We start from the raw sequence: 246601 nt of genomic DNA on the forward strand, positions 1-246601 counted from the left end.
GATTGGGCATGAAGCAGAGTTTGTAGGCCCTGGCTGGAGATGCCACAGAAAGATGGAAGGAATGGGTGCTGGAATCACTTGGGCCCATATACTTGACCGCTCCAATGAATGGGTCTGGGGATGGGGCACTTGTGTGGGGTGCCAGGAAGGAAGCACAGAATATTTAACAACTGCACACAGACACACACACTAAAACGGGTCAGCAAACTTTTTCAGCAGGGGGCCGGTCCACTGTCCCTCAGACCTTGTGGGGGGCCGGACTATTTTTTTTGGGGGGGGGGAATTAACGAATTCCTATGCCCCACAATAAGCCCAGAGATGCATTTTAAATAAAGGGACACATTCTGCTCATGTAAAAACACCAGGCAGGCCCCACAAATAACCTAGATATGCCTTTTAAATAAAAGGACACATTCTACTCGTGTAAAAACACACTGGTTCCCAGTCCGTCCGTGGGCCGGATTTAGAAGGCAATTGGGCCGGATCTGGCCCCCTGGGCCTTAGTTTGCCTACCCATGCTCTAAAACTAGCTTCTCATCTTCAGCCGTGGCAGCAGCTATGGAGCGTGGCCTCTCCTGCCTGTCATGGACTGGTCGGATGAAGAAAAGTGGCCGGAGGCATCAGTCAGGAAACCCCCTAGGGAACCATCAGGGGAAGAAGGCTCAGAGCTAGGGGATTGGTATTGAGTTGATGATGAGTGGTCAGAGGGAGAAGATTGGGGAGAGGAGGTGTCGGAAGCTGGAAGGGCAACAGAGTTTAGTGAGCAGGAAGAGGTGGTGGCAGACTGCAGTCCAGACTCTGAAGCTGAAGCAGAGGCTGGAGAGGAGGACGGCCAAGAGGCTGCTGAAGAATCCAGGGAGTCTCCGCCTCCTGCTGCGACCAGCTACCCTCCTCCCTTGCCTATGAGAATATGCAGAGAAATATGAAAAGAGCAGAACGGAGATTAGTTGTGTGCAGATGCAGTTTGAGACTGCGTGGGGAAAACCCAGGAGAGGAGGAGCCCTAGAGGGGTGGGAAGTTGGGGACCTTCAGTTGCTGTGGCCTGAGCTGTGGTTTGTTTCTTTGAATAAAGATTTAACTTCATTGGCCTCGGGTGATTTATTGCTTTTTGTTGCTGACCTATGCCAGGCTCAAGCCCTGACACTGCCTGTCCCAAACACACCCGAATGAACGAGGACAAGCGACTGGTTCTTTAATTCATTATTGGTGAAGCACTTGCTTACATCAGATCTTAATGTGCAAGTAATACACAAGAACACCCTGCTAACTAACTGTCTAGGCAACCTATGGCCTCAGACCTATGCCCCGTCTTGGATATTTGGAAGAGCAGCCTAGCTCTGCCCCCCATTCCTTCTTAAACCTCCTTGGCTGATGTGGTTCCCTTCACTTCAGTACTTGGCCCCACAATCAGGACCGATAGCAACTGTGGGACACAGTGGTACCTTGGGTTAAGTACTTAATTTGTTCCCGAGCTCCGTTCTTAACCTGAAACTGTTCTTAACTTGAAGACCACTTTAGGTAATGGGGCCTCCCGCTGCCGCTGCATGATTTCTGTTCTCATCCTGAAGCAAAGTTCTTAACCCAAGGTATTATTTCTGGGTTAGCGGAGTCTGTAACCTGAAGCGTATGTAACCTGAAGCGTATGTAACCCGAGGTACTACTGTATTTTGTTCAGCTCCCGTAGGGCTGCCATAATCGATTCCAACAACAAAGCATTGCTTTTTCACAACTTTTATTGCATGGATTCGCCAGCTCTGAAGGAAGAGTCAAAATCCAGGGAAGGGGAATGTTCATGAATACTCACTCTGCACTGATTTGTTGCCATGGAGAGTGGGATATGACCAAAGTAATTCATGCATTATTTTTTGGTGTCCATCTTTGTGGGATTCAAAATAAGTTCTATTTTTCCGGCCTTGAGGAAGCAGGATTAACTAGGAGTGGAGTTTTTTCACACACCGTTTTCATAAGGTGGTAAGCTGACTTTTGCAGTGAAATGGCGCCCTGTCCATTTTTTTTTCTTTTGCCTGTAGATCAGGGAGACCAGCACTTAAGACTTAAGTCATCCACCTTTCATCTGGACCCACCCTGCAAACTGCAGCTTTTCTATCATCACAACTAACACTGTTCCAACAGTTTCCTGGGGTTGCACAATTCATTCGAATTTCAACACAATCTTCCCTTAAGGGACTCCACGAGTTTGGCTGACCTGGCTCCCAAAAGCTGAAAAGAAGAGGCAATACAAATCAATCCAGAATGGAGCTCTACTTTTGTTATGGGGAAAAAAAAGCTCTGTGCAGTGTGCAGACTTTTAGCACTAAAGTAGAAGCAGACTTCTCACATTAAGTAGATGGTTTGAGAATTTGAATTTGAACCAATGGATTCAAGTTACAAGAGATTGCAGCTCAACATCAAGAAGAACTTTCTGGAAGTAAGAGCGGTTGAACAGTGGAACTGTCTCCCTTGGGAGATTGTCTACTTCCTTGGAGGTGTTAAGCAGAGGCTGGATGGCCATCTGTCAGGGATGTTAGGGGGTTGGACTAGATGACCCTCAGGGTCCCTTCCAACTCTGCAATTCTGTGATTCTATGTTACCACAAGCAAGCGTTACCAAACACTTTCCTTATCCCAGAAGTCCATTTCGAGGAGAAACAGGTTGAATTGCACAACCTGAATTTGTGAATTGAATGCCACCCGAAAATAGTGACAGCCTGGAAGAGCTCTTATTAACATTATTTTTGAGAAAGTCTATACAATAAAAGGCTGCAGAGAAGCTTTCTCATGAACCCACCTGGTTTTGAACGGCGTCTTACCATCAACCCACTTCCAGCTTTTGCCATCTTTTAAGAGTCCAATCCATACACTTTGTTTGGATGCCTTGGACAGTGATTCCACAAAGGTCTGCAAGACAGAAATAGAGTGTCTTCACCTGGAATAAGGGGTAAGGGGGAAATTCAACTGAGTTCACATTTAAGGGCAAATCACTCTGATTCGCAGTTTCTGATACAACACATCAACCAAAACACAGCCATTCAACGGTGACCAACCTAGGACCATAGCAAGGCCATTGAAGAAAAACCTGTAAAATAGGGAGGGAGTTTGAAGATGCGAGCCAAGAGGAAGCCCTCTGGCTCGTGCCTGATTTTAAATGTTCCTGGCCACACCCCCACCAGCTGCTGGATTGGCCAGCTGGTCGATGACGTGACCAGGATCCCCCAGGCAATGTGGGACTTCAGCCCCCGCCCCCGGAGGAGAGTGGGTGGCTGTGCGGTCCACCGCAACTCCTCCCCACAGGGAAGTGGAGTGGATTTGCTGGGACAGAAGCACCCCATTGGTTATTCTACTTCAGCATCTTTCTGAGAAACCAACCATCCATGTTGACATGTGACAGGGAGCATTTCCCAGATTGTACCACTTCAGCTTGCAGGGAAGGGGCTGTGTGGCTTGAGTGGTGCATCTTCACATGCAAGGTGGCTTTCAAGTAAGGCAGGGCTGGCCAACTCCCAAGAGACTGCAATCTACTCACAGAGTTAAGTACTGGCAGTAAACTACCCCCCTTTTTGGGGTTCAGGTCAAAGTTGTTGAGTTTTTCACGGAGGAGGTTGGGCTTTTTTTAGAGGAGCCACGGTCGTTCAGCTTCTTTGGGGGGGAGCCAATGATCTACCAGTGATCTACTGCAGACATCCAGTGATCATGATCTACCTGTTGGACATGCCTGAAGTAAGGCAATAAAGGCTTTCTGGGAAATGATATACAATGAATTGGGAAAAAAGGTTTAAAATAACTTTTGGAAAACAACAACAACCCAGAAGCCTTCTTATTAGGAATTGTAGGTACCGACATCCCAAAGGAACAGAAAAGACTATTCATGTATGCGACAACAGCAGTACGGATGCTACTAGCCCAGAGATGGAAAGAAGAGAGAGTCTCTATCAGAGAAGAATAGCAAAGCAAGACTACGCTGAAATGGCAAAACTGACCGGAAAGCTCAGGAACTAAGAAGAGAAAAACTTCAAGAAAGAATGGGAAAAATTTAGAATTTATTTAGGAGAATAAATCTGCAAGCGGATGAAAACATTAGCAGGATTTTAATCTTGCTTGTAGTGTAACAAATACTATGGACAATATGGATAGATATAAAATATAGACTAGGAAATAATATGCAGTTGAAACTGTTGACAATAGGACCCATGGAGGGATGGGGGAAGTCTCGAGATTCAGAGAAATCTCTATATGGATATGTATTTGGTTTTGTTATAAATTTATATCTGTAAAATCAAATATGAAAGATCAAAACAAAACATAACAAAACAAGGTGGCTTCCAAGTAAAGCACCACCATGCTAGGGCATCATAAAAGCACTCAGAAGCACAAAACATAAGTGCGAATATAACCCAGCAGAGGAGCTACTAAACGGCCTCGGTCCAGTATACCTGAAGGAGCGTCTCCACCCCCATCGCTCTACCCGGACACTGAGGTCCAGCACCGAGGGCCTTCTGGCGGTTCCCTCACTGCGAGAAGCCAAGTTACAGGGAACCAGGCAGAGGGCCTTCTTGGTAGTGGCGCCCTCCCTGTGGAACGCCCTCCCACCAGATGTCAAAGAGAACAACAACTACCAGACTTTTGGAAGACATCTGAAGGCAGCCCTGTTTAGGGAAGCTTTTAATGTTTGATGTATCACAGTATTTTAATATTCTTTTGGAAGCCGCCCAGAGTGGCTGGGGAAGCCCAGCCAGATGGGCGGGGTATAAATAAATTATTATTATTATTATTATTATTATTATTATTATTATTATTGGCTTCTGTCAAATAGTACCATCCAGTTGGTCCCCCCTCTATGGTCCTCCTCAGCGACATAGAAGGGTGCTTTGGGGCCCCCACTTCACTCAAGGGTCAGGTTGTAAAATCATTGTGATGTGAATGCATTTGCCTTCTAGCACCCCATTGTTAGGCTTACCTCCTCGCTAGCAGTTGTGATGGGAGTCAAAGTAGCATTTCTGTTTTTACATGCCCTTTGGGCATAAAAAAATGCCGTTTCATAAGCGTAGAGGTAATAGAGGTGGCCATCATGTTGCTTCCACCCAGTGGATATCCTTTCAATGAAGGCGTCTTTGAGCCAACGTGGCCGGATCATAAAAGGAACCCACCGAGAACAAGAAGGGCGGACATTAGGAACCAGCTTTTAGATCTCTGCAGATTTTAATATGCATCTCAGAAGTACATGCATTTCATTAAGTGCCAATATGATACAAGACAGAGTTTTATAATCCAACCCTGCAACATTCCAGTACATTCCGAAGAACATTTGTGATGTCTCAAAACAGGGAATCAAACCTGGGCAAAACATTATAGATTTATTGTTTACATCTAATTAGGAAACACTGTAACAAACACAGTTGGGAGGGGCAAAGGGACCTTAGCCCCTGGACGTTGGCTCCTATCCTGGCAATGAAAATCAGTTGCTAGAGCTGGTGAGGAAGAGGAGGAACATTATCATCTTTGAATCTCACAACCAGCTTGAGGTTCTAGGGCTCTTCCAGTTTGTTTCGGGCCCCATACATCAAGCAGGCCTCACGCTGGATTTGATCTTTGGTGCGGGCGTAGATGTGATCATGTCCCCCTCGATGGAGGTGCCATGGTCTGATCACTACGCCCTGAAGGCCAGGAATGACTTCCCGCCCCCACCCTCCTTAGGTGGCGAGACTATTTGGGCTTACCCGTGGAGGCTGATGGACCCTGATGGATTCTGTCAGGGCTTGCAGGACCCTGCTCCCCCTGGCGACTCATTGATTGAGCTTGGCGGCAATCGATGAGATTGCACCTAGGCGTCCTCCGAGACCCCGCAGAAACCGGGCTCCCCGGTTTACCGAGGAGCTCCGGAAAATAAAGCGGGACCTCAGACGGCTAGAGCGAGTATGGCAGGGTGCCCGCGATGGAGCCACAAGAACATCTTATAGGGCGTTTATGAAAACCTATGAGATGGCAATGAAGGCTGCAAAGAAGTCTTACTTCTCAGCCTCCATTGCATCCACTAGCTCTTGCCCGGCGCAACTTTTTAATTTGGAAGCTGTGGCTGGATGTTTACATGGGAGCCGGTTGAAGTCAAATCCTTCAAAGACAGAGGTCCTTTGGCTGAGTCGAGATGATATGGGGTTGGGGGGCCAAATCCCATCCCTTGTGGGGGCGCAATTAGTGCCGGCGCCTTCCCTCAGGAGTTTGGATGTAGTCTTTGACGCCACTCTTTCTATGGAGGCGCAGGCTACAGCTGTTACAAAGGTGGCATTTTTTCATCTCCGCCAAGCTAAGCAGTTGGTCCCTTACCTCTCTTGCCCCGACCTTGCCACTGTGATCCATGCGACGGTCACCTCCAGGCTTGATTATTGCAACTCATTCTACGTGGGGCTGCCCATGAGACTGACCCCAAAGCTCCAGCGGGTGCAGAATGCCACGGCGAGACTCCTTATGGGGTCCTCGCCACGGGATCACATTCACCCAGTGCTATACCAGCTGCACTGGCTCCCGGTGGAGTACAGGATCAAGTTTAAGGTGCTGGTTTTAACCTTTAAAGCCCTATACAGCCTAGGACCCTCGTATCTACGGGTCCGCCTCTCCTGGTATGCCCCACGGAGGACCTTACGGTCTGCAAATAACAACATCCTAAAGATTCTGGGCCCCAGAGAGATCAGACTGGCCTTGACATCTTTTTGCAGGGCCTGCAAGACGGAGCTGTTCTGCCAGGCCTTTGGCCAGGGTTCAGTCTGACTCATTTTCTCCTTGTATAAGAACAAGCACGAAGGAGGTTCCCAGCCCGCTCACAGGTACTCATAATATTAGCGGAAACAGTTGGTAACCACCTTCAGTTTTAACCTGAAGATTGCCACTTGTCCAGTTTGTTTGAATTAATTGTGGGATGTATCTTAATTTATTGATTGCTTGTTTTTATGCATTGCCTTACTTGTGTGATGTTAGCTGCTCTGAGCCCGGCTTTGGCTAGGGAGGGCGGGATATAAATAAAATTTATTTATTTATTTAATAGGGCACCCTTCCTCAGCCTGGTAAGCTCCTATGCTGGCTGAGGCTGATGGGAGTTTTGCTCCACGTGCTTTGGACTACGTGGGAAGGGACACGGTTGAGGCTCAAGAGTGGCCAGATGCAAAGAGGGACCACCACCACGTTCAGAGCCTGTGGGACTTTCAGGAGGTACAGATTCAGCTGGGCGAGGTTCTCCTTGTGCTCTGATTTGTTTGCATCACAGTCGCATAGAGTAACTTACCAATTGATAGCTGTAATTCAAAAATTTTAGAATCTATCTTGACCACTTCCTGCAGTAACTTCTGAGCTTCATTGAGTATTGCCGAATCTAAAGAGTTGTAGTGGATCAAGTCAGGGAGATCTCAAACACACACACACACACACACACACACACACACACACAGAGTACTGTATTTTTCCTGTGTATAACACCCCCCCATGTATAAGACAACCCATATTTTGGGGGACAAAAAATAAAATTTTGGAGGGGGAGACTGCCCAGAGTTGTTGAGTTTTTTGGGGGGGCGGGATGCCCACCTGCACACTCAAGGAAACCACAGCAGATGGCACGCACGCCACAAATCAAACGACCAATTGCCGCAGACACAGCCAATCATCAGCAGGCCTTGCTGCAGCAACCAAATATGCACCAAATCGCCCACCACCACTCAGCTTTCCATGTATAAGAAGACACACAGTTTTAGCCAATTATTTCTATGGAAATAATATCACCTTAGGATGAGAAAATTACGGTAATTGTGTTACATTCTGTTGCGCTCTGGCATAAGACAAGAAGCAGTCCCAGGGTTATGCTGAGGGGAGCAGTCCTGATTCTCTGCAGCAGGGGTCACCAAGAGGGAGGGATCCTGGTTAGACTATGCCATTATATCAGTGTCCCTTTGTCTCAACCCCCAAGATAGTGTGGGGGAAATGGCTCTTATGGACATGATCCTGCAAAGGGTGCGATGATTCTGTGCGCAGATTGCCCAGTGTATGAAGGGCACATACACATTAGTTACATCTATTCCTGGTCCCCCACCCACAACTCTACTTGGTGAAGCTCTCCTCCCCCCACCTCTGCCCCCAAACCCTAGAGATCACCTTGCAGTGACTACAGCTATGATCCTATAGATCAGGGGTAGTCAACCTTTTTATACCAACCACCCACTAATCCATCTTTCTTGATGGTAAAATTTCCCTACCGCCCACCAGTGCTCAATGGAAGGAGGTTGTGCCGTAGAACCCCCTAACGCCCATCTAGAATCCTGAAACGCCCACTAGTGGGCGGGAGGGACCAGGTTGACAACCCCTGCTATAGATCTTCCAGTTGCAATGGGATTTCCTCCCAAGTAAGAGAGAAAAAGTATAAATAAATGCATCACTGAATTGAAGTTTAAACTGTTTATTAGCAATTCTAGCCCTTCCTTACACAAACACACACTTCCCTCCATGTCCCTTTTTAAAAAGCCAGCAATAATTAAAAATGGGCTATCTAAGAGGAACCCTACCCAGTAACTGGCCGCCACATTTTGGACCAGTTGAAGTTTCTTCCAAGGGCAGCCTCACATAGAGCACATTGCAATGCTCTGTGTGAGAAGTTTTGATGAGTTCAAACAAAATGGACCGAAGAAAGGGGAATCAGCTAGTGAACTTCTGCTGCAATTCATCTTTATCAGATTCTTCAGCAAAAAGGTATGTTGGACTTACTGTGAACTTCCTTTCTCTTCAATAGATGGAAGTTACCCAGGAATGGCTTGCTCCTCCCACTTGCCTCAGAAGCAGGGCTATGCAAATGACTTTGGGCTTGGTCCGAGCCAGTAGGAGAACTCTCCCCTGGTTTCAAGACACATTTGCAGCTGAATGAAAAAAGGCATTATGGAATATTTCTTGCAGTTCAAGAAACCATTACCTTCTGTTCCCGTAAACACAAATAAGTGGGCATATAAATATACCCTGCCTGAAGAAGATTAGACGGAAGGTCACCCCCCGACCTTAATCTATCCTAATAATTGACTCCTGAAGTCAACCCTAACCCTAACCCCTTATACTGTGGCAGGGAGACAATTCTTGGGTGATTCATCTACTGAAGAGAATTAACATCCATGGGAAACCCAGTCTTCCAGGCTTGGAGTAATCTAGGAATGTCATGTTTTAAAAAATGGCAAATCAGTACACCGTACAGTAGATGCTCGGAATGCAAACGTGATCCGTGCAGGAGGAACGTTCGCAACCCGCAGTGCCACGTCTGTGCATGCACGGGTGTCGCAATTTGGCACTTCTGTGCATGTACAAAGCACGATTTAGCGCTTCTTTGCATGTGCGAGCGCCGAAACCCGGAAGCAACCCGTTCCAGTACTTCCGGGTTTAGCGCGGTGTGCAACCTGAAAACATGCAACCTGAAGTGTCTGAACCTGAGGTATGACTGTACACCCACCCTGGAGAGCTGTCCAATTCAGACAACAGACAGAGCCTCACAAGTTACATTCTCTCTTGGTCTGGGTGGAGTTGTAGGACCTTGGACAGCTCCAATAACAAGAGGAAGAAAGTCTGATGTTAACCTGTGCCGTCTCTGGCTGGCATTGCAGAGTTTGGCTGCTATTTACATTTCTGTTGTTCGTTTGTATGTATAGCTTAGTGGGAGGGTTTTGCAGAGGAAACGGAATGAATTGGTCTCTAACTATAGACTGGCATTTAAAGGTACTGAGCCCAAAGTCATTTGATAGTCCTGCCTCTGGAGCAAGTGAGGAAAATGGCCTGCTCCTAACTGCCCTCCAAAACTGAAGGGGGAATCTTGCGTTCCATATGGGGTTACACAACTGCTGAATATTGTGAATGGAATAGAAGGGTATTCTCAGAGGAGAGGCATTGGAAGACAGGTGGGCAATAAAACACTACCTCTTTACATGACTATAAGCCCTGCTTCAGGTGTGGGATGATGACGCAGCGTGGGATAGAGGGAAAGGACTTGAGCATCAGCACTGCAACTCATTACTTACCATTCATATGTTCAAAGGACTGATTTCGACTGACTATGAATTCCCGAATCTTCTGCATAGCATTGATCTTTGCTCCTACTTCTTGCGATTCCAAATAATCTAATACCAAGGAAGGTAGAAAAGGAGTACTGTTTAGACACAACATGCTTATACCTAGTGAGATGGTCATTCTGAGCGTAGCACACAGCTATCTCCCTCTGCCATGGTCACAAGGACTCAATTTCTAATGCCATTGCTCAGTACTGGAACAGGCGTTGACATACGAAAGGAGACAGTGCACTGGAGCGCATGTGGAATGTGATAATCTATACTTGGGGCATCAGCTACCTCTTTGCACAGAGCTTAGCTGGTGGGAGTTTTTCCACATAGATTGAATCAAATCAATGGGGATTACAAGGACTTAATGGAGGTCAGGTTGTGCCTCCCCTCTTTCTTGAAAGGGTTCTTCATATTGAAGGAAGGCTATCCTTATCACATCTGATGGGCTTTCTTTGCTAGAAGAGTAGGAACTTACACAGAACAAGCAGCACAGTTGAGATAGAAAGCATGAGGACACACAGGAACCCAACAGCCCATTCACCATTGTAAGATTCCTCCTCGTCAGGCAGTGTCTCTGGAAGGAAAAAAAAAGAACGAAAATTGTCCTTGGACCACCCATAGAAAGCATCCTGGCATCATCCCAGTGGATAAGCTTGTTCATACATTCTGGCTGTAGCCAGCAGCACCTAAAGCACAAAAGCTTTGAAAGCTGCTGCTCAATAAACCTGCATTGGACTGAAACCTTGATAACTATGGGCTTGTCACAAATCTTCCCTCTGTCTTCCAAGGAGACCCTTTTGGGATTTTTGGCTACATGCTATCTGATGCAGCTTCCCACAGAAGCAATTAAGGAGTTGGCCGAAGGCCAAGAAGACTGAGCAGAGGGAGTTATTCTGCCTGGAGATATGGGACCTTGGATACAACTCTGCTATTGGACGAGGTCACTCAAATAGGCATGGTGACACATGACCTTCCTGTTGGTTAGTGGTTGGTTGGTCAGTGTTGTTCTGAGAGTTAGTTGGAGTTGGTTCAGAGAGACTTAAGATCCACGTCTGTATCCTGTATATAGTAACTTGTGAGTCTGCTGTAAATAATAAACCTATAAGTAACCAAGTTACTAGTAGCAACGTCTTGTTCCTGCTTCATCCTGCCAGCTAGCAACCAATTGCTTCTGGGCAGTCTGCGTATGCTCTGCAATAATCAACAGGTTATGGTTGAGATCCTTCAACAGGTTATGGTCGAGCTCCTTCAATACACCCTGCCACCATTGCTGCCACTACAGCACCAGCAGGTGCAGTGAATGATATAGTTTGCATGGGCCGAAAAGATGGCTGAAGAACATCACAAAATGGATGCAATGCATAAGCGCTAATGGAATGTGGAAAACATCATAATGTTTTGGCAAAAACAGTGTGTGCCGGGATTTTTTGCTCATTGGGCATGGGCAAAGATGTCAGTTTTGGCTTCTGTTTCTCATTTTTTCCAATCCTTAATTCAGTTTTCCATATTTCCAGACCAGATTGTGATTTAAAAAATAAAATTCTAATGAAAATTCACCAGTATTTTAGTGCCAATTTCTCTGAATAGGAACATATTTTATTGCAATTTGCCTAATCTAGAAATTTGCAAAGGAATTTCCTCACTCTAAAGTTTTTTTGTATGTTATTTTTATCAATGCATGCATTTTTATGCACACCTACTACTAATATATATATGTGTGTGTGTGTGTTTAAATAAACATTGATTGGCTGGACAAACACTTTGGAGAAGTCTGAGTTTCAGAGTATGGCTCTGTTTCAGTTTGCATATTGTTTGGGACAGTGAGAATCAGGTAAGTACACCTTTAAATGTGAACTGAGCTGAGCTTCTCCCTAGTCCTAATTCTTAAATGGGGAAAGAAGCCCAAACTGGGAGTAGCTGTCTCTCTCACATCCTCTCTCCAGTTAAAGAGAAGCAAGGAAGGAAAGCAGACAGAATGGAGGCCCCTGGGCCTTGCTCCAAATATAAAAATATGGTTTGTTTTCCTGTGAACTGAAAATAAAATTAGAAACAACTTACCTCTAGATGGGAGACTACTGCCATTCTCCATTTTGTCTTTTTTTCTCTTTTTTTTAATAAATATTTTATTAAGTTTTACAATAGGTATAAAGCGACAAAAAGTAAAACACAACACAACAAAAAATAGAAAAATACAATAACATACAAACACAAAACAACAAAAAATATGAAAAAGAAAAATAGAAAAAATAAAAACAATTTTTATCCTCATTATATTCTTTGCATTAACTTATTTCTCCGACCTCCCCAGACCTTCCTTCTCTGTATTCCAGATCATATATTCTATCAGGAAATTCCTTCCCTCTGTCTTAATTTAATTTTGTCATAATTTTAATATCTTAATATAATTACATTTCCTTATATCTTAAAATATTTGTTTTTTTTTAATCTTTAAACTTTTTACTAATAACCTTTTACAGTCAATCTGGTGTCATCAAACATTCATTATCTTATAGCGTTTCTGTAAATAGTCTTTAAACTTCCTCCAATCTTCCTTCACCGTCTCTTCTCCCTGGTCTCTGATTCTGCCAGTCATTTCTGCCAATTCCATATAGTCCATGACTTTCATCTGCCATTCTTCCAGCGTGGGTAGTTCCAATACTGTGCGATGAGTATTCTTGCTGCTGTTGTAGCATACATAAAAAATGTCCTATCCTTCTTATGCACCTGTTGGCTGACCATGCCCAGGAGAAAGGCCTCTGGTTTCTTTGGGAAAGTGTATTTAAACACTTTTTTCAGTTCATTATAGATCATCTCCCAGAAGGTCTTAATCCTTGGGCACGTCCACCAAAGGTGAAAGAATGTACCTTCAGTTTCTTTACATTTCCAGCATTTATTATCGGGCAAATGGTAAATTTTTGCTAGCTTGACTGGTGTCATGTACCATCGGTATATCATTTTCATAGTATTCTCTCTTAAGGCATTACATGCCGTAAATTTCATACCAGTGGTCCATAACCGTTCCCAGTCAGCTAGCATTATATTATGACCAACATCTTGTGCCCACGTAATCATTACAGATTTCACTTCCTCATCCTGTGTATTCCATTTCAACAGCACGTTATACATTCTTGACAAGGTCTTAGTTTTGGGTTCTAACAGTTCTGTTTCCAGTTTTGATTTTTCCACCTGGAAGCCAATTTTTCTGTCCAATTTATAAGCCTCCATTATCTGATGGTAATGAAGCCAATCACGGACTCTGCTTTTTAATTTGTCAAAGCTCTGCAGTTTCAATTTATCTCCATCTTGTTCTAGAATCTCCCAATATTTTGGCCAGTTGGCCTCCATATTGGGTCTTTTTAAAGCTTTTGCTTCCATTGGAGGCAACCACCTTGGGGTCTTGTTTTCAAAGAGATCGTTATATCTAGTCCATACATTAAACAATGCTTTCCTGACAATGTGAATTTTAAACATTCTATGCACTTTAACTTTGTCATACCATAGATATGCATGCCAACCAAACACATTATTAAATCCTTCTAGATCCAATATATCTGTATTTTCAAGAAGTAGCCATTCCTTCAACCAGCAGAAAGCTGCTGCTTCATAGTAAAGTTTTAAGTCTGGCAGGGCAAAGCCTCCTCTTTCCTTTACATCCGTTAATATTTTGAATTTTATCCTTGGCTTTTTGCCCTGCCAGACAAATCTAGATATGTCTTTCTGCCACTTCTTGAAGCAATCAGTTTTGTCAATAATCTGCAACGTCTGGAATAAAAACAACATTCTTGGCAATACATTCATCTTTATCACAGTAATGCGACCCAATAGTGAGAGTTTCAAATTTGACCATATTTCTAGATCTTTCTTTATCTCTGTCCAACATTTATCATAATTATCTTTATATAAATTCCCATTTTTTGCAGTCATAGTAATTCCCAAATATTTCACTTTTTTCACCACTGTCAAGCCTGTCTCATTCTGAAACCTTTCTTTCTCAATTTCTGTTAAGTTCTTTTCCAAAACCTTTGTTTTTGTCTTATTCAATTTAAAGCCTGCCAATCGGCCAAACTCCTGAATCAGTTCTAAAACTCTTTTCACACTAGATTCTGGCTCCTGTAATGTCAAAACTAGGTCATCTGCAAATGCTCTTAATTTATACTGTTTAGCTCCGACCTGTATCCCTCTGACCAATTGGTCCTTTCTTATCATGTTCAGCAACACCTCCAGGACTGATATAAACAGCAATGGGGAAATTGGGCAGCCTTGTTGTGTTCCTTTTTCTATTCTGAACTCCTCTGTCACAACGTTATTAACAATTAGTCTAGCTTTTTGTTCAGAATAGATTGCACCTATACCATTTTCAAATTCTTGGCCTACCCCCATTCCTTGGAGATTCTTCTTCATAAAACTCCAAGAAATATTGTCGAAGGCTTTCTCCGCATCCACAAATATCAAAACTGCTTTTGTATTTATCTTTTCCTGTAAAAGTTCCAAAATGTCTATTATGTTCCTCACATTATCAGATAAGTGCCTTCCTGGAAGAAAGCCTGCTTGGTCCTTGTGAATCTCCTCTACTAAAACTTTCTTTAATCTTCTAGCCAAAATATCTGCAAAAAATTTGTAATCCAAATTAAGTAATGATATAGGGCGGTAGTTCTTAAGTTGGTGTTTTTCAGATTCTGTCTTTGGTATAAGTGTCACAAAAGCTTCTTTCCACGTTTCTGGTGCCCTTTTCCCCTGTAGTATGTCATACAGACTTCCTTCAAAGGCTGAATTAACCAGTCTTTCAATGATTTATAGTATCTCGAAGTCAGCCCATCAGGTCCCGGAGATTTGCCCAATTGCATATTCTGAATGGCACTTTCAACCTCTTGTTCTGTTATTTTATAACTCAATTTAGATCTACTTTCTGGAGATATTTTCGGTAGCCCATTTACTTTGAAAAATTCCTCTATATCCACTTCCTTCTGTGGTTGTTGAGAATATAGCTGTTTAAAATATTTTTGAAAAGCACTCCTAATTTCCACTGGGTTCTGTATAATTCTTCCTTTCACTTCCAAATTTGTTATCGTATTCAGTTTCTGTCTCTTCTTTATTTGCCACGCCAGTAGCTTCCCACATTTATTTGCTGACTCAAAAGTTCTTTGTCTCATTTGTCTAATCTTCCATTCAATCTCTTGGTTTATCATTTGCATATATTGAACTTGATATAACTTTATCTCTCTTAGAATTTCCTGTGATTTTGGTTTTGCTCTCAATCTCTTTTCTCCTTCCTTGATCTTTTCCAAAATCTTTTCTCTTTTTTCCTGTTGTAATCCCTTCTTGAGTGCATTCTGTTGTATCAAGAATCCTCTCATAACAGCTTTGCTTGCGTCCCAAACTGTTCTTTTCTCCACAGTGGTGTTCAAATTTATCTCAAAGTAATCTTTCAGGGTTTTCTGGGCCTTCTTGGTTATTTCCTCATCTCTAAACAGAGTGTCATTCATTCTCCATCTAAAGGAACCAGTTGGTAGTAAGTTCATTACCATCTTTACTGCATTATGGTCGGAGCAAGTCTTTGGGCAGATTTCCACATTTTTTGTCTTTGGTGCCAGTCCTCTAGTGATCCAAATCTGGTCGATTCGTGTCCAAGTCATTTTGGCTTCAGAAAAGAAGGTTCCTTCTCTTCCTAAAGGGTTTTTAGTTCTCAAAATATCAACCAAGTCCAAGTTATCAGTCAATTCAAAGAAAATTTTTGGTAGCTCCCATCTTTGGTGACTACCTGCCGTTGTGCCTTGTCCATATTTGTAGAAACTACTCCATTTGATGTCTCCCATCAAAACTACTCCATTTGATGTCTCCCATCAAAATCACATTGTACTCCAGATAGTCTGTCAATGTCTCATGCAACTTCTTAAAAAACTCGGATTTTCCATCATTTGGTGCGTATACACCTACTATCAAGTATTTCTGTCCATGATATTGAATTTCAATTGCCAAATATCTTCCTTGTTCATCCTTAAAAATGAACTTTGGTGACAGGCTCTCTTTGGCATAAATTACAACTCCTCTTTTTTTAACCTTGTCCCATGAGATAAATTCTTGACCCAATCTTTTATTGATTAAAATTTTCCTGTGAAGCCTAGTCACATGTGTTTCCTGCAAACAAATCAAGTCCAATTGTTCTTTTTTTTAGAATATGAAAGATCGATTTCCTTTTTCTAACCGAGTTCAAACCGTTACAATTCCAACTTAAAAGTTGCAGAGACATGATGTGTTTATTCTGTTATGTTCCTCCAGATGCACCCAAAGTATTCTCTTTCTCTTCCGATCCCGGTGGTGTCTTTTTCTCCAAGTTCAGATTCAATATTGCTTCTGCAACGTCTTTCCTTCTCTCCTCTAATTAGTCTGACGGGTCTGTTCCTTTTACAGTTCCTTTCTGTAGATCCTCCTCGTAGACTTCCAAAAATTTGTCTTTGTCTTCCACTGATCTTATTTTTATCTTTTCTCCTTTAATGCTGAAAGAAAGCCCTTCAGGGAATTCCCTCCTGAAAATAATGTTGTTCTTTCTCAACTGAGTGACCAAGTCTCTGTAATTGGACCTAAGGTCCAGAAGATGTTTCGGAATATCCTTGAAAATTTCAGCTCTAGATTGGTGTATTTCCAACGTTTTTTGGAAGTGCAGTCCCAAAATCTTATCCCTTTCTTCTTTGGATCTAAACGTAACCAAACAGTCTCTTATTTTTATTCTTCTGCTTGTTTTTCCAAGTCGAAAAGCACTTACTATTTTAAATTCTTCTTTTTCCAAATCCCAGAATTTTGCAAATTCTTGTGTAAGAAGATCCTTCAAACCCTCTTTTTCAATTTCTGGCACTCTTCTGATTCTCAGATTGGTTTGCTTGTCTTTCAATTCGATCATAGAAAATCTTGCTCTATGGTCCTCAAATTGTCTGTTCATCGGTGGTAGTCTTTCCTCTGTGGCAGCTACGGCCTCCCTTGCTTCTTCGGCTATCTTTCGCGTTTTAGCAGATTCCTCCAACAATTCTTTAATTGAATCTGTATTCTGCTTGATACTTGCAGTGTTCTGGTCTATTTTAGATGATGCTTCTGCTACCCTTTTATTTGTTTCTGCAACTTATTGTGTCAGTCTGTCTATTGATCCTTGAAGTTTTGCAAATCCTGCATTTATAAGTTCTTCTGTTGAAGACTTCCCTTTTAGTTTGGGTTGTGCAGAGGCACCTCCTGTTGAATCAGGGATGGATCCTCTCCTTCCCGTGAGAAAAGATTTGCCAGATCTTGTGGTTTTCTCTTGAAACTGGTCTATTTTCCCTTTTCCCTCTGCCATAACATACCAGACTGTTTCAAGGCCACTCTGCAGCTGCAACTTATTTATCAGCTTCAAAAAAAGAAAGAGTGGAAAATTCCTCAGTTGCCTTGTTTACTTTGGAACAGTCTCAATGCCCACCGGGGGACCCAACAGTCACGAAGTAGAAAAAGTTAAAATGTCTCCCGTCTTTCCCCTCACAATAACTTAGTAGCAATATTGTCCCTTCTAAATACTTATTTTGTGTTTAAAACTCATATTTGAATACAATTTTTCTACCGAATTTTCTTTCTTCTTGAAATTCACACCTCAGCATAGAAATGGGATGGAATGTACTTAAGAATAAACACATGTGAAACACATGTGGAAGTGACATGGATGAGAAACCGACTGATCCATCCATCCTTAAGTACAAGGCAGTTTCATACGAATAACATCCCCCACCCAATTCTGCCCCTATTTGGATACTGTGGTGCTCCCATCAGTTGATCTTCTCTTGGCCTCAGCTTCTTCCTGCAGACAGATGTTCCTTCCTTCAACAGCTCCAACCACCTCCTACTTTGATGCAGAACATTCTAGAACTCTTCCCATTCAGCTTCTGCTGCTCCCTAACTGGGTCTGGCAGCCAGCCAATCAGCATTCCACGGAGAGCAGAAAGTCTGGGAGCCAGTGTGGTGTAGTGGTTAAGAGCAGTGGATTCCCTGCTCCTCCACATGCAGCTGCTGGGTGACCTTGGGCTAATCACACTTCTCTGAAGTCTCTCAGCCTCACTCACCTTACAGAGTGTTTGTTGTGGGGGAGGAAGGGAAAGGAGATTGCGAGCCGCTTTGAGACTCCTTTGGGTAGTGATAAAGTGGGATATCAAATCCAAACTCTTCTTCTTCTTCCAGGGAAATATTTAGTTTACATATTCGCTAGAAGCCTTGTACCTGGGCTGGAAGATTGGGAAAATATTGCCTAACAGAAAGAAGATCATTTGGATGTCACTCTGGAGTGAATATTTTGAATATTGAATAGCTCCCTTACTTCCTCTGCGAAGGATCAACTGGTTTGATGGTTCTGATTTCCAATAGATGATGCAGCAAAATATTATAAAAGCAAGGAACTGCAGAAAGTAGTGGGGAGGGGAGCCAAAATAAAAAATATATGATACATTGTTTGCTTTCCAAGTTTTTCTTTTTTAAATTTTGGTATGTTGTAAAATTAATTATATAAAGAATATCTATATGTGTGTGTGTGTATTTGTTGTTGTTTAGTCATGTCCGCCTCTTCGTGACCCCCTGGACCAGAGCATGCCAGGCCCTCCTGTCTTCCACTGCCTCCCTCATGCTGGTCACTTCAAGAACACTGTCCAACCATCTCGTCCTCCGTCGTCCCCTTCTCCTTGTTCCTTCCATCTTTACCAACATCAGGGTCTTTTCCAGGGAGTCTTCTCTTCTCATGAGGTGGCCAAAGTCTTGGAGCCTCAGCTTCAGGATCTGTCCTTCCAGTGAGCACTCAGGGCTGATTTCCTTCAGAATGGAGAGGTTTGATCTTCTTGCAGTCCATGGGACTCTGAAGAGTATCCTCCAGCAACATAATTCATTCTTCGGTGATCAGCCTTCTTTATTGGTCCAGCTCTCACTTCACACACACACACACACACTTCCAGGAGATGATTTATAGCCACCAAAAATTCTGGTGCTTCTCCAGAACCTGGGAACAAGGTGTTGGGACAAAAATGCCTCAAGGATGAGATGCAAACTCTAGAGCATATCCCTGTGTTACTGTCTCCATCACCTACCTGTCTGAGCTGACATCCTTCCAACGGTGTGTGAAAGCCAACAGCCTCACCCCCACTGGACGTGAAAGCAGACTTGATTCCGAGTCAGGAGGAGGAAGCCTCCTACCTACCTTCTGAAACTTTTTTGTATAGAAAACAAAGTGTCCCTGCTCTGTGTGAGAGAAGTGGGAGGTCCCTGGCCTGATCACACTTAAGTGAGCCTCTCTGGAACTCCACAGCCCTGCTGGGCTCACACTAATACCCCCATACTCCCTCCTCAGTCATATTCAAGATGATAGGGAGGAATACACATGAGGATTTTTTAAAATTTTTTTTTACATTTTTTAAAGCACAAAATGGTGGAAACCACAGAAGGGAAGAGGAGAAGACACAGGAGATGGACTAAAACAACTCTTAAGGACAGGAGAACACTATGGGACTAATCAAGACATTCAAAGAAGTTAAGCAAAGAAGATGTAATTGGAAAAAGGAGTGAAATTGCTTGTTTGGATCTCAATATCTTGTTTAGAGATAGGATGCCAGGTGCACAGGGTTGCCTAGCAACAGTACAACACTGAAAGTCAGGCTTGCTGACTTATCCAACCTCACTTTTTCTCAGGAATGTGCATATGAGCAGAAACTGGTATAGAAGTCAAGTCTGCATTGCATTCTGTAATCTGGGGGCAACAAGGCGAGAGTCTGTGAGCAACTGTGTTTGGTGGGTTTTACACAGCGTAGTGTGAGCTAGTGTGGTAAAGAGCTGGTGGATCTCTCTGTATTTTTGTTTCTTTACTTCTAAGACCAGAAGAACTGTATTACAGTAGTTAGTACATTTATCTTTGTCTTGTGAGACAATAAACACTTTATACTTAGAACTAAACAGAGTGGGACAGAGGTTTTTCTTAACCAGGAATTGTGGAAAAGGATGACTACTGGAAAGCAGGAAAACTCTGAAGTTCTGCTGGAGCTGTGGATTCACTGTTGACCCCACTGGTCGAAGTGTGGTGAATTACTAACTGATAGCGGGCCCATGCCTGGCAGGTTATAAGCCAACAGACGTCTGGAAGTCGTAATATAGAACAAGACAATGGAAACTGTCACACTCACAGGAAGACCAATTCTCTCAGAAATAAAGAGGAGAGAGACACCACTGCTCTGACTGCAGGCAGAGTTGGTCTGAGTGAAGTGGGGCGACTCCTCCCCTAGAGAGGCCACGAAGACCCTTCCTGTTGCCAATAGGGGGAGTCATCCCTAAGAAGAGTGTTATGTTCCCCTCCCCTCCCCTCCCCAATCTGGTAAAATGTTCCCCTCTAGCAGGTATACTAAATCAATCTTCCTCCACTTGGTGCCCTCCAACACAACCTGTTGGTTAGGGCTGATGGCACCTAGAAGGCACTGGGTTGGGGAAGGCTGTATTGGATTTATTGCAACAGAACGTAGGCTACGACTGAGTCCTCCTTGTTTTATTTTCCAGGAGTTTCCATTATCTGAGGTTGCAAAATCAGGTGACCTGAGGATGCAGGATTGACAAAGGGCTTTTGAGTGCTGGTGTCAAAGACCTGATCTCTTCCATGCCCTTAATTCCATAATTTGGATAATTGACCATGGCTTCTATTAAAGGTGGGTCGATTCATTGTCCATGAAGAGTTTTAATTGAACCATCGTTTATCGGGCTTCTTCTTACATATGCTTCTTTTTTGATCAAGACGGGAAAAGTTCTCCCAACATCGCAGTGGTGTTGCACACTTCGCTTTTATTGCACCGACTGATTTATAAAGGTGGTTGTCTGGCTTACCGACTACCCAATAACTGAAAAGAAAAGGAAGCACAAATCAATGAGTCAGTGAGAAGCAAATTATTGTTGTTGTTGTTGTTGTTAATTAATTAATTAATTAATTAAGAGATCTCCCCCTCTCAGAATCCTCAGATTCCAGGGCATTAAATGAAGCTGGTCTGAAAAAAGAAAAGGCTTCTTCACACAGCATGGAGTTAACCTGTGGAACTCACTTCAACAGGAGGTGGTGATGGCCACCAATGTGGAAGGCTTTAAAGCAGAGGCTCCCAAACCTATGTGGCCTACCACCTCCTTTCAGAAAAAAAATAAAAATACTCAGCACCCGCCCTGGAAACAAACCTTCTTTAACTGAACAAATAAAAGATGCAGTGACAAATTTGCATTCTTTTATGTGTATTTCTACCCAGTGCTATTTTTCTAGGGGAAAAAAAGATGCCGGAACTCACCATGAACGCCTCCCTCTTTCTCTTTGAATTGCACCCACCTGGGAGGTTCCAGAACTCACCTGAGAGCTTCTGGAACCCACCTGAGAAGTCCCAGAACTGAGTTCCTGTGAGTTCCCCCTGAAAAAGCCCTGTTTCTACCTATATCCTACAACCTAATAAAGAAAGATTAAAATTCCATGGAGCGGACCAGAGTTAAGACTGCCGGCTCAGTCCGATCTATCCCAGAGGCGGAGCCGGTGCCGCATCCTGCCTGTCAGGGGCCAAATAGGCAGGCAGTCTGCAATCCGCTTCCTGGGTCTGGGTGAAGCCCAAAAGTTCACCCTAGCCTGTGAAAACCTCTCCCCTCCAGTGCAATTGCCAGATCCAGGGGAACTTTTGTTGCCAACCCACAACGGAGCCCAACCTGGCAGTAAGCGACATTACATAACAGATGAATCTTCTCTTCTCTTCTCTTCCACCCACTTATTTTTATTCAACGACCCCTTGGATCATTCTAGTGCCCCTCAGGGGGTGTAATCACACACTTAGGGAAATGTGGCTTTTAAGAAAGATGACTTCTAGTGTTATGAGAGTAGGAGAAAGCCTTTTCTCTATTCTCTTTCTCCACACTCATTAGTTCTGAGTGGACATAGGATCCTGCGGTTCTAGTAGATTCTTCATTCTGTTAGCCAGAGCTAATGATTGACTGGGGTGATGATGGTGGAAAGCAACAATAACCACTGAATGATACTATGGAACAAAGCAAGCCTTGTGTACCTGCATTCCTACACTTTAGCAAACATTTAAGAAGCAGTAGAATTCCTCACACTTATGTTTCGCCTCTGTTCAAAGAGGCAAACTATTATATTTTAACAAGGTGGGGTCAAAAAGCATTGCTTGGTCTTCCAAAAAATGGAGAGGATCAAAACTGAGGGGGAGGCAAAGGGACATGATGCCGCCACCCTGCTCTAGTCATGGGCTAGTCATGCTGTTCGGATGCCTGATTATCGTCTTCCAAAGTAACTACTCTATTCCGAATTTAAAAATGGAAAGTGTAATGCCAGTGGCCAACAACAGAGGTTTAAAGACTCTCAAGGCAAATATTAAAAAATGTAGTATAAACACCAACAATTGGGAATCACTGGCCTGTGAGCACTCCAGTTGAACAGCCTTTACTAAAGGTGTCATGGACTTTGAAGACACTCAAACTCAGGACAAAAGGGAGAAACGTGCTAAGAGGAAGGCACGTTTGGCAAACCCTCACCGTGATCAACTCCCGCCAGGAAACCTATGTCCTCACTGTGGAAGGACGTGTGGATCCACTTACGGACTCACTGTTAAGACTGTGTTCATGGAAGACAATCTTACATGGCTACAAGTGATTGCTGCAGAAGATGAAGAACTGGGGTGATTTGAAGGACTACAGTGTTCATGCACATGGTGAAAGTGGAGAGAGACTGTGAGAAGGCATGGGTGAGGGGGCATTTGGCTATGTGGAGTCCTAGGTGGCTGGTGCCCATAAGTAGTGGCAGAGTGGAAGGCAAGGAGACAAACCATATGTGGAGCCAACGACTGGAAGAACCACCTCCACTCCACCCAAGATTGGTTGTAGGTATAAGGAGGCTGAGGACAGACTGAGGTTGGTGAGGCACATTCGCCCTACTGGACCAGCCCCTGCCATGTGGGGTGATTTCTTGTCTCAGTGTAGAAGCCCTTCATTGTTGAGCATGAAACTACTATCAAGCCCCGTCAAACTACGCAGCATTACCATTTCTGATGAAGCTGGACAATATAATATTGCTTCCTCCCTACAAAACCGCCTTTCTGACATGGAAAATAAAATGCAATGGAAATAAAATACTCTGCTGGGTTCTAGATGCAGGCAAAGGACAGGAAGAGCTTTCAATGAAGAGCAAAAAACAAATTCTTAGCAAAGTTTCTGCAATACAATAAACAGAGAAATGTTGCTTCAAGACTCACTATCGTGGTGGGTAAGTGTTATCTATCCATTTCCATCCAACGAAATGACGGAGCCCAATCCAGAAGTCATGCTGTTCGTTTTTAATTGCATTTTCCAGGAACTCCTGCTAAAAGCACAATCAGAAAGTCTTTCATAGGAATGAGAGGCCAGAATCCCCTCTCAGGTCATCCCCAGACTGTGGCCCCATCTGCACTGTGAAGTATCATACCACTTTACACACTCAATGCTTCCTCCAAAGCATCCTGGTAACTGTAGGGGTTTTTTTTGGGGGGGGGGCAAATATTTTTTTATTGATTTTCATTTTTTCTTTACAAATTAGTCACTAATTAAAACAAATTTAACATTTTTCCAAATCTGACTTCCCATATGTCTTCCTAGACATGTTAATGATTCTCCTTCATGCTGCATCATATTTCCTGATTACTTCTAGTTTATCTTCAGACATTACAAATAACCTTACAAAATACAATATTTTTACTTTTCAAACAGCTCTCTAGCAATCAATTCCTGCACATACATTATTTAACATTTCCAGTTTTGACAAGTGAGGCTACTTATCAGATTGTCAATCCCTACTAAATCATTAATTAATGTTAATTAAAATAAAACTTCCTCTCCTTCCATATGCATATATAGTAACATAGCAATCCAGTCCAATAATTAGTCTTCTTGCTGCTCAGTTCCTCTGTTCCACATCACATGTAGTCTGAAGTCTTTTTCTTGGGAGGAGCTTATCAGAGCTTGCAGGGCAGCAGCTGAAGGAGGAGCAAAAGGGTTTTCTTGTGTGTGTGTTTCTTTGTGGCTGATTAGCTGCTCTCCCTGTGCAAAGGTCAGAGGGGGCAGGGTTTCTGTTGAGTCAGGTGATTAACTGTGGGAGGAGCTTATCAGAGCTTGCAGGGCAGCGGCGCGCGCCCGGTGGCACACGCAGTTTGATCCATCTTTTAGATTTAGGGGAGCTAGTCTCAAATGTTTGTTGGGGGAGACCTAGGTTTTTTTTTGGGGGGGGGGTTATTTGTCCTGTCTTCACGCTTTTTAAGATGGAGGACCACTGTAGCTACCCCCAACGACACGTTCTCAAAATGGAGGGTGAGGGAACAGCTGCAGTCGCCTGCGGTTCCTGCACAATGTTTGCCATCTTGCCAAAGGTTGCAGGCAGCTTTACCTGCAGCAATTGTATGTTGATTGCCCTCTTAGAAGACAAAGTCCAGCAACTGGAGGAACGTGTAGCTACGCTCCAAAGAATTAGAGAGCTGGAGCTCTTCTTGGAAGCAACAGAGAACACCGTCTCCACCAAGGAGGAGACAGGGGACACTCCTGAGGCTAGTTCACCAACACAGGTGCCAGATATATGGAGAAACATGACTCAAAGAAGTAGGAGGCCCAGGGTTCGCTCTGATTGTTTAGAAATACACAATCGCTTTGAAGTCCTCTCCCCTAGCATGGAAGACGAAGAACAGACTCCATTTGAGGATCTCTCCCTCATTACAGTCGATCAGGTATATGAAGACGAGCAGCAAAGTCAGTCCTCAGGGAATGTGCAGGCGACCTTGGAACGGACAGCTCATGGAAGAACCCCGACCAAACCTAAGAGGAGGCGTGTAGTGGTGATAGGGGATTCCCTACTGAGGGGAACAGAAGCAGTGATCTGTGGGCCTGACAAGATGTCTCGGGAGGTGTGCTGTCTCCCCGGGGCTAAGATCCAATATGTAACTGAACGACTGCAAGGAATCATAAAACCCACTGACAAATACCCCTTCCTCTTGGTTCATGTGGGAACCAATGACACTGCAAGCAATAGCCTCCAGAAGATCAAAAGAGACTACGAGGCTCTGGGCAGGAAATTGAAGCAATTAAATGCACAAATTGCCATCTCATCTATCCTCCCAGTTGAACGACGTGGCCCAGGGAGAGAGGGAAAAATAGTGGAAGTGAACAGCTGGCTTCGCAAATGGTGTAAACAGGAACGGTTTGGATTCTTAGATCATGGACTTCAGTTTCTTGAAGAGGGACTTCAGGCAAGCGATGGGCTGCACCTCACAACGGTTGGGTGGAATGTTTTTGCCAAAAATCTCAGAAACCTCATCAGGAGGGCTTTAAACTGACTAATGTGGGGGAGGGAGACAGTGCTCCTGAAGGTAGGAGTCTATCAATTGATGAAGATGATCATCCAAATGTCATAGACCAAATAGAGCAAACAGCACACAGACCTAGTGGTGGGAGGAAAAAATCCTTAAATAAGAGACACGGGGGAATGATTAATGGACTTCAATGTCTGTACACTAATGCGCAAAGCCTGGGAAATAAACAAGATGAGCTTGAGCTCTTAGAACAGCAAACTACATATGACATAATAGGCATCACTGAAACCTGGTGGGATAAGTCCCACGATTGGAATGTAATAATGGAGGGATACAATCTATTTCAGAGAAACAGACCAGACAAGAAAGGAGGAGGAGTGGCGTTATATGTCAGGGATGTGTATACCTGTGAAGAGATCCAAGATTTAGAACCTCAAGGCCAAAGTGAGAGCATTTGGGTCAAAATTAAGGGAGAGAAGAATAACAGAGACCTCATTGTGGGAGTTTACTATAGATCCCCAAGCCAAACGGAGGACATAGATGATGCCTTCCTGGAACAGATGGCCAAGCATGCAAAAGGAAGGGAGATAGTAGTAATGGGGGACTTCAATTACCTGGATATTTGTTGGATGTCAAACTCAGCCAAGAGCATAAGGTCAAACAGATTCCTCACTGGCCTTGCAGACAATTTCATTGTCCAGAAAGTGGGAGAAGCAACAAGAGGAACAGCCATTTTAGATCTGGTCCTAACCAATGTTGATGACCTGGTTAGTGGGGTAAAAGTGGAAGGATCATTAGGCGCGAGTGATCATGCTCTTCTGAAGTTTACTATACAGCGGAAAGGAGCAGCCAAGCATACTAGGACTCAATTTCTTGACTTCATAAAACTTAGGGAAGTGCTGGGTGAGATCCCATGGGCAGTAATACTAAAAGGAAAGGGAGTTCATGATGGCTGGGAGTTTGTTAAGAGGGAGATAGTAAAAGCACAACTTCAGGCAATACCAATGAGACGGAAACATGGAAGGTGCCTAAAGAAGCCAGGGTGGCTATCTAAAGAACTTTTAACTGAGTTAAGGATGTGTACAAAAAATGGAAAAGGGGGGAAACCACCAAAGAGGAATTCAAACAAATAGCCAGCACATGTAGACACAAAGTCAGAAAAACTAAAGCACAGAATGAACTCAGGCTTGCTAGAGAGGTTAAAAGCAACAAAAAAGGCTTTCATGGGTATGTCTGTAGCAAAAGGAAGAACAAAGAAACAGTGGGGTCACTCAGAGGAGAAGATGGTGAAATGCAAACAGGGGACACAGAAAGGGCTGAACTCCTCAATGCCCTCTTTGCCTCAGTCTTCTCCGATAAAGAAAACAATGCCCGACCTGAAGAATTTGGAGCAAATGATTCAGCAGAGGAAACACAGCCCAGAATAACTAAGGAGATAGTACAAGAATACTTGGCTAGTTTAGATGTATTCAAGTCTCCAGGGCCAGATGAACTGCATCCAAGAGTATTAAAAGAACTGGCAGATGTGATCTCAGAACCACTGGCAGTCATCTTTGAGAATTCCTGGAGAACAGGCAAAGTCCCGGCAGACTGGGGGAGGGCAAATGTTGTCCCTATTTTCAAAAAGGGGAAAAGAGAGGACCCAAATAATTATTGCCCAGTCAGTCTGACATCAATACCAGGGAAGATTCTGGAGCAGATCATTAAGCCCTTGTAGTCTATTCCAACTCTATGATTCTATGATTCTTTAAGATAGAAACTCCAAGGTCAACCATCTTGCTTGGTGTAATTTCCCACCAGTAAGATCATAGCAACCAGCCCATAATATTTTTTTTTTTGGGAGGGGGGAGGAGGACGCCGACACTAACCACATTCTCCTAGATATTCTCCTAGATATTTCACAGTTCAAATCCATATTATAGCCTCTCCCCAAATCCGAGATTCTCGAACAGATGTGTCCCACCAATAGAAATCCCAGTTCTCCTTTGTGCAGACAAATCTGCTCCTTTCTAGCCCAGAATCCCAGAATTGTAGAGTTGGAAGGGACCCGAAGGGTCGAACCCCCTGAAATGCAGGAATGTCCTGTCTGAACTCACTGTTGGGGTTTGCTGTTAGCATGTGCAACAAGGCTTCCTTTATCAAGTTGGATCACTTGGGGTTCACTCAGTTCTTATTGTCTGCTCTGTGGGATGTAACCCACTGGTGCAGTCAAATGCAACATGCTTATTTCCCTAGAGTGGGCACAAGCAAGGGGACATCCAGTCAGTGTAACTTCCTGTTCCATTCGTCTGGAGCATCCTTCCCCCTGCATGTGATCTAGGAGATAGGCATGGCCCTGGCTCACTCCATAAAAAAGCCGAGAAAGGCAGCCATCCTCCCTCTCTTGCTAATCTCTTGCTTCCTGCTCTCCTGCAGCCATTTTGTTCTCTTGATGTAAATTTTGCTGTCAGCACATGATCTCAATCTCCATGCGAGATGAACTCACAGATTGTTATGTAACTACTAAGTAAAGCCTGATCCCTTTCAGGGATCAAATCATGAACTGAAATGTGAGCAAACCTCTTGTTATTTCGGGAGGAAAGACTTGTTTCTTTATTCTTTTAAGAGGGATAAAAGGGGACACCAGGAATAATCCATCTGGCAAGCCAGATTGGATTACTTAACTAAAGAGATTCAAACAAATCTGCAGACTAGCTTCCTGCTATATTGAAGGGAATCTGCTCTGCTACATCACTCACTACGCAGGATAATACCAATACAATCCAAGAGTCCAAATTTTAATCTGAGTTACATCTTCTTCTTCTTTGAATCCCTTCATTTTAGGAGGGGGAAAGGCATTTCTCTCTCAGCTAAACAATCTCTAGTTCTATGCCAGCCTTCCCTTCCTCCATTGTTCCAGCAGCATCAAATTACCCTGTGCAGCCTCTTGCTTGCAGTTTCCCAATCCCATTCTGTCTTATTTAGAAAGGATTATTCATGCCATTTCTATATACAGTGTTCAGCTAGCTTACCTCCTCTTTTTCATTTTCAATAATAACCAGTTTGGATTTTTGACTCTCACAAAAGCTGTCTGCCTGACTCCAGTCTACTAGTCCTTCATCAAATAAATAGAGAGCCTCTTTATATGTCTGCCACTTTTGACGATCATTTGAAGTGAGGTCATCTTTGAACCCAGCCAGAAATTGGGGGGAGGGGAGCGGAGAGAGAGAGAGGAAAACAAACAAACCAGTTTTAGCTGGACTAAAGGTCTTACAGATTTTATTATTATTATTATAGTGGTACCTTGGTTTAAGAGCAGTCCGGTTTAAGAACGAATTGGTTTACGAACTCTGCAAAAATGGAAGTAGTGTCCTGGTTTGAGAACTTTAACTCGGTCAAAGAACGGAATCCAAACGGTAGAAGGGCACCGGTTGTGGGAGGCCTCATTAGGGAAAGCGTGCCTTGGTTTAAGAATGGTTTTGGTTTAAGAACGGACTTCCGGAATGGATTAAGTTTGTAAACCGAGGTACCACTGTATTTTAAATAAAGTCACTATGAATTACATACTGATATTTCATTACAATCCAGCAAAAGACATGGTAGCTAACACTCTGAAAGGTTTGTTCTAATAAAGGACACATTTAGCCAGGTCATTTGTACTCCATTTCCTTCCCTGTTCTACTGTTTCCATTCATCAACAGATTGGTAATGCTATGAAGACAGTGGCGTAGCGTGGGGGGTGCCAGGGGTGCGAGCCGCACCGGGCGCAACATTTGGGGGGGCGCAAGTCCAGAGGGAAGGGACAAGCAATCGAGGCTTGGTTGGGGTGAGGGATCGTCGTCTCCGTTTGGCCGGCCCCCCTCGAGGAAGCGGGAGGGAAAAGAGCCGCGCAGCAGCAGCAGGGAGGAGGAGGTGGATGAGGAGGTGGAGCAGCAAAGCCGGGAGGAGAGCGGGCCCGTCCAGGAGGAGGCGCGATGCTCGGGACCGATCGGGGCTCCGGTTCGACAGGCGCCGGCGGCCGGCTACAGCCTGCCGGCCCGCGTCTTCCTTCCCCCTCGGAGAACTCAGCGGAGAAGGGCAAAACTAGTTTGAGTTGGTTCTGCGGAGTCTCTTTGGCTCTGGCGCCCCCCTACCGCTTGTCTCCCTCCTGCCATACCAGTCCCAGGGGGCACCGACCCCCCACATTGACCCTAACTTCCATGTGGTTTGCTCCTGAGTAGCCTCTGGTTGGGCAGAAGAGCTTGTCCACCTGGAAAGGCAGCCCACCTAGGAGAAAGAAAACTCTTATCCTAAACATTTGCTGCCTTGGGAGAGATCTCCCAGTGGTGGAGTTTCCTTCCTTGGAGGTTTTTAAACAGGTCGGTTGGCCACCTGTCATGAATGCTTTAGCTGAGATTCCTGCATTGAGGGGGTTGGGCTAGATGACCCTTGGGTCCCTTCCAGCTCTGTGATTCTATGAGAGAAGAAAAGGCTCAGGAGTAAACACTACACAAATACCGAGTGGAGTCCCCAACATGGTTGGATGGCACCTGGAACACCTTCATCAGTGAGGCCGAGAGGGGGGCTGTCATCTGGGCAGCAGTCAGTGGCGTAGCGTGGGGGGTGCAGGGGGTGCCGGCCGCATTGGGCGCAACATCTGGGGGTTAGGGTTAGGGGGCGCAAATCCACGAGTTAGGGGGCGCAAATTACTTTCCTTGCCCCGGGTGCTGACAACCCACGCTACGCCACTGTGTGAAGATTGTGCGGCACCCCCAATCTCTGCCGAGCAGTAGCAAGATTCTGAGAGGTTCCAGTTGCTTGCCCAGGATTGTGTTTCCATTGAGAAAATCGAGGAATAGTGGAGGTGAGTGCTTAAGAAGTATGGTTTATTTGACACATATTTAGACAAGATGCTTTAGATGAGATTCTTGCATTGCAGGGGGTTGGACTAGATTACTGGACTAGATTATGCTTGGGGTTTCTTCCAACTGAAGAATTCTATGATTCTGCTTGCAGATAAAGTCTTCAATGGAGAAGGTACAGAACATTATACCCTGGAGTGTCTCTCATTGCTCTTCTGTGTGTGTGTGTGTGTGTGTGTATCTGATCCCTTGCTAAATTTGCCTGTTTGCCCTCTGATGAAGAAATGACCAGTCCATAATTTTAATGGTAGGTTTATTGTAGCTGTGAGAGACAGAATAACAACAGGAAAACCCCCAGAAACTGAGAAGATTCTAGAGGATGGTGGGACCTTTATACCTTCAACAGCTGTGCAGATGAGGGGCTTTCAGTACATGGGTTCCCCCTATCCTCTGATTTCTCAACAACACCATCTTAAGAATAACTTACTGATTGCAGACTGGACTTCATTTGCTCTGTCAGCCCATATAAGCAATTCACCTGCTAACTTCTCAGCTTCAGCAAGTATTTCAGAATCTGAAAGGTTTGGATAATTCAGGTCAGTGAGATCTTAAACAGCTATTCAAGTCTATAAAAAGGCTGTTTCCCTATAACTTGTGACTGGCCACGCTCTAGCATTCAGGGTGGTCTGTAATCTGCTGAGCATTGGTCTGTGCTCTGGAGATCTTAGAGAGGCATTGTGATTCTATTACTTCTGTGCTAAGAATTCACCTCTGCAACACTTCTGTTTGTTACCCAGGTGTGGGACCACCTTTTAAATAAACCACAGAACCAAGGAAATTATTTCGAGTCCAGCATCCAGATTTAGAGACTCAGTATTTGTATTTAATTGTACCTTGGATCTCAAACGCCTTGGCTCCTGACCAAATTGGTTCCCAAACGATCAAATCAGAGGCCGCGCTTTGGATTTGGAAATTGAACAGACTTCTGGAACAGATTCCAATCGACTTCCAAGGTACGATTGTATTTTATTTATCTATTGCAATAGGACAGAGCTCAACTTCAGAGCAAAACCTTATATTGTAGTTCAAACACAGCAAACAAAGAGTCTTCTCATATGTCAGGAAAGGTTACAAGCCATGGGATAGAAAACACGTATAGTGTCTTCCTGCTCTCCACTTCCCCCACTATCACCTTGGGGTTGACCAGAAGTGCCTAGGACTTTTGCTCTTTTTAGGTATTGAATGTCCCACTTTGCTCTGGCCACCTAGTCTATGATCAGTCTTTAATAACACTCCTCCATCCTTCTTTCAGGAAACTTCCAAGGATATTTGCTTAACACCCTGATTCTAACTCATAGGAAAACATCCTGCCATTTCTGCTGCTTTCAGGGTTAGACAAAGAGAGACTCACAAATGCAGAACTCACAGAAATCAAGCCTCATACATTTTAAAAGGTTAAATGTAATTAATATGAAACACTATTATTAAAATAAAATATATACACCCGGGGTCTTTAATTCTTATATCACTTAGTACTGAGGATAAAATTGCTTGCCTCTGCAATTACTTTGATGTGACATTGTTTATATATTATTTCTTTTTAAAATTTCTATACCGCTTTATATTTTAAGAAAAATCTCAAAGCAGTTTACAGCATATTAAATCAATAAAACATCAATAAAAAAAAACTGAAGAAAGTCAAACATAGAGTATACAGTCAAAGCAACGTAACAGAAAACTAAAATAATATCTTAAAGATTTGAGAATAAAAGATTACAAAGGAGGTGAACTACAGAATACATGTTTAACATAGTAGGGCTGGTGAGTCTGGGCCCTGCCCCCTAGGCCAGGTGGAAAGGGCCTTGAGGGAGCGGCCTTCACGCCCCACAGCCGGGCGATGTTCCTCTGGCCTCTTGAGGAGCCTCTTCAGTGGGGCTGGTGAGTGTGGGCCTCACCCCCTAGGCCAGGTGGAAAGGGCCTTGCAGGGAGCGGCCTTCACGCCCCACAGGCAATGTTCCTTCCGCCTCATGAGGAGCCTCTTCAGTGGGGCTGGTGAGTGTGCGCCTCACCCCTAGGCCAGGTGGAAAGGGCCTTGAGGGAGCGGCCTTCACGCCTCACAGTCAGGCAATGTTCCTCCGACCTCATGAGGAGCCTCTTCAGTGGGGCTGGTGAGTGTGGGCCCAGCCCCCTAGGCCAGATGGAAAGGGCCTTGAGGGAGCGGCCTTCACGCCCCACAGCCGGGCAATGTTCCTCTGGCCTCATGAGGAGCCTCTTCAGTGGGGCTGGTGAGTGTGGGCCTCACCCCTAGGCCAGGTGGAAAGGGCCTTGAGGGAGCGGCCTTCACGCCCCACAGCCGGGCAATGTTCCTCTGGCCTCATGAGGAGCCTCTTCAGTGGGGCTGGTGAGTGGGCCTCACCCCCTAGGCCAGGAGGAAAGGGCCTTGAGGGAACGGCCTTCATGCCCCACAGTCAGGCAATGTTCCTCTGGCCTCATGAGGAGCCTCTTCAGTGGGGCTGGTGAGTGTGGGCCTCACCCCCTAGGCCAGGTGGAAAGGGCCTTGCAGGGAGCGGCCTTCATGCCCCACAGCCAGGTGATGTTCCTCCGACCTCATGAGAAGCCTCTTCAGTGGGGCTGGTGAGTGTGGGCCTCACCCCCTAGGCCAGGTGAGAAGGGCCTTGAGGGAGCGGCCTTCACGCCTCACAGCCAGGCAATGTTCCTCTGGCCTCATGAGGAGCCTCTTCAGTGGGGCTGGTGAGTGTGGGCCTCACCCCCTAGGGCAGGTGGAAAGGGCCTTGAGGGAGCGGCCTTCATGCCCCACGGTCAGGCAATGTTCCTCTGGCCTCATGAGAAGCCTCTTCAGTGGGGCTGGTGAGTGTGGGCCCTGCCCCATGGCCAGGTGGAAAGGGCCTTGAGGGAGCGGCCTTCACGCCTCACAGCCAGGCAATGTTCCTCTGGCTTCATGAGGAGCCTCTTCAGTGGGGCTGGTGAGTGTGGGCCCTGCCCCCTAGGCCAGGTGGAAAGGGCCTTGCGGGAGCAGCCTTCACGCCCCACAGTCAGGCAATGTTCCTCTGGCCTCATGAGGAGCCTCTTCAGTGGGGCTGGTGAGTGTGGGCCTCACCCCCTAGGCCAGGTGGAAAGGGCCTTGCAGGGAGCGGCCTTCATGCCCCACAGTCAGGCAATGTTCCTCTGGCCTCATGAGGAGCCTCTTCAGTGGGGCTGGTGAGTGTGGGCCTCACCCCCTAGGCCAGGTGGAAAGGGCCTTGCGGGAGCGGCCTTCACGCCCCACAGTCAGGCAATGCTCCTCTGGCCTCATGAGGAGCCTCTTCAGTGGGGCTGGTGAGTGTGGGCCTCACCCCCTAGGCCAGGTGGAAAGGGCCTTGAGGGAGCGGCCTTCACGCTCCACGGTCAGGCAATGTTCCTCTGGCCTCATGAGGAGCCTCTTCAGTGGGGCTGGTGAGTGTGGGCCCAGCCCCCTGGGCCAGGTGGAAAGGGCCTTGCGGGAGCGGCCTTCACGCCCCACAGTCAGGCAATGTTCCTCTGGCCTCATGAGGAGCCTCTTCAGTGGGGCTGGGGAGTGTGGGCTCTGCCCCCTAGGCCAGGTGGAAAGGGCCTTGCAGGGAGCGGCCTTCATGCCCCACAGCCAGGTGATGTTCCTCTGGTCTCATGGGGAGCCTCTTCAGTGGGGCTGGTGAGTGTGGGCCTCACCCCTAGGCCAGGTGGACAGGGCCTTGGAGGGAGCGGCCTTCCCGCCCCACAGCCGGGCAATGTTCCTCTGGCCTCATGAGGAGCCTCTTCAGTGGGGCTGGTGAGTGTGGGCCTCACCCCCTAGGCCAGGTGGAAAGGGCCTTGCAGGGAGCGGCCTTCATGCCCCACAGTCAGGCAATGTTCCTCTGGCCTCATGAGGAGCCTCTTCAGTGGGGCTGGTGAGTGTGGGCCTCACCCCCTAGGCCAGGTGGAAAGGGCCTTGCGGGAGCGGCCTTCACGCCCCACAGTCAGGCAATGCTCCTCTGGCCTCATGAGGAGCCTCTTCAGTGGGGCTGGTGAGTGTGGGCCTCACCCCCTAGGGCAGGTGGAAAGGGCCTTGAGGGAGCGGCCTTCACGCTCCACGGTCAGGCAATGTTCCTCTGGCCTCATGAGGAGCCTCTTCAGTGGGGCTGGTGAGTGTGGGCCCAGCCCCCTGGGCCAGGTGGAAAGGGCCTTGCGGGAGCGGCCTTCACGCCCCACAGTCAGGCAATGTTCCTCTGGCCTCATGAGGAGCCTCTTCAGTGGGGCTGGTGAGTGTGGGCCTCACCCCCTAGGCCAGGTGGAAAGGGCCTTGCAGGGAGCGGCCTTCATGCCCCACAGCCAGGTGATGTTCCTCTGGTCTCATGGGGAGCCTCTTCAGTGGGGCTAGTGAGTGTGGGCCTCACCCCTAGGCCAGGTGGACAGGGCCTTGGAGGGAGCGGCCTTCCCGCCCCACAGCCAGGCAATGTTCCTCTGGCTTCATGAGGAGCCTCTTCAGTGGGGCTGGTGAGTGTGGGCCCTGCCCCCTAGGCCAGGTGGAAAGGGCCTTGCGGGAGCAGCCTTCACGCCCCACAGTCAGGCAATGTTCCTCTGGCCTCATGAGGAGCCTCTTCAGTGGGGCTGGTGAGTGTGGGCCTCACCCCCTAGGCCAGGTGGAAAGGGCCTTGAGGGAGCGGCCTTCACGCCTCACAGCCAGGCAATGTTCCTCTGGCTTCATGAGGAGCCTCTTCAGTGGGGCTGGTGAGTGTGGGCCCTGCCCCCTAGGCCAGGTGGAAAGGGCCTTGCGGGAGCAGCCTTCACGCCCCACAGTCAGGCAATGTTCCTCTGGCCTCATGAGGAGCCTCTTCAGTGGGGCTGGTGAGTGTGGGCCTCACCCCCTAGGCCAGGTGGAAAGGGCCTTGCAGGGAGCGGCCTTCATGCCCCACAGTCAGGCAATGTTCCTCTGGCCTCATGAGGAGCCTCTTCAGTGGGGCTGGTGAGTGTGGGCCTCACCCCCTAGGCCAGGTGGAAAGGGCCTTGCGGGAGCGGCCTTCACGCCCCACAGTCAGGCAATGCTCCTCTGGCCTCATGAGGAGCCTCTTCAGTGGGGCTGGTGAGTGTGGGCCTCACCCCCTAGGCCAGGTGGAAAGGGCCTTGAGGGAGCGGCCTTCACGCTCCACGGTCAGGCAATGTTCCTCTGGCCTCATGAGGAGCCTCTTCAGTGGGGCTGGTGAGTGTGGGCCCAGCCCCCTGGGCCAGGTGGAAAGGGCCTTGCGGGAGCGGCCTTCACGCCCCACAGTCAGGCAATGTTCCTCTGGCCTCATGAGGAGCCTCTTCAGTGGGGCTGGGGAGTGTGGGCTCTGCCCCCTAGGCCAGGTGGAAAGGGCCTTGCAGGGAGCGGCCTTCATGCCCCACAGCCAGGTGATGTTCCTCTGGTCTCATGGGGAGCCTCTTCAGTGGGGCTGGTGAGTGTGGGCCTCACCCCTAGGCCAGGTGGACAGGGCCTTGGAGGGAGCGGCCTTCCCGCCCCACAGCCGGGCAATGTTCCTCTGGCCTCATGAGGAGCCTCTTCAGTGGGGCTGGTGAGTGTGGGCCTCACCCCCTAGGCCAGGTGGAAAGGGCCTTGCAGGGAGCGGCCTTCATGCCCCACAGTCAGGCAATGTTCCTCTGGCCTCATGAGGAGCCTCTTCAGTGGGGCTGGTGAGTGTGGGCCTCACCCCCTAGGCCAGGTGGAAAGGGCCTTGCGGGAGCGGCCTTCACGCCCCACAGTCAGGCAATGCTCCTCTGGCCTCATGAGGAGCCTCTTCAGTGGGGCTGGTGAGTGTGGGCCTCACCCCCTAGGGCAGGTGGAAAGGGCCTTGAGGGAGCGGCCTTCACGCTCCACGGTCAGGCAATGTTCCTCTGGCCTCATGAGGAGCCTCTTCAGTGGGGCTGGTGAGTGTGGGCCCAGCCCCCTGGGCCAGGTGGAAAGGGCCTTGCGGGAGCGGCCTTCACGCCCCACAGTCAGGCAATGTTCCTCTGGCCTCATGAGGAGCCTCTTCAGTGGGGCTGGTGAGTGTGGGCCTCACCCCCTAGGCCAGGTGGAAAGGGCCTTGCAGGGAGCGGCCTTCATGCCCCACAGCCAGGTGATGTTCCTCTGGTCTCATGGGGAGCCTCTTCAGTGGGGCTAGTGAGTGTGGGCCTCACCCCTAGGCCAGGTGGACAGGGCCTTGGAGGGAGCGGCCTTCCCGCCCCACAGCCGGGCAATGTTCCTCCGGCCTCATGAGGAGCCTCTTCAGTGGGGCTGGTGAGTGTGGGCCTCACCCCCTAGGCCAGGTGAGAAGGGCCTTAGAGAAGTGTTGTGAGTTATCCAACCCTCATAGCTGACAACTTTTCCCTTTTTTAAAGGGAAATTTCCTCATTCTGAATAGGATTCCTCACAAGAAAAAGGAAAAGTTGACAGCTATGTCCAACACTGCTTCCTGCCCTGTACTTTGGGGTTAATTTTGGATGAAGACATGAGCAAAGTGCTTGCACTAACGCACTCAGCAATATGCTCTCTTTACTGCTCTCCTTTCTGGCTAGTTAAAGCTGGGGTGTGGGGGCGCGGCATATGACTCCAGGGTATGCACATTGTGATCTTCTTGCTGGGCTAAGTGCAGTTCAGGTTGGTTGTTCGGTGTCATGGCACTTGGATCATTTTGCAGGTCTTAGAATGTAGTCTTGCTGATGTTCTGGTTTGGGGCTGAACCATTGTCTTCTGGGTACAAGAACTCCAGCACAGCTGAGAATTAGCAAGTGGGCCAAAGTGGGCCAAACTCGTAAGCCGGACCTAGGTGCAAGAGAACCCTGCTCTTCTGTGGTTTTCAGCAACTGGTATTCGAAGACATACTTCCATTAAGAGTAGAAGAACCTAGTCATTGTGGCTGGTGCCAAAATGATTAGCTGTGCTGCTGGGCTAGTGTGGACGGGAACATTTGGGATAGATTTTGGAGGCATAAAACTGAAAAAAGCTTGTGTGTGGTTGAAGATGCAGAAACAGTGTCTCCACATAAAGATGAACACTCTAATGTGGACACAGCCTACAAGTCTCTTCAGCAAACATGGGCTCCCAGTTTTATTCCTGTTGAATGCTATGAATGGGGATATGAGCTGGGGGCCCAGCATTTCCAGAGGGCAAGTGGTAAGTGAGAGGATGGAATTTACTTCTTCTTCCATCTTACTGTAGTCCAGCCACTTCACAGTGACTTTTCTTCCAGCTGAGTCAAGAGGCTGGGAAGAAGCTCTGCTATGGGGCAATACCCCCTGCTGGAGCTGGGGCAAGGAGTGGCCCTAAGTGTATGGACTATAACACCTTACTTACCACTCCTTCCTTGGAGGGATGGTTTCTGTTTGATCATGAAGTCCCTTATAGTTTTCATTGCTAAATCCATATCAGGTGATTTGTGGTCCCGTTTATGAATATCTATGGAAGAGTTAGAAGGGAAAGAAATGGTGAGTCGGCTGATGCGACAGTACCTCCACCCCAGAATTGCTGCGGCTGATTTGGAATCAAGGCTCCCCATGTGTTACCAATTTTTTAAGGCTCTTCCCATCTCAAAGGAAAAGTGTTTAATGAAGCATCAGGCAGCAGACTGGGCAACATTCCAGTAATAAAATTGCATTAAAATGAAACATGTAAATCACCCTGTGAAGGGTGGTTGATAAACTGAAGACCTCTTTTGTTTGAATTCAGCTGTTCCGACCACTCAGTGAAGCAGACCATACACTTGTTTTTCTAGGAGGAAAGTGGAACAGGGAGTTGCAAGGTAGGACAGGTGACTGCACAGGTTGCTTCATAATGTTGGCCTAAGAAGTCTGAAAGCAGTTATTGAGGGGCAAGAAACAGGCATTCATTTCAATGGGTGAGATTTAGCCACTTCCTTACCTTACACACTGGAATCAATGTGAGGTGAAAGGGCTTAGCTGTGGTTGGATTATGGTGACACTTTTGAAAGTATTCTTCATACTGACGTAAAGCCAACCAGGATAATGCTAAAGGCTTACACAGCCTAGACTTACACAGACTAACTGCTCCAAATGCAGCAAAAAACAGGACCAGGCACAGCATCACTATAATAAATGTACCAATGGAAGAGAGAAAGAACTCTTTTATCTCATGCAAAACAGCAGCGAGTTTTCCTTGATGGACAAAAAGAAAGAAAATCTGCTTAAGTATCATGGCTAACTTTTTTGCTTTTTCATTTCAACTGACAGTAATGGATCCAGAAGTACTCCTTCAGAGGGAGTCTAACCCCATCCAGAACGGGCCATATCCCACCGATCTTGTCTAGGGAACCACCCACTGACTGCACCTCAGTCTTGTCTGGATTAAACTTAAATTTAAAGGTTTGTTCCCTCACCTGGGCAAGGAGCAGTGGTAGAGAGGTAAATTCTTACCACATTGTCGATCAGGGGAGAACACAGTCTGAGGCTGGCATAGCACTAGTTTGCTTGGCTAAATGAGCCTGTTGGAGTGACAGAGCACGGTTGGCTTTTCTCCAGCCCTCTCCACTACGACTGGTCACACATGCCTCCTGTTGCTCTCCCACTTTTCCTTTCCAGTGTGTTCCTCGTCTAGGCTATGAACCAGTTCTATGTGTGCTGCATACATACCTTTTCTAGGTGGTGGTTTTCGTCTGCGTTTTAGTATTGACCTGGATGCCACATTAGATCTGGAAGAGACATTGGATCTAGAAGCCACATTGGATCTGGAAGCCACATTGGATCTGGAAGCCACATTGGATCTGGAAGCCACATTGGATTTGGAAGCCACACTGGTTCTTGAAGCTGCATTGTGGTGTTGGGTCACATAGTATGTAATTTACTTGAACATCAGCGAAAACTTGCAAAAAAGCCTTTGTGTGATAGCAGCTAAATCCCAGTAGGGTAAATTCTTGAAAAACTTGTAGCTCAGGAGCAAAATCGTAGGCAGTGATGATCCTGCAGGAATTCAGTTTTTAGCTCTACTCTGCCAGACAAATCTCATTTCTTTTTTTTTTATGGAGTAACAAGCTTGGTGTAACAGGGGAATGATGTGAACATAGTGTATCTTGATTTCAGTAAGGCTTTTGACAAAGTTCCCCATGTTATTCTTGTGAGAAAACCGGTAAAGTGTGCGTTGAATGAGGTAACTGTTAGGTGGATTTGTAGCCGGTTGACTGACTGAACCGAAATAGTGCTCACTAATGGTTTCCTGATTCAGGTAGGTAGCCATGTTGGTCTGACACAGTCAAAATTAAAAAAAAAATAGTCCAGTAGCACCTTAGAGACCAACTAAGTTTGTACTGGGTATAAGCTTTCATGTGCATGCACACTTCTTCAGATACACTGAAGGAGAAGTCACCACACCCTTATATATAGTGGGAGTGTGGCCTGGGTTTTTCTTAGAAGGGTAGTGGGAGATGGGTGATTGACTTAATGGGTATGGAAAAACTGTTGACGACTGTTAACGACTGCAATTCGTTCTACAGGAAAAAGCAAGGGATAGTATGCAGATATATAAGGGTCTTGTGACTTCTGGTGACTTCGGCTTCAGTGTATCGAAGAAGTGTGCATGCACACAAAAGCTTATATCCAGTACAAACTTAGTTGGTCTCTAAGGTGCTACAGGACTATTTTTTTATGGTTCCTTGTCATCCTGGGGAAAAGTGACAAGCGGGGTGCCACAGGGTTCTGTCCTGTGCCCGTTGTTGTTCAACAATTTTATAAACGACTTGGCTGAAGGAATTGAGGAGATGCTCATCAAGTTGGCAGATGACACCAAACTGGGAGGGGTAGCTAATGCCATGGAAGACAGAATTGGGATTTACATAGGTTTTGCCATTTCTTGAAATATTGTTGCCAAACTTGGCACAAATGTTTCCAGGGTGGGGGAGGTGGTCCTCATCACCATTTAGATACCAGGCTCCATTTTTCTGCCACTTGAGATATCATCCCCAAACTCTGCAGAAAGGAAGGCTCAAGGTCTCCCTCCCAGGAGGTATGTATGGGTACAGGAACTCTGCCTTCCTGTAATGCACTGAAGAGGAAAAAGTAAAAACAACTTACGTTCTGTGAATGTCAGGCCTCCCGCCATTTTAACTGTTCATTTGGATTGGTGCCTTATGTCATCCTGCGTTCAGAACCATATAAAGGAGTAGACAGTTAGCACAACTTCTATGAAAAAAATTAGTGGTCAAAAACCAAATCAGAGTAGCAGTCTGTAGAAGCTCACCTCTTTTTGTTGACAGGACCTTATTCTTAGCTGCCATCTTATCTCCTCATTTTGAGTGGTGTCTCATCCTGGAGTTCTTCTAAGTGACCATTTAATGGATTAGGCTATTAACATAATGTCTTGAGACAAACCTACTGTTTAAAGATTGGCTGCGGATGGCACTGTGGGTTAAACCACAGAGCCTAGGGCTTGCCGATCAGAGGGTTGGTGGTTTGAATCCCCACGATGGGATGTTTGGTCCCTGCTTCTGCCAACCTAGCAGTTCCAGAGCACGTCAAAGTGCAAGTAGATAAATAGGTACCGCTCTGGCGGGAAGGTAAATGGCATTTCCATGTGCTTCTCTGGTTCGCCAGAAGCGCCTTAGTCATGCTGGCCCCTAACCCGGAAGCTGTATGCCAGGTCCCTCGGCCAATAAAGCGAGATGAGCACTGCAACCCCAGAGTCATCCGTGACTGGACCTAATGGTCAGGGGTCCCTTTACCTTTACCTTTACTTTTAAAGAGCAGTCATATCACGCTCTTCATTATACAAGGGAGTAGACATTAAAAGCTCTCTGGCATCCTGTTCTCATTTCATTTATAGACATGGAATCTCCTATTCCCTGGATATACAGTGGGAGAGAAGCAGACTGCTTTTCTCCCACTGTAAAGGGTCAGCTGGGGCCTTCTGAATTCTAGCTTAGTGACATAATTTCATGCAAACGGCTCCAGTTCAATCCACAGTATTTCCCATCAGAAGGATCTCCAGCAGGAAGCCTTAGAAAGACCTCTCTTTTCCAGAGATCCTGGGCAGCTGTTGCCCGTTGGGCTAAACAGCACATGGGCAAGACAACCAATGGCCTTAGAAAAAGGCAGCTGACTACGAGCGACTTTCCCCCTTTCCCCTTCTGGATACCGTGGTGCCGCCCGGAGGCCTTTTTCTTCTCTCTGCCTCAGCTTCTTCCTGCAGATGTTCCTTCCTTCAACGGCTCCAACCACCTTCCGCTTTGATGCAGAACATTCCAGAGTTCCCATTCAGCTTCTGCTCCTCCCTGATTGGGACTGGCAGGCAGCCAATCAGCATTCCACATATAGCAGAAGTCCAGGAAAATATCTAGTTAATTATTGCTTACTCCACTTCCATAGTACTCTCATGCACAAAAGTGACCTTCATGAGTATCTTTGGAATGCTGCAAAGGACAGGCATGTTCTGTCCCCTTTAACCCCAGGGCTTAATGACTTCTGGAGAACTTCTTCAATTAAGTGGATGAGCGCCCCCACGCCTCAAATTGTTGCATTTTTCTTCTTCTGAGACTAAATTTGAAATATGGACTGTTATCTCACAGTTTCCTGCTTAACCCTAGGCATTAAATATTTATTCAGATATAGCAGAGTTCCACCCACCATGTCAACTACAGGCAAGCAATTGAAATTTAAAAGTATAATTTAATGGACCAAAATAACTCTTAAGGGCAGGAGAACACTATGAGACTAATCCAGGATTTCAAATAAATTAAGCAAAGAAGGTGTAATTAGAAAAAGGAGTGAAATTGCTTGGCCTATGTTTGGATCTTGTTTATCTTGTTTAGAGATAGGATGCCAGGTGCACCGGGTTGCCTAGCAACAGTACAACACCAAAAGTCAGGCTTTCTGACTTATGCACCCTCACTTTAGAACTAAACTGAGTGGGACAGAGGTTTTTCTTAACCAGGAACTCTGGAAGAAGATGACTACTGGAAAGCAGGGAAACTGATGTTCAGCTGGAAGATTGCTGGAGCTGTGGATTCTCTGTTGACCCTACTGTTTGAAGTGTGGTGAAGTACTAACTGATAGTGGGCCCATTTCTGGCAGGTTATGAGCCAATTGACATCTGGAAGTCGTAATATGGAACAAGACAAAGGAAACTGACACACTCACAGGAAGACCAATTCTCTCAGAAACAAAGAGAAGAGAGAAGCCACTGCTCTGACTGCAGGCAGGGTTGGTCTGGGTGAAGTGGGGCGACTCCTCCCCTAGAGAGGCCATGAAGACCCTTCCTGTTGCCAATTGGGAGAGTCATCCCTAAAGACAAGTGTATTGTGTTCCCCTCCCCACCTCCTCCCCCAATCTGGTAAAATGTTCCCCTCTAGCAGGTATATTAAATCAATTTTCCTCCACTTGGTGCCCTCCAACGCAACCTGTTGGTTAGGGCTGATGGTACCTAGAAGGCACCAGGTTGGAGAAGGCTGTATTAAATTAATTATTGCAACAGAACGTAGGCTACGACTGAGTCCTCCTTGTTTTATTTTCCAGGAGTTTCCATTATCTGAGGTTGCAAAATCAGGTCACCTGAGGATGCAGGATTGACAAAGGGCTTTTGAGTGCTGGTGTCTGAGACCTGATCTCTTCCATGCCCTTAATTCCATAATCTGGAAAATTGACCATGGCTTCTATTAAAGGTGGGTCGATTCATTGTCCATGAAGAGTTTTAATTGAACCATCGTTTATCGGGCTTCTTCTTACATATGCTTCTTTTTTGATCAAGACGGGGAAAGTTCTCCCAACATCGCAGTGGTGTTGTACACTTTGCTTTTATTCCACAAGCGCGTTTATTATGCAGGTCATCTGGCTTGCCGACTACCCAGTAACTGAATAGAAAAGGAAGCACAAATCAATGAGTCAGTCAAAACCAAATTATCCACATGGGATGTGTACTTTATTTCAGCATTAAGAGATCTCCCTCTCTCAGAACTTCAGATTACAGGGCATTCAATGAAGCTGGACTGACAAAAGAAAAGGCTTCTTCAGACAGCATGAAATTAACCTGTGGAACTCACTTCAACAGGAGGTGATGATGACCATGAACTTGGAAGGCTTTAAAGCAGAGGCTCCCAAACCTATGTGGCCTACCACCTCCTTTCAGAACAAAATATATATATACTCAGCACCCGCCCTGGAAACCAACCTTCTTTAACTGAACAAATAAAAGATGCAGTGACAAATTTGCATTCTTTAGAAGCTACAGTTAGAACTGGATATGGAACAACTGATTGGTTCAAAATTGGGAAAGGAGTACGACAAGGCTGTATATTCTCTCCCTGCTTATTTAACTTGTATGCAGAATTCATCATGCGAAAGGCTGGGCTGGATGAATCCGAAGCCGGAATTAAGATCGCCGGAAGAAATATCAACAACCTCAGATATGCGGATGACACAACCTTGATGGCAGAAAGGGAGGAGGAATTAAAGAACCTTTTATTGAGGGTGAAAGAAGAGAGCGCAAAATATGGTCTGAAGCTCAACATCAAAAAAATGAAGATCATGGCCACTGGTCCCATCACCTCCTGGCAAATAGAAGGGGAAGAAATGGAGGCAGTAAGAGAGTTTACTTTATTGGGCTCCATGATCACTGCAGATGGTGACAGCAGTCACGAAATTAAAAGACGCCTGCTTCTTGGGAGAAAAGCAATGACAAACCTAGACAGCATCTTAAAAAGCAGAGGCATCACCTTGCCAACAAAGGTCCGTATAGTAAAAGCTATGGTTTTCCCAGTAGTGATGTATGGAAGTGAGAGCTGGACCATCAAGAAGGCTGATGGCCAAAGAATTGATGCTTTTGAATTATGGTGCTGGAGGAGACTCTTGAGAGTCCCATGGACTGCAAGAAGATCAAACCTCTCCATTCTGAAGGAAATCAGCCCTGAGTGCTCACTGGAAGGACAGATCGTGATGCTGAGGCTCCAATACTTTGGCCACCTCATGAGAAGAGAAGACTCCCTGGAAAAGACCCTGATGTTGGGAAAGATGGAGGGCACAAGGAGAAGGGGACGATGGAGGACGAGATGGTTGGATGGTGTCCTTGAAGCTACCAGCATGAGTTTGATCAAACTGCGGGAGGCAGTGGAGGACAGAAGTTCCTGGCGTGCTCTGGTCCGTGGGGTCACGAAGAGTCGGACACGACTAAACAACAACAAAAAATGTATCTATATTTCTACCCAGTGCTATTTTTCTAGAAAAAAGATGCCAGAACTCTCCATGAACGCTTCCCTCTTTCTCTTCAAATGGCAATTGCACTGTGTACCTGCATTCCTACACTTTAGCAAACATTTAAGAAGCAGTAGAATTCCTCAAACTATCATAGTTTAACAAGGTGAGGTCAAAAAGCATTGGTGGTCTTCTAAAGAATGATGGGGAGCAGAGCTGAGTGGGAGGCAAAGGGGACACACTGTTGCCACCCTGCACTAATGGACTGGTCATATTGTTCGGATGCCTGATTATTGTCTTCCAAAGTAACTACTCTATTCTGAACTTAAAAATGGAAAGTGTAAAGCCGGTGGTCAAGAAAAGAGGTTTAAAGACTCTCTCAAGGCAAATCTAAAAAAATGTAGTATAAACACCGACAACTGGGAATCACTGGCCCAAGAGCACTACAGCTGGAGAACAGCCTTTACCAAAGGTGTCACGGACTTTGAAGACACTCAAACTCAGGACGAAAGGGAGAAATTAGCTAAGAGGAAGTCATGTTTGGCATGTTAGGATATAGTTCCATTCCACCTTAAAAGGAGCAGGCATGACTGGTATATCACATGCCTGTTTACTTCCAGCTCTTGCTGGGAACTTCCGCTTCTACAGTGGTACCTCAGGTTAAGTACTTAATTCGTATGAAGCGTATGTAACCTGAGGTACCACTGTATATAGCTTTTGTATTCTGGCTGTTTTTTTTCCTGGACACGGAGGTGAGCAGTCATGTTTTTCCTTTGTTCTGAACTACGTTGAATAAAGCTGTATATATACTCTCTCTCTGTCTGCATCTTTCGTTTTGGAGACACTGTGCTGAAAGGGTGTGCATGGGTCTTGGAACGTCTCTGAGGCTTGTGCCGCTAATTGACTGATGCTGTTCAATGGGAGACAGGGGATCGTCCGGAGACAACTGGGGGCCTGCCTGATACCCCCCTCTCACTGGCAGTATCCCAACATGGCAAACCCTCACTGTGATCAATTCCTGCCCGGAAACCAATGTCCCCACTGTGGAAGGTTGTGTGTATCCAGAATTGGCCTCCATAGTGACTTACGGATTCACTGTTAAGACAATCTTATTCAGCTGCTAAAGAAGAAGAAGAAGAAGAAGAAGAAGAAGAAGAAGAAGAAGAAGAAGAAGAAGAAGAAGAAGAAGAAGAAGAAGAAGAAGAACAACAACAACAACAACAACAACAACAACAACGGTGTTTTGAAGGACTACAGTGTCCAGTACATGGTGAGGGTGGAAAGAGACTATGAGAAGGCATGGGTGAGTGGGCATTTGGCTATGTGGAGTCCTAGGTGGCTGGTGCCCATAAGTAGTGGCAGAGTGGAAGGCAAGGAGACTAACCATATGTGGAGCCAACAACTGGAAGAACCACCTCCACTGCACCCCAGACTGGTTGTAGGTATAAGAAGGCTGAAGACAGACTGAGGTTGGTGAGGCACATTCACCCTGCTGGACCAGCCCCCGCCATGTCCGGCGATTTCTTGTCTCAGTGTAGAAGCCCTTCATTGTTGAGCATGAAACTACTATCAAGCCCCGCCAAACTACGCAGCATTACCATTTCTGATGAAGCTGGACAATATAATATTGCTTCCTCCCTACAAAACCGCCTTTCTTACATGGAAAATAAAATGCAATGGAAATAAAATACTCTGCTGGGTTCTGGATGCAGGACAGGAAGAGCTTTCAATGAATAACAACAAATGAACTCCTAACAAAGTTTCTACAGTATAATAAACAGAGAAAGTTTGCTTCTAGACTCACCCTCGGAGAAGGGCAGTTTCATCTATCCATTTCCATCTGCCTATATAATATAGCCCAATCCAGAAGTCATGTTGTTCGTTTTTAATTGCATTTTCCAGGAACTCCTGCTAAAAGCACAATCAGAAAGTCTTTCCTAGGAATAAGAGGCCAGAATCTCCTCTCAGGTCATTCCCAGACTGTGGCCCCATCTGCACTGTGAAGTATCATACCACTTTAAACACTCAATGCTTCCTCCAAAGTTTAAGAGACTGTAGAGAGGCCTCCGGGACACTGCTGCAAATGCTAAAAATGGTTTTAAACACTTAAATGTTTTAAAAGCGTTTTTAATTTGTTGCACTTTGATTGGTGTTTTTTCCCTGTTATTCATTCATTCATCCATTCATTCTCCTTTCTCTCTGTTGGGGTGGGACAAATGCTAAGCTGGGCTGGGGATTAGTTTAATTTTAGCATAACTATTTTTGGCTTTGTTTTTACTTTTACTATCTTGTTAGGCTGTTGTATTGTTTGTATTTTGCTTTTTAAGGGGAAAGGGTCAGGGCTGCCTGGGAGTGGGCCTCAGCCAACAGAATGGCTGGGGCAGGTTTCACAGGGGCAGAAGCACCGGGACATACATGACATGTACAGCACTGAAAATGACCTCTTTGTACAGTTGGAGGTATGCAAAAAAAATGTATTCCCTTGGGATACACAGTATGCTGGGGAACAATTTGTTTTCCATTTTCTGTTGCATGAGATTTTTCAACTGTTCTCATATGTTCTTTCAAAGCTGATTTCAAATCTGAAATTGATTTTCATGTACGTGCTATAGTTATCTTTCAATTTCCGACTTTTGCCAATATGCCATATTTACACTGGGATAAGTGGACACTGACATGTTGATCTACCCTAACCACATGGTAATTATTGTTTTGCAAACTTATTTTTTCTTTATTTTTATAGTTTTGTAACCTAAATATTTGTATTGTTCTGATCGGACCATGGCTTCTTCTTTAAGTAGACAAAAATGTGTAAACAAGGCTGTTTGAGTGTTCACATATCTTGGGATATGTGCTGCTGCTGTGCACTGGGGCTGAAGAGTTACAGAATGTCCTGTGCTGTGCTCCAGAGGGAAGATGCCCAGAGAGGTTTCAAGTGCGGGGGCTTTGCATCATCGCCCCCCTGGTGTTTCCCACAATCCCTTCCCCCCTCAGATTCCAAAGTGGGTTATCTATCCACAGAACTCTGGGAATTGTAACACTGTGAGGGGAATAGGAGGTCTGCTAAAAATCTCTCAGTATCTTTAACAAACTTCCCATGATCCTTTGGGGGATGCCATGACCGTAAAGTGGTACAATCATGCTTTAAATGTATGGTGCAGCTATGGCCAAAGTATCTTGCCCAGGAAGGCTTAAAACCATCAAATTGCAAAGGATTATTCATGCCATTTCTATATACAGTGCTCAGCTAGCTTACCTCCTCTTTGTCGTTTTGAATAATAATCAGTTTGGATTTTTTATTCTCACAAAGCCTTTCTGCATCATGCCAGTAAACTAGTCCATCATCAAATAAATAGAGAGCCTCTTTGTATGCCTGCCACTTTTGACGATGATCTGAAGTGAGGTCATCTTTGACCCAAGCCAGAAAGTGGGAAGGTGGGGGCAGAAAAACAGATTTAGCAGGAGCTGGGCTGAAGGTCTAACAGAACCTGCCCCCCCCATAAAGTCATGAATTACATACTGATATTTCATCCAGCAAAAGACATGGTAGCTAATACTCTGAAAGGTTCTAATAAAGGACACATTTAGCCAGGTCATTTGTACTCCATTTCCTTCCTTGTTCCACTGTTTCCATTCATCAACAGATTGGTAATGCTATGAAGATTGTGTGGCACCCCCAATCTCTTCCCGAGCAGTAGCAAGATTCTGGGAGGTTCCAGTTGCTTGCCCAGGGTTGTGTTTCCATTGAGAAAATTGAGGAATAGTGGAGGTGAGTGTCGTTAAGAAGTATAGTTTATTTGACACATATTTAGACAAGATACTTCAGATGAGATTCTTGCATGTCAGTGCAGCCTCCTCCAGCCACATTGAATTCTACCTCTTTCCCCTTTCTTGTTCCCAGAACACCTTGCTCTAAGCAACTCTCCCCCCCCCCCCCCGCCTCGTTTTTAAAGGTGGCATTTTTCTTGTAACCTATGTAATCATTCAGCATAACCTTGGCAACCTCCCCTCCCCGGAAATAGCCTGTCAGAAGTGCTTCACTATAGGGCATCCAGGACCATAGAATCATGGAATCATAGAGTTGGAAGAGACCACAAGGGCCATCGAGTCCAACCCCCTGCCAAGCAGGAAACACCATCAGAGCACTCCTGACATATGGTTGTCAAGCCTCTGTTTAAAGACCTCCAAAGAAGGAGACTCCACCACTCTCCTTGGCAGCAAATTCCACTGTCGAACAGCTCTTACTGTCAGGAAGTTCTTCCTAATGTTTAGGTAGAATCTTCTTTCTTGTAGTTTGGATCCATTGCTCCGTGTCCGCGTCTCTGGAGCAGCAGAAAACAACCTTTCTCCCTCCTCTATGTATTTGAACATGGCTATCATATCACCCCTTAACCTCCTCTTCTCCAGGCTAAACATGCCCAGCTCCCTTAGCCGTTCCTCATAAGGCATCGTTTCCAGGCCTTTGACCATTTTGGTTGCCCTCCTCTGGACACGTTCCAGTTTGTCAGTGTCCTTCTTGAACTGTGGTGCCCAGAACTGGACACAGTACTCCAGGTGAGGTCTGACCAGAGCAGAATACAGTGGCACTATTACTTCCCTTGATCTAGATGCTATACTCCTATTGATGCAGCCCAGAATTGCATTGGCTTTTTTAGCTGCCGCGTCACACTGTTGGCTCACGTCAAGTTAAATACACCAGGTGTATTCCAGGTGAGAAAAACCACATTGAGAGAGAGCTCAAATTCAATGGGATGCAGCGATCTTCTCAGTGTTTCCCAAACTTGGGTCTCCAGCTGTTTTTGAACTACAATTCCCATCATCCCTGACCACTGGTCCTGCTAGCTAGGGATGATGGGAGTTGTAGTCCAACAACAGCTGGGGACCCAAGTTTGCGAAACACTCTTCTAACTCCTAAACTTATTCTCTGATACCTCTTTGAATTCTCCCAGTCTTGACAAACAGAGGAACAGTAACAGAAAGGTATCCTGTTTCTTTCACAGAGACCTTACTGTGGGTGTCTGCTATAGGAGAGATATAGTAGTCATGGGAGATTTCAGCTACATTGATATCCACTGGAACTCACTCTGTCAAGAGTGTAAGGTCCAGCAAATTCCTCATTTGCCTTGCTGACAATGGTTGGCAGGGGAGAATCACAGTGGTGGGGTGATAATGAGTAAATCCCAATTTGAGGCACAATGACCCGAGGTCTAAGCATTGGAGGGGTCCCTGTTCACCTCTTATGGAGGGTGAGGCACTTCAGTCTTCATATCCCAAACTACCAGAATTCAGCCAACTTCTGCCACCAATTAGGAATCCATTCAAGGAGGAGTTTACCAATTAACACAGCCACAAAAATCCAAAGCCACATAACTCTCATCCAAATTTCTCCCTGGATTTTGGAGGCTCGAGTTGCTTGGTCTTTTTCTCAAAGTGGAATGGATAGATTCTAGAGGATGGTAGGACCTTTATGCCTTCAACAGCTGTGCAGATGAGGGGCTTTCAGTACATGGGTTCCCCCTATACTCTGATTTCTCAACATCACCATTTTAAGAATAACTTACTGATTGCGGACTGGACTTCATTTGCTCTCTCAGCCCATATAAGCAATTCACCTGCTAACTTCCCAGCTTCATCAAGTATTTCAGAATCTGAAAGGTTTGGATAATTCAGGTCAGTGAGATCTCAAACAGCTATTCAACTTTATAAAAAGGCTGTTTCCCTATAACTTGTGACTGGCCACATTCTAGCATTCAGAGTGTCTGTAATCTGCTGAGCATTGATCTGATCCCACCCCCCCCATAACACTAATCTCAAGCGGTTTACAGCATATTAAATCAATAAAACATAAATAAAACAATCTGAAGAAAGTCAAATATAGAGTATACAGTCAAAGTAACATAACAGAAAACCGAAATATTATCTTAAAGATTTCAAAATAAAACATTACAAAGGAGGTCAACAACAGAATACATATTTAACATAGTAGGGTTGGTGAATCTGGGCTCTACCCCTAGGCCAGTTGGAAAGGGCCTTGCAGGGAGAAGCCTTCATGCCCCACAGCCGGGCGATGTTCCTCCAGGCTCATGAGGAGCTTCTTCAGTGGGGCTGGTGAGTCTGGGCGTCACCCCCTAGGCCAGGTGGAAAGGGCCTTGCAGGGAGTGGCCTTCACACCCCACAGCCGGGCGATGTTCCTCCGGCCTCATGAGGAGCCTTTTCAGTGGGGCTGGTGAGTGTGGGCCCAGCCTCCTAGGCTAGGTGGAAAGGGCCTTGCAGGGAGCGGCCTTCATGCCTCACAGTCGGGCAATGTTCCTCCGGCCTCATGAGCCTCTTCAATGGGGCTGGGTGAGTCTGGCCAGGTAGAAAGCAAAGAAGCTCTTCTATGGGGCAATACCCCCTGCTGGAGCAGGGGCAAGGAGTGGCCCTAAGTGTATGGACTATGACACCTTCCTTACCATTCCTTCCTTGGAGGGATGGTTTCTCTTTGATCATGAAGTCCCTGATCATTTTCATTGCTAAATCTATTTCAGGTGATGTGTGATCCCTTTTATGAATATCTAGAGAAGAGTTAGGAGGGAAAGAAATGGTGAGTCAGCTGATGCGACAGTACCTCCACCCCAGAATTGCTGCGGCTGATTTGGAATCAAGGCTCCCTGTGTGCTAGCAATTTTTTAAGGCTCTTCACAACTCAAAGCCAGAGTGTTTAATGAAGCATCAGGCAGCAGACTGGGCAACATTCCAGTAATAAAACTGCAGTAAAATGAAACCTGTAGATCACCCTGTGAAGGGTGGTCTATAAATTGAATAAAATCAATGTGGATAAATAAAGGCCAGGTTACAACATTTTATAACAACATTAAATAAGATAAAGTAAAAGCACAGAGTTAGGGCCGTATCCAGTGCCACAGTGCCACTGGTGCAATGGACTTCTGTATGGACAAGGATGCCTTCTCTCCTGTCCCCTCCTGCCCAGCCCACCACATGCCCTCAAAATTCTCACTGGAAACAAGCCAGAGATTTTCCAACATAAAACCTAATATTCCCCACCGATACTCCAAAAACGCCTAATATTCCCACCAATATATCTGGAAAACACATATTAACGTGGTGCCAAAATGGCAACTTTGGATGTGTTATATAATTCTAGAGGTAGGACATTTCACAATCAGGGTGCTACCACACAGAAGGCTCTTTTCTGTCATGCCACCTAATGGACAGTGGGACAATGAGACAATCCACTCCTACCTCCAAGGGACCTGAGCAGGTTGTAAAACACAATGTGTCCTTCAGACCCTGGGGCCCAAGTCAGTGAGGACTTCCTAGGTCAGGCTTCTTCAAACTCTGACCTCCAGATGTTTTTTGGCCTACAACTCCCATGATCCCTAGCTAGCAGGACCAGTCGTCAGGGATGATGGGAATTGTAGTCTCAAAACATCTGGAGGGCCAAGTTTGAGGAAGCCTGTCCTAGGTAAATACCAGAACCTTAAATTCAACCCACAAATGAATAAGTAACACATGAAGGGCTTAGACTTTTAAAAAGAGGCACACACAAACATCTGATTGCGCTCAGAAATCAATATGATTTCCCTGTCCTTTGACAACTTTCTTCTACTCATCTAGGGCTAGGGAGAAGGTCAGAGAGGGAGGATGGCTTCCTAGATGACTTGAAGACCTCTTTTGTTTGAATTTAGCTGTTCCGACCACTCAGTGAAGCAGACCGTGCACCTGTTTTTCTAGGAGGAAAGTGGAACAGGGAGTTGCAAGGTAGGACAGGTGACTGCACAGGTTGCTTCATTATGGCGACACTTTTGAAAGTGTTCTTCATACTGATGTAAAGCCAACCAGGATAACTCTAAAGGCCTACACAGCCTAGACTTACACAGACTAACTGCTCCAAATGCAGCAAAAAACAGGACCAGGCACAGCATCACTACAATAAATGTACCAATGGAAGAGAGAAAGAACTCTTTTATCTCATGCAAAACAGCCGCGAGTTTTCCTTGATGGACAAAAAGAAAGAAAGAAAATCTGCTTAAGTATCATGGCTAACTTTTTTGCTTTTTCATTTCAAGTGACAGTAATGGATCCAGAAGTACTCCTTCAGAGGGAGTCTAGCCCCATCCAGAACGGGCCATATCCCACCCATCTTGTCTAGGGAGCCACCCACTGACTGCACCTCAGTCTTGTCTGGATTAAACTTAAATTTAAAGGTTTGTTCCCTCACCTGGGCAAGGAGCAGTGGTAGAGAGGTAAATTCTTACCACATTGTGGATCAGGGGAGAACACAGTCTGAAGCTGGCATAGCACTAGTTTGCTTGGATAAATGCGCCTGTTGGAGTGACCGAGCACGGCTGGCTTTTCTCGAGCCCTCCCCACTATGTCTGGTCATGCCTCCTGTTGCTCTCCCACCTTTCCTTTCCAGTGTGTTCCTCGTCTAGGCTATGAACCAGTTCTATGTGTGCTGCATACATACCCTTTCTGGGAGGTGGTTTTCGTCTGCGTTTTAGTATTGACCTGGATGCCACATTGGATCTAGAAGCCACATTGGATCTGGAAGCCACATTAGATCTGGAAGCCACATTAGATCTGGAAGCCACATTGGATCTGGAAGCGGCAGTGGATCTGGAAGCCACACTGGTTCTTGAAGCTGTATTGTGGTGTTGGGTCACATAGTATATAACTTACTAGAACATTAGCTAAAACTTGCAAAAAAGCCATTGTGTGCTAGCAGCTAAATCCCAGTAGGGTAAATTCCTGAAACCTGTAGCTCAGGAGCAAAATCATAGGGAGTGATGATCCTGCAGGAATCCAGTTTTCAGCTCCACTCTGTAAGACAAATCTCTCTCTCTTTTTTTTGATGGCGTAACAAGCTTGGTGGATCAGGGGAATGATGTGAACATAGTGTATCTTGATTTCAGTAAGGTTTATGACAAAGTTCCCCATGATATTCTTGTGAGGAAAGAAGAAGAAGAAGAGTTTGGATTTGATATCCCGCTTTATCACTACCCTAAGGAGTCTCATGCACGGGCAGGTGTACCTTTACCTTTAAGGAGTCTCAAAGCTGCTAACATTCTCCTTTCCCTTCCTCCCCCACAACAAACACTCTGTGAGGTGAGTGGGGCTGAGAGACTTCAGAGAAGTGTGACTGCCCCAAGGTCACCCAGCAGCTGCATGTGGAGGAGCGGAGACGCGAACCCGGTTCCCCAGATTGCAAGACTACCTCTCTTAACCACACTGGCTCTCAACTGGTAAAGTGTGGGTTGAATGAGGTAACTGTCAGGTGGATTTGTAGCTGGTTGACTGACCGAACCGAAATAGTGCTCACTAATGGTTCCCTGATTCAGGTAGGAAGCCGTGTTGGTCTGACACAGTTGAAATAAAAAAATTAAAAATAGTCCAGTAGCACCTTAGAGACCAACTAAGTTTGTTCTGGGTATAAGCTTTTGTGTGCATGCACACATCTTCAGATACACTGAAGGAGAAGTCACCAGACCCTTATATATAGTGGGAGGGAGGCCTGGGTTTTTCTCAGAAGGGTAGTGGGAGATGGGTGATTGACTTAATGGGTATGGAAAAACTGTTGACGACTGTTAACGACTGCAATTCGTTCTACAGGAAAAAGCAAGGGATAGTATGCAGATATATAAGGATCTAGTGACTTCTGCTTCAGTGTATCTGAAGAAGTGACAAGGGGGGTGCCACAGGATTCTGTCCTGGGCCCGTTGTTGTTCAACAACTTTATAAACGACTTGGCTGAAGGAATTGAGGAGATGCTCATCAAATTGGCAGATGACACCAAACTGGGAGGGGTAGTTAATGCCCTGGAATACAGAATTGGGATTTACATAGGTTTTGCCGTTTCTTGAAATATTGTTGCCAAACTTGGCACAAATGTTTCCAGGATGGGGGAGGTGGTCCTCATCACCATTTAGATACCAGGTTCCATTTTTCTGCCACTTGAGATATCATCCCCAAACTCTGCAGAAAGGAAGGCTCAAGGTCTCCCTCCCAGGAGGTATGTATGGGTACAGGAACTCTGCCTTCCTGTATTGCACTGAAGAGGAAAAAGTAAAAACAACTTACGTTCTGTGAATGTCAGGCCTCCTGCCATTTTAACTGTTCATTTGGATTGGTGCCTTATGTCATCCTGCGTTCAGAACCATATAAAGGAGTAGACAGTTAGCACAACTTCTATGAAAGAATTTAGTGGTCAAAAACCAAATCAGAGTAGCAGTCTGCAGAAGCTCACCTCTTTTTGTTGACAGGACCTTATTCTTAGCTGCCATCTTATCTCCTCATTTTGAGTGGTGTCTCATCCTGGAGTTCTTCTAAGTGACCATTTAATGGATTAGGCTGTTAAAATAATGTCTTGAGACAAACCTACCGTTTACAGAGCTGTCATATCAAGCTCTTCCTTTTACAAGGAAATAGACATGAAAAGCTCTCTGGTACCCTGTCCCCACTTCATTTATAGACATGGAATCTCCTATTCCCTGGATATACAGTAGGAGAGAAGCAGACTGCTTTTCTCCCACTGTAAAGGGGCAGCTGGGGCCTTCAGAATTCTAGCTTGGTGACATACTTCATGTAAAAGGCTCCAGTTCAATCCACAGCATTTCCCATCAGAAGGCTCTCCAGGAGGAAACCTTAGAAAGACCTTCCTTTTCCAGAGATCCTGGGCAGCTGTTGCCTGCTGGGCTAAACAGCACACAGAGCAAGACAACCAATGGCCTTAGAAAAAGGCAGCTGACTACGAGCGACTTATCCCCTTTCCCCTTTTGGATACCGTGGTGCCTCCCGGAGCCCTTTTTCTTCTCTCTGCCTCAGCTTCTTCCTGCAGATGTTCCTTCCTTCAACGGCTCCAACCACCTTCCGCTTTGATGCAGAACATTCCAGAGTTCCCATTCAGCTTCTGCTCCTCCCTGATTGGGACTGGCAGGCAGCCAATCAGCATTCCACATATAGCAGAAGTCCAGGAAAATATCTAGTTAATTATTGCTTACTCCATTTCCATAGTACTCTCACTACGTGGAATACCGCAGACTATTTACTGCGGCTAGGCTGAATGTTCTTGACTCGGCAGTTCTGAAGGGAAGATATGGAGGAGTCCCATATGACCAGAGATTATGCCACTGTGCATTGGGTGAGGTAGAATCCACAGAGCACATTTTACTGAGCTGTCCCATCTACAACGATTTAAGACAGTATCTTATAACTCCATACTTACCCCAGCTCAGTTCCCGACAAAGAGGAAAGCAGACAGCGTATCTGCTAAATAAGTCTTCTGGGAAAACAACTTTGTCAGTGGCTAAATTCCTTTTCCTGGCACTCAGGTGTCGGAAGCGTATTATTGAATGCCTTGATGTGGGTTATCTGTGAGAGGTCTAGTATTGTGGCCCTACTTTATTTATGTACCCCCATGATGTTATAGATTATATTTATTGTGTAATGTTTTATTTCTGACTATCGGTCACATAAAGGAAATTGATTGATTGACTATCCCAGCCAACCCACTTCACCACAGATTTGAAGATGGTCTGAATATCTTCAGAGCAGAGATCCTTGACTTGAAGTGGTGCCTTGTGCAAGGAGAATACAAAGCAATTATTATACCAAATTAATTTATTGGAAGTACAGAAGCTGGTTTTGACCGAACTCTCCCACGCTTCATTTTCTTGGAGGTTCAAATCTTTGAGGTTGCAAATTAAGGTCTCTTTTTCCAGACTTGAGGAAACAGGACTGCTAAGGTGCTTTCAGCTGTTGATGGCAGAGAGTTGAGCACTTCCATGTCCCAATTCCATAATCTGGATTGCTGATTTTTTTAAGGGGGAGACTGATCCATTGCTTTTAGCATAGAGACCACAGAATCCAGTTTTATCAAGGTTTTACTGTATACCATCTTTTATCAGGCATCTTCTTACATATCCACCGTTTTTCTACATTGCAGGGGATGTTTTCCCAACATTTAGTTGTTCTGGAACAATGTGATTTTAATATGACACAGGGTTCTTCTTTTATTTTGTCAGGCTGACCATGCATCCAATAACTGAAAGCAAAAGGCAGCAGTCAGAAATCCATCAACTGAAAATAATTAATGCAAGCTGGATGTCTACTTTTTTCTAGCATTAATGAGATATTCAGCTCAGTTCTGTCTCACTCTTGCTTTCTACCTCAAGATTGCCAGCTACTCATAATTGTAGTGCATTGTTTGTATTTTTCAGATTTTGTCCATCAGCAGAAAAGAAAAGTATTATGGGGGGTAGTTTCCCTCTCTATTGTTTCCTCCTGCAAGTTCTTTCTCACACAAAATGGCAAAGAATGAGTGCATTGCTTGGAATACACAATGCTATGCTCAGGAAACTGCAATCAAGTCCATCTGCTTATTTAAGAATTTTACAATCCTATATTTCAACCCCAACATTTTCAAAACAGCTTGTTACTCCTGGCTCCATCTGAAAAAAGTGAGGTTTTTTTGGAAAGAGTCAGAGAAACTGAGGTCCACTGACTCTGAATATTTTGAACTTGCTTCTCCATCATACCTATTATTAATCTGTCACCCGTGAATTCCCGACAAAGTTTCTACAATACGAAAAGTAAAGAATTTTTGTTCACACTTACGTGTTTACTACATTTGGGCCATGATGCCATTTCCATTTCCCATTCTCATGATGGAGTCCAATCCAGGAATCTTCATGTGCAAATTCTGTTTCTTTTTCTAGAAACTCCTGCAGAAAGCACAACCAGAGTCTTTCCTAGAAATGAGGAACCAGAACCCCCTTTCAAATTATTTCCAGACAATGTATCTTCTCTGGAAGACAAGAGGCTCCTCCAGATTTTCAACAGGAGTGAAATGTGAATTGACAGTATGAAGTTGCGCCACAGAGATGGGCTCTGCCTCCTACACCTTGCAACTAAATCAAGGATGGGCAAACCTCAACCCAAGGGCAAAACTCAGCCTGACATGGGTTTCAATTTAGGAACCATTGCTTCACAGCCCAGAAGGCCAGCCCCCGACTTCTAGAATACTAAAGTTCAGTTTAAGAACCCCACACAACTTGCTAAAAACATGGTAACAGTAAAAACTCAGCTAGAGAAGGAACAGAAGGATAATCAGTCAGCCTAGAATCTGAACCCTTAAGCTGAGTGCACACAGGAGAGTACTCTCTCAAGATGCCAAGGATCGTCAGAGTCCTTTACTCTGTGAGGTTGGGTACTCCTTTCATCATTAGATCCTGTCTCTTAACGACAGAGCTTGCAATATCCAGCAAGCCCTTCCAGCAAGCCCTTTCTCCCGCCTTTCTTGACTCACCACTGGGCCTGCAAATCCCAGATCCTCTTCTGTGCCTTTTGCTGGCCTAAAACCTCCTCATTTGTGGGGACTGATACAATTTAAAGACTGCCTCTCTAGTTCCATGCCTGATGCTTTCCACCTGCTTTACTTGTACATTTCTTAATAGATACTACCTCCCCTGCTAGAAAAAAAAGCAAAACAAGCACCCAGTACTCTCCCTTCACTAGATCACAATTCATTCAAGAGTGCCCCATGACATTTTTCTGCTCGTGGAGAAAGAGGGGGAAGTAAGATGTTCATGCACTAGTATGTGGAGGCTGCCAGAGAACTTTTATAGGCACCCAAAGGACTTAAAATCAATTAATTTCAAGAGAGTGTCAGGAATGTGGGCCCCCCAGAGCGCAGTGGAAGAGTCAGCCTCGTAAATTGAGCTGAGCAAAAAGCTGACTCTGCAGATGGGAGCTGTCTGTCTGATTTTAGAAAGAACAGCCTGGTTCCCCTCCTTTCCAGGGAAGAAGCCGTTAGCTCCCAAGGAGAGGAAGAGTGGGAAGTCGGCCAAAGCGTTGCCATGCAACCACCAGATAAGCCAGTGTTGGAGGCTGAGTCTTCTGGGGAAGAGCCAGCCCTGCAGTCCTCAAACGAGGAGATTGGAGAAGATCAGAGAGCAACAGAAGGAAAGGAGATGAAAGGAAGGATTTCGGTGTTCTTCCTGTTGGGCAAGGGACAATGAGTCAGACTGAGCAACTAAGGTTAATGAGAGCAGACAGAACACCATTCTCTGGACGTGTGTGTGTGTGTGTTTGTATATAAACTTATATAAAACTGATGGAGAGTCCTTTCTGCTTATCAGGCTGCTTGCCTGCTAGAGATCATTATAGCGAGTTTCCTGGTGTTGTACTCACCTCCACACGAACATCTTCAACAAATGTCAGCCAGGACTTTTCCTCCTCACAAAACTCTTTTGCACCGAACCATGACTTTCTTCGAACTTCAAACAAATAGAGAAGCCCAGCATGTGGCATCCACTTTAGACGAAATTTTCTAATAAGGTCCTCTTTCAACCCAGCAAGGAATTCACAGGGAAAAGAGAGGGGGCAGAATTTGAGAGATGCCAAGTTGAAAGTGCACACACTCACACATACACACACAAACACTCGAAGTGAATTACATAATGATATTTCATTACCATCCAGTACAATTTACTAACGTAACAGGATAGCCAGCCTTCTGCCCTCTGAAATGTTTGTTTCTGTAATGAACATATTTAGAGGCTAGTTTCAATGAAAAGGTGTCATTCATTCCCTCCCTATTACCATCTTCGCATTCACCAATTGATTTGCAAATAAATTTCTCATTCATTTATCTAGACAGCCTATTAGAAAGCTATATACTAGGTGTGCACTAAAATGGGTACCATCCTTACTAATTTTCACTGTCAAATGTGCATCACCGAGGTACTCAGGTGTGTCTCATGACATAAAACCCACAACAATTAGAGTTCACTTATAGTCTCAATTTAGTGGGATTTTCTGACTCCTAACCTAACAATGAAATCCCTTCCCTGATACACCTCTGTCTTCTCCCAAACTTACATGATAGTGGAACAGCAGCATAAAGGTCTCTCATTCCCACTCACACCTGAAGTACTGCAACAGCAGCATCCCAGGTGCAAGGGGACCTGGTAAAGGTGAAGGGACCGCTGACCATTAGGTCCAGTCACGGACGACTCTGGGGTTGCAGTGCTCATTTCACTTTACTGGCTGAGGGAGCCGTCGTACAGCTTCCGGGTCATGTGGCCAGCATGACTAAGCCACTTCTGGTGAACCAGAGGAGCGCACGGAAACGCTGTTTACCTTCCCGCCGGAGCGGTACCTATTTATCTACTTGCACTTTGACATGCTTTCGAACTGCTAGGTTGGCAGGAGTAGGGACCGAGCAACGGGAGCTCACCCTCTCACGGGGATTTGAACCGCCGACCTTCTGATCGGCAAGCCCTAGGCTCTGTGTTAAAAACATAAACACCTGCTGGATCAGTAAAGAACCCATGTATTCCAACATCCTGTTCTCACAGTGGCCCATTGGAACTCTTGGAAGTAGGATCTGAGCACAACAGCACTCTCAGTTGATTTGCAGTGGTAGTGGTGATGAAGAAATATGATCTCAACACTAAATCTGGAAGGGTCCTGGCTCACCTTATATTGGGGGTGAGACATTCTTGTATCCCAAATTCCCACAATTCCAACCAATTTCCACCATTAATTAGGAAGTCATTCAAGAAGGAGCTCATCAACTTGCAGAGCCACAAAAATCCAAAGGCACAAGGTTCTTCACATCTGAATTTTTTCCTGGATTGTGAAGGTCTGAATTGCTCAATCAGTTTTATCAAAGTAGTGTGTGAGAGGCAGAGGGCAGCTGGGCCCCTGAACCTTCAAGAGCTGTGCAGACAAACGAATTTCAATACTTCAGTATCATTGTCTCAAAGGAACTTACCAATTGCAACTTGAACTTCATACACTTTGAGGTTCCATGCAACCAATTCATCTGCCAACTTCTGTGCTCCACGAAATATTTCAGAATCTAAAAGGTTTGAACAATTCAAGTCAGTGGTAATGCAAACATCCATCTATGTATATAAAAAAGTCATTTTCCAAAATCTGATGTACAATCACATTCTAGCGTGAAAAAAAGAAGCAGAACCCTGCTATGGAGCCTAGATAGGAGGAGTCCTGGTTCTCAGTGTCTGGTATGACCAAGGTTTACTCCACCCTTGCCCCAATTGGGTCAGCTGTTAACATCGATTTCCTTTCTACTGAGGGATATTGGTATACTGATGGTAAAACTTGTCCTATCTCCTGGAGAAGGCCATTTTGTGGCTTGACCTTCACGGTTCTTGAAAGGGAGTGGGTTGTGTGTCTTCTTTGTGAAGAGCACACAAGGACACACTGGACGGAGATTGCCCTATTCAAGTGGAATTTTCAGTGTACGAGCTCCATATACATATCCCTTTACCGTTTTGCTAGTACTGAGTAAAGGTTCAAGCTTCCCCAAAGGTAACTTAGGTCCCCAAAGTAGTGTTCATGGTGCCAGCAATAGATATGCGCTTTCTGCAACTGAAAATGTTCTCGGGCAAGTTCTCCACATTCAAACTTACAGTTTGCTGCAAGATGTTCAGTACACAAAATTCTCAAATTGAATGTCATAGGATTAAATAAATGTTTTAGAAAAGCCATGAGAATATTGAGTTGGAACCTCAACTGAGGAGATGCCAGAGGTTAGCGGTGGGACCCATGTTGTACATTTACACAAGTCCAGCCTCCAGTGTTCCAAAGTACATGGCTGAAACTGGCATCACTTGGCAATGTTCACTTGCCTGCTTCTCAAAATAGCCAAACAGAATGATTTGCGTGGGACCAATGCTAGAATTAAGCCATTTAATGTGGTCTGAGTAACAACAATTTCCATTTTATTAAATCAGTTCTATGCATGTCGATTACGTAGCTATTAACCATCTTATCAATAAATTCAAAATAAAAGTGGGGAATAGCTTGACACGAAGGGTGAGCACTTTTCAGAAGAATAGTGATACAGTGGTACCTCTGGTTACGTACTTAATTCGTTCCGGAGGTCCGTTCTTAACCTGAAACTGTTCTTAATCTGAAGCACCACTTTAGCTAATGGGGCCTCCTGCTGCCGCCACACGATTTCGGTTCTCATCCTGAAGCAAAGTTCTTAACCCAAGGTACTATTTCTGGGTTAGCGGAGTCTGTAACCTGAAGCGTATGTAACCTGAAGCGTATGTAACCCGAGGTACCACTGTACTGGAGACTTGCACAGAGACTTGCAGGACCTGGGGGCAAAATATAATTTTGGAGGCTAAGCTGTGCTATTCCCGTGGAGTTATGGGGCATCCAGGAGACATTAATCAGGAAAGCCTTCCTCCTCAACTGAAGGGGAGTGTCATGGGCAGAGGAGAGGGACGATGGAATTAAAGCCGCTTTTCCTCCTTACAGGGCAAAGGTAAACGTGCCCACGACCATTTGGTCCAGTTGTGGACGACTCTGGGGTTGTGGTGCTCATCTTGCTTTACTGGCCGAGGGAGCTGGCGTACAGCTTCCGGGTCATGTGGCCAGCATGACTAAGTCGCTTCTGGCAAACCAGTGCAGCGCACGGAAATGCCGTTTACCTTCCCGCTGGAGTGGTACCTATTTATCTACTTGCACTTTGACGTGCTTTCGAACTGCTAGGTTGGCAGGAGCAGGGACCGAGCAACGGGAGCTCACCCTCTCACAGGGATTCAAACTGCCAACCTTCTGATCAGCAAGCCGTAGGCTCTGTGGTTTAGACCACAGTGCCACCCAATTATAACTGGTTTAGGAGATCAACAGTTGTTTGGGAATACTTACTGCACATTGGCCTTCCCTTTGAACTAAGAACTTAAAGTCTTAAGCTGGAATTGATAAAATGGGTCTAATATAAACCCACACTTCATGTCTTACATTCTTATTTCTAATCACCTTACACCATGTATGATACTGTAGCACATGGGAACTGCACACACATGGTGCAGAAATTAAGATGGGCAACTCAACATAGAATTTTAGGACTTTCTGGTGCATGAGTCAGTTTGTAAGCATGTTGAGTCTTCTCTTACAACGATAGGTTTTTCAATATTAAAATTGTCCATGCAGTACCTCAATTCCTACCCCCGCATGGGTTTTGTTTCTTCTGGGATTTGCAAATTCACTATTATTATAGTTATATTTATTTGTATCTCACTTTCCCCCCAGACTGGGACTCAAGGAAGTTTACAGATAAAAAAAATGCAAAATGCAGATAAAATAGAAAAGCTAAAATCATAGCAAAGTCAACCATTAAAAAGTTATTAAACATTAATAAAAACAAAATAACATAAAAAACAAATATTTTAAAAAACATCACACTGCCAGCCCTTTCCTTAAAAAACAGCCAGTTCCTAGAGGCCTGTTCGAAGGGCAACAAGGAGGTAATCCAGCTTTCCTAGCCAGTCCCATAGCAAAGCCAACCAATTCTGGGAAATCATAACAAAATGGACAGATATACAAAGGAACTGGGTGATGATTGGTTCTGATTTAACAGGTCCAGGCTCCCGCAGACACAGGCTCCCAACTCTGCATATTTTGAAAGTGGTTGTTTGTGGGAAGAGGGGCATTTTCAGAGGACCAGTGTTGGAGGAAAGGTGGGCTCTTCATTCTTCCTCCACTCCCCAGCTACTTCCCCCTCTCTACATAAGAGACTGGAAATAAGTTCTACTGTGGGGCAATACCCCTTGATGGGGTGTATGGCTGGGGAGCAGTGTTCATGAATATACTGATGGAAACTTATCGCTTACCATTCTTGTTCTGAAGGGATGGTTCCCTTTTTATCATAAAGTCTCTGATAGTTTTCATTGCTCTCTTTTCTAAATGCATTTTGTTCCGCTCGTAGATATCTAGAAGGGATTAAAGAGAAAAAGAAATGGTTGTCTGGGCATGAGTGTGCTACACCCCTCCCCACCAAAAAAAATAATTGCTTGGAATGATTTTTGAATCAAGACTCCCTGTGCCTTCACTGTGAAACCTGCTTTTTGTGTTTTTTTAAAAATAATATTTATTAAAAAAAATTATAGCTACAGAAAAAAAGAAAAAAAGAAAAGGACAGTATAAAAAAAGAAAAAAGTTAAGAGATAATACATCAAAAATAAAAGAAAAAAAACACAATACATCAACACACCAAGAAAAAGCAAAAACATTTAAAAACACATCCATTTTCCATATCTTTATCTTTCAATGACTTATTTTCTCGACCTCCTCCCACCTCCCATTTTTGTATTCCAGTTAATAATTAAATCAGCAAATCCTTTCCATCTTTCACTGCTTTCTATCGTTTAATTGTCTTAATTTATTTTAACCTTATCTTACCATCAAAATCTTAAAATTTATCTATACTTAAATCCTTATCATATTTCTACTAAAGTCATATAATTTCATTCCACCATTTCCCAACATTCCTTAATTATGCTATATTACTCTGAATAAAATTTTAAAAATTTCCAATCTTCTTCCACCGTCTCTTCTCCCTGGTCTCGGAGAAACCTGCTTTTTGTATGACAGTCATAGTTTCTAGCAGGCGATCTGCAGTCTTATATACCAGGTGAACTGGTTCTCCCAGCCCTGCTGAATCCATTGTGATTTGATGTCCTCCTTGGGATATAGTTATGCAAAGATCATGGGCACATTGGGTGATGACATCATAACTCACTAGGGATTCAACACCTTCCTCCCATTTTATCTTGCCAGTGGAAAAGGCTTTCTGCCACCACATGAGCAGGAAGGAACAAGGCGGACAGACTGCAGACCCGTATTCCCAGGAGGGGGCACAGCCAGCAAATGTGATAAACAGAGATCCACTGTACAACTTAGGAGAGTCGCTTTAAGAGAAGGAATCTCTCATTCAGCAGACAAAGATTAGAAGGAATAGGAGCAGAGAATGGCACGCATGGAGAGAGATCTCTGCAGGATGCTCCAAAATGTTGTCCTTCCAATGGCAGGTGAAGACTTTCTTATCTCAACAGACTTTTAGGAACTGACTGCTTTGAACGAAAGGGTTGGTGCTGTGATGTTTTTCTTGTAGTTGTTATTTTTAATAGTTCTTTATATATATTATTTTAATTCCATTAGTGCTTAATTGCTGCTTGGTAATGATCGTATCTATGTTTTTAGCTTTCTCTCTTTTATCTGTTGTAATAATAATAATAATAATAATAATAATAATAATAATATTTTTGTTATTTATACCCCACCCATCTGTCTGGGTTTTTCCAGGAACTCTGGGCAGCTTCCATCACATACAAACACAATAAAACATCAAACATTAAAAATATCCTGATACAGGGCTGCCTTCAGATGTCTTCTAAAAAGTCAGGTAGTTGTTTATTTCCTGATGGGAGGGCGTTGCACAGGGCGGGTGCCACCACTGAGGAGGCCCTCTGCCTGGTTCCCTGTAACCTCACTTCTCACAGGGAGGGAACTGCCAGAAGGCCCTCAGAGCTGGACTTCAGTGTCCAGACTGAACGATGGGGGTGGAGATGCTCCTTCAGGTATACTGAGCCAAGGTCGTTTAGGGTTTTAAAGATCAGCGCCAACACTTTGAATTGTGCTCGGAAATGTACTGGGAGCCAGTGAAGATCCTTTAGGACCCGTGTTATATGGTCCTGGCGGTTACTGTTGGCTGTGTTGAGTCCCCGTCTGGGGGAAAGGCAGGATATAAACAAACAAACAAATAAATAAATAAAGTTGGCCTATGAAGTCTCTGGATTATTCAGGGACAAGAAACAGAAGCATTTGTTTCAATGGGTGAGATTCAACCACTTCCTTACCTCACACACTGGGAGGTAAAATGGATTAACTGAGGCTGGATAATGCCCCCACTTTTGAAAGTGTTCTTCAAAATGATGTAAAGCCAACCAGGATAACTCTATAGCCCCCCCCCCCCAGTTGAACTTACACAGATTAATTACTCCAACTGCAGCACAAAACAGGACCAGGCACAGCACCACCGCAGTAGTTGCAGCAAGGGAAGGTACAGAGCACTCTGTTATGGACTGCAAAAGTGCAGCGAATTTTCCTTGAAGTGCAAAAAGAAATAAAATTATGCTTTAACAATCACGTATGAACATCCCGCCATTATCCCATTAAGGTATGGTTCATTTTGCTGTGTTTTTGGAATTCTTGTTAACGCATAAAGCTATTAACATATATACAAGAAAATAAGGTGAGACGGAGCACATACTTTGACTATGGAATTTACTCCCACAAGGAGTAGTGATGCCCATCAACCTGGGTGGCTTTTAAAGAAGGTTAGACAGACTCATGGAGGTGAGGTTGACCAATGGCTACCAGCTACAGTGGCTATGTTCTGCATTCGCTGTTAGAGGCAATATGCCTGTTGTTTATTGAGTTTGATCTCTTCCAATAAATCTCCTCGGACAGATTTATTGTTTTATGGCGCCCGGCACACTTCCTCTGCGCGGGCCTCTGTAGGTCGTAAAATCATCAGCAGAATTAGTGCAGCGGTGTGCGTGTGATAAGGGAAGAATCCCGAGACGTCAGCTTCTGTTTCTTAAAGTTATTTATTGCTCCAAAAACATGTATGTACACAGATCAGAACCCATCTGATTGCAACTGCATTTTCTTGCTCCCTTCTCCTGGAGCTGAGCAGTTCAACTAACTGCTTTTGATTCCCACAGAACACAGACAGCATATCAGGCTGTTCACGTCACATCCTGCCTGGTAAGCTCTTCCCCTCAGCTCCGAGGCACAGCAGATTAACTCTTTACTGCTCTCAACAATGCCTCTCAAAACCCATTGCTTGGTATTGCAAATAAGGACTACGCTGTTGTATTCAGGTCCAGCTTGCAGGCTTCCTGTAGGCATCCGTTTGGCCACTGTGAGAACAGGGTGTTGGACTACATGAGCCTTTTGCCTGACCCAATGGAGCTTTAAAACACAATCTATATCAAATAAATCTATAAATTGTTAGTGGTGTTTTCTAAATATGTAAGTTGTCTCTTAAGGAGTCTGCACTAAATAAACAACTAAGACATTCCAAACATCAGAACACACACACTATCCTTTCTTATAACAATCTGAAACAAAGATGCAGACTTGGGAACAAAAGATTATATGAACAGCACCTCAATAAGTAGTCCCCAGTGGAAGCCACCAGAGCATGGCCTTGGCACCAGTTGGGCTCACCATAAAGAGGTCCAAGAAGTCCCTCCTCATACATAGCTTTAGCTTCTCCCCAGGAGTGGTCCATTCTGCTTTGCCACCTGAGGCAAAATGGGAAGGTGGCACTATGTTTGCATGCCATCGACCCCACCTTACAGCTCCTGTTGAAGTCTGGCTTAGCAGGGTCATGCAGCTTCTGGGGTCTGGCAAGATCTCACAAGAGCCCCATGAGATCGGACAGAGGCCTTGCGTGATCTTCACAAGATCCTGGTGAGGCCACACGAGACATGAGGTCTTCAGGCGATTTCATAGAGCTCTCACCCCGAAACCACCTCTACCACTTCTCCAGTGATGGAGGAGCATGTGCCCATTAGATTCTACAGCCTGAGGCAGTTTGCCTCATGGATGGGTCGCCCCTGCTTCTCCCGCTCCACTCTGTGATGGAGCATTCAGGCCACACTTAAATGACCACACCTGCCAAGTTTTCTTTTCCCTGCCATAGGGATCTCAGGATAAGCAAGCCAAAGCTGGCTTTCTAAGCCTGTCTCCCTTGTCAACTGTCAGGCTAAGTGAATGGAAAAGTCTTTCTTGCCTGCCATTTCTTTCTGTCTGAGGTTCCCTGTTTAAATAAGTAGTGAGGAGAGAACATAGGCTGAAGCTTGGTGCTTCACACCACCGCTGCCATAGCCAGCAGAGGACGTTGGACTCAAACCTTGGTTGGTTGGTTTGACTAAGTGAGCCTGTTGGGTTGACAGAGCACTGCTAGCTTTTCTCCAGCCCTCCCTACCATGACTGGTCACAGATGCTTCCTGTTGCTCTCCCACTTTTCCTTTCCAGTTTGCTCCTTGTCTAAGCTATGAACCACTTCTGTGTGTGCTGCATACATACCCTTTTTAGGTGGTGGTTTTCGTCTGCGTTTTAGTCTTGTTCTGGATGCCACACTGGATCTAGAAGAGACATTTGATCTAGAAGCCACATTGGATCTGGAAGCCACATTCGATCTGGAAGCCACATTCGATCTAGAAGCCACACTGGTTTTTGAAGCTGCATTGTGGTGTTGGATCACATAATATGTAATTTATTAGAACATCAGCTCGTAAAAAAGGGAATAGAAAAGGCGCTGTGTACTGGGAGCTAAACCCCAGAAGGGTAAGCTCCTCCAAGACTTGAGATGTCTTCACCAAACTCTGCATGAGGTTTCCTGGGGTGAGGTTGGGTGTCTGTCAGGGATTGGCTGGTTGAGGAAGAGTGGGGGCAGCCAGTAGTCCAGGAGGCACCTGAGTGGGGAGGGGACTTTGACCCAGGTTCAGGCTGGTGGGACAGGGAGGAATCAGCAACAGAAAGTGAGGGTGAAGGGGAGATGCTTGAGGTAGCCACAGAAAGAAGGGTCGAGAAAAGGCTAGAACAATTAAGAGAAGCCGAGTCAAAGCAAAAAAACGCATGGAGGGAGGTGTAAATAAGGAAGAGAGAGGATGGAACTTTAGCTTCTGCAACTGCCTTGCTTAGCTGATTTATGTGCAGTGCGCTGTCTCCTTGGTTACTGAGCAATAAAGTTAATTACGGCCAAGCTGTTCCGGTTTCTGCTTACAGCGTTGGACCCCAGATGGAAGGGCTTTTCTGGCAGCCTGACAGGGCCTCACCACGAGTGCCATTTTGAATCAAATGTGGCTTTGGCATGACTTCACCCAATTGATGGCACAATGGGTCCAAACTCATATATTACAGTATCCATTTAAAAAACCACAACATTCTGAGATCCCAGGCAGCATCAAGCACTACCTGCTAGTAAGGTATAAAAGGCTATTTAAATGCATCATTAATCAAGCTGAATAAAGATACGACTATATGAATCTAGGACTAAATGTCAGTTCATATGTGCTGACGATGGAGTAACAAAGTAAAATATAAATCATCAAATGATTGTTTCAATTAATGAACAGTATGGTTCATTTATTTTATTAAATTTAATAAAATGTCAGAAGGTGGAAAAAAGGCAGGCGCTCAACCTGAGAGTAGTGTTGCCCAGAGATAAATCTCTGCTCTGTCCCTCAATTTCACACTCATGGTAGAAGGAAGGAAAGGAAACAGGAATCAGAAGGACAGAAGGAAGGCTCAGAGGTGAGTAGAATAACTTTGCCTTCCTGTATTGCTCTGAAGAGGAAATAACAGTGGGAAAAACCTACCTTCCGTGAATGTCAGGCCTCCCACCATTTTAACTGCTCATGCGGATTGGCACCTTATGTCATCCTGTGTTCGGAACCATATGACAGAGTAGACAGTTAGCACAACTTCTATCAAATAATTTAGTAGTCAAAGACAAATCAGAATAACAACATACAAAAACTTGCCTCTTCTTGTTGACAAGATCTTTTTCTTGGCTTCCATCTTATCTTCTCATGTTGAGTGTTGTCTCATCCTGGAGTTCTTCTGTGTGACCATTTAATGGAGTAAACTATTAAAACAATGTCTTGAGACAAAGGTACCATTTACAGAGCAGTCACACCATGCTATTCATACAAGGGAGCTGGCATGAAAAACTTGCGTGCATCCAACCAACCCTCACTTTGCTTTCAAACATGGAGTCGCCTATTCCCTGGAGAACTACAGGAATCTCCTCATCTCCCACTAGAATAGGGCAACTGGGGCCTTCCGAGTTCTAGCTCAGTGACAGAGCACATACTTCATTCAGAAGGCCCTGATACAATCTGCAGCATCTCCCATCATAAGGAGCTCCAGCAGTAGGTCTGGGAAAGACCTATTTTTGCCAGAGATCCTGGGCAGCTGTTGCCAGTTGGCTAGATAGCACATGGGGCAAGACAACCAATGGCCTTAGAAAAAGGCAGCTGATTATGAATGATTTGTTCCCCCCACTTTGGATACCGTGGTGCCTCACTGAATCCTTTATCTTCTCTCCGCCTCAGCTTTTTCCTGCAGATGTTCCTTCCTTCAACGGCTTCAACCACCTTCCACTTTGATGCAGAACATTCCAGAACTCTTCTCATTCTGCTCCTTCCTGATTGGGACTGGCAGCAGCCAATCAGCATTCCACAAATAGCAGAAGTCACTTATTCTACTTTCAAGGCACTCTCACACATGAAAGGGCTGCTCATGAATATCTTTGGAACACTATGAAATGCAAAATGTTCACTTGCCGCAACCTGCTGGGGAATCTCTTCATTGTGTTCCATCATGCTGCTCTTGGAAATCTGCAGTCTTTTGAATGCTACTGGACTACAATTCCCATCATCCATTTCCATTGTCCATGCTAATTTTGTTTGATGGGTGTTCATAGAATTGTAGAGTTGGAAGGGAAACCAAAGTCCATCTAGTTCAACCCTGTGCAATGAAGGAATCTCAACTAAAGCATCCATGACAGATGGCCATCCAACCTCTGCTTAAAAACCTCCAATGAAGGTGAGTCCACAACCTTCCGAGGCACCACTCCAAGTAGAGATTCCCCGTTCTGGACTTATTTGGATCAATCTGGAATCTGTGGTGACGTGGGCTGGCTCTGATACTTTGAAACCACCTCAGAGCCTTGGGAGGGTTTATGACATCTTTTGATACATTTTTGTAAATTGCTCCATCCCCAGGTTTTGCCCCACATTAAAGCCTCCCATTACCTGCCATGATCTTTCCTTAGGGAACAGGATGTGGAGAGAATTGCTGGTTTGGTATTATCCAAAACAACAGACTTAGACCAGGAGGAGGAGGATCATTGTTCTGACCAAACAATGCTGACTCTTCCTGGTAATGGTGCGAGCATTGTCCTCTCCTCTGAGGACAAACACGGTGGTGTAGAGGTGAATTCTTACCACACTGGTTTTTTGTTTTTAAAATCATATAAGGCTCCAACCATTGTGTGAAATAATCCATGGCAACCCAAATATAATGGTTGCCAGTCCCTGTTTCAGGCAAGATCCCCAGTACACCCACCATCACCCGCTCCACTGGAGCGCCCACCAGGAATTGCTGCATCAGGGTCCTTCTTTGCTGTGCACACATCACATCTTCAGCATCTGGGCTAAGCCACCAAGAGGTTGCATGCCACCCTGAATTGCTACAAGGTGGTAGCAAGATTCCAGAGAGTTTTAGGCAGTTACTCAGGGATGTGTTTCCATTGGGAGAGACAAGACTCAGGGAAGACTGTCATGTCTTTAAGAAAGATGGTTTATTGTACACATATTTACACCAGGGTGTTGAAAGAAAACTGTATAAAAATGATTTATACAAAAACGAGCAAAAATGTAAAAATATATACCAGGTATTTGATGGAAAGGCCAAGAGGAGGAAGGGTCATTTTATCACATATGGTGGTACTGTAAAAAGTTGAAGGACTTTTGGAAAATTATAACGAATTGAAAAGGAAGTTTAAATTAATAATCCCTAAAAAAACCCCAACAACCCCAAAGCCTTTTTAGTAGGAATAATGGGGACATAGGTCCCAAGAAAGCTGAGTAGTTTATTTATGTATGTGGCAACAGCAGCTAGAAGTTTGTATGCACAGAAGTGGAAAGAGAAAAAATTACTAACCAAGGAAGAATGGCTTATGAAATGGATGGAATATGCTGAAATTGTGAAATTAACTGCCAAATTAAGAGGACATAATGACAAAGTGTTTAAGGAAGAATGGAGACCCTGGATGGGTTACCTTTCAAAATATCACCAATAGATGAAGTTGCAGGCAGGATTTAAAAATATAAGCAGTGGATTAATGAAAGATTTAACGGTAGCGGGGTTTAGAGAATAAAAATACATGTGTTGTAAAGCAGCTAATGAAAAGGAGTCAAAAAATGAACATCAGGAATGGATGGGAGGGAAGTCAGGAAGCAAATTTGTATGTTAAAAAATTGTATATGATGACCAATGCTTTAGAATATTGTTGGAGACTTAATAAAAATGATATAAAAAAGACGCAGCAGAGACTGACATGCATTTGAGAAATATGATTTATTTGACACATATTAACACCAGGGTGTAGATGGAGGGAGTGCAGAGGTTATAGCATGCACATCTCAAGAGTGACTTGTTCCCCACAGCAGTGCAGCATCAGATTGCAAGACAGCTCCTTGCCGCTGTCCCAGCCTGCCTTCAGCCAACCTTCCAAGAGGCTTCTGCCCTCCAGTTCCCATATGAAGTTCTGGCCCCTCCTTTCTCCTTCCCAAGAACCTTTGTTAAGCAGCCCCTTCCCTTCTCCAAATCTCTCAGTTTTAAAAGGGATACGTTTTTCCTATTTAGCATCACGCTCTCGTCATGCTCTTGGCAACCCCTGTTGTGCACAGACCCAAGGGTGTTTCTTTGACATTTTGATGACTGACACTGTTTCATAATAGCTTGCACTCAATTAGCCTGGCCAGAACTTCAGGCCAGGCTAGTTTGCATAGGCTAAACCCAGGAATTTCTGTGTTTGGCACAGTTCAGGAGACCTGCTGCAGCCTGTATTTCCCCCTCAATGTCCCCAATATTACCTGAATTCCACCATTTCTAACATTCACTAACTCTAGACCTGTAACATTATACAAAATTAATTTATTGGAAGTACAGAAGCCAGTTAGGACTGAATTCTTCCATGTGGTCCAAGTTTTTGAGGTTGCAAAATAAGATCTCTTCTTCCAGTTCTGAGGAAGGAATACTGACAAGGTGCTTTTGATTGTTGACAGCAGAGGGTTGAGCTCTCCCATGCCCTGATTCCATAACCCGGACAGCTGACTTTTAAAAGCGGGGATGGATCCACTGTGATCTGTTTTTAGCATAGAGCTCATGCAATCCAGTTTCATCAAGGGTTTAACGTGTACCACCTTTTATCAGGCATCTTCTTACATATCCATCTTTTTTGTCTATCACAGGGAATGTTTTCCCAGCATTTTTGGGGAGTAGAGCAATGTGCTTTTAGGATGGTGCAGCGTTTGTTATCTAAATCATGCGGCATACCTGCCTTCCAGTAACTGAAAATAAAAGGCAGCACCAGAAATAAGTGAATCAAAAGTAATAAATCCACACTGGATATTTACTTTATTTAGGAATGTTAAGGAAATGTTCAGCTCAGTTCTCTCACACTCCTGTTTTCTGTCTCAGGGTTGCCACCTACTCATAACTGCAATGCATAGATTTATTTTTTTATTTTTTTAAAAAGATTCTGTCCACCAGCAGAAAATATATTATGGAGGAAGTTTCTTTTTGCCACTGTGAGCTGTCTCTCACAGTATACACCCCACGGTACATTATCTGATGTCTTTTTCACACTATATAATTTTATTGTATTTTATTTCTCACAGTTATATTGCAATTAGTGCAGAAGGCATCCCCCTACTAAAGAGCAGGTAATAAATTGTAGAATAAAACAAAACACCCCCATTTGATACACGAGAATTGGGTGGTGGATTGGGGGAAAGGCACTCATTTTGTTAAGCCTCATGGAAATTTAACTCTAGAGATGAATAGGATGTCTCATTAAAGGAAAGCCACAGAACCACAACAAAACCCAATCAATTTTTTCTTTTTTTAAAAAAACAAACAACTTCATGATAACAAACATTCTAATATATTTTTTGGGGGGGATAGTTGGAGCAGAAAAATTAAACAAGGCCTGAAAAGCAGATGAGAAGGCAGGTTGGAAAAACTGTTGCTTAAAATACTACTCTAGCAATGAAGCTCAGCAGCGGTGCGTCCCCCTCCTGCACCCAGGGTGCTTAGGCATGTGATCTGCCACTGTAAGCCCAGTTCAGCTTTTGCAAGTGGTGCTGGGCTTGCAGGAAGGGTGCTGTGAACTGTTGCATCCTTCTCATGGTGCCCTTCAATTGGAGGGTGGCTGAGAAGGATGCAACAGGCCTGCACCCTGGTCCCTGTGAGCCCAGCGCTATGGACTTACTTGCAGGGTCCAGGGTGCATGCCTGTTGCCTCCTTCTCAGTTGCCAACAGAAGGACGCAACAGGCCACAATGCCCTCCCTGAACAATGCCCTTCAGAAAAGCATCACTGAGCTTGCAGGGCCAGGGCACATCCTGTTGTGTCCTTCTCAACTGCTCTCCAGCTGGAGGGCACTGAGAAGGACTCAACTGCTCATGATGAGGCAGGGTGCCATGGTGTCCCCCCCCCAAAAAAAAATTGTGTCTGGGGTGACAGTCCCCTCATCCTCCCTACACACTACACCACTGATGAACCTCATTTGGTGGAGCCAGAAAAAATGGATAGCAGAGCAACAACCAATGATAGACAGAGCCAACTAATCCTTCTTTTGTTCCCATTATCCTTTCTGTTGAGCTCTATGGTGGCAACATTGAGTCCAAGTAGGCATGGGGCTGACAGCCATTGCAACCCTCTGGACTGTTTGTAAATAAGGTGGTAATGACGGTTCCCCCATGGCTGGCTTGCTAAAGATGAGATAACAAAACTATCAAGACTTTTTAAATACTCAAGATCACTGCATGTCAACTTTTGATTGAAATGGACTAGAGATGGTTGTTTGCCTTCTACTAAACTCCTATGGAGCTCAAAAAGAAACATAAAACCACAGCCTGTGTGAATTCCTGATGCAGGTAAAGCAGAACAAGTGTGCTCAGAGATGAATGCCTAACAAAGTTTCTACAATACAATAAGCAGAGAAATTTTGTTTACACTCACGTGGTTCCAACATTAATACCGTTATACCATTGCCATTTCCCATCCTTATAAGGGAGACCAATCCACGAGTCTTGATGTGCAGTATTGGTTTCTCTTTCTAGAAACTCCTGCAAAGAGCACAATCAGAAGGTCTTTCCTAGGAATGAGGAACCAGAATCCTCTTTCAAATCAATTTCAGATTACATATCTTTCTTAGGAGGAAAACAGGCTCTTCCAGTGGTGAAACAAACGTGAACTGTGCATGGGCAGGAGAATGTTTCATCACAGAAACAAGCTTGGTTTCTTTTCCCACCTACATGTGCTCATTTGAATGTCTGATGAAAGGAATAATGGGGGGGACGACGACTCAAAACAAATGGTATCAATTAGTTAATGAAACCGTCAGAGGTGAATTAATTCAGGTTGGGCACCTATGTACTTACAGTGGTACCTCGGGTTACATACACTTCAGGTTACATACACTTCATGTTACAGACTCCGCTAACCCAGAAATAGTACCTCGGGTTAAGAACTTTGCTTCAGGATGAGAACAGAAATCGTGCTCTGGCCCCATTAGCTAAAGTGGTGCTTCAGGTTAAGAACAGTTTCAGGTTAAGAATGGACCTCTAGAACAAATTAAGTACTTAACCCAAGGTACCACTGTATTAACATCCCCCCCCCTCTTTCATTTCTCATACCAGGAGGTGTAAGGAAATTGACATTGTACTATGTCCAGTCTGCAACTCAAAACACATTCTAGCAAAGTGCCCAGCAATCTGATACTTTTAGCTTGGTTCATAAACTCTGCAGTAGGATTTTGATTATTTGAAGTATTGAAGGGAAGATTGCAGTAGAAAAACACAGGCTAAACTTCCCTTCCAAGCCAAGGCCTCACCTGGGATAGAGGTATTAACATGAGAAAAGTTGTTGATGGCCCATCTAAGAGGAATCTTGGGCCTGGGCAGACAGAAGGTGGCCAAGGTAACTGGGTGTGAAGTGACGGGAAAAGAAAGTCTTTAGTAAGGTGTGCTGGGAAGAATAAAGAAGAGAAGAAAGACTGGAATCAGGGCTCCACGGCTGTGGGATACAAACCCCTTTTGAAATGACTATGCTGTAGGATCTGGACTCCATGCAGACTGAAGGTGTAAACAGGTAAATAAATCATATTTCTTAAAGCTACGGCAGTCTCTGCTGTGTCTCAGTTCTCTAAAGGAACACAGACCCTGGGTGAGTGCTGGGAACCTACTGAGATCTTGCTGTTGAGGTTTGTGAGAAACCTTTGAAGTGGACAATTAGTGAGTTGGCAAGAAGCCAAGTTAAGCAAGAGTATGTGAGAAGGTTTGCTTGGAGACAGGGAAGCTTAGCAGCAGATGATGCTTGGGTAAAAGTTTTCCCTTATAAGCAGCATGACACAGTAGTTTGGTGTTGGAGTTCAGAGGTTGGCGTGTAGAGTTTGAATTGAGTCTGTGCATATAGTAACTTGTACAAAGCTGTGCTATACTCTGTATATAATAAAAGCAAATACAAATCAAGTTACTGTTCAGCACATTATGTTCCTAAGTTGTCATCCTGGACTACACAGACTATGCAGCCGGTAGCAGAGAGTTTTGGTTGAGGTCCATCAACACTTGCCACCGCTCGGCAGAGAGTGGGGGTGGCACCCAACTTTTGTAACACTATTTTAAAAAATAAACACCCCCCAAATCTCCAGAACTTTTTGATTATTGGAGCACAGTTTATATAATTTTGCCCCGTGATTTTTTTCTGCTTGTGGAGGAAAGGAGTAGGAAGTAGTTGAGATGCTACAGAAGTTTCATAAGAACCCAAAAGACATAAAACAATCAAATTGTGAAGGAATAGTCTTGGTGTTCATGTATTCCAGTGTTCTGCTCACCTCCTCTTCAAGACTTCCAATAGTAATCAGCATGGATTTTTCATCCTCACAAGCTGTTATTGCTTTGTGCCACGGCTTTGTTCTGTCTTCAAATAAATATAAGACTTCCTTGTACGGCACCCATTGCTGACGAAGCTTGTCGCTAATATCCTCTTTGAAACAAGCCGGGAATTTGCAGTGAAAAGAGAAGGGAGGGAAATAGGGAAATAAGAGAAGCCAAACTGAAGGTATCTCTCTCTCTCTGTTTACAAACACACACACACACACACCCATTATGTACTTCTATTATAAGGTAAAGGTAAAGGGACCCCTGACCATTTGGTCCAGTCGTGCCCGACTCTGGGGTTGCGGCTCTCATCTCGCTTTATTGGTCGAGGGAGCCAGCGTACAGCTTCCGGGTCATGTGGCCAGCAGGACTAAGCCGCTTCTGGAGAACCAGAGCAGCACACGGAAATGCCGTTTACCTTCCCGCCAGAGTGGTACCTATTTATTTACTTGCACTTTGACGTGCTTTCAAACTGCTAGGTTGGCAGGAGCAGGGACCGAGCAACAGGAGCTCACCCCATCGCGGGGAATCAAACCGCCGACCTTCTGATCGGCAAGTCCTAGGCTCTGTGGTTTAGACCACAGCACCACCCGTGTCCCACTCCTATTATAATCCATCATAATTTATTGAAACGACTGGATAGCCAACCCTCTAGAACGTTTGTCCGTATAATGAAAACATTTAGGCTCGTTTCATGGAGAAGTGTCTGTGAAGGGATTCCAACAGACTAGCACTGCCCTCTTGATCCAGTTGAGCCACCGTGGTGCTGAGAAATGGAAGGTGGAAGCAGATAACCATGATTCTCCAGCATCACCGTCTCAAAGAAACTTACCAATTTCATCTTCTATTTCAGTCACATTGATGATCAAGTCAACCAGTTTGTCTGCTAACTTCTGAGTTTCACGAAATATTTCAGCATCTAAAAGGTTTGAATAATTCAAGCCAGTGGGATCTCAAACATCCATCAATGTATATTAAAAGCCACTTTCCAAAAATCCAGTGAACGGTCACATTCTAGCATGAAAAGAAGAACAAGAAGAAGCAGAACCCAAATATAGGACCCAGAAAGAACAGTCCTGATTTTCAGCATCTGGCATCATCGACGGGAAAGAGCAGGCTTAACCCAAATCATGTCCTCATGTGAATAAAATAAAAGCCTAAGCTTGTAGGTTCCATTTCTTATGGGACCTGCAGGTTCACTCCCTAGTTTTTCTTGAGTTTCACAGCAAAACCAATCACAAGTGATTTCATACCAAAACAGACAAGCATATAAAGAGTATGTGTTATGCTTGAGTCTGATTTATCAGATCTAAACTACATCTTTTCAGCAAACGCAAGGTTCTCTGTTCTGGCTGAATACTATGAATGAAGGGATAGCATTTCCAGAAAGAAAGTAGTAGATGATAAAAGGGTGTTTAATTTTTCTTCCACCTACTGCAGTGCATCCAGTTCCCTGCATTTCCCCCCTCCCTGCTGAGAATAAGTTCTTATGGGAGAAGCAGCCTCATATAACCAACATGAAGTATAATTAATACATGAAGGGGTTAACACCATAGAATAAGCTTTCCTGCCAGGCTTAGCTAGGTCACTTTCCCTCACCTTGGGATGAAGCTAATCAAGGCCTTTGTTTACTTTCAGTCTACCCAAGAAGCTCAGCATGTGAACAGTTTTTGAGCTGGTTGTTGCAGCCCAGACCGCAGGGCTCTTACAAGTCATTCTTGTGTTCTTATACCAATAATTTAAGAACTTCCACTACTGTAACTTAAGCCAAGTTTACTGCCTGTGTTTTCTGGCTGATGTATGGAAAAGCACATGAACCCAGAGGTGAAGCAACCTGCTCCGGTACTGGAAGAAGCGCTCGTCCCGGGGTGTGTGGCGTGTATCCCTAGGGTCATGGCACACGTCCTAGGGGGCATGGCACGCCACCCGCGGAGGCGTGGCGTGCATCCTTGGGGGTGACTGGCACGTCATGGGGATTGCCGCCAATCGGGGGTCAGCATTTTGTCACCCCTTTTGGAATGGCACCCAGGGCGAGCCGCCTCCCCCCCAACCTCGGAATGCCTCTGCATGAACCTGACCTTTGAGGGGTTTGTAAGTAAATCAATTTTTAACTTACCAAATGTTGGGTCTTTTTCTATGCTAGGAGAAGGCATGAAGTTTGGAAGGGCATATTTTAAAAGCCTCAGAGCCTGTCTTTCCATGCTTTACTCTGCTGCATATTTTGTGGTTTTAAATCTCCGCTGGGGTTCTCTCACCAAAGTGTCGTTGCCCCAAACCTGGATCTTTGCATCCAGGGAATTCTCCTTTTTAAACCTTTTTTTCCTTGTCACAAACAGTTTTGCTGTAGGGTGATATCCCTGGGTTGGGCAGGGGGGAGGCGTGGTCTTGAATGCACAGACTGAAACCCATTGCTTACCATTCTTGCCTTTGAGAGAGGGTTCCCTTTTTATCATAAAATCCTTAATGTTCTTAAATGCTTTTACTACAGCAGATGACTTTCCTGATCCCTGAATATCTAGAAATGAGTTAAGAATAAAAGAAATTGTATTCTAACACACTTGTCTGGGCATGGCTGAACCCCCACTCTGGAATTTCTGAGACTGGTTTTGAATCAAGGCTCCCCATTCCTTAGCTATGGAACCTGCTTTCCTTGTAGGGAAGTCATATTTTCTGGCATGAAATCTATGCTTTTGTATACTGCATGAACTGCTTCCCCCAACCCTGCCTACTAAATCCATTGTGTCCTACCTAGAATGCGGTTCTGCAAGCATCATGGGCACACTGGGTAATGACATAATAACTGACGAGGGATGTGATGTACCTGCATTTTTAGGAGACACTGCCAGCACAGGCAAAGCCACTTTATCCCCTCCATACATAGTGGGGTGTGTGTGTGTGTGTGTAAAATGGGATCTGACCAGTGGACTAGATTCTTATTTCCCACACACCCACTGTGGGCCAACTTTGACAGGTGGATGGGATCACTCACCTGTCACTCACCTTACATCATTATGACATCAGGTGGCAACATCTAAAGGGCTTGTTCTTAGCACCAGTCAACTGATTGGTGTTTAGAGCAAATACATTTGATTGTGTTTTGTTAACACCAATCAGCTGATAAGATATGGATTCCCATGGGGCATGCAAATAGACATTTTCCCTCTGTAGACTGGTAGAGGAAAGAGGTCTGATGGTGAGTTTATTAGTACTCACAACCCACCTTCTAAAGCATGGGTTGGCAAACTAAGGCCTGTGGCTCGGATTAGGCCCAATTGCCCTCTGGATCCGGCCCATGGACAGTCCTGGAATTGCCGCTTGGATCGATGTGATCGTTCACGCTGTGCCATTTTTTTGCAAAAAAAAATTGGGCACCATTCCCCCCCCCACACACACTGCAGTGGCGCCTCCTCCATCCTCCCCCCTCCTCCTGGCTTCTCCCCGCCCTGCGGAGGAAGGGAGCTGAGCTTTGTCTGGTGCCAGCTAATCTGAAGGTTCACCACCTGTGCGGTGAGGCACGGCCCAGACTCGCCACCCACCCCCTCATGCCTCTGTCCATGGCCACGCTATGGGCATCGTGATGGGCGCATCGCGGGGCTTCGGCTGGAGCTTGCCACACCTGCTGGCCCCATGCCTAGCGCCCAGGAAAGCTGGCCTGGAATGGAGAGGCGATGCCATTGCCACTGGGTCCCAACCGCAGGCAGAGCAGCGGAGGAGGTAGGAAAGCAGGGGGAGGGGAGGAGCTGGGGGATAGAGGGGGGGAGAGAGAAGCCCCCCTCCACTGCGTGGGTGTGCATATGTGCGTGCACAAGGTCTGAGGGGCGGTGAACCGGCCCCCTCCTAAAAAAGATTGTTGAGATTTGTTCTAAAGGCTGTGTTTTCAAAGAGGCTCAGCTGATTTGCTCTGCCAATGAGCCTTTCTCACCAAGGAAGAATTCACAGCACACTTCAAGCTCCCAGCATTGCTAGGTAGCCATGTCTTTTCCCGCGCAATTGATTGATTGGATGAATATACTTGTAGGCTGCTTTCCCACAATGAGCTGTGCCCACAGCAGGTGCTGGGTAGGTCAGCGTTGTTTCAGGGAAATGGCTTAGCTGAGGTGCACTCTGTTTGAAAGTCTACATCACACTGAAAGTCAAACCAGCCCAGAGGATTTAATGGGTTTTCTTTGCTACTTACACAAAATAGTCATCCCGAGTGCAGCAAAAAATAGGATCAGGCACAGCGTTACTGCAGTAAATATACCAATAGAAGATGGAAACAAGTCTCGTATATTATGCAAAAAAGCAGCTAGCTTTCCTTGAAGGACAAAAAGAAAGAAAACTCTGCATTAACTATCCTGAGCCAACATCCTACTATTATCCCAGTAAGGGGGGTTGGGGTAGAGTTGTTTTTACAATACTGGCTTATACACACAGAGATATTTGCATATATACAAGCAATGTGTTTAAAAGCATAACCCGCATTGAATAAATCTATAAATCATTAGCGGTGTTTTCAAAACATATAATAGGGCTGCCATAGGTCCAGAATGCCCTGAACATATTTGGGATTTGTCCGTCGAAAACCTGGGCGTATGGCAGCCCATATCAGAAATGTTATTTTTTTGGTGAATTTCCTAAAACTTTGGCAAAAAATAAATAAAAATAATGGCAGCCCTGACATCTAAGATACTTATTCTAGGGATCTATACTTGTCAAGACCCATTGTTTTCTGGTTTCACCCCTCACATGGTCCTTAGGATGAGCAAGCCATGGACAGTTTTCTGATTTTTTTTCTCCCCTGTCAACTGCCAGGGCTAGTGAATGATGGAATCTCTCTTACCTGCCATTGAGATTCCCTGTTTAAATGGTAAGATATGCTGAATCTTGTGAAGCCTTTTCCATGAATGTTAGCACAGTGTGGATCAGGAGAGAACACAGGCTGAAACTTGAGACTTCTTACCATCACTGTCATAGCCAGAAGCTGACAATTGACTCAAACCCTCAACCTCTGCTGTTTGTTGAGCTAAGTGAACCTGTTTGGCTGGCAAAGCATTGCAGGCTTTTCTCCAGCCCTCCCCACCACGACTGGTCACAGATGCCTCCTGTTACTATTCCTCCTCTGTGCTATGAACAACTTCTCTGTTCTGCATACATACCCCTTGCAGGGGCCTGTTTTCTTCTTCTTTTTAGTCTTGTTCGGGATGCCACACTGGATCTGGATGACACATTCGATCTGGAAGCCACATTCGATCTGGATGACACATTAGATCTGGAAGCCACATTCGATCTGGATGACACATTAGATCTGGAAGCCGCATTCGATCTGGAAGCCACACTGGTTTTTGAAGCTGCATTGTGGTGTTGGGTCACATAATATGTAATTTATTAGAACATCAGCTAAAGCTTGCAACAATGGCACTGAAAAGCCATTGTGTGCTAGCAGCTAAATCCCAGTAGGGTAAATTATTGAAAAACTTGTAGCTCAGGAGCGATGATCCTGCAGAAATTCAATTTTCAGCTCAGCTCTAGCAGGGTGGCCTTTCGGGACCCAGTAAAATGCAGCCAGAAACCTAGAATAAATCCTATACTTGGAGAGAGGTTAAAAAACCAAAACAACCTAGCCTAGCCCCACAGATTACAGTCCTAATTAGTGGGAAAAGCAGCTCATGATGGAAAAAATGTAGGCTTCATTCTCTGCTCAGCCTCAATGCAGGCTTCAATTTCAGGTTCAAAAGTACTACATATAAGCTAGGAGTTACTAATGTCAGCATTCATTTCAGTTTAAAGCAAGCTCAACTCAAACTAGTTCAGGCAATGAAAATCCCCTCAGGTCCAAATTATAACCCCACCATGTTTACAGCAATAAATGAGACTGGTCATTTATTGTAGGAACACAAGGGGTGGAATTGTGGTTCCCATATTTAGAAAGGTGACAAGACTGACCCAGCAAATTATAGACCAATTTTCCCATTGTTACGTGCAAACTGTATTCACGGTACCTATTGTCAAGAAAGAAGCATTGAATTAAAGGAAGCAAATATATTGCCCCAGGAGTAAATAGAATTTCAAGAAGGAAATTCAGTAGTTGATCATTCTTTTTTAATAACTCAGTTGATTCCCCAGTATGTCGGAGTAAAGAAATGCTCCTTGTATTCTGCATTTGTTTATTCGAAGACTGCTTTTGATCTAGTTAATAGGGTGAATTTGTGGGATGAATTGTCTCAAGCAAGTATTAATGTCAGATTATGGTATCGTACCCAAAAAGATTCAAGTAGAACATTCTGGAGAATAGGGCAGCATAGCATATACAGTTAAATTATTAAATTATAGCAGCATTAGCGAAGGATGACAATTGGAAACTAAATTTGTGGAAAGATGGAGTTTATTCGTTATGCATGGAAATAAACTACTGTATACAGTAATACCTTGGTTCTTGGACTTAATCCTTTCCGGAGGTCCATTCGACTCCCGAAACCAATCGAAAATCAAGGCACGGCTTCCGTTTGGCTGCAGGAGCTTCCTGCACTCAAGCACAAGCCATATTGGACGTTCAGTTTCCGAAAATTGTTCACAAACTGGAACATCCAGGTTTGCGGCGTTCGGGAGTCGATTTGTTTGGCAACTAAGGTATTACTGTATTCTGGAAAGTGGTTTGTCTGTCTGTTCATTTTTTAAATGTCCTCTTGAGACATCAGCTGCCCAGAATGGCTGGCTGGGGCAACTCAGTCATTTGGGCAGGGTACAAATAATTAAATTAACATCATCACAACCACCAAACTCAGCATGAGGGTTGCCGAGGTGGCGGCACATTTTGTTGACGTTTGGATGCCAGGCACCATCTTGAAATATTGTTTCCACACTTGGCACAAGAGTTCCTAAGGTGGGGGCAGTGGTCCTCATCACCATTTAGATACCAGGCACTATTTTGAATCAAGACTGCAGATTGAAACATAACTTTGGCCTGACCTCCTCACCCAATTTTCCGCATGATGGAAATCTGTCTTTCTGAATTGCAATGAAGAGGAAATATCAGAAACAACTTACGTTCTGCGAATGTCAAGCCTCCCGCCATTTTAACTGCTGATTTGAATTGGCACCTTATGTAATCCTGTGTTCAGAACCATACAAAGTAGTAGACAGTTAGCACAATTTTCAGCAAATAATTTAGTAGTCAAAAACCAATTAAAATAGGCTGCAGAAACTTACCTTCTTTTGTTGACAGGACCATCTTATCTCATTTTGAGTGGTGTTTCATCCTGGAGTCCTTCTATATAATCATGAAATGAAGTGGACAATTAAAATAATATCTCAAGATCTACCTATTTCAGTTATTAATTTATAAGATTTCTTATCTGTCCTTTACCCACATGGTTCCGGGGCAGGTTACAACAACAGAATATATAAAATTATAAATTGCAGATAAAACTATTCAAATATAAAATAAATAAAACCATTCAGACCAAAACAGAACAAAAGAGGTGGGTCTCACAAGACACATCAATTGTCAAAGGGCAGGTAATGAAGTATGCAAGGAGAGGCTGGTGCAGCAACTGTCAATTCGATGGTCAACTGTGAGTCAGATAGACCCAAAGAGGCTAAGCAAAATGGCTGCACTGGAGCAGAGATGCCTGAGCAGCCAAAGGATAAAAACACAATGGGCAGCTGCAAGCAGGGAGGGATCAAGGGTGAAGAAGAAGTAAGAACTAAAGAGCTAGGCTATTGGCAAGTCTTGCCACAGTGGATTAGGATACAGTTATGGGAGGAAAGAGAAGGGACGCGGGCGGCACTGTGGGTTAAAGCACAGAACTTAGGACTTGCCGATCAGAAGGTCGGCGGTTTGAATCCCCGCAACGGGGTGAGCTCCTGTTGTTCGGTCCCTGCTCCTGCCAACCTAGCAGTTCAAAAGCACATCAAAATGCAAGTAGATAAATAGGTACCGCTCCGGCGGGAAGCTAAACGGTATTTCCGTGCACTGCTCTGGTTCGCCAGAAGTGGCTTAGTCATGCTGGCCAGCTCCCTCGGCCAATAAAGCGAGATGAGCACCGCAACCCCAGAGTCGGCCACGACTGGACCTAATGGTCAGGGGTCCCTTTACCTTTACTTACTGTAAATAAGGGCTTGTATCCAGCCAACTTTTACTCAGAGCAGATCCAGTGGAACTAATGATCACAACAAACGTAAGCCCATTAACTTTAGTGGGACTACTCTCAGCAAATGTTAGTGGACTACAAGTTTTTTATACTGGGCATATCTTTTAAAGTGGCATTGATAGAAAGCGGAGGGCAGCCCTGGCACAGAAGCTCTTGAACCTCGTCTGATACTCTCAATTCAAGAACAGTCTTAAAGGATCCGGCCAAAATTAAGCGCCAATACATTTGAGTAATGTTCCCCACCCAGCAGTGCCCTGTCTAGATACCGTGGTGCCTCAGTCAGTTTTTCTTCTCTCTGCCTCTGTTTGTTCCTGCAGTTGTTCCTTCCTTCAGTAGCTCAACCACCTACCCCTTTGATGCAGAACATTCCAGAACTCTTCCCATTCAGGTTCTACTGTTGCCTGATTGGCTGACTGCCATGCCAAATCAGCATTCAACATAGTGCATAAGCCCAGGAAAACATTTCACAGAATTTTTTAATGGACTCGTTCATTATGTAGATATAGATATACCGGATTTAGAGGGCAGTAGCTGTGTGAGGCAGACACAACAATAAGGCGGACTGAATAGCACCTGCAGTCCCAGATATCTCGCTTCCTGCACCAGGCAGAGCAGGGGCAATTGCCAAGCAATGGCATTTACAGTTAGTGAGAGGAGACTGTCAAGGAACTGTCAGGCGAGCACAGGTCATCCACAGGGCAGGAAAGAACACGAGGCAAGAAATGCAACCAGCTTTTATTCACAGAAAGTAACATCATAGCAGAGTTCTTCTGGCTCGTCTTAATCCAGCTGGAGATGTTGCTGAAACTGACCACTGACCCCGCTGTGATGGCCTGGGACTCGGACTCAGACTTGGAACCAGAGGAGACCCAGTCTGCACTGGATCCTTTGCCTCAGGCATCATCTGAACCAAGTCTAGGGCCTGATTCTGAAGAATCCCAGTCTGCACAGGTTCCCCTGCAACAAGCACCAGCTGGCCCGAGTCAGGGGCCTGAGCCTGTCCTGGCTCCAGATGCGGGGATGACCTTGTTGCCTTCAGCTGGGCCATCACTTACAGCTGCTCCACTACTGGTTGGGTCAGGGGAGGCTGAGGTGGCCCCTGGGTCTAGTAACCCACCGACGTCTCCCGAGCTGCAGAGACTAAGGTCTGAGGGAAGGAGAGACCTGAGTACTTGCAGGAGGAGTGCTCACCTTCGGGCGAAACAGGGAAGTGAGTCCTTGGGGGATCAAGACCGGCCTCTACCCCGACAAAGATAAAAAGCTGTCGGACCCTGCCCCAGGTTGCGGGAGCAACATTACTGTATGCTAGATCCTGCCTGAGATCCTGTACCTGTCCTTGCCTGGTTTCCTGCCTTGTGTCCTGCCTTGGCCCTGTCGGACTGACTCCCAGCAGAACCTTTGGATTCTGGACCGGTCCTGGATCGCATTTCATGAGTTACCCCGAGGCACAGCACACCCGCCTTTTCACTCTAGCCTCTCACTCTGGATCCCCCCCAAGCAGCCAAAGGCTGTGTCGAGGGGGTGGGCTCCTCCTCTGGGCCTATCTGGCCCATTGCTCAGCAGTGTGCAGACTCTCCTTGAGTGGGGTGTCAGAAAGGGAGGAGAACCAGTAGGACTGGGACTATCCTGCTGTTGGGTAGCAAAGGCAACCTCTGATTCCTTTCTATCTGGATCAGTGCTCACACTGCGACTTTCAGCCTCTAGCCCTGTCCTGGAAGGGCCTCCTTTTCCTGACACCCCTGTACCCCCCAAAAATCACTCAACCCCTCTGCTTCTAGCATCTCCCAGCTCCTTCCTTCCCCAGACTGCTCCTCAGTGTTCCACCACCATGATCTGGGGTCAAAGTCTTCTTCTTCCTTGGGCACTCACTGCCCACCAGTCTTCTTCATTCAGCCAGTCCCTGAGAGGCTGCCTTGAGGAAAGGATAATCTCCAGCATTACTTCCAGCAGTGGTGGGTAAGAAATGTCAACAGGCAAGTTATTCCCAAAGTGGTCACCCACTGGACCAGCGTCAAGGATCAGGCAACTGTTGAGAGCTCCCTCACCCAGTGAAGGCAGGCACTGGGTACTTCTTGTCTTCACTGTTGAAACCTGCATGCTTGTTCACCTGCCTCTCACTCTGGCTCAGACAACAGAGATGTTGAGAAGCAAGGGCAATATTTGCACTGCCAGCTTGCCCTTTGGATCTCTGCATGGCAAGCAAGTGGGTGGTAGCAATGAGGAAGAATAAGAGCAGGGGTTGGTGCTAATGGGAGTCGGGAGGTAGACTCAGTGTGGGAGGGAGCAGAGGGTCCATGGAAAGTGCCTGGCTCAGGACTCCTCCAAAACATGGCACTGATAGTGGTCACCCCTTTGGAGTCGGGAGTCGGGAGGTAGACTCAGTGTGGGAGGGAGCAGAGGGTCCATGGAAAGTGCCTGGCTCAGGACTCCTCCAAAACATGGCACTGATAGTGGTCACCCCTTTGGAGTCGGGAGTCGGGAGGTAGACTCAGTGTGGGAGGGAGCAGAGGGTCCATGGAAAGGGTCCATGGAAAGTGCCTGGCTCAGGACTCCTCCAAAACATGGCACTGATAGTGGTCACCCCTTTGGGGCTTAAGAGCATAGGAAGAGCCCTGCTGGATGAGACCAAAGACCAATCTGGTCCAGCATCCTGTGCCCACAATGGCTAACCAGATGCTTATTAGCAGCCCAGCAGCAGACTCTGAATGTGACACCACTCTCCCCACCTGTGATTCCCAGCAATGACTGTTCAGAGGTATACTGCCTTCAGCTGCCTTCAGCATACCAAAGACATGGCTACTCTGTCATAAGGGGAAATAGAAATCAAATGCAAGACATTTTCTGAACTCTTCCTGGCAGGGTGGAAGGGAGGCAAAAAAACGCCTGTAATAATCACCCTGTTGAAGATTCATTCCCCGTGATTGCAGTCATGGGATTTTTGTCTTTCACATGACGATGTATGTTTTGACTCCACAGAGTGGGGAGTGACAGAGACGGGATGTTTGGGTTCCTGTGTTCCGTGAAGTGGGACTATTATCCTTTGTTCTTTTTTCTCTTTGTTGTCTGAAGCTAGAGAGAGAGGGAGCCATGTTGCAGTGCCCTGTGTGCGTTTATATGTAAATAAAATAGATTAGCCAAAATGCTAAGTTGCTGAGGTCTGTTACTCAAGCTGCGAAGACTCTGTGGATCCCTAAGTGTGTTGATGTCTGTGGGCATCGGTTGCTGTGATGTTCAGACTGAAGAAAGCTTTGAAGCTCCCGAATGATCAACCAGGAGGGAGAGAACATGCCAGTTGGGCAGGTGTCTCTGCCAGGGTCCTACTCGAGTGTAGGATGAGCTCCTGACACCCAACCCAGTAAACGACCAATGTAAACAGCAAATTGTCTTATGTCAGAGGTGGGATAACCTTTTGGCCCCAAAGAACAGGTCCTTATCAGGCTCAACCTTGTGGGCCAAATTTGTGGGCAGGACCACCCACCTGTCAATCACATGCCATTATGAAACAACCATTCTCTTTGCTAAGATAATGGCACTGGCCAGGTCTGTTAAGCATCCTATTTCAGTAACTAACGGGTTGACCATGTTGCCATGGAAACAACTAAGCTAATGGTGCTCCCCAAAGGAGGTGGTAATTTTCTCATCTCATCACCTGTCTGAAGACCACATCCTCTTGTAGGGAGGAGAACAGGAGAAAAATTAGCTTTTGTTTAGTCAGGGAGAAAGCTGGAAAAAGAGACAGAGAAGCTTGACTTTGGTCTGCGCTGAGACTAAAGCTATGGCTTTGGAGATCCCCTTGGAAGCCTAATGGGGAAGCAAGATGTCTTGGGGTGCTGATGCTAAATATTCCTCAATTTAGACCATCTGCTTGGAGACACTAGTATAAATTTGGACCATATCTTGGTCTAGGATTATCAAATTTCAATTTTCCAGTGCTGAAGTCTGTACTGGAAACCAAAGGGCATAATTTTATTACTGGCTTTCATCATAAACTACCAGGATATTTCATATCAGTATGTGGTAAATGGATACAGAGCTCCATAATTTAAATACTTTCAGTTAAGGCACATTATAAATCATATATATATATATATATATATATATATATATATAGTGCATCTCTGCAAAAAGTCTCAATCGGAATGATTAATCCCTTCACCTTCTCCAAAGAATCTCATAAGTAATGTTTATATGTGTAACATTCAATTAGAACACAATAATATCTTATTTTTAAAGGGTGTGGGACAACCAGTATTCGCTACCTTGTTTTGTTTTGATTTATAAATGACCTTAGAATCCTTCCCAAGGCTCTGGAGCCATAGAGCCAGTCAACTTCACCTCAGATTCCAAAGTAGTTTGAGTACCTCCAAGACCCGTGCCTTGTTTAAGAATGATGCAAAGCCATGGTAGATTTACCAAATTAATTTATTGCAACTCGAAGCAGGCTATGACTGAACTCTTCCACACTTTATTTTATTGGAGGTCCAAGTCTTTGTGGTTGCAAAATAAAGTGTCTTTTTTCCAGCATGGAGGAACCAGATTTGACAAAGTGCTTTTGACTGCTGATGTAAAAGACTTGAGCTCTTAAATGTCCTAATTCCACAACCTGGATAGTTGACTTTTTAAAGGAGGGATCGATGCATTGTCTTTGTTTTAGTGGAGAGATTGTGGAATCCAGTTTCAAGGGCTTCATGTGTACCATCTTTTATCAGGCTTCTTCTTACATATGCTCCGTTTTCGGACCCTGCAGTTGGTGTCTTCCCAACAGCCACTTGAATCCCGGCAGAAACCTATTATATAGACACAGGGATTTGGCACGGTCAGGCTTGGCCTACCAGTCCTCCAGAATCTAAAAACAAATGGCAGCACTAATCAGTAGTCAATTCAGACTGGATGTCTGCTCTCTCCTAGCCTAAAATCACCTTCCGTACCTTCAGACTGGAAAGGAGCCAATGCAGCAACAATTTCTTAAATGGGATCAACAGGGGAACTTTGAAAAATGGAATTTTTACATACTGCAAATCCCTATCTGATGAAACGAACAGAGGACTTTCCTGGTGCCGATGACGATTCCTCCTGGCCGTGACAGACAGGGTCTTGAGTTCTTCAGCTCCTCTCTGGTAGGCAAGGAGAATCATGCTGCCATCCCTCTCAACTGGCAAAGCAAAGGCCTCGACCCCAAAAAATCACAACTTGAAAAATGGAATCTGTCCATTCAGAGGTGTAACTTCAAAGAAAGAGTGCTGAGAGACACAGGTGAAAGAGGAAACAGCCCTGAGAACATTTGAGGAGGGAAGGCAAACAAGGCAAGACAAGACACTAATATTCTAAACAACGTTTGAAAGCTATAAGGCACTGACAGAAGCCCTAAGCCATGAAAACCTGCTGGGGGGGGGGGCACAGAGGAAGGAGAGGTAGGCAGAATGTCCTCAACCTTATCATCAAATAGAAATTAATGATAAGTAAAATTTCCATTTTTGCCTTTTAAGGATGGAAGACACTTCTGGTAGGCAAACACCAGGGTTGTGTTCCTCAGTCCAAGGAGGCCTTCCTTGGCATCCACCTATTGTGGCAAGGCTCTCTGGAGGGCCTTATCCTCAAATACTGCATCAGCAGATGAAAGTGAGCCCATTTTATAAATGGTAATGGTAAAGGACCCTTGACAGTTAAGTCCAGTCACAGACGACTCTGGCATTGTGGCGCTCATCTCGCTTTACAGACTGAGTTAGCCGGTGCTTGTCCGCAGACAGTTTTTCTGGGTCATGTGGCCAGCATGACTAAGCCACTTCTGGCAAAACCAGAGCAGTGCACAGAAATGCCATTTACCTTCCCGCCGGAGCGGTACCTATTTATCTACTTGCACTGGTGTGCTTTTGAACTACTAGGTTGGCAGGAGCTGGGACCAAGCAACGGGAGCTCAACCTGTCGCGGGGATTTGAACCACTGACCTTCTGATCAGCAAGCCTAAGAGGCTCAGCAGTTTAGACCACAGTGCCACGTGCGTCCCTGAGCCAATTTAAAGTGCTTTACAAAGCTTCACAGAGAAGCCCATGTTGTCACCCCACAAAGATCCACAATGGGAAAATTACCATTACAGGTAGCTGAGGTGGCTACCTTGATGAAAAATGCAGACTTGGAGGTCTGAAGACTAGGCCTCCTACTCTGAAACTCTTTGTGCTAAAGTGATTGCCACCAGCATCACAGCCCTAAACATCAAAATGTTCAAAGGGCAGGTAAACTAGGGCTCAAAGCGGAGACATGTCAAAGGGGAGACCAGTCATAAAAATGCTCAAACTAGCAGCTGCATGCTAAGAGACATGAGGTATACCAAAGTCCAATTTCAGAAAAAGCCACTAACAAACCTCCCATGCCCAGCCAGGTGAAAGCAAAGCCAAAACATTCCTGTCTCTGTGGTGGAGATGGGATGGAGGAGGAAGAAGATGAAGACCCCAGGGAGCAGAAAGAACAGTAAAGGGAAATCAAAGTGGGAGACAGTGCTGAAATTAAGGCTGGGGAAGAAAACCTGCGCTGTGAAAGATAACAGTAATAGAACAGAAATAGGCAGTGAACAAAGCAAAATTCAGAAGAAGGAAGGTGAAAAAACTTCACAAATTCAAGGAAGATGAATTTTTCAAAAAAGGCCCTAACTGTTGTAGACCACAGGCAGGGTTGTTCTGGAGAATGGATGACTCTTCCCCCAGTAGAGCAGCTGAAGAGTTCAAGACACAGTCTGTCACGGCCAGCAGGGGGAAATCATTCCTACTGTTCTCCATCCCTATCAAGCAAATTACAGGTGAGTTAGTTTAACACCTATTCTAGGAAAATGGGGGGAGCAGGATAGATATAGATAGACAGACAGATAGATAGATAGATGATAGATGATAGATGATAGATGATAGATAGATAGATAGATAGATAGATAGATAGATGATAAAGGCTTCTTAACATGTCTATACTGTACATTGCAGTTACAACTGAGGAAAAAGGATCAATAGAATCTTCCCCCTATTCCCTCCTCCTCAAGTGAGATGAAAACAGTCCCATCAGCAAAATGCATTGCACTATAGTTGTTTCTGTGAATGTGGTAGGGACCTAATTGTCTTATCAGTTGAAAAAGTCATAAATGGACACTAGAAGACCATGAAATCATGAGTGACATGAGTTTTGAGTGACATTCATTGCTTTTACAGTGGTACCTCGGGTTAAGAACTTAATTTGTTCTGGAGGTCCGTTCTTAACCTGAAAGTGTTCTTAACCTGAGGTACCACTTTAGCTAATGGGCTAATGGGGCCTCCTATTCTTCTTCTTCTTCTTCTTCTTCTTCTTCTTCTTCTTCTTCTTCTTCTTCTTCTTCTTCTTCTTCTTTTAATATATAGCAAATGGTATGGTTTGCATGGGCCAAAAAGATCGCTGAAGAACACCACAAAATGGATGTAATGTCTTTGAACTGTCAGTGAACTGATCACGAACTGTTTTGTATACGAGCTCATGGAATGTGGAAAACATCATAATGTTTTGGCAAAAACAGCGTGTGCCAGGAACGGTACGCCCAAGGAGGCTTGGAGGTGGGCTATACAACTTTACACAATATTCAGATAAGATAAGAATTGTGAAATGATGCCAAGGACAATGAATGTTAGAAGAATATTGGAATGAAGTTACATGGTTTTAGCAGAAGTGTTATTAAGAATTATATGAATATTAATTGTTAATGTGTTAAAGTGCGAAATCTAAAGTTAAATTGTGTTAGGATAAATTATAGAACAAAAACTGAGAAAGAGGGAAAGGATTTGTTGAACTAGTTAATTTGAACTAGAATACAAAAAAGGGAGGTGCGAGAAAGTAGAGGAAACAAGCATATGAAAGACAATGAAATGAAAATTGGATGTGTTTTTAAATGCTTTAATTTTTTCTTGTTGTTTTGTGGTATTGTTTTTTCTTTGTATTTTCGATGTATTGTTTGTTAAACTTTCATTGTTTCTTTTTCTTTTCTTTTTCTTTTTCTCTTTGTAACTATTTTGTGACCATTTTTCTTTTTCTTTTTGTAACTATTAACTATTTAATAAATATCATTTAAAAAAATAAATTAAAAAAAGGATGTGAGATGCCAAAAACATGCCAACAACAAGGAGTAAGGAGTTGTGTAAGCATCAGCAGTTGCCAAGCATCAGATAGACAACATTGTGTATAAATTGCAAAGCCCCCCAGCCTCAGTTGTGTGCCAGACATTGACAGCTGTTGTCCAGTCACTTGCGACTCTTACTGGGTCTGATCAATCCAGTGTAGAGTGGTGAGTATGGGAAATGTATGGATGTGTGTGTGATTGAGTGCATGTTCCCTGTCTTGTCGTGTTTGTTAATCAATAAAGCAATGCTATAGAGAAAATCCAGCGTTGGTTGTCTGAGGTCTACTTGTGCCTTCCAAGAGTGTACTGGATCTCATATATGCTAAACACCTAAACAGGTTAAAAGGACCTTTATATATATCAATTTTTTTGACAATACAATAGAATGCAATAGAAGAAAATTAGGTCCAGTCGTGGACGACTAGGGTTGTGGTGCTCATCTCACTTTATTGCCGAGGGAGCCAGCGTACAGCTTCTGGGTCATGTGGCCAGCATGACTAAGCTGCTTCTGGCGAACCAGAGCAGCGCACGGAAATGCCATTTACCTTCCCGCCAGAGTGGTACCTATTTATCTTCTTGCACTTTGACGTGCTTTGGAACTGCTAGGTGGGCAGGAGCAGGGACCGAGCAACGGGAGCTCACCCCATCGAGGGGATTCGAACCGCCGACCTTCTGATAAGTAATTCCTAGGCTCAGTGGCTTAACCCACAGCACCACCCGCGTCCAAGCACTGAATAATACTACAGTAAAAAGCCAACCACGTGTATTTTATAAAGTGAAGCCAAAGACATTGCTTGGCATCCCCCCAAAAACCCTGGGAAGCAGAGGTCAGGAGAGGAAGGGGATCAGGGCGACACCACCCACACTGGGCTCATCTGGAAGACTGCAGAATGTGAGTGCAGAGAAGGAAAGGGTGCTACAATATAATTTTGTTCAGAGACTCACGTGCTTTTAGGTGCCTGGTCATCAATACATTTCCATCCCCCAGTATTATAGACTCCAACCCAATGGTCTTTGTATGTAGGAAAGACTTGTTTCTCTATGAATTCCTACAAAGAGATCAGAAAGTATTTCCTAGGAATGAGGGGTCAGAATCTTTTTGCAAATCCTTTCATACTGCATATTTTACCTAGGAACACAATAGCACCTTCCAGACATTCTGCAGGAGTGAAAATTGCATGGAAAGGGAGAAAGTTGCATCAGAGATAGGCTCTCCCTTCGTATATTCATGTAAATGTCTGAACAGGCTATGCATACAGCTTGTGCAATGACCTAAAAAAATAAAAATACCCAGGGCCAATTTGTTTCATTTATTAGTTAACAGAACAATCAGAAACAAATTTATTCAGAACAGGTATCTCTGCAATCACTGTCATTCATTTCTTCCTGCCTCTTTCAACTCTCCTCGCAGCAGTTTCTAAATCGGCTTGAGTTTGCAAAGAGGCAGGGAGTGAATAACAAATTGAAAGGGCATTCTGTGTCTGTCTGCTCTTGGGGTCTATAAACAGGGAATACTGGTGGTGACTGACAGCTGTATAACATCCTCTTTCAGTACAGTCAGCCACTCCAACTATGAAAGTATGTAAAATAGATCATTGTAATCAATAACTTGTTTGGCCAACACAACCCTCTGACTCAGAATGGCGCTGGGGCAGCATAGGGCCACCGAGCTCATCCAGCCAGGTCTCAGGTATACATGCTAAGTTCTTGACCTCTCTGCTTTGCCTGTATTTCAGAATTTGGAGATGCGAGTCAACCAACCCATTGGCCTGTTGGTGGTGTTATGAATTCAAGGTCAGATTTCAAATTGTATTACGAGGCTTCGTGCCCTTGTTGGTTGAGGGATTGGATGTTATTAGAGAATACAGATCTCTTAGATCTGAAAGGATTCGATTACAGATTCCGATGGCACTGTACCACTGTACTTCATACCATTTCCAGTCCACTATGAAATCCACTAGCATTAGCAACATACAGTGGTACCTCGGGTTAAGTACTTAATTCGTTCCGGAGGTCCGTTCTTAACCTGAAACTGTTCTTAACCTGAAGCACCCTTTAGCTAATGGGGCCTCCCACTGCCGCCGCGCCACCGGAGCACGATTTCTGTTCTCATCCTGAAGCAAAGTTCTTAACCCAAGGTACTATTTCTGGGTTAGCGTAGTCTGTAACCTGAAGCGTATGTAACCTGAGGTAGCACTGTAATAGAAAATGCCATCACCCTCAAGGCTTTGCCCATCACCTTGCTGCAGATGATGTAGTTTGGATCAGAGAGTCAGTCTTCAGACACCCATGGGCTTCACCTCATCTCTTATCTGGGGTAGTGTAGACTCCTATGCAAGGAGACCTTATGTCCCCTGTTGTGAGCTCTCACCTCACACAGCAGCTCATAATCTCCTCCCACACTCTTCAACCAATCGACATATATTTATCCAGGCTTGAGATTGTACCATCTCAGAAGATGGTGCCCTTGGTTTTAATGCATTTCAGTGTTCTACTCACCTCCTCAGCTTGAGTTTCAACACAAATCAACATGGCTTTTTCATCTTCACAAAAGTCTCTTGCACCTTCCCACGTCCTTTCATTGTTTTCAAGGAAATAGAGGGCCCCTTTATGGTGGATCCACTTTAACTGCATTTTTGAATGAATCTCATCTTTAAATCAAGGCAGGAATAGGGAAGGAAAATAGGGTTGGGGGAGGTTATACTTCATTATACTCCAGCATAATTTATAGAAATTACAGGATATCTGACTTTCTGAAATGTTCGTTCTGATAACGAATACAGTTATTTAAATGAAGTGTCATTTATTTATTTCCATTTCCATCTTTGCCTTCATCAATAGATTTGCAACCATTTTTCTCATTTATTTAACAAGATTAATATATTGCTCAATCAAAAAATGTCTCTAAGTGTTTTACATACAAATAGTACCCGGTATTCATTAAAATAGCACATAAAACAGAGTTTATAAATAGCAGGCCTATTCAAATTATCAAAATATAGATAAAACCATAATTTTAAAAATAAAAACCCCAATACATAATAAAATTGCACAACTTGCATAAACAAAACTGTTTTTCATAGGCATAGAAAACAACACAGGAGAGGTGCCTGTCTAGAATCAATGAGCAGAGAGTTCCACTTGTACAGGCTGCCAGATTGAAGGATCAGTTCTTGCAAGTGAAGAACAAACATTATGTGACACTTGTATAAATGTCAGTTCCAAAGACTTAAGCAGGCAAGAGAGAACATATGAGGTGAAGTGATACTTCAAGTAACCTGGTCCCAAAGTGTTGAGGGCTTTGTATACTAATAGTTACACCTTGAATTTTCCACAGTAACAGAGTGGCAGCCAGTGCAGATGTCTGAGTGGGGGTACAACGTGTCAGTATATGGAAACATCACCGCTGCAGACAGCCAGATTGTTGACATCACATGATGCGCCTATCTGTGGGAAAGAAGAGTTTCCCAGGACGTTCACAGGCTGGATAAGTCTTTGTGAAGAGTGTAACTTGAAACCTTCTGTGTGCGCATGTTCAGGAAGTTTGTCAGACTTGCTAGAAGAACTGAACTGAAAGGACGTGTTTTTCTGTAGTGCTGGAATGTCAGAAATAAACATCATGTAAATAGATTTCTGACTTATTTTCTTTCCCCTGCGGAAGCAGGAGGGAGGGGTTGCGCATTTTACCCATGATTGGGAAAATGTCGCCTATCAAAATCTCCCTGGTCTGTCTGGATATCAGCCAGAGGAGGTTACCGGTAAGCAAGCTCTGAGGATAGTGAGAGGGCCTCTGTGGAGGGGGCTTGCAAAACGAGAAGTGGTAGCAGAGCCCGATGGTTGCAAAAACAAGACGGCTGAGCACCAGATGGGAGACGGTTTTTTGCTCATAAGCAGCAATCCACGGACCTCTGCGATGCTGATTTATGGCTGGATGGTGAACGTGAATTGAAAAGTCTTCAGTTCCCTGAGAAAAAAGCTCCTGTTTTGGATAAAACAGAGCAGAGAGAGGCCAAATACTTCACATTCCAGAGCTGATAAGAAGTTCTGTTGCTAAGCGACAGGTCGTGAGTACTTTCTGAGCTAAATTTGTGGGCTGGTTAGCTTAAAGAGCATAGAGAGAAAAGAAGCTTCAAAAGCGAAAGCAAGGCTGAGTTTTTTTCCCAGCGACGCTTGTTGTAAACAAACTGTTGGAAAGGGGACTTTCCAAGCAGAGCGCAGCTTGCTGATAGCTGTTGGATTGCAGCGAAGGCTGATTGTTTACAGATTCTTGGAAAGGGAAAATTCCAGGCAGCTGGGCTGACTGCCAAGTGCAAGCAGCTTGTAAACAGCCCAATAGACTTTTGGATTTTCCAGTTTGTAGCTGAAGCTGCAGCTTGGGATTAAAGATGGCTCTATTCTCTCAGAAACTGAATAGCCAAAACTGGCTAGAATGGTCTTTTGCAATGTAATTCTTGCTGGTGGGAGAGCAATTGTGGGACTTAGTCCAGACCCCACAGCCTGTTGCTGTACAAGCAAAGGGGGAGAAGGCTGCAATTCAAAGTAAATTGAAGCAGCGTGTCCTGAGAATTTTGGCGGAAAATGTGGACGCTTATCTTGAGCCAGTCCTAAAGGGTGCACAAGAACCAAGGGTCACTTGGGAGTCACTCTGCAAAGCTTGTGAAGCTGGGGTGGGAAGCAAGGACCGAGAGTTGGTTGCGCCAAAGGGGGAGAGCCAAGATGAAGCTAGCCAAATGTAAACAGATTTCTGACTTATTTTCTTTCCCCTGCGGAAGCAGGAGGGAGGGGTTGTGCATTTTACCCACACTTGGGAAAATGTCGCCTATCAAAATCTCCCTGGTCTGTCTGGATATCAGCCAGAGGAGGTTACCGGTAAGCAAGCTCCGAGGACAGTGAGAGGGGCCAGCCTCTGTGGAGGGGGCTTGCAAACCAACACAACGAACTCCCCCTCCATACACCTTTTCTAGGAGGGGGGTATTTGAGACTGATTGACAGTTTAGTTGAAACTGTACCTTCAAGAAATATGCAGATGAGGGAATCTCAATAAGTGTAGTCTCAAGGTGAGTTCTTTCCATACTATGAAATTTAAGCATCGCTGTTTCAGAATAACTTACCAATTCCAGCTTGTACTTCACGTGCTTTGGCATCCCATACAAGCAATTCTTCTGCCAACTTCTGAGCTGCTTTAAGTATTACAGAATCTAAAGGATGCAAACAATTCAAGGCAGTTGTATCTCAGCAGCTATACAGATATATTAGAAAGCCATTTCCCAGATTCTGGTGGCTTGTCATATTCTACCTGATGTAAGAAGAGCAGAATTCTAATACAGTACCCATATGGGAGCAATCCTGGCTCACATCACCAAGGACAGAAAGGAGCTCAAACCTCCACCCAAATGGAATCCCCGAGTGTATACTTTTGCTTTTTACTGAGCCCATGCCAAAATACTTATGTCATAAGGTGGGAAAGATTTGGCTATCTAAACTACTGACCAAAGTTGTGGTATCTGCAAAAGTTCTAGTCCTATGAGCAACTGCTGGGGGAGCAGCTGCCCCTCTTTCTGGGGAAGGGGGTTATGGTTGCCATGGTGGGCATCATGTTGCACATGGATACTGTGCCTAACCCAGTCCCACCACAACCCATCCACTATGCTCCTTGCTGAGACAAGACTGGAAATAAGTTCTGTTGCAGAAGAATAACCCTGGGTGTGGTGGGTTCTGAATTTACTAACTCTAATCCATTGCCTTCTTGGATACCCAAAGGTGTACTCTACATGGAGCTGGCTTCAGGCACCAGGCCTATTGGCATACCAAATCTGCGCTACAAAGATGTGGCATGAAGTCCCACCATGTGGGAATCCCTTGCAGACGACTGCAGTGGTTGGGGATGGGTTGTGCATCCATAGCAATGGCCAGAGGAGGAATGTGTGCTGGGAGGAGTGCAGAGAGAACAAGCGCCATGGTGCCTCTACAATAGCACAACCGGACACCTTCATCTGCCCCAGCTACAGCAAAACACGTCTCTCCTGTATTGGTCTCTACAGCCACAACATGTGCTGCAACCTTCAAACTATTTGACTTCACTCTTCCATTGCGTCCCAAGACAGACGGACACCAAACAACTCATTGCTTACCATTCTTGCGTTTGAGGGATGGTTGCTTTTTGATCATAAACTCCCTAATCTTCGCAACTGCTGTTCGTAGGGAGACTATTTTTTTCGATCGCTCATGATCTAGAAAAGAGGAAAAGAAATGGTGTTCCAGCACACTAGTACGTGTATGGCTGCACTCCTACCTTGGGATTACCAGGGCTGATACTGAATCAACATTCCCTGTGCCTTATCCCTGAGCCTCTTTTCAACACCAGAGAAAGCAGTCACTTCACAACCAGATCTTCAGACTAGAAGAGCGGGCAGCATTCCAGCAAAAATTGCATTAAATTTACACGGTCTGGACAAGTAAAAAGGTCTTCACTACACAATTTGTATTAATCAAAACTGCCTCTCTTTTGCTTGGAGCCTAAAAAACAAGGCGAACTCTTTCTGGTTCCAACAATGCTGAGCTCAATGGACCCACATTTTCACTCTGTACAGGTGAGTTTCCGAAGCCCAAAAGCTAGGTTGGCTTATGAAGTATCTAAGGCACTGGTTTTCAACCAGTGTGCCGTGGCACTCTGGAGCGCCTTGAATGATGGTCAGGGCTGCCATGGGCAGCACTGGCCTCTGTCCCTCTTTCCTCCCCTCCCCCCTCTGATGCCATCTTTTGTCTTCCAAAGCAACTACTCTATTCCAAACTTAAAAATGGAAAGCATAATGCTGGTGGACAGTGAAAGAGGTTTAAAGACTTTCTCAAAGACAAATCTAAAAAAAGATTATATAAACACTGACAATTGGGCAATACTGGCCTGTGAGAGCTTCAATTGGAGAACAGTCTTTACCAAAGGTGTCATGGACTTGGTAGATGCTTGAACTCAGGAAGAAAGGGAGAAACGGGCTAAGAGGAAGGCACATTTGCCAAACCCTCACCATGATCAACTCCTGCCCGGAAACCTATGTCCCCACTGTGGAAGGATGTGTGGATGCAGAATTAGCCTCCACAGTCACTTATGGACTCACTGTTAAGACTGTGTTCATGGAAGACAATCTTACTCGACTATGAGTGAGCGCCAAAGAAGAAGAAGAAGAAGCTTCCCAGGCCCCTGTGGGGCATTTAGAGGAGGCACCTCTCTTTGGGGCAAGGGGGGGGGGCAGCTCAGAGACCAAAGGCAGCAGCAGCGGCTGCCCAGAGGACTCCCAAGGAGAAAAGAAGACGAAGAGTTTGGACTTGATATCTTGCCTTTCACTCCCCTTAAGGAGTCTCAAAGCGGCTCACAACCTCCTTTCCCTTCCTCCCCCACAACAAACATGCTGTGAGCTGAGTGGGGCTGAGAGACTTCAGAGAAGTGTGACTAGCCCAAGGTCGCCCAGTAGCTGCAGGTGGAGGAGCGGGGAAGCGAACCTGGTTCACCAGATTACGAGTCCACTGCTCTTAACCACTACACCATGCTGGCTGGGGAGAAGGGGAGGAGGGAATACTCCTTAAGGGAGTGTGTTTGAAAAGGGGTGAGGGGCTGCCAGCTGTGCAGCCAAGGGGTGACCTAACTGGGCTCCTGAGCCCCACAGAGGAGCTGCAGAAAGAGTGTAGTTGGTCAAGGGAGCTGTGGTTGAAAACCTCTGATCTAAAGTGTCTAGGGACAAGATTTCAGCGGTGTTTATTTCAACAGGCAAGATTTAACCACACCCTTAGCTCACTCTTTGAAATTAGGAGGATGTAAAAGGTCTTAGAAGAGGCTAGATTGATAGTCTTATCAATCAATATTCACAACGAAATAAACCAAGTCAGGATAATACTAAAGGCTTTTCTCTGCAAAAGGAATTGAACTTACAAAAAGCAACAGCTCCAATGGTGGCGAAAAAAAGGATCAGGCACATCATTATTGTAATAAATGTACCAACAGGAGATTGAAAAGCAGCTAGCTTCCCTTGAAAGACAAAAAAAGAAAGAAAATTTGGCTTTAACTACAGCGAGCCAACGTTAGACTTTTGCTTCAGTTAGTAATATAGCTTGGTGCTTTTGTGTGTGTGTGTGTGTGTGTGTGTGTTGCAGTACTTACTTATATATACTATCATTTGCATATATACAACTATATAATGCTTATAACTGTATAATGGTTGGACAGTGTTCTCGAAGCTACCAGCATGAGTTTGACCAAACTGTGGGAGGCAGTGGAAGACAGGAGTGCCTGGCATGCTCTGGTCCAGGGGGTCACGAAGAGTCAGACACGACTAAACGGCTAAACAACAACAAAAACAAATGCTTTAAGAAACAAAACATTTGAATGAATCCATACATCATCAGGGGCGTTTTCGAAATGTATCTGTCTTAAATAATCTATATTTTCCCCAAAGCATGCCTGCATTCTCCACACCTGACATCATATGAAGATGAAAAAATGCCGCCTTTGTTATAGCTGTAATCTGCGCTTCCATAGAGAGGGAGGTATCGAAGATTACACCCAAACTCTTAATGGACAGTGCTGTCACTAATTGCACCCCTGCAAGAGATGGGAGTTGCCCCCCCCATCCCATATCGTCCTGTCCCAGCCAGAGGACCTCTGTCTTCGAAGGATTTAACTTCAACCGGCCTCCACGTAACCATCCAGCCACAGCTTCCAAACATCTGGTTAGTGTGTCTGGGGCCGAGTCAGGATGGCCATCCATCAACAGATAGAGTTGTCATCGGCATACTGATGGCAACCCAGCCCAAAACCCGCCTGGATCCAGCTGCCTGCGGAGATCATCTGTTAGGGCGACCAGAGCTGTCTCAGTCCCATGACCAGCGCGGAAGCTGGACTGGAATGGATCCAGAGCCGATGTTTCATCCAGAAACCTACCAAGGTGTTCAGCAAGCGCTCTCTCAATCACCTTACCCAGGAATAGAAGATTCGAAACCGGGCGGTAATTGGATAGATCTAAGGGATCTAAGGGATCTAATGATGTTTTCTTTAAGAGCGGGCGCACCACTGCCTCCTTCAATTCCCCTGGAAATATCCCAGTGCCAAGGGACAAATTGATGATATCCCCCAGGGGGGCCCGCACCTCATCTGGACACGCTCTAATCAGCCAAGACGGGCATGGGTCAAGAGGACAGGTGGTGGGCTTTCCCAGGGGGAGCAAGGTCCCGCAAGGCTTGACGGAATCTATCAGGGTCCATCAGCCTCTGCGGGTGAGCCCAAATCGGCTCGCCACCTAAGCAGGGTGGGGGGTGGAAAGTCAATCCTGGCTTTCAGAGCATAGTGATCAGACCATGGCACCTTCATCGAAGGAGACATGATCACATCTATACCTACGCCAAAGATCAAATCCAGCGTGTGGCCTGCTTGATGTGTGGGGCCTGAAACAAACTGGGAGAGCCCTAGTGTCGCCATGGAAGACACCAGGTCCAGAGCCTGTGAGGAGGGAGTGGTATTAGCAACAAGAACCTAACCAATAACCACACCTCCCACAACACATTTCAGCGGCGCTGACCTGGGCCCGCCCACATTGTGATGTCATGACACACACTGTCAGGGACTGGAGGTGCCTTTAATTTTAGTCCAAGGTTCCAAATTTCGAATGAGCTCTGCCTCTTGCCATTGTGTTCTATGGAGGCAGCCTCTGCGACGGGGAGTTCAAGACCCAGCTTCTTTGGTGGCAGGAGAGGGTACACAGATGGCCACGGGTACCCTGTTTCCTGGAATCACCTCAGGGATTTACAGGAGGTTTTACAGCCTCACATAACCCAGCTTCCCTCTGTCTGAGTCTCTCCCAAGAATGGGAGAGCTGCCATCATGGCCCCAGACAGGAACAGAAAACCTCCCCTTTCTGTGCTTCTCATTACAGGATGAATAATAATAATATTTTTTTATTTATACCCCCCCTCCCAATCTGATTGAGTCTCCCCAGCTACTCTGGGCGGCTCCCAATTGAGTGTTAAAAACAATACAGCATTAAATATTAAAAACTTCCCTAAACAGGGCTGCCTTCAGATGTCTTCTGAATGTCAGGTACTTGTTTATCTCTTTGACATCTGGTGCGAGGGCGTTCCACAGGGCAGGTGCCACCACCGAGAAGGCCCTCTGTCTGGTTCCCTGTAACTTCACTTCTCGCAATGAGGGAACCGCCAGAAGGCCCTCAGTGCTGGACCTCAGTGTCCGGGCTGAACGATGGGGGTGGAGATGAACCACTGCTAGGTGTGCAATGTACATACCTGCCATATATTGCTGTCGCTTTCTCATTCCTATTTTTGATCTGGAACTCACATTGGATCTAGACCCCACGTTGGATCGGGACCCTATGTTACTTTTTGATTCCATATTAGTTCTGGAACTAAACTGAGACTTGGAAGCTCTTTCTTTAGCTGCATCCTGTGGCACTGTAAAATAACAACTTCTCTTTAAAATCTGCATTAAAATAAATATAAAGCAATTACACAACACTAAGTAATGTACATACATAACAGACTACTTCCTAAATATTGCAAGGGGTGGGGGAGAGACTTCTGATAGTGAGTGATCTGATCAATATGACCAGAAATACAATGGGTTGGATACAAGTGTATAGACTGCATGGTGACCTCTTTTTGTTGCATGGATTTCCTGTTTCCTAAAGTGGTTTATTTTATTTTATTTTATTTTATTTTATTTTAACCCCACTTTTTCCTCCAATGAGCTCAAGGTGGCAGACATGGTTCTCCCCCCTCCTCATTTGATCTCCAAAACAACCCTGTGAGGTAGGTTAGGCTGAGAAGCAGTGACTAGCCCCATGTCACCCAATGAGTTTAATGGCCAAGTGAGTATCTGAACCCTGATCTCCCAGGTCCTAGTTCCTTAGCCTTTTCTTGCTTCAGATCTTGAGGGTTCTTATTGCTGAGCTCACAATGCTTCTGATCTAGATATGTATAATAGTCTTATGCATTTCCCCTTAAATGTTCAATCCTACTGGTTTGGTGGAAGAGCAACCAAATCCAAATTTCTGCTGGGGTCATGATGGCAGGGCAGAAAATGGGACCTGGCTGCTCTTCTCCCCCTCTCCTCCCATAGGCATTTTTTAAAACAACAACAACAAACCTCCCATTGATATGGTTGGAAAGAGGAGGCATTGGAAGAAGGGGATTTTTTTTTGGATCAAGAAGATCCAAAGTCTCAGTGATATATATATATATATTGTTCTATTCCACCATCCCCTGAGCTAACCCTTTTTATCCCTTTTACTGCAAAGAAGGACAGCGGCTAAAGTTCCTGCAGATGCAACAAGGAGTTCATGGAAAGGAATGTCCACAAAATCCCGTGGCTGTGGGATAACCTCACAAGGACCATAAAATTAGCCACTTGGCTGGGCACTGTGAGAACAGAATGCTGAACTAGATAGGCCTTTGGTTTGATCCAGCAGGGTTCTAATGACCTTCAAAATACTCTGCCAGGTGGTTCGCATCCTGAAAGCAGAAAGGCAGGAGTGGTTTCCCCAGCCACTCTGGGCAGCTTCCAACAGAACACTAAAATACAATAGTCTATTAAACATTAAAAGCTTCCCTAAACAGGACTGCATCGGGACGCGGGTGGCGCTGTGGGTTAAAGCCTCAGCGCCTAGGACTTGCCGATCGCATGGTCGCCAGTTCGAATCCCCGCGGCGGGGTGCACTCCCGTCGTTCGGTCCCAGCGCCTGCCAACCTAGCAGTTCGAAAGCACCTTCGGGTGCAAGTAGATAAATAGGGACCGCTTACTAGTGGGAAGGTAAACGGCATTCCGTGTACTGCGTTGGCTCGCCAGAAGCAGCTTGTCACGCTGGCCACGTGACCTGGAAGTGTCTGCGGACAGCGCTGGCTCCCGGCCTATAGAGTGAGATGAGCGCACAACCCTAGAGTCTGTCAAGACTGGCCCGTACGGGCAGGGGTACCTTTACCTTTACTTTTTAAACAGGACTGCCTTCAGCTGTCTTCTAAAAGTCTGGTAGTTGTTTTTCTCTTTGACATCTGGTGGGAGGGCATTCCACAGGATGGGTGCCACTATCGAGAAGGCCCTCTGCCTGGATCCCTGTAACTTGGCTTCTCGCAGTGAGGGAACCGCCAGAAGGCCCTCGGCACTGGACCTCGGTGTCCAGGCAGAATGATGGGGGTGGAGATGCTCCTTCAGGTATACTGGACCGAGGCCATTTAGGGCTTTAAAGATCAGCACCAAGACTTTGAATTGTGCTCGGAAACGTACAGTAACGAAGACATAACCTTCTGCCCCCCTCCTTGATATCACACTCCCAAGACAAAAGGAAGGAAGGAGGATAGAAGGAAGGAGGAGTCAGAGGGGCAGAAGGGACATTTTTGGGCCTCACTCCCAAGAGGAGAGTGTGGGTCCTGTTGTCCTGGGTTCCTCTGAAGAGAAAATACAAACAGAAACAACTTGCCTTCTGCGAATGTCAGACCTCCTGCCATTTTAACTGCTCATTCGGATTGGCTCCTCACGTCATCCTATGTTCAGAACCATATAATGGAGTAGACCGTTAACACAGCTTTTAATTAAGAATGTTGTAGTTAATGAGCAGTTGGAAAAGGAGTGAGCATAAATAAAAGTGGAAAGTGCTTACATTGCTTCATTGATGGGGACTTATCCTTGGCTGCCATTTTACCTCCTCATTTTAAGTGGTATTTCATCTTGGGTTCCTTCACGTGACAATGTAGTGGAGCGAACTCTTAAAATAGTAAGGAAAAATTAGAATTGAAAGATAATATCACCTTGCCAACAAAGGTCCGTATAGTTAAAGCTATGGTTTTCCCAGTAGTGATGTATGGAAGTGAGAGCTGGACCATAAAGAAGGCTGATGGCTGAAGAATGGATGCTTTTGAATTCTGGTGCTGGAGGAGACTCTTGAGAGTCCCATGGACTGCAAGAAGATCAAACCGATCCATTCTGAAGGAAATCAGCCCTGAGTGCTCACTGGAAGGACAGATCCTGAAGCTGAGACTCCAAGACTTTGGCCACCTCGTGAGAAGAGAAGACTCCCTGGAAAAGACCCTGGTGTTGGGAAAGATGGAGGGCACAAGGAGAAGGGGACGACAGAGGACGAGATGGTTGGACAATGTTCTCGAAGCGACCAGCATGAGTTTGACCCAACTGCAGGAGGAAGTGGAAGACAGGAGTGCCTGGCGTGCTCTGGTCCATGGGGTCACGAAGAGTCGGACATGACTAAATGACTATACAACAACAACATCCTGCCCCCCACCCTCAGTATTTAAGCAAAATTTTTACTGCCACCAGGGTACCTCTATGAGATTACATCTCTCCCAGCAGAACAGGAGAACTGGAACTTTGTGAGTAACACCTAAATGACAGACCAGATGCTCTGCTGGATAAGACCCAATAGAGCTGGCAAAGGACTTCTTCTTGCTTGAGATCTAAGGAAGCTGCTGAAATCGTACTAGCTGGCCAAGATACCCAACGAACTGATGCAGTGGGCATAAAGTAGTTTCACATGAATAACATTTATAACATTCACTGTGATACCGTGGGATACCGCTGGGATATTGTCGTGCCTCAGTCAGTTCTTCTTCTCTTTGCCTCTCTGTTTGTTCCCGCAGCTGTTTGTTCCTTCAGCGGCTCAACCACCTAGCCCTTTGATGCAGAACATTCCAGAACTCTTCTTGTTCAGGTTCTGTTTCTTCCTGATTGGGCACGACAAGCAGCCAATCAAGATTCCACACAGAGCATATACCTAGGAAAGCTATCTTATGGAATTATTATTATTATTATTATTATTATTATTATTAAAATTCCTTATGAATTCAGGCAGCAGTAGCTGCGTGAGGTGGACACAACAGCAAGGAGGACTGAATAGCAGTTGCAGTCGCAGGTTCCTCACTGGCTACAGTTGCAGAGAGGAGAGAGGCTGCCTCGGGGAAAGGACTATATCTAGGCTTATTCTAGTTCCAACTGTGGTGAGCAAGAACTGCCACAGGCAAGTGGATCCCAAAGTGATCACTCACTGGACCAGCATCAAGGACCAGCATGGCTGGGCAACTGCTGAGGGCTCCGTCACCCAGTGGAGGGGGGCACTGACAAAAGTCTTCTTGCTTGGGTGACAGAGGGGGCCTGGGGCTGCACATCATCACTGTGACGTTTGCATGTGATGTTGGCTTACTGACATGTCATGCAGACTCCCTGCAGCGTGGGTGCATGGCAGTGTAGAACTTTTTTGGGGGTGGCCCCTTCTTTGAAAATTTATGGGTGCCTGGGCCCCCATGGCCCCATATAGAGGACTCCTATGCCTCCTTATCTTCACTGTTGAAACTTGCATGCTTGTTCACCTGCTTCTCACTTTGTCTCAGACAACAGTGGTAGTGAGAAGGAATCGCAGCAACGAAAAGGGAAAGCCTACAAAAAGGAGTTGAGGGAAGCAAAAAAGTTGTGGAAATAATGTAATCCCCCATGAGTATCCAGAGAAGGAGGGCATATTCTAGTTAAAAGATTGAGAGTCTATATTGTCAACTGCCCTGTGTGTTGTGGTCTTGCTCCAACTGATCCATAGGAAGCCCCAGTGAAGTGATAGCTGAGTAAAAATGCTTAAATACTGAAGGCAATATAAGCATCTAGTTTGAAATCCATACGTCTGGATTTTTCAGGACATTACAGGGATGTCAATGGTGGAAGTGATGTCCAGGGGGGGAAAGCAGTGGTTCCACATACAAATCATCACTCAAATGAGAGAAAAAACACACAGAAACAAAGTACAGTGGTACCTCTGGTTGCAAACGGGAACCTGAAAAGAATGCAACCAGCCTCTGCGGGTCGTGATTCACTGCTTCTGCACACTCTTGTGACGTCATTTTGCATGTGCGAGTGGTGAAACCCGGGGAATAACCCTTTCCGGTACTTCCGGGTTGCCGCGGGATGCAACCTAAAAACGCTCAACCTGAAGCAAACGTAACATGAGGTATGACTGTAGAGAGAAAACCAAGAAATAAAAAGAGAATGAAACCAGGCTCCTTCTGCCCTGTTATTAAAAGACACTATGACCTTGGGAAAAAGATTATAGGATCAGTTCATTCTTCTGTTTCTGGGGGACAGGAGGCGGGCAGGTGTGGAGGATTCCCTGGTCCTGAATGGGGCAACTGTGCCCCTGAAGGACCAGGGGCGCAGCCTGGGAGTCATTTTGGACTCACAGCTGTCCATGGAGGTGCAGGTCAATTCTATGTCCAGGGCAGCTGTTTACCAGCTCCATCTGGTACGTAGGCTGAGACCCTATCTGCCTGCAGACTGTCTCGCCAGAGTGGTGCATGCTCTGGTTATCTCCTGCTTGGACTACTGCAATGCACTCTACGTGGGGCTACCTTTGAAGGTGACCCGGAAACTACAACTAATCCAGAATGCGGCAGCTAGAGTGGTGACTGGGAGCGGCCGCCGAGACCATATAACACCGGTCTTGAAAGACCTACATTGGCTCCCAGTACATTTCCGAGCACAATTCAAAGTGTTGCTGCTGACCTTTAAAGCCCTAAATGGCCTCGGCCCAGTATACCTGAAGGAGCGTCTCCACCCCCATCGTTCTGCCCAGACACTGAGGTCCAGCCCCGAGGGCCTTCTGGCGGTTCCCTCACTGCGAGAGGCCAAGTTACAGGGATCCAGGCAGAGGGCCTTCTCGGTAGTGGCGCCTGCCCTGTGGAACGCCCTCCCATCAGATGTCAAAGCGATAAACAACTACCTGAGATTCAGAAGACATCTTAAGGCAGCCCTGTTCAGGGAAGTTTTTAATATGTGACATTTTAGTGTATTTTTCATCTTTGTTGGAAGCCGCTCAGAGTGGATGGGGAAACCTAGCCAGATGGGCGGGGTACAAATAATAAATTATTATTATTATTTCTTCTTTTTTAATATATTTTTTATTGGTTTTTACACATATTTTCCAAACATAACATCCCATCTTATACAACAAACCTTTGGCTATTCCTTCAACCTCGACTAATGGTTTTCTAACTTTCTTTTGGCTTCCATCCCCAACAACATCCTGAAAGTTTACAGGAAGTCCCAGGAGTCATACTCCTCCGCATTGTTTGTTCTTGAATGTGTAGGGACCTACGAGCCCTTGGAGAAGGAGGATCTCCCAAACTTTCCAGGGAGGTCTCTGCAGTCTGCTCTCTCTCTCTCTCCCCTCCCCCTCCAATATCTCATAACTAGGCATTTCTTCCTTCAGCTATAATTCAGCTTTGTTTTCTTCCCCTCTTGAAACTGTTGGAGACAAGGGGGAAAACCTTCCCACTCTCCCTCCTCTTCTGAGAGGAGCCAAATAAACTGAGTAGACACTTCTGAGTCTTCCTGTTCAGTTCATTCCCCGACAATAAAGAATTAAAATATCAGTTCTCCTTGGCTGGGTATACAGGACAGATTGAAGCAACCACAACCACTTCCAGCCATCAATCATGCAAGATGTGGCAGGAGAGGTCCCCGGCTAGACTCCTGGGGTGCTAGTCCTCAACACAGACCAAGCTATTCACACCTTGTAAAGGTCTGATTCAGGACAGCAGAGTCTAATTGGTTACTTAACTCAGTTGACGGCCACTGTGCATTTGAGCCAACTTTAAGAGGTAAAGGCCCCCATAAAATATTTTAGGGGGCCGCCTCCCCAAAGTTCATGGGCATTGCCATTCAAATGATGTGTGTGCACTGTCTTGTGATCAATTATGCAGGGGGAGCTTACCTGCTCCACCCCCAATATTTTATTCAAGTTGGCACCCCTGCACTCATGAATGCCATGAAAGCACCAGCACATGCTGCCAGTGCTGTGCCAGCACTGGTGTGGACCCCAGTCTTGCCCCCTGCCAAGTTCTGAAGAAATCGAGAGCAGTTCACTGTGTTTGTTTCCCAATGTTAGCTCTACATGAGAGTAAGGGCGACAGAGTTTCCAGTGATGAAGCCAAAGTTGTATTTGTGATTAGTCTGCTAGAAGGGGACACCAAATGCTGGGTGGCCCCCATTCTCATTGCCTGGCATGCATGGTTGTCCTTATGTGCCTTGTAAGGTAGCAACCATGGAGATCAGAAGGAGCAATGGGGCATCAAACACACAGAGTAAGGAAACAAATATTGGTATGCATTGCAAATAAATACATGAAACAGAAAACAGGCTATGACTGGACCCTTCCATTATTTATTTTTGTAGCCATCTACGTTTGAGCTTGCAGAATAAGGTCTTTTCAAGGTGTTTTTGAGGGTTGATGCCAAAGAGTCCCATAATCTAGATGGCAGAGTGTGATTGTGCATTAAAACAGCAGGGTGGGGTGATCTCTTGGTTTTGGCTTTGTGTAGTGATCATGAGATCCAGTTTTGTTCATCTTGAAAGTGTCTTCTTAGAGCCAAGCATCATTCGGCACCTTCTTGCAAATATACTGTATTATTTGCTCACAGTTTATTGCTGCCCAGCAACTTCCGTAGCAATTAAAGGCCATTACACCACAGTCGTACCTCGGGGCTCTATTTGGCTCACCCCTTTTCCAGAAGCTGAAAAGAAGAGAAACAGCAGCATTGATCAATCAAGATTGGATGTCTAATTCTTCACCCGCTCCCCTTGCCTTCTATCATTAAAAAGATGTTCAGCTCTTTCTCTCTTAACATCCACTCACAAGTGTGATGGATTTTTCTCCCCATATTTTAGAATTCTAACCATGTAAGGAAAACAACAACAACAACTATTGGTGTTTTGCAACTTTCTAACTTGTTGCAGGATCTTAGCAGAGTATACGCAGAGTTCACGAAAGCAATCGGTTGCAGGCAGGATGGACGAAGCAGTAATCAGTTACTTGTTACTTATAGGTGTTTATTATGTACAGTGGACTTCAAGTTACTATTTACAGGAACAGAGCACAACGTGGATCTTTAGCTCTCTCACCACATGACTCTTACACTAACACTCAACTCTCAACGCTCTCCTAACACATAGGCCATAAATCATTATTCCCATGAGTGAGCTTGAGCAATGAGGGAGTTGCCTCCAGGCCTCTATATTTCCAGGCAGATTTTACTCCTTTACTCCTTTACAGTGGTACCCCGCAAGACAAATGCCTCGGAAGACGAAAAACTCACTAGACGAAAGGGTTTTTTGTTTTCTGAGGTGCTTCGCAAGACGGATTTTCCTAAGGGCTTGCTTCGCTAGACAAAACAGCCCTGCCTCTCCTGTCATGGCGACGGTCACTGCATGCATGCACGCTCGCTTCCCCGCTCCTCCAGCTCCCTCCCACCTTCCGGCTGCCGGCTCCTCTGGCTCCCTCTGACCTTCCGGCTGACGGCCGACCTTCCGGCTGCCTCGTTCCGCTGCCCACCCCCCTCGCGCGCTCCCCTCAGAGAGCCGCTGCCGCCAGCAGCCAGCGTTGCAGCCAGAGTCGCGCTCCTGAGCCCCGCCGCCCTCCAGCAGCCACGTCACACGGTGGCCACAACGCACGGGTGAGTCCGAGGTACTGGCTGCGGCAGCTGTCCTGCTTCTCCCCGCCCCTCCCTGCCCCTCCCCGCCATTGTTAGTGTTAAAATGCAGTGGTGCTTCGCAAGACGGAAAAACTCGCACAACGAAAAAACTCGCAGAACGAATTAATTTCATCTTGGGAGGCACCACTGTACATTGACTTGGCTGTTGGCCAACTCCTAATTGACTCTGTGTGTAATTGTATTCATGTATACTGCATGTATTCAAAATCCCAACAACAACTGTGGGTCAAGACTGTCTCTTTTCTTTTCACATGAAGTGATTTCTCATAAAGGTAAAGGTACCCCTGCCCGTACAGGCCAGTCTTGCCAGACTCGAGGGTTGTGCGCTCATCTCATTCTATAGGCCGGGAGCCAGCGCTGTCTGCAGACACTTCCGGGTCACGTTTACCTTCCCGTTGGTAAGCGGTCCCTATTTATCTACTTGCACCCGGAGGTGCTTTCGAACTGAGATGAACACACAACCCTAGAGTCTGGCAAGACTGGCCCATACGGCCAGGGGTACCTTTACCTTTACCTTTACCTTTACCTTTACCTTTACCTTTACCTTTATCTTTACCTTTACCTTTACCTTTACCTTTACCTTTACCTTTATCTTTACCTTTATCTTTACCTTTATCTTTACCTTTACCTTTACCAAAGGGCCCACCCCATGCATGAGGAGAGCAGTGACACTATACAGAAACAAACATAGCTATGTCCTCAAATGAATTGCAAAATATAATCTATAACCACAAAGCCATTATAGGGTTGGTTGATTGAAATGATATGATATCTCTCATATATATATATCTTATCTAAATCTAACATGCTGGTTCTAAGTTTACTTTAATCAATTATCCATAGTTGACAAAGGTATCACCCTAGCCTCACTTTTATTGTCACTTGCATTCTCCAGTGTCCATTGTATACTGAATCAAGTCCCACTACACAGCACTAAAATTCTGTGACAAATGTATTCTATAACTCCCTCATTTTTAGCTCTCTGTGAATCTATTAAATTGATATTACTAGTAACAGTGTAGTAGGTTTTTTTGTTTTTTTTACTCCCATGAGATGTTTGGGGGAGACCTGCCCTTTAATCAAGTCTAATATCACAAACAGCAGTGGTTCCCAATTGGTGGTCCACAGACCACCCACCCAGGGGCTCCATGGTGTCATTCACATAGCAAAAACTGCCACAGAGATATTAAAATGTTCAAAGGTAGGGTGGCCCATGGCGTGGCTTTTGAAAAACAATAGGTCTGCAGTACTTAGCTAACTGGGAACCACTGGCATACACAGCTAGTATTATACAACCCCACTGTCCGTTGGTAAACTTTACTCAATACCTTTGACAAAAAGGATTAGTGGTTGGTACTGGGTGCATCAATGAAGATGAATGTCATTGGATTTTGTTCCAGGAGACCTTGCAAAATTGAAAGCAGCCCTCTGTTAATGCAGTCTTGGTAATAAATGCCAGTCCAGTTCTCTGTTCTACTACCAAGCTGTGGATGAGTGAGATCTTACTCTGACCTTGTACATCCATCAACACAAGCTGAAAAGAGTTGTTAGATACTTAAAGGGAACCATGAAGTGTCTTAAACTGCCAGCTGGCAGTGTTGCTCACCTCCCACCAGATGTCAAAGAGAACAACTACCAGACTTTTAGAAGACATCTGAAGTCAGCCCTGTTTAGGGAAGCTTTTAATGTTTGATGTATCACAGTATTTTAATATTCTTTTGGAAGCCGCCCAGAGTGGCTGGGGAAACCCAGCCAGATGGGCGGGGTATAAATAAATTATTATTATTATTATTATTATTATTATTATTATTATTATTATTATTTAGGTTCCTGCAAGTCCTTTTGAAGCTGAACTAAGGAGCACAAACCATTTAAAAGCCTGCCTTCAGCCTCTTCCGAATCACCACATTCATTAGGTTAGAGAAGCAGGAAGAGGAGCCTTCCAGTCTCTCCAACCTAGTGAGAAGCAGCAGCCGCTCATCTGGGCAATGATGTGGAGAAGTACATATGTAGATCTTTGGTAGTAGAGAAAAGTGCATGGCAAAATATATTTGGAAAGGGAAAGAATCAATTATGTAAACAGAATCTGCAACTTTTTGGAATGCATGCCATTAGCAAATATTTCTTCAAAAACTTACTGGGTTTTAGGTATTATGCCTGACAGCCATTTCCATTTCGCTTTTTCTTTAAAGAGTCCAATCCAAAAAAGCTTTCTTCGGTTTTTTACTTGATTCACCACAAATTGCTGGGGTGGGGGTGGGGAGAAAGAAAAACCAGAAAATTTTCAGTAGGAATGAGGAGCAAGGCAGTTCTCTCAAAGTCTTTCTAGACAATGTCCCTTTCTCTGAGCTACTATAGCCCTTTACAAACATCCAACAGGCATAAAACAAACACATTTAAAAAGACACAGGTGTCACCTTTGAAAGCCAAATCCATATTTTTGGAGGAAGCCGTGATCAAAACCATGGTATTCCAAGTATGGTTGCATCAAGCACCAAGAATAATTTTGTACTGAGGATGTGCTATTGTCCCCCTGATCCAAGTTATGATGATGCTGATGATGGAATCAAGGAAGCATCCCAAAGAGGAAATATTGTAGTGAAGGGCAACTTCACCTGACCTCACCGAGACTGGCTACATATGTCCAGTCATGAGACAGAGTTAAAATTTCCAGATACTGTAAATGACTGTGCCATAGAACAGTTCATCTTGGAACCATCTAGTGGGACAGTGACCCTGTGTGGCAAATACTCCAATTTCTGTACCCATGTTCGTTTGTTGGTTCCAGAGACACTGGAATCAGTCTGGTTGTGGTATGCTTGATGGGATGAAGATGGGGTCTCACCTATGTCTGTGCCCTGCAGCACCCCAGTAGCCCCTCTGCCTGGGTTAAGGGGCTGGGAGAGGGATATACCTTGCAAGCTCCTCTAGAGTCATCTCCATGATCCCCTCATGCCAGAGGGCTAGGGTGGTGAGAGAAGCTACAAGATTTCCCTCAAGTATCTACTCCTCCTCCTTCAAGACCTCCTTCCTGACTGCCAGCTTCATTCTATTAGAGCTCAGCAGCACCAAGAAACCTTAGTTAGCCCCAGATGGTAGCAGCTGTTCCCTGCCCCACCCACCCCTTTTCTTGACTGATGGAGTTGCTGTATTGCCTGCATACAGGTGGATTGTACCTTCTTAAATGGATAGTGATGATAGGAGCCCTTTGACTCAAGGAGATCCCCTACCTTTTCAATACTCGGCTTTGATGCTCACCTGTTCTACTGCTGTTTCCAGAGAAATAAGCTTGGCGCCTTCCCTCTCACACACTTTTTGGGAATTCATCCATGTTTGTGGCTCATGAGAAAACCAATAGTATGCCGTTGCAAAAAAAACCCAACCATCTTTCACATTTTTAGAGATGATGTCTTTGAGTCAGCCAGGTATGGAGGAAGAAGAGAAAAAGAAAACAAGATAAGGAATTTAAGGGGAACCACCTTGTATGCCTGTGCAGATTTCAATTACTTTTGTGAAGTTCATTTCTCTGGCCACATGATAACAAATATTAATCTAGGAAGCTCAGAAATCTTAAAAAAAAAGAACAACATTAACTCATCAACCCATGCTGATGCTGCAGTAACTAGCTGGGTGGGCATAGCTGGAACAGGGAGCGCAGTCAAGAACCTCACCTACTTGTTTCCACCTGGATACTTTGGGCAGCATTAGGGCAGACTTGAAGGATGGAGAGGGGGAGTAGCTGTGGTTTATCAAAATTCTGTTTCTCTCTCTAGGCTGTCCAGTTGCGGAGGTGGGGAGGGCAATCTAGAGTGGGCAACTGGGACAGATGAGGGATTCTGCTGGTTTACCACCTGGTTTGCTGCCCATCAGTCTCCCTGCCTGAGCTGACAGGATGGTTCCAGTGGGCCTCCAAATGCCTCTGGGGGATTTTCCAGCTCATCTGAAAGTGGGTGGTGCTCCTGCCAAGTTTTGGCCAAGCTGTGGAACAACTGAATAAAGATGATGATGATGACGATGACAACGACAATGATACTTTGTAATATGCTGCCCATCTAACTGGGTTTTCCTCAGCTACTTTGGGTGAATTCCAACAAAATAAAACACAACTGGAGTCCAAGCATTAAAAACTTCCCTGAAGAGATGTCTTCTGAAAGTCAGATAGTTGTTTTTTTCCTTGACATCTTGGCTTGGGCCATTGACACGATTGGTCCTGAGCTCCCTCTCCCGCTTCATTCAGCCTGTTTGGCCCCCTGGTATACTGCAGAGGTTAGGGCAAAGAAAGAAGCTGGGAAATGGCTTGAACGTGTGTGGAGGAAAAATCTGGTTGAATGCAATTGAACACTGTTGAGGGCTCATCCTCGAGCCTACCAAGTGGCAGTGAAGGCTACAAATAAGTGTTGCTTAGCTTCCTCCATTGTGCCATGCAGCAGAGCTTTCCTGGGTAGAGTAGGGCCTGCTACAGTCTGGCCTGAAGGAGATGGTAGAACTAAAAGCAGCTTTCTGTGATTTGTTTGCAAAGTATTTTGAGGATAAAATTGACCCTTCATGACCCTTTTGTTACAGCAGATAAATCTTAAAGGGTGTCCAGAGCAGAGGCAGTGGTAAAATCACTCCTTAAGAAACCCAGCCTGGTGGGCAGAATATAAATAAATTGTTGTTGTTGTTGTTGTTGTTGTTGTTCCCTGGGCTCAGAAAAATCTAAGTAACAGTCCATCAGTTGCTAATCTCCCCTTCCTGGGCAAGGTTCTTGAGTGGGTGGTCGTGGACCAGATCCAGGTGCTTTTGGAGGAAACTGATTTTCTAGATCCATTTCAATCAGGGTTTAGGTCTGGTTTTGGCATAATATCTTTAAAGGCAATCATATTTCCCAAGGTCAAAGAAAAAGGGGGGAAATGGCATTATACAACATCCACAAAATGTGTGTTTTCGTGCTGACCATCCTTCGCTTGTTTTTATGCACAAGTGATGCAATTTGCATTCGTTCCCCGTCTCTGCTTTCGTATCTAAAGCTTTATAAGCTATTTTATAATCACTTTACCTATTATTGTATTCAATGCTTGGATCTGGGGCCATGCTTAAAAGGCTGCTTTCAATGCTGTAAAACAGCTGCTCTCCCCTGAAAGAGTCCTTACCAATTTTGATGAGACCAAGCTTGTTGTGCTTGCCTGTCATACCTCCCCATATGGAACTGGCGCAGTCCTCAGCCACCAGTAGCCAGATGGGTGATAGGCCCCCAATGCATTCTACTCCAGAACTTTGTCATCTACGGAATGCAATTATGTCCAGATTGACAAGGAAGCCCTTGCTATCGTAGCAGAAGTAAAGAAGTTCCATGACTACATCTATGGCCACCACTTCATTATCATAACTGACCACATGCCTCTGCTGGGGCTTTTTGCTGCTGATTAGAAGACACCCCAGGTCCCAGCTGCCGCTCCATGCCATGGATGTCACCACACACTCGTGTGTCCATCTCCTGTGTCCTCAACTGGATGTGGAGGGTGTGCCCAGCAGATCACCTTGATGCAGAATTCTCCCCATTTGTCTCCCAGCAACATGAGCTGTCAGTTCACAAGGGATGCCTTCTGTGGGGAAACTGGGTCATGATCCCTGCTAAGCTGTGGACCAGAGTGCTGGAGGCTCTCCATGTCAGTCACCCAGGCATTGTCCATATGGAAGCTCTGGCCAGTAGCTACATCTGGTGGCCAGGCAGTAATGCAGCAGTAGAAGAGTGGGTCCAGCATTGCCAGGCCTGACAAGAGTCCTGACCATCCATGCCTCAGGCCCCAATCCAAAGGTAGGAGATGACACTCACACCATGGTCAAGTCTCCACATCAATTTTGCTGGTTCATGCCAAGGTCAGACATTCTTGATCATTGTGGACTCCTTGTCAAAGTGGCTCGAGGTGGTGCCAGTCTCAGCAATGACCTCCAGGATCGTCATCTGGGCCCTGCTGGGGGCCTTTTTTCATCCTACACTGCCTGCCAGACACCATCATGTCAGATCATGGAGTACAGTTCATGTCAGCCAAGTTCCAGAAGTTCATGGCCAACAAGCTAATCCGCCATGTCACAGCAGCACCATTCCACCCATCAACGAATGGACAGGCTTAGAGAATGGTGAGGACCACCAAGGAATCCCTCACCCGGATTGCCCAGGGGGACTGGAACAAGATCCTAGTTGATTTCCTCTTGCAGCCCTGCATTGCCACAGGTTGAAGCCCAGCAGAGCTCCTTATAAACCAGAAGCTGGCATCACTCCTGGATTGGCTGCACCCCAATCTTGCATCTGATTGGCCTCCTGGCCAAGGGGCTCCAGCGGTCCCCAGGTCCTTCACACCTGATGACCCTGTCTATATCCCGAACTATGGGGATCACCCTGCCTTTATTTCCACTGCTGTTACCAGGGTGACAAGTTTGCTACACCGGATGTTCAGGTCCACTGAGGGCATGTGGACCAAATACGTTGATGCCTATCCGATGCCCCAGCGCCAGCCACTGCTACCATGCTAGAACACAAGGTGAATGATCAGCCTGACTCAGAAGCTGATGTACCTGATGAGAACCTGCAGCCCACTGTAGAGCTGAGGAATGGGGCCCCAACACTGCAACACCAAACAGTGTGGAGGCAATGACACCAGTGTCACCCATGACACCAGCTCCAGCTCCATCAGGATCCCCAACAACCCAAGGGGATGAGCTTCACCCATCTCAGTGGGTGAGGTACTGCCCATCTCAGTGGGTGAGGTACTGCCACCACTTTGATGAATATTTGTGTTGAAAGGGAAGAGTGTTCATGTCTAAGGGAGAAGGGTGTTATGTATTCACTGGTCTGTGTTTTCCTGAGCTTGAGTCCGGACTAAGGATTCTGAGCAGCTGTGTTCTGATTTGATAAATGATATCCAATCATAGAATATTTCAGAACTCATTCCCCTTCTCTGCTTTTTCATAAAAAGCTTTATAAACATCATTATAACCTCTTTACCTATAAAGCAAGTGTTCCCAGTGAAGGAAAGCCCAACTTAGAGACCTGTGCAGATAAATGGAGGATCCTATCCTGACCTAGGTTTGGCCGTCTGGGTACTTGCCGTGGCACCAAAACAGGCCTGTGGGTAGAGTGAGAGTTGCTATGGTCTGCAGGTATTTTATCCCACATGCCAATGAGCCAATTCACTATGTGAGGGGGCTTGAGGGCTTCTTTCTGATGATGGGCTTGCGAAACTGGACAGAGATTTTGCTGTTGCACCAACCACCCCACTGCCCAGCAGTCTCTCTGACCAAGTTGTCAGAGGTTGCCTCAGATGGGCTATTCAAGAATCTCTCTTCCATGGATTAATATAATAAAGGAGCTGTGTTTTAGCTGACCTGAAAAGGAGGACAGCTCTCTGCTCTGGCTCTAAGAGTTTTCAGCTAGAGGAGGGGCTTTCAGCTGGGGCAGAATCAGGGCAGGATCCCACTGCACTACAATTCTTCAGCATCATAGGGTAGCTTACCAATTTCCTTTTGCAGTTGATCATTTTTGATGGCAAAATGCCGCACTTGCTCTGTTAAGTTTTGAACTGCATCGAGTATTTGGAAGTCTAAAAGATTTGAAACAGTTTAAGGCAGGAGTATCTGAAATAACAATCTGCAAATATTAAGAAACCATTTCCAAACATTTTGGAACACTTTAGCCTGAAACAAGAAACAGAGCTCCAGGATGGGGTTCTTATGAATATGAGGACAGACTTGATTCTCTGTGGCTGAGAACACCAATGAAAAGCCTCTGAAGAATCCTGCAGCTGGATCAGACCAAAGACCCATGCAATCCACTATCCTATTCTAATATTGAAAGTGGCTCATGAAGTATCTCTAATGTTCCCCTCCTTTGTCCTCCTTTTCTGCTGGGAATCACAGGGTCACAAAACAATTCTCCACTGAGTCACACAGTAAAACCAAAAATACAAAAATACTTTTAAGTTTTCTATTATGCTTTGTGAGATCTAAGAAAATAGAGGCGCCCAAACTCTTTTTTTGGATGAATTCTGGGTTGCATTTCACATAGTTCTAAAGAGGGCGTTCTGTAAGCTCAGGAATTTCTCCTTGTGCAATGCAACCTTCAGCCTCTTTCCCTCCATTCTGTTCCTAAGTTTCTCCCCACCCTGGAGTGCAGTTTTGGTGATGGCATGCAGGGAGAAGTGGGGGCAAAGTTCCCTTGCACTAGTGCTAAAATCTAGCACTAGCACAAACATTGTGAATTAACAGTGTGATGGGGAAGGACAGCATTTCTAGTGGGGGGATGTGAGAATCACAACCACCTGCTTTTCTTTATGCTGAGCAATGAAAAAGTGATAAACTCTATTGGGTGATGAGTTTCACTGAATGTTTTGCTCACACAATATGAATCCCAAAGGGAACTACAGGAATTGAAGTCCGTTTAAATTAAACATGTTCTAGCAAAAGTGAGGATTTGTATATAAAATGCTTACCATCCTTGTCCTTATAGGTTGAATCAACCCCAACAACAATGCTTCGAATCATATCCAATCCCGCTTGAAAATCAGCTCTTTTTTTTAATTCCTTCTGATCTAAGGAGGAGGTAGGTAGAAAAGAAATGAAGAGATTCTGTTCTAGCTTACTAGTCTGGTGACCTGGGGGAGGGGGATACTTGGTGTCAAACTGCTTTTAACACTGAATTTTAAATGCTGACTTGTAACGTGCCCTGGGAGCTTAGGGAGAAGGCTGAATAAAAAATCAAATCAACAAAAACATGAATATGACTTCTGTTAATATTTTCTGCTCCCAGCCCTTATATTGATGTTTCCTGTCCCTTGATTGTGGCTGCCCTGCTGGTCTGAAGCCCTGTTTCCATTTGGCCTGTTGCTTCTGTCATCAGATGGTTGGCCTTCCTTTGAAAGCTTTAGATTTTTTGGTGTCTAGATACACCTGTCCTCTTTGTCCTAGAGACTTGCATTTGCCAAGCTGCCTCATGCCCTGCCGTTTGCTTAAAATATGTAAAGTCTTGGATCATTTGGTTCCCTCCCCCTGAGCTTTGCTTACTTTGGAGTGCCATTTAAAAATGAACTAGGTTTACAAATAGGTTATGTGTTCATTTATCCAGTGCTATTTTTCTGCAGAAAGAGGTGCCAAACTCAACTTGAATATCTCCCTTGTGTGAGGAGAGGGTTAAACAGCTCAGTGTGTACGCCCTGCCTACTGTGGGGTGGGGGGAGATTCTGCGTCACATCCGAGAGTCTCAACCCTTTGTTCTGTCTCTACTTTCGCTTTTGAGGAGAGCAGACGTGTTTCACGATGCTGTTAGACAATGGATAGTTCTGCTGTAAATAAAGCTGCTTTTAGTTGCTAGAATCCTGTCTGGACTTTGTTTAAGCACACTGAAGAAAGCACTGAAGCTTACAGCTTTCTCTGACTGCTGCTGGACTCTGCTTTTGCTCAGAGCATTGGAATGCGGACTTTGGAGAATGCCGAGGCCTGGCAGCAGAGCTGCGCAGAGGGAGCGCACTGGGCTTATCTGAGCAATAAATCACACTCAGAGGTTATGGGTGGCAGTGATACGCAATTAGAGAAAGCCTGCTTTGAAGTGCTGTGTGCTTAAAAGGCTGAGAAAGCTGAGAAACTGCTGTTTTGGCTGCCAGAAGAAAAGACCAGCTTTGAGGCTCTGTCTGAGCTGGCTGGCTGCAAGCTGTGTGCTGCAAAGAGACGCTGGAGGCCTCTCCTCAGAGCCGGTTGGTACGCATGAGTACTCAAAAGCCCCAAGGGGGGCCGGGGGAGGAGATGGCTGAACTCCAGGAGAGTTTCGATGTCCCATTTGAGAAGCTCACCGGGAAGCTCATAGGCCAGACCTGGGAAATCTGGGCCAGAAGAGCAAGGGGGTGGTTTGTGGCCACAGGGCTCTGGAGTCCAGTCCAGAAGGAGCCGGCCCCATCTATGCAAGCTGCTGCTGGAGATGGTGCAGCAGACCTGGAGGCTGCTCTGCTGAGTGAGAGAAAGCAGGGAGAGCAAATAGAGCTCTGCATGTTGAAAGCAAGTGTGGACGCTTTGCTGTTGCCCCACCTGGAGGGTGTTGAATCGGCTCAGGCCACCTGGCAGGTGCTGAGGAGTCTGTGTGAAAGCTCAGCAGGAGCCAAGGGCCGGGAGGAAGCCAAGGGCTGTGAGGAAGCCGAGAGCCCGGTGGGGGCTGCTGGCCATGTTCCTGACGTTACAGCTGGGAGTTGCTGCTTTGTCTCTGAGAGGCCACATGATGTAGAGGCCCACAACCAGAGTGCTGGGGAGCGTGCAGGGCCAGGCTGGGCACCCAAAGGTGGGGGTGCAGGGAACGCAGGAAGAGCTGCAAGGGAGACTGTGAGAGCTTTTGCTTCCCGTCGCTGTTATTGATGTGGCTCCCCCTCCCATCTGGTAAGAGAATGTCCAGTGGAGGCACAGGAACAGCCAAAGGCCGTCTCCCATAGCAACCAGATAAAGGGCTCTTCTTCGAAGCGTGGGAAATGAAAGCCAAAGGCAGCTGGCAGAGACACTGAACATAAACATTTAGCAGCCTCTATGGCAGCAGTTAAGAGTTGTCAACAGGATGCTGTGCTGACTTTTGTGATAGACTCAGGTGCTTCCCATCATCTCGTGCCATCTAGTGGATTCCTGGAGAACTGCACCTCTGTAACTTCTGGAAAGACTGTCTGTTTAGCAGATGGGACTAAACATGCTCTCAGGCAGGCTGGCTCACTGTTTTGTTCTTTTTTACAGGATTCGATCCAGGCGTTTGTTGTTCCAGGACTGTCCTGCGCGTTGCTATCTGTCAGTGCCCTTCTTGCTGAGAACTACAGAGTGTGTTTTGAGGATAATATGTGTTATATTTCTAAGAATGGACAGCAACTAGTCAGTGTTGAATGTAAAGACAGGTTGTTTGTACTAGATGCTTCCTGTGTCCTGGGGGTCAGTGAAGAAGATCCCAGAGTGCACTGAAGGGTGCAAAATGAAATCATATGCTAAGTTTCTAGATTGCAGGGCGTGCAAACACGCAAAGGTGAAAACGTGCACATACCCAAGGTCTGAGAGGGCCTTTTCAGTTAGTACATGCAGATTTGTGTGGGCCGATGTCTGTGACCAGTATGGGCGGAGCCAAACATGCGCTGGTTCTGATTGATGACCACACGCGCAACGGCTGGCTCTTCACACTCAAACACAAAAGTGAGGCCGCGCCGCTAATCAAAGACTGGATTGCAGCTGTGGAACTGCAGTTTTCCACACGGGTGCAAAACTTTCAGAGTGATCGCGGTGGGGAGTTCACTGGGTCTGCGCTGCAAAGTTTCTTCTGCAAGAAGGGGATTCAACACAGGTTAACTTCTCCACACAGTCCCCAGCAGAACGGGATTGCGGAAAGGAGGAACAGAATGCTGCAGAAGATGTCCACAGCATTGCTCCCACAGCGCTTTTGGGGGGAGTCTTGGCGAACGGCCAACTTTATTCTGAACAGGTCGTTCAATTCAGTGGTAGGTGACACACCCTACTTTCTGCTGCACGGAAAGAATCTCAAAGTGCATTACTTCCGTGTTTTTGGCTGTGAGGCTTGGGTCCTCATACCAAAGGCCAAACGCAAGAAGGGTGGCCCTAGGTCCCAAAAGATGATTTTCTGTGGGTATGAGCCAGGGACCAAGGGGTGGAGGTTTGCTTATCTGTCAGGGAAGCAGTCCAGGATTCTGCTCAGCAACAGTGCTGAATTCTGTGAGCAGAGTGGCTGGATACGGATACATGGGAACCCTGACATTCTGTCAGAGAGTCTGCTTGACTCTGCTGATGAAGAAGAGGAAGAGGTTGAACCTGCTACTGAGGCCCAGAGTCCTGACCCAGTGCAGGCAGAGGGGAGAATTTCTCCCAAGGCTGTGAAGCTTGAGCAACGCAGTGCTCCATCTTCTCCCACAGGTTCGGCTGAGAAGTCCAGAAGGCGCAGTAAGTCAGAGGGGGAGCACTCTGATGCCAAGGATGTTCTGGCTGACCCTAGTGTGTCAGAGGGGGTTCCTGAAGTAGTGTTGCGCCGATCAGCTCGGACGACCGAGGGGTTTGCAGTCACTAGCATGTGGGTCGGTATGGCACAGTGTGAACCCGAGAGTTTTGAGGATGTTCAGAAATTGCCTCAGGAAGAAGCCAGGAAATGGCATGAGGCGATGCAGAAGGAGATGAGCTCAATGGAGTCTCTAGGTGTGTTCTCCCTCACGAAGTTGCTGGTGGGCAAACAGGTCGTGGGTAGCTGCTGGGTTTACCATCTTAAACCCACAGCGACAGGAGAACCACAGTACAAGGCCAGAATAGTAGCGAGAGGATTCACACAGCGAAGGGGGTTGCATTATATGGAAGTTTATGCTCCCACCTCTAGGAGTGAATTTCTACGCTTGCTCTTGGCCGTTGATGCACAAAGAGGTTTGCTGGTGCATCACTTTGATGTGGATGTAGCCTACTTGAACTCAGACCTCCAGGAGGATCTGTACATGCTTCCTCCTCCAGAGTTTGAGGACAATGAGCAAGGTACTGTGTGGAAACTTCACAAGTCAATTTAGGGCCTGAAGCAATCGGCCAGGAATTGGAACTTGTGCCTGAATGAAGCTTTGGAGAAGCTAGGTTTCAGGAAGAGTCTTGCTGACAGTTGCCTGTTCCTTAGAGTATCAGGAGACTCACAGGAAATGGTGTTATTCTACGTTGATGACATCATTTACGTAGGAAGGGCAGACAAACAGGTGCAGAAGTTTGCCAAAGAGCTTGTAAAGCGGTTTCAGCTCAAGAACCTGGGTGCAGTAAAGATCTACCTGGGCGTGCAGATAGCGAGAACTGAGGATGGTAGCTTCTTGCTCAGTCAGAAGGGCAAGATTGAGCAGTTGCTTGAGAAGTTCAGAATGTCCGATTGTGCAGGAGTTCGGACACCCATGGAAACGAGCTACGTGAAAGATAGCCAGCAAGCAGAAAGTGCTGAGTTTGAGAATGCTGCGCTCTTTCAGTCAGTTCTGGGTAGTCTGTTGTATCTGTCCCAATGGACCAGACCAGACATTGCCTTTGCTACCAATCTGCTAAGTAGGGAAGCGTCAAAGCCCAGTGTGAGTGCTTGGCACGGTATCAAGCGGGTACTGTGTTACCTGCAGCATACCAAAGACTTCAGTCTCAAGCTACCAGCTGAAGGTGAGGTGAAGCTCACATGCTTTGCGGACAGTGACTGGGCGAATCTGCAGGACCGCAAGTCTGTGTCTGGGTTGGTGATAAAGTTTGGGAAGTCACTGGTTGGGTAGAAGTCCCGGAAACAAAGTCTCATTGCGCTGTCTTCTACTGAGGCTGAATTCAGCACACTGTCAGATTTGTGCCGGGAACTGGAGTTCTATAGATTCTTGGTGCAAGAGATCCATGGGGATTGTAGCTTGCCCATCACGGTTTGGGAAGACAATCAGCCCTGTTTGAAATTAGCTGAATCTGCGCAATTTAAGGCCAGAACCAAGCATCCGGACATATGTTTTCAAAATGTGTGTCAGAGTGTTCAGTCAGGTTTGATACGGCTGAAATATTGTGCTAGTCACGATAACTTGGCCGATGGATTTACTAAACCTTTAAGCTTCCAGCGTCATGGGGAGTTCTGTGGTGGTTTGGAGTTGGGGTAAGTTCTGTACTTACTTGCCCCACAGTAGTGCAGGGCGATAGGGGGTGTGAAGAGAACCTGAGCTTACAGGGTTAAACATCTCAGAGTGTACGCCCTGCCTACTGTGGGGTGGGGGGAGATTCTGCATCACATCCAAGAGTCTCAACCCTTTGTTGTGTCTCTACTTTCGCTTTTGAGGAGAGCGGATGTGTTTCATGATGCTGTTAGACAATGGATAGTTCTGCTGTAAATAAAGCTGCTTTTAGTTCCTAGAATCCTGTCTGGACTTTGTTTAAGCACACTGAAGAAAGCACTGAAGCTTACAGCTTTCTCTGACCGCTGCTGGACGCTGCTTTTGCTCAGAGCATTGGAATGCGGACTTTGGAGAATGCCGAGGCCTGGCAGCAGAGCTGCGCAGAGGGAGCGCACCGGGCGCCAGGCTTATCTGAGCAATAAATCACACTCAGACCTTGTTCTCTTAGATTAGCAACAGAGCCCACCTAAGAAAGGCTGGAACTGAGCCCTGATGAATTTCGGCGGAAAAAGGCCCTGCATATATCTTGATATTTAGGTAGGCTCTGGACCCACCCACTTTGGCTCTTTGGCCTTATCCTCTGCAGCCTGTTTTCCCCAAGCACTTTCCTTCAAGGGACTGGAGCCCTAGCAGAGGGCAAGGTGGTGAGGATCAGGAATGGGGGCTCTCCCCCAGGAAATGAGGATTAGTTGGGAAAGGAGGAGAGAATTGCAGCTGGGAAAGGGAATTGTCCAGGGTGTCTCAGGGACTTGTGTTATCCTGTGCTTCTGTTCCAAGTGCTGGAACTCACTTATTCAGGGAGAACAAAACAGTGTCATTGCTCTCAATGAATGACAGCTGTAACTCAACCCCTGATATCAAAGAGAGATGAAAGGGATAAATGGAAGGTGGATCCTGCCATCTCTTTTTGGAAATGCTATTGACATTTAAGCAAAGCACGTGACAATAGCTGCAAAGTATGCTAATTATGTACTTACATAGAAGGAAAAGCAGCAGTGTCATGGCAGTAAGGATGAACATCTCAAGTACGATAAATCTTTCACCCGTTGGAGATTTTAAGAAGGTAACCATGTCTCGAAAAACAGATGCTTGAAGAAAGAAAATTCTGATTTAGCCATCAGTAGCCAACAGTGTTCTTGAAGCTACCAACATGAGTTTGACCAAACTGTGGGAGGCAGTGGGAGACAGGAGTGCCTGGTGTGCTCTGGTCCATGGGTCACGAAGAGTCATACACAACTCAACAACTAAATAGCAACAAGTCAACATACCATTGCCACTCCAGGAAAAAGGGTTTCCATATGCTGTGGCAGCCATCAGCCAGAGACAGTCAACTGTTCAAGGGGTGGTTATCTGGTTGGTTGAGCAGGTGGAGGAAGCAAGGGGGGATACCTTGCTGCTTGAGGAAGCTTTTCTGACCAATGTCTGGATCAGAAGACAGTAGCCTTTGATACTAAAGGACTTTCTGCTCCCCAAACAAATGACAAGATGCTCCCTCTGTACACATAATGCCACATACAGAAGCTGGGCTGGACTGGCCATTGGCTGATATTTCGATGCTGCTGATGGGGCAGCAGACTAACTGAGGAGGTGCAGTGCAGCTTGTGTGGTCTACCCATCTCTGCCCACCCCAGCACCTGCTACCTGAGGCAACTGCCTCATTCTGCCTAATGGTGGCGCCATTCCTGGTTGCACACAGTAAAGGAACAACACAGCCAGCAGCAAAGAGTGGGCTGAATCCTGGGGTTTCTATGGGGCTTCATGGATCTCTGGCACCCAAAGAGCTGTGTGTGCTTTTCTCTGCACTCCTCCCTAGCACAACCTGACTGGTTCAACTCTCTGCCTGTCTCTCTCCATCAACTTCCCTTTCCCATGCATTCCTCTACTTTATGAGAAACCTCATCCAATATGACTGTGCTGTATACAGACCACGAGTTTCTTTTGCTGTTGCTGTATCCTTTCTGGATGCTGCATCAGTTCTGGACTTTTCCATCCTCCCAGTTGCATCTGTGAAACAACAAGCTATTATAATGACTATGAACACATTGGTTGGATGGTGGGTGTTTTCCCTTCCAAGCTCAGAGTATTAGTCTCTTGTCAAGCATGAAAGCTCACAAAATTTGCTTTTATTCTCCTGCACTTAATCTCCCTATTACAGGAGCATAATTTTTAAAATAGATGCAAATCTACAAATGTCAAGGATTTCATCGGTACAAAGTTGAAATGGACAACAACATCAGGCCAAAAATATGTCTCAACATTAAACTTTGGCGTCTATCAGTATTAGACAATCATTTCCTGTAAAGGCAATTGTTGAGTCCAATATAACTGAAATGTCTTTCTTTTTCTTTTGCTGGATCAATCTCCATCTTATACCGAAAATATGTTCCATATGGATTCAAAGGTATTGAAAAATGTTTAAGATAATATAGCACTCTCTCTCTCTCCACATTTTTATTAGTTTTTTAAAACGTATCATTTCCAACAATCATTTAACATAATTTCTTATCTTATACAAAGTTTTAGACTTCCATCAACAACCTCTGATGATTTTCTGTTCTTTTGGTGGATTATGCCGAAATGGCAAAAATGAATCAGAAATCAGGAAAATTTTAAGGAATGGGGAAAGTTTATAATCTATTTTTAAAACCACTGTAAACAGCTAAAATTCTTAGTGTGGTTGGAATACCACTTGTAGTTTAATGGAGAATTTTAGACATAATAGAAATGTAAAAGATTTGGATTATTATAAAAGATGCAGGAGGAAATGACTAACAATCGGACCCACAAAGGGGAGGGGGGAAGTCCAGGGGATTCTTTGGAATCTTGTTTTTATATTGTACGTTGATATTTGATTATAAAATTTTAATTTGAAAAATGAAACAAATAAATAATAAAAAAATGACTTTAGAGACCACAAGTTGGACATGGAAAAGAAGCAGACAGAACCCGTGCATTTCCCATGCATCCCTCTACTTTATGAGAAACCTCATCCCATATGACTGTGCAGTATACAGACCATCAGGTATAGTTGCCGATAGTGTTGGAGGCTCTGCGGGCGCTGGCTGCTCCATCCTCTCAGTTGTGTTTAGGAAACAACAAGCTAGAATAAGACAACAACAAATGGAGAATAAGATTATGAGCACATTAGGTAGAAAGTGGCATCAGTATTAGACCATCTTTTCCCGTAAAGACGTTGTTGAGTCCAATATGCAGTATTTTTCACTCTATAAATCCAATTGAATCTAGCAAGACTTTGGACACCACAAGTTGGACCTGGAAAAGAAGTGTTACCCAGGCTCTCCAAGTGCGCCATTTTGTTTTCTTTTTGCAAAAACCCAGCTTGACATCTGATGCTGTGGCTTAAAGAAAGGACTGTTGTCTAATCCCATTTCAAAGCCATCTGATCTAGCAGCCCTTGATATGCAAGTAAATGGGTTTCCCAAAGACTTATATTTTCTGGATCATGCTCTAGATCTGGATTTACAAACTGGGCCCATGAATCAGAGCAGGGCACCTGTATTGCCAGGGAATAAAACAGAATGTGATGCTCCTGGTTTGCAATGTAGCTGGAGCTTTAATATAAGGAACCTGGCTGTTGGAGAAGTGAAAGGAACTTCATGGCTTGGCCAGCTATCAAACACCTGCCTGCATGGGGGAAGGAAGGAGAAAGCAGTTGACTGGCAACAAGGAAAGTAACCTTACAGTGACTGAACTGCCCAGATAAAGAATGCAAATGAAGGCTCACGCCCACATGTGTCGACTCCCAGGCCAGATCAAAGGATGGGAACGGAATTACATCATGAATTACATCTGTTGCCAGCTTGGCATGAGACCTACGCTACAGACTACCATATTATTCTGTCTATAAGATGCCCCCATGTATAAGACACCTCCTATTTTGGGGGACTCCAAATTAACAAAACACCCCTCAGCACAACCCATGTATAAAACAAGCCCCAATTTTAAACCTAAATTTTTAGCTAAAAAACCCTAGTCTTATACAAGGAAAAATACGACATATAAGGTCCAGAAGCTGAAGGAGACAGGGAGATCTTGATACATTGTTCTATGCTCCATTCCAGAATGTGAAGAGAACGACCATCTATCAGTCTGAAGTATCCCAGATAAGCCTTCCAGATCTCCATCTGCTGGAGAGACATGAAGAACTACACCTATTCTATCAGTTTTGTTGTTGTTGTTGCCTGAGATATTTTGCTTATTGGTTATATTGCTAGCTTTGTAGTTTATTCCAGTTGCTGTTGGCTTTATATTAGACTGCATTCCAGGTTGCTGATCAATTTCCTTCCTGATGTTTACCAATTAATAAGGGTTTGTCTCTACCTAAGAGTATGTCAGTTCTCTGTCCAGTGGAATCTAAAGAACCTCTTGCTTGCCTGGTGGTTGCTATTGGCCAAACAGCCAGTAGGGGACGCTGGCAAGACAGCACCTGTGCACATCCTTATAATGTACCACCACTCAGTTTCATTGGATAACCCTGAGGTCTAGTATTTGAAAAAGAAAAACCACCTGTAGTTTATAAAAGCTCCCTATCATTTTCCCTCTTGGTGACCTTTTGGCCCTGGAATGAATCCCTGCAAATATCATAGCTTGTAAGGAAAGCATTACACCCCTCAGACCTCTTTCTGTTTGGATACCTTGGTGTTGTCATGAAACAATCTTTTCCCTAATTTCTTCCTAAGGGTTTTTCATCCTTCCACTGGCTAGGAACCACCTCCCTTGTTATGTCAGACATTCCAGAACTCCTCCCATTTAGGCCATACCATTTCCTGATTGGCTGCTGATCACATCCAATCAGCATTCCACATAAAGCATAAACCTAGGAAAATGTTGGTTCCAGATTTGATATACTATTTCCCCCCCAAAAAGTTATTAGTTTTATTTTTTATTTATGCTGGGTACATACTTTACCTTCAAAGCATATCCCCCAGAAGAATCCTTGATCCTCATAAACTCTGCTAGTAATATTGGAAAGCTTCCTATCTCAACACTTGTACCAGGAAATATGGCAAAGTGCATTAGTGTATCCAGAAGGCGATCAGTCCAGGATTCTAGTCCGCAGAAGTGCTGAGTTCTGTGAGCAGAGTGGTTGGTCAAGGATCCATGCGAATCCTGACGTTCTCTCAGAGTGTCTGTCTGATTCTGCTGAGGAGGGAGAGTTAGAAGCTGAACCTGTTGATGAGGACCAGGTCTCTGACCAGGGTCAAGAACAGGGAAGGGCATCTCCACAGGTTGTTAAAAGAGAGCCCAAAAGTGAGCCTTCGTCTCCCGTTAGTCAAGTGCAGAAGGCCAGAAGATGCAGTAAGTCAGAGGGGGAGTCTTCTGATAACAAGGACACACTTGCTGGCCCCAGTGGGTCAGAGGGAGCACCTGAGACAGTGCTCAGATGTTCCACACGCTCTACAAAGGGGGTACCACCTGAGAGGTTTGAGGTCACCAGTGTGTGGGTTGGTTTAGCGCAGTGTGAACCTGAGAGTTTTGAGGAGGTTCAACAGTTGCCTGAAGAAGAAGCCAGGAAGTGGCAAAAGGCAATGGAAAAGGAGTTGAACTCAATGAGGTCCTTAGGTGTGTTCTCCACCACGAAGCTGCCAGAGGGCAAGCAGGCCGTGAGCTGTCGTTGGGTTTACAGGATTAAGCCCACAACGTCTGGAGAACCTCAGTACAAGGTGAGGCTTGTAGCCAGAGGGTTCACGCAGAGAAGGGGGCTGCATTACACCGCAGTGTATGCTTCTACTTCCTGGAGTGAGACTCTGCGTGTGCTTTTAGCAGTGCACCACTTTGATGTGGATGTGGCTTATTTGAACTCGGATCTGAAGGAGGATCTGTACATGCTACCTCCTCCAGGGTTTGAAGGCAATGAGCCAGGTGTTGTGTGGAAGCTGCACAAGTCAATTTATGGTTTGAAACAGTCAGCCAGAAATTGGAACATGTGCCTGAATGAAGCTCTGGAAGGTTTGGGTTTCCAGAAGAGTCTTGCGGACAGTTGCCTATTCTTGAAGGGGTCAGGAGAGACACAGAAAGCGATTCTGGGGTTCGTAGATGATATTCTGTACGTGGCACAGACAGGTAGGCAGGTGCAAGGTTTTGCCAAGGAGCTTGGTAAGAAGTTTAAGCTCAAAAACCTGGGTCCTGTTCAGGTTTATCTAGGCTTTAGGATAGACAGGTCAGAGAACGGGAGTTTCTTGCTCAGTCAGAAAGGCAAGATTGAGCAGTTGCTTGAGAAGTTTCGGATGTCTGACTGTGCAGGGGTCAGAACGCCCATGGAGACCAACTTCGTGAAGGACAGACACAATCAGACATTCTGAACTTCTCAAGCAACTGCTCAATCTTACCTTTCTGACTGAGCAAGAAGCTTCCATCTTCAGACCTGTCTATCTGTACCCCTAGGTAAACTCACTGAACCTGGGTTCTTGAGTTGGAAACGTTTTCCAAGCTCTTTGGCAAACTTCTGCACCTTGAGACATGAATTATGTCACCCACATAACCAAAACCAGTTCTTGTGACTCTCCTGACCCTTTTAGGTACAGACAGCTGTAAATAAATACTTCTAGAGTAGAAGAGAAGCTGAGTGCAGTCTCTGATTTACGCACACTTTGCACGCACAGAAGGTCACTTTGCTGTGTTTTACTCTGCTGTGCTCAGAGGTCTGAAGGAGCAGAAATGTGCAACGGAAGCCTGCAGGACCTCCACCCTTCACCATTTACAGCAGTACTAAATCAGCAGGTTTCTGGCATGAAAACATCCTCCACGCTGGACAAAACCGAAAGTCAGACAGAACAAAGAAACCGGCTTCTCCAGATGTGGAGAAAGCTCCTCCCCAGAACAGGCAGGACGACGCTAGGACTCTGAGCTGTTAACCCTGTAAGTTCTGATTCCCCTCACAGACCTCTCTGCCACATCTTGCATGATTGACGGCTGGAAATGGTTGTGGTTGCTTCAATCTGTCCTGTATACCCAGCCAAGGAGAACTGATATTTTAATTAATTATTGACAAAAGGATATCATCTTGATGATATATTTGATACTTGTGTCTTGTGCGATGGATCCTTTTTCCTAACTCTGAAAGAGGAGGCCGTGGGGGTGTTGATGTTAGGATATTTCCATTCCTCCTTAAAAGGGAGCAGGCTTTGAGTCACAGAGTCTGCGTATTTACTGTTTTCACAGGATGTTTATGTTGTGTCTTTGCTTTCGTTTCTCTGTCTCTCTGCCGGAGACTCTGAAGCAGGCAGTCATGTTTTTCTTTGTTCTGATCAACGCTGAATAAACTTATAAATCATGCTCTCCTGATTGCATCTTTCGCTGTGCGTTATCTGCTGATAGAGCGTGCACGGCTCTGGAATGTGGGAAGTTATTTCTGGAGTGTGTCGCTAATTGCTGATACTGTGTGTCTACGGGAGATCGATGGATGTCCGGAGATGACGTGGAGTTATGATGGACTTTGTCTCCCTGGCAGTATCCCAACAACAGGTTATGGGCCCAGATAAACAGCACTTACAAGAGAGTAATACTGCGACAGACTGCTGAGGTATGTGGGAAAAGCAAATAAGGCTTTTCTGTTGCCGGCAAGTGCCTTTGATGTCCGGCTGGCTTAATTTGGTCTGGGAGTCGAGCCAAAGGCTTCGTGATTTATGGGCAGCCAAGATAAGAAGCCTCTGAAGTGAAAAGGGCTCACGGCTTAAGTGAATAGCTGAAATGGATCTTTTACAATCCTCAGACGCTGCTCCATCTCCACCAAAGCTCAATGGCCGCAACTATCAGACCTGGGCAAGGTACTGTGAGGGCCAGATGAGGAACCTTGGAGTGGAATGCTATTACTGAGGACCCCCCCAGCCCCTGTGACAGATGATTGGAGGGCACAGGATTCAAGAGCCATGGGGATAATTTTGCTCTCAGTAGCTCCTGGAGAGTTAATCACCCTGGCTGCAAAGGCCACTGCACGTCAGATGTGGAATGCTTTAAAGATAGCCCATCTGCCAGTCATCCCAGCCCAGAGTTTGATGCATTGGACGTCCTGGCTGTTTCCCGGAATGCAAGTGAATGCAGGGATGCCGAAGGCACCGTTTGCAAGCTGCAGGGGGAGCTGACTGTGGTGTCATCCCAGGCAGCATTCCAGCCTCCAGGGGGAGCCAAGGAGTCAGCAGCTGAGAGCTCTGTTTCTCGTGAGAACCAAGGTCATCATCTTTGCAGAGGCCGGAAGGCCAGAGGTAAACAGAGACAGATGCCTGCAGATGGCCAGAAGCAGAAGGGGGGTGAAGAGCCCACGCCAGTGGAAAACAAGGCTTTGTTTGCTGGCACAGCTTCACCAAAGGCTAAAGGCAAGTCTGATGGCCAGGAGCAGGGGGGCAAGCAGTTTAAGCCCACCCCGGTGGAAAACGAGGTTTTGCTTGCCAGAAAAGCTGCTCCAAAGGCCAGATTTGTTGTAGATTCTGGATGCACCCGCCATCTCGCAAAAGATAAGCATCTGTTTATCTCCTTCACACCTCAAGATGGTGAAATCCACCTGGCTGACGGAAGGACGTTGCGGATCGCAGGAGAAGGGACTGTGAGACTGGCAAGTCTGCACACTACCATTAAAGATGTACTTTATGTTCCAGGTGCTGTAAACAATTTACTCAGTGTCCCACAGCTGACTGGGAGTGGTTTTCAGATTTCCTTCAAGAGGAGCGTCTGTGTCATCAGGAAAGGCAAAGAGGACATTTTGCATGCAAAGTTTATGGATGGCTTGTTCTGTATAACTTATGACGACAATGGTGCTGTTGTGTCTAATGTTGATTCTTGTTGTGTTGCACAAACTAACAAGGTTCTTCATGCAGGATGTGTTCATGAAGCACACAGAAGATTTTGTCACATGTCTTGGCAGGCGCTGGCCAAGATGCCGGAATTGGTTGAGGGTTTGAACATCAAACCCTGTAGGTATCACATGAAATGTGTATCTTGTCTAGAACAAAGTGAAGGTTGCTCCAAAAGGCAAGGAGTCTAGCAGGCAGGCTTCCAAACCCTACCAGCTAGTTCACGCAGACCTGGTTGGTCCACTTGCGCCCTCTTTGGGTGGAGCAAGGTACTTCATGGTTCTAATTGATTCGTTTTCCAGGTACATTCATGTGTTTATGCTTGAGCAGAAATCGCAAGCGTTTCCTAGGTTCAAGGCATTCTGTGCTTGGTTTGAGAATGTTCACAGTAAACGTATCGGCTGTCTCTTTACTGATCGAGGCGGGGAATTCACTTCTCAACAGTTTGAAGCTTTTCTGACTGAGAAGGGAATCCAGCATGACTTGTCAACGCCTAGATCGCCATGGATGAATGGGCTTGTGGAGCGAGCAAATCAAACATTGCTGCAAGGACTGAAAACAATGTTGCATGCTGCCAATCTCCCTGATGAGTTTTGGGGGGAGGCTTTGTCGACTTTTGTTTACACTTTTAATCGGAGACTGTCATCACCTATTGGTTGTACTCCCTACGAGAAGATGTTTGGTAACAAACCTAATGTCAAGCACATGAGAATCTTTGGTTCTGACATGTGGGTACACACCCCACAGAGCAACAAGCTTGGGAAGCGTGGGGCACATGGTTTATTCATGGGGTACGAAAAAGGAACATACAGGGTATGGATGACTGACTCTAAGTCCATTAAGTTCACAAAGAGTGTTGAGTACAATCCCAAGTGGGGGGAAAATGTGGGAATTTTCCAGAGTTACCCAGAGGAGGATGAAGGTGATGTGAAAAAAGCAGATGATGCTAAGGAAGCTGAGGAAGCTGAGGATGATGGTGATGATGATCAGAGTTCGGATTCCAGCTCAGTGGGCAGCGCTGCTGCTGATGTCAGTGACAGTGATGACACAGCAGACAACAAGAGCGCAAAGGCCTCAGTCAGACCATCCGATGCGTCTGACAATGAACTGGAAGAACCACTGTTCACCATTGGTCACTTTTCTCCTAAGAAGGAGGAGATGAGTCCAGAAGACTTGCGTCTAGTACGCAGGTCTGAAAGGGCGACGAAGGGCAGACCTCCAAAGAGATTTGCTGATGAGTTTGCTAAGACAGCAACTGCTGTTCTTAGTAGCTCAGAGAAGGTATGGGAACCTTCAAGCTTCAAAGAGGTTCAGGAGTTAACCTCTAAAGATGCTGAGCCTTGGCTTGATGCCATGAAGGCTGATTCCTTGAACAGGAACCAAACTTGGGAGCTGGTACCGGTAGTCCCAGGAGTGAGACTGGTTGGCAGCAAATGGGTCTTCAAAGCAAAGACAGACCAGAATGGCAAGGTTGTCAGACACAAAGCCAGATTGGTTACCAGAGGTTTTTCACAGGTACCAGGACAGGATTACCACGAGACCTACTCACCCACCGTCAAATATGAGAGCATTCGGCTGATGCTCAAGATTGCTGCGGAGGAGAAACTGCATCTTTCCCATCATGACATTAATACAGCTTTTTTGTACGGGATTTTGGGGGAGGAGCTGTATATGCTTCCACCTGATGGAATGCAGATACAGAAGGGAATGGTCTGTAAACTGCGGAAATCCTTATATGGTCTCAAGCAGAGTGCCAGGTGTTGGAACACAAAACTCACAGAGACATTGCTTTCTCTAGGTTTTCACCAGGGCAAGGCTGATCCGTGTGTGTTTGTCAAGGAGAAGGGGCAAAACAAACTGTATTGTTTATGTTTTGTTGATGATCTTCTCATGTTTTGGAAGAATCAGGCTTTGTACCAAAGCACCCTAGCTCAGCTGAAGGAGCACTTTGACATGAAGGATCTTGGTGAGGTATCCAACTATCTTTCTCTGCAGGTGGAGAGGGACCAAACAGGTAATTTTCTGGTTCAGCAAACACAGAAAATTGCTGATGTATTAACCAGGTTGAATTTGGTTGATGCAAACCCAGCAGACACACCGATGGTGACAGGTTACCAGGTAGATAGTACTGCTGAAGCATTTTCTGACACTACGCTGTACAGATGCATTCTAGGCAAGTTGAATTTCATTGCTAGATGCTCAAGACCTGACATAGCTGTAAGCACTAACCTGCTTAGCAGACATGCTAATGATCCTACTGTTCAGGATTGGAAAGCTCTGAAGCGCATAGCCCGCTATTTGAAAGGGACTTTGCAGTACAGGCTGAGGTTCACCAGTCAGAAGACTGGAGGTCTTGAAATCTTTGCAGATGCAAGTTTTGGAAGTGACACCACGGATGGTACAAGCACTTCTGGAGTATGCTACATGTACAACCTCTGTCTGTTTGACTGGCTGTGCAAGAAGCAGACGACAGTAAGCCTAGGTTCCTGTGAAGCAGAACTTAATGCTCTGTAATTTTCACTCATGGATTGTGAATGGTTGGTGCAACTGTTTAAGGACATCAGAGTTTCTGTGAAATGTCCTGTACAAGTGTATCAAGACAATAGATCCTGTTTGGCTTTGCTGAACTCAGAGAGTTGCAAGCAAAGAACCAAGTACTTGCAGATTAAGCTACATCGTGCAACAGAGTGTATTCAGAAAGGACTCATTCAGGTGTCCTACATGCCAGGAAGTGAAATTCCTGCTGATCTGTTGTCGAAGGTTGTTAACAGAGAACAACTTAAGGTTTATGTACAGAGGTTGCAATTGGGTTGAACCACAGGTACTACAGGTTAGAATAGAATAGAATAGAATAGAATAGAATAGAATAGAAATTTATTTGTCATTGTCCGTATATACACAGTATACACAACAACGAAAATCAAAACACCCACCCAAAGACCGGGTTCACATACACATTTGCACGTACCTCCAGCACTCTCATCCCATTCAGACATAATCTATAAAACATACATAATCCAGAATATAACATGACCTATTAAAGGCATACATAACCTAAACCCTATCTCATTCCTTCCTACTCCCTGCTTACTATTTCTTACAACTGGCCCTGAGATCATTATTTAGTGCAATCAGAGCTCTTGGATAGAAACTATTCAGAAGGCGTGTGGTTCGTGTTTTCATTGTCCTATATCTTCTGCCCGAAGGCAACAGTTCAAAAAAGTTGTGAGCAGGATGGGTAGGATCTCTCAGGATATTGTGTGACTTCTTCAAAGTGCGAGACGTGAAGATCTCATCCAGGGTTGGTAGCTGGAGCCCAATAACATTCTGGGCAATTTTAGTTATTCTCAGTAAAGCTTTTTTATCCGTTTCAGAGCTGCTTCCATACCACGATAATATACTATAGGTTAAGACACTCTCGATGGTACTGTGATAATAGGACAGGAGTAGGTGCTGAGATAGATTCAGTCCCCTGAGCATTCTCAGGAAATACAACCTCCCCTGCACCTTCCTCACAACCATGTTAATATTTGCAGTCCATGAGAGGTCCTCAGAGATATAAATGCCCAGGTATTTAAAACTACCAACCCTCTCCACCTCCTCGCCATTTATGTGCAATGGTAAAAATACACTTTTCTTTCTCCTAAAATCAACTATGAGTTCTTTGGTTTTTTTGGTGTTAAGCATAAGATTGTTTTCTTTACACCATTGAATTAACCCCTGTACTTCTTTCCTATAAGCAGTCTCATCGTTCTCACTAATGAGCCCCACCACTGTTGTATCATCCGCAAATTTGATGATTGTGTTGGACTTATACAGTGGGGTGCAATCAGATGTGTACAGGGAATAGAGAAAGGGGCTTAGCACACATCCCTGAGGAGCTCCTGTGCCTAATACTAGAGTAGAAGAATAGTAAGGTCCCATTCTCACTGTCTGCGGCCTGTCAGTCAGGAAATTCCTTACCCACAGACAGAACTTCTGATGTATACCCAAATTGATCATTTTAAGAAATAACCTGTCTGGCAAAATTGTATTGAAGGCAGAACTGTAGTCCACAAACAACAGCCTTGCGTAGGTTCCCTGTCGTTCTAAATGACTCAGTACAGTGTGGACAACGATGGAAATAGCATCATCAGTAGATCTATTTCTTCTGTATGCAAACTGGAACGGGTCTAGAGTGGATGGAAGACCAGCCTTAATATGATCTAGCACCAATCTCTCGAAACATTTCATAACGACAGATGTTAGGGCTATTGGTCTATAGTCATTGAGAGATACCACCACTGACTGCTTGGGGACTGGCACTATAATCGATGTCTTCAGGCAGGTAGGGACAGAACCCTGCGACAGGGATAGATTAAAAATGTCCGTAAATACACCAGCTAATTCTGCAGCGCAGTCCCTAATTACCCGTCCCGTGATTCCATCCGGTCCAGCTGCCTTCCTAATGTTAATGCTCCGAAAGGCACGTTGTACGTCAGAGGTCTGTAGTAGAAATGGTTGTCTATCAGTAGTAGCTTCTGATGATGTGCTGGTAGCCAATGCTGTAGTGCCAGTAGTTCCAGTTCCAGTTCCAGGTTACACGGAAAGGGGGAGGATGTTAGGATATTTCTGTTCCACCTTAAAAGGGAGCAGGCTTTGAGTCACAGAGTCTGCGTATTTACTGTTTTCACAGGATGTTTATGTTGTGTCTTTGCTTTTGTTTCTCTCTCTCTCTGCCGGAGACTCTGAAGCAGGCAGTCATGTTTTTCTTTGTTCTGATCAACGCTGAATAAACTTATAAATCATGCTCTCCTGATTGCATCTTTCGCTGTGCGTTATCTGCTGATAGAGCGTACACGGCTCTGGAATGTGGGAAGTTATTTCTGGAGTGTGTCGCTAATTGCTGATACTGCGTGTCTATGGGAGATAGAAGTTTTTATAACCATATAATTAGGAAATCACTGAGAGTATGGGAAAGATATAAAGACTTGTTAGAACAGAAGTCCCCTTAGTGGCTCTCATCACATGAAGCCTTACTGCTCAAACCACTTGGAAAGAAAGTAAAGTGGCTTACATATGCTGAATTGCTAAAGGACCAAGATGGAAAATGGAAACTAAGAGATTAAGATGACTAAAAGATCATTTTCAGAGTTGGCTACATTATCAGCAATTACACGAAACATAAAAAGAAGACAACAAGAAAGGATTTAGCTATATGACATCCAGATGTCAAAAGGAAGTGATAGAAGGGAAAGTAAACCTGTTAAAAGGTGCATATAGCATCCTGCTAGAATGGGAGACGCAGAGCTGAAATCAGTTACAATTAAATGGGCACAAGATATAGGCCCTAACATCATGTTGGAAGATTAGGAAAGGTTTTGGGAAATTGATTTAAAATTGTTCTTTGCTGAAAGAAAACTATATGAAAATGATGTACAGATGGTAGATAACACCAGTGCAGTTAGGAAGAATGGGAAATGATATATAATGAGTTGAAGAAAATGTTCCAATTAACATTTGTAAAAAAGCCTGAAGCTTTCTTGTTAGGGATTGTAGGAAAAGACCTGCTAAGGAAATTAAAAAACATTTTTATGTATGCAACAATGGCGGCAAGTGTCTTAATACCACAAGGATGGCAGAATGTGATGGCCTGGGAATCCGATTCAGAGGCTGAACCGAGGAATCCAGGCCTGCACAGAAGTCCCCGCCTCCAGAGCCGGCTGAGCTGGGGCAGGGCCTTGCATCTGAAGCGCTTTTCTTTTTAGGGGAGGACGGAGGGGAAAATGGGGAGAGAAAAAATGAGGATGATGTATTTTTGATAAATTGTTGAAATCCCTAATAAAAAATATTTTTTAAAAAAGAGGAAGTGTGAAACCTAGTGGTTATAGAAATATATATATTGGTAAAATCTGTGTTTTAATTGGGATAGATTGTGTCAATGAATAGAATTAAATTGTTGAATTATAAATATCAAAATATGGCTGCAAGAAAACCACTGGTCCCGACTGGAACTTCTGCAACCACTCCAGCACAGGGGAGAAGGATTTTGGCCCAGGAATTAGAACCAAAAACTGATCTCAGAGATATGATTATGGACTTAAGGGGAAAAAATAGGGGAAACGCTTAGGCATTGGGGAGTGAACTTGACCAGAATACAAAGTTAGTATGGGATACAACAGGACAAATTAAAGAATTGATGGGAATAACAGTACTGGGCCTTAAAACTAAGACAGAGAGTCTAGAAGAAAAGACAAAACCGGCACAAGCAGAGGGGAAAGACCTAAAAAAGGACCATGAGAAATTAAAGGAGGAATCAGCAGAATTGAGTGCTTCGCAGGAATCAGCTTGGGATGCAATATCTGTTCTAGAAATGCGCCAGAAGAAACAAATTTTGGCTTCCGGGGAATTCCAGAAGAATCATAAGAAGATATAAGACTTAAATTAATCATGGAGTTGTCAGAATGGAAAGGGATTCAGGAAGAATTTTTGGAGAATTCGAAAGATAAAATGTTTAAGATAAAATCAAGTTTTGCAAAAACCAAAACACTACCAAGAGATTGCCTGGTAGTTTTCAATTCACGTGCGATAAAAGACACAATATTACAAACGAATTACCAAAAAAGATTACAAATAGAACAGAATATAATCATTTCAAAGGAAATTCCTTAGAAAACCAAATAACTAAATTACTGACAGATTCATTGAAAAATAAAATTCCATATAGGGGAAAGGAGGGGAAAGATCTAAAGAAAGGATTCGAGGCTTCCAGATTTCATGGTCCCACCCCCGTTACCATTTGTTGATTGCCATGGAATTTTTTGGGTTGGGGTTTGAGATGGGGTTTTGGAAGACACCTGTGCGTGAATTTGTTTTATGTGTATAGATCAGAGCATGCTGACCAATGTACAGTCTTCGCAGTAAGGCTCTATTCTGATGGCATGAGTATCATGACGACTGGTAGATTCTTATCTGCTCCAGCCTTCATCTGCCTTCACAGCCATTGTAACATACCGCTTGTTATCTTCCTCCTGTCCTGCCATTGAGAACTTCTTGGATTATTCTTTGTCTAGGTCCTCTCCTTTGACCTTACCACCTTGGTAACCCTGCTGGGAGTATGAGACACCCAACAGCTTCACTCACAAGGGTCATAGGAATTGCAAGCCCACTCACCACAACAAGGGGGTGATCCAGTGAGTGAGCTATAAATAATACAACGGTGGCATCAAATGGTGGGAAACTAGCAACAAGCGCTTGGAAATTGTGAGATAAATTGAAGTATAAATAATACAACACTGACACACAGGGGTAAATGTACAAAATGACAGTAACAGGATATAAAAAGCCAACTTCAACAAGAAGGAGATTTAAGTGATATTTTGACAGTAATGAGAGTATCACTAAGCCAGCAACACTTGCAGAAGTTGCAAGGGATTTAAGGGATTGCTCCAAAGAAATAAGTGATCTGTCTTAAAGACCTAGCTCTCTGGAAGAAACTGAAAAAACAACAACACACTACTGGTCAACAAATCTCAGAGACATGAAATCAAGTGAAAGAGATGATGATGATGATGATGATGATGATGAAGAAGAGTTTGGATTTGATATCCCGCCTTTCACTCCCTTTAAGGAGTCTCAAAGCGGCTAACATTCTCCTTTCCCTTCCTCCCCCACAACAAACACTCTGTGAGGTGAGTGGGGCTGAGAGACTTCAAAGAAGTGGGACTAGCCCAAGGTCACCCACCAGCTGCATATGGAGGAGCGGAGACACGAACCCGGTTCCCCAGATTACGAGACTACCGCTCTTAACCACTACACCACACTGTGGTGCCCGAACAAATCACATAAACTCAAGAACAGATGATTGCAATACAGCAGAACACAGAAATACTGGCTGACCAGATTGCTCTCCAAGAGATGCATCCCAGGGAAATGTATTTGAGATGTTGATCGATTCCAGAGGACGGTTTTTAACAACTGCTGATTAAAGAATTGGAGAAATTTCTGGATATCAAGGAAGATGAGATGGAGAAACAAACTGAGTGGGCACACAGCACTAAATCAGCATCTGCAAGAGCAAGGAAAGTTCCAGGAGATTGCTTAGTTCAATTATCTACAAGAACCATACAGGACAAGATTTTGCAAACTCAGAACAACCTACAGACTGACATCCAAAGGATTTCAAAGGATTACAAGTGAAGGAAATCCCAACTAGACTCCTAAATAAAAGGAAAGACTACAAATTCCTAGCAGATGCTTTGAGAAAACCCAACGTGTTGGGAGTTCCCTCAAGGACTGAGCTTTCAATTCAGAATGAAATTATTTTGAGCAACAGAAGAACAAGAATGTGTTAGCTTCAGGTTTCTATTTTATACTTTGTGTAATGTTAGAAACAAATGAGCAGTTCAGAGAGTGAAGATATAACGTCTTATAAAAGCAATATGGGAAGCCACAGAAAAATAAGAATGGTAACATATGATGTTCTTAACATGCATTATGTGAAAACTGGTGGGGGGGGGGGAATTAATAGAATTGTTTTTATGCATACATGAAATAGACCATCCAAATAGGCAAAGGCACTTCTATAGAGGATGTTCCATCTTTCTCCAAATCCTGCCTTAGCCCTACTATCTTTCAACATAGCCTTGGGTTCCACCCTGTGGTAGGGTTGCCATACATCTGGAATTTCCCAGATACATCTCCTTTTTCAGGATCTACATGCCCATCCTCGAGGATTTTTAGAATTTGCCAAAATTTCCGGGGGGGGGGGGGTCTTTTCTTCCTTTGGTACCAAGACAAGCCCCAAAGGAGCATATTTGTGCTTGGGAACTCCCACTCCAGGAGTGTGACATTGAACACCTGTGTCCCAGGAAGCCGTGTGTCTGGGAGCTTTCTTTCCCACCCAGAGAGTGTGCATGCGCAAGGCAAGTCCAATGCACCCCCATCCCACAACCCTGCCAGAACCATCGCTCTCTCTACTGGCTCCCTTGGACTTGACATGGGAACCGAGAGAAGGCAGAAGCACAGCTGTTTCATGTTTCTGCCCTCCTATGTTTCTCAGCAGCTGCAAGCGAAGAAGTTAAGGGAGCTCTTTTTCCACACTGGGTGCTTCAACCAGTGCCCAATAGCGAAGGCAGAATAGCCAAGGCTGTTTCATGGGAGTCTCACCCACCACACATTAACTTGCAGTGTTTGTTTGGGGAAGGGGTACTTGATTCACCCCCAGTGGAGCCTGCTGCTGAGCAAAAACCCTAGCTATACCATTGCTGCAGCAGCGTGCCCAAGTACACACAAAGAGGCTCCAGGAAGAGGAGGCATCCAGTACACCGGGGAAAGAAGGAGGGCTGCTGCAGCAGCCACTGTGCTTTCGAAGAAAGCGCCAACCATGCTGATGCCCCCACTGGCAGGCTGGGCAGGGCAGGGCTGGCCAGGAGGATGGCAGGTGGAGCAGTCCCACTGCGCTCAGCATCCTGCCTCCTTTGCCAACTCACTGGCCACCCCACTCAGGCTTTCTCTCACCACAAGTGCTCCTTCACAACACCCATCTCTCTCCCTCTCTCTCTCTCTCTCTCTCTCTCTCTCTCTCTCTCTCTCTCTCTCTCCCCCCTCCCTTCTCTCCAAGCTCCATCGCCTGCCCCACCTTTGCTTTTTTCACGCTGTCAGTTGCTCCTTTGAAAAATCATCTCCTCTTCATACATTTATTTATTCTTCCTCCCCCCTCCCACTCCCCACTCAGTTCAATGCTGCAAGTGCTTGCTCAGAATGAATTTGGTGGGACTAAAGAAACCTGCATAGGATCGAAGGCATCGTGGCAAGGAGCATGTGCCTCTTATTCCATGCGCGCGCACACGCAAACACACTCCCACCATCATGCTAGTTTTATTTCAGTGAATTTGGGTTTCTCTCCTGCCCAGTTCTAATGAATAGGGTCAGGTTAACCTTACTAGCACTCAGTGAGGAAGGCAAGTCTGAGGGACTGCTGAAAGGTGAACCAGCAAGTTTTATGGATGAACAGGTACTTTTAAGTAGGTTCCAGGTTTCGTTTCTTTTCAGAACCATGATTCAGCCTTGAGGTACTTTTAAATAACAGAGTGCCTTAGACTTCAGACTCAGGAGCAAGTCTCATTAAATTCAATATGCCTTACATGGAATAGATATGTGTCGGATTGTACAAAAAGTTTTTCATCAAATCATATACAAGTGTAATGTAGTTCTTACCTGCTCATACACACGTTTACTCACAAGTAAATTCCACTGAGTTTAATGGGACTTGAAACATCCCTCAAACATCCAGGATTAGAACAATTTCCTAACTTGTCAGCAAATGTGTTCTCTTTTTGCTCTTCAAAATATGGCAACCTTTCTGTACCACAGAGAACTAGTAGGCTTTTTACTGACAGCAACACAGTAGCTCAACAATGGAAGAACCAGACTTAAATACCCATGGAGTATGGGGAAATAATATCTGGGATAGAGCAATACCTGAGTGTCTCATGAAACACAGAAGGGCAATTCAAGGCATAAGACAAAGAGACACCTTCCAAGAAATATAGACCCCTTTCTTTAACTACTTTAATGTCCAAAATCATGACCCTGTTATAGCCAGGGCCATCTTTACTCAGGCGTGAAAGCGGTGTGGTGCACCCGGGTGCCGAATTATGGGGGGCGCCAGGCTCCCGCCACTGAAACCACCTCAGCTCTTAACGATCTACCTGTTATGAAATAATAAATACTGTATTTTTCCATGTATTATTTAGACAACCTTTTTTTACCTCAATATTAAGTCTAAAATGGGGAGGGGGTCATCTTATACATGGGGTGTGCCTGGTTGGGACAAGTGTTACCGCAAGCAGGATAGTATCAGCAGCGATTGTCCACTGTGTATTGGCTGCTGCTGCGTCAATTGTGAGTGACATGCAGCTGCTTATCCTAATCAGGCAGACGATAGGCGGCAATGGAGGCATGCATGATTGCAAGGGGCGCTCCGGTGGGTGAGTCATTTTCGTGGCTGAGAGGATGGCTGCCTGTGGTGCAGAGGGGTGCCACCAGCTGCCTCTGCAGGAGCAGCAGCCGAGGCTGTCCCATGGGGAGAACCTGTGGGGTGTGGCAGGTGAGAGAGAACCCCCTCACAATCTCCTCCCTCTCTATGTGTGTGTCAGACTGTTTCTAAAATTCATTTCTTGGTGCATTGGCCGGGAAAACAGCATTCCCCGAGGACAAGGGATGTGGGTCCAAGGCGTCCCTGTGGTGAACAGCTCGGATTCGGTGTCAGCGGTTCCAGTGCACATCCTGCCAAGTTCGTGGGAGGAATTGCCACCCGTTCCTGAGTGGAGACACCACAAGGACCGGAGAATCAGCAACGGCCAAACGAAGGTACCTCGAGGAAAAAGGTAAAGCTCCACAGGGCATTTGTGGGAGCAGAGGGGTTTGATCAGCCCCCACCAGTAGGGCAATAAAGGTGCCACTGGTTTTGGTTCCGCCCAGTAGGAGCAGTAAAGGTGCTGCTGGGCCCCAGTCGAAGCCGTGAAGTGCTGCCGGTTGGTTTTTGGTAAAAGGGGGATTGGGGGGAGGTGCATGGGTTTCTGAATGTGCATGTGGGGACACTCTAGTGAATGTTTTGAGTACATGAGATGTTGGGGGTGCAGAGCCACCGGCGAAGTGTTGTGTGGTCTTTGGCAAGTCCGTACAGGCCACTAATAAGACTCAAAAAAAGGTGACTGATTGAGAAATAACACTAGGAGGATGGAGGGTCCCAGGGTCAAGGGAAATAAAAGCAGTAAAACAACTCCCATGACCCCATTACAGTGCTTCCTGGAAAAAATTGGAAAGACGCCACGAAAATCGAGGAGTGGGGATTTAAAAACTGAAGAAGAATAGACTCCAACACTTATGTGAAGTCGCCTGACCATCCCCATGGCTTCGGAAAAGTAGAACTGTGTTTACCCAAGCCAAACTGCAGAGGAGGGAGGAATAATTAGCCCCCCTCCACCCTATGCAGCAACTGCACCAAGGCTACCAGATCTGGGAATAAGTAGGGCTCCAAGGGCTGCTTCTCCGCCCGGTGCCCAGGCTAAGGATCCAAATGAGATTCCCTCCCTGCCCGCTGCCCCTCCACAACCCCCAAGCAAAAAGACTGTTGCAGCAAAGGCAAGTGAACAGACTGTTTCTCAATTCATGCAAGTAACAGGACATCAGCTTTTTTTTTTACTTGTGCCAGGCACTCGCAATAGCTTCGGGGGGGGGGGGGAATGGGATGTGAGGCATGTTTATCTCTTGGCTGATATCAGAAGGACACTGCTGCATTCTCGCCAACCAGCTACTCTGACCTGCTACTGCCTGGAGCCAATTAGGATTTACAGTCAAGCGACATAAACCCAGAAGGCCAAAGGTTACCCACCCCCCTGCCCCCAAGTACTAACCTGGAAAGTGACTTTCTTAAAATCAAGTGAATGCTTTCTGTAAACTTTGCCAAAAGTTTTTCTTTTTAAGGTGCTATTTTACTCTGAAGAAGGAGCCGCAGCGTAACATAGGATTTTTGAAACTTTGCCAGTGTGAAGGAACACATTGTTCTTCCTACAGACACTAGCAGATGAACTGCAACATGGCTTACAGGCCACAAAAGCTCTGAAAAAATAGAGCACATGAAAAAAGACTTTTAAAAATCTCAGCTTACCCCTTGCGAAGTTTCCTGCCAAGCATACCCTTTTGAGTTAATATATCTTACGTGCGAATGTTATCTATCAAATGTGCAGTGGCTCTACCGTGTTTTTCCCTCTTCTTTAACAGGTGAGCCTTTGCTTGAACACCTTGTGCCTTAGTCGAGCCTCTGCATCCCTATGAACCAGGTGATGAGGACCCAGATTGGACCCAGACACCGCTCCAGCCTACAGTCCCGATCATTCCAGGGGGATGCAATCCCGCTGCAATCGTACCTTCCCAGCCCAAACCATTACACCTGAGTCCACGCCAGGAACTTATCTTTTGGCTGCAATCTGACTGCATGCCTGACACGCTTGGTGTGGGCTTCAGAAGGGAGAGGTAGTGTATCTGCTCAAGAACATGATTACATGATTAGTATCCAGAAGTTGCCAGAATGCACTGAGGGTTGCAAGATGAAAGCATGTGATAAATTCTTGGATTGTAGGGCATGCAAAAGAGCAAAGATAAAAAGGTGCAGTTATCCCAGATCGGAGAGGGTAACCACAAGGCCTTTTGAGCTAGTGCATACAGACCTTTGTGGACCCATGCCAGGGCTGAGTCTGGGCGGAGCTAGGTTTGTGCTCACGTTGACAGATGGTTTTTCGAGGAACGGCTGGATCTTCTCGCTGAAACAGAAAAGCGAGGCAGCGCAACTGATCAAAGACTGGGTTGCGGCGGTGGAACTACAGTTTTCCACCAAGGTGCAGAGCTTTCAGAGCGACCGAGGTGGAGAGTTCACCGGGTCTGCTCTGCAGAGTTTCTTCCGCCAGAAGGGGATAAGTCACAGGTTGACGGTTGCTTTTTCTCCTCAGGAGAATGGCGTGGCGGAGCGCAGGAACAGAACGCTAGCTGAGGCAGCTGACGCTCTACTGTTTGACTCTGGTTTGCCTCAGAGCTTTTGGGCCGAAGCTTGAAAAGCTGCCAGCTTTACGTTGAATAGGTCCTATAGCTCTTTTCAAAGGGGACTGAGAATGACTCCTGCCCATCTGCCATCTTCTCCCCTGGGGCTGAGCCTACTCATGTAACAGCAGCTCCTCTTGGCACCCGGTCCTGAAGATGAGATACTCCCCAGCAAGCTTCACTGCCTCAAACGTTAGGCAGGAGCTCCAGCTGGCTTCTCCCACACACACAGGCACGACGTGGCAACAGCTTCCAAAGCTTGCCTAGCTCCCATAACCTGCCGAGATGAGATGGCACCCGGCACACTTCCCCTGTGCCGATGGACGCCTATGCCGATAGAAAAAAACTTGAGCTCTTAGCAGAGTTCTGCAGCGGCAGAAAATGTTGCCTTTTGTGTGGATAATAAATCAGACTGAACGCAGGCTTCTTGCTAATCTCTAACAGCCTTTAATGAGAAGAAAAACATCATAAATCAGTCCCGGCAAGAGAGCGGACATTCTTTCATCTCTCAGCCAAAAACGAAAGGAAACTCACACACGAAGAAAGATTCCTGTATGTGAACCAAACCACGCCTCAGAATTTGAGACGTCACACAGAACTGTTTAACCCTGTAAGTTCTGATTCTCCTCACAAGAGGGACAGTCAATTCACAGTGCGAAGCACCGGAATTAGCTCAGAGTGTAATATGAGCTGTACAGGAAGTGTTTGTCTCTCGACTGCTGGAGCTTGAAGAGAGCAGTCATGTTTTTTGTAACACTGCAAAGACAGAAATAAAGGCATGTAAATATGTTTCTGTCTATCTCTTTCCCCTGCCGGGGGGGGGGGGCAGGAAAGAGGGGGGTGTTCTTCTCACGCTGAGTAGAATCGCCTATCGCGACCTAGCCTGGATCTTGCTGGGGAATGCAGACAGGGAGGTCAACAGGAGATCAAGCCAGGTGCCTGGAGAGTTGCCAGTTACTACTGATATAGGCTTGAATTCCGACAGAGTGTTACTTGCCCTGTCTGAAGTCGGCAGAGTCTGGGCAGTTTAAGGCCAGAACCAAACTGTGAGGAGAATCAGAACTTACAGGGTTAAACAGTTCTGTGTGAAGTCTCACATTCTGAGGCGTGGTTTTGTTCACATACAGGAATCTTTCTTTGTGTGTGAGTTACTTTCGCTTTTAGCTGTTGAGCCGGAGAGGATGTCCGCTAGTCCTCCGGGCTGATTTATGATGTTTTTCTGTACCTAATTAAAGCCTTCCTTCTTAGATAGCAAGAAGCCTGGGAACAGACTTTGATTTATCACCCACACAAGGCACTAACCGCTGCTGCGAAACTCTGCTTGGAGCCAGGAAGAAAGCTTAAGGCTCACATTTGGCACAGGGAAGTGTGACGGACACCATTACATCTGGACATACGTTTCCAGAATGTGTGTCAGAGTGTCCAGACAGGCTTGGTGAAGTTGCAGTACTTCCCAAGCCAGAAGAACCTGGCAGATGGGTTCACAAAACCTTTGAGCTTCCAGCGTCATGGGGAGTTCTGTGAAGGTTTGGTTTTGGGGTAAGTGGTGATACTTACAAGCCCCCAGCAGCGCAGGACGAGAGGGAGTGTGAGGGGAATCAGAGCTTACAGGGTTTACAGCTCAGAGTCCTAGTGTCATCCTGCCTTTTCTGGGGAGGAGCTTTCTCCACTTCTGGAGAACCTGGTTTCTTTGTTCTGTCTGACTTTCGGTTCTTCGTGCCAGACACTGGCTGATTTATTACTGCTGTAAATAAACGCTGATAGAGTAGAATGTTAGCTCTACATGAGAGTAATGTTAGCTCTATATGAGAGTAAGGGTGCCAGAATTTCCAGTGATGAAGCCAAAGTTGTATTTGTGATTAATCTGCTAGAAGGAGACATCATGTGCTGGGTGGCCCCCATTCTCATTGCCTGGCATGCAGGGTTGTCCTTATGTGCCTTGTAAGGTAGTGGCGATGAAGTCTTGTGATCGATTATGCAGGGTGGAGCTTCCTTGCTCCACCCCCAATATTTTATTCAAGTTGGCACCCCTGCCAGATGAACGCCATGAAAAGAGCAGCACATGCTGCCAGTGCTGTGCCCACACTGATGTGGCCCCCAGTCTTGCCCCCTGCCAAGTTCTGAAGAAATCGAGAGCGGTTCACTGTGTTTCTTGCCCAATGTTAACTCTACATGAGAATAAGGGCATCGGAATTTCCCAGTGATGAAGCCGAAGTTGTATTTGTGATTAGTCTGCTAGAAAGGGACACCAAAGAGGCGATGGAGATCAGAAGGGGCAATGGGGCATCAAACACACAGAGTAAGGAAACAAATATTGGTATGCATTGCAAATAAATACATGAAACAGAAAACAGGCTATGACTGGACCCTTCCATTCTTTATTTTTGTAGCCATCTACGTTTGAGCTTGCAGAATAAGGTCTTTTCAAGGTGTTTTTGAGGGTTGATGCCAAAGAGTCCCATAATCTAGATAGCAGAGTGTGGATTGTGCATTAAAACAGCAGGGTGGGGTGATCTCTTGGTTTTGTGTAGTGATCATGAGATCCAGTTTTGTTCATCTTGAAAGTGTCTTCTTAGAGCCAAGCATCATTCGGCACCTTCTTGCAAATATACTGTGTCATTTGCTCACACTTTAATGCTGCCCAGCAACTTCCGTGGCAATTAAAGGCCATTGCACCACAGTCGTGCTTCGCCGCTCTATTCGGCTCACCCCTTTTCCAGAAGCTGAAAAGAAGAGAAACAGCAGCATTGATCAATCAAGATTGGATGTCTAATTCTTCACCCGCTCCCCTTGCCTACTATCATTAAAAAGATGTTCAGCTCTTTCTCTCTTAACATCCACTCACAAGTGTGATGGATTTTTCTCCCCATATTTTAGAATTCTAACCATGTAAGGGTGGGACGCGGGTGGCGTCGGTCCCAGCTCGGTCCCAGCTCCTGCCCACCTAGCAGTTCGAAAGCACTCTTAAGTGCAAGTAGATAAATAGGTACCGCTTTATAGCGGGAAGGTAAACCGCCTTTCCGTGTGCTGCGCTGGTGCAGGCTCATCAGAGCTGCTTCGTTACGCTGGCCATGTGACCCGGAAGTGTCTGCGGACAGCGCTGGCCCCCGGCCTCTTAAGTGAGTCGGACACGACAGGCCCGTACAGGCAGGAGTACCCTTACCTTTAATCATGTAAGGAAAACAACAACAACAACTATTGGTGTTTCGCAACTTTCTGACTTGTTGCAGGACCTTAGCAGAGTATACGCAGAGTTCACGAAAGCAATCGGTTGCAGGCAGGATGGACGAAGCAGGAATCAGTTACTTGTTACTTATAGGTGTTTATTATGTACAGTGGACTTCAAGTTACTATTTACAGGAACAGAGCACAACGTGGATCTTTAGCTCTCTCACCACATGACTCTTACACTAACACTCAACTCTCAACGCTCTACTAACACATTCCAGTCAATAGGCCATAAATTATTATTCCCATGAGTGAGCTTGACCAATGAGGGAGTTGTCTCCAGGCAGATTTTACTCCTTTACATTGCCTTGGCTGTTGGCCAACTCCTAATTGACTTTGTGTGAAGCTGCACGTATTCAAAATCCCAACGACAACTGTGGATTAAGACTGTCTCTTTTATTTTCACATGAAGTGATTTCTCATAGTAACCTACAAAAAACTGAGGGTGTGACTTTGGAAGGCTCAGTGGTACACACAAGAACTTTCAGTCAATTTAATTTGGGCAGAATCCAATGCAGTACTTCTGCTATTGCCAGGATTTCCATTTCTGCAACGGAACTGTCCCTCTCTCCTCTCCATATGCACCCACATCCTCCTCAGATCTGCTCTGGACCGTTGTGGGTGTTGGAGAAAGAGTGTTGGAAGAGAGATCCTTACTGTCTCATAGCAGTTAGCACAGTAGTGATTGTTCTGAGCATATTAAAACCATGTTAGATTTGCATCCACTTTCATCCACCTCATCTCACATCCATCACCCACCCCATGCATGAGGATAGCAATGACACTATACAGAAACAAACATAGCTATGTCCTCAAATGAATTGCAAAATATAATCTATAACCACAAAGCCATTACAGTGATGCCTCGCAAGACGAAAAGAATCCGTTCCGCGAGTCTCTTCGTTTAGCGGTTTTTTCGTCTTGCAAAGCAACCCTATTAGCGGATTAGCGGATTAGCGCTATTAGCGGTTTAGCGGCTATTAGTGGCTATTAAAGGCTTAAGGGATTAGCGGATTAGCTGCTAAAAGGCTATTAGCAGCTTAGTGCCTTAGAAAAAGGGGATGGGGAGCAGAAAAAAATTGCAAGAATCGCAAGACATTTTTGTCTTGCGAAGCAAGCCCATAGAGAAATTCGTCCTGTGAAGCGCATTGAAAAACAGAAAACCCTTTCGTCTAGCGGGTTTTCCGTCTTGCGAGGCATTCGTCTTGCGGGGCACCACTGTGTAGGGTTGATTGAAATGATATGATATTTCTCACATATATATCTTATCTAAATCTAACATGATGGTTCTAAGTTTACTTTAATCAATTACCCATAGGTGACAAAGGTATCACCCTAGCCTCACTCTTATTGTCGCTTGCATTTTCCAGTGTCCATTGTGTACTGAATCAAGTCCCACTAGGTAAAGATAAAGGTACCCCTGCCCGTACGGGCCAGTCGTGTCCGACTCTAGGGTTGTGCGCCTATCTCACTTAAGAGGCCGGGGGCCAGCGCTGTCCGCAGACACTTCTGGGTCACGTGGCCAGCGTGACAAGCTGCATCTGGCGAGCCAGCGCAGCACACAGAAACGCCGTTTACCTTCCCGCTAGTAAGCGGTCCCTATTTATCTACTTGCACCCGGGGGTGCTTTCGAACTGCTAGGTTGGCAGGTGCTGGGACCGAGCAACGGGAGCGCACCCCGCCGCGGGGATTCGAACCGCCGACCTGACGATCGGCAAGTCCTAGGCGCTGAGGTTTTACCCACAGCACCACCCGCGTCCCACCAAGTCCCACTACACAGCACTAAAATTCTGTGATAAATGTATTCTATAACTCCCTCATTTTTAGCTCTCTGTGAATCTATTAAATTGATATTACTAGTAATGGTGCAGTAGGTGGATTTTTTACTCCCATGAGATGTTTGGGTGAGATCTGCCCTTTGATCAAGTCTAAGATCACAAACAGCAGTGGTTCCCAATTGGTGGTCCACAGACCATCCACCCAGGGGCTCCATGGTGTCATTCACATAACAAAAAATGCTACAGATATATTAAAATGTTCAAAGGTAGTGGCTTTTGAAAAACAATGGGTCTGCAGTACTTAGCTAACTGGGAACCACTGGCATACAGGGTTCTGAGTTCCCAGCTAGTATTATACAACCCCACTGCCCGTTTGTAAAATTTACTCAATGCCTTTGCCAAAAAGGATTAGTGGTTGGTATTGGGTGCATCTCAATAGAGATGTATGTCATTGGATTTTGTTCCAGGAGACCTTGCAAAATTGAAAGCAGCCCTCTGTTAATGCAGTCTTGGTAATAAATGCCAGACCAGTTCTCTGTTCTACTACCAAGCTGTGGGTGAGTGAGATCTTACTCTGACCTTGTACATCCATCCACACAAGCTGAAAAGAGTTGTTAGATACTTAAAGGGAACCATGAAGTGTCTTAAACTGCCAGCTGACAGTGTTGCTCAGCTTTAGGTTCCTGCAAGTCCTTTTGAAGCTGAGCTAATCAGCACAAACCATTTAAAAGCCTGCCTTCAGCCTCTTCCGAACCACCACATTCACTAGGTTAGAGAAGCAGGAAGAGAAGCCTTCCAGTCTCTCCAACCTAGTGAGAAGCAGCAGCCGCTCATCTGGGCAATGATGTGGAGAAGTACATATGTAGATCTTTGGTAGTAGAGAAAATTGCATGGCAAAATATATTTGGAGAGGGAAAGGATCAATTACGTAAACATAATCTGCAACTTCTTGGAATGCATGCCATTAGCAAATATTTCTTCAAAAACTTACGTGATTAAAGCCTCTACTCCTGCCAGCCATCTCCATTTCGCTTTGTTGTCTTTAAAGAGTCCAATCCAAAAAATGTTTCTTCGGTTTTTTACTTGATTCACCACAAAGTGCTGAAATTTTCAGTAGGAAATTTTCAGTAGGAATGAGGAGCAAGGCAGTTCTCTCAAAGTCTTTCTAGACAATGTCCCTTTCTCTGAGCTACTATAGCCCTTTACAAACATCCAACAGGCATAAAACAAACACATTTCAAAAGACACAGGTGTCACCTTTGAAAGCCAAATCCATATTTTTGGAGGAAGCCGTGATCAAAACTATGGTATTCCAAGTATGGTTGCATCAAGCACCAAGAATAATTTTGTACTGAGGATGTGCTATTGTCCCCCTGATCCAAACTATGATGATGCTTATGATGGAATCAAGTAAGCATCCCAAAGAGGAAATATTGCAGTGAAGGGCAACTTCACCTGCCCTCAACGAGACTGGCTATATATGTCCAGTCATGACACAGAGTTAAAATTTCCAGATACTGTAAATGACTGTGCCATAGAACAGTTCATCTTGGAACCATCTAGCGGGACAGTGACCCTGTGTGGCAAATACTCCAATTTCTGTACCCATGTTTGTTTGTTGGTTCCAGAGACACTGGAATCAGTCTGGTTGTGGTATGCTTGATGGGATGAAGATGGGGTCTCACCTATGTCTGTGCCCTGCAGCACCCCAGTAGCCCCTCTGCCTGGGTTAAGGGCTGGGAGATGGATATACCTTGCAAGCTCCTCTAGAGTCATCTCCATGATACTCTCATGCCAGAGGGCTAGGGTGGTGAGAGAAGCTACAAGATTTCCCTCAAGTATCTACTCCTCCTCCTTCAAGACCTCCTTCCTGACTGCCAGCTTCATTCTATTAGAGCTCAGCAGCACCAAGAAACCTTAGTTATTCCCAGATGGTAGCAGCTGTTCCCTGCCCCACCCACCCCTTTTCTTGACTGATGGAGTTGCTGTATTGCCTGCATACAGGTGGATTGTACCTTCTTAAATGGATAGTGATGATAGGAGCCCTTTGACTCAAGGAGATCCCCTACCTTTTCAATACTCGGCTTTGATGCTCACCTGTTCTACTCCTGTTTTCAGAGAAAGTAGCTTGGCGCCTTCCCTCTCACACACTTTTTGGGAATTCATCCATGATTGTGGCTCATGAGAAAACCAATAGTATGCCGTTGCATAAAAAACCCAACCCTCTTTCACATTTTTAGAGATGATGTCTTTGAGTCAGCCAGGTATGGAGGAAGAAGAGAAAAAGAAAACAAGATAAGGAATTTAAGGGGAACCACCTTGTATGCCTGTGCAGATTTCAATTACTTTTGTGAAGTTCATTTCTCTGGCCACATGATAACAAATATTAATCTAGGAAGCTCAGAAATCTTAAAAAAAAAGAACAACATTAACTCATCAACCCATGCTGATGCTGCAGTAACTAGCTGGGTGGGCATAGCTGGAACAGGGAGCGCAGTCAAGAACCTCACCTACTTGTTTCCACCTGGATACTTTGGGCAGCATTAGGGCAGACTTGAAGGATGGAGAGGGGGAGTAGCTGTGGTTTATCAAAATTCTGTTTCTCTCTCTAGGCTGTCCAGCTGCGGAGGTGGGGAGGGCAAACTAGAGTGGGCAACTGGGACAGATGAGGGATTCTGCTGGTTTACCACCTGGTTTTCTGCCCATCAGTCTCCCTGCCTGAGCTGACAGGATGGTTCCAGTGGGCCTCCAAATGCCTCTGGGGGATTTGCCAGCTCATCTGAAAGTGGGTGGTGCTCCTGCCAAGTTTTGGCCAAGCTGTGGAACAACTGAATAAAGATGATGATGATGACGATGACAACGACAATGATACTTTATAATATGCTGCCCATCTAACTGGGTTTTCCTCAGCTACTCTGGGTGAATTCCAACAAAATAAAACACAACTGGAGTCCAAGCATTAAAAACTTCCCTGAACAGATGTCTTCTGAAAGTCAGATAGTTGTTTTTTTCCTTGACATCTTGGCTTGGGCCATTGACACGATTGGTCCTGAGCTCCCTCTCCCGCTTCATTCAGCCTATTTGGCCCCCTGGTATACTGCAGAGGTTAGGGCAAAGAAAGAAGCTGGGAAATGGCTTGAACGTGTGTGGAGGAAAAATCTGGTTGAATGCAATTGAACACTGGTGAGGGCTCATCCTCGAGCCAACCAAGTGGCAGTGAAGGCTACAAAGAAGTGTTGCTTAGCTTCCTCCATTGTGCCATGCAGCAGAGCTTTCCTGGGTAGAGTAGGGCCTGCTACAGTCTGGCCTGAAGGAGATGGTAGAACTGAAAGCAGCTTTCTATGATTTGTTTGCAAAGTATTTTGAGGATAAAATTGACCCTTCATGACCCTTCTGTTACAGCAGATAAATCTTAAAGGGTGTCCAGAGCAGAGGCAGTGGTAAAATCACTCCTTAAGAAACCCAGCCTGGTGGGCAGAATATAAATAAATTGTTGTTGTTGTTGTTGTTGTTGTTGTTATTCCCTGGGCTCAGAAAAATCTAAGTAACAGTCCATCAGTTGCTAATCTCACCTTCCTGGGCAAGGTTCTTGAGTGGGTGGTCGTGGACCAGATCCAGGTGCTCTTGGAGGAAACTGATTTTCTAGATCCATTTCAATCAGGGTTTAGGTCTGGTTTTGGCATAATGTCTTTAAAGGCAATCATATTTCCCAAGGTCAAAGAAAAAGAGGGGAAATGGCATTATACAACTTCCACAAAATGTGTGTTTTCGTGCTGACTATCCTTCGCTTGTTTTTATGCACAAGTGATGCAATTTGCATTCGTTCCCCGTCTCTGCTTTCGTATCTAAAGCTTTATAAGCTATTTTATAATCACTTTACCTATTATTGTATTCAATGCTCTGTGCTTGCCTGAATTTGAATATGGACTAAGGATTCTGAGCCCCTGTGTTCTGACTCAATACATGCTATCCAGTCGCGCCATTCCTTTCTTCCATACAAGGCTGCAATCGTGGAGGACCTGCACTGGCTTTTGGACAAGAAATCTCCTTGGATCTGGGGCCATGCTCAAAAGGCTGCTTTCAATGCTGTCAAACAGCTGCTCTCCCCTGAAAGAGTCCTTACCAATTTTGATGAGACCAAGCTTGTTGTGCTTGCCTGTCACACCTCCCCATATGGAACTGGCGCAGTCCTCAGCCACCAGTAGCCAGATGGGTGATAGGCCCCCAATGCATTCTACTCCAGAACTTTGTCATCTACGGAATGCAATTATGTCCAGATTGACAAGGAAGCCCTTGCTATCGTAGCAGAAGTAAAGAAGTTCCATGACTACATCTGGTAAAAGTGCCCAGGAGTGCCAAGGAGTGTGGTGGAGTCTCCTTCTTTGGAGGTCTTTAAGCAGAGGCTTGACAACCATATGTCAGGAGTGCTCTGATGGTGTTTCCTGCTTGGCAGGGGGTTGGACTCGATGACCCTTGTGGTCTCTTCCAACTCTATGATTCTATGATTCTATGATTCTATCTATGGCCACCACTTCATTATCATAACTGACCACATGCCTCTGCTGGTGCTTTTTGCTGCTGATTAGAAGACACCCCAGGTCCATCTTTCTCAGGGCATATGTGCTGCACAACATTCCTGGCAAGAGCCTGGGCCACGCAGATGCCCTAAGCTACCTGCCATTACCAGACATAGACATTGACCCGTCCCCAGCCCACAGTGTGATGCTGCTGGAGACTCTGCCCCAGCTGCCGCTCCATGCCATGGATGTCACCACACACTCGTGTGTCCATCTCCTGTGTCCTCAACTGGATGTGGAGGGGGTGCCCAGCAGATCACCTTGATGCAGAATTCTCCCCATTTGTCTCCCAGCAACATGAGCTGTCAGTTCACAAGGGATGCTTTCTGTGGGGAAACTGGGTCATGATCCCTGCTAAGCTGTGGACCAGAGTGCTGGAGGCTCTCCATGTCAGTCACCCAGGCATTGTCCATATGGAAGCTCTGGCCAGTAGCTACATCTGGTGGCCAGGCAGTAATGCAGCAGTAGAAGAGTGGGTCCAGCATTGCCAGGCCTGACAAGAGTCCTGACCATCCATGCCTCGGGCCCCAATCCAAAGGTAGGAGATCACACTCACACCATGGTCAAGTCTCCACATCAATTTTGCTGGTTCATGCCAAGGTCAGACATTCTTGATCATTGTGGACTCCTTGTCAAAGTGGCTCGAGGTGGTGCCCGTCTCAGCAATGACCTCCAGGATCGTCATCTGGGCCCTGCTGTGGGTCTTTTTTCATCCTACACGGCCTGCCAGGCACCATCATGTCAGATCATGGAGTACAGTTCATGTCAGCCAAGTTCCAGAAGTTCATGGCCAACAAGCTAATCCGCCATGTCACAGCAGCACCATTCCACCCATCAACGAATGGACAGGCTTAGAGAATGGTGAGGACCACCAAGGAATCCCTCACGCAGATTGCCCAGGGGGACTGGAACAAGAGCCTAGTTGATTTCCTGCTGCAGCAGCACATCAAAGCCTGCATTGCCACAGGTTGAAGCCCAGCAGAGCTCCTTATAAACCAGAAGCTGGCATCACTCCTGGATTGGCTGCACCCCAATCTTTCATCTGATTGGCCTCCTAGCCAAGGGGCTCCAGCGGTCCCCAGGTCCTTCACACCTGATGACCCTGTCTATATCTCGAACTATGGGGATCACCCTGCCTTTATCTCCACTGCTGTTACCAGGGAGACAAGTTTGCTACACCGGATGTTGAGGTCCACTGCCGGCATGTGGACCAAATACGTTGACGCCTGTCCAATGCCCCAGGGCCAGCCACTGCTACCATGCTAGAACACAAGGTGAATGATCAGCCTGACTCAGAAGCTGATGTACCTGATGAGAACCTGCAGCCCACTGTAGAGCTGAGGAATGGGGCCCCAACACTGCAACACCAAACAGTGTGGAGGCAATGACACCAGTGTCACCCATGACACCAGCTCCAGCTCCATCAGGATCCTCAACAACCCAAGGGGATGAGCTTCACCCATCTCAGTGGGTGAGGTACTGCCCACACCACTTTGATGAATATTTGTGTTGACAGGGATGAGTGTTCATGTCTAAGGGAGAAGGGTGTTATGTATTCACTGGTCTGTGTTTTCCTGAGCTTGAGTCCGGACTAAGGATTCTGAGCAGCTGTGTTCTGATTTGATAAATGATATCCAATCATAGAATATTTCAGAACTCATTCCCCTTCTCTGCTTTTTCATAAAAAGCTTTATAAACATCAATATAACCTCTTTACCTATAAAGCAAGTGTTCCCAGTGAAGGAAAGCCCACCTTAGAGACCTGTGCAGATAAATGGAGGATCCTATCCTGACCTAGGTTTGGCCGTCTGGGTACTTGCTGTGGCACCAAAACAGGCCTGTGGGTAGAGTGAGAGTTGCTATGGTCTGCAGGTATTTTATCCCACATGCCAATGAGCCAATTCACTATGTGAGGGGGCTTGAGGGCTTCTTTCTGATGATGGGCTTGTGAAACTGGACAGAGATTTTGCTGTTGCACCAACCACCCCACTGCCCAGCAGTCTCTCTGACCAAGTTGTCAGAGGTTGCCTCAGATGTGCTGTTCAAGAATCTCTCTTCCATGGATGAATATAGTAAAGGACGGGTCTTTTAGCTGACCTGAAAAGGAGGACAGCTCTCTGCTCTGGCTCTAAGAGTTTTCAGCTAGAGGAGGGGCTTTCAGCTGGGGCAGAATCAGGGCAGGATCCCACTGCACTACAATTCTTCAGCATCATAGGGTAGCTTACCAATTTCCTTTTGCAGTTGATCATTTCTGTTGGCAAAATACCGCACTTGCTCTGATAAGTTTTGAACTACAGCGAGTATTTGGAAGTCTAAAAGATTTGAAACAGTTTAAGGCAGGAGTATCTGAAATAACAATCTGCAAATATTAAGAAACCATTTCCAAACATTTTAAAGCACTTTAGCCTGAAACAAGAAACAGAGCTCCAGGATGGGGTTCTTATGAATATGAGGACAGACTTGATTCTCCGTGGCTGAGATCACCAATGAAAAGCTTCTGAAGAATCCTGCAGCTGGATCAGACCAAAGACCCATGCAATCCACTATCCTATTCTCATATTGAAAGTGGCTCATGAAGTATCTCTAATGTTCCCCTCCTTTGTCCTCCTTTTCTGCTGGGAATCACAGGGTCACAAAACAATTCCCCACTGACTCACACAGTAAAGCCAAATATGCAAAGATTACTTTACAGTTTTCTATTATACTTTCTGAAATCTAAGAAAATACAGGCACCCAAACTCTTTTCCTGATGAATATTGGGTTGCATCCCACATAGTTATAAAGAGGGCGTTCTGTAAGCTCAGGAATTTCTCCTGGTGCAATGCAATCTTCAGCCTCTTTACCCTCCATTATGTTCTGAAGTTTCTCCCCACCCTGGAGTGCAGTTTTGGTGATGGCATGCAGGGATAAGTGGGGGCAAAGTTCCCTTGCGCTAGTGCTAAAATCTAGCACTAGCACAAACATTGTGAATTAACAGTGTGATGGGGAAGGACAGCATTTCTAGTGGGGAGATGTGAGAATCACAACCACCTGCTTTTCTTTATGCTGAGCAATGAAACCGTGATAAACTCTATTGGGTGATGAGTTTCACTGAATGTTTTGCTCACACAATATGAATCCCAAAGGGAACTACAGGAATTGAAGTCCGTTTAAATTAAACATGTTCTAGCAAAAGTGAGGATTTGTATATAAAATGCTTACCATCCTTGTCCTTATAGGTTGAATCAATCCCAACAACAATGCTTCGAATCATTCCCATTCCCACTTGAAAATCAGCTCTTTTTTTTAATTCCTTCTGATCTAAGGAGGAGGTAGGTGGAAAAGAAATGAAGAAATTCTGTTCTAGCTTACTAGTCTGGTGACATGGGGGAGGGGGATACTTGGTTTCAAACTGCTTTTTAACATTGAATTTTAAATGCTGACTTGTAACGTGCCCTGGGAGCTTAGGGAGAAGAGTGAATAAAAAATCAAATCAACAAAAACATGAATATGACTTCGATTAATATTTTCTCCTCTCAAGCCTTAAATTGATCTTTCCTGTCCCTTGGTTGTGGCTGCCCTGGTGCTCTGAAGTCCTCTTTCCATTTTGCCTTTTGCTTCTGTCATCAGATGGTTGGCCTTCCTTTGAAAGCTTTAGATTTTTTGGTGTCTAGATACACCTGTCCTCTTTGTCCTAGAGACTTGCATTTGCCAAGCTGCCTCATGCCCTGCCGTTTGCTTAAAATATGTAAAGTCTTGGATCATTTGGTTCCCTCCCCCTGAGCTTTGCTTACTTTGGAGTGCCATTTAAAAATGAACTAGGTTTACAAATAGGTGTTCATTTATCCAGTGCTATTTTTCTGGAGAAAGAGGTGCCAAACTCACCTTGAATATCTCCCTTGTTCTCTTAGATTAGCAACAGAGCCCACCTGAGAGGGCCTGGAACTGAATCCTGATGAATTCCAGTGGAAAAAAGCCTTGCATATATCTTGATATTTAGGTAGGCTCTGGACCCACCCACTTTGGCCATGGCCTTATCCTCTGCAGCCTGTTTTCCCCAAGCACTTTCCTTCAGGGGACTGGAGCCCTAGCAGAGGGCAGGCTGGCGAGGATCAGGAATGGGGGGTCTTCCAAAGCAAATGAGGATTAGTTGGGAAAGGAGCAGAGAATGGCAACTGGGAAAGGGAATTGCCCAGGGTGTCCCAGGGACTTGTGTTATCCTGTGCTTCTGTTCCAAGTGCTGGAACTCACTTATTCAGGGAGAACAAAACAGTGCCATTGCTCTCAATGTTGACAGCTGTAACTCACCCCCAGAAATCAAAGAGAGATGAAAGGGTAAATGGAAGGTGGATCCTGCCATCTCTTTTTGGAAATGCTATTGACATTTAAGCAAAGCACGTGACAATAGTTGCAAAGTATGCTAATTATGTACTTACATAGAAGGAAAAGCAGCAGTGTCATGGCAATAAGGATGAAAATCTCAAGTACAATAAATCTTTCACCCGTTGGAGATTTTAAGAAGGTAACCATGTCCTGAAAAGTAGATGCTTGAAGAAAGAAAATTCTGATTTAGCCATCAGTAGCCAACAGTGTCCTCGAAGCTACCAGCATGAGTTTGACCAAACTGTGGGAGGCAGTGGGAGACAGGAGTGCCTGGTGTGCTCTGGTCCATGGGTCACGAAGAGTCATACAGAACTCAACAACTAAATAGCAACAAGTCAACATACCATTGCCACTCCAGGAAAAAGGGTTTCCATATGCTGTGGCAGCCATCAGCCAGAGACGGTCAACTGTTCAAGGGGTGGTTATCTGGTTGGTTGAGCAGGTGGAGGAAGCAAGGGGGGATACCTTGCTGCTTGAGGAAGATTTTCTGACCAATGTCTGGATCAGAAGACAGTAGCCTTTGATACTAAAGGACTTTCTGCTCCCCAAACAAATGACAAGATTCTCCCTCTGTACACATAATGCCACATACAGAAGCTGGGCTGGACTGGCCATTGGCTGATATTTCGATGCTGCTGATGGGGCAGCAGACTAACTGAGGAGGTGCAGTGCAGCTTGTGTGGTCTACCCATCTCTGCCCACCACAGCACCTGCTACCTGAGGCAACTGCCTCATTCTGCCTAATGGTGGTGCCATTCCTGGCTGCACACAGTAAAGGAACACCACAGCCAGCAGCAAAGAGTGGGCTGAATCCTGGGGTTTCTATGGGGCTTCGTGGATCTCTGGCACCCAAAGAGCTGTGTGTGCTTTTCTCTGCACTCCTCCCTAGCACAACCTGACTGGTTCAACTCTCTGCCTGCCTCTCCATCAACTTCCCTTTCCCATGCATTCCTCTACTTTATGAGAAACCTCATCCAATATGACTGTGCTGTATACAGACCACGAGTTTCTTTTGCTGCTGCCGAATCCTTTCTGGATGCTTCATCAATTCCGGACTTTTCCATCCTCTCAGTTGCATCTGTGAAACAATAAGCTATTATAACGACTATGAACACATTGGTTGGATGGTGGGTGTTTTCCCTTCCAAGCTCAGAGTATTAGTCTCTTGTCAAGCATGGAAGCTCACAAAATTTGCTTTTGTTGTCCTGCACTTAATCTCCCTATTACAGGAGCATAATTTTTAAAATAGATGCACATCTACAAATGTCAAGGATTTCATCGGTACAAAGTTGAAATGGACAACAACATCAGGCCAAAAATATGTCTCAATGAAGCATTTCCAACAATAAACTTTGGCGTCTAGCAGTATTAGACAATCATTTCCTGTAAAGACAATATAACTGAAATGTCTTTCTTTATCTTTTGCTGGATCAGTCTCCATCTTATACTAAAAAGATGTTCCATATGGATTCAAAGGTACTGAACAATGTTTTAGATAATATAGCATTCTCTCTCTCTCCCTCCACATTTTTATTAGTTTTTTATTAGTTTTTTAAACATATCATTTCCAACAATCATTTAACACAAATTCTTATCTTATACAAAGTTTTAGACTTCCATCTACAACCTCTGATGATTTTCTGTTCTTTATCACTTGTTCTGCATTTCTTAATTTCTCTATTACTCTTAATTATCATTAACTAATAATTCTTTTCATAGTTTTTCTTGCAGTATTTCAAATAATCCTCCTTACAGAACTTCTTGCAATCCTACAAGCATAATCTGTTCATTACTGTTAGGTTTCCAAGGGGTTGCTTGTGTGCAAGTAGGCAAATCTCTCCCTGGCTGGCTGCTAATGTCAACTTTATCTGTCTGGAGAGCCACTCACCCGTGGCTGACTCAATCGCTGGCAGAATCCGTGAGTGGGCGTTTCTTAAAGCCCTATACGGCCTAGGACCCTCGTACCTACGGGACCGCCTCTCCTGGTATGTCCCACAGAAGATCTTACGGTGTGCAAATAAAAATATCCTGAAGATCCCAGGCCACAGAGAGGTTAGGCTGGCCTCAACTAGAGCCAGGGCCTTCTCGGCCGCAGCTCCAATCTGGTGGAACACTCTGTCACAAGAGACCAGGGCCCTGCAGGACTTGACATCTTTCCGCAGGGCCTGTAAGACAGAGCTGTTCCACCAGGCCTTTGGTCAGGGCGCAGCCTGACCCCCTCCTCTGGCAATCTGCACAGAATCTTGCTTAATGGTTGCCATCAATTTGATTTTGATTAATTTTTATAGTGAAAGGTTTTTAGAATGTTGGATTGTTTTGATTGTTGTTAGCCGCCCTGAGCCCAGCTTTGGCTGGGGAGGGCGGGGTATAAATAACATTTTTTATTATTATTATTATTATTATTATTATTATTATTATTATTATTATTAAACTTCTTCCAGCAAAGAAGCTCCTTGACGCCCAGTCTCCGCCTTCCCTCTCTGCGCGAAAGCCTTCTGCTCAGAGAGGGTGTGGGCAGCGGAGGACCCCTTCCTTCCCCGCTTGTCCCAGGCAAGGAGTCGTGGGACCGCCTCGCCACATCTGACTCCTGCACCCCCTCTCCCCTGGAGCTGCGTTTATTCTCTTCCCCAGAAGAGGAGCTGCTTCTCCCAATCCCTGGAGGCTCTCTATAATCCCTCTGGCTTTTGCTCTCTCCCTCCAGCCCTGATGGCAGTTCCCTGACAATTACAATCGCTTTTCAAATAATTCATATATTTACTGATAATATAGCATTCTCATTTGCATTCTATTCTTCTCTAAGCTCCTGGATATCTAGTTTATAGGACTTCAGTAAGCATTTGCAAACAACAGTTATGAACTGATGTTAAGAGGAGCAGCCAATTAAATTACAGTAATTTTTCCTTTCTTCAGCTGTGGACATCAATAATATTGTATTATCCTTTACTTATTGCCTAATTTTTAATAAGTTACCATGTATATATTCCCAAACTGTTCCCTCATCCCCTAGTTGTCTATGGAGATCATCTGTTAGGGCAACCAGAGCTGTTTCAGTCCTGAAACCAGGACGGAACCCAGACTGAAATGGATCTAAAGCCAATGTTTCCTCCAGAAACCTACCAAGCTGTTCAGCAACCACTCTCTCAATTACCTTACCCAGACATGGAGGATTTGAAACTGGGCGGTAATTGGATAGATCTAAAGGATCTAGCGAAGTTTTCTTTAAGAGCAGACATACCACTGCTTCCTTCAGCTCCCCTGGGAATGTCCCCATGCCAAGGGACAAATTGATAATTTCAACCAGGGGGATCCGGGCGACACCTGGGCATGCCCTAATCAGCCAATGAAACACTGGGTGAAAGATTTTGGGTATAATATACAACTTGCAGCATGGGAGAACTTAGGGAATTGGAATTTAAAATTCACAGCATGTTGCACGCTGAAAGGAAATTATATGAAAAGTGCGAGATTGGCTCCATTATTACCAAATAATGGAGGCATACAATTTGGACAAAAAAGTTGGTTTCCAGGTGGAAAAATCAAAATTGGAAACAGAATTGTTAGATCCAAAGACTAAGAATTTGTCAAGAATGTATAATTTGCTGTTGAAATGGAACACTCAGGATGAAATGGTGAAATCTGCTATGATTAAATGGGCACAAGATGTTGTTGGACATAACATAATGATGGCTGACTGGGAACAGTTATGGACCACAGGTATGAAATTTACGGCATGTTAAAAGATTTTTGGAATGAACTTATATGGCTTTAGTAGAAATGTTATAAGGATTTAAGTATAAATAGATTAATGGAATTTTAAAGGTAAAATAAGGTTAGAATGTGTTAGGATAATTATAGGACAGATAACAGAGGAATATGGAAAGGAATTGCTGAAACATTTGACAGAAGTGGAATACAAAAGGTGTGAGGAGGTCGGTGAAAGAAGTGAATGAAAGATAAGATACTGAAATTGTTTGACTGTTTTAAATTGTGTTTGGTTTTGTTAGTTTAATGTGTCTAGTGTTATGTAGTGTTTTTATATTGTATTGTATTGTCTTTTTCTTTTTCTCTCTTTCTTTTTCCTGTTTTTATTTGGTTTTGTAGTGTGTAAATTGTTCAAAAAGCAATAAATATTATTTAAAAAAAAGGAAATTATATGAAAATGATATATCGTTGGTATTTAACTCCCAGTCAATTAGCAAAAATGTATAAAACAGGGTCAAATATATGTTGGAAATATAAGGAAAAAGAAGGCACCTTTTATCAAATGTGGTGGACATGTAAGGTAGTAAAAGAATTTTGGGAAATGATATTTAATAAATTGGGGGGAAAGTTTAATTCCCCCCCCTAAAAAACCTCAAATACTTTCTGTTAGGAATTCCAGGCGCTGAAATCCCAAAGGAGCAGAAAAGACTATGTACATGACCATGGCTGCGAGGATGTTATTGGCCCAGAGATGGAAAGAAGATGAATTCCCTACCAGAGAAGAATGGCAGATAAAGTTGGTGGATTATGCCGAAATGGCAAAAAAGAATCAGAAATCAGGAAAATTTGAAGGAATGGGGAAAGTTTATAATCTATCTTTAAAACCATTGGAAACAGCTAAAATTCTTAGTGCGGTTGGAATACCACTTGTAGTTTAATGGGGAATTTTGGACATAATAGAAATGTAAAAGATTTGGATTATTATAAACGATGCAGGAGGAAATGACTAAAAATCGGACCCATAAAGGGGAGGAGGGAAGTCCAGGGGATTCTTTGGAATCTTGTTTTTGTACTGTATGTTGATATGTGATTGTAAAATTTTACTTTGAAAAACCAAATAAATAAATTTACAAAAGAAACAGAAAAAAGACTTTGGAGACCACAAGCTGGACATGGAAAAGAAGCAGACAGAACCTGTGCATTTCCCATGCATTCCCTCTACTTTATGAGAAACCTCATCCCATATGACTGTGCAGTATACAGACCATCAGTTATAGTTGCTGATGGTGCTGCTGCCGATAGTGTTGTAGGCTCTGCGGGCGCTGGCTCTGCGGGCGCTGGCTGCTCCATCCTCTCAGTTGTGTTTAGGAAACAACAAGCTAGAATAAGACAACAACAAATGGAGAATAAGATTATGAGCACATTAGGTAGAAATGGCATCAGTATTAGACCATCCATTCCCGTAAAGACGTTGTTGAGTCCAATATACAGTATTTTTCACTCTATAAATCCAATTGAGTCTAGCAAGACTTTGGACACCACAAGTTGGACCTGGAAAAGAAGTGTTACCCAGGCTCTCCAAGTGTGCCATTTTGTTTTCTTTTTGCAACGACCCAGCTTGACATCTGATGCTGTGGCTTAAAGAAAGGACTGTTGTCTAATCCCATTTCAAAGCCATCTGATCTAGCAGCCCTTGATATGCAAGTAAATGGGTTTCCCAAAGACTTATATTTTCTGGATCATGCTCTAGATCTGGATTTACAAACTGGGCCCATGAATCAGAGCAGGGCACCTGTATTGCCAGGGAATAAAACACAATGTGATGCTCCTGGTTTGCAATGTAGCTGGAGCTTTAATATAAGGAACCTGGCTGTTGGAGAAGAAGTGAAAGGAACTTCATGGCTTGGCCAGCTATCAAACACCTGCCTGCATGGGGGAAGGAAGGAGGAAGCAGTTGACTGGGAACAAGGAAAGTAACCTTACAGTGACTGAATTGCCCAGATAAAGAATGCAAATGAAGGCTCACGCCCACATGTGTCGACTCCCAGGCCAGATCAAAGGATGGGAATGGAATTACATCATGAATTACATCTGTTGCCAGCTTGGCATGAGACCTACGCTACAGACTACCATATTTTTCCGTCTATAAGATGCCCCCATGTATAAGACACCCCCTATTTTGGGGGACTCCAAATTAACAAAACACCCCTCAGCACAACCCATGTATAAAACGAGCCCCAATTTTAAACCTAAATTTTTAGCTAAAAAACCCTAGTCTTATACAAGGAAAAATACGACATATAAGGGCCAGAAGCTGAAGGAGACAGGGAGATCTTGATACATTGTTCTATGCTCCATTCCAGAATGTGAAGAGAACGACCATCTATCAGTCTGAAGTATCCCAGATAAGCCTTCCAGATCTCCATCCGCTGGAGAGACATGAAGAACTACACCTATTCTATCAGTTTTGTTGTTGTTGTTGCCTCTGAGATATTTTGCTTATTGGTTATATTGCTAGCTTTGTAGTTTATTCCAGTTGCTGTTGGCTTTATATTAGACTGCATTCCAGGTTGCTGATCAATTTCTTTCCTGATGTTTACCAATTAATAAGAGTTTGTCTCTACCTAAGAGTATGTCAGTTCTCTGTCCAGTGGAATCTAAAGAACCTCTTGCTTGCCTGGTGGTTGCTATTGGCCAAACAGCCAGTGGGGGACGCTGGCAAGACAGCACCTTTGCACATCCTTATAATGTACCACCACTCAGTTTCATTGGATGACCCTGAGGTCTAGTATTTAAAAGAGAAAAACCATCTGTAGTTTATAAATGCTCCCTATCATTTTCCCTCTTGGTGACCTTTGGCCCTTGAATGAGTCCCTGCAAATATCATAGCTTGTAAGGAAAGCGTTCCACCCATCAGACCTCTTTCTGTTTGGATACCTTTTTGCCATGGAACAATCTTTTCCATAATTTCTTCCTAAGGGTTTTTCATCCTCCCACTGGCTAAGAACCACCTCCCTTGTGATGTCAGGCATTCCAGAACTCCTCCCATTTAGGCCATACCATTTCCCGATTGGCTGCTGATCACATCCAATCAGCATTCCACATAAAGCATAAACCTAGGAAAATGTTGGTTTCAGATTTGATACACTATTTCCCCCCCCCAAAAAAAAGTTATTAGTTTTATTTTTTATTTAGGTTGGGTACATACTTTACCTTCAGAGCATATCCCCCAGAAGAATCCTTACTCCTCATAAACTCTGCTAGTAATATTGGAAAGCTTTCTATCTCAACACTTGTACCAGGAAATATGTCAAAGTGCATTAGTGTAAATCTTCATTTGCAAAGTTAAAGCACAAAGACAAGGAACAGAAACATTCAAATTTCAACATTTTTGGTCTACATTTAATGAATGTGTCATCATCAAAACATACATGTCACCAGTGCTATTTTTCCAGAAAAAAGGGTACCAGAACTGACCATGAACACCTCCCTTGCTCTCTCACAATGGTGTCCACCTGAGAGGTGTCAGAACTGAGTTCCAGTGAGTTCCAGATGCAAAAAAGCCCTGCATGCAACTGACCTTCAACCAATGGCAACTCATCAAGAACTGTACTTGGAAAGAAAGCTAGATCTGCACAAACTCTGAATTGGACTCTGATAAGCTTCATATGCTAGAAACCCCTCATAACTATGTACACAGAAACATGAAACAAAAGATTGAGGCCGACTGTGCTTCTGCCTTCTCTGAAGCTAACACATTCTTGTTCTTCTGTTGCTCAAAATAATTTCATTCTGAATTGAAAGCTCAGTCCTTGAGGGAACTCCCAACACGCTGGGTTTTCACAAAGCATCTGCTAGGAATTTGTAGTTTTTCCTTTTATTTAGGAGTCTAGTTGGGATTTCCTTCACTTGTAATCCTTTGTAATCCTTTGGATGTCAGTCTGTAGGTTGTTCTGAGTTTGCAAAATCTTGCCCTGTATGGTTCTTGTAGAGAATTTAACTAAGCAATCTCCTGGAACTTTCCTTGCTCTTGCAGATGCTGATTTAGTGCTGTGTGCCCACTCAATTTGTTTCCCCATCTCATCTTCCTTGGTATCCAGAAATTTCTCCAATTCTTTAATCAGCGGTTGTTAAAAACCTTCCTCTCTTTATTCTGGAATCAATCAACATCTCAAATACATTTCCTTGTGCTGCATCTCTTGGAGAGCGACCGGTTCATCCAGTATTTCTGTGTTCTGCTGTATTCCAGTCACCTGTTCTTGGGTTTATGTGATTTGTTCCTGCATCTAGAATAGAATCATAGAGTTGGAAGAGACCACAAGGGCCATCGAGTCCAACCCCCTGCCAAGCAGGAAACACTTGATTTCATGTCTCTGATTTCATTGACCAGTAGTGTGTTGTTGTTTTTTCAGTTTCTTCCAGAGAGCTAGGTCTTTAAAACAGATCACTTATTTCTTTGGAGCAATCCCTTAAATCCCTTGCAACTTCTGCAAGTGTTGCTGGCTTAGTGATACTCTCATTACTGTCAAAATATCACTTAAATCTCCTTCTTGATGAAGTTGGCTTTTTATATCCTGTTACTGTCATTTTGTACATTTACCCCTGTGTGTCAGTGTTGTATTATTTATACTTCAATTTATCTCACAATTCCAAGCGCTTGTTGCTAGTTTCCCACCATTTGATGCCGCTGTTGTATTATTTATAGCTCACTCACTGGATCATCCCCTTGTTGTGGTGAGTGGGCTTATAATTCCTATGACCCTTGTGAGTGAAGCTGTTGGGAGTCTCATACTCCCAGCAGGGTCACCAAGGCGGTAAGGTCAAAGGAGAGGAGCTAGAGAAAGAATGATCCAAGAAGTTCACAATGGCAAGACAGGTGGACGATAACAACTGGTATGTTACAGTGGCTGTGAAGGGTAGATTTGAACAATTTGGGGCAATTAAAATGTTAAATGTTAAATAAACCTTGTGGATGGAGGAGTGTTAATGTATATAAAATTGTACATATGGTTGATTTGAATAAGCTATTATTGATTATGTAAACCCAATGTATCAGCCACCTGGGGGGTTTCACTGTGTTTTGGTTGTTGGTAAAAAATAAATTTTTTAAACATTAAAATAATAATAATAATAATAATAATAATAATAATAATAATAATACAATGGCTGTGAAGGCAGATGAAGGCTTGAGCAGATAAGAATCAACCAGTCATCATGATACTCTTGCCATCAGAATAGAGCCTTACTGCGAAGACTGTGCATTGGTCAGGGTGCTCTGATCTATACACATAAAACAAATTCACGCACAGGTGTCTTCCAAAACCCCATCTCAAACCCCAACCCAAAAAATTCCATGGCAATCAACAAATGGTAACGGGGGCGGGACCATGAAATCTGGAAGCCCCGAATGCTTTTTTTAGATCTTTCCCCTCCTTTCCCCTATATGGAATTTTATTTTTCAATGAATCTGTCAGTAATTTAGTTATTTGGTTTTCTAAGGAATTTCCTTTGAAATGATTATATTCTGTTCTATTTGTAATCTTTTTTGGTAATTCGTTTGTAATATTGCGTCTTTTATCGCACGTGAATTGAAAACTACCAGGCAATCTCTTGGTAGTGTTTTGGTTTTTGCAAAACTTGATTTTATCTTAAACATTTTATCTTTCAAATTCTCCAAAAATTCTTCCTGAATCCCTTTCCATTCTGTCAACTCCATGATTAATTTAAGTCTTATATCTTCTTATGATTCTTCTGGAATTCCCCGGAAGCCAAAATTTGTTCCTTCTGGCGCATTTCTAGAACAGCTATTGCATCCTCCGGTTCAGCCTCTGAATCGGATTCCCAGGCCATCACATTCTGCCATCCTTGTGGTATTAAGACACTTGCTGCCATTGTTGCATACATAAAAATGTTTTTTAATTTCCTTGGCAGGTCTTTTCCTACAATCCCTAACGAGAAAGCTTCAGGCTTTTTTACAAATGTTAATTGGAACATTTTCTTCAACTCATTATATATCATTTCTCTTAAAAAAAATTTTTTTTACTACACTCCCACCACATGTGATAAAAAGTCCCTTCTTTTCCCTTAAATTTCCAACACAGATTTGAACCAGTTTTATACGGTGTTATATACCATCTGTACATCATTTTCATATAGTTTTCTTTCAGCAAAGAACAATATGTGAATTTTAAATCAATTTCCCATAACCTTTCCCAATCTTCCAACATGATGTTAGGGCCTATATCTTGTGCCCATTTAATCATAACTGATTTCACCTCTTCATCTCCCATTCTAGCAGGATGCTATATGCACCTTTTAACAGTTTTACTTTCCCTTCTACCACTTCCTTTTGACATCTGGATGTTGTATAGCTAAATCCTTTCTTGTTGTCTTCTTTATATGTTTCGTGTAATTGTCGATAATGTAACCAACTCTGAAAATGGTCTTTTAGTCATCATAATCTCTTAGTTTCCATTTTCCATCTTGGTCCTTTAGCAATTCAGCATATGTAAGCCACTTTACTTTCTTTCCAAGTGGTTTGAGCAGTAAGGCTTCATGTGATGAGAGCCACCAAGGGGACTTCTGTTCTAACAAGTCTTTATATCTCTCCCATACTCTCATTAGTGATTTCCTAATTATATGGTTATAAAAACTTCTATGTACCTTCCCTTTCCCATACCATAAATATGCGTGCCAGCCAAATCTGTTATCATGTCCTTCCAGCTCTAATGCTTCTTGCTTTTCCAACTTCATCCAGTCCCTGATCCATACCAGGCATGTAGCTTCGTAATATAATTTAAAGTCTGGGAAGGCAAACTCGCCTCTATCTTTAGTATCTGTAAATATTTTATATTTTATCCTTGGCCTTTTGGCCCCCCCCCCCCCCATGAACTTAGAAATTTCCTACTGCCATTTTTTAAAACGTTCATCTTTCAGGATTACTGGGACTGATTGAAAAAGGAATAACATTTTTGGCAGCACATTCATTTTAATCGTTGCTATTTTCCCTAGCAATAAGAGATTCATTCTGCTCCATATTTCTAAATTTACCTCAAGCCATTTTTTTTTCATAATTATCTTTATACAAGTTTATATTTCATGATGTTAACCATATCCCTAAGTACTCAACCTTTTTTATGGACTTCTATCTCAATATTTTGCTCTGAATCCTTTTCTTCTTCTTCCTTCAAGTTTTTGACTAGTAGTTTAGTTTTGTTCCTATTTAGTTTAAATCCTGCCACTTCCCCAAATTTCTGAATCTTTTCTATTACTTTGGGGAGTGATGTTTTTGGGTCTTCCACTGTTATCACTAAATCATCAGCATATGCTTTTAATTTAAACTCGCTTTCCCCAGTTTTTATACCTATAATCTCTTTGTCTGCTTTTATGTTTTTGGCAAGTACTTACAGTACCAGGATGAACAGCAATGGCGATTGTGGACACCCTTGTCTGGTTCCTTTTTGGATATTACATTCGTCCGTGATCACCTGGTTTATAATTAGTTTTGCTTTTTGCTCTGAGTAGATTGCTAATATTCCTCAATATCATAACTTCCTTTTTTAAACAACAATTATTTTCCACATTCTCTTCAAATCCTTATATGTCTTTCCCAAGGCCTTTTTAATAATTTTACATTGCCACCACATAAGGTAGCCTCTTAAACCTTTTGCCCTCCCTTCCTGTTTCTTCTCTATCACAATCAAAGCCTCCCAGATCATTTCACGCATAGCAACATTCACAAGAAGGAGAGGGGAAAACCCGTAAGATGGCTTTGCTTTGTGGGCTTCTTCTCTTACACCAACTTCATGACACCTAGAAACAAAAAAAGGAGGTCCACCCCAACACTGTCAGCTGGAGCTTTAGGCTTTCCCTCATTGGGTTGCATTGTAGCGCTTACTCGGCAACTCAGTCATGCCCAGCCAGCTTCTTTCAAAGCAGCAGGGAAGTGAGAGAGAGCTCACATTTCAGGTTGCAGGACCCTGAAGAGCCTAAAGAGATCCCTTTAGCTTTTCAGGTGTGCACACTGCCTTAGCGCTTCCCCTACCCCCTCGCGAAGATCGAGCCCATCAGACCGATCAGGCTCGCGCTCTGTCTGCCATTCCCACGGCACCTGGAAGTCCAGTCCCATGGTTTCAAGTTACAAGAAAGGAGATTCCAACTAAACATATTTCTGACACTAGGAGTGGTTCAAGAGTGGAACAGTCTCTCCCCCCCCCCCCGGAGGTTGTGGACTCCTTTAATGCAGCTTTTAAAGCAGAGGTTAGATGGCAATCTGACATGGAGGCTTCAGTTTGAGGTTCCTGCATTGCAGAGGGTTGGACTAGATGACCCTCTGAGTCCCTTCCAACTCTACAATCCCATGATTCAATGATTCTAACTTTCAAGCATGTGGTAAAGCCACATGACAGGATGGAATCCACCTAGCGGTTCTGAAAGCCAGCTTCAGTTCTTCCCTCATGAAACACCCCCACGGCCTCCTCTTTCAGAGTTAGGAAAAAGGATCCACGGCACAAGACACAAGTATCATATGTACCACCAAGATGATATACTTTTGTCAATAATTAATTAAAATATCAGTTCTCCTTGGCTGGGTATACAGGACAGATTGAAGCAACCACAACCATTTCCAGCCGTCAATCATGCAAGACGCGGCAGGAGAGGTCTGTGAGGGGAATCAGAACTTACTGGGTTAACAGCTCAGAGTCCTAGCGTTGTCCTGCCTGTTCTGGGGAGGAGCTTTCTCCACATCCGGAGAAGCTGGTTTCTTTGTTCTGTCTGACTTTCGGTTTTGTCCAGCGTGGAGGATATTTTCATGCCAGACACTGGCTGATTTAGTACTGTTGTAAATGGTGAAGGGTGGAGGTCCTGCAGGCTTCCGTTGCACATTTCTGCTCCTTCAGACCTCTGAACACAGCAGAGTAAAACACAGCAAAGTGACCTTCTGTGCGTGCAAAGTGTGCGTAAATCAGAGACTGCACTCAGCTTCTCTTCTACTCTAAAGGTAAAGGTACCCCTGCCCGTCAGGGCCAATCGTGACCGACTCTAGGATTGCGCTCTCATCTCGCTCAAGAGGCCGGGAGCCGGCACTGTCCGAAGACACTTCCGGGTCACGTGTCCAGCGTGACGAAGCTGCATCTGGCGAGCCAGCACCAGCGCCGCACACGGAAACAGTGTTTACCTTCCCGCTATAAAGCGGTCCCTATTTATCTGCTTGCACTTAGGGGTGCTTTCGAAGTGCTAGGTTGACAGGAGCTGGGACCAAACGACGGGTGCTCACCCTGTCGCAGGGATTCGAACCACCGACCTTACGATCAACAAGTCCTAGGCACTGAGGTTTTACCCACAGCACCACCCGCGTCCCTCTCTTCTACTCTAGAAGTATTTATTTACATCTGTCTGTACCTGAAAGGGTCAGGAGAGTCACAAGAACTGGTTTTGGTTTTTGTGGATGACATAATTCATGTCTCAAGGGCAGACAATCAGGTGCAGACGTTTGCCAAAGAGCTTGGATATTGTTTCCAACTCAAGAACCCGGGTTCAGTGAGTTTACCTGGGGGTACAGATAGACAGGTCTGAAGATGGAAGCTTCCTGCTCAGTCAGAAAGGTAAGATTGAACAGTTGCTTGAGAAGTTCAGAATGTCTGATTGTGCAGAGTTTAGAACACCCATGGAGACAAGCTACGTGAAAGACAGTCAGCTAGCGGAACACACTGAGTTTGAGAATGCTGAGATATTTCAGTCAGCTCTGGATAGTCTGCTGTATCTTTCCCAGTGGAACAGGCTGGACATTGCTTTTGCTACCAATCGGCTCAGCAGGGAAGCTACAAAGCCCAGTGTAAGTGCCTGGAATGGTATTAAGCGGGTGCTGATATACCTGCAGGATACCAAGGACTTCCATCTCAAACTGTCAGCTACAGGTGATGCCAAACTCATGTGCTAGACAGATAGTGACTGGGTGAATCTGGATGACAGGAAGTCTGTATCTGGGACGGTCATAAAGTTTGGGGAATATCTAGTTGGGAGGAAGTCCCGGAAGCAGAGTCTCATTGCTCTGTCCTCTACTGAAGCTGAGTTCAGCGCACTGTCAGACCTGTGCTGGGAACAGGAGTTCTACAGATGTCTGGTTCAAGAAATCTATGGGGAGTGTTGCTTGCCCATCACTGTTTGGGAGGACAATCAACCCTGTCTGAAGTCGGCAGAGTCTGGGCAGTTTAAGGCCAGAACCAAACTGTGAGGAGAATCAGAACTTACAGGGTTAAACAGTTCTGTGTGAAGTCTCACATTCTGAGGCGTGGTTTTGTTCACATACAGGAATCTTTCCTTGTGAGTTACTTTCGCTTTTAGCTGTTGAGCTGGAGAGGATGTCTGCTAGTCCTCCAGGCTGATTTATGATGTTTTTCTGTACCTAATTAAAGCCTTCTTAGATAGCAAGAAGCCTGGGAACAGACTTTGATTTATCACCCACACAAGGCACTAACCGCTGCTGCGAAACTCTGCTTGGAGCCAGGAAGAAAGCTGAAGGCTCACATTTGGCACAGGGAACTGTGCCAGACACCATTACATCTGGACATACATTTCCAGAATGTGTGTCAGAGTGTCCAGACAGGCTTAGTGAAGTTGCAGTACTTCCCAAGCCAGAGGAACCTGGCAGATGGGTTCACAAAACCTTTGAGCTTCCAGCGTCATGGGGAGTTCTGTGAAGGTTTGGTTTTGGGGTAAGTGGTGATACTTACAAGCCCCCAGCAGCGCAGGACGAGAGGGAGTGTGAGGGGAATCAGAGCTTACAGGGTTTACAGCTCAGAGTCCTAGTGTCATCCTGCCTTTTCTGGGGAGGAGCTTTCTCCACTTCTGGAGAACCTGGTTTCTTTGTTCTGTCTGACTTTCTGTTTTGTTTGGCGCAGAGGATGTTTTTTGTGCCGGACACTGACTGATTTATTACTGCTGTAAATAAACGCTGATAGAGTAGAATGTTAGCTCTATATGAGAGTAATGTTAGCTCTATATGAGAGTAAGGGTGCCAGAATTTCCAGTGATGAAGCCAAAGTTGTATTTGTGATTAGTCTGCTAGAAGAAGACACCAGGTGCTGGGTGGCCCCCATTCGCATTGCCTGGCATGCAGGGTTGTCCTTATGTGCCTTGTAAGGTAGTGGCGATGAAGATCAGAAGGGGCAATGGGACATCAAACACACAGAGTAAGGAAACAAATATTGGTCTGCATTGCAAATAAATACATTAAACAGAAAACAGGCTATGACTGGACACTTCCATTCTCTATTTTTGTAGCCATCTACGTTTGAGCTTGCAGAATAAGGTCTTTTCAAGGTGTTTTTGAGGGCTGATGCCAGAGAGTCCCATAATCTAGATGGCAGAGTGTTGATTGTGCATTAAAACAGCAGGGTGGGGTGATCTCTTGGTTTTGCTTTTGTGTAGTGATCATGAGATCCAGTTTTGTTCATCTTGAAAGTGTCTTCTTAGAGCCAAGCATCATCTGGCACCTTCTTACAAATATACGGCATTTGCAGATGACATTCTAGTGCTATCCAGCAAGTATCAATGCAATCAAAGGTCATTGCAGTGCAGTCATGGTTCACTTCATAATGTAGCGAATAATAAATCCAGTACCTGAAAAGAAAAGAGCAGCACTGATAAATCAAGATTGGATGTCTACTTCCTCACCTACTCCCCGTGCCTTCTACCATTAAAAAGAAGTCCAGCTCTTTCTCTCTTAACATCCACCCACAAATGGGATGGATTTTTCTCCCCAGATTTAAGAATTCTAACCAAATTTTTAAAAAATCTGTGGGTCAAGACTGTCTCTTTTCTTTTTATATGAAGCGATTTCTCATAGGAAACTACAAAATAGTGAGGGAGTCACTTCGGAAGGCTCAGAGGTACACACAAGAACTGTCAGTCAATTTAGTTTGGGCAGTATCCAATGCAGCACTTCTGCTATTGCCAGGATTTCCATTTCTGCAACAGAATTGGCCCTCTCTCCTTTCCATATGCACCCACATCCTCCTCAGATCTGCTCTGGACTTTTGTGGGTGTTGGAGAGAGGGTTTTGAAAGAGAGATCCTTACTTTCTGATAGCAGAGTTACCTCAGTAGCAATTATTCTGAGCATATTGAAACCTTGTTAGATTTGCATCCGCCTTCATCCACCTCATCTCACATCCATCACCCACCCCATGCATGAGGATAGCAATGACACTATACAGAAACAAAAATAGCTATGTCTACAAATGAAATACAAAATATAATCTATAACCACAAAGCCATTATACAGTTGTCTGAAATGATATGATATCTCTCACATATATATCTTATCCAAATCTTACATGCTGATTCTATGTTTACTCTAATCAATTATCCATAGTTGATAAAGATATCACCCTAGCCCCACACTTATTGTCAATTCGGGTAAGACCTTGCATTCTCCAGTGTCCATTGTATACTGAATCAAGTCCCACTACACAGCACTAAAATTCTGTGATAAATGTATTCTATAAATCCCTCTTTTTTAAAGCTCTCTATGAATCTGTTAAATTGAAATTACTAGTAATGGTGTAGTAGGGGTTTTTTTTTTACTCCCATGAGATGTTTGGGTGAGATCTGCCCTTTGATCAAGTCTAAGATCACATACAGCAGTGGTTCCCAATTGGTGGTCCATGGACCACCCATCCAGGGGCTTCTTGGTGCCATTCAAATAACAAAAAATGCCACAGATATATTAAAATGTTCAAAGGTAGGGTGGCCCATGGCTTGGCTTTTGAAAAACAAGGGGTCTGCAGTATTTAGCTAACTGGGAACCACTGGCATACAGGGTTTAAGTTCCCAGCTAGTATTATACAACCCCACTGCCAGTTTGTAAAGTTTACTCAATACTTTCGCCAAAAAGGATTAGTGGTTGGTATTGGGTGCAACCTTCTTCATGGGTCATTGCCTTGTTGCGGAAAAGGGCCTTGAATAACTCAGTGAAGCTATGAGCTATTCCATGCAGTGCCACCAAAGACGGACAGGTCATAGTGGAGAGTTTTGACTAAACGTGATCCACCTGGATCAGGAACCGGCAAGCCACTCCAGTATCCCTGCCAAGAAAACTCCATGGACAAAAACAACAGGCATATAAAAGTTATGATGCTGGAAGGTGATCCCCTCAGGTCACAAGGGGTCCAACATGCTACTGAGGAAGAGTGGAGGACAAGTACAAGTAGATTCAGAGCTGATGAAGCAGCTGGGCCAAAGCCAAAATGCCACTCAGTTGTGGATGTGCCTGGAAGTGAAAGGAAAGGAAAGAATGCTGTAAAGAAAAATATTGCATAGGAACCTGGAATGTAAGATCCACGAACCATGGTAAGTTGGATGTGGTCAAAAATGAGATGGCAAGAATAAATATTGACATCCTGGGCATCAGTGAACTAAAATGGACAGGTAAGGGCGAATTCAGTTCGGATGATCATCATATCTACTACTGTGGACAAGACGCCCATAGAAGTGGCTCTATGAGTGGCCCTCATAGTCAACAAAAGAGTGGCAAAAGCTGTACTGGGATTCAATCTCAAAAATGATAGAATGATCTCCATACGAATCCAAGGCACACCTTTTAACATCACAGTAATCCAAGTTTATGCACCAACTACCGGTGCTGAAGAAACTGAAAGTGATGATTTCTATGAAGACTTACAACACCTTCTAGAAATGACATCAAAGAAGGATGTTCTTATTATAGGGAATTGGAATGCTAAAGTAGGGAGTCAAGAGATAAAAGGAACAACTGACAAGTTTGGCCTTGGAGATCAAAACGAAACAGGGCAAAGACTAATAGAGTTCCATTAAGAGAACAAGCTGGTCATCACAAACACTCTTTTCCAACAACACAAGAGACGACTCTACACATGGACATTACCAGATGGGCAGCATTGAAATCAGATTGATCATATTCTTTGCAGCCAAAGTTGGAGAATCTCTATGTGGGACAAGAAGCTACATTTAGAACTGAACATGGAACAACTGATTGGTTCAAAATTGGGAAAGGAGTATGACAAGGCTGTATATTGTCTCCCTGTTTATTTAACTTATATGCAGAATTCATCATGTGAAAGGCTGGACTGGATGAATCCCAAACCGGAATTAAGATTGCTGGAAGAAATATCAACAATCTCAGATATGCAGATGACACAACTCTGATGACACAAATGAGGAGAATTAAAGAACCTCTTAATGAGGGTGAAAGAGGAGAGCACAAAATATGGTCTGAAGCTCAGCATCAAAAAACCGAAGATCATGGCCACTGGTCCCATCACCTCCTGGCAAGTAGAAAGGGAAGAAATGGAGGCAGTGAGAGATTTTACTTTCTTGGGCTCCATGATCACTGCAGATGGTGACAGCAGTAACAAAATTAAAAGAGGCCTGCTTCTTGGGAGAAAAGTGATGACAAACCTAGACAGCATCTTAAAAAGAAGAGACATCACCTGCTGACAAAGATCTGTATAGTTAAAGCTATGGTTTTCTCAATACTGATGTATGGAAGTGAGAGCTGGTCCATAAAGAAGGCTGATCGCTGAAGAATTGATGCTTTTGAATTATGGTATTGGAGGAGACTCTTGAGAGTCCCATGGACTGCAAGAAGATCAAACCTATCCATTCTGAAGGAAATCAGCCCTGAGTGCTCACTGGAAGGACATATTGTGAAGCTGAGGCCACCTCATGAGAAGAGAAGACTCCCTGGAAAAGATCCTGATGTTGGGAAAGATGGAGGGCACAAGGAAAAGGGGACGACAGAGGACGAGATGGTTGGACAGTTTTCTTGAAGCTACTTATATGAATTTGACCAAACTGTGGGAGGCAGTGGAATACAGGAGTGCCTGGCATGCTCTGGTCCATGGGGTCATGAAGAGTCAGGCACGACTAAACAACTAAACAACAACAATATTGGGAGATTTTGATCTAGGAGACCTTGCCAAATTTAAAGCAGCCCTCTGTTAATCCAGTCTTGGTAAAAAATGCCAGACCAGTTCGCTCTTCTACTACCAAGCTGTGGATGAGTGAGATCTTACTCTGACCTTGTACATCCATCAACATAGGTTGAAAAGAGTTGTTAGATACTTATAGGAAACCATGAACTGTCTTAAACCGCCAGCTGACAGCAAAGACTATTAGGAATCTGTCAAGGATTCTTCAGTTGTGATTCCTGTTTTGCAGGAGGTTGGACTAGATGACTCTTGGGTGTCTCACCCAACTCTAAATTTCTATGTGTCTATGATTCTATCCAAGAGAGTGACATGAACTACCCTCTCTTACATACTTACTTCATCTGCTACTATTATTTTAGGTTTGAGATTGCTGGTTATTCAGATTGTTTAGCAGATAACAGCAGAAATACTTTCCTAAAGAGAGTGTTGCTCAGCTTTAGGTCCCTACAAGTCCTTTTGAAGCTGAGCTAATCAGCACAAACCAGTTTAAAAAATGCCTTCTTCCTCTTCTGAATTACCACATTCATTAGGCTAGAGAATCAGGAAGAGGAGCCTTTCTGCCTCTCCAAACTAATGAGAAGCAGCAGTCACTCACCTGGACAATGATGTGGAGGAGTACATATGCAGATCTTTGGTAGCAGAGAATATTACATGACAAAATATATTTGGAGAGGGAAAGGATCAATTACGTAAACAGAATCTGCACCTTTTTGGAATGCATGCCATTAGCAAATATTTCTTCAAAAACTTACTCGTCTTCAGGTAGCTTCCCTGACAGCCATTTCCATTCCTCATTCCTGTCTTTAAAGAGTCCAATCCAAAAAAACTTTCTACGACCTTTTACTTGATTGTTTATAAAAAACTAGAGTAGGAGTGGAGAGAAAGAAAAAACAGAAAAGCTTCAGTAGGAATGAGGAGCATCCCAAAACCTTTCTAGACAATTTCCCTTTCTTGGGGAGACTATAATCCTTTGCAGACATTGAACAGACATAAAACAAAAACATTTCAAAAGGAGCAGGTGTCACAATTGAAGACCCAATCCATATTTTTTTGGGAAGCAATGATCAAAATTATACATAGTATTCCAAGTATGGTTGCATCAAGTACAAAGAATAATTTTGTATGGAGGATGCGCTATTGTCCCCCTGATCCAAACTATGATGATGCTTATGATTGATGAAATCAAGGAAGTATTCCAAAGATGAAATATTGTAGTGAAGGGTAACTTCACCTGCCCTCACCAATACTGGCTACATATGTCTTCCAGTCATGACACAGAGTTAAAATTTCCAGATACTATAAATGACTTTGCCATAGAACAGTTCATTTTGAAACCAGCAGGACAGTGACCTGTGTAGCAAATACTCAAATTTTGGTGCCCATGCTTGTTTGTTGGTTCCAGAGACACTGGAATCAGTCTGGTTGTGGTTTGCTTGATGGGCTGATGGTGGGGTCTCAGCCATGTCTGGGCTCTGCAGCACCCCAGTAGCCCCTCTGCCTGGGCTAAGGGGCTGGGAGAGGGATATACCCTGCAAGCTCCTCTAGAGTCATCTCCATGATCCCCTCATGCCAGAAGGTTAGGGTGGTGAGGGAAGCCTTTTTTCTAAGCACTCAGTACATCTCAAAGAGCAGAGGAAGAATCTACAGGAAATCCAAGGGATAGATTCCCCTCAGGTATCTACTCCTCCTCTTCCTTCAAGACCTCCTTCCTGACTACCAGCTTCATTCTATTAGAGTTCAGCAGCACCAAGAAACCTTAGTTAGCCCCAGATGGTAGCAGCTGGTCCCTGCCCCACCCACCCCTTAGCTTGACTGATGGAGTTGCTGTCTTGGCTGCATATAGGTGTATTGGAACTTCTTAATTGGATAGTGATGACAGGATCCCTTTGACTCAAGGAGATCCCCTACCTTTTTCAATACTTGGCTTTGATGCTCACCTGTTCTTCCACTGATTCTATAGAAATGAGCTTGGCGCCTTCCCTCTCACACTTTTTTTGCGAATCCATCCATGAGCGTAGCTCAGCAGAAAACAGATAGAACGCATTTGAAAATATAACCCAACCATCTTTCAAGTTTCTAGTAAGGGTGTCTTTGAGTTAAGCCAGAGGATGAGACAAAGAGAAAAAGAAAACAAGATAGGGAATTTAAGGGGAACAAACTTGTATTTCTGTGCAGATTTCAATTCTTTTTGTTAAGTTCATTTCTGCGGCCACATGATAACATATATTCATCTAGGAAGCTCAAAAAGATTAAAATAAGAGCAACATTAACTCTTCAACTCCTGCATGATGCTGCAGGAAATACCCGGGGGGGGGCATAGCTGGAAAAGGGAGCACAGTGAAGAACCTTTTATTTGAGGGAATAGACAAAAGATGCATGTTCCTTCACAGGCCTTATCTGAACCCCAGGGGCCTCACCCACTTGTTTCCAACTGGATACTTAGGGCACAATTAGGGCAGACGTTGTAGCCTTATTGGACTTTACCGATTGGTGGGCTCTGCGTTGCTCCTGGATGGGAGGAAGGAAGTCAAATGACACCGAGGGTTGGTTCAGAAAAAGAGTTCTTTATTTCTGCTCTCCGGAACAGCAGAAAGGCACTTGCATGGTCAGTCCACAGCAAGTTCAAAGAAATGAGAGATTTCATGCAGTATAGATATCCTCCAGGCACCCTCTCCCCCTTCCCCGGGAATCCAAGCACGTCAGCTTGTACACGCAGGTTGACATCACAGATGTTCCTGCTCTGGTTACTCTTAACCATAAAAGCGTTTTCCTTCCTGTACTTCTGACCATAAAAGGATATTCCTGTTCTTATACTCTTATCTTGGAGCAAGAGGTCACCAACTCCAAGAACACACTCTGGCACTGTTCCCAGACTAGGTCTGTGCGTCAGAGTGTGTCCAGGACGTAAGATAAGACCTAGATGTGTCATCCGTGTTCTACTGAACAGCCAAGGTCATCCTTGCTGTCACAAACTGATAAAGGAGAGGGCTCTGAGCACTTGTTTATACAGCCGCGCTTTTGTTTATACATTGAGCTCAGAGCTCAAGTTAATGGATTTTAGCTAAGGAAAAATAGGGATTTTGGTGCAGTTTCAAACTGCCTGCACAGTCAGTTTTGGGTTTGGGAAACCCATTCCTTCAACGTGAAGGTTGGGAAGGGGGAGTAGCTGTGGTTTATCAAAATTCTCTTTCTCTCTCCAGGCTCTTTGTTCAGTTGCGGAGGGGAAAGTGTGTTCCTGCCATTGGGCAACTGGGACAGATGAGGGATTCTGCTGGTTTACCACCCGCTTTGCTGCCTAGCTGTCTCCCTGCCTGAGCTGACAGGATGAATCCAGTGAGCTTCCAAATGGCTCTGGGGGATTTTCCAGCTGATCTGACTGGTGCGCCTGCTGAGCTTTGACCAAGCTCTGGCACAACCGACTACTGTTATTGTTTTTGTTTAGCCGTTTAGTCATGTCCGACTCTTGGATGTACAAGGTCAGAGTAAGATCTCACTCATCCACAGCTTGGTAGTAGAAGAGCGAACTGGTCTGGCATTTTTTACCAAGACTGGATTAACAGAGGGCTGCTTTAAATTTGGCAAGGTCTCCTAGATCAAAATCTCCCAATATTGTTGTTGTTTAGTTGTTTAGTCGTGTCTGACTCTTCATGACCCCATGGACCAGAGCATGCCAGGCACTCCTGTATTCCACTGCCTCCCGCAGTTTGGTCAAACTCATATAAGTAGCTTCAAGAAAACTGTCCAACCATCTCGTCCTCTGTCGTCCCCTTTCTCCTCCATCTTTCCCAACATCAGGGTCTTTCCCAGGGAGTCTTCTCTTCTCATGAGGTGGTCAAAGTATTGGAGCCTCAGCTTCAGTACTACTACTACTACTTCATTTACATGCTTTTTTGTTTTCCCTAGCCACTCTGGGTGACTTCCAACAAATTAAAACACAATTGTACACAAAACATTAAAAACTTATCTGAACAAGGCTGCCTTCAGATGTCTTCTGAAAGTCAGGTAGTTGTTTATTTCCTTGACATCTGGTGGGAGGGAGTGCCACAGTGTGGGCACAGCTACCCAGAAGGCCCTCTGACTTGGCTTAGACCATTGACACAATTGGCCCTGAGTGCCCTCTCCCGCTTCATGCAGCCTGTTTTGCCCCCTGGTATACTGCAGAGGTTAGGGTGTAGAAAGAAGCTGGGAGATGGCTTGAACGCGTGTGGAAGAAACTCTGGTTGAATGCAATCGACTACTAGTAAGGGCTCATCCTTGAACCTAACAAGTGGCAGTAAAGGCTACAAAGAAGGCTTGCTTTGCTTCCTCCATTGTGCCATCCAGCAGAGCTTTCCCAGGTAGTGCAGGCCCTGCTACAGTCTGGCCCGATGGAGATGGTAGAACTGAAAGCAGCTTTCTGTGACTTGTTTGCAAAGCATTTGGAGGATAAAATTGCTTTCATCTTGACCCTTCTATTACAGCAGATGAATCTCAAAGGGTGTCCAGAGCAGAGTCTGTTTCCATTGTGATGGGTGTGTTTCAGTCAGTATGGTTCAAGAATGCGGACAAGGTGCTTGGATCAGTCAGGACAACCACTTGCACTCTGGCACCTGCCCCTTGTGGCTGATATAAACTAGCAGCGAGGGGAGAGCTTTTTAAAGTCACTATCTTCTTGATTCCTGAGTCTGCCAGTCACTTTTGCCTTTTCAGGATAGTCCAGCATAGTTTGTCATTCGTCCTTGCTCAGAACTCGTTTCTTTTCATCTTTGGGCTAGTAGCATCCTTGCAGCATACATAAACAATCCTTTCTGGTCTTTTGGAATATCAGAACCTGTGATTCCTAACAGAAATGCTTCTGGTTTTCTAACAAATGTAACTTTAAACATTTTTTTCAATTCATTATATATTATTATATATTCATTATATATCACTTCCCAGAAAGACTTTGGTATCTTGCATGACCACCACATATGATAAAAGCTACCCTCCTTCTCTTTACATTTCTAACAAATTTTAGAGCTTGTTCTATCCATTTTGGATAACTTAGTAGGATACCACCAGCACATCATTTTCATATAATTTTCTTATATCGTACAACATGCTGTGAATTTTAGATCTGTTTTCCATAGCCTCTCCCAATCTGCTATTTGTATGTTATGTCCTAAGTCCTTTGCCCAGTTTATAATATTTAACCTGTTCGTCCTTTGTATGCCATTCTAGGAGCAGGTTATACATTTTGGAAAGATGTTTTAGTACTATTTTCTAAAAGTTCTTTTTGGAATCTTGATATCGTATGACTAAAAGCTCTCTTGAAGATATCATTCACTTGCGAATGCTATAGCCAATCTGTTGCTAGTTCTCTTATCTCTTAAAAATCTTTTAATTTTAACTGATTTTCTACTTCAGTTTACAATTATCTATGGCTCTTATGTTCACTTTTCTCAAAGATATTGCTTCCAAAGGGAAAATCCACCAGGGTATTTTTTTTCTCAAATAGATTTTTATACTTTTCCCATACGCTGAAAATCAATTTTCTTATTATATGATTCTGAAATGCTTTATGAACCTTTGCTTTTTCATACCATATGTAAGCATGCCATCCAAATCTATTATCTAGAATAGATAATAAATCTAAATCTAGAATGTCTGCACTTTTCAGCGTGATCCAGAATCCTGGAGCCAGCAGAAACAGGATGCTTCGTAATAGAATTACAGATCCGGCAGGGAGAAACCTCCTCTCTCTCTTGCATCTGCTAATAATTTATATTTTATCCTTGGTTTCTTCCCTTGCCAGATAAACCTGGAAATATCCTTTTGCCATTGCTCGAAGTATCCGACACTGCCTATTACCGGGGCTGATTGAAAGAAGAATAACATTCTTGGTAGTACATTCATTTTTTCAAAGATATTCCCCAAAATGATAAGTTCATTCTTCCCTATAACTCTAAGTCTTTCTTTTATTTCTTTCATTCCTTCTCATAATTGTCCTTATATAAATTAGTATTCTTAGCTGTTAACAAAACTCCTAGATATTTTCCTTTTTTATGTATAACTAAATCTGTTTTCTGTTGTAAATCTTTTTTTCTTTCTCCATCATATTTTTAACCAAAACCACCAACCGTCTAATCGACAAGTCCTAGGCTTGGTTGTTTAACCCACAGCGCCACCTGCGTCCCTTCGTCTTATTTAAATTTAATTTAGAACCTGTGACCTGCCCAAAGTCCCGTATCTTTTCTAAAACTTTTGGTAGAATATCTTTAAAGTAAAGATACTTCCTGGTCAAGGTTCTTGAGTAGGTCGTTGTGGACCAGATCCAGGTGCTCTTGGAGGTAACTGATTTTCTAGATCCATTTCAATCAGGGTTTAGGTCTGATTTTGGCATTATTTCTTTAAAGGCAATCATTTTTCCCAACATCAAAGAAAAAGAGGGGAAATGGCATTATACAACTCTCATGAAATGTGTGTTTGGTGCTGACCATCCTTCACTTGTTTTTATGTATAAGTGATGTAATCTGCATTTGTTCCCCTTCTCTGCTTTCGCATCTAAAGCTTTATAAACTATTTTATAATCACTTTACCTATTATGTATTCAGTGTTCTGTGCTTGCCTGAATTTGAATATGGACTAAGGATTCTGAGCCCGTGTTCTGATTCAATACATGATATCCAATCACGCCACTCCTTTCTCCCACACAAGGCTGCAATTGTGGAGCACCTGCACTGGCTTTTGGACAAGAAATCTCCTTGGATCTGGGGCCATGCTCAGAATGCTGCTTTCAATGCTGTCAAACACCTGCACTCCTCTGACAGTGTCCTTACCCATTTTGATGAGACTAAGCCCGTTGTGCTTGCCTGTGATGCCTCTCCATATGGAATTGGCACAGTCCTGAGCCACCAGTTGCCAAATGGGTGAGAGGCCCCCAATGCATTCTACTCCAGAACTTAGTCATCTACAGAATGCAATTGCACCCAAATCAAAATGGAGGCCCTTGCTATTGTGGCAGAAGTGAAGACGTTCCATGACTACATCTATGGCCACCACTTCACGATCATGACTGACCACAAGCCTTTGCTGGGCCTTTGTGCTCCTACATAGCAGACGCCCCAGAACCTGTCCTTGAGGATGCTAAGGTGGTCCATCTTTCTCAAGGCATATGACTATGTGCTGCACCACCACCATGGCAAGAGTCTTTGCCACACAGATGCCCTAAGCTACCTGCCTTTGCCAGGCATAGACTCCGACCCATCTCCAGTCCTCAGTGTGATGCTGCTAGAGACTCTGCCCCAGCTGCCGCTCCATGCCATGAATGTTGCCACACACTTGGTGAAGCATCGCACCATCTCTTGAGTCCTCAACTGGATGTGGAGGGGGTTGCTAGTGGGTTGCCTTGATGCAGAATTCTCCCCATTTGTCTCCCAGCAATATAAGTTGTCAGTCCAAAGGGATGCCTTCTGTGGGGAAACCGGGTCATGATCCCTGCTAAGCTGTGGACCAGAGTGCTGGAGGCTCTCCATGTGAGTCACCCAGGCATTGTCCATATGAAAGCTCTGGCCAGTAGCTACATCTGGTGGCCAGGCATTGATTCTGCAGTAGAAGAGTGGGTCCAGCACTGCCAGTCTTAACCAGACATGCCTCAGGCCCCAATCCGACAGTAGGAGATAACACACACACCATGGTCAAGACTCCGCATTAATTTTGCTGGCCCATATCAAGGTCAGACATTCTTCATCATTGTGGACTCCTTGTCAAAGTGGCTCAAGGTGGTGGCAGTGTCAGCAATGACCTCCAGGATCGTCATCTGGGCCCTGCTGCGGGTCTTTCTTCATCATACACAGCCTGCCAGACAACATCATGTCTGATCATGGAGTACAGTTCATGTCAGCCAAGTTACAGAAGTTCATGGCCTACGACCTAATCCGGCATGTCACAGCAGCACCGTTCTACCCATCAACGAATAGGCAATCTTAGAGAATGATGAGGACCATCATGAAATCCTGTAACTGGATTGCCCAGGGGGCTGGAACAATTGCCTAGTGGATTTCCTGCTACAGCAGCACATTCAAACTCTGCATTGAATAGTTGAAGCCCAGCAGAGCTCCTTATGAACTCGAAACTGGCATTACTCCTGGATTGGTTGCACCCTAATCTGGCATCTGATTGACCTGTTGGCTGAGAGGCTCCAGCGGCCCCCAGTTCCTTCGCCCCTGATGACCCTGTCTACATCCAGAACTATGGGGATTGTCCTGCCTTGCTCTCCACCGCTGTTACCAGGGCACTGGGCCAGGCTCCTACAAGGCTGCCACACCAGATGCTCAGGTCCACTGCCGGCATGTGGACCAAACACCCCACCATCTGGCTGATGCCCCAGTCACTGCTCCCACACCTGAGCACAGGGACAAGGTGAATGATCAGCCTGGCTCACAGACTGATGCACCCGATGAGAACCCTGCGGCCCAGGGTAGGGCTGAGGAATGGGGCCCCAACACTGCACCACCAGACAGCGCAGAGTCAATTACATCAGTGACACCCACGACACCAGCTGCAGCTTCATTGGCATCCCCAAGAACCCAAGGCAATGAGCTTCACCACTCCCAGAGGGTGAGGCACTGCCCTCACCACTTTGATGACTATGTGTGTTGACGGGGATACAGTTTTGTGCCTAAGAGGGAGGGGTGTTATGTATTCAGTGGTCTGTGTTTGCCTGAGCTTGAGTCTGGACTAAGGATTATGAGCCGCTGGGTTCTGATTAGATACATGATATCCAATCACAGGACATTTCAGGATTTGGGCTATTGCCATTGGCCCTTAAACTCTCAGTTATGATTCTCAGCTTGGGAGTTTAGGCAGACAAGCACAATGAGAGTGGGAGTGATCCAGGACTTCAGAAATGTCTGTAAGCATTTGCTTTGCCCCTGTTGTCCAGTTCTGTTAGTTCAATAAAAGGTTCTTGCTGTTATCACTGGGTGTTGCTTGGTGGGAACCCACCTAAAATTCATTACCTATTTAGGAAGTGTTTCCAGTGAAGGAGAGCCCACCTTAGAGACCTGTGCAGATAAATGGAAGACCCTATCCTGACCTAGCTTTGGCGGTCTGAGTACTTGCTGTGGCAACAGATCAGGCCCGTGGGTAGAGAGAGGGTTGCTATTGTCCACAGGTATTCTAACCCACATGCCAATGAGCCAATTCACTATGTGAGGGGGCTTGAGGGCTCCTTTCTGATGATGGGCTTGTGAAACAAAGAGAAATTTTGCTGTTGCACCAACCACCCCACTGCCCAGCAGTCTCTCTGAACAAGTTGGTGGAAGTTGCCTCGGGAGTGCTATTCAAGAATCTCTCTCCCATGGGTGAATATAATAAAGGACAGGTCTTTTAGCTGACCTGTTCTGATTGTCTCTTCTATAGCAAAGAATGGCAGTCTTTTCTTTCCTCACCATAGAAGCTAAATCAATTCAGCAGATCGGGAGAGTTGAACTGGATTTCTCTGATGTTTCCCTAGGGTGGCCAAGTGCAAAGAAGGGCACCACTCTGCTCTGGTAGTAAGAGTTTTCACACCTTTCAGCTGGTGCAGACTCAGGGCAGGTTCCCACTGCGCTACAATTCTTCAGCATCATAGGGTAGCTTACCAATTTCCTTTTGCAGTCGATCATTTCTTTTGGCAAGATACCGCACTTCCTCTGATAAGTTTTGAGCTGCAGCGAGTATTTGGAAGTCTAAAGGTTTGAAACAGTTTAAGGCAGGAGTATCTGAAATAACAATCTGCAAATATTAAGAAACCATTTTCAAACATTTTGGAACACTCTAGCCTGAATCAAGAAGCAGAGCTCCAGGATGGGGTTCTTATGAATATGAGGGCAGACTTGATTCTCTGTGGCTGAGATCACCAATGAAAAGCCTCAGGAGACCCCTGCAGCTGGATTACATCAAAGACCCATGCAATCCACTATCCTATTCTCATATTGAAACTGGCTCATGAAGTATCTCTAATCTTCCCCTCCTTTGTCCTCCTTTTCTGCTGGGAATCACAGGGTCACAAAACAATTCCAAAACTCTGGGCTGGAGCCGCCCAGGGTGGCTGGGGAGACTCAGCCAGATGAGTGGGGTATAAATAATAAATTATTATTATTATTATTATTATTATTATTATTATTATTATTATTCCTGCCTCGAGTCCCACAGTAAAGCCAAATATACAAAGATTACTTTACGGTTTTCAATTATGCTTTCTGAAATCTAAGAAAATACAGGCACCCTAACTCTTTTTTTGATGAATATTGAGTTGCATTCCACAGAGAACTAAGCAGGACGTTACGTCACTGCAAGGATTTCTCCTTTTGCAATGCAATCTTCAGTCCCTTTCCCTCTCTTTGTATCTGTTCTGAAGTTTCCCCCACTTGGAGAGCAGCTTTGGTGATGGCATGCAGGGAGAAGTGGGGGCAAAGTTCCCTTGTGCCAGTGCTAAAATCTAGCACTAGCACAAACATTGTGAATTAACAGTGTGATGGGGAAGGACAGCATTTCTAGTGGGGAGATGTGAGAATCACAACCACCTGCTTTTCTTCCTGCTGAGCAATGAAACCGTGATAAACTCTATTGGGTGATGAGTTTCATTGAATATGTGTTTTGCTCACACAATATGAATCCCAAAGTGAACTAAAGGAATTGAAGTTTGTTTGAACTAAACACGTTCTAGCAAAAGTGAGGATTTGTAAATAAAATGCTTACCATCCTTGTCCTTATAGTTTGAATCAATCCCAACAACAATGTTTCGAATCATGTTCATTGCCATTTCAATCTCCACTCTTTTTTTCATTTCCTTCTGATCTAAGGAGGAGGTAGGTAGAAAAGAAATGAAGAAATTCTGTTCTAGCTTACTAGTCTGGTGACCTGGGGGAGGGGGATACTTGGTGTCAAACTGCTTTTAACATTGAATTTTAAATACTGACTTGTAACATGTTCCAGGACCTTAGGGAGAAGGCTGAATAAAAAATCAAATCAACAAAAACATAAATCCGAGTTCTATTAATATTTTCTGCTCACAGCCCTTATATTGGTGTTTCCTATGCCTTGATTGTGGCTGCCCTGCTGGTCTGAAGTCCTGTTTCCATTTGGCCTGTTGCTTCTGTCATCAGATGGTTGGCCTTCCTTTGAAAGCTTTAGATTTTTGGTTGTCTAGATACATCTGTCCTCTTTGTCCTAGAGACTTGCCTTTGCCAAGCTGCCTCATGCCCTGCCGTATGCTCAAAATATGCAAATTCTTAGATAATTTGGTTCACGCCACCCCACGCTTTGCTTACTTGGAGTGCCCTTTAAAAATGAATTCGCTTGGCAAATAGGTCATGTGTTTATTTATCCAGTGTATTTTTCTGGAGAAAGAGGTGGCAAACTCACCTTGAATTCCTCGCTTGTTCTCTTAAAATGGCAACGGCGCCCACCTGAGAGGGGCCAGAACAGAATCCTGATGAATTCCGGCTGAAAAAGGCCCTTCATATATCTTGATATTTAGGTAGGCTCTGGACCCACCCACTTTGGCCATGGCCTTATCCTCTGCAGCCTGTTTTCCCCAAGCACTTTCCTTCAAGGGACTGGAGCCTTAGAAGAGGGCAGGGTGGTGAGGACCAGGAATTGGGGCTCTCCCCCAGCAAATGAGGATTAGTTGGGAAAGGAGGAGAGAATGGCAACTGGGAAAGGGAATTGCCCAGGGTGTCCCGGGGACTCGTGCAAGCCTGTGTTTCTGTTCCAAGTGCTGGAACTCACTTATTCAGGGAGAACAAAACAGTGTCATTGCTCTCACTGGGTGACAGCTGTAACTCATCCCCTGATATCAAAGAGAGATAAAAGGGGTAAATGGAAGGTGGATCCTGCCATCTCTTTTTGGAAATGCTGTTTGAATTGAAGGAAAGCCCGTGATATTAATTGCAAAGTATGCTAATTATGTACTTACATAGAAGGAATATCAGCAGTGTCATGGCAGTGAGGATGAAAATCTCAAGTACGACAAATCTTTCACCCGTTGGAGATGTGATGAAAGCAACGATGCTCTGAAAACCAGATGCTAGAAGAAAGAAAATTCTGATTTAGCCATCAGTAACTAACATACCATTCCCAGCCCAGGAAAAGGGGTTCCATATGCTGTGGCAGCCATCAGCCAGAGACTGTCCATTGTTCAGCGGGTGGGCCCTTGGGAGGATAAGCAGGTGGAGGAAGCAAAGCGAGATGCCTTGCTGCTTGAGGGAACTTTTCTGACCAATGTCTGGATCAGAAGACAGTAGCCTTCGATACTAAAGGACTTTCTGCTCCCCAAACAAATAATAATAATAATAATAATAATTTATTATTTATACCCCGCCCATCTGGCTGGGTTTCCCCAGCCACTCTGGGCGGCTTCCAAAAGAATATTAAAATACTGTGATACATCAAACATTAAAAGCTTCCCTAAACAGGGCTGCCTTCAGATGTCTTCTAAAAGTCTGGTAGTTGTTGTTCTCTTTGACATCTGGTGGGAGGGCGTTCCACAGGGAGGGCGCCACTACCGAGAAAGCCCTCTGCCTGGTTCCCTGTAACTTGGCTTCTCGCAGTGAGGGAACCGCCAGAAGGCTCTCGGTGTTGGACCTCAGTGTCCGGGTAGAGCGATGGGGGTGGAGACGCTCCTTCAGGTATACTGGACCGAGGCCGTTTAGGGCTTTAAAGGTCAGCACCAACACTTTGAATTGTGCTCGGAAACGTACTGGGAGCCAATGTAGGTCTTTCAAGACCGGTGTTATATGGTCTCGGCGGCTGCTCCCAGTCACCAGTCTGGCCGCTGCATTCTGGATTAGCTGTAGTTTCCGGGTCACCTTCAAAGGTAGCCCCACGTAGAGCGCATTGCAGTAGTCCAAGCGGGAGATAACCAGAGCATGCACCACTCTGGCAAGGCAGTCCGCGGGCAGATAGGGTCTCAGCCTACGTACCAGATGGAGCTGGTACACAGCTGCCCTGGACACGGATTTAACCTGTGCCTCCATGGACAGCTGTGAGTCCAAAATGACTCCCAGGCTGCGCACCTGGTCCTTCAGGGGCACAGTTACCCCATTCAGGACCAGGGAATCCTCCACACCTGCCCGCCTCCTGTCCCCCAGAAACAGTACTTCTGTCTTGTCAGGATTCAATCTCAATCTGTTTGCCGCCATCCATCCTCCAACCGCCTCCAGACACTCACACAGGACCGTCACCGCCTTCACTGGTTCTGATTTGAAAGAGAGGTAGAGCTGGGTATCATCTGCATACTGATGAACACCCAGCCCAAACCTCCTGATGATCTCTCCCAGCGGCTGCATATAGATGTTAAAAAGCATGGGGGAGAGGACAGAACCCTGAGGCACCCCACAAGTGAGAGCCCAGGGGTCTGAACACTCATCCCCCACCACAACTTTCTGAACACGGCCCAGGAGGAAGGAGCGGAACCACTGTATGACAGTACCCCCAGCTCCCAGCCCCTCAAGACGGTCCAGAAGGATGTTATGGTCGATGGTATCAAACGCCGCTGAGAGATCCAGCAGAACTAGGAAACAGCTCTCACCCTTGTCCCTAGCCTGCCGGAGATCATCAACCAGTGCGACCAAGGCAGTTTCAGTCCCGTGATGAGGCCTGAATCCCGACTGGAAGGGATCCAAATGGTCCGCTTCTTCCAGGCGTGCCTGGAGTTGTTCAGCCACCACTCGCTCAATCACCTTGCCCAAGAATGGAAGATTTGAGACTGGGCGATAGTTGGCCATCGTGCCCGCATCTAAAGATGGTTTTTTAAGAAGCGGTTTAATAACCGCCTCTTTCAGCGGGTCTGGGAAGACTCCCTCACGGAGGGAAGCATTCACTACCCCACGAAGCCCATCGCCCAGCCCTTCCCAGCTAGCTTTTATAAGCCAGGATGGGCAAGGATCCAGGAGACAGGTGGTTGGTTTCACTCGTCCAAGCAGCCTGTCCACATCCTCGGAGGTAACAGATTGGAATTGATCCCACGCAATTTGACTAGACAGGACTCTAGCACTCTCCCGCCCCGGCCCTGCTCCCACGGTGGCATCGACCTCTTCCCGAATCTGAGCGACTTTATCTGCAAAAAACTTTGCAAAATCATTGCAGGAGATCATGTGGCCCGTACTGGGCCCCGATGTAGCAGGTGGTTCCACTAGATTGCGGACCACCTGAAAAAGTCTCCTGCTGCTGTTTTCTGCAGATGCAATAGAGGCGGTGAAGAAAGTCTTCTTCGCCGTCGCTACTGCCACTTGGTAGGCTCGACATTGAGCTCTAACCTGTGTCCGGTCAGCTTCAGAATGGGTCCTCCGCCACCGGCGCTCTAGCCGTCTCAACGATTGTTTCATTGCCCTCAGATCCGTGGAAAACCACGGGGCTGTCCGGGCTCCATGCAATCGGAGAGGGCGCTTCGGAGCCAAACAGTCAATAGCCCTGGTTAACTCCACATTCCAGCGGGCCACCAGGGAATCAGCTGAAAGGCCATCAACATGGGATAAAGCATCCCCTCTGCGCACATAATGCCACATACAGAAGCTGGGCTGGACTGGCCATTGGCTCTTATTTGGATGCTGCTGATGGGGGAGCAGACTAACTGAGAAGGTGCAGTGCAGCTTGTGTGGTCTACATATCTCTACCCACCTCAGCACCTGTTACCTAAGGCAACTGCCTCATTCTGCCTAATGGTGGAGACATTCCTAGCTGCACACAGCCTGCAGCAAAGAGTGGGCTGAATCCTGGGGTTTCTGTGGCGCTTCGTGGATCTGTGGCACCCAAAGAGCTGTGTGGGCTTTTCTCTGCACTCCTCCCTAGCACAACCTGACTGGTTCCACTCCCTGCCTGTCTCTCCATCAACTTCCCTTTCCCATGCATTCCTCTACTTTATCAGAAACCTCATTCCATATGACTGTGCTGTATACAGACCACCAGTTTCATCTGCTGCTGGTGCTGGTGTTGTTGCTGTTGCTGAATCCTTTCTGGATGCTTCATTATTTATGGACTCTGCACCCTTTTCGGGTGTTGGCATCTCCACCTTTTCAGTTTTGTCTGTGAAACAACAAGCCATTATAACATGGAGGATAAGAGCATGAACACATTGGTTGGAGTATAAGTCTCTGAAAGTTCACAGAATTCACTTTTGCTGTCCTGCACTTAATCTCCCTATTACAAGAACATAATCAAAGTAGATACACATGTAGAAATGCAAATGTTTGCATTATTATAAAAGATGCAGGAGGAAATGACTAACAATAGGACCCACAAAGGGGAGGGGGGAAGTCCAGGAAATTCTCTGGAATCTTGTTTTTTATATTGTATATTGATATGTGACTGTAAATTTTTAATTTGCAAAACCAAATAAATAAATTTTTAAAAACCCCAAAAAGACATTGGAGACCACAAGTTGGACCTGGAAAAGAAGCAGATGGAAGCCGTGCATTTCTTGTGCATTCCACTACTTTATGAGAAACATCATCCCATATGAATGCGCTGTATACACACCATCAGTTATAGTTGCAGGTTGTTCTGCCTCCGCTGGGGCTTCTGCTGGTGCTGCAGGCTTTGTGGTTTTTTTGGGCTTTGTGGGCTTTGCAGGCTTTGCGGGTGCTGGCTCCTCCATCCTCTCAGTTTTGTCTGTGAAGCAACAATCTAGAATCAGATAAAAACAAATGGAGAATAAGACTAAGAGCACATTAGGTAGAAAGCAGCCTCTATCAGTATTAGACAATCCTTTCCCATGAAGACATTGTTGAGTCCAATATAATTGAATCGTCTCTCTCTTTTCCTTTTGCTGGATCAATCTCAGTTTTAAACCAAGAGAATGTTCCATATGGATTCCAAGGCATTTAATTTTTTTTTTTTAGTAATGTAGCACATTCTCATTTTGCATCCTGTTCCTCTCTAAACTCCTTGACATCTAGTTTACAGGATTCCAGTAAGATGTCCACCATTTAATAGATAGTGTGGGATCTATTAGGGAAGTTTTTAATGTGTGGTGTTTTATTTTGTTTATTTTGTTTTTAATATGCTGGCAGCCGCCCAGAAAGTTGCTGGGGAAACCCAGCCAGATGGGCGGGGTATAAATAGTAAATTGTTATCATTATCATTTGAGGTCTTCAGATGTTCCTGGGTGCCAATTCCCTCCATCACAGGCATCATGGTCAATGGTTGGGGATGACAGAAGTTGTACACCAATAACATGCTCCCCATCCTTGATGGAAGGTGTATGCATTTAATTATATAACTACCTCCTGATCATCAGAAAAGATAGAGTACTAGATCTGGTCTCAGTTGGATGCATGTAAATCCAATTGAATTTAGCAAGACTTTGGAGACCATGAGATGGACCTGGAAAAGAAGCAGAGGGGAACCTGTTACCCAGGCTCCCCAAGTGTGCCATTTTGTTTTCTTTTTGTGAAACCCAGCCTGACATCTGATGCTATGGCTTAAAGAAAGAAAGAGGGCTGTTGTCTAATCCCATTTCAAAGCCATCTGAGCTAGCAGTCCTTGAAATGCTAGTAAATGGGTTTTTCCAAAGAACTTTATTTTCTGGATCATGATCTGGATCTGGATTGACAAACTGGGCCCATGAATCAGAGCAGGGCACCTGTATTGTCAGGGAATAAAACAGAATGTGGTGCTCCTGGTTTGCAATGTAGCTGGAGCTTTAATATAAGGAACCTGGCTGTTTGAGAAGAAGTGAAAGGAACTTCATGGCTTGGCCAGCTATCAAACATTTGACTACATAGGGGAAGGAAGAAGGAAGCAGTTGTCTGGGAAAAAGGGAAGTAACCTTATTTTGACCGAACCACAGAGATAAAAAATGCAAATGAAGGCTCTCATGCCCACGTGTGTTGACTCCCAGGCCAGATCAAAGGATGGGAATGGATTTACATCATGAATTACATCTGTTGCCAGCTTGGCATGAGACCTTCACTATGGACTATATAAGGGCCAGCAGCTGAAGGGGACAGGGAGATCTTGATACACTGTTCTATACTCCATGCCAGAATGTGAAGAGAATGACCACCTGCCAGCCTGAAGTGTCCCAGATAAACCTTCCAAATCTTCATTGGCTGGGGAGACATGAAGAACTGAACCTATGCTATCTGTATTATCATTATTGTTGCCTAAGATCTTTTGCTTATTGGTTATATTGCTAGCTTTGTAGTTTATTCCAGTTGCTGTTGGCTTTATATTAGACTCTCTTCTACATTGCTGATCAATTTCTTTGCTAATGTTTACCAATTAACTGACGTTTCCCTACCTAAGAGTCTCCGTCCAGTGGAATGCAAAAAACCTCTTGCTTGCCTGGTGGTTGCTATTGGCCAAACAGCCTGTAATACAGTAATACAACTGGTAATACAGCACCTGTACACAGTCCTAGAATGTTCCACCACTCAGTTTCATTGGATGACCCTGAGGCCTAGTATTTAAAAGAGAAAAACCATCTGTAGTTTATAAACACTCCCTATCATTTTCCCTCTTGGTGACCTTTCGGCCCTGCAAAAATCAAAGCTTGTAAGGAAAGTGTTCCACCCCTCAGACCTCTTTCTGTTTGGATACCTTGGTGTTGTCATGAAACAATCTTTTCTCTAATTTCTTCTTAAGGTTGTTTCATCCTCCCACTGGCTAAGAACCACCTCCCTTGTGATGTCAGACATTCCAGAACTCCTCCCCTTTAGGCTATACCATTTCCTGATTGGCTGCTCGTTATATCCAATCAGCATTCCACATAAAGCATAAACCCAGGCAAATGTTGCTTTCAGAGTTGATATCCTACTTATTTTTTTTCAAAAGTTATTAGTTTTATTTTTTATTTAGGCTGGGTACATACTTTACCTTCAAAGCATATTCCCCAGAAGAATCCTTACTCCTCATAAACTCTGATAGTAATATTGGAAAGCTTTCTGTCTCAACACTTGTACCAGGAAATATGGCAAAGTACATTAGTGTAAATCTTCATTTGCAAATGAAGATTTCCCCCATCGTCCAGCCTGGACACTGAGGTCCAGCACCGAAGGTCTTCTGGCTGCTCCTTCACTGTAAGTGAGGTTACAGCAAACCAGGCAGAAGGCCTTCATGAGAGTAGCACCTTCCCTGGGGAACTGCCTCCCATCAGATGTCTATGAGATTAAGAACTACAAAAGAAGACATCCTGTATCAGGAAGTTTTTAACACTTGACTTTTATTATATTTTTATATTCTGCTGGAAGCCACCCAGAGTTGCGGGGGAATCCTAGCCAGATGGGTGGGGTATAATTGTCGGCATTTCCACCCGGCCAAGCTGATAAGGCCTCATCTTCCTCTGAGCCGAGCCTATGAAATCGCCTCCAATGAATAATTAACGACCTCGAGCCTCTGATAAGGCTCCAATGCACACAAACTGGGGTCATGATGGCAGGGCAAAAAATGGGACCTGGCTGCTCTTCTTCTCCTCTCCTCCCATAGGCATTTTTTTTTAAGCCTCCCATTGATATGATTGTAGAATCGGTGTGTTGGAAGAAGGGAAATTTTTTTGGATCAAGAAGATCCCAAGTCTCAGTGATAGATATATAGATAGATAGATATAGATGATATAGATAGATAGAGATAGAGATATAGCTTGTTCTATCCCACCACCCCCTGACCTGTTCCTTTATATCCCTTTTACCTCAAAGCAAGGACAGCGGCTAAAGTTCCTGCAGATGCAACAAGGAGTTCATGGAGAGGAAAGTCCACAAAAACCTATGGCTGTTGGATAACCTCACAAGGACCATAAAATTAGGCACTTGGCTGGGCACTGTGAGAACAGAATGCTGAACTAGATAAGCCTTCGGCTTGATCCAGCAGGGTTCTAATGACCTTCAAAATACTCTGCCAGGTCAGGCAAAGAACAGGGTCTGTTGTGTAGACAAGTGTACTGTGTTGTTGAAGGCAAACTCGGCGAGTGCCAACTTCTCCACCCAGTCATCTTGCTGTTAATTCATATAGCAGCGTAGGTACTGTTGTAAGGTGGCATTCATTCTCTCTGACTCTCTGTTTGTCTGTGCGTGCCTAGCCGATGAAAGACATACTTCTACCTTCAGTAGTTGCATCAGTTTCCTCCAGAACTGGGAGGTAAATTGCGTCCCCCTATCGGATATGATCCTTCGCGGCAACCCATGCAGCTCGTACACATGCTCTACAAAGAGTTGCACCGTCCCCTGCATCAGAGGCAGTTTCCTGCAGGGCATGAAGTGCCCCATCTTAGAGAACACTACCCATATGACTGTCTGTTTCCTTGACTCTGGTAGGTCGGTGATAAAGTCCATCGATATTGCTTCCCATGGCCCTTGGGAGGGTGGGAGGTGGTTGAAGCAACCCTGCTGGTGATTCCCGGGGCCTCTTGATTCACTGGCAAACTTCTCACGCCTTGACATATTTCTTGACTTCTTCCTGCATTCTTGGCCACCAGAATTCCTGACATATGTTAAATAAAGTCAAAATAAAATATTCTATGCAAGTTTTCTTAGGAATATAATCCTTTGGTATTTAGTCATAAGCAATCATAAGCAGGAAAGCAAGAAAAAAGACATCTTCTTACAATTGTAGAATATTCCCATGCAGAGTAAAATCATCTGCGGTTGGGATGGAGTTCTGTTTCAACCTCACATCAGATCGGCAGATCAATCCAAATGAGTTCAAAGAATTTCTTCAGCTTTGCAGTTTTTTTGGAAAAGTAAACACTGTCAGCTGGAACTTTAGGCTTTTCTTTGCTGGGTTGAGTTGGCGACTCAATCTTGCCACCGCCCCCCCCCCCCGCTCCTTTCAAAGCAACTCAGGAGAGAGAGAGAGAGCGCTCATGTTTCAGAGCCTAAAGAGATCCCTTTAGGTTTTATAGGGGTGCTTATAGCCTTAGTACTTCCCCTACCCCCTCGCGAAGACCGAGCCTGTTGGAACAATCAGGCTTGCACTCCAACTGCCATTCCTATGGCACCCAGAAGTCCAGACCCATGGTTTCAAATTACAAGAAAGGAGATTCCAACTAAACATCTTTATGACACTAAGAGCAGTTCAACAGTGGAACAGTCTCCCTCAGGAGGTTGTGGACTCCTTTAATGGAGCTTTTAAAGCAGATATTAGATTGCAATCTGTCATGGAGGCTTCAGTTTGAGATTTCTGCATTGCAGAGGATTGGACTAGATGACCCTCTGAGTCCCATCCAACTCTACAATCCTATGATTCAGTGATTCTAACCCTCAAGCACGTGGTAAAGCCACATGACAGGATGGAATCCACTCAGAAGTTCTGAAAGCCGGCTTCAGTTCTTCCCTCATGAAACACCCCCACGACTTTCTCTTTCAGAGTTAGGAACAAGGATACATGGCACAAGTATCATATATACCACCAAGGTGCTATCCTTTTGTCAATAAATGATTAAAATATCAGTTCTCCTTGGTTGAATATGCAGGACAGATTGAATCAACCACAACCACTTCCAGCCATCAGTCATGCAAGATGTGGCAGGAGAGGTCCCCGGCTAGAGTCGAGGGGTGCTAGTCCACAACACAGACCAAGCTATTCACACCTTGTAAAGCTGTGATTCTGAACAGCAGAATCTAATTGGTTACTTAACTCAGTTGATGGACACTTTGCATAGGAGCCAACTCCTAGGGGTAGAGGACCCAATAAAATATTTAAGGGGGCCACCTCCCCCAAGTTCATGGACATTGCCATTCAAATGGTGTGAGTGCACTGTCTTGTGATCGATTATGCAGGGTGGAGCTTCCTTGCTCCATCCCCAATATTTTATTCAAGTTGGCACCCCTGCTACCATGAATGCCATGAAAGCACCAGCACATGCTGCTAGTGCTGTGCCCACACGTGTGTGGGCCCCAGTCTTGCCCCCTGCCAAGTTCTGAAGAAATCGAGAGCAGTTCACTGTGTTTGTTGCCCAATGTTAACTCTACATGAGAACAAGGGCATCAGAATTTCCCAGTGATGAAGCCGAAGTTGTATTTGTGATTAGTCTGCTAGAATGAGACACCAGGCGTTGGGTGGCCCCCATGCTCATTGCCTGGCATGCAGGGTTGTCCTTATGTGCCTTGTAAGGTAGTGGTGATGGAGATCAGAAGGGGCAATGGGGCATCAAACACACAGAGTAAGGAGACAGATATTGGTATGCATTGCAAATAAATACATTAAACAGAAAACAGAATATGATTGGACCCTTCCGTTCTCTATTTTTGTAGCCATCTACATCTGAGCTTTCGGAAGAAGGTCTTTTCAAGATGATTGTGAGGGCTGATGCCAGAGAGTCCCATAACCTAGATGGCAGAGTGTGGATTGTGCATTAAACCTGTGGGGTGGGGTGATCTCTTGGTTTTGCTTTTATGAAGACATCATGGGATCCAATTTCACTCATCTTAAGGTGTCTTCTTAGAGCCAAACATCATCAGGCACCTTCTTACAAATATATGGTATTTGTAGATGACATTCTAATGCTATCCAGCAATGTTTGTAGCAATCAAAGGTAACTGCAGCGCAGTCGTGGTGCCTTTCAATATTTGGCTCGTAGAAATTCCAGTACCTGAAAAGAAAAGAAAGAGCAGCACTGATCATCAAGATTGGAGGTCTGTTTCCTCACCTGCTCCCCATGCCTTCTACCATTAAAAATATGTTTAGTTATTTCTGTCTTAACATCCATCCCGTTTATCGTCACTTCTGATAAGGCCTTACATTCGCCAGTGTCCATTTTATATTCAATCAAGTTGAACTACACAGCACACAAAAAATGTTGTAAATGTATTGTATAACTCATTTTTAGGTCTCCATGAATCTACTGATACTAGTAACAATGGTGAAATGGGTCCTTTTTACTTCCATGAGATGTTTGGGTTGCATCCAGAGGCAGAAAAAGTTGAGTGAGGTGGGTGCAGCTTGCCCTGTGTGCCATCCCTGAGGGGGGGTGTGGCATTGCTGTGTTGCCCCAACACTCGTCACAGGCTGCACCTGCAAGGAGGCTCATGGCAGCCGGTGCCCCCCTGAGACATGCGCCCAATCCCCTGGGACACTCGCCCCGCCCCCAGGTACACAGCGCTCCAGATGCCGGAGCACCTAGCTCCACCTCTGCTTGGATCTGACCTTTGATCAATTCTAAGTTCACATACAGCAGTGGTTCCCAATTAGTGGTCCACAAACCACCCATTCCATTATACCATTCACATAACAAAAACTGCCACAGAGATATCGAAATCTTCAATGGAGGATGGTTTGGCTTTTGAAAAACAAGGGGTCTGCAGTACTTAGCTAACTGGGAACAACTGGCATACAGGGTTTAAGTTCCCAGCTAGTATTATACAACCCCGCTGCCCGTTTGTAAAGTTTACTCAATACCTTTGCCCAAAAGGATTAGTGGTTGGTATTGGGTGCATCAACGGAGATGAATGTCATTGGATTTTGTTGCAGGAGACCTTGCAAAATTGAAAGCAGCCCTCTGTTAATGCAGTCTTGGTAATAAATGCCAGTCCAGTTCTCTGTTCTCCTACCAAGCTGTGGATGAGTGAGATCTTACTCTGACCTTGTACATCCATCAACACAAGCTGAAAAGAGTTGTTAGATACTTAAAGGGAACCATGAACTGTCTTAAACTGCCAGCTGACAGCAAAAACTATTAGGAATCTGTCAAGGATTCTTCAGTTGTGATTCCTGTTTTGCAGGAGGTTGGACTAGATGACCCTTGGGTGTCTCGCCCAACTCTAAATTTCTATGTGTCTATGATTCTATCCAAGAGAGTGACATGAACTATCCTCTCTTACACACTTACTTCATCTGCTACTATTATTTTAGGTTAGAGATTGCTGGTCATTCAGATTGCTTAGCAGATAACTGTAGAAATACCTTCCTAAAGAGTGTTGCTCAGCTTTAGGTCCCTGCAATTCCTTTTGAAGCTGAGCTAATCACCATAAACCATTTAAAAGGATGCCTTCATCCTCTTCCAAATCACCACATTCACTAGGTTAGAGAAGCCTTTCTGCCTCTCCAGTCTAGTGAGAAGCAGCAGTCACTCACCGGGACAATGATGTGGAGGGCTATATATGTAGATCTTTGGTAGTAGAGAAAATTGCATGGCAAAATATATTTGGAGAGGGAAAGTATCAATTATGTAAACAGAATCTGCAAGTTTTTGTAATTAATGCCATTAACCTATGTTACTTCAAAAACTTACTCGGCTTCAGGTAGCCTCCCTGACACCCACGTCCAGTTCCCTTCCTTGTCTTTAAAGAGTCCAATCCAAAAAAACTTTCTACGATCTTTTACTTGCTGGTCTATAAAAAACTACGGTAGGGGTGCAGAGAAAGAAAAAACAGAAAATCTTCAGTAGGAATGAGGAGCAAGGCACTTCTCTCAAAGCCTTTCTTGACAATGTCCCTTTCTCGGGGAGACAATAGCCCTTTACAGACATTCAATTGGCATAAAACCAACACATTTCAAAAGGAGGAGGTGTCACCATTGAAGACCCAATCCACATTGTTTTGGGAAGCAGTGATCAAAATAATACATCCTATTCCATGTATGGTTGCATCAAGCACCAAGAACAATTGTGTGCTGAGGATATGATATTGTCCCCCTGATCCAAATTATGATAATGGTGGGTAATGATCTTTGGAATCAAGGAAGAATCCCAATTAGGAAATATTGCAATGAAGGGTAACTTCACCTGCCCTCACCGAGACTGTTTACATATGTGTTCCAGTCACAGAGTTAAAATTCCCAGATACTATAAATGACTGTGCCATAGAACAGTTCATCTTGGAACCATCTATTGGGACAGTGACCTGTGTAGCAAATATTCCAATTTCTGTATCTATGCTTGTTTGTTGGTTCCAGAGACACTGCAATCAATCTGGTTGTGGTATGGTTGATGGGGTCTCACCCATGTCTGTGCCCTGCAGCACCCCAGTAGCTCCTCTGCCCGGGCTAAGGGGCTGGGAGAAGGATATACCTTGCAAGCTCCTATGATACTCTCATGCCAAAGGGTTAGGGTGGTGAGGGAAACCTTTTTTCTAAGCACTCAATCCATCTCAAAGAGCAGAGGAAGAATCTACAGGAAATCCAAGGGATAGATTCCCCTCAAGTATCTACTCCTCCTCCTCCAAGACCTCCTTCATGACTGCCAGTTTCAGGCTATTCAAGTTCAGCGGCTTTAACACACCTCATTGAGTCCCAGATGGTAGCAGCTGCTCCCTGCCCCACCCACCCCTTGGCTTGACTGATGGAGTTCCTGTCTTGGCTGCATACATGTGGATAGGACCTTCTAAAATGGATAGTGATGATAAGAACCCTTTGACTCAAGGAGATACTCGGCTTTGATGCTCACCTGTTCTTCTTCTGAATCTGCAGAAACAAGCTTGGCACCTTCCCTCTCACACTTGTCTTTGGAATCCACCCATGAGCGTAGCTCAGGAGAAAACAGATAGAACGAACTTGAAAATATAATCCAACCATCTTTCAAGTTTCTAGTAAGGATGTCTTTCAGTCAAGCCAGAGGAGGAAGAGAAAAAGAAAACAAGATAGGGAATTTAAGGGGAGCCACCTTGTACGTCTGTGCAGATTTCAATTATTTTTGTTAAGTTCATTTCTGTCACCACATGATAACATATATTCATCTAGGAAGCTCAGAAATCTTAAAACAAGAATAACATTAACTCTTCAACCCATGTTGATGGTGCAGTAAATACCAGGGTGGGCATAGCTGGAACAGGGAGTGCAGTCAAGAACCTCACCTACTTGTTTCCACATGGATACTTAGGGCAGAATCAGGGCAGACTTGAAGGTTGGGAAGGGGGAGTAGCTGTGGTTTATCAAAATTATCTTTCTCTCTCCAGGCCCTCTGTTGAGTTGTGGAGGGGGGGAGAGGAATCTAGAATGTAGGTTCCTGGCATTGGGCAGCTGGGACAGATGAGGGATTCTGCCTGAGCAGGACTTCAGAAATGTATATAAGCATTTGCTTTGCCCCTGTTGTCCAGTTCTGTTAGTTCAATAAAGGTTCTTGCTGTTATCACTGGGTGTTGCTTGGTGGGAACCCACCTAAAATTCATTACCTATTTAGGAAGTGTTTCCAGTGAAGGAGAGCCCGCCTTAGAGATCTGTACAAATAAATGGAGGACCCTATCCTGACCTAGCTTTGGCGGTCTGAGTACTTGCTGTGGCAACAGATCAGGCCCGTGGGTAGAGAGAGGGTTGCTATGGTCCACAGGTATTCTAACCCACATGCCAATGAGCCAATTCACTATGTGAGGGGGCTTGAGGACTTCTTTCTGATGATGGGCTTGTGAAACAAAGAGAGATTTTGCTGTTGCACCAACCACCCCACTGCCCAGCAGTCTCTCTGAACAAGTTGGTGGAAGTTGCCTCGGGAGTGCTATTCAAGAATCTCTCTCCCATGGGTGAGTATTCCCATGGGGAATATAATAAAGGACAGGTCTTTTAGCTGACCTGTTTTGATTGTCTCTTCTATAGCAAAGAATGGCAGTCTTTTCTTTCCTCACCATAGAAGCTAAATCAATTCAGCAGATCGGGAGAGTTGAACTGGATTTCTCTGATGTTTCCCTAGGGTGGCCGGGTGTAAAGGAGGGCACCACTCTGCTCTGGTAGTAAGAGTTTTCACACCTTTCAGCTGATGCAGACTCAGGGCAGGATCCCACTGTGCTACAATTCTTCAGCATCATAGGGTAGCTTACCAATTTCCTTTTGCAGTTGATCATTTCTTTTTTCAAGATACCGCACTTTCTCTGATAAGTTTTGAGCTGCAGCGAGTATTTGGAAGTCTAAAGGTTTGAAACAGTTTAAGGCAGGAGTATCTGAAATAACAATCTGCAAATATTAAGAAACCATTTACAAACATTTTAAAACAATCTAGCCTGAAAGAAGAAGCAGAGCTCCAGGATGGGGTTCTTATGAATATGAGGGCAGACTTGATTCTCCGTGGCTGAGATCACCAATGAAAAGCCTCAAAAGAATCCTGCAGCTGGATCAGACGAAACACCCATGCAATCCACTCTCCTAATCACAGCTCCTGAGGGCTCCAGTCCTGCCACTCACCTCCTGGCCTAGGGCAGGGTCTGATATGCTTTCTAAAGGATAGCTGCCTCTGCTACTGCTGGGCAGAGAGGACTCCATTTTGTTTTTTGTTTAAACTGCTGTTATTTTTTACCTATGTCATTTTAAACTGTGATATCAATGCTATATTCTTAGTTTTAGACTTTGATTTATGTGGAAATTGTTTCCCATTTGGTTGTGTATTTTTTATGTGGTTTATTTGTTTATGACTTTTTAAATTATGTAAATCTTGTTATGCTGTAAGCATTGAGCATTATGCTGCTTGAGAATTGTTTTTTAACTGTGGAAAGGCGGCATACAAATAAAAAATTATGATGAAGATGAATCATAGAATATAATCATAGAGTTGGAAGAGACCACAGGGGCCATCGAGTCCAACCCCCTGCCAAGCAGGAAACACCATCAGAGCACTCCTGACATATGGTTGTCAAGCCTCTGCTTAAAGACCTCCAAAGAAGGAGACTCCACCACACTCCTTGGCAGCAAATTCCACTGTCGAACAGCTCTTACTGTCAGTAATGATATTGAAAGTGGCTCATGAAGTATCTCTTATGTTCCCCTCCTTTGTCCTCCTTTTCTGCTGGGAATCACAAAGTCACAAACCAATTTCCCACTGAGTCACACAGTAAAGCCAAATATACAAAGAATACTTTGCAGTTTTCAATTATGCTTTGTGAGATACAAAAAATACAGGAACCCAAAGTTTTCCCCCACCCTGGAGTGCAGTTTTGGGGATGGCAGAAGAGAAGGGAGAAGTGGGGACAAAGTTCCCTTGTGCTAGTGCTAAAATCTTGCAGTAGCACAAACATTGTGAATTACAGTGTGGTGGGGGAGGACAGCATTTCTGGTGGGGGGGATGTGAGAATCACAACCATCTGCTTTTTTTCCTGCTGAGCAATGAGTTTCATTGAATATATGTATTGCTCACAAAATACGAATCCCAAATTGAACTACAGGAATTGCAGTCTCTATAAATTAACATGTTCTAGCAAAAGTGAGGATGTGGAAATAAAATGCTTACCATCCTTGTCCAGATAGAATGGTTCAATTCCAACAACAAAGTTTCGAATCATATCCATTGCCTCCTGAATCTCCTCTCTCTTTTTCATTTCCTTCTGATCTAAGAAGGAGGGAGGTAGGGAAAAAAATGAAGAAATTGTGTTCTAGCTTTCTAGTCTGATGAGCTAGGGGAGGGGATATTTGGTTCCAAACTGCTTTTAATACTTTTTATATTTTCTGCTCCCAGCCCTTCTATTGGTTTCCTATGCCTTGATTGTGGCTGCCCTGGTGCTCTGAAGTCCTTTTCCATTTGACCTGTTCCTTCTGTCATCAGATGGTTGGCCTTCCTTTGAGAGCTTTGGATTTTTGGTTGTCTAGATGCACCTGTCCTCTTTGTCCTACAGAGTGGGATTTGCCAAGCTGCCTCATGCCCTGCCGTATGCTCAAAATATGTAAATTCTTGGATCATTTGGTTTCCTCCCCCCTGAGCTTTGCTTACTTTGGAGTGCCCTTTAAAAATGGGAAAGGGAATTGCCCAGGGTGTCCCAGGGACTTGTGTTATCCTGTGCTTCTGTTCCAAATGCTGGAACTCACTTATTCAGGGAGAACAAAACAGTGTCATTGCTCTCACTGGGTGACAGCTGCAACTCACTCGGTGAAATCAAAGAGGGATGAAAGGGATAAATGGAAGGTGGATCCTGCCATCTCTTTTTGGAAATGCTATTGGCATTGAAGGAACACCCGTGACATTAGTTGCAAAGTATGCTAATTATATACTTACATAGAAGGAAAATCAGCAGTGTCATGGCAGTGAGGATGAAAATCTCAATTACAACAAATCTTTCACCCGTTGGAGATGTGATGAAAGCAACCAAATTCTGAAAACCAGATGCTTGAAGAAAGAAAACTCTGCTTTAGCCATCAGTAACCAACATACCATTCCCAGCCTAGGAAAAAGGGTTTCCATATGCTGTGGTAGCCATCAGCCAGAGACAGCCCATTGTTCAGGGGGTGGGCCCTTGGGAGGATAAGCAGGTGGAGGAAGCAAAGCGAGATGGCTTGCTGCTTGAGGGAACTTTTCTGACCAATGTCTGGATCAGAAGACAGTAGCCTTCGATACTAAATGACTTTATGCTCCCCAAACAAATGACAAGATGCTCCCTCTGTGCACATAATGCCACATACAGAAACTGGGCTTGACTGGCCATTGGTTCTTATTTTGATACTGCTGATGGGACAGCAGAGTAACTGAGGAGGTGCAGCGCAGCTTGTGTGGTCTACATATCTCTGCCCACCCCAGCACCTGCTACCTGCGACAACTGCCTCATTCTGCCTAATGGTAGAGCCATTCTGGACTCCATACAGTAAAGGAGCACCACAGCCAGCAGCAAAGAGTGGGCTGAATCCTGGGGTTTCTATGGGGCTTCGTGGATCTCTGGCACCCAAAGAGCTGTGTGTGCTTTTCTCTGCACTCCTCCCTAGCACAACATGACTGGTTCCACTCCCTGCCTGTCCCTCCATCAACTTCCCTTTCCCATGCATTCCTCTACTTTATGAGAAACCTCGTCTAATATGACTGTGATACAGACCATCAGTTTCATTTGCTGCTGCTTCTGCTGCATCCTTTCTGGATGCTTCCTTATTTGTGGACTCTGCTCTCTTTGCAGGTCTTGGCTTCTCCATCATCTTAGTTTTGTCTGTGAAAGAGCAAGCCATTTTAACATGGAGAATAAGACTATGAACACATTTTTTGGAGTCTCTTGTCAAGCATGAAAGTTCACAGAATTCACTTTTGTTGTCCTGCACTTAATCTCCCTATTACAGAAACATGATTTTTAAAGTAGATGCACATCTACAAATTTCAATGATTTCATTGGAATAAAGTTGAAATGGTCAAAAACATCAGGCCAAAAGTATGTCTCAAAGAGGCATTTCCAACATTACACTTTGGCGTCTATCAGTATTAGACCATCCATGACTAATAATAGGACCCACAAAGGGGAGGAGGGAAGTCTTTTTATATTTTGATCCATTCTTATGTCTTGGTTAAGTATCTCCAGCACTCTTTTCCTATTCATAATAGTGCTGCATATGTGATTGTAAAATTTTAATTTGAAAAATAAATAAATTTATAACTACCACCACCACCACTTTGGAGACCATGAGTTGGACCTGGAAAAGAAGCAAACGGAAGCCGTGCATTTCCGGTGCATTCCTCTACTTTATGAGAAACCTCAGCCCATATGATTGTGCTGTACGCAGACGATCTCATCTCAATGGTTGAGAACCCAATAGAAAGTATTGAGATTAAATAATAATAATAATAATAATAATAATAATAATAATAATAATAATAATAATTTATTTATACCCCGCCCTCCCCAGCCAAGGCCGTGCTCAGAGCGGCCTTACAAGCAATAATAAAAACAAGATGAATGATTACAGCTTAAAAACAAAAGTAAAATACAACATTAAAATAATGGAACATTAAAATATTAAAATGTAGCCTCATCGCAGGAGGAGAAGGAAAAGAAAAAAGAAAGAGAGGGAGGGAGGGAATCAGATTGGCTCCAAGCCAAAGGCCAGGCGGAACATCTCTGTCTTACAGGCCCTGCAGAAAGAAATCAGATCCTGCAGGGCCCTGGTCTCATGAGGCAGAGTGTTCCACCAGGCCGGAGCCAGAGTTGAAAAGGCCCTGGCTCTGGTTGAAGCCAATCTAACTTCCTTAGGGCCTGGGACCACTAGGGTGTTGTTATTTATGGACCTTGAGGCACTCCGTGGGGCATACCAGGAGAGGCGGTCTCGTAGGTATGAGGGTCCTAGGCCGTGAAGGGCTTTAAAGGTCAGTATAATGAGATTATACTGGGGGAAAAGTTAAATTTTGGTCAAGTATCTGGATTTAAGCTTAATAAAGACAAAACAAAGATAATGGTTAAGAGTATGGGAAATCAGGAGAAAACAAATAGTAAGAAAATTTGGCTTTGAAATAGTAAAAAAACGTTAAATATTTGAGAATAGAGATCACAATGAAAAACATAAACCTATTTGAGGATAATTATAAAAAAATCTGGACTGAAGTAAAAAGAGATATGGAAAATTGGTCAAAATTGCAATTAACACTATGGGGTAGAATATCAGGAATAAAAATGAATAGCCTACCAAAACTACTATTTCTGTTTTAAATGATCCCCGTAACAGGCAAACTAGAATGTTTCAACATATGGAAATCAAACTTGATGAAATTTATATGGCAAGGCGAAAAGCCGTGAAACAAATAAAAACTGTTAACAGATAAGAAAGAGGTGGGTTTGGGCTCACTGATTTGAGAATTTATTACGAAGCTGCAGGTTTGTGTTGGATCAGAGAATGGATCATGCTAGATGTTTTGGACCTGGATGGATGGAATAATAGATTTGGCTAGCATGCCTATTTAGCTTATCACAAAGTAGCCGTACACAAAGAATTTTTAAACCATGTAATTAGAAGGTCATCATCTAAAGTCTGGGAAAGACATTGAAGACTGTTAGAGCCCAAAACACCATGGTGAATATCACCATTAGAAGGACTATCTGTTAAAAAGAAAAATATGGAAGGCAAATGGGCCACATATCAGCAATTAGTAAAAGAAGATCAAGGCCAATTAAAATTAAAACCATATGAAAACTTAGTCAATATTGTAATACATGGCTACAATATTACCAAATTGATCACCTATTCAAGTAGGATAAGAACACTGGATTTTGCAAAGAAGAATCAAAATTACAAACAGCTTTATTAAAAAATCCCAAAAGGATATTATCTAAAATATACAACCATTTATTAGAAGAGAAATTAAAAGATGAAGAGGTGAAGGAAGTTATGATTAAGTGGGCCAGAGATATAGGCCACATGATTCGATTAGACCAAAGGGAGAAATTTCAAATTTACAGTTTGCTTCACAATCAGAGAAAATATAATGAAAATGATATACCAATGGTATTTAACCCTGGCCCAATTGGTGAAAATTTATAAAGCAAAATCTAATTTGTGCGGGAGGTGCAAAACAGAGATAGGAACAATGCATCATATTTGGTGGGAATGTGTGTATATTAAACAGTTTTGGAGCGACATCCAAGAGGAACTAAAAAAATGCTTAAAATATCATGTAACAAAAAACCAGAGGCATTCCTCTTGGGAATTATATCGACTGACATTCCTGCTGCTAGGAAAAAAGTTTTCTAGAATGATTATAGCAAAAAATTGGTAGGGAGAAAAAACTCCCTCAATAAAAGAATTACAAATAAGATTTTGTGAAAACATAGAATCAGCAAGACTTACAGCAGTAGTGAGATGCCAATCAGATAAAAAATTGATAGAGAAGTGGACATGCATGAAGCAATACATGAATAAACATTGTTCTGGTACAAATATATCAATATGAAATGAATGAAATTTATAGAGTAAAAATTTAAGAAGAAATGGGTATAAGATGAGATAGTCAAGAATAATATTGATAACACAGCGAAAAGAAGAAACAAAGGAAGCCACACATAGGTGGAGGAAAGTCAAGATTTATGTTTTTATATTTAGTTATTTTATATAATTTGATATTTCTTTGGACTAACGTATGTTTAATTGCTTTCTTTCATAGGAATTAAGGAGTTATCTCTCTCTCTCTCTCTCTCTGTGTGTGTGTGTGTGTGTATGATAAGTTTGTTTTGGGTTTTTTGTGTTTCTGAATGTTGTATTTATCAATAAAAGTTAATTAAAAGTTAATTAAGAAAGAAAGAAATGTAAAAGATTTGGATTATCATAAAAGATGCAGGAGGAAATGACTAACAATAGGACCCACAAAGGGGAGGGGAGAAGTCCAGGAGATTCTCTGGAATCTTGTTTTTATATTGTATGTTCATATATGATTGTAAAATTTTAATTTGAAAAACCAAATAAATAAATTGAAAACAAACAAACCCAAAAAGACTATGGAGACCACAAGTTGGACCTGGAAAAGAAGCAGACGGAAGCCGTGCATTTCTTGCACATTCCTCTACTTCATGAGAAACCTCATCCCATATGATTGTGCTGTATACACACCATCAGTTGTGGTTGCAGATTGTTCTGCCTTCGCTGGTGCTGCAGGCTTTGTGGGGTTTTGGGACTTTGCAGGTTTGGTGTGTGCTGACTTCCCCATCCTCTCAGTTTTGTCTGTGAAGCAACAATCTAGAATCAGATAAAAACAAATGGAGAATAAGACTATGAGCACATTAGGTAGAAAGCAGCCTCTATCAGTATTAGACAATCCTTTCCCATGAAGACATTGTTGAGTCCAATATAACTGAAACGTCTTTCTCTTTTCCTTTTGTTGGATCAATCTCAGTTTTAAACCAAAAGAGATGTTCCATATGGATTCCAAGGCATTTTAAAAAATGGTTTAAGTAATATAGCACATTCTCATTTTGCATCCTATTCCTCTCTAAACTCCTGGACATCTAGCTTACAGGGCTCCAGTAAGATGTTCACCATTTAATAGATAATGTGGGATCTATTAGGGAAGTTTTTAATGTGTGGTGTTTTATTTTGTTTTGAATCTGTTGGAAGCTGCCAGGGTATAAGTAAAAATTGCTATTATTATTATTATTATTATTATTATTATTATTATTATTATTAAGGTCTTCAGATGTTCCTGGGTGCCAATTCCCTCCATCACAGGCATCATGGTCAATGGTTGGGGATGTCAGGAGAGGTAGACCAATAACATCCTTCCCATTCTTGATGGAAGGCATATACATTTAACTATATAACTGCCTCCTGATCATCAGAAAAGATGGAGTCCTAGATCTGGTCTCAGTTGGATGCATGTAAATCAAATTGAGTCTAGCAAGACTTTGGAGACCATGAGTTGGACCTGGAAAAGAACTAGAGGGGAAGCTGTTACATAGGCTCTCCAAGTGCGCCATTTTGTTTTCTTTTTGCAAAGACCCAGCTTGACATCTGATGCCGTAGCTTAAAGAAAGAAGAGGACTGTTGTCTAATCCCATTTCAAAGCCATCTGATCTAGCAGCCCTTGATATGCAAGTAAATGGTTTTCCCAAAGACATATTTTCTGGATCATGATCTGGATCTGGATAAATAAATTGGGCCCATGAATCAGAGCAGGGCACCCTTATTGCCAGGGAATAAAACAGAATGTGGTGCTCCTGGTTTGCAATGTAGTTTGCAATGTAGCTGGAGCTTTAATATAAGGAATCTGGCTGTTTGAGAAGAAGTGAAAGCAACTTCATGGCTTGACCAGCTATCAAACACCTGATTACATAGGGGAAGGAAGGAGGAAGCAGTTGTCTGGGAACAAGGAAAGTAACCTTATTTTGACCGAACCACAGAGATAAAGAATGCAAATGAAGGCTCTCATGCCCACGTGTGTTGACTCCCAGGCCAGATCAAAGGATGGGAATCGAATTACATCATGAATTACATCTGTTGCCAGCTTGACATGAGAACTTCACTATGGACTATATAAGGGCCAGCAGCTGAAGGGGACAGGGAGATCTTGATACACTGTTCTATACTACATGCCAGAATGTGAAGAGAATGACCACCTGCCAGCCTGAAGTGTCCCAGATAAACCTTCCAAATCTTCATTGGCTGGGGAGACACAAAGAACTGAACCTATGCTATCTGTATAATGATTATTTTTGCCTAAGATCTTTTGCTTATTGGTTATATTGCTAGCTTTGTAGTTATTTCCAGTTGCTGTTGGCTTTATATTAGACTCTATTCTACGTTGCTGATTAATTTCTTTGCTAATGTTAACCAATTATTAAAAGTTTGTCTCTACCTGTCAATTCTCTGTCCAGTGGAATCCAAATAATCTCTTGCTTGCCTGGTGGTTGCTATTGGCCAAACAGCCATTATGGGGCACTGGCAAGACAGCACCTGTGCACATCCTTATAATGTACCACCACCCAGTTTCATTGGATGACCCTAAGTTCTAGTATTTAAAAGAGAAAAACCATCTGTAGTTTATAAAAGCTCCTTATCATTTAGCTTCTTAGTGACCTTTCGGCCCTGGAATAAGTCCCTGCAATTATCACAGCTTGTAAGGAAAGTGTTCCACCCATCAGACCTCTTTCTGTTTGGATACCTTGGTGTTGTCATGGAACAATCTTTTCTCTAATTTCATCCTCCCACTGGCTAAGAACCACCTCCCTTGTGATGTCAGGCATTCCAAAACTCCTCCCATTTATGCTATACCATTTCCTGATTGGCTGCTGATCATATCCAATCAGCATGCAATATAAAGCATAAATACAGGAAAATGTTGATTTCAGATTTGATATACTGCTTATTTTTTTCCAAAGTTATTAGTTTTATTTTTTATTTAGGCTGGGTACATACTTCTTACTCCTCATAAACTCTGCTAGTAATATTGGAAAGCTTCCTATCTCAACACTTATACCAGGAAATATGGCAAAGTGCATTAGTGTAAATCTTCATTTGCAAAGTTAAAGCACAAAGAAAAGGAACAGAAGCAGTCAAATTTCAACATGTTCAGTATACGTTTACTGAATGTACCATCATCAAAACATACATGCCACCAGTTTTATTTTTCCAGAAAAAAGGGTAGTGTTCCATGCAGGGCCGTCTTTACCTGGGGGTGCAAGGGTGCGGGGCCCCAGGCGCCCGCTGCTTGAAGCCGCCTAAGCTCTTAAATATATACCTGTTATGAAATAATAAATAATTTTGATCAAGCTAGGAAAACAAAATTCATATATACCTAGGTATTACCGAAATACTCCCCGTAACCCCCTCATGAAGATCAAGCCTGTTGGAACAATCAGGCTCACGCTTCATCTGCCATTCCCATGGTACCTGGAAGTCCAGACCCATGGTTACAAGTTACAAGAAAGAAGATTCCAACTAAACCTCTTTCTGACACTAAGAGCAGTTGGACAGTGAAACAGTTTCCCTACACTGGTGTGGACCCCAGTCTTGACCCCTATCAAATTCTGAAGAAATCAAGAGCAGCTCAATGTGTTTGTTGCCCAATGTTAACTCTATATGAGAGTAAGGGTGCCTGAATTTCCAAAGTTGTATTTGTGATTAGTCTGCTAGAAGGGGACACCAAACGTTAGGTGGCTCCCATTCTCATTGCCTGGCATGCAGGGTTGTCCTTCTGTGCCTTGTAAGGTATTGGCGATGGAAATCAGAAGGGGCAATGGGGCATCAAACACACAGAGTAAGGAAACAAATATTGGTATGCATTGCAAATAAATACATTAAACAGAAAACAAGCTATGATTGGACCCTTCCATTTTTTATTTTTGTAGCCATCTATGTCTGATCTTGCAGAATAAGGTATTTTCAAGATGACTGTGAGGGTGATGCCAGAGAGTCCCATAATCTAGATGGCAAAGTGTGGATTGTGCATTAAACCTGTGGGGTGGGGTGATCTCTTGGTTTTGCTTTTATGAAGACATCATGGGATCCAGTTTCACTCATCTTAAGGTGCCTTCTTAGAGCCAAGCATCATCTGGCACCTTCTTACAAATATACGGCATTTGTAGGTGACATTCTAATGCCATCCAGCAACCACCATAGCAATCAAAGCTCATTGCAGTGCAGTCATGGTTCAATTCATCATGTGGCGAATAATAATTCCAGTGCCTGAAAAGAAAAGAAACAGCAGCACTGACAAATCAAGATTTGATGTTTACTTCCTCACCCACTCCCCGTGCCTTCTACCATTAAAAAAATGTTCATCTCTTTCTCTCTTAACATCTACCCACAATTGTGATGGATTTTTCTCCCCATATTTTAGAATTCTAACCATGTAAAAGAAGGAGGAGGAGAAGAACTGTGGGTCAAGACTGTCTTTCTTCTTCTTATATGAAATAGTTTCTCATAGGAAACTACAAAAATAAAAATAAAAATAATGAGGTCTCCCTTTGGAAGGCTCTGTTACACACAAGAACTTGCATTCAATTTATTTAACAATTTTGGGCAGTATCCAATGCAGTACTTCTGCTATTGCCAGGATTTCCATTTCTGCAACAGAACTGGCCCTCCCTCCTTCCCATATGCACCCACATCCTCCTCAGATCTGCTCTTATTGTTGTGGGTGTTGGAGAGAGGGTTTTGAAAGAGAGATCCTTACTCTCTCATAGCAGAGTTAGCACAGTAGTGACTTTTCTGAGCATATTAAAACCTTGTTAGATTTGCATCCGCCTTCATGCATCTCATCTCACCTCCATCGCCCACCCCATGCATGAGGATACACTACACTACACAGAAACAAAAATAGCTAAATCTACAGCTGAAATACAAAATATAATCTATAACCACAAAGCCATTATGGAGTTGATTGATTGAAATGATATGATCTCCCATATATCTTATCAAAATCTTACATGCTGGTTCTATGTTTAATCAATTATCCATAGTTGATAAAAATATCACGCTAGCCCCCACTTATTGTCACTTCTAGTAAAGCCTTGCATTCTCCAGTGTCCATTGTATACTGAATCAAGTCCCACTACACAGATCTAAAATTCTGTTGTAAATGTATTCTATAAGCCCCTCATTTTTAGCTCTCCAGGAACCTTTTAAATTGTTGTTAATAATAATGGTTTAATAGGTTTTTTAAAAAAAAACTCCCATGACATGTTTGGGTTGGATCTGACCTTTGATCAATTCTAAGATCACATATAGCATTGGTCCCCAATTGGTGGACTCTATGACGCCATTCACATAACAAAAACTGCTGCAGAGATATCAAAATGTTCAAAGGTAGGGTGGCCCATGGTTTGGCTTTTGAAAAACAAGGGGTCTGCAGTACTTAGCTAACTGGGAACCACTGGCATACAGGGTTTAAGTTCCCAGCAAGTATTATACAAGCCCACTGTCCATTTGTAAAGTTTATGTCAGTGTTTGAAAAAGAAAAGGTTCTGACTTCCTTTGACTCCTTCACCTGGTCCTCAGACCCTTGTTGGCACAAAAGAGTATCTTTGCAGAATTCTGCTTTTATTCTTAAAAAAAGTCTTCTCCAACAACGACCGAAATCTTTTATACACACCAAACTCAGCCAACTTTCTACCATCCAACCAATCCGCATACAATCAATGACCACTCCATATGTACAGGCAAATGTAGGTGAAAGGTTCAATGAGTCATGCAGGCTTTGCCGATTCATTGTAGGCCTCTGACTCATGCCGACTCAGTTCCTTTTGTATTAAAGAAACAGCGGCAAATTTTAGGCCATGACAGTTTACTCAATACCTTTGCCAAAAAGGATTAGTGGTTGGTATTGGGCGCATCAATGGAGATGAATGTCATTGGATTTTGTTCCAGGAGAACTTGTAAAATTTAAAGCAGCCCTCTGTTAATCCAGTCTTGGTAATAAATACCAGACTAGTTCACTGTTCTAATACCAAGCTGTGGATGTGTGGGAATTTACTCTGACCTTGTACATCCATCAACACAGCTTGAAAAGAATTGTTAGATACTTAAAGGGAACCATGAACTGTCTTAAACTGCTAGCTGACAGCAAAAACAATTAGGAATCTGCCAGGGCTTCCTCAGTTGTGATTCCAGCTTTGCAGGGGTTGGAATAGATGACCATTGGTGTCTCATCCAACTCTAAATTTCTATGTGTCTATGATTATATACAAGAGAGTGAGATTCATCTACCCTATCTTACACACTTACTTCATCTGCTCTTATTATTTTAGGTTTGAGATTGCTGGTTATTCAGATTGTCTAGCAGATAACTGTAGAAATACTTTCCTAAAGAGTGTTGCTCAGCTTTAGGTTCTTGTTAGTCCTTTTGAAGCTGCGCTAATCAGCACAAACCATTTATAAGGATGCCTTCAGCCTCTTCCGAATCACCACATTCATTAGGTTAGAGAAGCAGAAAGAGTAGCCTTCCTGTATCTCCAAACTAATGAGAAGCAGCAGTCACTCACCTGGACAGTGATGTGGAGGAGTACATATGTAGGTCTTTGATGGTAGAGAAAATTACATGACAAAATATATTTGGAGAGGGAAAGGATCAATTATGTAAACAGAATCTGCAAGTTTGGGGAATTTATGCCATTAACAAATGTTGCTTCAAAAACTTACTGGTATTCAGGTAGTTTCCCTGATAGCCATTTCCAAACCTCTTCCTTGTCTTTAAAGAGTCCAGTCCAAAATAACTTTCTACGCATTTTTACTTGATGGTTTATAAAAAACTAGAGTAGGAGTGGAGAGAAAGAAAAAAAAACAGAAAATCATCCCTATGAATGAGGAGCATCTCCAGACAATGTCCCTTTCTCTGGGAGACTATAGTCCTTTGCAGACATTGAACAGGCATAAAACAAACACATTTCAAAAGGAGCAGGTGTCACCACTGAGGGTCCAATCCATATTTTTGAGGGGAAGCAGTGATCAAAATTATACATAATATTCCAAGTATGGTATATGCACTATTGTCCCCCTGATCCAAATTATGATGATGATGATGGATGATGGAATCAATGAAGTATCCCAAAGAGGAAATATTGTAGTGAAGGGGAACTTCACCTGCCCTCACCGAGACTGGCTACATATGTGTTTCAGTCATGACACACAGTTAAAATTTCCAGATACTATAAATGATTTTGCCATAGAACAGTTGGACATTGACATGTATAGCAAATACTTCAATTTCTGTATCCATGCTTGTTTGTTGGTTCCAGAGCTACTGAAATCAGTCTGGTTGTGGTATGCTTGATGGTTTGATGATGGGGTCTCACCCATGTCTGTGCCCTACAGCACCCTAGTAGCCTCTTCCTGGGCTATGGGGCTGGGAGAGGGATATACCTTGCAAGCTCCTCTAGAGTCATCTCCATGATACTCTCATGCCAGAGGGCTAGGGTGGTGAGGGAAGCCTTTTTCTAAGCACTCAGTACATCTCAAAGAGCAGAGGAAGAATCTACAAGATTTCCCTCAAGTATCTACTCCTCCTTCAAGACCTCCTTCCTGACTACCAGCTTCATTCTATTAGAGTTCAGCAGCACCAAGAAACCTTAGTTAGCCCCAGATGGTAGCAGCTGGTCCCTGCCCCACCCACCTCTTGGCTTGACTGATGGAGTTGCTGTCTTGGCTGCATATAGGTGTATTGGAACTTCTTAATTGGATAGTGATGATAGGAGCCCTTTGACTCATGGAGATCCCCTACCTTTTTCAATACTTGGCTTTGATGCTCACCTGTTCTTCCTCTGTTTCTATAGAAACGAGCTTGGCGCCTTCCCTCTCACACTTTTTTTGGGATTCCATCCATGAGTGTAGCTCAGCAGAAAACAGATAGAACGAATTTGAAAATATAACCCAGCCATCTTTCAAGTTTCTAGTAAGGATGTCTTTCAGTCAAGCCAGAGCAAGAAGAGAAAAAGAAAACAAGATAGGGAATTTAGGGGGAGCCACCTTCTACGTCTGTGTAGATTTCAATTCTTTTTGTTAAGTTCATTTCTGTCACCACATGATAACATAGTGCACAGTGAGCACAGTGAAGAACCTTTTATTTGAGGGAATAGACAAAAGATGCATGTTCCTTCACAGGCCTTATCTGAGCCCCAGGGGCCTCACCCACTTGTTTCCACCTGGATACTCAGGGCAGCATCAGGGCAGACTTGAAGGTTGGGAAGAGGGGGTAGCTGCGGTTTATCAAAATTCTCTTTCTCTCTCTAGGCTAACTGTCCAGTTGCGGAGGTGGGGAGAGGAATCTAGAGTGTGTATTCTTGACATCCTTTTTATATTGACATTAGAAATATTGTTGTCGGAAATAAGGAAAGACAAAGAGGTCATAGGAATAACATTGGGAAAAGTGGTTTTTAAGATCAGGGCTTTTGTGGATGATATTTCGTTAAGAACAGAAGAACCAGAAGCAAGTATCGCTGAAGCAATAAATATAATATATGACTTTGGCAAGGTGTGTGGCTTTAAAATGAATACGGAAAAGACAAAACTTAGGTAAAAAATATGCAAGAACAAGAGCAAAAAGAACTTCAGGAAAAGGTTCACTTACAGATTGTTAAGAAAGCAAAATATTTCGTTATAGATCTAACTATGAAGAATATTAATCTGTACAAAAATAATTATGAGAAAGTTTGGAAAGGAATAAGGAAAGGTTTTGAAACCTGGAGTAGGTTAATGTTATTAAGTTTCCGGGTTAGCGCCTCCGGCAATGGCGGATTTCCTCTGATCGGGAGGAATCCGCTCCGTGGAAATCAGGGTCAGGCTGCCACGGCAAAGGCGGAGACCCACTAAAAACCACAGACGGAAGAAGCCTGTGGACGTGGGATTCGGCTGGCACCTTTTGCGACTCCCCTACTCGTGGGGAAACCCGGTTTCGGGGATCCGGAGCGACATGGGGTGAGCAGCGCAGTGCTTCGAATCGATTGCTTCTTTCACAGAGTGAAGCCGCATTGCTGTTGCCGGAGAGCGCTGACTTTTTGCTGTGGAAAATTGGACTTTAAACAACTACCCATGAGTAGAACGGAAAACATCTTAATTTGGCACCGAAACGGGAAGGTTTCAAACAGGAAGTCCGCCTTCCTTTTTTGTAAATATATTGAAGCAAAGACGTTGCAAGCTAAAGTCTTGGAAAGCCTTTGGTAAAGGATGAACTTTTCATCGGTTAAAATTACTAAACCCCCCTTGGAAGCAGGAGAAGAGGGGGGAAATTTTAGATCGTCTAAGCCTGCAGGAGAGTGAAGAAGGATAAATTACCACCGTTTTGAACCTGGGAATGGGCTGCCAGTAAGATCATTATTTTGGGAAAGTTCATTGACTGTGAATAAAACGTATGTGGACAGATAGTTAAATAAGAGAAATATATTGTTTCCATTGTTTTCTTTTGCACTTAAAAAGGAGCAAAAGTAGCTGAAAATTGAAACTAACTTTGTTGCTGGATCTGCGTTTAAAAGGACGGATACAGATAGAAATTGTTTCCTCTAGAGGGAGCTTTTGAAACTGTTGCAGGAGTGGAGCTGGGGAATTTTCCAGCTGCAGAGATTAAAGACCGTGAGAATCAGAGATTGACCTCGGACAAGAATGTCGACAGAAGAAGCCTTAGTGATTGCATTTTGCAAGATAAGTGCTTTATTGGAACAGCTTCATGAGAAGACGGATGTGATTATTATTAAAATTGATAATTTGGGACAAAAAATGACTGATTTGGGACAAAAAGTGAATATTTATACAGAAACTATTCAGGAATCTACTTTGACATGGCAAGTTGTGGAGAAGACGAGGGAGAAGGCTGTTGTTGAACCTCAAGTAATACAAGTGGAGAGAGCCCCGGTTTCACAGAGGCAATTTGATGAATATAAGCTGTTGCCTTTTACGATTGGATTTAGAGAAAGTCAGATTTGGAGGGATGGAGTCCCGCTTGGATTGGAGAAGGAAATTTGGATAGATCCCCTTATGCAGGGATGTTCTGGCCTTTGGGATCTGGATTTGGGTCAGGGGGAGATTGGAGTTGTGGGGGCTTTTAGCTTCGGAGGGATTTTGAAACATGCTATGAAATATCTTTTGGACCTTAGTTTTGACTATGGAGAATGGGCTGACTTGTCGAGAAGGAATAAAGACATTGTTAGGTTGGAGTTTCCCCGAGATCTACTCCCCAGTGCCAAAGGAAGGAAATTAAGAACAAGACCAGCAGAAGATAAAGTAAAGTGTATGCATAAATATGAAGAAGATTTGCAGAAGGGACATGGAAAAGAGTTAAGAGCCTCGGACAGAAGATCACCAGGTTGATGGACCATATGGAACTGATAGAAAAGACTGACAGAATCCGAGACCAGGGAGAAGAGACGGTGGAAGAAGATTGGAAAAAAGTTTAAAAATTTATTTAGAGAAATATTGTAAAATTAATGAGTGTTAGAAAAATGTTGGAATGAAATTACATGGCTTTAGTAGAAACATTATAAGGAGTTAAGTACAAATAAGTTTTAGGGTTTTAATGGTAAGATAAGGTTAAAATAAATTAAGACAATTAAATGACAGAAAACAGTGAAAGGTGGAAAGGATTTGCCGAAATAATTAATAACTAGAACACAAAAAAGGGAGGTGTGAGGAGGTCGATGAAACAAGTTAATGAAAGATGAAGATAAATATTGGATGTGTTTTTAACTGTTTTTGCTTTTTTTTGATGTATTGTGTCCTTTGTTTTCTTTTTATGTACTGTAATGTATTGATTTGTATTGTTTATTCTTTCTCTTTTTCTTACTTCTTTCTGTAATCTTTAAACTTTTAATAAATATTATTAAAAAAATAATAATAGATTAATGTTATTAATATGGGGAAGAGTCTCCATAATTAAAATGAATGTCCTGCCGAAAATGAAATATTTATTCCAAACAATACCAATTATAAATAAAGAGAATTGCTTTGAAGAATGGAGGAAAGATATAATGAGATTCGTATGGCAAGGAAAAAAACCGTGGATAAAATATAAATTATTAACAGAAAGAAAGGAAAGGGGAGGATTAGCATTGCCAAATCTAAAATGATATTATGAAGCAGAATGTTTAATATGGGTAAGACATTGGATTAGATTGGAAAAAAATAATATATTGGATCTTGAAAGCTTTAATAATAGACACAGGTGGCATGTGTATTATGAGAAAGTAAAATGCAATAAAGAATTCGCAAGTCATGTATTAAGAGGTGCATTATATAAAGTTTGGAACAAATATAAATTATATCTGGAACCACAGACACCTTGGTGGATATCACCGCTGGAGGCATATGCTATCAAAAAACTGAATATGGGGACAAATTGGCCAACATATAGACAATTATTGGAAGATGAACAAGGGAAACTCAGATTAAAATCCTATGAAGAGATACAGCAATATGAAGTTGACAGATGGCTTTATATACAACTTAGAAGTATATTCAACTCAGATCATAAGAAAGGATTTGCAAAAGTGGATTTGAAATTTAACGTCACAGTGATACAGAATAACAAGAAATTGTTATCCAAAACATATAATCTTTCATTGGACTGGGAATTGATGGAGGAAGAAATGAAAGAAACGATGATTAAATGTTCTCAGGATCTTGGACATACTATCTATCCAGCGCAATGGGAGAAACTTTGGCAAGAGGATATATGATTTACTGCCTCATATACAATTAAATAAAATTTTGTAAAGATGTTCTATAGGTGGTACTTAAGGCCAGTTAAGTTGGCAAAGATATACTGTATTTTTCGCTTTATAAGATGCACTTTTCCTCTCCTAAAAAGTAAGGGGAAAGGTGTGTGCATCTTATGGAGTGAATGCAGGTGGGAGGCTCTGTAAGCGCTCCCTTTAAAGAGCCGCGTGGAGCGTGTGTGTGGCTCTTGGGGGCTTTTCCCTGAGGAGGGAAAAGGGCTGCCCTTCTCCTCCTTGGGGAAAAGTCCCCAAGAGCCGCATATACGCTCCGTGCGCTCTTTAAAGGGAGTGCGGCTCTTGGGGGAGCCTTAGCCGCACGCAGCCTCTCCCGGGCAGTGAATGAAAGCTCCCCTTGCCTGGGAGAGGCTGCGCGCTGCTAAAGAAGAAGCCAGGACAGAGAGTGGGATCCATCCCACTGGCTGTCTTAGCTTATGCCTCTCCTGGCCTGACAATGGCATACAGTTCACTAGTGGCGTTGCGTGGGTTGTCAGCAAGGCAAGTAATTTGCGCCCCCTAACCCGGGGCTGCACTGTCCCTCCCCCAGATAGTCCCTCGCTCTCTCTCCGCACCGCACCGCATGCCTGGCACCCCCCCTCCACAGTGGGCGGCTACCTGGCGGCTCGGATCGGATTTGCACAGCCAGCACTGCAGTGAGAGAGAGTGAGTGAGCCAGGTGGGGCAGAGAGCTGCGAGTGCAAGCGCCCCCCCCTGATGTTGCGCCCGGTGAGGCCGGCCCCCCCTGCACCCCCCCACGCTACGCCACTGCAGTTCACATCAACCAAGTTCCAGAAGTGCACGACCAACAACCTAATCCAGCATGTCACAGCAGCAGCGTTCCACACATCAATGAATGGATGGGCTTAGAAAATGGTGAGGACCACCATGGAATCCCTCACTCGGATTGCCCAGGGGGACTGGAACAAGTGCCTAGTGGATTTTCTGCTGCAGCAGCACATCAAACCCTACATTGTCACAGGTTGAAGCCCAGCACAGCTCCTCATGAACCGGAAGCTGGCATTACTCCTGGACTGTTTGCACCCTAATCTGGCATCTGATCGACCTGTTGGCTGAGAGGCTCCAGCGGCCCCCAGTTCCTTCACCCCAGATGACCCTGTCTACATCAAAAACTATGGGGATTGTCCTGCCTTGCTCTCCACCGCTGTTACCAGGGCACTGGGTTAGGCTCCTACAAGGCTGCCACACCCAGTGGCGTAGCGTGGGGGGTGCCAGGGGTGCGAGCCGCACCGGGCACAACATTTGGGGGGCCGCAATCGAGGCTTGGTTGGGGTGGGGGGTCGTCGTCTCTGTTTGGCCGGCCCCCCTCGAGGAAGCGGGAACCTCTCCAAGGCGCAGCGCGCCGTCGGGGAGGGAAAAGAGCCGCGCAGCAGAAGCAGCAAAGCCGGGAGGAGGAGGAGGTGGAGCAGCAAAGCCGGGAGGAGGAGGAGGTGGAGGCGCCGCCTGCCTGCCGCAGGACCCAATCCGAGCCTGCTAATCGCTTGCTGGGAATTAAGCGGCTCAAAGAGGCAAAGGAAGAGGTGGAGGCGGAGCCGCTGGCCCGGCAGGGAGGAAGCTGGAGAGAGCAGCGCGCCTGGGCGCAGCGAGGTGGGGTAGGTGCATGCGCCCTGGCTGGCTGCCCGCCTCCCGGGCTCAGTGCCTCCATGACCCCTCCAGCGGCGATGGGAGAGATCAGGGGTCTGGAGCAGCCCTGGCTGGCCTGCTCCTGCTTCTCCCCTGCCTCCTTCCCGTTGCCGGCGCCTTGATCTCATCCGGATCAGGGACGAAACACGCCCATCCTTTGCTACTCCTTGTCGGGTCACTGCTTCATTTCTCCAGGGAGAGAGAGAGGAGAGGAGAGGTGCCGGGGATTGCCAAGCGCGGGTGACGCAAAGGGCCTGCCCACACGCAGGCTGAGTGCCGCGTGGCGGGGGCGGAGGGAGGCACTCTGCACATGCTTAGGAGGCGCTCGCTGTTTCCGAAGAAGGACCCGGATACTGGATCAAGGCCACAAGGGCCCATCTAGAGTGGCCAAGCAGATGCGTCAATGAGAAGCACTCAAAGCAGGACCGGGGCACAAGAGCGCTCTCCCTTCCTGCTGTTTCCAGGGGGTGGAAGCGTCGCTGCCTCGAGGGGCTTCCGAGATACCCTGGGGTGAAATCCCGCTTCACCTTCTTGGGAGTCCCTCTCTTATGCTTTGGGGGGGGGTAGCAAGGGGGAAGAATAATGATTTCCTCCACCACCAGCCCCAAATTCTATAGTAAGAGAAATTGGGGGCCAAGCCAACTGGGGAAATGGTGAGTCTCTAACTATAGAGCTCAGGTATTTAGGAGTAAGCTGGCTCTGCCCATAGGGAGGAAAAGCACTCTGTGCAAGCTCAGAAAACATACGCTATGCCACTGCGCGCTCGCACTCGCAGCTCTCTGCCCCTACCTGGCTCACTCACTCTCTCTCACTGCAGTGCTGGCTGTGCGAATCCGATCCGAGCCACCGGGTCGCTGCCCACTGTGGAGGGGAGGGTGCCAAGCGTGCTGTGCGGTGCGGTGCGGAGAGAGAGCGAGGGACTATCTGGGGGAGGGACAGTGCAGCGGGGGGGGGGGCGCAAATTACTTGCCTTGCCCCGGGTTAGGGGGCGCAAATTACTTGCCTTGCCCTGGGTGCTGACAACCCACGCTACGCCACTGGCCACACCAGATGCTCAGGTCCACTGCCGGCATGTGGACCAAACACCCCACCATCTGGCTGATGCCCCAGCTCCAGTCACTGCTCCCACACCTGAGCACAGGGACAAGGTGAATGATCAGCCTGGCTCACAGACTGATGCACCTGATGAGAACCCTGCGGCCCAGGGTAGGGCTGAGGAATGGGGCCCCAACACTGCACCACCAGACAGTGCAGAGTCAATGACATCAATGACACCCACGACACCAGCTGCAGCTTCATGGGCATCCCCAAGGACCCAAGGCAATGAGCTTCACCACTCCCAGAGGGTGAGGCACTGCCCTCACCACTTTGATGACTATGTGTGTTGACGGGGATACAGTTTTGTGCCTAAGAGGGAGGGGTGTTATGTATTCAGTGGTCTATGTTTGCCTGAGCTTGAGTCTGGACTAAGGATTCTGAGCATCTGTGTTCTGATTTGATACATGATATCCAATCACAGGAAATTTCAGGATTTGGGCTATTGCCATTGGCCCTTAAACTCTCAGTTATGATTCTCAGCTTGGGAGTTTAGACAGCCAATCATCTTGAGAGTGGGAGTGATCCAGGACTTCAGAAATGTATATAAGCATTGGCTTTGCCCCTGTTGTCCAGTTCTGTTAGTTCAATAAAGGTTCTTGCTGTTATCACTGGGTGTTGCTTGGTGGGAACCCACCTAAAATTCATTACCTATTTAGGAAGTGTTTCCAGTGAAGGAGAGCCCGCCTTAGAGATCTGTACAAATAAATGGAGGACCCTATCCTGACCTAGCTTTGGCGGTCTGAGTACTTGCTGTGGCAACAGATCAGGCCCGTGGTAGAGAGAGGGTTGCTATTGTCCACAGGTATTCTAACCAATATGCCAATGAGCCAATTCACTATGTGAGGGGGCTTGAGGGCTCCTTTCTGATGATGGGCTTGTGAAACAAAGAGAGATTTTGCTGTTGCACCAACCACCCCACTGCCCAAGTTGGTGGAAGTTGCCTTGGGAGTGCTATTCAAGAATCTCTCTCCCATGGGTGAATATATTAAAGGACAGGTCTTTTAGCTCATCTGTTTTGATTGTCTCTTCTATAGCAAAGAATGGCAAAGTCTTTTCTTTCCTCACCATAGAAGCTAAATCAATTCAGCAGATCAGGAGAGCTGAACTGAATATCTCTGATGTTTCCCTAGGGTGGCCAAGTGCAAAGGAGGGCAGCACTCTGCTCTGGCTCTGAGAGTATTCAGCTAGAGGAGGGGCATTCAACTGGCGCAGACTCAGGGCAGGATCCCACTGCGCTACAATTCTTCAGCATCATAGGGTAGCTTACCAATTTCCTTTTGCAGTTGTTCATTTCTGTTTTCAAGAAACCGCACTTTATCTGTTATGTTTTGAGCTGCAGCAAGTATTTGTAAGTCTAAAAGATATGAAACAGTTTAAAACAGGAATATCTGAAATAACAATCAGCAAATATTAAGAAACCATTTCCAAACATTTTAAAACATTCTAGCATGAAACACAAAGCAGACATCCAGGATGGGGTTCTTATGAATATGAGGACAGACTTGATTCTCTGTGGCTGAGATCACCAATGGAAAGCCTCAGAAGAATCCTGCAGCTGGATCAGACCAAAGACCCATGTAATCCACTATCCTATTCTCATATTAAAACTGGCTCATGAAGTATCTCTAATGTTCCCCTCCTTTGTCCTCCTTTTCTGCTGGGAATCACAGGGTCACAAAACAATTCCCCACTGAGTCACACAGTAAAGCCAAGTATACACAGAATATTTTGCAGTTTTCAATTATGCTTTCTGAGATCTAAGAAAATAGAGGTGGACAAACTTTTTTATTAGTGAATATAGAGTTGCATTCCACATAGAGCTAAGGGGGTCATTATGTCACTGCAAGGATTTCTCCTTGTGCAATGCAATCTTCAGCCCCTTTCCCTCTCTTTGCATCTGTTCTGAAGTTTCCCCCACCCTGGAGAGCAGCTTTGGTGATGGCATGCAGGGAGAAGTGGGGGCAAAGTTCCCTTGTGCTAGTGCTAAAATTTTGCAGTAGCACAAACATTGTGAATTACAGTGTGATGGGGAAGGACAGCATTTCTAGTGGGGGGATGTGAGAATCACAACCGTCTACTTTTCTTCCTGCTGAGAAATGAAAAAGTGATGAGTTTCATTGAATATATGTATTGCTCACACAATATAAATCCCAAATTGAACTACAGGAATTGAAGACTGTATAAATTAAACATGTTCTAGCAAAAGTGAGGATGTGTAAATAAAATGCTTACCATCCTTGTCCTCATAGAATTTATCAGTCGCAACAACAAAGTTTCGAATCATGTTCATTGCCATTTGAATCTCCACTCTTTTTTTCATTTCCTTCTGATCTAAGGAGGAGGTAGGTAGAAAAGAAATGCAGAAATTGTGTTCTAACTTAGTAGTCTGATGAGCTGGGGGAGGGGATACTTGGTTTCAAACTGCTTTTAATATTTTTAATATTTTCTGCTCCCAGCCCTTATATAGAGGTTTCCAATGCCTTGATTGTGGCTGCCCTGGTGCTCTGAAATCCTGTTTCCATTTGACCTGTTCCTTCTGTCATCAGATGGTTGGCATTCCTTTGAAAGCTTTAGATTTTCGGTTGTCTAGATAGACCTGTCCTCTTTCTCCTACAGAGTGGGATTTGCCAAGCTGCCTCATGCCCTGCCGTATGCTTAAAATATGTAAATTCTTGGATTATTTGGTTTCCTCCCCCGAAGCTTTGCTTACTTTGAGTGCCCTTTAAGATTTTAGATTAGCAAAAGAGCCCACCTGAGAGGGGCTGGAACTGAGTCCTGATGAATTCCAATTGAAAAAAGCCCTGCATATATCTAGATATTTAGGTAGGCTCTGGACCCACCCACTTTGGCCATGGCCTTATCCTCTGCAGCCTGTTTTCCCCAAGCACTTTCCTTCAGGGGACTGGAGCCCTAGCAGAGGGCAGGCTGGCGAGGTTCAGGAATGGGGGGTCTTCCAAAGCAAATGAGGATTAGTTGGGAAAGGAGCAGAGAATGGCAACTGGGAAAGGGAATTGTCCAGGGTGTCCCAGGGACTTGTGTTAGCCTGTGCTTCTGTTCCAAGTGCTGGAACTCACTTATTCAGGGAGAACAAAACAGTGTCATTGCTCTCACTGGGTGACAGCTGTAACTCCCTCCATTATATCAAAGAGAGATGAAAGGGATAAATGAAAGGTGGATCCTGCCATCTCTTTTTGGAAATGCTGTTTGAATTGAAGGAAAGCCCGTGACATTAGTTGCAAAGTATGCTAATTATGTACTTACATAGAAGGAAAATCAGCAGTGTCATGGCAGTAAGGATGAAAATCTCAAGTATTATATATCTTTCACCCGTTGGAGATCTGATGAAAGCAACCACGTTCTGAAAACCAGATGCTTGAAGAAAGAAAATTCTACTTTAGCCATCAGGAACCAACATACCATTCCCAACCCAGGAAAAAGGGTTTCCGTATGCCGTGGCAGCCATCAGCCAGAGACGGTCAACTGTTCAAGGGGTGGTAATCTGGGTGGGTAAGCAGGTGGAGGAAGCAAGGGGGGATACCTTGCTGCTTGAGAAAGCTTTTCTGACCAATGTCTGGATCAGAAGACAGTAGCCTTTAATACTAAAGGACTTTCTGCTCCCCAAACAAATGACAAGATGCTCCCTCTGTGCACATAATGCCACATACAGAAGCTGGGCTGGGCTGGCCATTGGCTCTTATTTGGATGCTGCTGATGGGGCAGCAGATTAACTGAGGAGGTGCAGATTAACCGAGGAGGATCACCACAGCCAGCAGTAAAGAGTGGACTGAATCCTGGGGTTTCTATGGGTCTTCGTGGATCTCTGGCACCCAAAGAGCTTTGTGCGGTTTTCTCTGCACTCCTCCCTAGCACAACATGACTGGTTCCACTCCCTGCCTGTCCCTCCATCAACTTCCCTTTCCCATGCATTCCTCTACTTTATGAGAAACCTCATTCCATATGACTGTGCTGTATACAGACCATCAGTTTCATCTGCTGCTGCTGCTGTTGCTGAATCCTTTCTGGGTGCTTCATTATCTATGGACTCTGCACCCTTTTTGGGTGTTGGCGTCTCCACCCTTTCAGTTTTTTCTGTGACACAATAAGCCATTATAACATGGAGGATAAGCCTATGAACCCATTGGTTGGAGTATAAGTCTCTTGTCAAGTATGAGAGTTCACAATGTTCACTTTTGTTGTCCTGTACTTAATGCCCTGGGACGCGGGTGGCGCTGTGGGTAAAAGCCTCAGCGCCTAGGGCTTGCCGATCGAAAGGTCGGCGGTTCGAATCCCCGTGGCGGGGTGCGCTCCCGTTGTTTGGTCCCAGTGCCTGCCCACCTAGCAGTTCAAAAGCACTCCCGGGTGCAAGTAGATAAATAGGGACCGCTTACTAGCAGGAAGGTAAACGGCGTTTCCGTGTGCTGCGCTGGCTTGCCAGATGCGGCTTTGTCATGCTGGCCACATGACCCGGAAGTGTCTCCGGGCAGCGCTGGCCCCTGGCCTCTTGAGTGAGATGGGCGCACAACTCTAGAGTCTGTCAAGACTGGCCCGTATGGGCAGGGGTACCTTTACCTTTTTTACTTAATGCCCTATTACAAGAACATCATTTTTAAATTAGATACACATGTAGAAATGCAAATGTTTGCATTATTATAAAAGATGCAGGAGGAAATGACTAACAATAGGACCCACAAAGGGGAGGGGGGAAGTCCAAGAAATTCTCTGGAATCTTGTTTTTATATTGTATGTTGATATGTGATTGTAAAATTTGGATTTGAAAAGCCAGATAACAAAATAAATAAATAAAAAGACTATGGAGACCACAAGTTGGACTTGGAATAGAAGCAGACAGAAGCTTTGCATTTCTTGTGCATTCCTCAACTTTATGAGAAACCTCATCCCATATGAATGTGCTGTATACACACCATCAGTTATAGTTGCAGGTGGTTCTGTCTCCGCTGAGGCTTCTGCTGGGGCTTCTTCTGGTGCTGCAGGCTTTGTGGGTGCTGGCTTCTCCATTCTCTCAGTTTTGTCTGTGAATAAGACTATGAGCACATTAGGTAGACAGCAGTATCTGTCAGTATTAGACCATCCTTTCCCGTAAATACATTGTTGTGTCCAATATAACTGAAACGTCTTTCTCTTTTCCTTTCATTGGATCAATCTCAGTTTTAAACCAAAAGAGATGTTCCAAATGGATTCCAAGGCATTTTTAAATTTTTTCGGTAATATAGCGCATTCTCATTTTGCATCCTATTCCTCTCTAAACTCCTGGACATCTAGTTTACAGGGCTCCAGTAAGATGTTCACCATTTAATAAATAATGTGGGATCTCTTAGGGAAGTTTTTAATGTGTGATGTTTTATTCTGTTTTTAATCCATTGGGAGCCGCCCAGAGTGGCTAGGTGAACCCAGCCAGGTGGGCGGGTATAAATAAAAAATTATTATTATTGGTGTTATTTATGAGGTCTTCAGATGTTCCTGGGTGCCAATGCCCTCCATCACAGGCATCAAGGTCAATGGTTGGGGATGACGGGAGTTGTAGGATGACTTATCATTTAGCCTCTTAGTGACCTTTTGGCCTTGGAATGAGACCCTGCAAATATCACAGCTTGTAAGGAAAGTGTTCCACCTATTAGACCTCTTTCTGTTTGGATACCTTGGTGTTGTCATGGAACAATCATTTCTCTAATTTCTTCTTAAGGTTGCTTCATCCTCCCACTGGCTAAGAACCACCTTCCTTGTGATGTCAGACATTCCATAACTCCTCCCATTTAGGCTATACCATTTCCTGATTGGCTGCTCATTATATCCAACCAGTATTCCACATGAAGCATAAATCCAGGGAAATGTTTATTTCAGATTTATTCTACTACTTATTTTCCCCCAGAGTTATTAGTTTTATTTTTTTATTTAGGCCGGGTACATACTTTACCTTCAAAGCGTATCCCCCAGGAGAATACTTACTCTTCATAAACTCTGCTAGTAGTATTGGAAAGCTTCCTATCTCAACATTTGTACCAGGAAATATGGCAAAGTACATTAGTGTAAGGGACGCGGGTGGCGCTGTGGTCTAAACCACAGAGCCTAGGACTTGCCGATCGGAAGCTCAGCGGTTCGAATCCCCATGACGGGGTGAGCTCCCGTTGCTCGGTCCCTGCTCCTGCCAACCTAGCAGTTCGAAAGCACGTCAAGTGCAAGTAGGTAAATAGGTACCACTCCAGCAGGAAGGTAAATGGTGTTTCCGTGCGCTGCTTTGGTTCGCCAGAAGCAGCTTAGTCATGTTGGCCATATGACCCGGAAGCTGTCTGCGGACAAACGCCGGCTTCCCCGGCCTATAGAGCGAGATGAGCGCTGCAACCCCAGAGTCGTCCACGACTGGACCTAATGATCAGGGGTCCCTTTACCTTTACATTAGTGTAAATGTTCATTTGCAAAGTTAAAGCACAAAGACAAGGAACAGAAACATTCAAATTTCAACATTTTTGGTCTACATTTAATGAATGTGTCATCATCAAAACATACATGCCACCAGTGCTATTTTTCCAGAAAAATGGGTACCAGAACTGACCATGAACACCTCCCTTGCTCTCTCACAATGGTGTCCACCTGAGAGGTGTCAGAACTGAGTTCCAGTGAGTTCCAGATGCAAAAAAGCCCTGCATGCAACTGACCTTCAACCAATGGCAACTCATCAAGAACTGTACTTGGAAAAAAAGCTAGATCTGCACAAACTCTGAGCTGGACTCTCATAAGCCTCATAGAATCATAGAGTTGGAAGAGACCACAAGGGCCATCGAGTCCAACCCCCTGCCAAGCAGGAAACACCATCAGAGCACTCCTGACATATGGTTGTCAAGCCTCTGCTTAAAGACCTCCAAAGAAGGAGACTCCACCACGCTCCTTGGCAGCAAATTCCACTGTCGAACAGCTCTTACTGTCAGGAAGTTCTTCCTAATGTTTAGGTGGAATCTTCTTTCTTGTAGTTTGGATCCATTGCTCCGTGTCCGCTTCTCTGGAGCAGCAGAAAACAACCTCCCTCCCTCCTCTATGTGACATCCTTTTATATATTTGAACATGGCTATCATATCACCCCTTAACCTCCTCTTCTCCAGGCTAAACATGCCCAGCTCCCTTAGCCGTTCCTCATAAGGCATCGTTTCCAGGCCTTTGACCATTTTGGTTGCCCTCCTCTGGACATGTTCCAGTTTGTCAGTGTCCTTCTTGAACTGTGGTGCCCAGAACTGGACACAGTACTCCAGGTGAGGTCTGACCAGAGCAGAATACAGTGGCACTATTACTTCCCTTAATCTAGATGCTATACTCCTATTGATGCAGCCCAGAATTGCATTGGCTTTTTTAACTGCCGCGTCACACTGTTGGCTCATGTCAAGTTTGTGGTCAACCAAGACCCCTAGATCCTTTTCACATGTACTGCTCTCAAGCCAGGTGTCACCCATCTTGTATTTGTGCCTCTCATTTTTTTGTGCCTCATATACTAGAAACCCCTCATAACTACACTTGTTTCTCTTGTCCATTGTGTTTTTTTATGAGCCTCTTGGGCTTGCTGATCGGAAGGTCAGTGGTTCAAATCCCTGCGAAAGGGTGATCTCCCATTGCTCTGTACCAGCTCCTCGCAACCTAGCAGTTTGAAAGCATGCCAGTGTTTTTGGAGAGGTAACCGCTGTCAGCTGGAACTTGAAGTTTTTCTTTGCTGGATCGCATTGGAGCATTTACCCGGTGACTTGATCGCACACCCCCCCCCCTTATGTGCCTTGTAAGGTAGCGACCATGGAGATCAGAAGGGGCAATGGGGGAATCAAACACACAGAGTAAGGAAACAAATATTGCTATGCATTGCAAATAAATACAATAATCAGAAAACAGACTATGATTGGATCCTTCCATTTTTTATTTTGGTAGCCATCTACGTCTGAGCTTGCAGAATAAGGTATTTTCAATGTGATTTTGAGGGCTGATGCCAGAGAGTCCCATAACCTAGATGGCAGTGTGGATTGTGCACTAAAACAGTGGTGTGGGAGTGATCTCTTGGTTTTGCTTTTGTGTAGAAATCATGGGATACAGTTTCATTCATCTTAAGGTGTCTTCTTAGAGCCAAGCATCATCAGGCCCCTTCTTACAAATATACTGTTTTTGTAGATCACAGTCTAATGCATTCCAGCACTTTTCGTAGTAGCACTCAAAGGTCATTGCACCACAGTTGTGGTTCTCTTTATAACTTGGCTCATAGTAATTCCAGTAGCTAAAAAGAAAAGAAACAGCAGCACTAATGAATCAAAATTGTCTACCTCACTGGCTCCCCATGCCTTCTACCATTAAAAAGATGTCCAACGCTTTCTCTCTTAACAGCCACCCACAATTGGGATTTTTTTTCTCCCCAGATTTTGGAATTCTAACCATGTAAAAAAAGCTGTGGTTTAAGACTGTATGTGAGGTGTGATACATAAGTAGCAGTCAAGTACAACATTCCTTGTTTTCCTGCAGTGGACGTGTGATGGGATGTTTGGTCCAGGCAGTCAAAAACTTCCATTTCCTCCTGCACTGGGACATACTTCCTTTTGCATGTGACTAGAGGTGGGCGTATCCTTACCTGTCCAGGTAACAAAAGGTCCAGGCACGCAGCACACACTCTCTCTTTTTTTGGCTTCCTCCTTTGTTGGACAAGGAGCTTTTTAGCTAGAGATGCTCTGTTGCTTTCAGCCAACAAAGGGATCTATCTCCATATGGGATACAGTGGTGCCTCGGAAGACGAAAAGAATCCGTTCCACGAGTCTCTTCGTCTTGCGGTTTTTTTCGTCTTGCGAAGCAAGCCCATTAGCGGATTAGCGCTATTGGCGGTTTAGCGGCTATTAGCAGCTATTAAAGGCTTAAGGGATTAGCGGATTAGCTGCTAAAAGGCTATTAGTGGTTATTAAAGGCTTAAGGGATTAGCGGATTAGCTGCTAAAAGGCTATTAGCGGCTTAGATCAGCTGATAAGCGGCTTAGATCAGCTGTTAAGCGGCTTAGCAAACAGCTGTTAAGCGGCTTAGGGGCTTGGGAAAAGGGGGGGGGGAGGGGAAAAAACCCCCAGGAATCGCAAGACATTTTCGTCTTGCGAAGCAAGCCCATAGCAAATTCGTTTTGTGAAGCACCTCCAAAACGGAAAACCCTTTCGTCTAGCGGGTTTTCTGTCTTGCGAGGCATTCGTCTTGCGGGGCACCGGTGTAGTTCTGCATGTATATGCTTTGTAACTAAATCTGCCTACAGGGATCCAGCTGTGTATTGATGATGCTGTGAGTAAACTTCCTTTATTGACTTTAAATAATATTTTTGTTTGTTTATTCTTTTATAAGGGATATAAGTGTTGAACTGTTTCTGTAAATCTAAAGGTTCATCATTGTTTCACCCGTTGTGTATACCTTTAAGGGGCCAGAGCAAGGGCCAGAGCAATAATGAGATCCAGCTTCACAGCTGTGAGGCATAGCAGGTGCTGCTGAGTTGCATTGATTAAGCTGTGTTGGGAATTGGCTGCAGTATATAAGGTGCAGCACCTAGCTCTGTCATTCACCCTGGGGGATGGGTTGGTGGTTGGGTCGTGTTTGTTTGTAGATGTATTTGGTGTATAAGGAGTTTTTGTTTTTCTTATTAAAACCTTGTTTGAGTTATTTTTGAGTCCCTTCTTTTTCTAATGCATGGTCTCCCCAGCAAGCTCTCTGCAGCGTTACTACACTGCGAAAAAGCCAACAATAAGGGGTCTTACCAGGAACATACAATTCAATTCTGAATTGTATGCTATTGAGAGGCTTAAGCAAAGCCTGCAACCAGGTACCTGCTGTGTGCTAAAAAGAGAATGTAAAACTCTGCAAACATGAATTTTACCAAACTGCAGTAGGCAATGGAAGACAGGAGTGCCTGGGGTCATGAAGAGTCGGACACGACTAAAAGACTAAACAACAACAACAAAACTCTGCAAAGTTATATAACATGCTAGCACAAGTGAGGAATGATATTAATAAACAATATATCCTCCACGGCCTCCCTGAACATTCCCACATTCTAACCATTTTTTTAAAAACCACAGCAACAACTGTGGGTCAAGACTGTCTGTTTTCTTTTCACATGTAGTGATTCCTCATAGGAAACTGCAAAAAAAGTGAGGGTGTCACTATGGAAGGCTCTTTGGTGCACACAGGAACTTTCAGTCAATTTATTTAACAATTTTGGGCAGTATGCAATGCAGTACTTCTGCTATTGCCAGGATTTCCATTTCTGCAACGGAATTGGCCCTCTCTCCTTTCCATATGCACCCACATCCTCCTCAGATCTGCTCTCTATCATTGTGGGTTTTGGAGAGAGGGTTTTGGAAGAGAGATCCTTACTCTCTCATAGTTAGCCGAGTAGTGATTGTTCTGAGCATATTAAAACCTTGTTAGATTTGCATCCGTCTTCGTCCACCTCATCTCACATCCATCACCCACCTCATGCATGAGAATAGCAATGACACTATACAGAGACAAAAATAGCTAAGTCTACAACTGAAATACAAAATGTAATCTATAACCACAAAGCCATTATAGGGTTGATTGAAATGATATAACTCTCTTATATATATCTTATCAAAATCTAACATGAAGGTTCTAAGTTTTTTCTAATCAATTATCCATACAGTTGTACCTCGGGTTACAAACACCTCTGGTTACAAGCACTTCGGGTTACAGATTCTGCTAACCCGGAAGTAGTACCTTGGGGTTAAGGACTTTGTTAAGGACAGAAATCGTGCAGTGGGCAGCGGGAGGCCTGATTAGCTAAAGTGGTGCCTCAGGTTAAGAACGGTTTCAGGTTAAAAACGAACCTCTGGAATGAATTAAGTTCATAACCAGAGGTACCACTGTACTTGATTAAGATATCACCCTAGCCCCACGCTTATTGTAACTTCTGGTAATGCCTTGCATTCTCCAGTGTCCATTGTATTCTGAATCAAGTCCCACTACACAGCACTAAAATTCTGTGGTAAATGTATTCTATAACTGTCATGAGACAAACGTCTTGAGAGCAGAAGCAGTAAAACCTACAAGGCCTACACAATCATTCAAGCCTACTGTTAACTGTTAACAGCAAACTGCTAAGTCACTGTGAACCGTGACTCATCTTGAGTGTTGACTCATTCTCCCTATAAAAGTAGCCAGCCTCTTTGTGTTTCTCTGTGCCAGTGTGTGTCTCAGCCAGTGTGTGTGTTGTGTTGTTGCAGACAGAGTGGCTCTAGAACTCTAGTAAATCAGTAACTAAGACTGTGGCTCTGTGAAGAGTTAGATAGCTGCTATGAGCACTCTGTGTATGCTCTTTGACTATGCTGTTTATGAACAAGTTTATTTTCTTCAGTAAAGGTAAAGGTTTTGTTTTGTTTATAAAGAAGACTCTGCTTTGATTAATTTACTCCCTCATTTTTAGCTCTCCGTGAATCTAGTAAATTGATATTAGTAATAATGGTGTAGTAGGTGTTTTTTTACTCCCATGAGATGTTTGGGTGAGATCTGCCCTTTGATCAAGTCAAAGATCACATACAGTAGTGGCTCCCAATTGGTGGTCCACGGACCACCCATCCAGGGGCTCCATGGTCCATGGTAAAAACCGCTGCAGAGATATCAAAATGTTCAAAGGTACATTTTTGAAAAACAAGGGGTCTGCAGCACTTAGCTAACTGGGAACCACTGGCATACAGGGTTTTGAGCTCCCAGCTAGTATTATACAACCCCACTGCCCGTTTGTAAAGTTTACTCAATACCTTTGCCAAAAAGGATTAGTGGTTGGTATTGGGTGCATCAATGAAGATGAATGTCAATGGATTTTGTTCCAGGAGACATTGCACAAATTGAAAGTGACCCTCTGTTAATCTGGACTTGGAAATAAGTGCCAGACCAGCTCGCTGTTCTACTACCTAGCTGTGGATGAGTAAGATCTTCTCTGACCTTATCAATGCATCAACACAAGCTAAAAAGAGTTGTTAGATACTTAAAGGGAACCATGAACTGTCTTAAACTGCCAGCTGCCAGAAACTCAAACCATTAGGAATCTGTCAGGGATTCTTCAGTTGTGATTCCTGTTTTGCAGGGGGTTCGACCAGATGACCTTTGGGGTGTCATCCAACTCTAAATTTCTATGTGCTTATGATTCTATTCAAGAGAGTGAGATTCATCTACCCTATCTTACACACTTACTTCATCTGCTCCTGTTATTTTAGGTTAGAAATTGCTGGCTATTCAGATTGTTTAGCAGATAACTGCAGAAATACTTTCCTAAAGAGAGGGTAGCTCAGCTTTAGGTTCCTGCAAGTCCTTTTGAAGCTGAGCTAATCAGCACAAACCATTTATAAGGATGCTTTCAGCCTCTTCCGAATCACTGCATTCACTAGGTTAGAGAAGCAAGAATAGCCTTCCTGCCTCTCCAACCTTGTGAGAAGAAGCAGGCACTCATCTGGATAATGATGTGGAGGAGTACATATGTAGATCTTTGGTAATAGAAAAAAGTGCATGGCAAAATATATTTGGAGAGGGAAAGGATCAATTATTGTCAGGGAACTGCAGGCAGCAAGGGAAGAAAGAATCAGAGGGTACAGAGAGAGGTCTCCACTGATCAGCAGTGAGTCCTCAGAGGACAGAGAAGAGAGCAGTGAGTCTGGGGAGGAAGGGGTGCTTCAGAGAGAGGGGGATCCACGTCACAGGGAAAGACGGAAGGGGCTGGGCCGTTGGCTCTGTTGGTCTCGAGGGAGAGGGAAAAGAGAAAGTAGTTAGAGCAACGCCTCGTGAGAGACGGGTCGCTTTGTTTATTCTGCATGTAATCTTGTCAGAAAGCAATAAAGAAAGGAATTTATGGCGGCTGGCCTCGAGAGTGTCTCTGCTAAGTGCAGCAACGGAGGGAGGAGGCACCCTCACAATTATGTAAACAAAACCTGCAACTTTTTGGAATGCATGCCATTAACAAATGTTTCTTCAAATACTTACTGGACTGCAGCCTCCATTCCTGAGAGCCACGACCATTTCTTTCCCTTGTCTTTAAAGACTCCAATCCAAAAAATCATTTTGCGGTGTTTTACTTCCTTGTTTATAAAATACTAGGGTGGGGAAAAAGAAAAACAGAAAATCATCAGTAGGAATGAGAAGCCGGGCACTTCTCTAAGAGCCTTTCTAGACAATGTCCCTTTCTCTGGGAGACTGCAGCCCTTTACCAACATTCAGCAGGCATAAAACAAACACATTTCAAAAGGAGCAGGTGTCACCTTTGAAGACCCAATCAACATTTTTTTGGGGGGAAGCAGTGATCAAAACTATACAGTGGTACTTTTATACTATACAGTTTGGTACTCAAACACCTTGGTTCCCAAATGCCAAAAACCCGGAAGTAAGTGGTTTGGTTTTGGAACGTTTTCCATAAGCCGAACGTCCAATGCAGCTGTTGGCTATTGTTTCCGGGGCACCTGCACCAATCAGAAGCTGCGCCGTGGTTTTCGAACATTTTGGAAGTCAAACAGACTTCTGGAACAGATTAAGTTTGGCGCTTTTGTTTTTGCTATTTATTTTGCCTTTTTGTTTTTGAGGATTTTTAGCTTAATTTGTTTTTGTGACTGTGTGGAACCCAGTTCAGCTACTGATTGATTGAGGGTGTGACTCTGGAAATAGATAAAAGAATCCTGTCCAAACAATGACTATCATCAATGTAGGTAATAAAATAATAATAATTTTAACTTCTATCATCTACAAAACTGTCTTATTTATTTTATGGTACGGTACATTGGTTATTACTTTCACTTTATGGATCAGTGGTCTTGTTAGATAGTAAAAGTCATGCTAAATTGCTGTTTTAGAGGTTGTTTTTAAAAGTCTGGAATGGATTAATCCATTTTGCATTACTTTCTATGGGAAAGCGGGCCTTGGTTTTAAAACGCTTTGGTTTTGGAACTGACTTCCGGAACTGATTAAGTTTGAGTACCAAGGTACCACAGTACATAGTATTCCAACTATGGTTATATCAAGCACCAAGAATAATTGTGTACTGACGATGTGCTACTGTGCCCCTGATCCAAATTATGATGATGCTGATGATGAATAATGATGATGGAATCAAGGAAGCATCCCAAAGAGGAAATATTGCAGTGAAGGGTAACTTCACCTGCCCTCACCGAGACTGGCTACATATGTCTTCCAGTCATGACAGAGAGTTAAAATTTCCAGATACTATAAATGACTGTGCCATAGAACACTTCATCTTGGAACCATCTAGTGGGACAGTGACCCTGTGTAGCAAATACTCCAATTTCTGCATCCATGTTTGTTGGTTTGTTCCAGAACTACTGGAATAAGTCTGGTTGTGGTATGCTTGATGGGTTGATGATGGGGGTCTCACCTATGTCTGTGCCCTGCAGCACCCCAGTAGCCCCTCTGCCTGGGCTAAGGGGCTGCGAGGGGCTATACCTTGCAAGCTCCTATAGTCATCTCCATGATACTCTCATGCCAGAGGGTTAGGGTGGTGAGGGAAACCTTTTTCCTAAGCACTCAGTACATCTCAAAGAGCAGAGGAAGAATCTACAGGAAATCCAAGGGATAGATTTCCCTCAAGTATCTACTCCTCCTCTTCTTTCAAGACCTCCTTCCTGACTGCCAGCATCAGAGCTCAGCAGCTCTAAGAAACCTCATTGAGTCCCAGATGGTAGCAGCTGGTCCCTGCCCCACCCACCCTTTGGTTTGACTGGTGGAGTTGCTGTCTTGGCTGCATACAGGTAGATATGACCTTCTTAAATGGATAGTGATGATAAGAACCCTTTGACTCTAGGAGATCCCCTGTCTTTTCTATACACGGCTTTGATGCTCACCTGTTCTTCCCTTGTTTCCATAGAAATGAGGTGGGCGCCTTCCTTCTCACACTTTTTTTTGGAATCCATCCATGTGCGTAGCTCAAGAGAAAAGAAATAGAAGGCCCTTGAGTATAAAACCCAACCATCATTCAAGTTTCTAGTAAGGATGTCTTTGAGTCAAGCAGATATGGAAAGAGAAAACAAGACAGGGAATTTAAGAGGAACAACCTTGTACATCTTTGCAGATTTCAAATATTTTTATTAAGTTCATTTCTGCAGCCACATAACATATATTCACCTAGGAAGCTCAGAAATATTAAAACAAGAACAACATTAACTCTTCAATCCCTTAATGATGCTGCAGGAAATACCCAGGGGGGGGGGCATAGCTGGAACAGGGAGCACAGTGAAGAACCTTTTATTTGAGGGAATAGACAAAAGATGCATGTTCCTTCACAGGCCTTATCTGAACCCCAGGGGCCTCACCCACTTGTTTCCACCTGGATACTCAGGGCAGCATCAGGGCAGACTTGAAGGTTGGGAAGGGGGAGTAGCTGTGGTTTATCAAAATTCTCTTTCTCTCTCTAGGCTAACTGTCCAGTTGCGGATGTGGGGAGGGGAATCTAGAGTGTGTATTCCTGGCATTGGCCAACTGGTACAGATGAAAGATTCTGCTGGTTTACCAGCTAGTTTGCTGCCTAGCAGTCTCTCTGCCTGAGCTGACAGGATGGATCCAGTGGGCTTCCAATGGCTCTGGGGGATATTCCAGCTGATCTGACTGGTGCTCCTGCCGAGCTTTGGCCGAGCTCTTGAACAACCGAACAACAACAACACTTTATTTATATGCTGCCCATCTGACTGCGTTTCCCCAGCCACTCTGGGCGACTTCCACAATTGGACACCAACCATTAAAAACTTCCCGGAACAGGGCTGCCTTCAGATGTCTTCTGAAGGTCAGATACTTGTTTTTTGCCTTGACATCTGGTGGTAGGGAGTGTCACAGGGCAGCCACAACTACCCAGAGGGCCCTCTGCCTTGACTAGGGCCATTGACACAATTGGCCCTGAGTGCCCTCCCCTATGTCATACACCAATCACCCCACTGCCCAGCAGTCTCTCTGACCAAGTTGGAAGAAGTTGCCTCGGAAGTGCTATTCAAAAATCCCTCTCCCATGGGTGAATATAATAAAGGAAGGGTCTTTTAGCTGACCTGTTTTGATTGTCTCTGTTACAGGAAAGAATGACAAAGTCTTTTCTTTCCTAACCATAGAAGCTAAATCAATTCAGCAGATCAGGAGAGCTGAACTGAATATCTCTGATGTTTCCCTAGGGCAGCTCCATGCAAAGGAGAGCAGCACTCTGCTCTGGCTCTAAGAGTATTCAGCTGGGGGGGGGGGGCTTTCAGCTGGGGCAGAATCAGGGCAGGTTCCCACTGCACTACAATTCTTCAGCATCATAGGGTAGCGTACCAATTTCTTTTTGCAGTTCTTCATTTTTCTTGGAATACCACCGCATTTCCTCTGATTTGTTTTGAGCCACAGCGAGTATTTGGAAATCTAAAATATTAGAAACAGTTCAAGGGAGTAGTATCTGAAATAACAATCTGCAGATATTAAGAAACCACGTCCAAACATTTTATAACTCTCTATCCTAAAACAAGAAGCAGAGCTCCGGGATCGGGTTCTTATGAATATGAGGGCAGACTTGATTCTCTGTGGCTGAGATCACCAATGCAAAGCCTCAGAAGACCCCTGCAGCTGGATCAGACCAAAGACCCATGCAATCTGCTATTCTATTCTCATATTAAAAGTGGCTCATGAAGTATCTTTTATGTTGCCTCCTATGTTTCCCTTTCTGCAGGGAATCACAGGGTCACAAACCAATTCTCCACTGAGTCACACAGTAAAGCCAAATATGCAAAGATTACTTTACGGTTTTCAATTATGCTTTCTGAAATCTAAGAAAATACAGCCACCCAAACTCTTTTCCTGATGAATATTGGGTTGCATTCCACATAGTTCTATAGAGGACGTTATGTAAGTGAAGGAATTTCTCTTTGTGCAATGCAATCTCCAGCCCCTTTCCCTCTAATCTGTTCTGAAGTTTCCCCCTACCCTGGAGAGCAGCTTTGGTGATGGCAGAAGGGAGAAGTGGGGGCAAAGTTCCCTTGTGCTAGTGCTAAATCTTGCACAAGCACAAACATTGTAAAATGTAGCACCCTGCTTGTGGTTAACGCTTAGCTGGAATGAAATATTCAACGCAGCAATAGAGAAATTAAAATAATAATTTATTTGTCAGACAAATAAATGATAGGCACAGTGGTATATGGTTCCCAAAGCTCTGCCTACTCCAGCCCTGATGGCCAGCACTTATATTTCCTCAGCCCAGCCCCCTTGCTCCTCCTTTGGCTGCCTCTGTCCAATCAGCCTGGTTGAAATTCCTATTGGCTGTTTGCTAGAACCAATAATAAAAGATACACCCATTTCCTATTACCTTTTATGGGAGACAAAGAGCTATATTTCCTTCTATCCATAAATGGCAGACAAGTAGCCATATATCTTACATTTGCCTCGACAAGGCACCTTAATTACCAGATCACCTTTTGCCCCTGTTGCCCCTTCATTCCAAAACAAATGGCTAAAACAGATGGCTCATGGTATTAAATTCTATCTTAAACAGAGATCTTGGGTTCACATTCTCACACATCATCAATGAAATAAGAATCTAACATAAGAATCTAACATTTCTTACTTTCTAAATCCTTTGCATCATTACATTAAGCCAATAAATCTCATACATAACATAGATAGCTTTTTAGAAGAAAAGGCCTTTTCAAAGTAAAAAAGGAACTCAGTAAAAAAACAGCTTCAAAAGGAAGCCTCTTTAATTTGCACCCCCCTTTTCCAGCCAGCTGCTTTTCCCATTAGCTCTTTGCCCTTTAACCTTCTCAGGATACCTTAAACCTTGGGAAAATATGGCTAGAATCTGATGGGAGGCACATGGTATTATTTTCTGTTAAACAATAAATCTTACTATTTACCAACTCTTAATTAGTGTTTTTGCAGCTTGATTGTATTCTGTAATATGTATGGTCAGTATAACCTTTGCTCCCAGCCTGTAATTCCCTTTTACAACTTTGAGAAACTTGCCTCCTGCTACTGCTATAAATCAGGGGGGCCCTTGTCCAGGAGAGCAGGAAGAAAAACACTGCCAGAGTACTTAGCCAGCTGGTTTCTGCCTGGCATGAAACATACAAACATTTGCAAATATATTTTTAAGCTCATTTTAAAATAGGAGGCCTTGATCAGGTGCCTCAAAAGTACAGTGTGATGGGAGAGGACAGCATTTCTAGTGGGGGGATGTGAAAATCACAACTGTCTGCTTTTCTTCCTGCTGAGCAATGAAACAGTGATAAACTCTATTGGGTGATGAGTTTCATTGAATGTTTTGCTCACAAAATATGAATCCCAAAGTCAACTAAAGGAATTGAAGTTTGTTTAAACTAAACATGTCCTACCAAAAGTGAGGACATGCATATGAAACGCTTACCATCCTTGTCCACATAGAAGGGTTCCATGCCAACAACAAAGGTACGAATCATGTGCATTGCCTCTTGAAGCTCCTCTCTGTTTTTCATTTCCTTCTGATCTAAGGAGGAGGTAGGTAGAAAAGAAATGAAGAAATTGTGTTCTAGCCCACTACTCTGATGAGCTAGAAGAGGGGATACTTGGTTTCAAACTGCTTTTAATATTGATTTGAATTGCTGACTTCTAACATGCCTCGGGATCTTAGGGAGAAGTATGAATAAAAAAATCAAACCAACAAAAACATGAATACGAATTCTATTAATATTTTCTGGCCTCAGCTCTTGTTTTGGGGGTTCCCATTCCTTGACTGTGGCTGCCCTGGGAGCCTGAAGTCCTGTTTTCATTTAGCCTGTTGCTTCTGTCATCAGATGGTTTGGCCTTCCTTTGAGAGCTTTAGATTTTTGGGTGTCCAGATACACCTGTCCTCTTTGTCCTGTGGACTTGCATTTGCCAGGCTGCTTAGAATGTGCAAATTCTTGAATCATATGGTTCCCTCCCCCTGAGCTTTGCTTACTTTGGAGTGCCATTTAAAAAAATCAATTAGCTGTGCAAACAGGTCATGTGTTCATCTATCCAGTGCTGTTTTCTAGAAAAAGAGGCACTGGAACTCAGCATGAATGCCTCCCTTGTTCTTTTAGAATGGCATTTACGCACATCTGAGAGGTGTGATAACTGAGTCCTGATGAATTCTGGTTGAAAAAAGCCCTGCATTTACCTTGATATTTAGGTAGGCTCTGGACCCACCCACATTAGCCATGGCCTTAACCTCTGTAATCTGTTTTCCCCAAGCACTTTCCTTCATGGGACTGGAGCTGAAGCAGAGGGCAGGTGTCATGAATGAGTCATCCCCCAAGAGAAGTTTGCAGCTAGCTCCCAATGAAGGAAGGAGCTAGGATGAGAGAAGGTTAATTACAAGACAAGATGATTATAGCCGGGAGCCACCTCCGCTGCCCGTAGGAATGCCAACTGATAGCAGAGTTCCAGGAAGCCAGTCAGCAGCTTGCCAGCATGCTAGTGATGAACAAAATGCAGGGGCTAGAAATGAAAGCAGCTTAGAAAGCGGGAAAGATCACGGAAGTAATCTCTCAGACAATGAGGAAGGGACGGGAGCTGAGCCCCTCAGCCCAAGGTCTAGGAATATGGGGAGTGTTCAAGACAGAATACTTCACAAAAGGAAGTTCAGCTGTTTCTGGTCTCGCCGAAACATCCACCTTAGAAGGGACACCTTTGATTTATGGACGGACGGCTGTGCTTGCCGCTCTGGTGATAAATAAATATTATTTTAAATTTACTACGCTCATTGTTATCAAGACTTACTTTCCTTCAAGGGACTGGAGCCCTAGCAGAGGGCAGGGAGGCGAGAACCAGGAATGGGGGCTCTCCCACAGGAAATGAGGATTATTTGGGAAAGGAGGAGAGAATGGCAACTGGGAAAGGGAATTGCCCAGCATGTCCCAGGGACTTGTGTTATCCTTTGTTTCTGTTCCAAGTGCTGGAACTCACTTATTCAGGGAGAACAAAACAGTGTCATTGCTCTCAATGAATGACAGCTATAACTCCCTCCATGATATCAAAGAGAGATGAAAGGGATAAATGGAAGCTGGATCCTGCCATCTCTTTTTGGAAATGCTTTTGGCATTGAAGCAAAGCACAAGACATTAGTATCAATGTACGCCAATTATGTACTTACACAGAATGTAAACCAGCAGTGTCATGGCAATAGTGATGCAAATCTCAAGTATGACAAATCTTTCACCCGTTGGAGATTGGAAGAAGGCAACCAAGTCCTGAAAACCAGATGCTTGAAGAAAGAGAATTCTACTTTAGCCATCAGTAGCCAACAAACCCTTGCCACTCCAGGAAAAGGGTTTCCATATGCTGTGGCAGCCATCAGCCAGAGACAGTCACTTGCTCAGGGGGTGGGCCCTTGGGAGAATAAGCAGGTGGAGGAAGCAAAGCAAGATGGCTTGCTGCTTGAGGAAACTTTTCTTACAAATGGATCAGAAGACAGTAGCCTTTGTTACTAAAGGACTTTTTGCTCCCCAAACAAATGACAAGATGCTCCCTCTGAACACATAATGCCACATACAGAAGCTGGGCTGGACTGGCCATTGGCTCTTATTTTGATGCTGCTGATGGGGCAGCAGACTAACTGAGGAGGTTCAGTGCAGCTTGTGTGGTTGACATATTTCTGCCCACCACAGCACCTGCTACCTGAGGCAACTGCCTTATTCTGCCTAATGATGGCGCCATTCCTGGCTGCACACAGTAAAGGAACACCACAGCAATCGGCAAAGAGTTGGCTGAATCCTGGGGTTTCTGTGGGGCTTAGTGGATCTCTGGCACCCAAAGAGCTGTGTGGGCTTTTCTCTGCACTCCTCCCTAGCACAGCATGACTGGTTCCACTCCCTGCCTGTCTCTCCATCAACTTCCCTTTCCCATGCATTCCTCTACTTTATGAGAAACCTCATTCCATATGCCTGTGCTGTATACAGACCAACAGTTGCTTTTGCTCTTGCTTTACGCTTTCTGTACGCTAGATGTCTTCTGGATGCTGCACGCTTTGCAGGCGTTGGCTTCCCCATCTTCTCAGTTTTGTCTGTGAAACAACAAGTTATTATAACATGGAGGATAAGACTATGAACACATTGGTTGGATGGTGGGTGTTTAACCTTCCAAACTCAGAGTATAAGTCTCCTGTCAAGCATCAAAGCTCACAATATTCACTTCTGTTGTCCTGCACTTAATCTCCCTATTACAGGAACATAAATTTTAAAGTAGATGCACGTCTACAAATGTCAAGGATTTCATTGGTACAAAGCTGAAATGCACAACTT

At 44.7% G+C, this 246601-nt stretch overlaps 10 protein-coding genes and 1 long non-coding RNA gene across 68 annotated transcripts in view; 1 reads left to right on the forward strand and 10 right to left on the reverse strand.

Annotated features, from left to right (window-relative positions):
* Positions 1 to 1715: 1715 nt before the first annotated feature.
* Positions 1716 to 17993, reverse strand: LOC310657690 (CD209 antigen-like protein C). 3 transcript variants are annotated; one of them, XM_083398782.1, is made up of 8 exons: positions 17808 to 17993; positions 12122 to 12165; positions 10539 to 10637; positions 10025 to 10123; positions 7270 to 7356; positions 4954 to 5105; positions 2788 to 2925; positions 1716 to 2220 (listed from the first exon to the last, which is right to left on the reverse strand). In XM_083398782.1, the coding sequence occupies exons 1-7, from the start codon at positions 17843 to 17845 to the stop codon at positions 2812 to 2814; spliced, it is 633 nt and encodes a 210-aa protein (XP_083254908.1). In that variant the 5' UTR covers positions 17846 to 17993; the 3' UTR covers positions 1716 to 2220; positions 2788 to 2811. The 3 variants fall into 3 exon arrangements, 2 of the variants coding, with proteins under 2 accessions (XP_083254908.1, XP_083254907.1); XM_083398781.1 differs by having other exon boundaries at positions 2788 to 2897; positions 17808 to 17971; XR_014501875.1 differs by lacking the exons at positions 10025 to 10123; positions 10539 to 10637; positions 12122 to 12165; positions 17808 to 17993 and adding an exon at positions 8736 to 8871 and having other exon boundaries at positions 2788 to 2897.
* Positions 17994 to 20573: 2580 nt separating this feature from the next.
* LOC310657663 (uncharacterized protein) lies at positions 20574 to 42338 on the reverse strand. 5 transcript variants are annotated; one of them, XR_014501851.1, is made up of 10 exons: positions 41335 to 42338; positions 40441 to 40519; positions 40275 to 40338; positions 38841 to 39014; positions 37872 to 37962; positions 37549 to 37650; positions 30712 to 30798; positions 28416 to 28567; positions 23326 to 23429; positions 20574 to 20934 (listed from the first exon to the last, which is right to left on the reverse strand). XR_014501851.1 is itself a non-coding variant. In XM_083398693.1 (10 exons), exons 3-10 carry the CDS (start codon positions 40300 to 40302, stop codon positions 20775 to 20777), a joined length of 861 nt encoding a protein of 286 aa, XP_083254819.1. In that variant the 5' UTR covers positions 40303 to 40338; positions 40441 to 40519; positions 41335 to 42330; the 3' UTR covers positions 20574 to 20774. The 5 variants fall into 5 exon arrangements, 4 of the variants coding, with proteins under 4 accessions (XP_083254819.1, XP_083254817.1, XP_083254818.1 ...); XM_083398693.1 differs by lacking the exon at positions 37872 to 37962 and adding an exon at positions 38247 to 38297 and having other exon boundaries at positions 23326 to 23432; positions 41335 to 42330; XM_083398691.1 differs by lacking the exon at positions 37872 to 37962 and adding an exon at positions 38247 to 38366 and having other exon boundaries at positions 23326 to 23432; positions 41335 to 42328.
* A 346-nt stretch (positions 42339 to 42684) lies between these two features.
* LOC310657662 (lithostathine-1-alpha-like) lies at positions 42685 to 55345 on the reverse strand. Of its 9 annotated transcripts, none has more exons than XM_083398689.1 (10): positions 55165 to 55330; positions 54628 to 54706; positions 54462 to 54525; positions 52852 to 52910; positions 52258 to 52377; positions 50834 to 50935; positions 49943 to 50029; positions 47638 to 47789; positions 46186 to 46292; positions 42685 to 43045 (listed from the first exon to the last, which is right to left on the reverse strand). In XM_083398689.1, the coding sequence occupies exons 5-10, from the start codon at positions 52304 to 52306 to the stop codon at positions 42886 to 42888; spliced, it is 657 nt and encodes a 218-aa protein (XP_083254815.1). In that variant the 5' UTR covers positions 52307 to 52377; positions 52852 to 52910; positions 54462 to 54525; positions 54628 to 54706; positions 55165 to 55330; the 3' UTR covers positions 42685 to 42885. The 9 variants fall into 9 exon arrangements, with proteins under 9 accessions (XP_083254815.1, XP_083254810.1, XP_083254808.1 ...); XM_083398684.1 differs by having other exon boundaries at positions 46186 to 46289; positions 52852 to 53025; XM_083398682.1 differs by having other exon boundaries at positions 52852 to 53025.
* A 637-nt stretch (positions 55346 to 55982) lies between these two features.
* LOC310657659 (CD209 antigen-like protein 2) lies at positions 55983 to 84433 on the reverse strand. 12 transcript variants are annotated; one of them, XM_083398674.1, is made up of 11 exons: positions 84330 to 84426; positions 83143 to 83203; positions 82981 to 83044; positions 81185 to 81284; positions 81093 to 81148; positions 80132 to 80251; positions 78371 to 78469; positions 76787 to 76873; positions 75909 to 76060; positions 74036 to 74142; positions 71926 to 72361 (listed from the first exon to the last, which is right to left on the reverse strand). In XM_083398674.1, exons 3-11 carry the CDS (start codon positions 83006 to 83008, stop codon positions 72193 to 72195), a joined length of 918 nt encoding a protein of 305 aa, XP_083254800.1. In that variant the 5' UTR covers positions 83009 to 83044; positions 83143 to 83203; positions 84330 to 84426; the 3' UTR covers positions 71926 to 72192. The 12 variants fall into 12 exon arrangements, with proteins under 12 accessions (XP_083254796.1, XP_083254799.1, XP_083254797.1 ...); XM_083398670.1 differs by lacking the exons at positions 71926 to 72361; positions 74036 to 74142; positions 75909 to 76060; ... (4 more) ...; positions 81185 to 81284; positions 82981 to 83044 and adding exons at positions 55983 to 56424; positions 56997 to 57130; positions 58572 to 58723; ... (3 more) ...; positions 67305 to 67460; positions 68600 to 68663 and having other exon boundaries at positions 84330 to 84421; XM_083398673.1 differs by lacking the exons at positions 71926 to 72361; positions 74036 to 74142; positions 75909 to 76060; ... (4 more) ...; positions 81185 to 81284; positions 82981 to 83044 and adding exons at positions 55983 to 56424; positions 56997 to 57103; positions 58572 to 58723; ... (3 more) ...; positions 67305 to 67460; positions 68600 to 68663 and having other exon boundaries at positions 84330 to 84418.
* A 4057-nt stretch (positions 84434 to 88490) lies between these two features.
* On the reverse strand, positions 88491 to 105907 carry LOC310657673 (C-type lectin domain family 10 member A-like). 3 transcript variants are annotated; one of them, XM_083398728.1, is made up of 10 exons: positions 105776 to 105907; positions 104859 to 104963; positions 104679 to 104742; positions 102493 to 102657; positions 100130 to 100225; positions 98340 to 98438; positions 97320 to 97406; positions 94708 to 94859; positions 93154 to 93257; positions 88491 to 88873 (listed from the first exon to the last, which is right to left on the reverse strand). In XM_083398728.1, the coding sequence occupies exons 3-10, from the start codon at positions 104704 to 104706 to the stop codon at positions 88804 to 88806; spliced, it is 801 nt and encodes a 266-aa protein (XP_083254854.1). In that variant the 5' UTR covers positions 104707 to 104742; positions 104859 to 104963; positions 105776 to 105907; the 3' UTR covers positions 88491 to 88803. The 3 variants fall into 3 exon arrangements, with proteins under 3 accessions (XP_083254854.1, XP_083254853.1, XP_083254855.1); XM_083398727.1 differs by having other exon boundaries at positions 88491 to 88932; XM_083398729.1 differs by having other exon boundaries at positions 88491 to 88932; positions 105786 to 105884.
* Positions 105908 to 109389: 3482 nt separating this feature from the next.
* On the reverse strand, positions 109390 to 129140 carry LOC310657675 (uncharacterized protein). 4 transcript variants are annotated; one of them, XR_014501866.1, is made up of 9 exons: positions 129035 to 129140; positions 127396 to 127479; positions 126306 to 126383; positions 125357 to 125467; positions 119208 to 119306; positions 118233 to 118366; positions 113998 to 114149; positions 112878 to 112984; positions 109390 to 109761 (listed from the first exon to the last, which is right to left on the reverse strand). XR_014501866.1 is itself a non-coding variant. In XM_083398734.1 (9 exons), the coding sequence occupies exons 2-9, from the start codon at positions 127448 to 127450 to the stop codon at positions 109611 to 109613; spliced, it is 840 nt and encodes a 279-aa protein (XP_083254860.1). In that variant the 5' UTR covers positions 127451 to 127479; positions 129035 to 129140; the 3' UTR covers positions 109390 to 109610. The 4 variants fall into 4 exon arrangements, 3 of the variants coding, with proteins under 3 accessions (XP_083254860.1, XP_083254861.1, XP_083254859.1); XM_083398734.1 differs by having other exon boundaries at positions 118233 to 118319; XM_083398735.1 differs by having other exon boundaries at positions 118233 to 118319; positions 129017 to 129091.
* A 15041-nt stretch (positions 129141 to 144181) lies between these two features.
* LOC310685093 lies at positions 144182 to 146051 on the forward strand. The gene is made up of 3 exons (XR_014515063.1): positions 144182 to 144275; positions 144370 to 144555; positions 145952 to 146051. It is a non-coding gene; the product is annotated as an uncharacterized lncRNA (long non-coding RNA).
* Positions 146052 to 149120: 3069 nt separating this feature from the next.
* Positions 149121 to 167284, reverse strand: LOC310657668 (uncharacterized protein). The gene is made up of 9 exons (XM_083398722.1): positions 167142 to 167284; positions 165677 to 165790; positions 161710 to 161787; positions 160763 to 160873; positions 159549 to 159647; positions 158573 to 158659; positions 153868 to 154019; positions 152762 to 152871; positions 149121 to 149487 (listed from the first exon to the last, which is right to left on the reverse strand). The coding sequence occupies exons 1-9, from the start codon at positions 167149 to 167151 to the stop codon at positions 149337 to 149339; spliced, it is 912 nt and encodes a 303-aa protein (XP_083254848.1). The 5' UTR covers positions 167152 to 167284; the 3' UTR covers positions 149121 to 149336.
* An 8376-nt stretch (positions 167285 to 175660) lies between these two features.
* Positions 175661 to 231014, reverse strand: LOC310657650 (uncharacterized protein). Of its 14 annotated transcripts, none has more exons than XR_014501846.1 (9): positions 196927 to 197035; positions 194863 to 195009; positions 194287 to 194409; positions 191303 to 191413; positions 190084 to 190182; positions 188985 to 189117; positions 181320 to 181471; positions 180135 to 180244; positions 175661 to 176033 (listed from the first exon to the last, which is right to left on the reverse strand). XR_014501846.1 is itself a non-coding variant. In XM_083398636.1 (9 exons), the coding sequence occupies exons 2-9, from the start codon at positions 194978 to 194980 to the stop codon at positions 175883 to 175885; spliced, it is 984 nt and encodes a 327-aa protein (XP_083254762.1). In that variant the 5' UTR covers positions 194981 to 195009; positions 230992 to 231014; the 3' UTR covers positions 175661 to 175882. The 14 variants fall into 14 exon arrangements, 13 of the variants coding, with proteins under 13 accessions (XP_083254762.1, XP_083254760.1, XP_083254754.1 ...); XM_083398636.1 differs by lacking the exon at positions 196927 to 197035 and adding an exon at positions 230992 to 231014 and having other exon boundaries at positions 188985 to 189104; XM_083398634.1 differs by lacking the exon at positions 196927 to 197035 and adding an exon at positions 213563 to 213614 and having other exon boundaries at positions 188985 to 189104.
* Positions 200540 to 230365, reverse strand: LOC310657660 (CD209 antigen-like protein C). Of its 6 annotated transcripts, none has more exons than XM_083398678.1 (8): positions 230258 to 230365; positions 229314 to 229424; positions 207224 to 207334; positions 206465 to 206563; positions 205065 to 205151; positions 203702 to 203853; positions 202550 to 202659; positions 200540 to 200911 (listed from the first exon to the last, which is right to left on the reverse strand). In XM_083398678.1, the coding sequence occupies exons 1-8, from the start codon at positions 230349 to 230351 to the stop codon at positions 200761 to 200763; spliced, it is 915 nt and encodes a 304-aa protein (XP_083254804.1). In that variant the 5' UTR covers positions 230352 to 230365; the 3' UTR covers positions 200540 to 200760. The 6 variants fall into 6 exon arrangements, with proteins under 6 accessions (XP_083254804.1, XP_083254801.1, XP_083254802.1 ...); XM_083398675.1 differs by having other exon boundaries at positions 205065 to 205184; XM_083398676.1 differs by lacking the exon at positions 207224 to 207334 and adding an exon at positions 228597 to 228707 and having other exon boundaries at positions 205065 to 205184.
* Positions 231015 to 233221: 2207 nt separating the features above from the next.
* LOC310657667 (perlucin-like protein) overlaps positions 233222 to 246601 on the reverse strand; it is a 126245-nt gene continuing 112865 nt past the window's right edge. For 6 of the 10 annotated variants that reach the window (XM_083398716.1, XM_083398709.1, XM_083398717.1 and 3 more), the window contains 4 exons: positions 241647 to 241733; positions 240197 to 240348; positions 238332 to 238441; positions 233222 to 233595 (listed from right to left, as the gene is read on the reverse strand). In XM_083398716.1, the coding sequence (XP_083254842.1) occupies positions 233442 to 233595; positions 238332 to 238441; positions 240197 to 240348; positions 241647 to 241733 (503 nt within the window). In that variant the 3' untranslated portion in view covers positions 233222 to 233441. Of the gene's footprint in view, positions 233596 to 238331; positions 238442 to 240196; positions 240349 to 241646; positions 241734 to 243726; positions 243826 to 245454; positions 245566 to 246261; positions 246364 to 246601 lie in introns of all 10 variants that reach the window. The other 4 variants (XM_083398710.1, XM_083398711.1, XM_083398712.1 and 1 more) reach the window with 2 other exon arrangements.

Source organism: Podarcis tiliguerta (genome assembly GCF_965153285.1).
Source record: "Podarcis tiliguerta genome assembly, chromosome: 9".
In the NCBI taxonomy this organism is placed as follows: domain Eukaryota; kingdom Metazoa; phylum Chordata; class Lepidosauria; order Squamata; family Lacertidae; genus Podarcis; species Podarcis tiliguerta.

What these genes read in the sequence shown, in the direction of transcription:
- LOC310657690 (XM_083398781.1), bottom strand. Translation starts at nt 17,845, where the DNA reads ATGGGAGCACCACAGTATCCAAATAGGGGCAGAATTGG. An exon ending in CCAAATAGGGGCAGAATTGG is followed by an intron (nt 12,166 to 17,807) that starts GTGGGGGATGTT and finishes TAAAAAAAAGAG; the next exon opens with AAAAAAAGACAAAATGGAGA. An exon ending in AAGACGCCGTTCAAAACCAG is followed by an intron (nt 2,221 to 2,787) that starts GTGGGTTCATGA and finishes TCTTCTTTTCAG; the next exon opens with CTTTTGGGAGCCAGGTCAGC.
- LOC310657663 (XM_083398691.1), bottom strand. Translation starts at nt 40,302, where the DNA reads ATGGCGGGAGGCCTGACATTCACAGAAC. An exon ending in ATTTGGAGCAGTTAGTCTGT is followed by an intron (nt 37,651 to 38,246) that starts GTAAGTCTAGGC and finishes ACTCTTCCATAG; the next exon opens with ATATTCATAAACGGGACCAC. An exon ending in TTGAAAATGAAAAAGAGGAG is followed by an intron (nt 23,433 to 28,415) that starts GTAAGCTAGCTG and finishes TTGTGCTTTTAG; the next exon opens with CAGGAGTTCCTGGAAAATGC.
- LOC310657662 (XM_083398682.1), bottom strand. Translation starts at nt 54,489, where the DNA reads ATGGCAGGAGGCCTGACATTCACAGAAC. An exon ending in TGAAGTCCAGTCCGCAATCA is followed by an intron (nt 47,790 to 49,942) that starts GTAAGTTATTCT and finishes CTTGGGTCAAAG; the next exon opens with ATGACCTCACTTCAGATCAT. An exon ending in TTCAAAACGACAAAGAGGAG is followed by an intron (nt 46,293 to 47,637) that starts GTAAGCTAGCTG and finishes TTGTGCTTTTAG; the next exon opens with CAGGAGTTCCTGGAAAATGC.
- LOC310657659 (XM_083398663.1), bottom strand. Translation starts at nt 83,008, where the DNA reads ATGGCGGGAGGCTTGACATTCGCAGAAC. An exon ending in AGGCTTGACATTCGCAGAAC is followed by an intron (nt 81,285 to 82,980) that starts GTAAGTTGTTTC and finishes ACCACAATGCAG; the next exon opens with CTTCAAAAACCAGTGTGGCT. An exon ending in GGTATTAATGTTGGAACCAC is followed by an intron (nt 72,362 to 74,035) that starts GTGAGTGTAAAC and finishes TTTTATTTTCAG; the next exon opens with TTACTGGAAGGCAGGTATGC.
- LOC310657673 (XM_083398727.1), bottom strand. Translation starts at nt 104,706, where the DNA reads ATGGCAGGAGGTCTGACATTCGCAGAAG. An exon ending in AGGTCTGACATTCGCAGAAG is followed by an intron (nt 102,658 to 104,678) that starts GCAAGTTGTTTC and finishes GTTATTTTACAG; the next exon opens with TGCCACAGGATGCAGCTAAA. An exon ending in TGAAGTACAAGCTGGAATTG is followed by an intron (nt 94,860 to 97,319) that starts GTAAGTTATTCT and finishes CTTGATTTAAAG; the next exon opens with ATGAGATTCATTCAAAAATG.
- LOC310657675 (XM_083398733.1), bottom strand. An exon ending in AACCTATAAGGACAAGGATG is followed by an intron (nt 118,320 to 119,207) that starts GTAAGCATTTTA and finishes CAAATCTTTTAG; the next exon opens with ACTTCCAAATACTCGATGCA. An exon ending in TGGAAACAGCAGTAGAACAG is followed by an intron (nt 112,985 to 113,997) that starts GTGAGCATCAAA and finishes CCCCCACCCCAG; the next exon opens with CAATTTGTGGTGAATCAAGT.
- LOC310657668 (XM_083398722.1), bottom strand. An exon ending in ATCAGCAACTATAACTGATG is followed by an intron (nt 161,788 to 165,676) that starts GTCTGTATACTG and finishes ATTGTTTCACAG; the next exon opens with ATGCAACTGAGAGGATGGAA. An exon ending in ACTGCTGCTTTTCCTTCTAT is followed by an intron (nt 159,648 to 160,762) that starts GTAAGTACATAA and finishes CCTCCTCCTTAG; the next exon opens with ATCAGAAGGAATTAAAAAAA.
- LOC310657650 (XM_083398636.1), bottom strand. Translation starts at nt 194,980, where the DNA reads ATGGAGGAGCCAGCACCCGCAAAGCCTGCAAAGCCCACAAAGCCCAAA. An exon ending in AGCAGCAGATGAAACTGGTG is followed by an intron (nt 191,414 to 194,286) that starts GTCTGTATACAG and finishes TCTTTCTTCTAG; the next exon opens with CATCTGGTTTTCAGAGCATC. An exon ending in TAGAATCAGTGGAAGAACAG is followed by an intron (nt 180,245 to 181,319) that starts GTGAGCATCAAA and finishes CTCCTACTCTAG; the next exon opens with TTTTTTATAAACAATCAAGT.
- LOC310657660 (XM_083398675.1), bottom strand. Translation starts at nt 230,351, where the DNA reads ATGGAGAAGCCAGCACCCACAAAGCCTGCAGCACCAGAAGAAGCCCCA. An exon ending in ACTGCTGATTTTCCTTCTAT is followed by an intron (nt 206,564 to 207,223) that starts GTAAGTATATAA and finishes CCTCCTTCTTAG; the next exon opens with ATCAGAAGGAAATGAAAAAG. An exon ending in TCAACTGCAAAAGGAAATTG is followed by an intron (nt 203,854 to 205,064) that starts GTAAGCTACCCT and finishes CTTGACTGAAAG; the next exon opens with ACATCCTTACTAGAAACTTG.